The sequence below is a fragment of the Gavia stellata genome, chromosome 9, assembly GCF_030936135.1.
Source record: "Gavia stellata isolate bGavSte3 chromosome 9, bGavSte3.hap2, whole genome shotgun sequence".
In the NCBI taxonomy this organism is placed as follows: domain Eukaryota; kingdom Metazoa; phylum Chordata; class Aves; order Gaviiformes; family Gaviidae; genus Gavia; species Gavia stellata.
This window is the reverse complement of record NC_082602.1, coordinates 7,942,517-8,179,608: the sequence shown is the minus strand read 5'-3', so window position 1 is coordinate 8,179,608 and position 237,092 is coordinate 7,942,517. Positions and strand designations below refer to the sequence as shown.

The 237,092-nt window shown below is 40.2% G+C and overlaps 1 protein-coding gene across 1 annotated transcript; it reads right to left on the bottom strand.

The window, feature by feature from the left end:
- Positions 1-2,872: 2,872 nt before the first annotated feature.
- ANK3 (ankyrin 3) lies at positions 2,873-213,119 on the bottom strand. The gene is made up of 44 exons (XM_059821466.1): positions 213,006-213,119; positions 152,333-152,434; positions 151,781-151,879; positions 151,297-151,395; positions 146,216-146,314; positions 142,189-142,374; positions 140,287-140,385; positions 127,790-127,888; positions 119,665-119,763; positions 115,140-115,337; positions 113,025-113,123; positions 110,152-110,250; positions 108,814-108,912; positions 106,480-106,677; positions 105,857-105,955; positions 105,023-105,121; positions 101,182-101,379; positions 98,700-98,798; positions 88,088-88,186; positions 87,900-87,998; positions 87,400-87,495; positions 84,246-84,318; positions 83,979-84,041; positions 76,523-76,646; positions 73,482-73,584; positions 67,400-67,506; positions 59,512-59,736; positions 56,263-56,417; positions 49,923-50,134; positions 47,918-48,125; positions 47,261-47,357; positions 45,823-46,051; positions 45,093-45,218; positions 44,213-44,335; positions 43,695-43,721; positions 41,897-41,978; positions 29,855-37,549; positions 29,142-29,216; positions 28,188-28,319; positions 27,002-27,145; positions 24,003-24,090; positions 21,617-21,995; positions 7,411-7,496; positions 2,873-4,250 (listed from the first exon to the last, which is right to left on the bottom strand). The coding sequence occupies exons 1-43, from the start codon at positions 213,117-213,119 to the stop codon at positions 7,428-7,430; spliced, it is 13,014 nt and encodes a 4,337-aa protein (XP_059677449.1). The 3' UTR covers positions 2,873-4,250; positions 7,411-7,427.
- Positions 213,120-237,092: the final 23,973 nt, after the last annotated feature.

The window sequence follows — 237,092 nt, the reverse complement described above, 5'->3', positions numbered from 1 at the left end:
CCAGCCCTCCAGCTTGCACCCCCTTCCTGGGGAGAGGGCTGGCGAGGGGAAGAGGGCTGCCCCGAAGCCGTCGTTGCTGCCCCGAAGCCGTCATTGCTGCCCCTCCAGAGCCCTCTGACCCCGCGGGGCCTCGTGCAGCTTTGCAGCTTACGCCGGGGCAGCTGCACCCGCTTTCGTCCAGGCCAAGCTGCTCGCGTTGAGTTTGCTGTCATTGTACAGGTTACGTGACAAAAATCCCCACTGATGGACCTCAATGAGTTTCATCAAATTTTATTGACTTGATTGAGCCCAAGGAAGGCCCAGTTATAAACTCCTTCCATAGGGGGCATGGAGAGGTTTGGGGGGCACGTGCCCCATACGCCAGGCTGCAGCAGCTCCCCATAGAGCACGTCTCGATTTCCTGCACAGTGCGTGCTACAGACAAAGCCCGTGTTAAACAACCCTCCAGGAAATTAGCATTAATTAGCAGGGTGCTGCAATCCTGCAAGCGACTGCCATTTATCCCACTAATGTCAGCTCTGCACTACGGGAGCCCTTTAGAATTTCTGACATTAAAACTATTACCGGCCGCAAATAAAATGTAATTGATATTCTTTCAGAAATGGAAAAAGTATGGTAGGATACTCTGCAGCATTATTATTAGGTAGTGCTAAAACAAATATCAAAGGATTAAAAGAACGCCATATTTAGCAATCGGGTTTATTTTAATAGATGTAATAAAAGTCCCATGACTTACAATTTTGCCTCTAAGGGGAATGTTCTCACTGGAGAAAACATGGAAAAAAGAGACAAAAGCACACATTAGAGGTAGAGCTCTCGCTCACTCCAGGGCTGTATGTGCTGTTTGCTAGTACTGGCAAGATTTCTGTTTTCCTTCTCAAATAACTGTTTATGCTTCAACCTTGTTTTTCCCAAATATCCTGAGCTACTGCTGGAATCGATACACTCAGTGCAAAACAAACCAACACCCAGAAAAGCCTGCTTGTGCAACATTTAATGTGAAATATTAAACTCTGCAGATTTACCTATGGAGTTTCTGTTCCAACCTTCGCCATCTCCGCTGTAGCAGTGCTTCACGGGAGGCAGCAAGCAGCGACATGGCCAGCCTGCGCGGCAGGAGCTGGAGGACTGGGACCTGCCAGTGGCGGGGGACTGCCCTGCCCAGGCAGATACGGTGCTGGCCCGAGAGACACGTCTGCCGTGGTCGCAGCCTGCTCAGGTGCTGAGTGCTACCCATGGCTGGGCCTTGCTGCAAAAGCATCCTCGGGAACCTCCAGGTGAGCCAGCAGCTACCCACGGCTGCTGTCACGGTCAAGACCAACTCCCTGAGCCTGAAGGTGCCGCAGAAATCAGCACCAGCAGCAGGAGACCTGTCAAGATTTCCCTGCACATCTCTGCTACCTGCTTAGGCAACCCCACTTTTCCGTCTACACAGAGCAAGCTTCTGCCTGCCAAAACTACCGTTCCAGGTACAATCACAGCTTTCTTCCTCATCAGTGTCGGGCACTAACAGGGGACCAGGCAGAGGAGAGAGATGAGTCAGATAAAACGCTGCCTTTTGGATGCTGTTACAGAGAGCTGAAGTGAGGCTCTCCTACAGTGCTGCTCCTGCCTTCCTGCTGGTGGGTCACCACAGCCTTCGCTTCCAACTGTAAAATTGTGACATAATATTAAATATATACATCTACAGGGCATTTACTGAAAACATTCTTTTTTCATTCGGCTGATCTGAGTACTTGCAAGCGGGAGGGAGGCATCTGGACAGCGAGGTGTCCAGGAGAGTAATCGCTGCTGTTGGACTGCGACCTGCAATAAGATGTGTTTGTTCTCCAGTGGCCTAAGCGGCATGTGCCCTCCAGACTCTGGCGTAAGGACCTGAACCATCAACATAGTACCAGCAGTATCCTGACCTACATAAAACATGCATTGCAACACAGACTGGCTGCTAAAATGATGAAAACCACTTCATTTACTGCCACTGCTTCAAGAGCTGGCAGCCCTAGTAACTCGGAAACACTGACAAACCAACCTGTTACGCTCTCCTGACACCATGTGCTCCTCACCAGTCAGGAGAGCTTTGCTGACTGACCCCAGGTGAGGAGCGGTTCCTGCGTGGGTCAGCAGATACCCATGAGCAAACCGAGCTGGATCTGTAGCAGCGGTGCTTCCTCAGGTGCCAAGCTGGGGTAAAATACATCGTCTTCATGTTGCCTTGAAAGCCAGGTAAAACGGAACTCTGAGTAATAAAAATTGTTTATTGCAGTCGAGCAGAAGCCTGCGGTCCAGAGCAGTGAGTGTGTACTGATGCCACCTACAAAACTTTGGTTTGGCCACTTTTTTTATATATATATACATATATATATATATAGTGGTTCATCACCTGTAATACATGGGAAGTGCATGCAATATACAGGAGACGTACCCTTTATTTACATCATCTGCAGCAGGTTGGTTATTGGTCTGACTGACACACACTGGGGAGAAAACGTCTTTTAGTAGTGCTTTTTCGGGTTCTCGATGGGGTGAAAGGAATTAAAGGAGGTCCAGAGTTAACACATGTTGGCAAAGAAGCTGCGCATACCCCCATTGCACAGGTCCTTTCCCCACGCCTGAGGAGGTCTCCTACATCCCAGGGAGGCAGGCGGGTTTTCCTTAGCTTTGCTGAGGATGTGCTGGCTGCTGTGTTTTCCTCCCGTTCCCCCCCACCTGGGGACAGCCTGCCAAGTGATGGCCTGTCACACTGGGAAAACGAGGGGGTGTATCAGACAAAAGAAACCAAGAGGAAAAGCAGCAAAAAGCCAGGGGGGGTTAACAGTTGGCCTTGCGAAGCTGCACGTCTGTAGGGTGTAAGAACACTGCCAAATACACGTGATCCAAGAGTTTTAACACAATTTATTTTATGCTTAAATAATCAACTAGATCATCCAGTGTTTGTTGTTTTCATACATATGTAATTAGAGCTATTATCAATGAATGCTGTTTCCATATGAATATAATCAACAAATTAAAGTATTTCACCAAAACCCAAATAAAAATGCCCTTTAAAACACAGCAGCCTTAACAACCTAATATTACACTGCTAGGATGATTACAGATGATTGGCTTACTGAAAGATTCTACATCTTATAGCCAGTACACAATACAGTAATAATTTTACAGCGTGCTGCCAGTCTATTAGCTACTAATTTCTCTTCAGTTCATTTAAAAATATCCCAAACTTGTGCTCCTTAGAGCACCAACCCACTTCTAAAGCTGCAAGCATTACCCCCGTTATAAAGCGAGAACAGATAGCACCCCCCTCCCCATAATGCAACTACTGTATATGTTATGGGTTTTAGGTCATTTCATTGAAAAATTGGCAACAGCAACAAATATTAGATGAAGGGCTTTGTGTTTACAGATAAAATCTTACTTTTCATGTTGCGGTATAGTGTTTGCAAAACTGGAAAAGATTTAATCAAAATAAGGTGAAACACATGCATCAAAATATTAGTACTCTGAAGAAAAATTTTCACAGAACTACAGAATTCCTCATTTTAGGAATCATTTAAATTTGCAGCAGATTTTAAAGATTTTTTTAAAATCAAGCTAGCGTTTTTGCATATACAAACATTATAATTGCTAATATACAAGAATCTGTGAAGATACACCCAGAATATCCCTGTAGGTGCAGCCATTTGAGACACCTAGCCTGCTCAATGCATTTGCAATATTCTGTTTGTGATCGAAAAGGCAGTGCCTTATCAACGTTTATTCTATTTTGTTAGAATTTATACAGTGTTATTTATTTACAGCAAAACTATTGATGTTTAAAAAAGAAACAAATAGTGTTTTATACCCTGACAGTTTGGGTCCAAGAAAAATAAGGCGAGCTGTTGTGGATTTTAGTATTTTTTTAGTGTCTGTCCATGGTTTAACCATTTCGTCTTCGTACATCCCCTCTGGCCACAGGAATTTATTTCTTTTGAGATGACATCAAACTGTTGAAAGAAGCTGTTAACAGCATGGCATCTTGTATATACACTGCATTGGTAGCTGCGCACCCTCCAATCCTGTGAATGAACGTGAATTTCCATGCTCTGTAAATTGGCTCATGCTAAATTAATTTTTTTTGTTTTTGCATAAAAACCATGCGGTTAATGTGTGGAAGCAGCAAACACACGCACACTTTTATAGGTGAAGGTTTAATTCCTGTTGATTTTTCTTCCATGAGCGTCCCTCTAGAATACTGGCAGTAAAAGCACACAGTCCTATGGAAAGAAAAGATAGCACAAATCATTTCAGAGTATCTTGTTAGAATCAATTTCTTGCTTTTCCCTGACTAAGCAGAAAAGTTCTAATTGGCATTATGGAATTCTGCAATAGGATAAATCACACAATTTCTGGGCAGGTAATGACATTAGCTGAGCTCCCAGCATGAAGGGAAAACGAAGCCGCAGATGTCCACATTGCTCGTGAACTGGTTTACAAATACGTTTGCAACTCGCTGCATTTCATCACCCCAGACAAAGTACCATCTCATCAGATCCCATGATGACAAGGAATAGGTCCTCTCCCTAACAGAAGAAATAGCAGCATCTCCAGAACGAGAGAGCTGCTGCTTTCACAGCACATTTTTGTTTATTGTTTGCAAGCATCCCCACAGTGGTGGAAAACCTGCACTCTTTGCACATCCACCTCTGCCAGTTGCTCGGGGAATGTGACCGAGAGAGCCAGGAATGCGGAGTCCAGCTTTTAGGAGGCTTCGCAAAGGACAAAGCAAGGAAGAGGAGCAGCCCCATCCATCTCCCACCCGGCTCGCGTGAGTGGCACTGAGGAGACAGGGGGTCCAGCTCCTGCTCTCTCGCCCATCCAAAAACAGTCACGCAGCCATGCACATAAGGGCAGCAAGTTTGTTACATCTGTTGTACAACAGCGATGCCTTGCAGCAAGGAGGCAGGAAGCAGAAATACAAACACACCGGCGAACGGGAGCTGGGAGACCTGCGGGCTCCCCAGCACCTGGGCACAGGGAAGCCTGTTTAGGAGCACGGCTTGCGCAGCGCCTGCGGGATTCAGGCTGGCATGGACATGTCTGTTTACTAATCAGGTCACAGGTCCACGCGCATTCCCCAGGAGCACTCGCACTCTCCTTCTATGCTAAAACAATCTGTCCTTGCCCACATCTACGGTTGTCAAATCTATCCTGCTACTAAAAGCCGCCTATTCACGTTGCAGTGGTCATGCCGGCTCGCACAGTGCCGTCCTGCAGAATTGCATGCAAAAGTGCTTGGCTTTTCCTTTCAACCTCTATTTCGCAATGGGTTTATTTGCAATTGTGACAAAGATATTTTTACAGTAAAATCTAGCTAACATTGTGATTTTTTTCAAACATTCAAAGGAAAAGCCACACCTCTGCCTCCCAAACAGGATTTTTTGTCTTTTGTGACTAAGAAACAAACTGTTTTTCTATCAGAATCCCCTGTCTGTGCAAATACATCTCCTTCTGCATTCAAATAAAATGTTTTCAATAGGCTCTTGACTGGGCTCACAATTACTTAATGCACATTTGGTCATGCTTATCACATCAAAGTTTGGACCACAGAGATTCATCTTACAGGATGAAGTTCCCCCCTGAGCAAAGGCTTATTATCTAAGGAAGACTCTCTCCAAGCTCCTCAGGGGCTCTAGCACGGAAGAGTTGCTTACTGGAAATCACAGAAGAAATGCATCAGCAGTCATGGAAACAAATCTGGTTCTGAGGAACTCAGACTCTGGCTTTCTGAACGTCAGAATATGTTTCATAGGTTAGGCAAGGACTGCCTTATTAATGCCATTTTATTTTAAAATGAAACGCTTCTCCCTTATCCCCAATGTGTGTTGCATCACGCTTGCATGCCAGCAGGCTCTTTATCTGCACTGCTTAAGGGGTTCAATGCCCCATCTTGCCTTCAGTGCCTTTGAATTCACAAATTTCCATTCGTTTCCCCCTGCAGATTGACAGTGGAGAAGCATGGGAGCCAACTTGGGACACAATTTCATACAAGCAGCGCCATCCCTTTGGCTTGCTTTCCTCCCCTATCTTTGAGCTCCATGAAGGAGAAAGACGTGCCAAAAGAATCACCTCCCTTTTCAAAACGTTAAATATTTTATGAGTATGTTGAGCAGCAAGCCACATGAAGCGGTATCATTCTATTAGCACACATGGGAGGGCTCTCAATAAAAGCAGGAATTCAGTGTTTATGCTAGGTGGACGCAGTAGGTGCCTACCAGATGCTGAAAGCACGCCAGTTGCCTCGCAGCCTTGTTCCGCAGGGCTTGATCCTGTAAAGCCCTCAGCTAGATCCCACACACCGAGTGCCGCTGGTCTCAAATGGCACAACTCACCCGCACAGGAAGCCCGTACGGCCAGGCGGCTTTAGGGGCTACCTTACATTACAGCAGTTGGAAGGGACTAGTGACTCAGGAGAGAGGCTGCTTCTCCCCTTTACCTCCACATCACTATCCGGTATGTTTTCCAGGTCCTGTTTATCCTGCTCTTAAATCCTACAGTCAATCCTATACCAGATGTATGGGAAAAGGATAACAACACATAGACTTGCACTTCATAAACTCTTCCCCTGCACAATTCCTAAAGTCCACCAAAGCTAAGAAAAGTTTTGAGTAGAAAAGAGACATGAACATGGTAAACATACACACTTGAAGCCATGACTGACTGACCAGCATTGACAGACACAGACTGGCTCCTCCCATATTTACAGGCACATTTGCTGTGTGACTACAGCTGTGTGATTGAGACAAAGCAACCTCCAGCTTCACGGTGCTCCAGCACGCCGTTACAGAGCCACTGTAGGGGTCTCTTAGTCTGTGCATTTGGTTTTAATTTGGGAAGCCCTTATATTGTCAGCTGCTGTTTTGTTACGATCATTAAGGCTGGATCAATAAAATTCACAAGAAAGAGTTGGTAAGAATTATTTGTTGGCAAATATTGAGACACTTCACTGGCTCTAACAAGGACTTCGACTTGCGTAACTGCCCTCAGATCACATGCCTGATGGTGGAAGAAGCCTTTCACTCCCAGTAGATTTACTTGTGTGCAGCTCCTTCACTATGTGTGTTTAAGTAGACTTTTAGGAGTAGAAAGTGCCTGTGGATTGCAGACACTACACTTTCTGAAACTCCCAAAAATCTTACATGTGCCTCAGTATTGCTTTGCTTTATGTACCAAGGAGTAAAGCTCTGTTTCTATACATGAACTCAAGGCCGTTTTCTTCTTACAAGATCAAGGGCCATCTACTCAGCTCTGCAGCTTGAAAACAATGTCAAGGTAGCAGAAGGCAAGCCATTGCGCAGCCCAGGTGCTAGCACCTGTGCTGCCCAGCACTGTGCTGGCAAAAGGCTTTAGCAATGGAAGAAAATTGATCACACTGACCGTTCAGTGGTCGGCTTTCATGAGTAACTTTTCTTCTCCACGTGTCTGACTTCTTTCTTTGTCTTAACCTTGTAAGCTTCTCCCTGCTTTAAAGGAAAAGTATAAACATTAACATAGTCTGCGGAGAGTGCTCGTAATTACAAACCTGCTTCCAAAACAGGCTCCACATTTTGCTGTAACAGGGTAAGTAAAAAGCAGTTAAATCTCATTAACACTTTATTTCAAAGATACACACAATCTACTTATCCACTCTGCTGAGCTGCAAAAGCACAGGCCTGAAATATCATCTTCAAGTAGAAAACACAGGTCTACAATTTCAGCACAACCCCTGGGTTGCAGTGCCTGGCTGGCAGCCTCGGCAGAGCTCCTGCCATCAACTGCAGTGGGATTCAGAGCCACCGTCAAGGAAAATCACCTTTCCCAGCTGGCCTCCTGGGTCAGCTGAGATCAGCGGACATTTCCAACAGCATAGGCCATGGCTGCTGTTATGATGTTTCACAATGTCTGTGCTTTAAAGTGAGCAGGTTAGTAATGGAATAAAGGGAGGAGGAAGAAAGCCAGCAAAACCACCACCAAAGCAGCGCAGAAGTAAAACCAGTGACAGTCACAAGCAGTGCAGGTTTCAGTAGCTTTAAAACAGCAAACCCCAAAATAAAGTTCATCTTTGCTCATTAAAAGTAGCTCAATAATCATCTAAAAATAAATACTCCAGTAATCACAAGCCTCATTCACATCAGGGAAAGGCATCTGTTTATGTGTAGTTATTGGCAGAATTTACCCCTCAGGTGATCTGCATTGATGTATTTGTAACTATTTGTAGTTTCCGACTAATCTAATCTGGTGCAGCAAATTGAAAATGTTTCCCCTTTGCTGGGCAGGATTTATTTTTTCCCTGATAAAGGACTATGAAAGAAGGGATAGAAATATGTTTGTTTCAACCCTCCTGTTTCTGTGTCATCATCCCCCTGCCTTTTTTTTCTTTTTTTTTTTATGACCAGCCGACAGAGAGTATTTGTTATCTCTGTTTCTGAATCTGTTTTCACTCAGGCAAAAATTCCATTAACTGCAATGACAACTTCACTGGAGCACAGACCTCCCAGGGCCATGCGCTGGGGAACAAGGCATGAGCTCCCCTGAAGCCATTTGTCTCCAGAGGTGCTGCCCGTTCCCCCAAGGCCTCCTTGGGACAGAGGACAGCTCGAGGCACAGCGTGCCCGCAGCTGCCCGTAACCCCAGAGCCCCCTGCAAGAGGGGCTGAGGCGTGCTGGGGCACGACAGGCCTGCCCTTCCTGCTGCCCTCCCTTCTTTTTGGGGGTGCTGAAGCTGGGCACAGTCTGGCCCTGCATAAGGGCTTCCAATTTTAACTGCCAGGGACAAAATCCTGTCTTGGCGCTAGCTTGTACAGGATACCATTGCTTGGGTATGTTCACGTTCCCCCGAATCCTGCAAACCCTCAGTCACTAGGCACAGGGGTGTTATGCAGGTGAGTGAGAGACTGGTGGGGACCAGACTGCAGCTCATTCCTTTGGGCTCGTGAAAAAGCAACATACTTCACCTACGGGTGTAAGGCACAAATTCTGCAAGGGCTTAACCAAACCCACATACACAGCTCATCCGGATGGCACGAAACAGGCCCCAAACCTATGGTTTAAGCCTGCTGCCGTTACACAGAAACAGACCTTAATGCTTCCGTGCCGACAGCGTTCAGCTGGGCCCCTTTGACACAGCCCCTGTCTGCACACAGAGAGACCCCTGCCCTGTTACCCAAACGCACAACTTGTCAATAACTGCAAGCACCGCACTTTGCCAAGGCTTCTTGTTAAATGCAAACCTCCAGCCCTTTAGCAGCGCTTTCTAGCAGTCAACACAACCCTCCGCATCTACTGTTATTTCCTGGTAGGCCCCGTTCCATTACCATTTCACCAACTTTCCTCTCATGGGGGATAACAACGCGTCTTACTACCTTCCGGGTGATCTGTGGGAAGCAATACATGAAAAGTATCGATTTTTTTTTCCTAGATTCTAAAGGGAGAAAATATGTTAAAAGAAGTTACTTGAATGCAAAGACTCAGAGCAGTGATGTAATTCATGATTACTTTTCTCGTGATGACGTTGCCTTCTTCGTCGGTAAACTGTTCCTCTGTTACAGATTCACCAGGAATGTTTTTTGCTTCCTCACCCTAAAGAACGTGTTATAAGATTAGCGATACAGCCTATATTCTGCCAAACCCACACATATTTCCACACCAATCCAAGCAACAAGCACATGCGAGCTTCAACTTTATGTAACAGTTTGCTTTATGTCACACAAATAGTATGAAAACCTTGCTCATTTAGCATGCCAATACCTGTGCATTTATTCTACAGAATGTGTCCTTAAAGCCTGTAGTGAGCTTCTGGCACATTGCTCTTATTAACTAATTCATGACATGAAGCTTTCTGGGCAACAAATCATCTTGCGGTCAGTCTGAGTCCTATGAGGCGGAGGCACAAATTCACGATGATACAATCTCTAATCAGAGATCCATTAGCTTTTCACAGCTTCTCAGCGCCCAGCGCACACAGAAACATGGTCTAACAGCAAAATAAGGTGGTGGAAATTTGGGATTTAAAAAGGTAGCTCTGCCTATAGCTTACTAAACACAAGATCTTAAACACACGCACAAAAGACAAGACTTTTCAGTATTTACAAAATGGAGAAAGGTATCTTACGTGACACTTTTCCTGGCATGGTGATGCCTGCCAACCTGCCGAGGAGCCTCAGCAGCCTGGTGCACGTCTTACTGAGGTCAGCAGCACTCCAGCCATCGCTTCTTGTAGTACCAGCAATTTATAGGACCAGCATAAACAAACGTAGAAGCAGTTCCCTAACTGCTACGCTAGTGACTTCATACCGCCACAAGAATTATTGTTCAAATTATAAAGAAATGATGTTACTTTAGAGTCTAAGGCTAGCTGGCAGTCACGAACTTATGTTCCAGAACAACTTTGACAATTTTACCTCAAAGTCACGTTTCCAAACCCGGGTGCTGAAGCAAGCACTGCATTTGATGCTTCAAAAATACCCATCGTCTGTGCTTATTTATTTCATATAAAAAACCCCAAATATAATCACAATGTTGCTGGCCTACGTATGAAAAATTTCCACATGTAAACAAATAATGCTTTAAACAAACAAACAAAAAAAATCCTTAAAAATTTCTTCTCCCCTCACCCTCAACCCACTATGGAAAAAATGGCAACTAGAGAGAGGAAGCAGAAAGAAACATTTTATAAAAGATGTTATATCAATATTAACCACAAAAAAATAATTGAAATGAAATTATTAGAGCTCAACATCAAGCTTTCATAATGCTTCCACGTACTAAGCAGCACAGGGCAAATATAATTCCTATTTACTGTGGTCTATATGCTATGTAGTTGTCTGCATAAGCTCCTGGCACTGCTCTATAATGAACAAAGATAGTGATGCCATACTTATTTTTTTTAACCGTTTTCCCTACAAACGCATTTCTCGATATGTACATTATAACATTAGGTTTGTATGCTATTTCTAAGCTCTAAACCAAACAGACCTTGTCTTTTGTTTACAAGCCACTTGCAGTCTTTTCTATAGCCTAGCTTTTCCATTTTGTTTTAGAGGGATTGCAGCAGGCAGAAGCCGGAGGGGAGTACTGAAGAGCAGAGCCCAGCTCTGCCGCTAACCGAGGCCCCAGTCAGCATTTGTCATTATTCAGAAGCGCAGAATTTTTGCTTGTTTCCTATTGAAAGCTGTATGAAAATCACTGCTTGATAATTAAGTAATTAAACAGCTTTGGACATTCTACATCTCTTTTTCCCCACGCTTTCACAGGCTACATATAAACTGTAAAACTTGTTGAACTTTGATGCTTCAGGAAGCAGCACTGAGAGAAGGGCAGGCTCCACAGCCAGGCGGACATCACTGCGTAGGGACGTAATGCTGAGGTCCTGCGTCTGAGATACACCTAGGGCTGAAGGGACCTAGCTGAGGTCCCCCGGCCTGGGAACGGTGGCATCCCTACAAGAAGCACAGCAGAACAAACGACTGCTGAAGCCTTCAGATGGAGCCCGGGCTGGGCCCATACAATTCATTCCCCAGAAGGACTCTGCTGAGGGGTCATGGGAAGGAGAAATTATATACCTTCCTAAGCACTGATGTCAGGCTATGTGCAGGAGGAGGGAAGTAAGAGGCTGGACCCCTAGTGAGCAGGGCCCCAATGACGGCAGCCTGCTCCTTCCTTTCTCATGAGCGAGACAGCAGAAATGAGAATGGCACGGGGACTGCTGCTGCGGCAGCGGGGCGATGACTGGGTAAAGGTTTTGGGAACTGAAACCTGTGGGATTTCCTAGCCACAATGAAACAGGGGGAAATACTGATTCTGGAGACTTAATATTTAATCAGAAGCATAGCAGATGGGGAACTAGCTGCACAGTTTCTTTCCTGGCCGCCCACCCGTGGGCTCAGAGGCTCCCAGCAGGCTCCCCTGCAGTGCCCTAAGGGACAGGAGGAAACCCTGGCCTAGACGTCCCTCCCACCCCGTGGAGCACAGAGGTACGGAGAAGTTCCCTCTCATGAACAGGATCTCCAAAGTCACTACCATAAAAACCATGAAAAACAGAAATAAAACAACATGGCCAGTAGCAAGGTCACCAGACTACCTGGCATGCCAATACTGCTTGCATGTACTGGTCCTTTGACTCCTTACTGCTGCTATGAGCAAGGTTGTTCCTTCAAATAAGTTACTGAGATTTACTGTGTTCAGCTTTAAAATGAAAAATGTATTGATGCACTGAAAGATGTCTCTTGAAAGAAAATGCAGTTGTAAAGGTATGGTGAATCTTGGTTTTTAATTAGCTACATGCTCCTTTAAAGTACAGTTTAAGGATAAAAGCTGTAAATACTCAGCAGTCAGCACGTATGAAATCCAGCTTTCACAATTCTCTTGCTGGTGGGTAGTTAAACAAATTGCAGGAGGGTTCACAATTGGCAGGAGGTAGATCTGATTTACTAACATTTCTAATCCTATGCAGTTATAAAGGCAGATGTTTGCTAGGAAAAAAAAAAAAACACCCTTACCCACTTGCAGTTTTACTTGTCAGATCTCAAACCAGCTTTGGGTTAGAGTGGCACATTAGATGACCTTGTCCACTAAAGCTGTTTTTTAAACACAAAGCTGGTGCATCTACATCACAGCTAAAGAATAAAATTCTTTCTGCTGCATCATACTTATGTGGGCTTCATTTTACCCTTGACCAGTTGAAATCACTGTCACAATACCAAGAGCTTTAGAACGGCAGGGAGAAAACTTAATACTGCGATTACTGGAAGCTCGGTTATATCCCTGGGACTAAACCATACAAAGGCTGCAGTCTGCAAGCCTCAGCCCCAGAACATGCCAGGAAGCTTTGCACAGCAGAGTGCTTTAATGTCACCCTGCTCGCTGGAGTGTAGTCCTGCCAAAACCAGCTGGTATCCTCTCTCTGCTGCTCTCCAGGGCAGGAGAAGCAAAGAGCAGCTTCCTCAAAGTCTTCCGCCAGCTCCACTGATTTTCTTAACAGTTATTTGCAGATTATGGGTGTTCCCAGGGACCTCCAGATAAATGGAGTTATACAGTCGGTGCTGCAGTATTGTGCCAAAGTTCACTGCAGATTTGTCAGAGCTCTGGTTTTCTTTCATGTTTGTTTTGTTACTAGAGGGATAATAGTCCCTTTTATGTCTCCTGTACATCTAGTGTTGTTGTAACAGTGAAGAAAAAAGGTGCGGCTGGATGTCTCTTACGCAGATGGATAAAAAGGAATTTAAAAGCAGACGGAAATAAGCAAGATGGAAAGATCCTAAATATTTAATTTCGCCAAAGACCAGGGGCAATGCTGCAATGGGAACAGGAGCTGCGCAGAGTGCTCAGACCTTTTTTCCTTACTGGCCTAAGCCACCATCAAGACATAATCCTTTCAGTCTCAAGATCATATTCTTGTAATGCATAAACAGCAGCTGCGCCTCAGTCTCCTCGGGGTCTCAAGCCTCTGTGGCAGTGGCAGTAGAAACAAACATCTTTCATTAAGGTCATTTTCATTAGTGAGTTCTGCCTGCTCAGGGAGACCTTATTAATCAGATGCCACAACTCTCTGCCTGCGCCTCTGCTGAGTCTGTACTTGCTTGTTTGCAGATGTATTGCTAAAGCCATGGGGGGGGGAACCCCCAACAAATCAACAGGCAAACCAAGGAGACCTGAAAGGAAATGGTGCTACAAACGGGGCAGAGTACAGTCCAATACTGGGAGCTGGTTCAGAGGTCTGTTGCATGGAGGACAACATGATGAACAGACCTTGTAACAGCACTTGTAGTCTGTGTTTTAGTTTACCTCTGTGTTATCTTACTGAGGCCCAGCAGCTCTGGGGCGAGGGCACTGGCAGAGCAGAGCGATTCTGCTGCTCTCCCAGCCTGTCAGGGACTGCAGTGGAGAGGCTGTGCCCAGCTGGATACACAAATGGAAATGCTTCCCATGTGCCTTATGTGGGGCACAGGCCTTTAATTCTTCTCACCTACAGGATGGCCACATTTTTACTTTCCATAAGTTTCCTCTGAATAATAAGATCATGAAAGCTGCTGGTTCTAGTTTTGACTGACTGCTACTCAGGCTCCCATGCCACTCCTCCAGTGCAGGCTGAACAAAAGCCTCTGCAATCAGTAATGGGGGGTTTCATGGACAAAATACATGGAAAGAGACAATTTAATAGAAATTGGCAAGAAATAACAAAAGTACAAGATAAAAAATGGCATCAGATTTGAATAACCCCTGCTTAAAAATCTATTTAAATTTCCATTACAAAATTCTACCATAAACCTTTTGGCAAGAATCTTACACTAAACAGTTTTTGCCAAAAATTTGTACCCATGAAAGATTTAACAACCTCTGAAAAAGCATGAAGAATTAGACACTGATTTCTGTCATGACTGAATAAAAGGAGCTTTGGATCAGGTTCTGAATGTGCACATTGTGGCAGCACTCTTATTTTTCCCTTGTGTGCTAATTGCTTGCATTCCTGCACTACCATAAACCCCCGTTTCTTTTGCAATGCCCATCCCATCAATCTGCCACGTGAACAGAAGAGGGGAAAGGAAGCAAAACCAAAAACATCTGCACTACCTTGAGGTTAGAATAAGATCCTATTACATGTGGAAATGGGCATCAGTCCTTGCTTGTCTGGTTTTATGGGCTCAGCCCTCTGAAGTGCTAAATCCCATGGGAATGTGCTCGAGAGTGCTGAACACTTGACAGGATTCAGCTTTCGGATTGCTGGGAAAATACCTCCGGGGGAGAGAAAAGCCTTTCTCCATATTTGGGCCAGGACAGAGAACTAAGGTAGCAGTTAAACGGAAATAATAGTGTTAGCAATAATGCAGAATGACACTGAAAGGAAAAACAAGTTGGGAAAGAAGAACAAAGGTAATGAAGCAATTCAGCCCTGACAGCAGCTGTGGAGGCACATAGCAAAGCCTTTTTTCCACAGGACTCAATTTATCCTCACGGTTTTGGCGTTACCAAACTTCATCCCTGCAGGCTACATGAGCACCTCTGTTGCTTTTAATGCAACACGCAAGCAGTAATGAATATACGCTACGGTAAAACAACAGAGCTCCCATGTGCAGCTCTGCCCAGCCGAATGTCCAATTGCACCCTTGTCGCCTCCCTGCTGCTGTTGGCACAAGCTGGCAGAGCGGGCTGACGGCACGGGCACAGCACTGCCATCCAGTTATGAAGCCTGCGCCCAGGTTTTTCAGATGTTCAAAACAGTTTTTATTCCAGAGAAGGCAAACTCAATGAAGATTTCTAGGGCTGGCTCCTAAGTAACCATAACATAAGATGGTATAGCATAAGTATTCCCACGGTCCAGGGGTGACTGCAGGAAAGCACTGTGGCATTTCATCGTCAGTGTGTGGCAGGCTTGCTGCCCGGGGGATGGCAGAGCTGGAGGGAAAATGTCCCTGCCTCCTACTCTGCATTGCCCCTTAACAACTATTTGGCTAGCCAGGAGTCTCAGAAAACACACCAGTAGAAGGAGAGCCCGATTTCCCCCTCGCTACTGCTCCATGCAAAGCGATGCCAGCCCTGCTCCGTGCGGGCCTTGGAGAGGGGCACTGGGGCTGTGGGATCGGGCACAGCACCTGCTCAGCGGGCACTCAGGCACTGGCAGGTGAGACCCTGCTGCTCCCGACCGCTGCTCAGGGCCCTGCGGCAGAAACACAGGAGTTACTTTTATTCTGCAGGCTGAGCGCTTTGCTCCATGCCGCTGAGCACTATGTCCTGAGACCTCTTCCCTAACTGAGGAGCTGTTCCTCAGCTTGTGCATGCTCTCGCAGTGATTTCAGTTCACCCAAACTGAACTTCTGCTCCCAGGAATGTGCAGAAATTGAAGTCCAGATCCCTACCAATGTTAAAGCTCGATTCTTCCATTTCGTACCACCATTTCATGAACTTTACATGATCAAAATATACCTATTGAAATGGTTGTTTCCACTATCAAACTCTTTCTCTAAAAGGCCTGAGGATTGCTGCTTTGAAAATTTTTCTTGTTCTGTTTTAAGCTTGTCTTCAGATGCAGAGTGGGGGATAAAAAAGAAGCTATAAATCATCAGAAAATGACAGAAGTATCACATGTATTTTCCAATCAAGAGACAGGTACAGCTCTAATCCAGTTCAGATCAGACACGTTCCCAACAGAGCAGGTTCAGCCACCTCCATTCACCATGCAGACCCTCTCGACTGCATCTGCAGCAGCTGCAGATGACAACACTATATATGCTGCTTCACCATTGCTCTGTCAAAAGTTCAACCCCAAATTATATCACCACATTTAAAAGCAATTTTCTATGCCTCTCTCTAAACACAGTGGATGTACTTGGAAAGCAAGTGAAGGCTGTCTTTTACATACTTTCTCTTTTCTACTCCGACATTTCCTGACTCCAAACCAGTGGAGACTAAAATAGTTCAGAAATAGATTGGGTGAGGGACCTCAGCCACAGGCCACCTGTGCAGCCTTTAAAACTTTCAGCACACGGATACTTTATGTCTTACCAGAAACTCTCTTACAGCATTTGAGGGTCTGTGCCCTGTGGGCCATTGCCTGCAGGCCGCCTGCCCCATTTGAAAACAGGAACCACATTCCTGTTTCTGACCAGCCATGTCTTATCTGCAGAAGGAATTACTGATGAAGGGTTATACGCTGACCTGCCCAGGGCCTTTCAAGGAAGGCAGCAGGTTCCACCTGCAAAGATGAGGTATCAGACAAAATATTCACTTCTACTGAGCTCATTTTTGCAATTCCTGCCCTGTCCCAAATGGGAGCATGACTGGTATACTGAAGAAAATCAGGGTGAAGACAGTCAGAAATGTGATCCTGCTTCTTCTGTAAGTGTCTGTGTCTTGGACAGATCAGTAGCTGTGCAGAGCTGCCTATCTGCCATCCACATTACACAAAAGGTGCAGTGCCTGTCTGCATACTCTTCTCCACACAGCATGCAAGTAACAGCAATATAAATATGTGCCATCAGAGTGTCACGAATCATTCCTAAAGAACAATTATATCTTAAGCAAACTCAGCTAGTGCTGTAATAGCACTATGGTGGCTGGCTGACTTTTTCATGGCTTGACTACATGACTTTGTAATAAGAATCTAATAAATCCTGTAAGTTACTGAGGGATTAACATAATGGTTTCCGATGCAGAATTATTTTCTTATGGTATATGCTGCAGGCAAATAATGCCATACTATATGACCATACAAGAAAAAAATATGAGGGCAAATGCAATTATTTATATGACTATGTCATTGTTATCAGTATATAAAGTATATTGTGCTGTAAATAAAGGCCATCTGTAAATAAATATACTAAATAAAGCCTACTGAAGGCAATGCAAACACTTTTATTAACTTTGGTAGGTTTTAAATCAGGATCACCTGCTGTTTTGAGGAGGTTTTCCAGAACACATTAAGCACTTAGGACCACAAGTTTCAACCAGAGTACGTGGTTCTTACTCTCCTATGTCCCACTCATGTACATTCCTGCAATTTTTTAATTTGTAATTTAGGATTTTTTAAAGAAAACAGAAAAAAAGAAAAAATTGTCACCCATATCTGTCTGCAATTCATTTTGCTCTACATCAGACCAACACATGGCATCTAGCTGTAAGTCTTTAAGATGCCATGCAAAACAGTGGCAGTGAAGGACACAACACGCCATGCAGCACAGTTTTCCAGCAGGAGACAACCATAAACCTCTGGGTTAAGCAAGGAAAGGCCACCTAGCACTTGGTTATAAATACATACTGGCAATGGAAAGCACACTACCAGAGGGACTCCAGTATGCCAAACCTGACATTCTGACAAAGCAGTCCAAACCCACGTCCATGCCAACGTTGCCTCAGGAATGCAAATCAGAAAATACCTTCAGAATCAATCGCCGTCGATAAACTCTTGTAGTAATTCTCTGCTCTTCATCTGAGCTTGAACCGCTCTCAATCTCACTGTCACTGTCACTACACTCCTAATAAATGCAGTTTTAGTACATTTGAACAGCACATTTGCAAGACAGAACATGCTGATCAGGACTAGGAGAAGAAAACAGAGGTTATCATGGACAGTGTTTTTCCTGTCTCTATTATGTACATAATGACTCGCAGCTTTGCTCTTAAAGTATATGGTGGGAGGAGGCCTTTTTGCTCCTTGGCATGCTGTAGCTTGATAAGTATACTAGATATGGAATATCTCAGCAGCTCTTAAGTCTTAGAAAATGTGGCATTCCTACATCTTACATAGCTGTTACAAATTTTGTGTACAAAAAAACCTTGTCATAACTCCTTGCTTTTTTCTCCTCAAAAATTAATGCTTCAACAAATTGTATGGATTCACAAGGTATGGGAAGTGAATTCCCTCATGAGGAAGGAAGACAGTCACACAGAAAGATTCAGTGGAGCACCTCCACTAAGAAGATTACAAATAAACATTTTGAAGAACTTCTCCATGTCAATGGCTTTCCTGCTCAGTATTTATCTGCTTTTAAGTAGCAAAACTGTAATGTGAAGTACAATCATTCTGCATTTTTTAAGAAGGGAACTGGTAGACCTCAGCTTAGGGCAAGGGGGAACAGCCTGACGCTGGTCTCCGCTTGGTGCATGCAGGTGTCTGCTCTGTCCTGGCGCCCTCTGACAGCCCCAATGTTTTCCACTCCGAAACCCAAAGAGCTCCTTGGATTTGAGGCTGAGCAGCTCTGTGTGCATATGCCTGGCAGAGGGCTTCGTACCTATGTGTGTGATAGACACGGGGCACAGGCCCTTCTCATGTGATGTTTAGCTGAACCAACCTTTTTCTGAATAGAGAAATTTGAAAGTTTTCTCTATAATTACTCCACGACAGCCCAAAACTGATTTTAAGGTCATGAATAGTGGATATCGCTAACTGCATTTCTGTTTCTCTTTATGAATCTGGCCCAAGACAGTCCAAACAAGAAGCATTTCTCAGAAATGATGTGTAAAATAAGAGTAGGCATAGGTGGGTGGGTGGAGGAGAAAAAAGACTATATAAGAAAAAGCATTTAGGACAGGATGACAGCATTCATCTGCGTGTAAAGTCTCCTGCTGTCCTCTGACACCAGCCAAACACATAAACAAAAAAAATTATAATCCAACCCTATCCTGAAGAAGTAACAAGAAGCAGCAGAAAATTCCCAGAGGGCACTAAGGTTTTGGAGGAAAAGTTATTTTTAATAAAAAACTTCAAGTGCTTTATTTGTGATGGAATTGTGACACTGGGAGTCACCTCGACCACGTGGTGGACATCACCCTCTTTGGGATAATACAGCAACTGTACTGTGCTCCTCTCATTTAAAAAGATCACTGGAATCTGATGCTTGAGCATTCGTAGAGAATTGGATGGTCTACACTGTCACTGTGCTGCGTTTGTAAACTTTTGGGCATTTATGTGGACTGGGCATGAGGCCAACCATTTGCTTCATTCACGTCACCAGGCAGCAGCCCAATATAATTCGTCTGAGTTTCTCTCTTGTTGCAAACTGTGTGCCAAAACACTGATGCAGCCCTCACCCTGCAGGTGGATGACTATTGCTTCTCAGCTCTTTCCCAATGGGTCATAGAAAAAAATCTCTTATTTTGGGAAGTAATTTTATTTTGTTCCCCCTTTCTTTCCACAGAAATAAATCTGTTTCTTCCATACTTTTCTCTTTATGAAGCATTTCTGAAGAACGCCTTGCAGAGAGACTGCAGTTGAAATTCTGTTTTCATAACAGCATGTGAAGTGTCTCACCATGAATTGGACTATGTCAGTAATTTAACTATTGACTTCAAATTAGATTAGAGGATATTCTTGAAGAAATATTGACAAGATATTAGAAGCAATTCTTGTTGTCATTCTAACAAACACTGGTCTGTTACCCATCCAGGCTTTGTGAGAGACCCACATTTAGAAATGACATTGTTTTCTGATACCAGTTTATTCAAAGATCATGTCTAGAAAAAGACTTGTTATTTAGAAGATAAGATTATCACCCTGTACCAATAAAGCAAAAGTAGTGCAAAAAGCACACATAAGAAAAGCACGCACTTGTTCTTCCCAATCCACATGGGATATCCAGAAGTAAAGAGCACACAAAAAGCAGATGACAACTTATCTTCTCACTGATGGCAATCCAGAGGGGGAATTGCAGCACTGTTGCACACCCTCAGCACATTACAGTGTGCATCTACACTTATCCCTGTGTTTAAACTGAGCTGAATAATATCAGCCTAAGAGCCTGTCCCAAAGCCTACCGACACTAAAGGAACTCTGCCATCTGCCTTTAACTGCCTTTGCAGAAGGCTTTTACTTACATTTTTTAAGTATTCCAGTAATTAGTGAGCATTAGGAAAGATCTTCACTGCTTCAACTGTGTCACGAACTAATAACAAGATAATAACAATCATATGCTGCATAACTGCTGAGACTGATTATGTTACCATCTAAGAAAAGAACTCTAGGTTGTATAATCAAAAGAATAGTTTAAAATGAACTAATTTAAACCTGAATGATTTATTGCAGCCCACCACAGCCAACATTTTTATTGCGCTACAGTAACAAAAAAAAAGCTATATCATGTAGAAGCAATTCTACTGAAATACCTCACTTCCAGAAGTTATAATCTCGTCCTGTATTACGCCCAGAAAAAGACAATCTCAGCAGAGAGAGGAGCGTCGAAGAAAGTCTGCAGTTCCCTTTTTCAGCCTGGTTCCCTGCTGGCCCTGTGGTCTATTCCACGGCAACCCTCCCACGGCTGGGGTGCGAGGTGCACGCAGCTACAGGGCTTTAAGTCATTTTTTGAATCAACTTTACTTTTAAGCTTCAGGGAAATAAATACAAGCAACTGAGAAAGCTATTAAAATCTTCATCATCAGAAAACTTATAACTGAGATTCTGCAATTAAGGATGTGCAAGCCAGGCAAGGTAGAAACGAAGGGGAGCCCCTCTGCAGTATTTTAAGAAGAAAGAACTACCACCTGGAAAAGTGCTTTACACATTTGGAAATCTTTTGATTCCTTTTGGCTGGATACACTTTGGAGTTGGGATGAACGAGGCCATGAAACAATAAACATAAAGAGGAGATTAACTATTACCCAAAATTTATTTTTCTGCAAATTACCAGAGTAAAAAAATGCCAGGGGTGTTGGGGACAAGGAGCAGGATAAAGGCCAAAGAGTCCCTGTATCTCTTTGCTCACTTCAATGTCACTAAAACAGTGGAAACCAGTGGCATCACCTTACTAGAAACAGATGGAGGACAGCTGAGCTGTTTGGCACTGTTTGCACAGGTGGTGTGTCAGGGCAGGAAAAGGGCCTGTTCCCCAGCGATGCTCTGACCTCTTCCAGGGCTTGGGGCCAGTCAGGCAGAGGATTATGCTGCCCTGCTTGGCTCTTCTGCCGGCCCTGACTCCACCTCATTCTATTCACGCTGCAGAACATAAATTTCCACTAACCTCCATTTTTCTTAATTTAGCAATAAATAGAAAAGGCATAAAGAAGGATTAAAAAAAAACCCATGACAAACAACATTAGAAGTCTTACAAAAAATTATGTCAAGCAGTATGTCAAGCAATAGGGACTCCTCACACAGTTAATAATTACAGGACATACTGTACCTTCTGTTCAGACATTACTGCTCCCTCCTCCTCTTGGATGCTTGTTCTTGGCTTGCCATCCTCAGAAGTACTCCAGCTCATCTTCTTCACACTGACAGGCACAGATGTTTTGTTGCCTTCTGTTGTTGGCTTGCTAGTCTCTTCCAAAGATTTCTGATATGCTGTTGATGATAACGTTTGCTCATCAGTATCAGCTGGAATTTGGAGCTTTGTTTTCAGGGCTTCTTTGTCACTCTGTTTTCCCACATCATTTAAAGATTCCTGGATGTAAGATTTAGTTTTCGCCTCTGCTGTGGATTCGGAGAGGCTTCCATTTGTTTCTGGCTTCCCTGCTTCTCCTTTGACATATGAGGTAACAGAATCCCTACGTTGGTCCGAGCTACAAGAAAAAGAAAAGAATAGACAGCCGTTCAGTGCTTACATCACATGCAGAAGGGCAAAGCACTGAGCCTCTTACTGAGCCTTCCTTCATAGCACATACATTTCAGACAGAGAAAAGTAAAATTTTAAATTCAGCTTGCAAACATCAATCTAATAACCTTGTCTTCTGCATCATGGCATCTTTTCAGAAGCAACGAGAATATGGTGAGCACTGGAAACAAGGCCAAATACTTTCTGTTAATACCCTTCCACTTCCGGGGTGGGGAGGAGGCAGAAAAGAAAGAGAGAGAGAAAAACACACAAAACCCACCATTTCCCTTGCATAATCATGACATAAATCCCCGAGGCACTAATTCTTTAACCTGCTCTCTAACCAAGGAGGCGATGAAAGTATCTGTTACCCTGCAATTACTGGTAATGACCAAATAACAATGTTATTTTTCCCCCAGACTGCAATATCTGTACTCCAGATAACTCATGCCTTTTAGCAAATACTAGTATCTGAAAGTAAATCCTTAGTGCAGACTTTCAATAATACACAAAGTCAAAGGCAAGGAAGGTTACTACAAGATAGAAAGCTGACTAAAATTTTGCTTTAGATGACCTACGGACAGGTTTAACCTGCACTTCTGATGCACAGTTTTCTTCTCTCTTGCATTTTTGCTTGCTTTCAGATAAACACTGGGACTGTACACATGAAAATACTACAGCTATTTGCTGGCAAAACTCATAAAAGATAGCAAATTGAATTAATCTAGATAGAAATGGGTATGTTATCTTAAGGAAGCCCTTTTACTTCTAGAAGTGATCGATTTTATTAATTTAACACAATATAAAAAGCAGAACAACAATGCTTGCTTAACAGAACAGAAATCACCTCAGTAGTAGATCAAGTGCTTTACAGTCCTGAAAGATAATCAGTTCGCTGAAATCAATGGCCAAATTCCCACTGGATTCAATAAGAGTATCTAATGCTACCTGGAACCTTAAAACATCCCGAGTCAAAGCTGCAAAGGATGTAAACTGCTGACAGACAAATGATCACTCTGCAGATAATCACTCTCTGCTGATTTACAGCTCATGCAGACCTGGCTCCTTCAATTAGTAATCATGGGAGCCACCTTCAAAACAAAGGCAGGCAGGAGCTCTTCACCCAGCGGGTACCCGTACGGCTGAACACAGCGACACATACTGTGAATGTTGAAAGCTTAAGTAGGTCCAAGGGGAGGCTGGAAAAGCTCATGCAAGAGAAATGCATTGAGGATAAATATGTAGAAAGCATCCATCTCAGCAGGTCATTATGCTAAAAGTAAGTGGCGTTTGGGAGAGTACTGGAAGAAAACAGCATACACGTCCAGTCTCCTTCCCTGAGCCCCCTCTGCAGTCACTGCTGGGAGGCAACATGTGGGACTAGATGGATTTGGTACCACCATTCTTACCTTTTCATGCCTTGTAACTCATCTCTTTAAAAGTCTGGTAAATCAGCACGACGCTTGAAGTAAGTGTTACAAAAACAGTCACAATTTAAAAATTGGCTATGGAAAAAAGTTACAACTGTCTGAGGGGAGGGAAAGAGATGCAATGAGAAGGATGACTGCTAAAAAGATACTCAAGAAATAAGAGTAATGTAGTATCCTGGTTTCAGATAATGTACGTTTTTTAGTCCTCAAATTCCAGTTACATCTATGCATCACTTGGATTAATTGAAAATATAAATACACAAGATAAAGAACACGACAAGTAATATTATCCACTAAACATAATATAAACTACTTCTGAAACACCTATATTAAGAATGAAACCTGATAAATACACATTTTTAAAGACAAATATGTCTGAGGCCAAATCGAGTCAAATATGACTTTTTCTTTTAAATATACATATATATGCATATATACATATTCTCATAGAATATTAGAACAGCAGCCTCAGCACTGCTCCTGGAGGTAAAAGCAGCATGAGAAGGACTGCTTACACACGCACACTCTTATACAAAGATGCTCACCTATCATCCAAGTGATCTAGCAGGCTACCACCTATTCTGCGTCCCGACATCGGTGGCTCGGTGACACTTGATGAGTCAGTCTGCCAACCTGTAATTGAAGACATTTCGTGTTCTGCTTGTTGAACACCTTTAAGAATTGACCATACTCTTTCTTCCGTCATCTCCTCAGACTCAGCTCCTTCTTCCAGATGAATGTCCTCAAACAGAGATTTAAGCTTTTCTTCCGTCATCTCCTCATCAGTACCAGACTTTTCTCTCTCAGGCTGTTCAGTCCTTACTCCTGTTTTACTAGTCTCTTCACTCTGCCTTTGTTTAGCATCTTTTGATATCCCGCCATAACTACCAAGATACCGAGGAAAATCCTTAAGGTCCACTTCCTCCAACTGGCTCTCGCCTACGGAAATATCTTTAGGTGTTCCTTCTCTAGGCACTGAGAAATCGAGTTTGCTGTCGTCCAGTGAAGTGTCTTCTTCAGTCACCACTGGCGGTGCTGCTGCTGTACCATCTACGTGTCCCTGGGAGGTCACTAACACGTCACTCAGTCTACTGGGAGTTCTAAGGGGTGACTCTAGGCTAGAGGTGTCGCTAAAGAAATCATCCTGATGGAAAGGGGTGGGCGGCACGAAGCGCAACCCAGTGGGAGTTTCCAGTTCCACTTGAATGGTGGGATAACCTAAGGAAGACAGCACATTTGGACTGACTGGGATGAAGCATGGAGCAACAAATAAGCAAATATCAAATGATTCATGAGTTACATAAAGTATGAAACGTATGAGGAGGTGCAGGTGCATAAGAACAAATGCAGATTTGATAGATTTCTTTACTTTGTCCTAAATAGATGGAACCAAAAATGAGTACTGCCAGTGACTAGTACAGTGAAGCCAGTACTTTTGACTATTTTGTAAATAGTCTGTAAAGATTTCAGCAATCGTTTTTGCAGCCATTTTAACATTTTCAAGCTATAGCAGATTGTGTTATGAACATGCAATAAATCAAATGTGGACAAGGGTGGTTGTCCCTTTATATCCAATACAACCTCTTGCAGCCATATTGTGTAAATCTTTCTTTCCCAGTTTTTATTTTTTTAAATTTGGAAGTTTAATAAATAGATTTTAAAGACAGAAGTAGATCATAACATAGGACAGCCACTTTTTTTGTCAGTAGGTATTATTTCTAAAACAGGTCCACATTTTTAATATACTTTTATATAAAAATACACAATACCAGCAATACAATGTTACTAATATGTATTTCCAATTTAACCATAGAGCCACAAGAATGGAATAAAGAATGAGGAACTAATGAGGATACTAAAGAATAGTAGATCTAAATACACAGCAGGATAAAAAACTAAAAAAGGAAGTTAACAAAGAGATAAGAGAACACAGACACAAGGGAGAGCTATATGAATATTTCAGGTACAGTAAAGTTATACAGGTGAGAGGACTGTGGTGAGTAAGGAGATCTTGGTGATCTTGGAGAGTGAGGTGATCTTGGTGACATAGGTACAATCAGATACACTGATCAAATAAAGAGAGAAAAGAAAAGAAAAAATGATGAAAACATGCGAAAACCATACAAAAGGATTAAACTGAATATACACATAAAAATGACAACAAAATCTGAAGTTCGTGTTCCAGCAAATAATAGGTTGGGTAACCTACGAAAGGAAAATATACATGCCATGGGGTTAACTTGACATTGTGCTGCCTGCAAAGGGAGGTGCATTAACAGGGTTTGCGTTTTTGTTTCCTGAATCAGCTGAGAGAAAGGCAAAGGTGGTCTGGTCTTGGTGAGGAAAGGGAGCTTGAGGAAGGTTCAGAGAAGAGGAGAGACAGAAAGCAACTGCAGAGAAGCGTATTTTTTTTGTAAAAACATTGATGCTTCTATTAAAAGGTGCAAGCAACATTTCAAGAGCAACTTTCTTAAAATGTCAACAGAAAATTATTTCTGTAATGCAATGATTCAATGACCAGCAATGCTGCTCAATAATGGAGGTACACCGAGCTTATATGCTTTAAAGAAAAAAAAATCCTATTAAAACACAAAGAAAGCCCAATACATACTTGAAGAAATTACAAAAACCAAAGGAAATGTTACTTACAATAGAAAAAAATCTTATTAAGGAGCTATTTATAATACATGTGACAAAAATCAAAGTAAAGAATGTAGCAACCCAGTGCTTGTTAACTAACATTTAAAAGAAGAAAAAACAACATTTAGCATCTTCAACATACTGAAAATAATAAGTACACCTATGGCAATTCTGTTTTACGAGCAGAACTTCATTTATCCTTTTAATCTGGCTCAAAATTAACTTGCACTATTCTGTTCTCAGTTGGTACAGCTTCCACGTGAAAATTATTACACAATTTTACCCATTAGTAGAATGAAAAAGATGTTCTCTCATGCACTAATAAAACATTTTCTTATTTTTCTACTGCCATTGTAGAAATGGTCTAAGTGAAAATCATGAAGTGATGTTCATATGTCTCAAAGAAGCTTGGTAATAAATTGCACATTAATTTTCCCTATGCTATTACTAAGCACTTTTTTTTTTCCCCTTGTTCTTCCTTCTTTTTTTTTTTCTTCGAAGAATTCTTACTGTTACTTATCTAGACAAGAAGTAAAGAATATATATATTTCCAGGTAACTTAGAAAGCATGCAACACCAAGTACATTAAAAATATACACGGGCAAGCCTCAAAGCACAACTATTGCAGGAGAAAAACATTCAGGTCCTGTCAACTGACACTGAGACTGGTGGGAACAAGCTTACTGAGGCATACGTTTGTGGGATCCTGGGCTTATTCTTTGAGATATCAGTGTGCAACCTGACATATCGTACCATTAGCGTGCTTTAGGAGAGGAAAAACCCTACACATGAAAAACAATTATTCCTGTAGAACTTACTGTCTTTTTTTAAAGTCTAGTTTATACAACATTATTGTGTTATTGGACATGTCACTGAACTAAATATGACCACAGAATTCCATTACCATCAATGGGATCATGAAAAACATTATTTTCATCTGCAAAACTTCTGGTGCCTGAAATATTTCCATAATCAAATATTGGTCCTTCCAACAGGGTCACGATATCTATTCGATTAATTTTTGTCAATACAGAAGTTAAGGCATCAGCTGAAAAACAAATAAGACACGTCAGAAAAAAGTTCAGCATTGCAGAACTGTGTAATCATCTTTCTCAGTTACATTCACATTGCATTAATTATAAATTGCTGGCGTATGTTTCTGTCCCAATGTCTTTGGTTCTAGCAAACCCCATCATTTGTCTAAGTATTTATTCTGCTGCCTATTTATTCAAGATATACATCTATTAAGAGTCTTCCCTCCCCCCCAAGTATAATTATGTTACAACACAAAAGGCACAAAGAATAAGGTCAGAGAGTTCTTAAAGAACGTATTTACTTACTACTGAAACAAAATATCCTTTTACTGGAGTATAAAAGGAGTGTAAAAATCCTTTTACCATTCTGTTTCAAGGAATGACAGAATAGGTAGTTATATAGGTAATAAAGCATGTAAGGCTATTCACGCAGTACATCGTGAAATCTCATTTACAGTAATCCTGTTGCGAGAACACAGTAATACTTGAAATTACTTTTACGGTGAAAGAGAACAAAGTAGACTCAAATACTGTGTGGGAGTGTGTGGATTAGAGAATGGTAACGAACACCATTGACCTAACACAAAAATCAAAACCTCTTTTTCAATTTGAGCAATTCAGGAGAAACGCACAGATAAAACGAGCAGAATCAGTGCAGAATCAGTGTCTCCATTGCTCCTCAGAGGAGGAAGTTTAGTCTTCTCTTATGACCTGCAATACTATGAGACTACCTAACTTTTCCAGGCAGCCTATTTCTATGTTTCACGTTCCTTGCTATTGGAAAGCTTTCCTTAATATTTTCTTTACTGGAATTTAAGTTCATTACTTGTCCCATCCATTATGGACGTGGAGAACAGATGATTTCCTTCTGCATATATACTGACTAAATATGGCACATTTGTGCCTTCTGGTAAAAATATAACTGAAACTTTTTTTTTCCATCAGTGGTTTGCAAAAGACATTCATAATGTTTTCTTCAATTTAACCTATTTAGAGCAGGCAACAGAAGAAATGGGCTACAACTTACAAACAACAAAACTAACTACTTGAACTTACTTGTAGCATTTTTCCCATCTCTGGTAACCCATTTTTTTAACAACATGAAGCTTTGAGCAATAAGAGAATTTGGGTTTTCTACTCGGATTTGATTTATTTCATCCACAGAAAAATTCAGTTCTCTTGCCAGTTCTATAAAGACACAAAAAAAAGGCAAGCAAGAAAACAACAACAAAAACACCAAACGAAGTACAAATCCCTCAATCATCCTGTCAGGCTTAAAAGTATTATCTTTCTTAGATCACACAGATGTCAACAAAACTACCTGACACAAACTTTACCGATAACAATGAACATGGCATTATATACTCATACTTTAATTTCCTAAGACAGACATAATTTTGAATTTCCATCATCTCTGTGAGCTATTATCATATTTATAACCAGTAAGCCACTTAAACATGTGAAAAAAAGCTCCATGGAGACTACCTCATCTCCGCTAATTCATAAGATCTGTTTTTTCTGGTGACTGTTACTCCTTTGTGAGCTCGCTGTGCAGCTCAGCACCAGTGCTGTCGTCACCCATGCCCAGGGACAGGTACAGCGGGCATACAGTTAGGCAACCCCCCACCCCGACAGCTCCGACTTGCTGGGGCACTGCTGGGCTCCCTGCAACCTCCAGAGCTTTGGGGAAACTGCTGTCCAGCTACAGAGGCAGCCCTGAGCCTGAGTAGATAGATCCTCTCAACTCCTTGGTGAACGTCTTGAGAGGAGAGCCATTTTAGCTATTTTCCCTATGAGTTTCTCTTTGATTTATTGCAAGAACATGGTATAATTCTTCACAGCTATTTCCTATTAAGCATCTTTGCCCAGCAATGTGTTGCATGTTTTGGGAGACTGGGCGCACTGTGAATTCAGGAGAGCCTGATGCGGCCTTGCTGAGGCTTTTGGTAGAAGACTACCTGAAAATGTTATAGCGAAGACTAATTTCAATATTAAAGCAGAAAAGCTTACCTGTCCAGCTAAGTCCTAGGTGATCGGCTACAATTGCCATCCTTATATCTGTCCGTTCACATGGACTCTGTGGACCTGTGATTCACAATTTCTCGATTAAAAAGGTTTTGCACAGAAAACCACAATACCGGACAATAGTTTATTATAAATAATAGCTTTAATTTGACTAAGTTGCCGGTGCTTATATTGTTTACTAGAATGGTTGTGTGTCCTAATAACCTACAAAGCACATTTTTTTCACAGCTTTTATATTTTCACCTGTGTAAAGCCAAATGTCAAACTACATGATGTGGTGTAATGAAACCAAACATGCTGACATTCTAGCTGTTAGAATGTAAACAAGTTGTTCAATTACTGGTGGAAACCACCAAGACCAGATTATCATCTGTTTTCTCTACTTTGACAGAATAAATTTGCTGTCACAAAAGAAATATTTCAATTTCTGAGTTACATCAATTTTTGAGTTACATGAATGTCTTCGGCATGCTTCACTAGCTTTCTACAGTATAGGATTTGTTTAAAGGAAGAAAGAAGAGTATAAGACAGCACATACAGATGACAATGACAGAATGAAAACTACAGTTAAGTCACTCCACAGGCAATCACAACAGTTCATGCACTAGGATCAACAAGTTGAAAGTTTTACAAACTAGGCTTGATCTCCACGAGGTGAGCCATGAGAGCTCCAGAAACCTGACTGCCTTCATTCTCACCAGTCCTCTTACTCCTCCTCCTCTCACTGTCGGCCTTTTCAATCTTTGATTTTATAGATGCTGCCTCTGTTCTCATGTCTCTAGCAGACTTCGATGTAATGGAAGGCTGGTAAACTTGAGTAGCTTCTGATAAGGATGTGTTCCTTGATGTACTGTCTTCTTCATCATCAGAGACCTCTGACTGCATCTTTTTCTCTTCATCAGATAGACGATCCACAAGCTTTAATGTCTCACCACTAATTCCCTTAAAATATTCAATAGAATGTTTACATACCTCCCTAAGCTGATTTTTCCTTACTTTAACTGTTGTCATGGTGACGGAGGTAGATCTTACCTTTACTGGTAATTTAGAAGGAAGCTGTTTTGGTTTTTCTTTCTCTACCTGCTCTTGTTTTGGCAGGGCTGGAGTTCTTCTAGCTAGATTACTCCTATGTGTATTTTTTACAGGAATCCTAGACCTTGCTTCTAGACAGGAAGAAGAATTATTTTGTTTTGCTTCATCAGGCTTACTAGCCCCTCTCACTTTACTCCCTGTATTGCTTTGGAGATTACTTTGTGAAAAGACTTCTTTTACTGAGCTGGCCTTTACAGGAAGCTTTGATTTTCCTCTAGCCCCTACCAACTCTGTTGACTTTTGCTGCTCTCCGTGTGGTTTTGGCTTATCTCTTACTCTGTGTCCTTGTGTTGTCCCTGTACCTTTTCCTGAAGTGCTTTTCGCTTGATTAGCTTTCTGGAGGGAACATTTCGGTTCCAAATGTTCGTTTAGCACTACATTACTGGTAATATCATCTGTAGGGACAGCAGATGAATCCAAATTGTTGTTGTTATTAAAATTATCTTTTGGAAAATCAGTGTTTTCTGTTTGCCTACAGCTTGTCTGGCTAGAAGCTGAACTCGCAATCACTGCTACAGTTTCATTTTCTAATCCCTGACCACTTGGCATCACAGCTTCTATCTTATCTGTCACTTCGCCAGGGCCATCTTTCTTCAGAGTCATGGTGGAAGCAGAAATTCCCATTTTAATTGGTGTGCGCAATTTGGGATCAACTTTAGAAGCGTTTACCGCTGCCGATGATTTTTCCAGTGAGTTACTACCAAGTGTTTGTTCCATGCAATCTCCACTGGCCTGGATGATGGACTTATGTTCAACTGCTGTTGTTTCTACTGGTCTCTCTAGATTTGTTTCTACAGTGTTGTCCCCTGCCTGTGGCTGTGTGATGGCAGCGACTGTACTGTTATCCCCTTCCCCCTTGTCCCCTGACTTCCCTTCAGAAGTATGCTCACCAATCTGAAAAAATTGGAGTCTTTCTTCAACAAAATCCCTCTTGCTCATGTCAATTGCACCACTGCGAGTCATCTCAAACATCTTCCCTTCATGAAATGGGAAGGGGTTGGGCTCGCTAGTTGGCGTACTTTCATCTGTTGGAGTTCTGGCTGGAGTTGTATCAGGTGTTGTTGCTTGAGATCTGTCTTCCACTGCCAGACCAAATGGCTTAGCCTCATCATCCCTTGATTTAGTCTCAAACACTTCATCGTCACCTCGGTTATTGGACCACGGATCAAAATCTAGACTCTTGGTGGCCACTGTTTTGAAAGGTGTTGCAAATTCTTCGTCTACTTTGTAACTGAAATATGTATCAGGAAATACAGTCCTGTCAGGGTGTCTGCCTTCCAAAGTGAAAAATTGTGCCCCTGACTTCTGCTCGCTCTTATCTCCGGCTTTTTCAGAAGCTGGACCCTTCGAAGGTGCCTTTTCTTCTTCAGGGCCTACCTTGCCTTCCTCCTCAATGACTTCAAGCTTACTCTGGCTAAAGCAGCGATCAGTTTGCTTTAGAATGCCCTCTGTAGTCCATACGTCCTTTTTGGTTTCAACTGCCGGACCTGCAAGTTTAGAATCACTCTCAGTTAAACCATCATCTTCATCTTGCAAATCATAACCATCAAGAGAGTCAATCTCTGTCGCATCGGTATCATGGGAGAATTCTGCAGTGGTTGCTATGGAACACTCTGTGACAGACTGGTCATTGTTATTCCCATTTTGCACTACGTCATTCTGGGGTGAATCAAGCCCAATGTCAAACTCATTAGGTTTCCCAGAAGTGGGATGTCCTAACTCTTTCTGTTTCTCAATCTTTTCAGGGGCTCTGGGTTTTGAGGTTTCTTTCTGGTCATCTTCCAGTTCTTTCAGTTTGAACGTATACTTTTTAAGTGGAACGGGTTGATAGAGAGATTCATCATCACTGGAGTCACTGACATCTGCTCCTGGTGGCACAGGAGATGGCGGCTGTACTCTTATGACAGGTTCAGCCAGTTGGCATTTGTCATGTTCATCTTGCAAGTTCACTTCTGTCATCTCCATTTCACTCTCAGTGGAATAATGAGGTTTCTTTTCCGACTCGCCTTGATCTGCATCCAGTGGTGGAGGAGGAGGGAATTCAATGTAGGCAACTCTGTTACATTTGGGTCTTTTGTTAGAGTCCTTATTTATATGATTAGGTAATGCTTTGTCAATCTGTTGTTCCTCAACCTCTTCCTGTTTTACAGATGTTGACTTAGCCTCTGCTTCCTCCTCTGATTCCTCAGATACCTCAGGTATAGGACTGGGCTTGCCTGGGATATAAGCTATTAGTGAGTCGGGTGTTTTAGATGTAAACTCGTAACTCACTTCCTCTGAACTCGGTGTTTCTGGTGTTAAAGGGCTTTTACCAGAGCTATCTATAAAGGACACTTGTTCTAGTGTGTCATCTTCTGGACTGCCCTGTGGAGAAGGAGGTTGTTTTTGCTGTCTAGGTGTGTAAAATGTCCCCCTTGTCTCTTGTACTGTCTTGCTCTCCTGACTGACAATTTTTTTAATATTTCCTTGTTGCACCTCTTTCTCGTATTGCTTTCCTACTTGAACAAAGCTGACATAAACAGGTAACGTCTTAATTTCTTTTACTCCCTCAGTGCTTACTAGCGGTGCAACTTTATCCAAGTAATCACTGGCACCAGGGTCAACTAACTCACTTGAAGGAAATTCCTTTCCTGGACTACATTCTAAAGAATCTGGTGATTTGCTAGGGGATGTCTCCATTTCCTCAACAGGAGGACTTAGACCTATGGAGCTCTGCTGCTTGGTAACTTTTTTGATTTCTGAATGCTTTATTTTTTCATCTTCCACATAATCAATCTGCCTCTCAACTTTCTCCTTAATCACAGCTGATTGGGATACTTTAGCTGAAAGTTCATAGACACCATCAAGCATGGTTCTCTTCTCCTCAACAATTCTGACTGGAATATGGGACACAGCAATTTCTTCTTTCCTTTTGGATATTTTATCAGACACTTCACCATTACGTTCCCCCTCCCTGACAACAAATTCTCTGTATAAAACCCTTTTTGAGGGAGATTTTACAGTCACTTCCTTCACTTCTTCTGAATGAATTCCATTTGCTGCCAGTTTGTGCTCTGTCACAGTGATAAATTCACTTTTTTTGTCAGTTTTAGCTTCAGCATGATCAACATGGTTTTCTTTTACTGTATCTGGAACCAGCACATGTGAAAGTTTTTCTTTTTGTGTTTTATGATTAGAAGTTCCAGGACTTTCCCACGTCCTATAGATTTTTTTGTCCCAGTGTCCCTTCGTTGTTGAGTCTGAGCCATATGCCAGGTCTTTGGCCTGCGGTTCTGAAAAGTATTCTGGCACGCCTTTACTCATCTCAGTTCTTTGTTTTTGTGTGTCTGAAGCACAGAAGTCTTCAACAGCTTTCCCTTTACTTGGAACAAAATCTTCCTGTATTTTCACCTCTTTCTGTAAAGCTGTGCTCCCATCAACGAGCTCTACTTGCTTTGCATGTTTCTCTCTGGAATAAAACTGATACACTGGTAACTTACTTTCTTGCAATTTCTTTACTGGAATTTTGGACTGACCATCCAGCTTTTTTTCTTCTTGAGCTACGTCTTTACTCCTTGGACTTATACTCTGTTCAAATTTAAGCCTAATGGAACTGAGCTTTGATTGCTTCAACTGAAATCCAGTTTGTGAAACCTCAGGTACTCCAGTCTGCTGAGCACTTCCTTTGTGTTCCATAGTTTGTTTAGAGTCCTCTGCAGGCTGCACAAATATCCTTTTTTCAGGACTGCTGGGCAAACTGGACGCTTTTCTTTCATCCACCTTGGGAAAGCATTTCCCATCGTGTGCATACTGCTTCACCTTACTCCATTCGTCACCGGACGATGGTAATTCAGAGAGCAGAACTTTCTCAGGGCTGCTGCTGGCAGAGCTCTGGCTAGAATGTATTTCTTTGCCATTTTTTTTATGCTGCTTTTTCTCCGGAGACTGTAGCTCATCATTCAACTTCTCTGTTTTATCCCGAAAAAACTGGGATACTTCAGTCAGTTTTTCTTCTGCCTCTTTAACAGTCCTGTCCACCCTGTCTTCATATATCAACTTTTCTCTACCTCTGTCTAATCTGTCCTCAGTAAAGCGCATCCACATCGCATGTTTTGGACTACTAACATCTCCAGTGTAGTGTAACACTGTCACTTTATCATAATGATCATCCTTAGACATTTTACCTACACCATTTTCAGATACATCTTTATAGATTTTGGAGAGAATCTCTTTTTTGGGGGCAGTAGCTACTTTTTCTCTGCATCGTTTATCAGACCCCTGTAACTCTGCACTAAGGGGTAGAGCATGGTCAGTAACTGACTCCTCAGTATCAGAGTGAGACACATCTAGCTTTTCTGAAAGAAGCATTTTCTCAGCAAACCTGTAAGACTCCCCTCTTAGTTCTGACAACTCATCATCATGGTATTCTATTGAGTGCTGACTCAAAAGCTTCAGTGTTTTGTAAGAGTCATCAGACATGAGTTGAGCAGAACTAGGGCGACTGTCTTCTTCCTGGGACACGGGAGTGTTAACTCTAGAGGATTCCAGATAAGAAGGAAGTGACTCTTCAGCCGTGAGCTCCTCTTCTTCTTGCTGACCTTGTTCATCTGAACAAGGAAAAGCATCATGTTTTTCCAACTCTTTTAAGTTAATATCTCCCCGAGGTAAGTCTTTCTGATATACATACATTTCTTTTTCTGGATGCTTTTTTGTTTCTCTAATAATGACTTCAGTAGGTTCAGCCTGATTACCTTTTTCAATATGGACCTCTATTATTCGCTCCAGTTTGGGTTTCATTTTGCTGTCCTTCTCTGCATGTTGTGGTGAAGTTTCAGCAGACTTGCTAACATCTGATGTTACTGATGATTTGTGTTCAAACAGACCTGCCAGTTCTTTGGAAGGGTCACGTCCAGACTGAAAGGCTTTCATTATGTCATGAACAGACATGGTTTCCTCAATTCTTTCAGATGTGCTTTCAGTGCATGGAGGTTTATGATAAACCATCCTAGTTGTTGTAGTGATATGAGTTTCTTCTTTTACTCTGACACCTTTACTAAGGACACACTTGTGGTCATCTTCTTCGCTGCTGCTGGCTTTCATTTGAAAAGCTTTAACCTTCTCTTTAATAGATCCAGCAGGTTTTTGCTCCAGCTCCATAAATGTAGGGGCAGGTTTCGAGGCTGGTGGCTCCTCTGCTTTCTGCTCTGGAATTTCTTCGGACGATGGTTCGTAGCTGCGGATAACATGAACTACTTCAGTTCTTGTTTCTGTAATGACAGGAGGGATGGGTACATCATGGAAAAGTGGTTTTGGCCCTGTGCTTTCAGCACTTTGTGGGGCAGAAGGTGTCTTTTCACTCCTTGTTTCAAAGCCACTGTCAGATAAGGGACTTTTATCTTGATCGTGCTGAGAAAAGTCATCTGGAGACTCTAAAATAGTATCTGTTCCAAAAAAGGAATCTGCAATTTTACATAACTCCTTTTCTGATGTTGAAGGCCTCATGGAGGCTGGAGGCATTTTAAGTTTATGTTCCTGCAAAGCAATAGCTGGTTTTAAAATGCGTTTTTGTCTCTCTTCACCTTCTTTTTTCCCCTCTTCAAACTTGTACTTTATGTTTGTTAATGAACCACTACCGATATCATTTGCTAAGTAATCAATAACTTTTGACAAGCTATAATCCTTTTCCGACATGGTTTTAGTTTTAATTTGGACCTTCTCTGGAACAGATATAGGAGGGCTTGTCAAAGCTTGCTGTCTCGCTTCATCAATCTCCTCTGTACTGAACTCTACCCAGTCATCCTCAGATAGGTGTCCTTGATCACTTTTGGATACTTTAGCCGACCCTTTGCTTTCTAAACACACATCTTTTTTCAGAATCTCACTAACTTTGACTAAGTCCTCTTTTACTTTCTCAACAATTTTAAAGGGCTCTTCATCATCAATTCTACCCTCTTTTGGTATCTCAGGTTGGAATGGTTTGTCCTCTGCGACATCTGTCTGCAATATTGCAGTCATTCTTATTAGATCCTCTTTCATTTCAGCAACATCTTTCAGTATCTCCTGACTGGAGGATAAAGAAGATGGTGTGGACAATTTGAGAGCAGAGGGTGCTAAAAACAAGGATGATTTTATTGGAGATGCAGTTCGATTAAAGGAAGGCTGTGTGCGTGCCTCTGTAGTCAATGTTTTAATAGGTGACAGTAATGCAGCAGCTGATTTTGTAAGTGAAGACGACTCTGGGAGCTTCTTTAATGCTGGTTCAGACAAAACATTGACTACAGAATATACCGGCACCGTTATTGTTGATGAAGTTACTGATGAGGTAGTTGCAGATATTGACCCAAGGGCTGTGTACAAAGCACCTGCGGGAGGAGTTCTCATTGACTGGAAAGCTGATGGTGCTGAAGACACAAATGACCTGAGTGGAGAAAAAGACATTGTGGTAGCTGTTGAAAACACTCTCTCAGCTGTGTCAGCAACTGCATTAGCAGCACAACTTGCAGAATGTGCGGCTGCAGCGATCTTGTCTTGAAAAACAGCTGCAGCTTTGGATCCATTTATTAAGTTGGCAGAAGATGGGTATTTCAGAGGTGACACAGATCCATTAAGCAATGGTACATCTGTGTGCCCAGCTACATGTTTTGCTGGCGATGAGAGAGACGAGGCCATCATGACTTTAGAGGATGAAACAGCATCAACTGCTGACTTAGCAGGTGACACCACTGACTTTAGAGGGGACGATAAAAGTGAAGATGCTGATGTGATGACCGATTTAAGTGGCAAACTTGAAGAGTACATGTTAATGTTGGATTTGGGGGATGCTGGAGGCGTCATGGTTATGGATGATCTCTCCAAGAGAGATCCTGCTGTAGTCACTGGAGATGTCCGAGAGGGGAATGTGGTAGTGGATGCCAGCCCTTTTAGACTAGCAGCTTCTGTGACTGCGGGAGCTCTGACGAAAGAGCCTGAAGTAACCTGTATATTGTATGGAGGCTGCGACACCACAGTTTTTATTGGTGAAGAGATTGTCCGAAATGATCTAATCGGAGATGCTACATCACTAACAGATTTAACTGAAGATGTGGTAGAAGCTCCTAATGTGGATTTGATTGGAGAAGCAGAGGAAACAGACCATATTGATTTTAATGGGGAAGCTGTAGGAGTGTTAGAGGAAGAGCTTGATAAGGAAGTGAAGCCTGATTTGGTTTGCCCAGGCACTGTAATTGGAGCTGTTGTCCATGACTGATATGGCCGTGTTGAAAAGAATGGCTTGTATGAGTAAGTAGCAGGTAGGGATCTTGTTGCTCCTGCACTCCGTTCAACTGTTTCTTAAATTGTTAAATTAAAATCAAACATAAAAATCAACAAAAATGATTGAAAAACAGAGAGACCAGAGAAGAAAATTGGTCAGTAAACGTTGTAATATTACAAAAAGCAAGTACAATTGTTTGCACGAGTTAGGATGGAGGCAAAAGAAGATTTAAAAAAGGAAAGAAAAAATAGAAATAAGCCATATACTGATGACTGGTCCAAACTAAAAAGCAACATGAAATGAAAGACAGAAAGCACATAGCAACCAAATCTGCAAACAATGAAGAACAGAAAACACATAGAAGGAATCCATAAGGTAAAAATAAAACCACATCAAAATTTCTTCTCTTACTTCCTATTGACTTTCTGATGTGCTACTTCTGAAATATTCGTATCAGTTCTATTTTGCCTGTTTAGGTATGTTTCTGCTTTGCGCAACAATTAGAATTATCCTTTTAATAATTTCTGTTGTTGTTCTATTCAGATATTGAACCTATACAAAATATAAACTTGCGTAAAATGACATTATATAGCTAAAATCTTTTTTTTAAACCACTCAGAACTGTTTCATGCAGAACCCAAAATTCCTTTAAGTGACAGGCAATTGATGTGCAAACTGTGAAGCAACCGGAATAAATTCAAATCTGTATCTCCCATGCACAATTCGGATATGCTTCACACTCACAAAGCCAATAAGAGCAAGAGCTTTTCTGAGTCAATATTTAAAAAATAATAATAAAAATAAAGAAAGAAAAGGAACTTCTGCATTTGTTTCTCATGCGATATTCCTTTTGTTTGGTAAAAACTAAACTAAAATTTTACATGAAATGATTTTAAGAAGCATATGTCATACATGAAATATGGGAAGTATGATATATGATAAACGTGAGCAAGCAAAGCAACTGAATCAGTTTTTATTCATGCGCAATATATCATGTCAAAACAAGCACACAGATTAATACATTTTGTATGCTGTATTAAGCACAAATATGTAAACCTTACAAAATCATTTCACAAGAGGCCATTAAAAGAAGAGTACACTTTTTCTACAAGATGTAGTGTCTTGGTACCTTTTGAGGAGATTTCTTGTATCAGCTCAAAGACAGACCTGTTCAACTTTACATTTCTCAAAAGGTAACATTAGAAAAGCAGTCAAAGAACAATATATTATGCAAACACTTCCTGGCAAGGACAAACCTATTCACTGTTATCATCCCCCAGAACACTCAGCTTATTCATAGGCATTTCGAACAAAATCATCATCAACCACATTTTGCATCACAGGAGGTACTCATGCCAGAAGACAGTATTTCTGGGAATCCCATTGCAGCATACATATCCTCTGATACAGCAATAACATTCAGAGAGTTGACACTGAAAGTAACTTAGAGGGCTTTTTTTTCTTTGAAGTTGGAGTTAGAAATGGAGCTAAAATATCCAAACAACTTACTCAACATACCTTCTTCTGAAGTTACACTAATAATTTGTCAAACCTGGTTGATCTGTCTTACAGACAGACAGTAACTTACAGTGAAAGAAGCTTAACAAGGCTAATACTAAACTGTTAAACTTAAAGCACACACACTCTTATAGAATAGTGAATATTCAGTATACTACAGGTCCATATACTGCAAGGAGAAATGTGCTGGTCCTATAGAAGCCAATTGAAGCCTAGAAGGCAATGTGGATGGCTGGTGATATTGCAGTATGAGAACATTTCGGTTGAAGAGAGCTTGAATACTAGACCTGACTGGCACAGCCCATGTCAAGAAACATCCATTTTTTCCTTGCAATTTTATTTTTAAGTGCAAACATACTTCTTTATTCTCCCAAAGAAGAAAACATAGTGTTCTTCATTAAATGAGCTAGACTTTATTATGAAGATTAATTAGCAGCAGCTGCTAACATTCACTAAAAGTTCATACAGTCCCAAGTCCAAGAAACAAACCCCAAAATCATTCTGAAAAGAACTAACAACAAAACAACTTGTTCAGCAGTTTGTGTTTGGAAATGTCTTTACAGGGACCCCACTGCGCTGTGATGAGCCAGTCTACCACAACTGGCTAGTGAGGCAATGAAACCAACAGGCTCCCCTCTTAACTGCTCTTTCTCCTGTTAAATCACGGATTCAGACACGTCTAAGATGCTTTTTCTGTGCTCCTTATTGCAACTGAGAAGAACCAGTACAAAGAAAATTGAGTAATTTACCAGTGTGTGCAGCTATGACATAACTCAAACAGCAGGGAACTGGGCAATTTTACTATTTTGAAATAGCAAAGAAATCCCTACAACCATGCAAGACTTGAGAGTGGGATAATATTCTTAAGAGTGGTTTTATATAACAGCCCTTTTTGGCTACTGGACACTCTTGGCCTTAACAGTTTCCATCACACTGCATCCAAGATTTTATCAGAAAACAGATGTTAGTTACTACCTTCTGTGCACCAAACTACCCTTCCTTGCTTGCAGCTCGTAATTGAAAGCGCTGAGTGAACCCATACAAGTGGCCCCTGCTCAGCCTTGCTCCTCTTTAGCTGCAAGCAAACAGCCAGGACAGAGCAGGTTTAACCCACTGCAGCACTCCTCTTCTGTGGGGACCCACTGCTGGGAAGAGCTAAGGGGTCCTTTGGTCCCCTTCCCTGAGCAGGAGTAAGGACAGGGAGGCAAGGGAATATCCCATCTGCCTTGCTCTCTTCGGCACCGGCACTGGCAGGGGTGCAGAAGACAAAAATCTGTATGTGTGCACGTGCACACACGCACGAGCTTGTGTGAGTAAAAAGAACAACCCCTGCTGCTACCAAAACTGCGGGAGCTGTGCCATCAAATTCACTGGAAATAGGTAGAGGTTCGTCACCCGTATCCAATCACTGGCGCAAACACCCTGCAGTGTAAAGCAGCCACAGCAGCAGTCCTGGCTCTGTCTTGGGTAGTGTGTGCTCTCTGGAAGAGCTGCACCTCCAAGATCACATCCTCCCCTCGCACCAGCATGGTGCAGGTGGTACTGGCAGTTTCTGACTACATGCTACATGCACACAGGAGGCGGTGCTCAGGCTGATGGCCAAACCACTATCTACGATCTTTCCTGGCAAACGCAATCAATTTTGCATACCCTTTTTGGGTAGCTCACAGCCTTAAGTAGTAACCATTGCCAAAAGGGATAGAATAGTTAAAGAATGGTCAGGAACTTCTACTGTGTTAACCCAGCTTTTTTTTTTTAATACAGCTCAAGTGGGTTTAGGTTTTTTCCCCTCCAACCTTTTGCAAATGAGACTTAATGGACCTTTGGTGAATAAATAAGACTACTTTGTTGTTTGGTTTTTTTTTTACAATAAGGCCTGAAAAACTAATTGTAAGCAACATACACAATCATCAAACTCCTTTCAAGCAACTTCCTCTTCCCTCTCTCTCAGTTCCCATCAAGCCTTTGACGATACCTTAACAGTCCATTAAGATGTCTCAGCAGATCTGATAGCTTCTTCAGATGTTACATGCTTGAAGTCGTCTTCCAGGCCTGAGAAGTGTAATATATTCTGGACCACATCTGATCCAAAGAAGCCACAGATCTTACAGGATAATTAAACAGTAGCCATCCAGTGGGAACTCCCAAGACCCGATGAAGTTTGTCTATGGATTTTATGGAATTATATCAAAGGGTCTGTTGCAGGGTAGCAACTGAGAAGTCATGAGGGAAGAAAAAGGCAAGAAAAATCCTGGGAATGGGGAACAATAGCAGTCAACCTCAGACAGGAGAGGTGAGGGAGGAAAAGCTAAGCCAAATACATTATTGTATTTAACGGGGAAGAAAAGGAGTGCCACAGGTTTGGTCAAGGGGAACGTAAGTTTAAAAGGAAGCAATATGTGGTGCCAGGGAATAAAAAGCATCTGCAGGCAACAGAGGAAAAAGGGAAGGGGAGGAGAAAGAAGAAGGAAAATATAAAATATGAGAGAGTCCATTTTGGCTGAGAATCTAAACATTTAAGCACCTATCTGAATGGCATTCTCCAGCCTTGCTGAACTTTTGCACAACATTCCCTTCTACAGCAGGTCTCTCTAATCTTTCAAAGGGAAGAGGACCAGAGTCTTTTTGAAAGCTATTTGCAATCCTCCTACTCTGGAGCTACATGTCATTTTTAAAAATTGTTATATTTTTACTTAACTAACACATGCCATTTGCCAGTCAGGATTCTTCAAGCTCTCCCAACACAAGAGTTCACAGACCATCCAAGAGTTTTGTTTTAGATAGGTGGTTTTTTTCTTTTTTTCCAGAGTGACACCAAAGACAACGTTTATAGAAAAAATGTCTCTTCTTATGAAAAATCATGTATATATGGTTTAGTACTTTGGTAAGAGCAACTCACTCATTCCAGGCTCAGCCAGATAGCTGTAGCGCTTACGTAAAGCAAGGGAGACAAAGTTCTGGCGCCGGTCAGCCTTGTCCGTCTGCAACAAAACATGATACTGTTTAGTGTCTTTAGTATCGCTAGCTCCCATTTGAACAGAACAATCATCAAACCTCAGCATGATGGGCTGCATTTTGCAGTACACATCCCCGCAAGGGAGAATGGATGTTTCTGTTCAGCTTCCTGAAGGCATGCTGAAGCCAAATTTGGGCAAGCAGGCAAGGAATGGACAGAGCTGGTCTCCATTCCTGTCTGCCATATAATGAGTGTCAGGCACTGTGGAGCAGGGAGCATGGCTATTGGAGGTGGCAGAAACCTGCTGTGAATGACTACCCTTCTGGAGCAAGCAGGGAAGAGATGACCCCATGGGTTCGTTCCTGCTCACAACATCTCTGCTTATCAGGTAGAAGAGCTCAGATAGCAGATGTAGCTCATGATCCTGCCTTAAAGTATCTCAATACTGTATTATCTCATTATCACTTAATAAACTGCTTCACACTACTAGAAATGGTATGATATTATTCATTCTCTGTATAATAAACCACCTTTGGCTAGAAACAGGAGATCAACACAGAAGACTACAGATACAGACATAAAACATTCATAAGAGTATGACTTAGACTGATCAAGTATTTCTCCCCAAATTAATTTGTCCTGAAAGCACATACATCACAATGTACACTGGCTTTAAAGTGAATACATTAAGGACAAAAAAGGCATGGGAGGGGATTTTTTTAATAGGCACAAAATGCAAAGATGTAGATTAGAAAGCAGATTACTATTGTTAATTAATAAATTGCATCATAAGTCGCTGCATTCAGTGGCATAGCTGCTAGTCTTAAATATTTAAAGTCCTTCAGAGATCAGCTCACTTGATTATGTGGCTAAAAATATGGTTTGTTTAGAAAGAAAACTATTGTTATAGCTATATAATAGCTCACTGGGAACAAATCCTGTGGAGTCAAAATGATGTGGTTGCTATTATTATTTTTTAACATCTAAGGAGTGTTTTGGTTTGCCTTTTTTTTTTATTATTTTAATCAGCAGGTGGCTACTGCTATTTATTTGCCACCAGGAAGAGAAGAAAACTTTGCTGCTCAGTAAATGGAATACATCTATGTAGTTTCTTTCATAAGGTGATCTCATTTATTACTACCTCTAGTGAGTAAAACCCACTCAATTTCCTGACAATCTAATATTGCAGTTTACAGCAAAGAGTGGATTTTTAAGCTGCAAATATCTGAGGTTTATGTGAAAATAGACTCGTATACAACATTTAGAAATTGCTCTTGGCTATTTTGCTTTTTCAAAAGAATCCAGTTTATTTTTAGGATAAAATATTATAGGCCACTATTGTGGCCTCAGCAATGCTTCTTTCCTTCTCAGAAATACAAGTTACCAAAGCATGGGCAGTATTTCTCCAAGAGGTAAAATCATATCCACTAAACTCTTCTTGATTTTGCCAAAAATGGACTTGGTCTTAATTTTATAATTATATCCTTCTTCAGAAGAAAATTAGTTAAATTTTAGACTGCTATTCTTCAATGGTTTAATTTCATAATATATAAACATGGTTTTTCCACATTTGTGCACTTCTACAGTTTTGCAACAGACTATCAGATGTTGAGGATATGGTTATTCTGTAGGTATCATTTCAATGCCATAGTTAAAAATAGTTGTTGTTTTTTTCTATAACATATTACTTTTCTTCACTAAATCTGAAGGAAATAAAAACAGAAGACATTGTTTATATTACCTCATCATCTTGATCTGACTCTGTTTCCTTTTGGTCCCAAGATGCATTGCAGAGACAAGGAATATTATAATGGACAGCAGGGAAAAGAATATCAGGATATGAAAAGGACCAAATTGGGAGCACAAAATGCAAGCTGATTTATAAGGCAAAGCAAATCCAAAATGTCAACACAAAAGAAAAAAAAAATCTTACATCCAATGCAAATCAACATGTGACATTACTGAAAGCATAAACTTATGACCTGCAGGCTGAAGCATGAGCTGTAAACAGAATCATAAAAATTATAGGAACTTGACACCACAGTAACAAGAGACTTTAAAAGCATTTTACACACAGGAAACCAATAAAACATAAATTTAAAAAGCCTTTATCATATTCCAAAGCATTCTCATTACTGGCATTTCACAAAGTTTCTTGATCACTAGCAGGAAAAAGAAAAAAAAAAAGACAAAAACTAAAGGAGCAAAAATAAAACCAAACCAACTCTAAGGAAAATGTTTACTTTTCCTAAAAAATACCTTTTTGTGTGCTGGCAGAGTGATATTCAAGTTGCAAACAGCTGTTTGTGGCAGTCCTTTTGTAGTCTTCGGTTCTTTCAAAAATGATAATCGACCACAAGGTTCCTGGCTGGTGTCTCTTACCTAGAAAAGAAATTTTAGTACAGTGTAGTAATATGTAGTAATTCAGATACCTAGAGGAGGTTTCTGGAGAGTTTCTCAGAGTTTCTTTCCACAAGAAGCTATCTAACGGATGAAGACCAATGTTACTGAGCTAGAGCTCAGCCTGAGGAGCTGAAGGAGAAAAGGTGTTACCACAAAAGAGTTAGATCAGCCTGAAGCTCTCTGATGGTAAATCCATGCAAGACAAGATGTTGAGTGAGTCCAACCAGACAGTTTCATACTGGGATATTACTGAGAGACATTTTCTGCTCACCTTCATTTTTTTCTGCCGTGTTTTACACTTGTGCTCACCAAAATGCTTAAAAATTTCTTTTGCACGGCAGCTATGATAAGACTAAGGAAAGTGAGCATCCATTCATGGTAATTTAAAGATGAACAGTGTGTGCACACTTTTTGGAGGCTGCTCTGCTGTACAGTATGTTATTGAATGCATCTCCTTTGCTTAGTCCCTGGGAAATAGCGGGTAATATTCTGGAGGTCTAACTTGAGATATGGTTTTAATAAAAGGCTGTGAATCCATATCACGGGTATTCTGGCCGCAGCTCTGCCAGCAGCTCTTTTGTGGCTTCATGCAAAACACCCTCCATGTTATTCACATATTAAACAATGACACTTCCATCCTTGGGGCAAGTTCATCCTATCGGGCTGAAAAAGTGTTAATCACTGGGGGGGTGTGGGGGAAATATCAGCAGAATTATGTGGCTTGTTTTGCTTTTACCTTGATAGAGAATGGCAGTCTATTTTCTTTGAAAGCATAAAAATTAAAAACGAGCTGCTGTCCTCCTTTAGTCAAAGGGGCCAGATTTCCATAGCAATCAACATAAATAGGTTTTCCTTCCAGAACCTATCAAAGCAATAAATAAAAGTCAATAAAACCTCTTTTCATAGTAGATCCATGCACATAAGTATATCATGATTTCCTCCACCATAGTTTCTGAGTTTAGCACAAGTCCCTACTCAGATTAAATTCAACAACAAATTAGAAAATCACTGCAAATTATGGAAAGGTATTATGAGTGCAGGTAGTTTCAGAAACCGTGAGCTACATGAGTGGCTTTTCTGGAGTAAGAATGTGTAGATTTCCTTCAAGAAACAGTGTGTTGGTGACTACTTATTCACCACAAACCAGCCCTACTCATGACTGTGTGTCTGTGGGGCCAATGAGAAGGAATGCCAAGTCAGCCGTCTGCAAAGCCCAACCAAGGCTACTCGACAGCAGCGCCTGAAAAACCCACTGTAGACTGGCCTGGGGCATCCATTTGGAGACAGGTCCTCATGCTTCACCTGCCTTGTCCTTTTTTGGCCTCCTTTCAAGAAATTTTTTGACACAGCCTTGCTGTGAGCCTTTATTTAACTGGACTTATAGTGGTGTTTGCAGGACATATTGCCATTTGGAAAACACATTGTCCATTTATAAGGAGGAAGCCATCTGTGAGTAAGAAATATACCTCAATGTCTTTGCTTCTTGCAACTTCTTCAAAGTTCTCTTGTTGCTCCAAAGTTTTATCCACTTTGTCATCAGTCATGCAGAAGCAACGCAAATTGGATTCCACAGGGTCATTCATTTTGGCAAATATCACAAACTTTGCCATATAAGGAACACATATTAATTCTCTATAAAGCTGTGTTGCCAGCCCAACAGTCTCTAGTACTTGATGGCAGTCTGCGAGCCAAAATCTGAGTGGGAAAAAGCAAACCATTAAATCAACTTTTCATTATGCTCAAACGTTGCTTAAGCCTTTAAAAAGAAACCATGTCCTGTGCTCCTCAGCCATTTTGCATGCGTACTGTCCTTGCAGACTTCCCAAAGCTGTCATTTTCCTTCTACTTTCAGTGGAGCTTTAACCATCCAAAAATCGGAATACCTGGCAATGAAATGTTGATACACTTATTTGACCCTTCTCACACTGGTATCTCAAAACTGTCTATTTTAAGTCTCATTTGAAGCCAAAGCAGGGAAAATCTATTTCTTGTGACCACACACCATGTATATTGTAATGTGCTTCACTGTACATTTGATTTGCTAAAACAACCTCCTTTATAGCACATACATACAGCAAAATCACATCTCCCATACAGGTTCAAACTGAATATGCCCACAGTAAAGTTTCCCAAAGAGACAGATGTTATACTGTTATTTTCTCATGATTAAGAGTTTGATGACAATTTTGATACAAGTTATAAATATTTTAATTTGTAGATTGTATGAGTCCTTTCCACAATATTTCAGCCCCAATCTATTTGGTTCTTTCAGCAATTCTCTCTCTTTATAAAGCTTTTTATAGGTGCAAATGTTATGTACTGAATAATAAACTCTTTACCTGGCATACCATGAATCTCCTCCACTAGGATGCATGATTTGTACAGATCCTGTTGAATGCCTCCAATCAGCATGTAAGTCTACTAAGTCCATCAAAATTAATTTCAAACCATGATTTTTTGGCAATTAATTTTTTGTGAGATTAGTTTTATGTAATTTTCAACTAAAAAAGCCCACAGCCAGAAACTGAATGTCTTTAACTTTTTAAACAAATACGTTTTTATGAACCCCCCAATTTTTTTATTGAATGAGCATTTTAAACTTTCCCGTTCTGTTGCTGTTTGCAGAAAAACAAACCCCTGTGTGGCACCGCAGCCTTTAGAGAAACAGCATGTATGATTGCCAGGAGACATCACCGCAGTAGAAAAGGCCAGGACAAAGCTTCATGTGCAACCCTGGATGTGTGGGATGCTGATACATAGTGACAAAGACGCATGTGGTCCATTACCGCTTCATCAGTCTTGCAAAAGACTTACAGAAAGCAAAAAAACAACCCCGCAACTACGCACTTTGTTAATCAAGGGGAACTACTCCCTAGATGCATTTGGCAATCTCTGTTACCATACCTGGCTGAAACATTGGTTGTGAATGAGACACAGTCATTTGAAAACGTCAGTGGAGTGGTGCCTGTGATATCCTCCCACTGCGCAGGTGAAGTACCTCCTGCATAAATATAAACCATGGAGATTTTCTTTCAAACATCAAGCACTTACAGACTACATAAGAACATCTCTATCTTAAGTTATTTTGCTTCACACATAAAAAGAGAACCTAGACAATAACGTTCTCCAACAGCTGAGCTACAGGTTATATATTACATCATACACTACACACCAGAAAATGATGCTGATGTAAACAAAGTACACACCTACAAGTCAATCAGCTAGGACAGAATTATTTCTGCAAACTACTTTTACTGACAACCATGTTTAATAACCAAGGCTGAAATTTTTCATACTGGCTGAATATAAAATACCATTTAATATCTGTTGGCAGAGTTCTTTTACAATGAATGGCATGAGACCAGATTTAAAGCCTAGGGAATCAGTGGGAGCCTTTCAAATGACCTCAGCTGGCTTTGCTCAGGAGAACTGACCTGAACTCTGCTGGACCAAGCACACCGATGTTCCCTTACTGGAAAGCACGAGTGGTACAGTTGTGAGAGAGAGAACAGAGGCACTGCTGTCACAGAAACCTTTGCAAAGAGCATGATTTTCTCTAACCTGTAATGCTACATAAAAGTCGAAGGCTGGGCGTTGTGTCTCCTTTGTACCCATTGGTTACACCTTCTCCTGATGGAGGCGGCACAGGAATTGTCATGGTTATCGGCTTATGAAATTTTCTTCTTCTTGGCTCCACGGTGACAATTGGACTGAAAGTTGCTTTGTTTCCAAGGACTTTTTTGACTATCTCCTCTGGAACCGGTTGAGCCTGTCAACACAGGGAAAGTATTTAAACTAGAGCTACAAATTGGTTATAGACATGCAGAACTGTTTTCCAAAAGATAATTCCATTTTCCTTTTATTTTATGTAGAATTTTATTTCTTTTTTTTCCCAGGCAACCTTCTCCTATAGCTCTCGAGGGTGATTATTAGTACAATTCATGCTTAGCATTTTTCTCAACAACCCGCTTATGATTTCCTAATAGCTAATTTGTAGAACAAAACTATAAATCTCAGAAAGATGCCTGCAGTATTTGCTGAGAGTTTTTCGGAGCATGTTTGGCTTTGTTTTTAATTTACCATGATGAGTGATATTAAATACAATTTCAAAATGCCAAAAGAGGCCTATTTTGCACTTGAGAAGTGAGGACTAGACACGCTGTCTTGGAGATGCCGAACAATTCTCACATGTCTGCCAAACACAAACCCGTGCTCCTGAGGAACACGGCGTACTCCGACTTACCTCTGTACTCAGTGCTTCCTGTGCGGTTCCACTAGTGATTATTAGGAAAGAAATACTTGTTTGGGTCAAATTCATACAGAATGCATCAAGCTACAGATGAGCTATAAGGAAATTTCAGACTTTCTACCTCCATTTTGCCTTGAAAGGTTTCCTAACTTTATATGGGAAGAAAGGAAAAAATAGCCAATATGGGAAGAAATGTTACAGAATTTTTGTAGTTTTTGCCACATAAGACCTGAACTCAAAAGTGACAGACATCTTATGGGAAACGGAGTTTTGCATCCATTTGCTTTTTCTTTTTTTTTTTTAAACTTTCAAGTCTGTTTCAATCAGGCTGACCTGCGACTTGCTACATTATTTGAACTGCAGAATGTATTGATATGCATAGAATATGTAGCTACATTGCAATCTCAGCAGTCACAACACTGCACATGGAGTCATCGTGCTTCCTTCACACTAGAGAGCTCTGGAAAGGCAGTTGTATAACCGTAATAGCAGAGCTTCCATTTTCTCAAGATTAATCATCTTTAGATGTGAAATATCATTAACAGAAACGTTCCAGTGTGAATTCCAAGCACTGGAATCCAAACCAGCATCCTTATTTCATGAACCCATCAGACTTGTCAGGTTGTTAAGTAATTTTAAGTGATAATTAACAGAAGCCAAAGAAAAAGATACCTCCCTGTAGAATATTTCTCCACTTTCTGTGCTGTTTATTTAAGGAGAGTTTAAGCTATTTGCTCTTCCGAGATTTCACCCATCGCTAGAAACACCAACGGTGAATGTCCTAAGCTACAACAGATGTATATGGGAGGTCTTTGACCCAGTAACAGCTGGCAAACAGCTGCATGAAACCCTTACCAAACACATTCCTATGGCAAAGGGCAGCCCAGTGACAGCAATCACAAAAGCTGCTACTTTGCCGCAGGAGACTAGGATCGCACAGCAGCTGTGCAGCTCATAGCTGCTGGCAGCTGCGGCCAACAGGAAGATGGCAGACAGTATCACTGAGGCTGTGGTTGGCTCCAGGCCTTTGCTTTTCTCTCCATTCTTCAGATGCTAAGCAATAGTCAAGGTGATGATAAAAGGGATGCTAGGCTTTTGCCACCGGGAAGAGGACTGTGCATCACCTGCGCCGGGGGGCACTGAGAGGCAGAGAGTACGCCCAGGCAGACACATGCCAATTCAGATCTCAGGTGTGAATACTACCCACCTTGCAACCCACTACTACGGAGCAGCAGGCTCCTTAGCTGCAAGCCTCATGCATTAAGACCAATGATGTGCTTGTAGATGTTGTGGATATGAACACAAGGGCACCTTTACCTGGAGCCCCACGCGGATTCTTTTGGTTAGAGCACCCTCGGGGAAGGATGCCTGGACACGTGGCACCGTCGTGCTGCTCAGCACCCCACCCTCTGGGCCAATTTGGTTACTCTCCTGCTTGATTCGGGAAACCACTGCGAAGTACTGAGGGAAATCCTTTGTGACGATCCTGCAGATACGCTTCTTCTCTAGCTCCTCAACGCTGTCCAGCTCTGGTGGGAAAAGACAGTTAAAACACTCAGGCATCACCTGCCCAGGTTCATACCAGACACATCTGTGAGTGTGATGTTTTCAATATGCCTTAAAATGCTTGAGAAGGTTTTTTTTATTTACTATAGGAGAAAAAAAAATATTCAGTTCTATTAATTATCAAGCTTTGGCTTGCTCTTTGAACTTTTGCATAAATCTTGACAATGAGGGCCAACAGCACTGGACACAGATCTGCCAGGGCACCTAAGCCCTAGGGTGTGACAGTCTCTGCAGCAGCAGCTGCCGTAGGATGGCTGGTTTGTCACACAGCTTGGGAGTCCCAAGTTAGTCTGAAGGAAATGGTCAAGCTTCTTTCCTCTCTCATCTTTATCTGGAAGCACACAAGTGCACTGATCTTTCTGTGCACACCTTCAAAAGACATTTATTTTCAGCCTCTTCCCTCACATAGCTCTGACATGCAGAAAAACACAGGAAATCACAGTCAGTTCATGAACTATCTAACTTCACTCCAAGTGTGCAATCCAGAGTTTGCTCAACTAAGGCACTTGAGAAAGTTATCTCCCAGACTGGCATCCATATAATCCTGACCAGACACTGAGCTCTCTGGTAAACTGTGGATGTGACAGAGCTCTGTCTGCCAGCCCTACCAATGAAATCATAGGAAGGATCCCTTCCCACATCAGGCTTTCAGCCATTCGGGTACCTGCCCCAAAATGATTGCATTGTGCTCCTCAGTTCCTACGGAAACTTAATGTATCCTCAGAGACAACTGGAACAAAAACAGGTCACCAACAATTAGTGCTCGCAGCCACATTCCCAGCTCGTAGGGTCAGCAGGGCTCAGAAAGGTGCATGGTGTATCTACCCTTATTAACTAATAAAGTGGATGACATAGACATATATGCACTGAAGAAAACCCTGTGATATGTCAAAAATATAACTAATTATGCAACTAAATGTGTATATATATATATGTACTAGTGAAATCCCTGTAATGTAATATAAACATTGTTCACAAGTGGAGATAATTACACAACTGTCAAGCATTTTTCCTGTAATTTCTTGCACTCGGCCTTTTTAGCTATTTTAACTGGGTTTCATTCCAGCATTCCACAAGTTTTCACTCTTATGTTCCTCCTTAAAAAGGGCACCACATTCCTAAAGAAAAAAGTTTGTTCCTCAAAAGACGACATTTCTATCTGATGTAGCAAGAGAAAGCAGGAGGACCAGAAATGGTACCAAGACAAAAGACACTTGTAAAATTCTTTATGTGACTGAGACATTTTGCTCCTCTGAACATATAAGCTCAATTACAGCTTCAAAAGAATTAGAATATAAATTTGGTAAAATGTCAGTTTTCCATTTTAAAACTTTCAGCAGGTAATTTGGATTAATTGCACGGTGTTGCTGTGGATCATATGTACCTACAAGAAGAGGATAATTTCTTACCATAATGTCAGCTTCCATTTACTTTGACTCGGAGATTGGTATCTGAAGCTCTCTAATGAATTAGGTATTCTGCCTGCAGCCTCTGGAAGCAATGGTTTGTGTGGGAGAAACTGGATTTTTAAACTCCCAGGCAGGTGTAATTCTTGACTAGTAAATCCTCTGCATTCTCCTGTTTGTTGCTAGAGACTAAACCCACTGTAAAATGCTCACAGAGATGAAGGATAATTAAAATTCTCCTGAAGTAGAAAATCAGTGTTTTATATAAGAACATTTCAAAATCCTTTGAGCCTGGCACGTGCTCTCCTTTAGAGGAGGAAGAAGAGGTGAAGATTAGAGCGGCAGAACAACAGTCAGGCATGGAGAGGAGTTGGACTATATATAGGGAGGTTATGTTTGGATAATACATATGTAAGCTTCTATAAGAAGTTGCCCTCTAACAGAAAAAAAAGATGATGAGCAATCAAACCACCTCTCTGACTGCCATGAGAAATGCAGCGTTAGCATGACAGAATTAATGAAACAGGGAAAACTAGTCCTGGGAGAGGTCACGTTTCCCGAATACACCTCATGCATTTTACAGAAAGAGCAATCACATTACTATTTTCCTCAGTTGCTGACACTTCACTCCTATGCAATATGTTTCAATTAAAAACCTCAAAGGATTTTTTGGATGGTTGGTTGGTTGGGTTTGGGGGGGGCGGTGTCTAACCACAGAGAAGCACACTATACACTTCATCTTACAGACAGGGATGGCAAAGCAGAGAGAGGTAAACCAGAAAGGTTAGTGGCAAAATTGGGAAGAGTCTCCCGATGTCCGTGTCTCACAGGATACCAGGTTCCCCCATACAGACATGTGCCCCTTAAGAAATTGTTGCACTAAAAGTGGGGCACCCAGGAGGCAGCATTCATGTAGACAAGAGTACAGGAGATGGATGGAGGCACAAAGAGCACATGGAAGAGGGCAAGGAGAAGCTGAGGGCTGTGAGACTTGTCTTAAAAATGCTGGTAACTAGACCCACATACATAACTAGATGCTCCCAGTGCCACGAGGAGGTCTCATCCTCAAATAAGGCAATGTCCTTTATGTGGTCTTTTGTCTATTTTTGCGCAGTCTCTTATCTTGCCGTTCACAACACAAAGTTTAACAGCAATATGTTTAAAAATTTTTCTTGGAAATGTGGCAAAATCACTGGAGAGTGATTTATGGCGGTATTTTAAACTTCAAGCATAAACAAGGTCACACTCTGGTTTGATCTGTAGATTCAGAGAAGTAGTTATGTAAAAACTCCTGCTTCCCATCTGAAACCACACTGTGCAGCTGCAAGCATATTGTAGCCACAAATATTTGCATTTCTTGGCTCACTCAGTAGTTTGCAAATGCCTGTCAAAAGATTAGCTACCCCAGTGTGTGCATTTATGACCACAATTTGTCTACAGGTACCTATAAAGCATGCAGAAATGTAAAAAGCAAACACAAGTCATACCTAAAAAAGCCTGGCTGAAAATGTAACCTATTTACCAACTACAAGACAGAGAGCTTCTTCCTAAAAACAATAAAATATATATATCAGAGAGCTTCTTCCTAAAAAAAGTAAATACATATATATATATATATATATATATAAATAACTTGATTCAAGTTTAAATAAATGTAATATGGCTGAGAGCTGTGAATTGCTACTTTTGTGTTTGGAACCAAACTCCTCCTCTTCCTAAAACTGTCAAGTTCCCTATATTCCCTCAGCCCTATATTTGTCTAAGTACAGCACCATCTTCAGAATAAAAACTATTTAAGCAGAAACCTGGTGGCACCAAAGAAAAACCGACTCTACATCACGGTTCATTGCTCTTTCATGATAATAAAAGCAAAGTTCTGCTATTATTTAATCCTGCATCTAGTGCCCTGAAGTGTTGCCTCCTGCTCTGCATTATTTTGAGGCCGAGACGAGGTTTTCCAGCAGATGGTGCTGCTTCCAGTAAAGAACAGGCAGGTTTTCCTCGGGCCCCACGGAGGGCGGGCGAGGAGCAAAGATGTCCTCACTCTCATCCCCGCTAGCTAAGTGGAAGAGCAAAACAGGAAAACAAAACAGAGGAGCAAACTGCAGCTCTAAAAATCCAGCATACTAAGGAGCTGGGGATAAAAGTCTGATTGCCCTCCTTCACGACACAGATAGGAAAGAACTAGTGAATCACAGCAGGTCTAACACAAAATGGTCCGTCTGCTTTTAATAGAAAACCAGGCACTCCTGCAGCATGTTATAGCATTGAGAGATGACTGTGCAGATGAATTTTCTTGCAAAAACACACTAAACTTCTGGAAATGACGGACTATGTAGCTGCTTTTTATTTCAATTAAAGATTGCTTCCGCCTCCAGAGTTCATACCCGGAATAAAACTTCTTCCAAAATTATGGCTTCTGAGATGCAAGATATTGCTTCAGAGCCAAGTCTAATTGCTGTATTTTGTAACAAACCAGTAACAATTCAGATGAAAAAACCCAACCCGCTCTAAATTCTACAAATTTGTAAGTTTAATGTCATTGCTTGGAAGACCTTTTACACAGAAAAGGTGTCATTAACTGGAGCAGAATTTTGCCAAGACCCTTGTGCTATTTAAATGCAGGAGGGTTTTTTTTGTTTTGTTACCCTAACTAGAGAAGGATTACGCTAAAATGAACTGAACAAATAATCAACACAATGCTCTGGGTGTGTCTGCAGTATTTTCTCTCCTTTCTCCTCTCAAAAATGATTGCCCGAATTGGTAAAAGGCATTTCTGCGGCTTGGCTTTTAGGGTGCCAAATATTTTCACTCTAAGGGAATAGTCCAGTGTCCATCATACTTTCTGTGATTCACTGGCTGTACATATACCTGCCAACCTCAAACAGCAGTTCCCCAGAAGGGAAGAGCCACCTGAAACTCTCAACAGATCAGAAAGTCATACTCTGGCTCCAAATTGTGAAGCTTATTATTTTAGGCTCTAAGTACCGAGGGCTTCTTGCCCACCTTTCTCAAAGTGTTTTTATTTATTGAGCTCTCTTCCCTGTAAAATGTGAATTTATCCATATGGCACCTCTGGAGAGCTCTTTCATAAGTGATGCAAGTTGGAGCACTTTAGAACAGACTTTTTGTGCCCAGATTTCCCATCCCAAAATTGAACTAAGCTCAGTTTGGAAAGCACATGAAGCAAATATAAGCAAGCTGCTGATCATTTCTGACTACCTCACCACTGACAAGGCACCGATACTTCACCCAACTGCCAAGTTATAACTTCCTATCTCATGCTAGTGCGCAGAGAAGGAAGGGGTGGTGTTAGTGAGATTTTTCTTTCAGAAAGGCTGCAACTACTGCCTTCGATCCTGAAGCAATTCTTCCCCATCCTGGGCCATGCTCACTCTTTTGCCTGTTCCACTGCTTTTAGGTACCCTTCTGTGATGAGGTTTATTGTATCTTTCCAAACCCACTGACCCAACATTTGCAGTGTTTCTGCCCTACTGCTTGACTGGTTCTATAGAACAAGCAGATCTTTGCTGTTGCTCTGTATTTTATACAAGCTCATGTGCAGTTCAAGTACTTCGAACTGAAAATACTACACGAGCCCATTCTGCTGTTCCCATTCCCAGATGACCAGGAAATCAGTAAAAATGCTAAATCTCAGACAGCCAGAGAGCCCCTCACAACACCACTACTCTCCTTTCCATGTTCTCAAAGCATGCCTTTTGCTGAGGCTGCCCGCTTCCAACAAGGAGGGGCCAAGATCAAAGGCAGGGCCTGCTCTCAGATACCTCTTACAGCTGCCATCCACAGCCTGATCATTTGCTTCAAATGCTTTTGCTGATAATGAAAGAACTTTCCTGCAGCTTGTACCCCGCCGCACTGTGACTTTCTGTAGGAGGTTATCCAGAGAAAATCCTGTGGATAAACCCTTACAGAAAACTGAAGTCCAAACCACAAGGTATTTCATTCAGATGCAAAGAGGTCAAGCAACGGTTTATCAGCACAAGTGTTGAAAAATACTTGCTAGGAAAAGAAAGCAGTGGTGCCAAGGGATCACTGCAGCCCCAGCCTGACTTTGCCCACAATGTGGCTGCAGGAACCATCTGTCACAGCATCTTCTGATGAACTGTGTACAGCTGAGTCCTCTCATCTTAAGGGACTCTCACATAAACAGCAACATCCAAGCAAAAGAAGGGAGGCCAGACTTCCCAGATGGGCATCAGGAAGGCAGGTTGTGTATTTGTGGGAGGCAACCTCTAACAATACCATTTCAAAGAAGAATGGTCTATGAGCTGAGGTCTGCATCTGTGGGAAAGTCTAATATAACTGATATTTACACTTCATCATTGGTTTGGAATGACCTTCATGTGGCCCTGCCTGAGCAGCAGAAACTTGCTTACCTCCAGGTGGGGTGTTATTCTCAACTTCATGCTGTAAAGCAAGTGTGCAACTTTGCTTAAACTTGGCAAGACTTCAGACCAAAACTTACCATTCATTTCAGGATGTCTCCAGGCCACTGGTGAACAATTGCTCTTTACACTCTTTCCATCAGTTTAATATGTAACACACGCTGTATTCCCCAAAGTCAGGTGCCCCCTGCACTGTTTTACTTTAGGTTGCTTTAGTCTGCTCATGTTAGCAAGCCTGCACAAAGGTAAGGCTTGGTAAAGCTTTGAGAAAATGTTTACCTTCATCCATGCCATTGAGTATTTCGGTTAAGTCTTCATGTTTGCTGTCATACTGGTGCTCCTTCCACGTTTCACCATTTTCACTTCGAAGTACGATTAGTTCTCTTTCCTTTCCACGCATTGATCCAAAATGTGGGATTTCCACTATGACAGGGCTAGAGAAAAAGGAATTGTATTATTTTTAATCCTAAACCTCTTCAATGCCCTTAAGTTCCTACGGGCATTAAGTCCTTAAGAAAACTACAGTCATTTTAAATAGTTAGCACTCTTACGGTAAAAATGTTTTTAAAATTGCCAAAGCTGCACAATCCTTTATCATTTAAACTAGAATTAATAGATAACTTAAAAATACTCATATATAGCTCATTATTAAAGTAAATCTTCTGAAACAGCTGCCTACATGAAAAAATACTGGCAACTTTTGCTAAGGAGAGTTCTCCCTGCTCATTTATCCCAGGATGTAGGTGATCCAGCCTGCCTCCAGCACACACAGCACTGCTGACTTTTAATTGGCATTAGCATAGTCAAAATTCGGGTTTGGCTCAAGGGATTTAAAGGGGCAAAGTTAGCTCAGAAACAGTCCAGCTATCCAAATGCAAGCAACAGCTATTGACTGCAGCAGGAACTGCACACGCGTGTAGGTTTTAAACTTCAAACTAAGTCCCAAACTTTTCACAGCCCTCCCTGGCTGTCTGTTGATGCAGCTCCTGTGAAACACAAGAGTTTGTTTCTCATTAGCTTCACTTTCTGGTTCTCATGCCCAAAATCACAGCTGCAACATCTGCACTGTAAACATCACTGGGGAATGTTTAGATCCTTTCAGAATGGATTTCTCCGAGTTAAGCAACATCACGACCACATTTATATTAGTTACTGTCAAACATTTTTGGGGGAAGGAAAGGGAATGAGAAGGTTGTTAATAATACACCCATGTCACCAGACAATGTACCTTCCACAGAGGACTGCAAGTGCATTACTGAACAGTTATTGTGAACAACCGACAGAAACCACCATTCACTTCATGTGCCATTCCTTAACAAAACAGACACTTTTGCCAAACGCTTCACAGGCAGGATATGCATTTTGAAGTATGCTAAGACAAACCGACTGAAATCACACAGTAAGGGAACAATTATGGATTATGCAGCTTTAAGACATTTAAACAGACAGTATCATTATTTTCCTACAGAGGTTGTAAAGGATTTCACTACTTTGTAATAACTCAGTTAATAGTAGCATCACGTGATGGGAGAAGTATGCAGCACTTCTATGGACTGTACACCTGCAAGGTGTTGGGTGCATTAACCAATTACCTGAGCATGGAAATGACAACAGCCATCATGAGGAAAAACATAAGCTAGCTGAAAGTCCAGTTTTCACATTAAGTACCAAGGGAGAAGAGTTAGATAGTATTTTTTCCCCAAGAAAATAGAAAAAGACAGTTTAATTAATATGTATTTTAGATGCTTTTAAGAACACCCAGGCTGTTACTCTAATCTCAAGTCCTTTAACAAGGAATAGGAATGTAGCTGCTATCTCCCACTGTGCACAGCAAGTAAACACCAAAAAATTCAAATACATTGCTTAAGATATTTCTCTCTAGTTCAAAAAGAGTACAAACTGAAAACTAACACTGTAGTACAATCTTTGCAGGCTAATATTTCAGATACTGTCTCCGTAAATATTTAGAAACCACACAATTTTGTGCATGACATTTAACAAGAATACTCAGTGAGAAGGTATTGAACAGGTTTGGAACACCAAACACTCACCAATATTTTGAAAACCTAATGCAATAAATTTCACAATATGGTCTGAAAACAACAGTCAAAGATATATGGAAACATTCTTACATTTTTAGACTACACACCACAGTTCCTCTGGGTAGCATACTTGGCTTTACAAATTTATTTTAACAAGATGCCTCTTGCAGGTTGAAAAAGATTAGTATTTCTCCAACCTTGTTGAATGAAGTCATTCATTCAATGACACTTTTTCTGAATAATCTTTCATAAATAATAGGCTTTATGCAATCACGTTTTACAAATGCTCTTCCCAAAACAGACTCACTCAAAGCCTGTAAATACCTTCTCTACCACAGGGTTGAACTTAAAGGACTGTCACTGTGTATTAAAATGTATTTGATGCAGTTGAAACACTTCAAATTTAAAAAATTACAAAAGCACAGAAGTTATGAAAGCAGAATGCTGGCAGTGAATTTTACATGCCTATAAGCACAAGGTAGTAGCAGAGCTATATTAAATCAAGCCACTATGATTTTCTTTCAGTGACATAAATCAACTGAAAGCTTTAGAAAACTTAAAAAAAAAATAAAAATGGGAATAACAAAAAATAGGAAACAAAAGAAAAACTGTAGACATTCTGTATCTTTTCCGTACATATCCTACCCAATAAATTTTGTTCCTTGTGGACCAAGCTGCAGGATTCGGCTAACCATGCTCTCGCCCTCATTTAGAGGGGGAGGAGTGTTAGGAAGATGCAGTTTACTGAATAACATCCATGCAGCAGGAAGAGAAACAAGAAGGGGAAATTAGGAACAAGCTGTCATTCCCGACAGAACCGGCAGTTTACACCAGGGTGCCACTCATGGTAATGAACAAAATTTATAATTAGGAAAAAAAAAGCCACATCATAGTGGATTGTTTCCCCTATTTTAAGCTTTAAAAAAGGTAAGTTCCTAGCATTTGTACTACTTGATGCTCTACAGTAAGCGCTCCACCATTGCTCTCAGTGGCTTTGCTCTACGGGATGGAGACAGGCAGCTCGCAGCAACTCCAGCAGGAGCCATGCACCTGCTGCGGCATAGGGAACAGAGGTCAATATTTGGGTCCTTGTGGGTGACTTTTGGACACTTTTTTGTGACAATGATGTTTCTCTGATAGTCTACAAACAAGAGGGTCAAAACCTGTTCTGAGTTACAGGCGTGTGACTCCTCCTGACTTCAAAGGCAGGTTGCATGAGTAGATGGGGGCAGGACCTGGACTTCTCATGGCTTTCCTTACCTTCGGCTCCGCCCTGCAGTCATCATAGAGGCAAAGCTCCCCTTAAAATACAAGGGTACCTTCTGGAAGGAATGGCAGGTTGGCATTTTTTAGTATTTCAAGTTAAGTAGCCTATCTTACATGCTCAAATGAGGTAGGGTCAATGTTTAACTACTTAGATCCACAGGATAAATGAAATGAAAGGTGTAACCTGAGTGTAAACAATGAAATTCATAGAACAACTCACCCTAAAAATTGTGCCCCTGCTGGCCCCATTTCTACAAGTCTACTTGCTAATCCTTCTCCTTCAACCATCGGTGGTGGGCTGGCCAGTTTATGCCTCTTTACCAAGCGGCAGGTGATGCGAGTTGGTGCTGTACACTTGCGTGGTGGGATAATTATTCTCATTCCATGATGGCGACTACCCCTCATCGAACCTCCACGTGCATCAACCATAAAACTAACCAGGAAACTGTAGGAAAAAAGAAACACGTCAATGAAAATGGTCACAAAACAAGCAGAAGATTGGCAAAAAGTCAACTGCCACAGTCTTTAAAACATAATTAGAAAAATCTTCCCGATCCCAGCTAAACTAAAAAGAACATGAAGATTCTTTTAAAACTTATACTTACATGTTAACTATTGGTTATCAAAAGCAGGAATTGCTAAAGATCTAGCAACATCATGGTGAAATGAACAGGTGCTACTGGATAATTTAGATTAAAAGAGTACACAAGTAGTGTATTAGTAGTGGTTTATTAGAATGTAAAAACATCCCTCTGTTACAGTTAGCTTTACTGTTCATAAACAAGAGTAATTAGCCTCACATGCAGAAAGGAACCAGACAGTGTAGAAAAAGGAGAATCAAAAATGCTTATTATTTTGGGGATCTCAGTCTTCAAAACCTCCTCACAGTCTCATTTGCAAACACTCCTGATGGCTGGCAGTGTGAGTGCTGGCACCGTGGATGACAGTCCAGGCTACTAAGGACCTCCACTCATGGGGAATGAGTGAGAATATCAAGTACATAACTTTCTTTAGGCCGTTGGCACTCTGGAGGAAATCATGCCGTTACTCCTCTGTGAAGATGACATTCATCAGCAAAAAGCGACATAAAAGAAAAATCGCATTTGCCAGTGTCATTCCAATGCATAATTTTCCATTTAGTAATAAAAGGGTAAGCAATTATATTTGTAAGTGGCGAGTGGTAGATTTTAATTTTTTTTTTTTTTATTAGCAAGGGAATACTGAATATTAACAAGAATAATCATTAATAGCCGTGGTTTATTTCATCTATGGAATTATGAGAAGCTGCGTATGTGAAGTGTTACTGTCTTTAAGAGAATAGTAACAGGAAAGTGGAGTCTCCTCCCAGGACCAAAAACAGCCTGTTTCAAAACTCTGCAGCAAAAATCCTTCCAATTTATGGGGATCAAAACATACTTCCTCCTAGCTTCCTGCAGGGCTAGACAGTTATGGGAGGTCTCCTCTGGTGCTCCAAAATACCTTCCCTTTTCCTCTGTGCCTTAAGCTGCTGAGAGAGAATAGCTTCAGGTAAAAGATGCAATAACAGGCCAGTATCAAGAGGGACACGAGTTACCAACTCAGTCTTGATGCCAATACATTTTTTGTTTGCTCCTTCTGTGTGATATGGAGATGCTGAAATAGCTGGCACATCTGCTGTATGGTTTCACTATTTTCAAGGCTGTTGCCAAAACTTCCAGATCTTAAGGACTAAAGCTTCACATGATTAACAGGTGAATCTATTAAATTTCCTGGTTCCCTTCTGTAAACTGAACTAAGGGTAAGAGCCAATAATCCAGGGGGGTTGTGAAGACTCTTTACAAAAGCCCCCAAGTGCTCTGAAGTATGAATGGGAATTTGTGTAAGACAGTTACATTTGCTTTTGACACCAGTAGGATATCAAAAGTAACAGCTAATGTGCATTGGCCAGGCCTGCAAATGAGCTGCATTTGGAAGTCCAGGCAACATGGGTGGGAAAAATCTGCACAAAAGCAGGAATGTAATCAAAAATTTGTATTTAGGGGTCTGCAGGAGACAGGCGGGTAGGGACACAAGCTGTAAATATATGAAGCAGGACAGAAAGGTTGTCCAACTGAATTCCAGATAAAGAAATCACTACATTGCCTTTCTTCAAACCAAATTAAAATCCATTGGTAAAGATGGGGACATGAAACAGCCCTCTGAGATGACCCTAACCCCAACTGAACATTTCTTGTGCCCCAGACACTTTACAATACTGAAGCATAGCATAAAATTCACAATATTTCACAGTAGGTTTCATACAAACAAATTGTATCCACATTTCTCTCCTGGATAAACACACTGTATGCTACTGAACAAATCCAAATGTTGCCACTAGGGTATCCCAATTCCTCATAAGAGGAATTGTTTCAGTGGGACAGGATCTTTGCTGAATGGCTAAACAAACGCTTACTACAAATATTAGATCTATGTCAAAAACAATATGGTCAATCTTTAAATCATAGAGTATGTAAGTTATGTTAATCTTAATATTGCTAGATCACAAGATCTTAGATGTCTGTAAAATCTGTTGACTGGAGCACTTTTCTGTTTGCTAACAAAAGGCTGTAAGAAGCAGACACGCCAGCTCTAGAGAGCCTGGACCTTTGGTTCCCTCTCCCCTCTGCTCACTGAGCACTATTAGCCTGTCAGCATGTTTATGTTGCTTTTTCTCCCTGCAACTGCTCTGTACAGTGGGTGGTGAAGGCTGATGGTAGGAGGCAGATGCCACTGAACATGTGGAAGGGCAGGCCAATGGTTGGTCTTCAGAGCTGACAAGGAGCCAGCTCGTGACTAGCTGTGAAGAGAATTCAAGACAATCTATTAAGATTTACTATGAAGCAAAATAAAATATTAAATGGGGACCCACAGCCCTTGGTCACCGAAGGGAGAATACTGAAAGGAATCTGTTACAATTGTTGCTTCTGTGGCCTTTTAAAAATGTGCATGGTTTTTGCCTACAGAGAAGATGGGGCCGCTTCAGACTACATGGAAGTGCGTGGGGTGGAGGGGTGGCTGGCTGGAGCATCCCTTCAGGGCTTATGCAGCAGCAGCTCTGGGGAGGCACATCTGGTCGGTGCACTGCGGAGCAATGGAAAGGGGCCTCCCAGGGAGCTTGGCAAGGCTGGGCTTGGCCTGATGGCTCGGTACAAAGCAATGTTTTGGAGAGGTGCCTATCATGTACGTGATTACTGGCATGTTAAGCCAGCCCATAATTAATAAAAAAAGTTTTTCATCTAATGCAAAAATGCCAAAGCTTGCACTCAGATAAGACGTTTTCTCTGTATCCAAACTATCTAAATGATGCAAGTATGTCAGAGTGGATTTCCAAAAATATGTAGGCACCTAAATGAAATGACTTAAAATAATACAAAAATCAATGGAGGTTAAAACTAAGTACCTATAAAAATCAGGCCCAAAGTTCTCAGGTCTGTTTAGGCTGTAGATTTCAAGGTCATGCAGAGATAGCTGAGTTGGGTTTGATGACAGGCACCGATACCAGTCCAGCCTTGGCAACCCGGGGCTTAGCGCTGCTAATGCACACTGCTCACAGCAAGGGTAGATTAAGCCTTGACATGAGTCTATGCCCCACCACAGGAGCTAGCCCATTACAGCCAGCTTTGGTGTCTACACCACACTGCAGCCTTCAGTGAAGACAAAACCTTTAGCAGATCAGCCTTTATGCATATTGCTCCCGCATAAAGGTAGTAATTGTCAACAGCATATTAATTATTTCCTTGTTTAGTTTTCTAATTAGTAATTTACCGTTTAAAACAATAACAATAATTCCAAACAGTATTTCATGCACTTTCTATCAAAAAGATTAGTAGCTGATGCTTTCCTAAATTAATGCTGCACTAATAATGGAAACTACAATATGATCTCTAAAACACAATGCTAAATGCTAATGAGCATTTCTACTTGAATACATGGAAGGGATGAGGATGTGGGCGGATGCACTACAAACATCTACACACACTCTGTGGGAAGAGAGTTAAAAAAAAGAAAATAAAATGAGGATTCACAGAAAGCACAGAGTTATCACCTTGAATCATACTGGGGAAGTGGAGAGGAATAGCTGCAAAATAATTTAGAAAGCAAATGGGAAAAATTAATTTAAGATAATTAGAGGCAAGCAACAGAAAATATCTATAATAAGTGCAAAGGAAAAGTAACAATCAGAAAAATAACAAAAGCAACACATTCAAAGGCCAACTTTAGAAATTATTTGGGTTTTGCTTTGCATATCATGACCTATGTCATATAAAATATGCTACACATGGAAAAAAATCCAAAAGGAAGTGTTCATGTAATTAGTCAGCACAAGTCCATAATTTCCGAGAAATGCAGAAGCACATGGAGAAGAGAAAAGCATTTGCAATATGCTTAGGTCAACAGAGAATTTATTGTAACACAACTTCTTTATTTAATTCCCAAAACATGTTCCACTGTGCCATGGAAAACCAGTTCTTGCCCTTTTTTATAGCAGTTTATTTTCCAAAGTATAATGTGTAAAGATATGTATGGCAGGATACTTGAAAGGAGTATCAGTCCATGCCATTCATTACACTACTTTTAAAAATTAGTTCTTCTGTGTGTACAGGAGGTTGGAATAAACTATAAGTATTCTGATGTATTCCACCTTGCAAGACTGGATTCAGTATTTCTGAGTTTCTCAATATGGAAGGCAGTGTGACACATTAATTTCTTTCAGCTACGAAAACCAAGGAGTTAAAAAAGGCAACATGAAGAGAGCACACCCACATTTGAGTTCTGGAAAGTTGCACAAGTAAGCTCACATCTGAAAGCCAAAGGTCATTTTGGTGAAGGGTCTCTACCCTTCCAGAGGCCTCAAGATTCATGACACATTTCAATGTGCTGCTTACAATGGACCCTGTTCAAAATATATGCTGGCAAAACAACTTATCTGAACTCAAAAAGAAAAACATAAAACATTATCTTGGCTTAAAAAAAGGAAAAACCAGAAGAGTCAAAATTACTGCCAACAATTCCTTCTTTCTTCCCCTTTCACTGATACATCGCTGGATCTCCACATCCTGCTCCCAAAATTCCCCTTCTGCCTCAGTTAAGAAATGGGAACAAACTTTGATGCTCTCTTCTGACAGTGGGTAAATGGGGAAAAGAGCAACCCGAGGGTGTGGACTGCAGAGGAGCTCCCCTCGCATGGTGCACTGCAGAGCTCGGGGGAGGACGAGGCATGCGAAGAGCAGTGGAGTCAGACCCTGGCCGCAAGGCGACCCAGACCATGAGGGCTGCTGACAGCAGGCAACCCCAGCTGGCGTGCCTCTGCCTATGGCCACAGAAAGAACCGGGGACAAAGCCGGGGCACGATGCACCGTGAACAAGCAGAAGAGGAGCTGCTTTTCAGAAAAAGACTGGCAGAAGGGAAGCGAAAAGTCATGATCCTCTGCATATCAGATGTGCTGAGGTACTGGAAGACGTGAAGGGAACATCTGTTGATTGCCCCTAGATGAAGATAACAGGGAAAACCAAACAGTATCATATCATAATATGGGGCCACAATTGAAAAGAAAATAAACAATGAGTGAGGGGTTTTTTTCTAACAAAGGGACTGAGTCATCACAGCATCATCTCTGATGGACTTTATCTGTCAAATGAGAAACATGACAGGTCAGAAAAGCTATACCTGTTTGGAGAATATTTTGGTGCTCAGATCCTCTCCCTCCCCTGCGGCCCCACAGTTTGCTCCACTGCTGTAGGTCTGCAGCCCGCCCCCTCTGGGCAGCAGCTAAGGCCATGTTTGCATTAGCAGGGACTGATGTACAAAGGGAGCAGATCTGAAGTAGTTGATGCGAAAGATCCCATGTCCACAGAATATATATTTTGGAGGGTTGGAACCATTAGTGAACATGCTGAAGAACTAACGGCAGATAAGTATTGTCCCAGGGGACTGGCAGGATGCAAACATCAGAATGAAAAGAAGCCAGAAAATTTTAGACCGATCAGTCTAACCACCATTACCAGAAACATTCAGGTATAAATTATCCATCAATCAATCTATAAGGGCCTAAAGGATAATCAAGAGATTACAACTCACCTACCACCAGTCCTCAAAATAAAAATGAGTCAAAATATAAGTGGCAAGAGTAACTCATGTCAAATGAATTTAACTGTCTTCTTTGACAGGGTAGCTTACCTAGTGGATGTGTGGAAGTACTGTCTTGGTATTTCACAGTAAGCAATCAAGGTATAGTATGGATAAGGTAAGTGCACAATCATCTGAGAAGTTACATTATTGTTAAACTGAAAGGAAACTTCAAGTGCTGCCCTGGGCCAGGTACTAAGCTAATGTTTTCATTCAGGATTTGAACACTGGACAGAAAAAAGGTCTGAAAAGTCCTTGGAAAATAGGATCAGCATTAAAAGCTATCTTGCTAAAATGGAACGAACAAACAGAAATAGAGTAAAGGCAAACGCAAACAGAAGGACGAAACCAAACACATAAGCACACAACATAGGAAAAAAAACCCCAGACTGCAGAATTTCAGAAAAGAACCAAGAAATTCTAGCAGATCACAAACATCTGTCAACAGAAACTGCAATTACCAAAATGATAATTCTCACTGTGGGATTGCTCAAGTGTCAGACCAAAGAGGTAGCGATCCTGTCCTAGCTAGTACTGGTGACATGGCTTTGGGAGTTTGATGCCCAACCTGGCTTAGAAAAAAAGCTGTCATCAAAGACAGGAGAGCCGGGGACAGCAGCAAGAATGCATTGAAATATGGAAAGCACCACCTAGGAGGATCTGGGGTATTTTATTGTATAAAAGAGAGGATTAAATGTCTTCCAACACATAAACCATTATTGAGAGACTAGTAAGATATTGTTCTCCATGACTACTATGGCTATGACAAGAAATAGGCTTAATCTGCAGGAAAGAAATTTTAAGTTGAATATCAGGGGAAGAAATATCGTAACAAAGCATAGTGAACTACTGAAGCTGGGGGACTATAGAATCACTTATTTTTAGTGACTACGAAGAAATTAAACATATTTCAGGAACGGCTTGACTACATTCTATCCTGCTGTAATGCAAATGGGTGGACTACCAGCTCTCTGAGGTCCTTTGCTGACATACCTTTCCTGCAATAAGCGGCAGACTTCAGCTTTTCATATTGCAATTCTTGAAATTTCAACTCTAGCATTGACTATATGCAGCATTTTATCAGCTCAGGACCCAAAAATCCACCGTTGTACAGTTCTGTTCAGCAGAAGCAGGTGCTTACATATATTGTGGGACTGCAGCTTTAGATTTGTGGGACTTGCTGCTATTTTGGAACTGAAATCTTTTGGTATGTGCTGCACTCATTTCCATTATAAGAATGTAATTAGTCACAAAATGGGGAAGTAAATTAAAAAGGATATGAAATTTTATGTCCTGATCTTGAAAATTAAACAACAAATATTTATACTAGACAATCTCATATGCAATGATTCCTTTCAGTTACATATTTATTTGTAAATTTTTTAAATATGCATTCAAATGTTACTGCTATTGCATTTAAATCAAGTCTATGTGGTACTGTCAAGAAGCATCACAGTGATGACTCATAAGTAAATGAATAGTACCACTGAAGCCAAACTACAGATATTGGCGAATAGACAGGACTTCAGAGGTATAAATATAATAAGAATTTAAATTAAAGCCCACTGTTTTTTCCTCTATGAAAGAACAGAAAGCATAACATTATATCTCTGATTTTGTGTTCCAAATAATTTAACACAATTCAAACAAAATCACCTTATGACATAAAAGCAAAGCATGAGCAACAGAAAAAGCAAAACAGGACTACTAAAGAGAAGCCTGTGGGATTACAATGTTTTGGCATTCAGTAAATCAAGTGCAGAAGCAAGTTTTTGGTTTGATATGCAAGAATTTAGACTGACTCCTGTTATTAAGCACCCTCATTGAAGTCAGTGTGCATTTTGCCACTGGCTTCAACTGGAGCAGGAATAGGCATGTTATCAGCCATTACAGCAGGCTGTATTCTTCAGCTAACAATACACTTCCACATTTAAAGATAAAGGAAATCTGTTAAGTGACCTACCCAGAATGGATGGGACTTGAAACAAGGTTAACATTGTCCAAGGTGTCTGCAGCCCAGCTATAGTGTCTGAGAGAATCAGAATCAAACTCCCTTTGAAACGTCAGGTGCTTAAAAACATAATAAAAAAAGACAAATTGAAATTTAAAATTAACATGAAAAACACTTGTCTTAAATACAAGCTTGTTAATATAATTCTATTAAATTTAGATCTGGACCCTTTCCACATAACAGTGCTGATATCCCAAGTGTTAAATTACTGGAAATCCTGCAACAGAAACATGGAATCCACAGACAAATTAATCTTACATATCCTTCAAACTTTCTTTTTGCCCACTTTTCCCACTTCCTTCAGTTACAACTATCTCTCTCTCCAATCTTTACTTACATGTGTAACATTAAAAAGATCGAAAAAAATATTACCACTTGTACTGCAATCATACATCGTATAGACAGGCAGTATAACAATCCCCCACAGAAAATGCCATTGGATAGATCCTTATTCAAGCAGAACCTGCAAATAACTTCTCTGAGAGTTTAACTGAAGCTGTGAATGCATGACCAAGCTCCCGGTGGGAGGAGGGTTTAGTCTGTCTTTATACACATACAACCAACATGAAAACTGTTTTTTGGAGTACCACTGTCCCTACTCATCTCTATAAAAATAGCTTTAACCCCGTGAAGCGCTGGCACACTGGTGCTATAATTAACTGCCCCATCTGACAGACGTTGAGGCGTAATTTGTTTCTCACTGCTGCCCACGAACATGCGCATGCACGCTCATGCGTCCTGTGCCCTGCAACAAGGTCTCACACTGTAAATCTTCTTATCAATGTAGCAAAGCCGTTCTAGTAAAATATTCTTGTTTTTTTCCTAGGAAATTAAACAAATTACATCTTCAAATACTGTATGCCCATATTTCCACGGTGATATGAAAGCTTCTAGACAATTTAAGAAGCATCATTAGAAGTTACATCAATAAAACTAAGTCAAGAGGCTGTCGTGCAATACACACAATCTTCACCCAAGATTGTGCTAAAGATGTCAGTGTTTCCTGTAAGTAGGTTGTTTTCTGCTTACAGGCAAATACATCTAGAAAGAGCAGAGTCTGTTAAGACTAAAATCTCATGGGCTGTTTTCAAATCAAATTCTGTGGGTCAAGTCAAACCCTAGCCAAGCACTTCTACAGACGGAACTTTTATTATTTCCACCTGGGGTTTTTTAGGTATTGGCACACAGACGTAGTGCAAATGAATTATTTTGAATGGAAATATTAACATTAGTAGTAAATCTGGCAAAGTAAGTCACAAACACACAAAAATGCTTCTGTTGAGGAGCTTCCACAAGATAAGCAAGCAGATAGTGCTCTGTTGTTGGCCAGAACCTGCGACCCTTCCATCACTCTGGGGCTTCCAAAAAAACTTCTCTCTTTAGACATTTCTTTTATTTCAAATGAGCATCCCAGGTTTCCTTTCAAAAACCATCGACATTATAATTTACTGCCAATCGATAGAAATATCTGCAGGGTACAACTTTGCTCGGTCATCTGTCCATGTCCACTCTGGCACATGGCTCGATGCCTCGGTCTTTTGCTACCTTAACTCTTTTATCAGGATCTTTCATTAAACTTTTTGCTGCAAGATATGTACTTGAGGCCTGATGGTTCAAGCCCAGCCAACAACAATAACAGGCAAACTTGCATACGTTAAACACCAAAATACACCATCAGACATAAAAGATAAAATGAATGGTATTAAAACAATGGCAATTAAGCAATGGGAGTAGATTTAATTAGCACCATTTTGAAAAATGTAACATAATTTAGTTTAATGAAGACAGTTTTCTAACTCTTTCCAATAGAGCGCTAGGGATTCTCCTACATTTCCTGAAAAGCCCACAGTTTAGGCAGGAAAGCCATCGCTGTGGATTTCTGCTATTCCAAGTGATCTAACTTTGTAAGAGCTGATACTGAGTACATTATTACTTTTGATACCAAACAATGTAAGATCCAGACAGTTGGTCTCTGAAGTTGTAAAAATTTAGATAAACAAAAATAAATTTATTCCTTTGCTCAGTGATTAACATTATCATAAAAAATAGGACAAAACAAAGAAACGTAAGAAATGTGTAAAAAAGAACAACACAATTTAGTGTTTGCCATTCAAATGCCTGCTAAGCCGTAATAGTGTCACTGCACTGAGGTCCAGGCATGCACCAGGACACATACCTCAACAAATAAACATGGAATCATGTTTGCTATAACAGACAAAAAATGCTAAAGTTTCTTCAGCAACGTGATACAGAAAACTAAATGTAGGGGCACATAATTTCCAAGGAAATACCACTACTCTAAAATAATCTATGCTAGATAGAGGTGCTACTACGCTCACCAAGTTGCTGTAGGTTTGCTTACACACGTACATAGGGTTCCTTTGTTCTGAGATAGGGTTCTTTTGTTCCGAGATACTGTCTGTGTATCATGCAACTATATTTTTTGATGCATTCCTTTCTGACAAAGTGCACTCAAACAGATCTTTTGGACATATTTACAGCCAGCAAAAGCACAAAGCCTGCAGCCAATAATTTTGGCAGAGAAACAGAGTAGGAAAAGCTAATAGCCGGACACATGCATCTTACATGCAGCACACATCTGTTGATCTCATTTTGTCAGTCTGTTGAGGTGCTGGATTTTCCAGGCAGGCAAAAAAATCCTCCTGTGTAGGTTGCAATATAAGCAGTCCAGAAGATGGTACATCATCAGTGACATCAAATCACAGGATTCATCCTGTGTTTGGTCAGGTCCCAGTGTTCCTTCCTGGGACTGAGAGATATTAAATATGCATTGCTAAAGGGCGTGGCATCATTAGATGCAAATGCATGTATAAAAATACTGATGGTTCAGTTGGCAAGGATCCTGCCGGTTGCATAACTGAGTAACCAGGCTGTGTAATATCAGAGTTCAGCAAACAGAAGAATTTATGCTTCCTCCCAGATGAATTTATCCAGACAGAAGAGATTCAGCAAGCTGCTATGTAACAGACAGCCTGATTCATCCTGCCTTTGGCTGATTACATTCAGAGGCTGATGGAAATTATTCCATGGAGAAAGTAATTCGGATTTGGTCTGAGTTGCTGCATCCATGGTAATGCACCAGACACAGAAATTTTAACTTTGCTCCAGCCAAGTTACGAGGCACAGTATGGCCTGGACTCAGACTTCTCTGTTGAACAGGGCCAGCAACAAACCACCCAATGCAAACAATGGAGAATATCTCAAATTCTCAGGAAATTATTAGAAACTCTTCTCTATTACCCAATGTGTCATGCTGGCAGTCAGGTTCAGTAAAGCCTGGTTTCAAATCTTCCTCGTTTGACTCTTTTTAGACTCCCAAGTCTCCCAGTGATCTTGGGGAGAGATGGCCATGGGATCTTCTATTTTAGCCTGATTGACGTTGACAAATGCCCCTTACTCTTTTATATACTTATATTTCCTTCATACTCTCTCTCTATATATATATTTCCTATACTAATGCCCTTCACTCTGAGATTTTGCTATTGCCATCAACTCCAGATAGGTCTGAGCTTTACAAAAGAAGAGAAATAGAATATGCAGATAGGCAAAGGCTCAATCCTTCAAAGTGGTGTGATACCCCAAAACAGCCTTCACTCCTATCAGTTTCCAGACTGGAAAATTGTATTGGTTTTGACCCACAATGATCTTTGCTCCTGGGAATTCCATTGCTGGATCACAAGGTGGTTTTTTTTCCCTGCTTTCTACTGCCATAGCAGAGATTATCTAGAAGCCCAGTAATGTACAGAGGGAGGGATGGGAAGAAAAGAGGCAGGGGTATTCCCCAGCTCCCAAATGCACTCCCCCCCCTTCAGCCAAAGAGCTGTGAAGTTTACCACCATAGGTTTGGGCTGGGCAGAAGAACACGGCAATTTCAGAGGATGGATATATTTTTTGTCAGGACTTCAAGGTTTGCAGAAGCCACAGCAGCAAATTTTAGCTGGGCTCCCTTTTTCATGAAGATAGTTTGTTACTTTACTGTTGTTTGTTTTTCAGGGGATCATGGTTTTACTAACCTCTCAAGACAGGACTGACATTTTTTTCCACTACCACCTTCACCATTCCTGATCACCTCCTGGGCTTGAGAAACTTGAAGTTTGTCTAGAGGATTAAGATTAGAATAACATTTACAACTAGACTGTCAGCCAGGCCTCCAGCCTGGCTTCATTTTACGCAACAAATTTGGACCAGCACCAAACTGCAATAATTGCACAATCATTGCTGGACAAAAACTGGAATCACAAAAATATGAAGACTATAAATGCAATGAAAACAGCCTACAGTACTGCTCAGTACCAGCACAAGAAGGTTTTCATATTTGTTGCCTTCTCAGCTCAAGAGCCAGCACTGCAAGAGATCCTCCAGAAAGCAGAGAGGTCCATGATCACTTGTTCAGAACATGAAGTTTGCCCTAAAGTAGAGCTCCTGTACATGATGTGGTGTCACTGCAACAAGTAATTCTTATTTTTCTAGTGGAATTTTGTATACAAAACAGGTTGATGGTGCACACTTTGAACAATGTTCTTTAGGAGTTATTCAGCATAGTGCTGGTTTTGAGTCTTGTTATTTGATCAAATGCACCTTAGCTGCTAAATCAATGCCATCTACTTTGATGGTAATCACAAAAATAGCCAGAATCATAAAACAATGTAATAAGTTCTCAGACTGAAGAGCCCTCCTATCCTCTGAAATTTCCATCATAACAAGATGACTTAATGAAGGCTTAGGAGTAGGAAGTGTCAGAGTAACTTTAGCTTCTCAGCCCTGAAATAATCATTTTTTGTTCCCAGTGCCAGTAGTTGCAGATTTTATTTTCTGAGTTCAAAACAAAACCCAACAAAATTACTGCTATGCAATCTTCAGAAACTTTCCCTAGCTGCCTGTTGTAGATCAAGGTTACTGAAGGTTTACAGCATTTCACTTGAAAGTAACAGCCTAATAATAAACATTCAGTTGCTAAAGACAGAATCCAATTTCTGCCATTGTCATGATGCTACCAAAACTGTGTGCAAAAGTTGTAGTAAAACTGGATAATTTATACTACGCTAGAATTTACAGACTAATACAATCAAGGTTGAAAATGCGTGAGATCTGCTCTGTGGACCCTTTCCCCCATGAAGACATCCTCCAAGATCAGTAACACCCCATGCAGAAATACTTGCCGCAGCTGAAAACAGCAGCAGAAAACCTCTGTTTCATTACAATCCACCTTACGCTCTTCCAGGACCTAAACAACAGTTCCACGCCACAGTCCTTTAATTCCCAAGTAAAGATTTCTATGTGAATTTTTATTCAGCTTCCTAGCAGATCTCTGACTTCTGTGTATCACGAAACTTTTCAGTAACTCAGATTTGAAAAGCTGAAGCAAGCCTACCAAGCAAAATGCTGAGGAACTCACAAACAAGGCATACAGTACCCTATCATCTCCAGCACTAGGTTTTGGAAAGACTTTCCCACGCTATCATGAGGTCAAAAGATTCTGCTTTTGTTGTATTAGTCATTGCACAAATGTTTGGAAGATACATAAACTGGTTAGTGCATAATAGCTTAATCTTCACAAGGCCAAATTCTTCCCAAGGGTGGAAAAACAAGGACAGCAGTTGGAATCCCCTCCATGCGGACAGAAAGGGCAAACATAATCTCCGGGCTATACAGTACAGACAAAAGTTGTTTAGTGTAAAACACATTGCTCCTAGCTTATCAAAGCACTCTAAGGATACACGTAAGATTAAGCTCACAGATTCTCCCATTGATGTCAATGGACAACTCCATACTCAGGAACGTAACTGGTGCCCTTAAAGACTCTCTTTGTTTGGGACTCCATCAATCCTGTCTCTTGCAGGATCAAAACCACAATGTGGTAAACCCATGATTTCTTTCTCTCAGCTCCTTTCTTCTCCCTTTTCAATAGTTAAGAGAGTAGCAACAGTCTCCGCAGGCACGGCTGAGGGCTGCAGACTGTCATTCTTTATAAATATGAAGCACGAATACCTGGTGACAGAGATGCAGCACATACCTGGTCCTTTGCTGGTACCAGCAGTTCTTCAATCATCATGCTGTCTCGGGCATAAGAACTCCTGTTCAGCGTGTAGGACCTATCCGAACTGAAGGAGCGGAGGCTGTTGTATTTACCATTTATCATAGAAAGTGCAGATGACAATGAGATGAACAAAAAATAAAAATAAAAAAATTAATACATGCAACTTCCAGGGATAGCATAAGATGGCAAAATACACATAATCCGTGAAATAAATACAAGGGAAAAAATAGAATAGTAAGTATTTAACTATAGTTAAATATCCCCTTCTCTACAATATACATAAGCAAAATCACAACAGATGTTTACTGCTCTGGCAGTAATACCATGGCTTTAGAATAAATCCAGAAAAGTGTATTCAAGTATTTAGATGAACTTTGATAAATGTCTTCACGCCCTAATCCTGAAAGGAGACCCATGAGGGCAGGTCCCAGGGGAGCTGTGGGTAGGTTACAGCGCCTGCCCGTACGGCTCACATTGCTGAAGCAGGTTTAACTAAGAGCAAGTTTTATGTGTTGTCATTCCCTCTTTGTGGCTGAACCACTTTTGACTTTGTTGTAAACACCCTAGTTATTCATTTAGTTAGAAAAAGGATAATCATTTTGAAATAAAAGAAGAAAGAAAAAAAAATTGCTTATTGATGATTAAATACAGATTCCAATGCTCTGGGAATTATTTTGTGCAAGTTAGACTATTTAGAAATAACCACGATTGCCCTGAATGTGTTTCAATTAAATCAACGTAGGAGTGCGTTACACTTAACCCTGGAAGATACATTATGGTATGTGCTAAGAACATGCTGCAGGCCTAGACATGCTTGCTATGTGACAAAAAATAAAGTAGTAAAAAATGTGAATTAATAAAAAGCAACATCCAACAACATATTACACTTTTTAACTAGCAACATTTTTCAGACTCAAAACTCTACAACTTGCTTCATGCATTTTGTAGTTGTTAATCAAACTTTTCTAGTTCCTTAGCACACATTCCTCCTTGTGCTGGAAGCAGAACTGGGATCTTAATTACACACTGTAGGCATATGTTAAGCAGACTTTTACATGATAAAGGGCATAAGGAAATCAAGTTATATTTGTTATAATAGAGGGATTTTCTCTAAGGCTGAGCCCACCCCCCCGCCCAAAAAAAAAAAAAAAAAGAGCATGTCACTTTCCAATGCTGAATAAAATGAAGATGAGCAATGGCAGCAGCAGAAAGATGTAACACGATGCCATGCCTTCTTACCTGACTTTTGGACTAAAGCAATTTACAGTGGAAAAGAAACAGGAGAAATAGAAAGCAAAGAATCAGACGGGAAAAGCAAGATGTTATGGCTGGATGGCTTATATCTTTAATGTGTTTATTTCTTAATGTTACACTCAGAATCAGTAGTGAGATACATCCACAGAATACTTTTTGCTAAATAAAATACTTCACAGGAAAAACACTGTATTTGTCTCCTCTGAGCATAACATGTGCAATGTAAAAAATGAGTTACGCAGCAACAAATAGTAATGGCACTGCTAAAATCCGAAGCATGGGAATATTAGACTTCTCTCAAAGAAAAGGTAACATGAGGTTGAACCCTCAACAGATCTTGACTGTGAAAGTCTGCTCTCCCACCTGCACAGTGAGAATTTAGACGTGTGTGGGAAGAGTACTGTAATGAGTAAAAGGTGTCCTGTAAATCAGTGCCCAGCTCTGTATACAAAGCGCACTCCCTCTCCGCAATCACCATAGTACTTCAGACCTGACCACAACTGATAGTGCTGTATGATGACCTTGCTCACACCAGCTTGTGTTTAAAAGCAGCATGTCAGATGTGTTAATTAAGTTTACAAACACATAAGATGCTCCCTTCAGATCTGTTTTGCTGATTTTCTAGCTAATGGACTCTTTAAACGCATTTTGGCATTCCTCATGAATGTATTATCACATAAAAACTTATTAACTTACCTAAAAATTGTAAGTGAAGCCAAACATGGCTGGGTTCTACTAAAGAGCAGATTTGCACTGCATGCTTGCATTTCTAATGCGACCATAACAAACAAGACTGAAGGGTAGACATCTAAGCTTTACCTTACAGGAGTTGCCATTCGCTGTTAGACAATGAACTCACTTTTTAAAACAGATCTTTAAACTACAGCATAGGAAAAAGTCCTCAGGGCTCCAGCTTATGAGGTTTAATTATTAGCTTCAGTACAATTCAACTGTCAGTAAATACATTGCAAATCCACAACTATGGAAGTAATCTCTGCTCACACAGCTTTAATTGTTTCGAGCAAGGCACAGTGCAGGCTTTAGCAAGACTCAAAACTGAAATCTAAAACGTTGATCTAGAAACACCTGAGTTGAAATCAACATTAGTCAGATATTATATTAAGTTTACAATATTTTATCAGGTTCACAGAAACTTTGGCCTGTTTTCTGTAATATGCTATCCATTCCCTGTCAAATGAAACCCTACAATAAATTTAGGGTACACCTGCTTTTCTATTTTTGGGAGCATTTTTCTTTAATAGTGGCTATCTCAGTTGGATTACTCACTACCACCTTTAAAGAAATAAAAGCACCAAAATAGCAAAAGGATTGTCATTCAATTTTTCTGGCATTTACATTCTTCAGCTAAATTAGTCCATTAAGGAATATTCTAATGTATCAACCTGACCAGTGGTAGTGAAAAGAAACCTGTTTTTGCTGGCTGTTCCAGGTCAGTTTCTAGACCAGTTGCGAACTGCTAGCAAAGAGCTGCCTTGGAGATGTTCAGAGCATGAGCAGATACCAGAAAAAGTGAATAGTTAGTTTTCTGTATCACTGCCATAAGAAGCCAACATGAATAAAGAATATGAAACAAAACTGCAATGAACATATGCTTTAAAGGTGCAGTATTATCAAAACACGGAAGTACACCCCCTCTACTTTGTTTCGAAATAGCCTCCAGCTTTGTGTGAAAGAGCACGCTTGGTTTGTAAAAACTTGTAACTGTGGTGACACGCAAACACGAGGAACAGCAAACACAATACCTGGCGGAGCGGGCTCCCAGGCTAAAGCCCATGTATCCTTCAGCAGGCAAAGAATCATCTCCCAACTCTTTCAGATCCTGGGGTCCGAGGTATTTGTCCGTATCACCTGTCATTGCATCCTCACCTGCCAGTACAAAAGCCAGGCTGAAATCAGAAGCTACATGTATTGTAAATGTTTGTGCGCTTACTAAGTCATAACGCCCTTCTCTGCTTGCCAACAAGGAATCAATCCCATCGCCCCCACTTTCCCTAAGGCTCTTTCCACGTAGTATGTCAATTATCCACCCTCTGAACAGGCCTGAGAAAATAATTTTATTGGGGGCAAACATAAGAAGCAAAACTCCACCTTGACGTAAATCCAATGAAGTTACACAAGGGATGACTTTTGCCCAATCGTTTAAGCAAGCTGAAGCATTCTTCTGTACTTTGCACCACTACACTCACTTTTGCTTTCCTTACCGAAAAGCCCGAGCTGACAACCTGAAGTTAGGTTATTCCGATTGCAAAAAAGAAAAAAATACTTGGCTGTGAGAGAAAGCCTGCTTGCCCACCAGTACGGAAAAGTGCAGCAAGCTTGAATGGACGCTGAGTAAAAGAAGAGGCCCGCCTTCCACCTTAGGTATTTCTCAGTAACTTTTGCAAGTTTGAATGTAAAAGGGGATTATTTACTTTTTTCTCTCTCTCTCTCTTTTTTTTTTTTTTTTTTTAAATGAGTCCCTTCACACTCCCCGGTTGATTTTCTGAAGGCAAGTACTTTACGAAGCCTCTTCACTGCAGAGCTGGCGGGGCCGAGGGCAGGGCTCCGGCGCAGCCCCGCGGGAGCAGAACAAAGCCTCGCTCCAAGGCAGCGCTGCCGCCCGCAGCGCCCGGCAGCCGCCACCCGCGAAGCGCTGCCGTGACCCGGGGGGGGACGCCGGACGTACGGGACGCGCGGACACCGACGGAGAAGTAGACGATCAGGTTTTTTAGGAAAAATGAAGGGAAGGAAGGCTAAACCTTCGGAGAGAAGGGCAGATGCCGCAAAGGGTTAACGGAGCAGCTCCCTCTCGCCAGCAGCATTTGCATACCATTACATCACGCAAACCTACATTCCTGCATTGACAGAGCAAGTCCAAAATATGTCTTTTGCGGTTGTAGGATTTTTTTTTTTCCCTGTTGCCTCAACAACACAGAGCAGAGAGCTCCCCGTAAGCTCATTACTTGCCTGCATTCACACTCTCCTCCTTTGTTGTGAACGCTTTTTAGGTGCGTAAAAGTTGCACAACAGAGAAGTTTAACAGCGTGTCGTGGAAGGTAAGCGGCTCCGCAAGCCCAGCTATACGTTTCCCACTTTCATTCAAAGAGTTTTGACCAGTTTCCATTCACTTAACTCAGGAAACCACAGGCGAGCTCTAGTTTTAAGCTAACAATCAATTCTAAAAATACCCCTTTCAGCTACTGCTTTGCAAGCGCCAAACAAACAGACCAACTTTCTCCGCCAGCCCAGCAACAACCAGTATTTCAAGTAACAGTCTGAAAGCTAAAATGTTCATAATACACCAGAAAGCATTCAAAAAACCAGAAACAGAAACATAATATATTAAGTTAAACTTTAAAAAGTCTTACTGTTTTGGAAAGCCATTTTCACCAGTCTGGTCTATAAGATTTTTTTCCCTGATGTTTCCAAGAATTCCTATTAGTCCTATTAGTCCTTAAGCAGTGATTTAGAGTTAATCTCCAAACCAGCACAAGCAAACTAATCCCTGTGGGTCATACTCGCTTTCCACACAACAACTGAGATCTTCTTAACATCTTGATCTCTTCGTATGTATTTTAGGACATGTGCATCTTTGTCCTCTCAACTCAAATCAAAGTTCTTTGCAAATATGAAACAAAATGAAAAATAATGACTACAGTTTAAAAAAAAAAAAAAATCCCCTTTTAATCACTCTGCAGACATCCCTTTAAAGCTTGTGCTGATTGGATTACAGCCTCCCTTGGCAAGCCTCTTGAATGGTGACATAAATGCAGGCACTCCAGTTATTTGTATGTAAATAGGGGTGCTGCGAGGGTGTAGTTTTTCTGTAACTCGATCCCGGGGCTGAGCAGGGAGCGCGGGGCTGCCGGCCAGCGGGGAAGGGCGCTGCGCTCCGCCCGCCCTCGCCGGGGCCGGGGCCGGGGCCGGGCGCCTCCCCCCGCGCCCGCGCCCACCCCCGGGGGGAGCACAGGCGTGGGGGTCCCGAGCTGCCCCGGGGGCACAGGCGCGAGTTGAGCCCCAGCTGCTCCGTGGGTGCCAACGGCGGGGGCTGGGTGCTGCCCCCGCTCCCTCTCCGCCCCCCGGCTCGGGGTGCTTGTGTCCGGAGAAAAAACTCAGGTGCTTGAGAAAAAAGGACGGCAGCTTGGGAGGTGGTGAAGTGGCCCAGACAGGGTCAGAGACGCGGGCAACTTTAAGCAACTACTAACCGGACCAGTAACGTTTAGAAACTTCTGCCCTTACCCCACCTGAAGACGAGCGCTGTGCCACTGTAAGGAACAGATGAGGCATTTTCTTTAGGAGCGTCATTTGTCAAAGGCAAGGTGGAGAATGATAAAAAGCTATTCCAGTTGAGCTGCTGAATACATTAGATGTTATCCTGCTCTGCAGCTAATCCAGCCAGAGCAGGATTACTCTGATGAAATGCTCTCATCAAAGGAAAGGCTGCATCTAGGAGTGGTAATTTCAAGGAATTCCAGACATTGTTTTGTGATCGTGGGAGGCTGGAGCAAAATGGGTGGTGCACGTTTCAGCAATCACGCTCTGTTTAATTAGGTGCCACAGCCTAATCCTCTGCATCTCAGGTAAGGAGCAGAGTGTTTGCTCACAGCATGCTGTATTTCTGCAGAGAGAGGTCCCACAGAAAAGTGAAGACAAAACTCATCTCTGAACACAAACGATAGGGAAATGCCCAAGAAGTGAGGCGCTGATAAAAAACACCAGAGAAAGAATACTGCATCGCTTTGCTGCAATTGCCATCCTTCCCTTCATAATGTTACGTGTTGAAGAAAGATGATGTCCCTGTTAACAGTGGGCAAACATAGCTGTCACAAGCATAGGAAACTGTTCAAAATCCAGAAAAGAATAGCGGCAGTAGGTCAAAGCAAAGGCCCATCAGTCCTAGTATAACCTGTCTCTGACAGCAGCCACACTTCGCAGAAGAATATAAGAACATGAAACAGTGGAAGTCATCCAGGACATTTTTTCTAGCTGGCAGTGATTTGAGCACACGTTTTCTAAAGCCATAAGAAGTTTGTACAGTCATGAACAGGTTTTTTTTTTTGCCTTTTTAAATTCTTCCAATTACACTTTGACCTCATGTAAACTTTTTGCATTCCCCACACCAGGGATGTGCGTCAAGGAGTCACACAATGCAACTACCTGTTGCAGGAAAGCAGCCCTTTTCATTTAAGCTGAGTCTGCCTCTTGCTGGTTTCACTGATGCCCCCTATTCTTGGGCTTCTGGAGAGGCAGCAAGCATTACTGCTCACTTTGCCACCCACTATTTTATACATTCTAGCCTATCCCTCATTCAGCTTTTTTTCTGGGATAGACAGCCCTACTCTATTTACTCTTTTCTCCCCGAGAAGCTTTTCCATACCTCTCATCACCTTTGTCACCTTTTCCCGTATTTTCCCCATTTTTCTGGTCTCTCAGCGTGTCTCCCACAGCTGGGAACTGTAAAAGTGCAGGGTAGGTGCTCTTTTCAAAGGACAGTGAGAAATACAGGCTCTCTGGCAGCATGGGAGAAGGCATCATGTGGCTTGGGAAAAGTCCCAAACAAAATAGAATCATAGCTTGGGATCCAAATGGGCATTTGTCATTGGCTTTGCTAAAGATCCCCGACGCTTTCGCCACTCCCTTGTCACAGCCTATCCAGAGCTGCCTTATGGCAGATGAGGTACAGCCACAGGGAAGAGCAGGATGCTTCTAGTTGTAGCCACAACTACACTAGTAGTAGTTGTACACTAGTAGAAACTAGTTCTAGTTTCACACAAGTATGGAGAAAAGCCAATACTAAACCACGAAAACTTTTATGAATCTGTAAAATTTTATGGAGACAAAGAAACTCAGAAAACTCTGAGCATAAAAATATAATAAATCAACCTCTCCTAAAATGATCAATAACAGACTTTCATGCAAGGGGATGCCCTGACCTGTCTTAAATGCACTTAAATTGCTGTACCTCAGCACCTACTCAGGGATCAGGCAGTGTGCACTCATCTCCTGTTAGGACACCTGTCTAATCTGCCAGGGATTGATTAGCACGATACTCCTACTAAGAGGAATCTCCATTAAATGGGTTTAAAACAGTGTCCTTATTTACACCCAAAAGTTTGTTATCAAGTGTTTCTTGACAATCACTGTCTCAACACCTGAACTGTTTTTTGGTTTGGATTTTTTTCCCTTTGCTGCTCACATAGTCTCACCCTTCTTTGTATCAGCTTACATTGCTTGCTGTCCCTTTGCCTCTGGGACAGCAGCACCAGCTTTTTGGGGGGGGCTATTGTGACAGAGCTCATTGCTGGGTTGTGGCAGTCGCAGCAGGGCTTCAGCTTCCTCCACCAGAATAAAACTCTTGCACCCTGGAGGTGCCAGGAAGGATGCTGCAAGGCTGAGCATGCGAGGGGTTCCCTCCAGGCCTCCCGCAGACAGCTCGGGTTGTGCTTTAGCACGGCTGATGGCTCCCCGCTAGCCCCTGGCCATGGGGTGCAGCGCTGGGGCTCCCAGCAGCTGTGCAGGGTGTGGGGTGTGAGCTCACATCTGGAGATGGTAAGAGGCAAGACCCAGTTCTTGCAGTCTCAGGTTTCACATTTGTAAGATTTGCAATATCTTTAAAAATAAAAGCAGAGCCCATGTTCAGTGTGCATCGGAATTGCTCTATATTCTTCTGCAAACTTACTGCTACATATAAAGATGAGCCTTTATTTTTTCCCCACAAAATCATGTTCACATCTTTCAAAAAAACACCATTTCTTTTTTGCGGTGTAGCAGTTTCCCAGCACTTAACCTCATTTGGGCAGAATTGCCAGAGTAGTCCAGGAAAAGGAAGAAAACGTCTCTCCTCTCAACCAGTCTGACTCCAAACCAAACTGTCCTTGGCAAGGAAGAGAAATTGCACGATTTCCATGTAAATACTTATTTAGAGGGCACAGGAAGACATAAACGCAAGGAAACAGTTTCCTGACATTTGTCTCTGAGCTCTGAGACTCTGCTTTCCAAGCCTTCAATTTCTCTTATGAGAGAAACCTTGAGGGTTGTGGCATATTGACAAATCATTAAATAAGTTGCTCTCACTGAAGAGTTTTGGCTGATGACATGAACGTTAGCCAAGTGAGGGAGAGCTCAGATTTGGGTGGTAAATTTGTGCCCTTCTCACTTGAAAATCAGTTTCCTGGCTATGAGATTCGTCAGAGTACATTACCATCTTGAACATATTTATTTCCGCTGGCGTAAATGGATGCATTGTATGTAAATACCCTATCAACATTGAGGAGTTGTGGGGAAGGGCATCTGTATATTGTCCTTACAGATGCGCAAGTCAGGAAAGAGAGACAGGCCAGTGGTTATTACCTCAAAGCCTATAATTCATTGCATGCCTTACACACTGGAATGCTTCAGCATAGTTTAATAAAATACCTATTATTTGATTTGAAAGTTCCCTGTCAGTGTTAGGTTTGAAAATGACTCTTATATATAAACCAGACTCTTAGCTCCCCTAGTAACAACATGGGTGCAGAAGAGTTTCTAGGCAAGGAATCGATCGTATTACCTACAGTCTTAATTTTTGGTTTGATTTGTTGTTTGTTAAACTGAGAGTTAATGACTATAAAAAACTTCCACAGATCTCACATCCCTGCAGGCTTTGCATTTGGCCTTAACAAATGATCCCGTATATTAAAAGACACATTTTACATCTTCGGTTCTAATATTCAGATTCCATATAGGAGTGTTTCTCATCTGTACCTCGCTGCGTGCTGTGCAGTGGGATACGGCAATAGTTACTGCTCTATTAACTAACACTATTATGCATCAATGTTCCAGTCAGTTAAAACAATACAGTATTTTGAGCAGTACAATAGCCTAAGAGAGTTATTTGTAAAACACAGGTGTAGGGTAAGAACACCATCCATTTGGAACTGCAGCAATGGGAACACAATGTCAAACAAAACAAACCAAAAGCCTCGATGCATGAGTCAAACAAGAGCTGCACACAATGAACTTAGCTAAATAGCTTTTACACCTTACTGCTTAAATGCTATAAAAACTAAAAGTAAATATATCACTAGGGAGGAAGAAAGATTAACTAAAGAAGCACAAGAAAATTGAACCCGGTCACTTGTTTTCCTACTAGAGAGGAAAAAAATGCAGCTCTGATGCAAATGAATTGGGACACACAAAAAAGCCTTCAGGACACTGTCATCCTCTTCATCAACTCAAGACCTGCCGGTTTCTGAATGTCACCTGGGAACCTAATCCCGCCATGGTCTCTGGAAACCTGCAGTTCCAGGTGAAACTTGCAGGACTCCTGCACACATCCAAGCCAGGAGAGGTCTGACCTAACAGGGGATGCTGGTATACGGAAGGGAAGCAGTTGCCAAAGGAGTTTTAAATACTTGGGGATCACTGAAGCTATGTCAAGCCTGCTCAGCTCCGAGGAGTGAGCTGGGATGGGCAGGCTGCTAGCGCAAATGGCTCAGGAGACTTATTAGAGGCACAGAAAACAGAGGGCTTTATTGCCACTCTCACAGATTTCACATCACTTTACAGGATGATACAGATGAAATCTCAGCTACAAAGTACTTCCTTAATACTAACAAACACCAACATGTTGAGTCCAATGCAGCATCCTCTTTATTCCAGACAAAAGTAGCCTGATGTGGTTTTACTGAATATCATGACTGAAATAGTATGTATTAAAAAAACCCAAAAACCAAACCCAAACAAAAAAAACCCACCCTGAAAATACTTCTTTCCAGGCTATGAGTCCACTATCAATGTAAATCAACCATTTCAGAGCTTAATCCACATCAGAATATTAAAAAAAAAAACAAACGACAAAAAATTCATTTCTTCTGCCATTCACTTTCACTATCAATTGTTTCTTTCAAAGTGTTTTGATATTTGGCCCTTTTGTCCGATATTTAATTTTTCTGTTACAAAAATAAAACAATTCTCCACTTTATAGAAGCAGCAGCAAAAGGACTATTCCAGGAAACTAGAGGTAATTTGATTAAAAAATTGGGAGTAAGAGATTCAGAAAAAAATAGAGTATTATCAGCAATAGCTCAAAGAATTTTTGAAAGCGTTCTTAATTGTAAAGCAGAAATTATTGTTAGTGGGATAATAAGAAAATTATCTGAAAGGATTAATTTTCAGACAGACAAAATAAAAGGAAGAGGCTTAATTTAAGTATCACTGCAATAAAAAATGCACAAATACCTTCTTCAACATCTGACAAATATTCAGCATCACTGAGTATTTCAGGGGCATTGGCTTTACGAACTGCATAATTCAAATAAACAAAGTAATTAAATAAAAGCATACACGATCACTGTGTCAACAAAACAATCAATGTAAAACAATAACAAATGTGCAAAGACCACATCCAACTAATACTGTTTGCTTGTTGTTTTTTTTTAAACAAACATTTCTTACAAAAACAAAAGACTGAAAAATAAGCGAGAGGGTTTTTTTATTTTTTAATACCTTCATCATCAGACATATCAAGAACTTCATTCATGGTTTCAGGTACATTCATTTTGTGCTTTTCTGTAACGGTCTGTCAAAGAAAAAAAAATCATTTCAGAGTGCAAGCATCATTTTTCTTAAAATTATAGTTATTTTAAAAATTAAATGCAAGGTAGGACATATTTTTATCTGCAATTAGCAAAACAAGATTAGGTTTTTTAGCCTCTTATTCACTTTCCTTTTTATAGATGCAATGAACTGTACATTAAAAAATACTATGGAATAATACAGAAATAGGCAATATTTTATTGGTGTTTTGAACTATATTCAAATTTTCACAGCAGAAAAAGCACCATCATCTTCTAGGCTTTCAGCTGATATCAAAAGAAGAAACAAGTACACTAGAAAGAGTTTCATGTCAAGGGTTTTAATAAGAGCTCTTTAAATAGTTGTCTAAATTTTGAGCCAGAACACGTCATCTCTATTTACACTAAATTTTCTGAGGGAAGTATTTCTCCTTTGTCATTAAAAAAACGCTGCAATTTCGGAGCAGGCTTAATCTATGTGAATTTTTTTCAGAGGTGCCACAGCATGAATTGTGTTTTTCCCACAAATGAGAACAACTGTAACCACATGCAGGCTAAATGATACCCCTTAAGGAATTTGTGCATGAAAGACAGAAGTGGTTGGTTGATTTTCATCCTGATGTTTTATATTGATTCAGACTGAAAGACCAATGTAAAAAAAAAATTAGAAGCAGAAAAAATGTTATGAATGCCTGAAATCTGTTCCTAGAATACCTGTGTATCCTACGAATGACACACACATGCACATCTTACTCTCCAGCTGGGGTACAGCACAACAAGCAGTGGTAAAGTTTTAGGTCAGGCAAGAGACCCTGCAGAGTTACCATTCAAGGAGTGCAGTGGAATTAAAAAAAAAACAACAAAACCCACAACCAAAAAAACCCCCAAACCCCACACCAAAAACCACTCCCATCTTTATGGGTTTTTTATATATTATTTTTAACCACCATTACTTCTCATCCTTCATATACAAATAAGAAATCATTAACAAGTTCAGGAGGATAAAACAGCTTTTCCATTTTCATTTATTTGAAAATATTTCAGTTTTTCTCTGGCCTCATGAATACTCAATTTGGCAGTTCATGTTTCTTGGGCTACTGCCATCACTTGATATAGGCAGAAGAGCTCCTGCATGCTCAAACATTGCAAAACTTATAAAAAGCCTCACACTTAATTCATTTTGAGGGAATTACTTGCAAAGCTTTTTAACACATTGCTGTTAAACTAGCAAAATCACAGGACTTTTTTTTTTTTTTCAGGCATTATTGGATTTTTTTACTGGTGTTTGAGTATAAATTGCAGTAAAATTAGCTATGTTCATCCCTGGTTTCATTAAATTTACCTTCGGAAGTTTTTCAGCCACAAGCCTCAAAAAATATCTCAGTAGTCAAACCGAGTTCTTAAGACCCGCAGCTGTAAATCAGATTTCATGTCTAGACTCAAGTCTGACAATTACACACTTGTGACTGATAAGCAGCATACTCTGATTTTAATGGAAATTATTTCTGGGCTTCTCTGTAGAGTAGGTATTTGGGGTAGTATAGGCCTTTCAGCAGCCAACATTTCTTCTAGCACAATTCACAGCCTGACCCACCATCTCTCTACTCTTCTTCATCTACAGAACATAAATGATCAGTCATCTTATGCAGCACAAACTCCCCCAGCTTCTTGGCTCTACAAGCTAAGAATGACCTGGTGATATTGGCAGTTCTTAACATAAAAATGTAGTTTTACTTTTCCTGCAGCTACCTAGTTGTATACTAGGCAGTCATTCAAGCTTATGCTACCCCATATAATCTTCTCCATCAGATTTTTCAGGTTGTGGAAAACTGTTTTGGAATCTTTCTAGAGAGACATATGTTCCTGAGAAAACCTAGAGAGAAGCTGTAAGAAGAAACAGTATTATTTTCTGACATATTCCTTTACATTTTATTGTTCTGAAATTTGTCTCCTGTGTGGTGGATTTTCTGTAAGCTACTGAATTATAGACCACAGCCAGGAAAGTCACAGGAAGAAAAGGCATATGCAGTAGCAGAGCTAAAATCTGCCTGTCATCCCAAATGCTCATCGTACTGCAACCACTTGCTTGCACTGATAGACCACACAAACGGGTGATGACAAAATATGGAACACACAGTAACTGTTTTCCATCTCTGATATGCCTAAAAATACATATGTGCACATATTTCTCTTTTTCTTTTTAATCAGAAACAAAAGTTGCAGAAAAGAAAAAGCAAATTTTCAGCCAACGCTCCGAATTTATGTTCTTAAGACTCAGTTTTGGCTTTACTACTATGGTGGTACATGGAGGCTCCTCACCTCACAGAACTGTTTTCTTCATAGAGCAATCTGGCAAAACATTAATGACCAAAAGATCTTTCTGAGAAATATTTTGGATTCTGTGAATCACCATTTTTCTAATAGCAGGTAATACTTGACCATTGCTAGTCCCTTTAATCTCTCCTGGCTAACACTGCAACAAGCCTTCCTGAGAGGCAGGACAGACAAGCTGGAGTTCACATATATGTCAGGGAATGGATATCTGGCCTTTCAGGAGCTGACTGTGGCTGCTTGCAGAAGACAACCTTTCACCATCTTTCAGAAGACACCAGAAACTACACAATGAGGTGCTTTTAAGTAAATTCCAACCACTTTTTAGATTGGAATATGTTCTCTTAGGCCAAATACAAGCCATTATACATCAGTCCCTTGGCAAACCTTCTCAAAAGGCAGAAGCAGCTTCTATTTACACAAGTCTGTAGGAATGTCTTTTCAACTACAAACCGGCCCATAGTCATGTGGTTTGTGCCCTGAACAACAGGATGTGCGGAAAAACATGGCAGCTGTGACCAGTCATTTACACTGTCCATTTTCTGCTCGGTTGGTACTCTTTCTGCATACATTCTAATAATGTCTACTACCTTAAAAATATATTGCTCATATTTGACTTAATATCCACTTTATACTGCTAAAAGGAAATAGGTGGAAATTAAACTGGAATCTCAGTAGACACGTAACTAAACAAAGCTGAATACAGTGGCTTAGGAAAAATTCTTCCATTCACTACTGAACTAAGCTGTACTTACAATTGTAGTCATGGTCTCTTCTGTCACCACCTTCAATGTGTCAACGACTGAAATGTAGCCAAGTCGCTTAGCAATGGCGAGGGCAGTATTTCCATTCTAGCAATTGAAACATTTGTAACAAAAGTTAATGTTAGCAAGGCTACGTGTAGAAACGACTAATTAACTGTACAAAAATGCACAATGCAGGTCAAATAAATGTTTGCATGTTGATGATGGAAATATATTTATTTTGGGTAGTAGGATATATAGCCGTAAGTTTTTAAGCTCTTTACAGAAATGGGATGAAAATGAAAAGATTTTCAGATGGTCGCTGTTCTAGTTTTGGAAGAGATGATGGCAGAGAGGATGCGGGGGTGATGGGAATAGGCTGCCTCTGCTCTTTTCCTCTCATACCACACACATTTTTTCCCACATTTCCCTTGCTCAAATGCTTTACGTGGGGTGGGACAACAGAGCCCAAGGGGAAAGTGGCAGCCTCGTGGCGGACCCCCTGAACTTACCACAGTGAGCTCGTTGGGCGCCGCGCCGTGCTGGAGCAGGACGTTGATGATGTGGGTGTGCCCCTGCTGCGCAGCCTGGTGCAGCGGCGTGTACCCGTTCTGCAGGCACAGGGAAAGGGAAAGGCTGCAGTGGGCACAGCACACAAGCTGCCTCCACAGAAGGAGCGAGGCAGTGGTGGAAAACTCACCTTCGTTTTGGCATTAACTTTTGCAGAATGTTGCAGAAGGAAGTTAACAATTTTTATGTTTCCGTAGTGGCAGCCAACATGCAAAGGAGTGTATCCCATCTAGAATGAATGTAAGCAATCAGTAAATGTGAATATCCCACATGTCCCCTGACAAAAAAACCAGACATGAAACAGCAAAAATCCTGTTAAGCTTTATTTCTTTGGCCTATGTGAAAAAACCTCCAACCTTGGAAAAAACCCCACACTTCTCATGAATGTCGATTCAAGTCCCATTCTTTGTGAACATCTCTGAATGCCTTCTATTTCTGTAATCCTCAGCACAAGCAATGTTGATTAAAGATTTGCCTTCCTTTCCAAGGGTCAGACTATCAGGTCTCTGGGGCAGAGCTCACCTTTTTAAATAAATGTGTGTATAATGCTTTGCACAGTGAGGTTCATATGCTTTGTGCTCCTACAGTGTGATAATAAACAAATAAGTAAATAAGTAATAACAGCTTTCTAAAAACCAGGTGTGGTGAGGGCTGCCTCAGCTACGGTGCTATTTGCAGCCCCATCCATTCTGACTGAAACACCCAGAAGGTAAATCTAAAACAATGCAACTGATTTGCCAGCTCTGCTAGAAGAATACAGTCCTACAGAAACTGGAACACCAGCTGGTGAATTGAGGCTCTAAGACAGGAAGGTCTAATTTTTCATGTGTCTGGCCTTGTGTTATGCAGACTGGAAGAAACTGCTTTTTCTTGGCAACTGCGAAGATGAGAAAGTTGAATGTATCCTTTTTGTTCCTATTCCTTATTCTTCATTACTAGTGGGCAGACTAAAAATATTTGTCAACATTGGGACTCCCCCAGCAAATGCTCTAAACACAACTAAATGGCTTTTTACAGTAAAGTATACACATTTTGGAAATTTTTGTAAAACCAGTTAGTACAAGAAGAATATAACTTAAAAACCTGACAATATTTTTAAAAACTACTACTGGTTTTTAAAAACTACTCCTGGTAGCAAAGCAGGAGTCACTAGGCTGACTCTGAAATCGCTCACTTTAAAACCAACATATTTAAAATAAGTCAAACAGCGTGTTGAAACTTGTTAATTGTAATAAACACTTTAATCAACAGTTAACATTTAACATACAATGCAACAAAACAAAGAGGACCAAAGCTTGCTCTTGCTGCTCTTTTTCTAATCTCTTAGTCTATGAGAACACTGTTAGCAGTTTTGAAAAAGTTGGACTTAATTGAGATGCTTAACGTATTAGAAATGATTAGATTATCTTTCTTGAAGTAATTATCTTTCCCTGCCTTATCTTCCCTGCAAGACAACACTATCTCTTCTTCCTTAACAAACATAATCAATCTAGAGCTGCGCAAAGGACAGTTCGGGAGATGGCTACCTCTAAATGGGACACTTGATGTTTTTCTCCACGGCATGGAGAAGAGGCCACTTTTCCCCAAACCTCCCCATCACTCACACTAGTAACTTGATGGCTTTCCAGCAGATGCTTTGCTTGGCTCACAGAGATGGATTAACAGTCTTCCCCCTCTCTTGAGGTTTAAAGGTCAGGTTTCATGAGCCCACTTGATGGGCTCTGAGATGCCAGAAGGGTCATCTTAACCAGTGTTCACATGGGGCTTTACCATTTTGCAAGCAGGGTGAAACTACACTGCCAGTGTAATATGTCCTTTTGCTACTCTGGGGGACTTCCAATGGGGTATTCGCCCCATGATCCATTACCAGTTTTTATGGAAAAAAATCAATTGCTAGGCTGTAAAAATCATATCTGATATGAGGAACACAAATACACTAAACACGTGGTAAAATACACTGCAAACGTGCACCACTGTTAATCTATGAGAATTCTGCTTTCAGAAAAAGGGTAAGAGGTGAGGCTGTCTGAGATCATTAATTCCAGTTGCAGAAAGGTCAGTTATAACATACATGGGGAAACACGGCCATGGTGCATATCTTGGCTGCTGGTAGAGTCCAAAGCAGCCACACAGCCAGAAGGAAAATACACTACTTGGGATTGAATGATCGGGAACTAGATCCAAAAGCCAACCTTGTGGGTAGAAACACTGAAAGATGGGCTGGTCTTGTATTGACCAGGCTCCTTGCTGCTCTCATCAGTGTTTAAAGGTGAAAAAGTGCCTTTGCTTTTCTGCTCTGAGAAGAAAAGCCTGGTGCCCAAGAGGTAGAGGCACACAGGGAGTTAAAAGCTGCAGCCTGTCATCCTTCATTTGTACAACCATGTCAGTGAGGTGTGGCCAGGTTAGACAACTTGGTCAAAAGCACCTAGGAGGGAAGTCCAAGGTCAGCTTGGGGTTCAGAAGCCAGCACTACACCACATGTTCAAACCACAAGGTCAAAGCTGCTCAGAAGAAAGAAAGAGAAAACCTCAAATGTGAACTATTTCCACTACAGGGAAGTTTCAAGTGTCCATGTGTTTAGACACACCATTTTCTTCATGTCACTTTGCCTCTGATACTACTTCACAAAAGGTTACCTAATTTCAGTTGTATTAACACATGCTAGGAGATGGTAGCTGTGCCAGTTACTTTAAATTAGGGTGTGTACTTTTTCTTCAGTTAATTGTATACCCTTTGCCATCTAAAGAAACTACCAGCTTTGACAACCAGGACAAGTTAATCATTGCAAGAAAAAGCGCTGGATCCAAATTCCATTGGCATCAGCAGAATGAAACTTTCCGTTGACTTATACGAACATTGGACCAGACGTCAGATGACTATAAGGAATTTTTCCCGCAGAATAGTTGTGCACGGTGGTAAGAGCCTGAACACTAGCTAAAATGCAATCATCATGAACTGAATTCTGGGACCTCATCTTACAGTTACTGTTAGTTTAGGGTTGGCCTAATAGCTTCCTAGCAGTGCCCAGGGTCTGAATGTGACAGGGCTCCCTAAGCTGGCCAGAGTCGTGAGTCTTCAGCAGAATGCTGAGTGTACTCACAGACATGTACCTCAAAAGCAGCTTCTGTGGCCCCTGCTTCTGCATGTCCAAAGATAAACTCACATTAAAACATGGCCAAACTATCAAAACATTAGTTAAAAAAAATAAATGCTGTGAAACCTCCTCATACAAGAACTTAATTCCCTTCTCCCCCTTCAATATACAGGCCTCTTAACATGACCTACAAGGTCAACAAAAATCAGACATCATAAAGCCAAGTAGGGAGATGAAATCTGAAGTCAAGGGCCACCTGCTGGGAACCCCCTGCTAATAATCCTAAAACATTAAAATCTGGAGAGTATCAGAGAGCCAAGACGAGCTGATCTCAACTTTCCCTTTGAAGTGATCTGTAAAGGCTCCTCCCTCCAGCCTGTAACAATGAATATTAAAGAAGGAGCTATCAAACCCCTGATATTTACTGCAGTACAACATCAATTTCCTTCTACAAATGGTATATCCAAAGATTTACATGTGGTACCTTTGTAAATGGCTAGAGGAGTAATTATTGATGCTGTTTGTCACTCTTAACCAGCCTGCTGTTTAAATCAAAGACTAAATGAAAACTTTTCCTCTTTCCCCTCCAAATGCATGGTAGAAATCATGACATTTCCATGGTGACATGGTCACTATTCTCCCTGCTACGGCTCTTGGTGTCCCAGAGCTGAAGCTGAAAGAGGCTCCCCCTGAAGCTCTTGGTGCTGCTGGCCTGGTCAGGTATGGCAGCTGGAGGCGCGTGTACAGAAAGGCAGCTTCTCTGCTACAGGCATAACGCATGTCCTGGGTAGCGATGTGGGCACCTGCTAGCCTGGTGGCAAAATATCAGTTTCCTGTCTGAACTCCCTGGAGGGGCCTGGGAGCTTCCTTTTAAGTTTTGCATACCCTGTGGTCAACTCACGTCATGTCGTGTTTGATGAGGCAGTGCCTAATGCAGCACACAGTCACTGACAGCAGAGTGACAGAGATCTGACACAGCTGATCACATCTCACTGGGCATGTTAGACTTCATCAGCCACCAGAAGACAACCTTCATGCTTATAGTCAGCAATGTTTGTAGAGAAGGCATTGACCAAAATAAAACTAATTAGCAAAATGCTTTTTTAATGCCTGAGACCCAGAAAGGATATCCTTTGCTTCTCAGCTACAGTACAGATTCCTGCATTAAACTGTTTCTAGCTCAGGAAGGTATAACATTTCTATTGATATCCCAACATCCTCATGGAAAACAGATATTCTGTTAACTTTTCTGAAACACTCTGGCTGGCAGATTCTGCAATTACACAACCAAATTAACTGTAAAAGTAGTAATTCTCATGGCTACTTGAGCTTGCTACTTTCATTCTCTATAGATATGTGTCCAGGAGGCTAAAATATTTTGCTTCAAAAGCTATAAATAATTAAAAAAACCCCCCACCAACAACCAAACAAACCCAGCCCCACAATTATACACTTTTCTGCACAGCAGTTTAGGTTCAGAGTTATATTTACTGGCAAAGTGCCAAGGGACTTAGTAGGCATCCTACTATTAAAAAAGTTACTTCCAAGAAAATCAGGGCTTTTGTTGAATACAGCTCTAACATGCATCACCTTCTGGCAGTCAGCTGCCATGCTGCTTCTAGTTGTTTTAAAGAATGAGCAGCAATATGGGAGTTAACAGCTGGGAAGGGCTTATCAAAAGCCACAAGAATAAGTGCCAAAAAAAATAATCATCAGAAATACTGAGCTTTTCAATTCTAATGGAATACACAAACACAAAGCATCCCTTATTCTCTTACCCTCCAATTTTTTTGAGGAAAATTATCACAAGCCTCGTATATTATGTCAGTGAATTACTTTCATATCCTCCACTGGTAATAACCATAAATCTTAACAGCTTGAATTACTGCATCTTTCTAGTCATGCTGACTCTCAAGCTGCTCTGTTTTTGTTTTTCTGCTGTAAATGTCAGACAATGAAGCTATAGTGTTATTGTTGATAAGGCTAGAAAATGCTCTAAATCCAAAGATCACAAAGGCATCCAGCCTCGATCAAATGAAACAGGCAAACCTATGTCTACATACACACTTCACTGCTTTGCTGAATCAGGGCCTAACATGATCCAGTACCTTTCAAAGGTTCATTATCGCATATTATTAGGCTGGAAATTTCCACACAAATGTCTTGATAACAACTGAGCATGTACCAAGAGCCAAGGAGAGAGAGATAATGTACCATGAAGATATACTGAAGATATCTGCATTTGAGTGTTCATTTTGTATGAAAGCAATTCTTCCCAGTAGCTTTTCCCACCCTCCCTGCTTCCTTCCTATCTCTTTCTGCATCTGTAAATTAGATATTCCAATAGAAAAAATGGATTGCTGTTATGAACCACTGTAGCACTCAGGTTGGTATGGGACTCCTGTCAGAATGAGGCAGGTAGACCTGAATAAATCTCCTTGAATAAATCTGAAATGAAAGGCCCAACTCAACCTGCAAAAGAACATCATGACCTCTCAGTCACCATTATCTCCTACCAGTACTACAGTTTTAGGAACAAAAGACAGTTTAATACTGGCTTTATTTTCCAGACAGTTGTCAACCAGGGACTGTGGACCATCAATTCCCCTGGAAGAGGCCCAACACCAAGTGCAGTGTAGCAACTATTTGACTAAAATGACCTGCAGTGAGACCAAAGCTCCAAATCCTGCTCTTCATCCTTGACTGAACCAGCACTCCTGTCTCGTCAGTCTTCCTTTGCCAGTCCACCACAGGAATAGTGTATCCTACAGTAACACTATCCAATGGGATAAACAGTTGAAAAATGACATGTGGAGCCCTGCTGAGCTATGAAACAAATATTTACTCATGCCAACTCTCAGCACAAAAGCCCTGCAACAAAAGCAACATCACATGTACCACTATAGCTTTTACACACGCAACATGGTCACCAGAGAAGGAATATCTGCTCACAGCCACGGCTTCAGATTGACTTTTAATTCCCAGTATTACGTGTAAAATGAGCATTCCTTATGTTAAGCATGATATTGCATAACACAGAGTTTCAGCATTGAAAACTCTTTAATACACCTAATTCAGACACAAAAATGTCATGTCAGAATGGACAAAAACTGCTGCCTTTGCAGTGGGACCCTAACGTGCCTTATATGAACACTACATTCAGTTTTTGAAGCTTTCTAACTGTGAAGGATTTTGAAGCAGCTCTGAAGCTTCACCACCTGAAATGCATTTTAGTGTTGCTACTTTTCCACCATTCTATTATTTGCTTCTTGCATATTAAGATAAGGTGTTTTCTGTGGCTTATCAGTTGGAGCTCAGTCTAACACGGCTACACGTAAAATCACATAACAAAATCCCATCTTCAAGTGGCAGGAGCAGCTTTGTGGCCTCTCAAGCACTAGTTCTGGCGTGCTAAACCAATGCTGTTTACTCTTCAGCGTCGACTGAGTCAGAGTCCCACAGCTCTGGGATTAGACGCTATTTAGTTAATTGTTGCAGCAGAACCAGAGGATCCCATAATGCTATCAATAAGTGGACTTCAAAACCAGCAGCTATTCTTCTTTTCATGTTTTTTTCTACAACAAAGTTCAGGAAAAAGATTTCTTGGGAGGGAAACCACCCCAAGGAAGAACCAGAGTTGCAATGATTCAGGTCTGAGAGCAATTTTGAAAATGCTCGTAAGTTTTAGCGCCAGAACTGATCTTAATCATACAGACTGATCTCCCGCACAAGAGATTTTCTGTAGTATTAGACTTTTTTCTTCCCTGCTATAGCTACAAAATATGTTTCTTCCCAATATTCTCCTCTAATCACCTGAAAAACCCAAATCGTGTGTGGCCCTCAGAACCTGAGCAGGAGTAAGAACTCCCATGTGTCAAAATTGCAAACTCTAGATGTTTTCACAGGGAGTGTAAGTTATATATAAATGATGATTAAAGAACATGTACCAGAAGTGGAAGATGATAGCTCATTGGTCCCTACCCAAGAAGTTGAATGACCTACTAAGATATTAAGTGCTCTCCCTCTATTGACAGATACTGTGCCGGAGTGACATCACGGATGCTTACTTAACCTGGGAAAATGAGGAATATGGTAAAGAGAGAATCTAAACAAAGAAAAAATGACTACTGAATAATCATCTAGACCACAATAATTGAGGTAACAAAAGCATATGGATGCGAAATGGAGAGAAGAAAAAACAGAAGGTTAGTGGTGATGCTGCTGGTAGCAGAGATCCACAATATAATGCCACTCTAAGCTGCGCGGCTTCACTGACCTTTAAGGCATGGATGGCCACATCTCTGCCACTGTACGTCCAAAGCAATAGAGCTGAACTGGACATGCTGGACAGTATCATGCAAACATACAAGCATAGCAACAGAGCTTCTGAAGCCAACTCAGCTGTTGCTGTATCTTGCTCCCCAGTGCCTCTGGTTTTAGAGGCAGCATGCACAGACCTTTTATTCCGATAGAACAGTTAATCCATCTAAACAAGAGAGCTTGTAATTACAGAGCTGCTATTTTACAAGCCAATCATCTAAACTTCACTTGCATAGAACGTGAGGTCAACGTACAGTAGTTCTTATAGAATAACACTTTTCCTTCACTGTAGAAGTTCAGAGCTTGTCAGCTCTTTTCTTAGGAACTCAAGATGATCATCAGTTTCTCTAGAAACTATTCCATGCTACAATACACAGTACTGCATTAGCACTTTTCTTATATCACAGGCAGTAGTGAGTGGATATCCGTCAGACGACCTCCATGTCACTGACTGTGTGGAGCCTGGAGGGCTCACCACTGCACGAACCCAGCAGACAGGACTCTGAAGAAGCCAGTGAATAAGCATTAAGCTCACTCCACTCTATCACAATCCCGCAAGGCATGTGGGCACTTTCTTCCTAAAGGGGCAGTCAGTCCCCTACAGCAGAGACAGCAAATTAGCACAGTAGGCAGGAGGACAAGCCATTGCGGGTGTTCTTCACCACAGAGGCCTACAGGATTAATAATGCACATTTTCCCAGACAGGTGATTTGTTACACCACAAAGTAGTTCTGCTTAAATACACTATAAGTCCCTGCCCTTGCTTCCTGACAACTATGCGGCAGCCCTGTGGAAGCAAATGTATACTGGGAAACTATTCTTTACTTGCACTAGTTACCTATATAACTGAGAAATGAAGATGAACAACAAGGGACTTACTTTTTTTTTTTTTTAATTATATGGCTATTACAGATGACAGGATTAATGCTGCAGTCAGTCAAATATGACCGCTTTTTTTTTCCCTGTGCATGGTTTTACCTACTGACTAGTTCAGTTTTCAGAGATGCAATTAATAAATTCAGTTCCACCCAGAGGAGATCTCTGAATGAGAAACTGAAGCCCCCTTTCTGTGTGTCTTCACAGAGTCACATGCTTGCTCCACCACACTGCTACCCTGCCAGGCTTAAAGTTCAGTACAGAGCTTGTGCAACTGTGCCAGGCTGGCCCTGGGACGCAACAAACATGCCCTGCCTCTCAGCTGTGACAGTATCTCAGATGTTTCCATCATGCTAATGTGACTAAAAGGCCACTAGTCCAGAACTGGATCCTATTTGGACACTGGAGAGCAGGCAAAGGGGACACGTGACTGCCTGCACCTGTCAATGTAAATGTCTCCTTAGACTACTTACTATTTGTGGGACAGAGAAGAGTGGAAGAAAGGCAAACACTTACAGACAAGTTGTATGGGCTAGGAGGAGATTTAGCTCTGAGCAAGTTAGAAGAGCAGGTTCTACAATGTCTTGCTACAGAAACCAAAACCAGGTAGGAACTATCTCCAGAAAGGCAACCATATATATCTGAGAAAACTGTGCAAAGAATGAACCAGGGCAAATCTCATCTGCTGCTGGATGATTAAGCAGGTGATAAGAACCCAGACTGATTCATCTGTAAAATGTAGGCTGATGATATGTTACAAAAGTATAAAGCTGCAGAAGCTCCTGGGATTTCAGCAGAAGTATTTCAGTTTCATGTCAGAGCAACGTCATTGAAATCAGTGGCTGGTACAGTTGGAATTACACAGTAGAAAAATCACATAACAGTGACTTTTCCCTCTGCCACGGATTATAATCAGCTGAGCTGCAGCCAGAGATGATGATGACTTCAGCCCTTTCTGAGATGTCAGTGTGATGATAGAGTGATAGTATTGCTAGACAGTCTGACACATCTGGACATTTCTGGGATGCAAGCACAGCACCTAACTTGTGGCACACACATAGCAGAGAGTTGTGAAAGCTGCTACTCTGCACAAAGGGTGCAGGTCAGATTGTGAGACTTGGTTCATTTAGCTGATTTGATCAGCTACAGTCCAAGTATTTGATCACAACTGATTTCTTACCCAGCTAAAGGAATGACTCCAAGATCTAGACAATGCATGAAGAATGTAAGTGTAATCAACGCTGAGATCATTATCATTAAATTCTGAGCACCGTATACACTGTTAGTGAGCATAAAACCATTTGTACACAGGCTCTTGGAATTTACTCATGACATCACTCTTAAAACCAATACTGTGAAGTGGGAGGCATCATTGCTTAGGGTCTCAAAACCATCCCCAAGCACCTTGGAAAGCCAGGTCTCTTATCTAGGAGTCCAAATATTTACTTTAGGCAAAAATATTTTTAGGCAAGTAAATTTGAAATGGACCACCATTGCATGTATGTATTTCATATTAGAAAACAGTGATAAAGAATTTCAAATTTGTCCTCAAGAGTTAAATGTTTGATCTCTAATAATATTTTTGAAGGTACAGTAGAGCAATATTTACTGACTACCTAAAGGGTTAACGTTTACTATCAGGAGAACAATGGTCTAAAGTCTGGACTTGGGACACCAGAAAAAGTCAGTTCCCTGGAATGTACCCATATGATGAAACAGCTCACCTCACTATGCTTTGCAAAACAAAGCAGCTTAGAAATTCAGACACATCCAGTCATGAAGGCTGAGTCAAGCTGTAGGAGTAGCGGATAATCTTTACAAATGAACAAAGGCTTTACTTGCAGAATCATGTCTATGGATGGCTATTTAGTATCAGTTCAGGGAATGGAGACTACTTCATTTCATAAAGTCTCTTAAGTCATGGGAAAAAGTATTAGCCACTTAATAGCCAGAAATGCATACATTGCATTCACGTTGTTTCTCTTGTCAGAAATATAGATGTTTTAAGTAACAGTACCCCTGTGTTTTGTTTCTACTGTCAGCTGAATGGAAAGTACGTGCAACATGTAAAAAATACCAAAAGCAGATGAGAGTATGCATACGGTGAAAGATTATATGACTCTCTGTACAGAGAGTGCAAGCTCTTCTGAGTTTCCTTACATAAAAACCAGATCCCACTTACCTTCAGTGAAACACAAAAGTAATTACAGTCAAAATCTATATTGATCTAAATATTTGGTAAGAAATAAGCTTACTGCCTAAAGACTGAGCATAGCACTAAACATTCAGGTTTCCTTATCTTCAGTTTTCAGAATATATTCTATAATAATTTATTACAAGGAATGTTTCTCTGCTGTTATTTCAGTTTCACCCTGAAACTGATTACTAGTCCAGTCTACAGACTCATGCCTCCCTGGAAGGAAGTAATACATGTTAACCGTGGTGTTTGTACCTTCGTCTGTGCATCAGCAGAAGCTCCTTGGTTAACAAGAACTTCTGCTACATTGACTTTATCCTCTTGAGCAGCCAGGTGAAGTGGCGTCAGTCCACTCTGTAAATTAGAAGCAACAAGTAACAATCTTCAGAGGAGGCACATGAATACTAAAATGCAAGTTCAGGTATCAGTAACACTCAAAACATCCTACTGAATTTAATGAAATTATAAATTCCACTTTCACTGTGTAATGTACTTCCTAATCCCATTTGTTGATTTGCAAGAAACTACAATTTGAAAGCCAGGAAGATAATGTTTCTTTTACACAAGGAACATTTCTTCATGCAGCGTTCATTGTGGGATAGCAAATTATAGCACTTTAAGAAAAAGTCGCATAGTATTTTTTTTACCTCCTAATTTACTTCATTAGAATGAGTAAGATTTTAAAAGAAATATTGAATTATTGTTTACACTTCTACAAGTTTTCTAGAAGTAACATTCACTCAGATTTATCCTTACCTTTTACTCCTCTACTTGATTATTTTCAAACACAAACAGAAAAGATAAGACTACATTTCTCTGAAATCAGGTCCATTTCTCTCCGCCCAGGGAGTATACAGACTTGCTAGATGCCACGTACTGACACTCTTACTTTTTGGATAGCTCATTATTTTTCTTATCTGAAACTTGAGATCTAAAACCTTTAAAACCTCAGAAAGCTATGCAACTTTCTGTCACATAAAAGACCTCAGGTAAAAGGGGTAGAAGAGAGAATCTGCTGAGGGGGTGTTGTTAGGAATGGGAAAGAATATCCTTTACTTGCAAATTACAGTTCTTTTTCTCTCTTTCTGTTCCTACTGCCTTTAGCACCAGTGACAGAAGAGCGTGTGGCAGCTGTTGGCACATGAGGCAGAAACACTTGCTAAGTTTTCTACCCTTGAAACCAAACTCATGTCCACAGTGGAGTCCCTACCAAAGACAGTAACTGCTGACAGCATCCCACTGTACTGCACTCAAACATGCAATCCTGATGACAATGCAGCTTAGATGGGTCACACTACACAAATATTTAACACTAACCAACTGTGAATTACCAAATGGAGTCTGGATTTTATGGGCCAAACCTCCTAAAAAGATTAAATAAGTGCTCAGTGCCCACACTGGAGCTCTGAGTATTCAGCTCCCAACCATTCTGTGGAACCTGAAGAAAATAAATGCTTTTTTTATTCCCATTGCAAAACTCAAAGTTAGCATGCTTTAAATATCTGGCTTCAGATGTAGATGCTGAGCTCGGAGGAAAAGTGCATCCCTAAGTGAGTACAGGGAAACTATTTTCAAAAGGTGGTGTTATCAGTATAATGAGAAACTAGAGATTACAACTGAATAGTAACAGATTGAAGGATGTTGCAGGTAATTAACCTCTGAATCAAAATGCCAAGCAGCTGTAGTCATGTTCTCTGTATTAGCCTTAGCAGCAAAACCATGACAGCCAATGTGATACAGAATGTGCACGTGGCACATTGCCCTGTGGGGATACAAAGCACATCCTGCACTGCATAAGCCCACACACTTGACTGAGACTGGGAGGAAAAAAAAAAAAAATCATCAACATCTGCAAGAGAAGCTTCCTGAAGGAGGGCCCAAAAATAATAACCAAACTGTAAAGTTAGAAACAGGAAAACACAGTAGCCCTATGCAGCATCATCTATGGCCTCAGAGGACACCAAGACTTTCTACCTGCTGAGAATAAGAAATATTTTCCATGAAAAATTTGCCTCTTGCCTTTCTACTTTAGCCACATAAATCCATACTGGAACTGCACTTTACAACATCTCTGATGTTTAGCGGGGCATTTAAAGAATAAAAGCTGCACATTTGCTAGGAACATTACTATAGAGCAGAATTAATAGCCTATAAATTCATACATATAGAAACTAAAATCTACCAACTTCCCTTTCCTGCCACCAGGACAAATTACACCAAAAGTCACTGTGCTCTGAGGAACACCCCCTGGGGAGGAAGAATCACTTATATTAATGAACAAAATCTCAGACAACCTTGCTGTTATTACCCCATTAAAAAAATCAGCTTCCCTTAACAAGTTAGTTGTTACCATTGCTTAATGGGCAGGCATGTATCTAGAGGCTCATAAATGACATGTGCCAATCCCATTAACTGCTGGGTGGAGGAAGACATTTTCTCTCTAGGCATGTTTTGGCAGGCTAGCGTAACGTGGAAGGAAGGGAGATGGATTAATAAGTTCCTCTGCAGCATGTGCTATCATCAAAACTTGGGTACTACGAAATACAGTTCATTCAATGTGACGTGGCATGCTGCATGCTGCTGACTTCGCTAGAAGAAATGACGATGTGTATTCAAACACCTGCAGCGGTTTTTAAAACCTGCAGAATCACAGCGGACAAAATTTACTTGCAGGCCCCTATCTTTCTCATCACCATGTTTGTTTATTGCCTTAGCACCGAGCAGGGGGAACACTTACCTTGTTACTGAGATTTACATTAGCATTTCTAGTAAGAAGCAATGACACCATGTCCACGTGGCCGTCCTGAGAGGCAAGATGTACAGGGGCAATACCCTGTCTGGTTACAGCATTGGCATCAGCACCATATTCCAGCAGTGTCGTTGCTATGTCCATCTGGTTTTTCTTGGCAGCTATGTGCAGTGGCGTATAGCCGTTCTGTCAACAGATAGCACTCCATTGCAAGCTACTCATTAAACAATGTGATAAATCACTTTCCTGTACCTACCCGACTCCATGAAAGTAAGTCATTAGTGCTAAAAATTCTGTCAAACATAGTAAAATACAATATTAACTAGTTGTACAAATGAACATATCAGAGCTTTAAGCAATCTGTTTTTGAAAGTACTGCTACAAATAGGAGGATTCTGAAAGAAACTTTCAAATTTGGGAAAAAAAAAATCTGTTCAGAAAAGCACAACCTATAGCAATAGGAATTTGAGTTTCATTTCATAGACATTTGCTACTTTTCCTTAAACATACATAAAATCTTTAACAAACAGAAGAGCAGGATGTGTGTTCATAACTCAGAACAGCTGTTATTGTTTGGGTTTTTTTTCCCATTTCCCAGTGTGAATGAAAGCATTATGTACATGAAATATGGCCTTTCTTGCATCGTTTACCCTAACCTTACTAACAGGCTCTTTTCGTTCAGATCAAAGGAAAATTAAAGCATATAACTTCAGAGTCTTGCATTCTTTATTTTTTTATTCCTTCCGATATATGTACCTAGTGAGCCCACTACTAAAAATAAAAATGCAGTATCCATTGCACGATAAAATTTTAGAATTCTAAAAAAGGATGGATTTGGCAGAAAATAGGTAAGTAGATATAAAGAATAACTGATTAGCACGCAAATACCAAAACATGGACTAATGTATGACCAGCTTTTGGTAAAGATTGCGATGCCTGCTTAATCAAGAACTTTCTGTCTTTCAGAAATGTATTAGCCCTTGTTTAAAGCAAATGGCAAACGTGCACACATATGCATGTGACTAAGGAAGACGGCTGGGGGGATGAGACCCTAGCTGCATAAGCCATTTCGTACAGTATCATATGTACCATGTGCATCTCAGATTACACAGCCCAATAAAATCTATCTAAAGGCACAAAGCATTCACGTGGCTTGGCTCCTCCCTGCACCCTGTGAAGCAGCAGGCTGGACTATATAGGAAGGCAGGTCACAACAGATGCAGGGCGATGCAGGTAGGACCACAGAAAAATGATTACAGGAGAGCTTTAATAGTAATCTGGAAGTGAGAGAGATGCACAGCACTAACTCCATGTGGAAAAGGTTCTGTAACCTTCAAAATTCAATTCAGATTCAGTTCAGACCTTAGATAACAAGATATTTCAAAATGACACCCGGGAAACACAGTGCCACAACTAATAAGGGAAGTATACAGCTACTGAATTTTCACTTTGAAGATAAAATGCTTCAGGAAAACCAAACACAATCCTCTCCCTTAGACTTCCTGCACGAGACTGACATGTAAAACAGCCATCGCCATATAAGCACCTACTAAATCCTAAATACTACGTGCTAAATCCTGCGTATATGCTAAACTCCGTGTATTTTAAATTGAGCCCATGTATATTTTGTAAAATAACAAATGCGGTTTTCAAGCCTTTTCCTCAGAAATGGGCATACATTGCTTTCAGTGGAATGGAAAGCAGCAGGTTGCCAACAGAAGGCAAAAAAAGAGCTGAAAAATAAAAGCTGAAATTCAGCTCAGTCTCAGACTGCATCTTCTCCTCATGGTAAGGGCTGTGCTCTGTCACTATGCATAGATGCAGAAGGGAACGGAGAAGTTTGGAAGGCAGGGTATTGGGCTATTCTGGCTCCCAGGGAAAAGAGGTAAAAAGGGAAAAAGGTTAAAGATGAAGGGACAGAGAAAAACTGAGGCTTTGGAGGCAGGGAGGGAGATGAAGAGAAGCACTGTAAGGTGAATGGCAAATTAAAAATAGGCAAAGGTCTAATTTTGGCCTATAAAAACGAAAAATGATTCATCAGAATAACTGTTTGTATCACAGCGCTGTACTCTGACATGGCCACTTCCCATACCCTTTCACCAATCACTCTTCTCTTCAAGGCAAATGCTGCCGGGCCAGGCTAATGAGCCAGTCCTAAGATCAGTGTTAAAGACAGGAGTGTCACAGAAAAAGCAACTGCTGATGAAATTAACTGTGGAGCCAGTGATGACATACGACATAACACATTTATTTATTAGACCACATTTACAAAAGAAATGGGAAATCATCTGCTGTTACCAACATCATCTTTCAGATGACTGCACAGTGGGTGCCTAAAGCAACAAACATGCTACCGTTAAATTTATTTAGTATTGACACTCTACTCAGTGTTGCTGTGGTTCACTTGCTGCAGAATACTAACAAATGCTTGCTTTTAGGAAGACTTACAGTTGGCACTTTAAGGCCTGAAGTGGCAGCTGCAAAACTTCTGTTACAGATGGGGAAGCTAAGGTGACCTGACACATGAGTTTGTGTAACATTGTACCATAGTCTATAAAGCTTCCACCTGGGTTTGGACTTCGGAAGCTGCAATCCTTGCCCCTACAGGGTGCACAGCTTCCACCGGCAGTTTCTTTCAGTGAAAACTGGGTCAGTGTCTTCTCATCCCTTTCAGAAGGCCCCTTCTTCCCCACAATGGCATTTAAGAGTGCTGTGTTGCAGTAGTAAAAGATCAGAGACCACTCCAGTTCACCTCCTGCAGCACTGCTCTGGCAGATTGCCACTATCGACATTATTGATTTTAGACTGTGTCATTGCTGATGGCTATCCATGTTTATTAAACTTGCCTCTCTCTTGCGCTATGAGCTCTGGGACCTACCATGTATGACAGACTCCATCCTCTTCTTTAGCCACGCAGAAGGCCTCTAGTGTTATGGCTGTATTCAGTCATGTGTGAGAAGGCGGCAATCAAGGAGAGCTGTCTGTCTATCTACGATACTGGTTTTTCCGCTAGCTCTCCATTTTCCACAGTGGTTTTTTGCAGTGACTTTAGGAACGTATCTGGGTTGTTTCAGATGGGGTATTTGCACTTGAACCTACATATGCTTCCACCCTGTTTTACTTACTGCTCCTGTCCAACTATCGATTATTGATCCATACTTAAAAACTGGGATCCACAAAAGATATAGACACTTTAAGCTTCTCTAAATTCTTTTTTCTACTCAGAACTAGAATACATTTAAATACTTATTCTTTCACATCCTCTGAAATCTTATGTTATGTGTTGTCTGGCCTACAGTAAATTGCAGTCAAAGCAGGGTTGTGACTAGTTCTTTTATTTTCTCACCACTCCATTTACACTATAGTAGAAGTATTGTGAAGCCCATTAAAAATTACGTACATTGTGCTGAGAAACATATCACACCTCAGAAGTCATCCTGTGGCACAACACAGGAGAACTACCCCTGTTTAGCAAGGATTTAACTCCAAGCTTGCCCTGCACAGATGTTAAGATGCAATGATATAAAGTTGGCTGGCTTGAAGAAGGTACTGAGGAGACCAGACAAGTGAAAGCAAGGCTCAGTATTCACCGAGACTGACCTTTATTGAAACTAGAGATTTTAAATGTTTCTACATCTGAATTTGCTTTTTTACTGCTATTTTATTCATCTGCAGAATTATTCTAACAGCTTTATGTGGTTGCGAGACATCAACAAACAAGGTCACTGAGCCCCTTGCAATTGCAAGCATATACAGTCTAGAAAGGACAGCGAATAAAGTGACACAAAAAGCCCAGGTGTTGTTCCCCAAGAGTGACCAGTACTTGTACCTTGGCAGATGCGTGAGGTGAAGCTCCCTGGTCCAACAGTAGGAGTGCCACTTTTTGATTATCGTAGTGTGCAGCTACATGCAGTGGCGTTAAACCGCTCTAAAAACACATGCAGAACAAACAAGTGCTGTTACAGACCCTCTCCAGGGAAAACTTAAGAGTTTAGAAAATTGGAGTAGATAAAGTGAAAAAACGTGTTTGTTATTCATTCATGTATCCAGAGTCTTTGATAACTTCAAAATCAAAAAATAAAACAGAGATTTGAAAATCCTTACTGAGCTGTGAAAGCCCTTTTCACTTTTTCCAGGGAAGAGGAAGAGAGAAGCACATATCTGCGCTGCCCCCAGGACAGAGCAGGTAAGGAATTTTGACCCTGAGGTCACCCCCTCAGCAATGTTTTTCTTTTACTGCAGTGGATAAATAAACTGTCCCTTGGATCTCCAAAAATCCAAGCTGGGCTGGTTTAGAAAGCTTGAGGTCCTACTGGGCTTTGCCCCCTTGTCATGAGACCTGTGGGAGCAGAGTCAGCTGCCTGAATACTCTGATAAGGACTGTAAATAATCTAGGCAGGAAGGTAGATGAATGGTTTGTCTCCATTCCCCTGGATGGGTACAGACAGGACATAATTTTTTTGTCAATTAATGACAATAAAAGTCACTTTTGTCAAGAGCTTGCTGACTTTTGGCAGCCCCAACAGGGACCAGAATATTCCATGAAACCCATTCCAGTTAAACCCAGGCTGTGGATACTAGTGCGATGGAAAGTAGGTAGAAGGATATTATTAGAACATTATGTGCATTTAGGTGCAAGCAGCAGTGGCTTCTTCTGTCCTACCTTTCCAGAAGCATCAGGAGATGCATTCTTCTGAAGCAGGAGGTTGGCTACCTCAATTTTCCCATACTTAGCAGCCACATGTAGAGGAGTAAATCCTTTCTGTAAGAGAAAGCAGTTATATAGCAGCCTTGTACACTCTTTTTCAGGGCAAGGTTTGTCTCTGATCTACAAGGATACTGCTGTTACCATCCATCCCTTTACATAGCCCTGAGTACAGGCAGCAAGTCTGCAGTTCCCCAACTGCCCTGGCAGGTTTGGAGGTCTTCCCTTGCAAGGCAAAGCCCTACCTACATTAAAACAACTGTAAAAAGGGAAGAGTCAGTTCCTTTCTTCACACCACCAAAGACCCCAGGACAAGGCTGGGTAACAGCTTATCAACTCTGGTCAGGAATTTCTGCCCTGCATTCCTTTCATTCCGAGAAGATGCATGTCTAATCACTGGGATACTGGTTATATGTCAGGCTCTGAGGTAAAAGCATGACTCTTTGTACCCTTTTAACAAAATGCAGCTCATTCTTACATTGTTTGTATGTGTATATGACTCTTGCAGCATTTAATTCACAAGTACCACTTGCTACAGGTATATTTTACTATTGAAGCTATCACTTTTGCAACTCCCTTACCTTGGTAATGATAGATAAAGATGCACCATGATCCAAAAGAACAGAAGCTACATCTTCATGTCCTTCTCGAGCAGAAAGATGCAGGGGTGTATAGCCAGATGTCGTAGCTGCATTTGGAGATGCTCCTTGCTGTAGCAGCTGCTGTACTATATCCGCTTTTCCCAGTCGAGCAGAAATGTGCAGCGGCGTTTGGTCATCCTAAACATAAACGAAACAACACAGCCCAACGTAAGAAAACTAAGGCTCATATTTTGACAGGAAATATTTGCTCAGATTCTATCACTTTTCAAAATTGCAGACGAGCATTAATTCTACCTAGTGAATATTGCACTCTGGCTTTCCCTTTGTCATATAATAAAGATATATTGTACCTTGTTGATGCATCACAAAATATTCCAGACAGGTACAAAATCCATAACAGTTAAACTGATCAATTTTCTTAATCTGGATTTGCCGCACTTTGCTTTGCCACTAAGGTGAATTGAGTTTCCTGCTGAATTTGAGACCTTTCGTAAAACACAGCAAATGCGTAGCTCTATTCCTCACATCTTGATCTCTTTCATGACTCCCAGCAACATTTAACAACTCAATCAGTTGTTTGGGATGACCTGAGGTGCTTAGCATAATATTGCCTGGTAACTTGCATTAAGTATCATATTTTGTGCTTTTTTACTGGTGAACAATTTGTTTGGTATTGTGCAGATAACTTTACAGTGGATGTAACTGAAGATAACACATGGTGCTGAAATTCACTGTCATCTTGTCATTGCTCATTCAGAACACAATAATCCTAATAGTTCTAAGTATAGGGGTTGCCCTGTCATGAGTCTCATTGTTTATTTATTTTCCTTCAGTGAAAATATTGCAGTTGTTTGTGACCTTGTTCTGAGAGTCTAATACATAATTTCTTCTTTATTCATTATTTGGTTTTGTATTTTTGTCCTCCCCATTCTCAGTTGTACAATCTTTGGATTAAGCACACTATCACAACAGTATGGCAAACAAAGCCCATGACCTTATTTTTTTCCTGTTCCTCATAAATCTATTCAAACATCTCTCTCTCCCCATTTTTCCCCGCTGAGCACTGCTACCCCACGTCCCGCAGCAGAGTAGCTCTGGGGTGTTCTCTGCTAGGGAGACTTCTGCCCTTGCCCATCCTACAACACCGATTTTACACCTTTAGGATTTAGGATGAAAGCACATCAGGATGTGAATGCTGCTTCTCTACAGGGAAATTCTCCTCTGACTGGTGGAGAGCCTTTATGGTTCTTAAACGTTTCCAGTTTAATGCCCGTTTCCCACAAATTTCTCACGGCTGATGTTAGTTAGCACTGTTGTATAATCTACTATGTGTATTTAGTTGTTATTTGCGATAACAAATTGATCATAGGCAACGGTAGTTTGCACAAATTAATTGTGTGAAATTATTTAGAAAATATTTGCATGACTGCTTCTGAGCACGAGCTGTTCACTTTCAAGGCTGTCTTTGGAGATTTATAAACCACATGATTCACTTCCATTGTCAGACTGCTTGCAGATCTGAAATGTATCTGCTATAAATACTTAGTCAGAGTTCCTTATAAGTAGATATTCTTACTAGTAACTTTATTTGTAAGCCAATTCACAGATGATAATTTCACAGTGAAAAATAGATTTCTTTGAAATTGTATTAATTTAATCACTATTTGAAAAAAAGTTTTCCTGGTTTTACTTATTAAGACCCATTTATCTCTTTCCCTTGTCTGTTTCCTGGAACTCTTATTTCCGTAATTTTGTATGTATTTTCAGCGGCTCTTGACCATTTCTTTTTCCTTCCCCCTTATCTTCCTCAATTGCAATTGTTTCTATAGGGTCTGTTCATTCTTTCCAGCCCTATGCCACATGCCCTTACTGTGCCTCCTTACTTTAGGAGATGTTCTTTAGAAGTACAACTATTTTTGCATGCGTACAGGCTGATGCTTTAGGGACATGACAGGAGACAGCAGCAGCATAGTGTTTACAGTTTTGCGGAGATAAAAGCAGATTTAAGGCATTCCTCCCCCTCCTTGCTTCCCACCCCAAAACAAAACTCTTTAAACACAGAATAGTTTATACTAAAAGTTGATGAAAAAATGGGCATGGTATCAACTTGACATCTCCTGCCTTCTCTCTTACATACAGATCACTCATGACTACAGTAAGAGAGTACGTAACAAAGTATCAGTTGTCATTATGCCAAGGCCCTTGGCTTCATCTCCCTTTCTCTTCCCAAAAGACACATGCAAGACAAATGTGATTACTTGCTTTGTTAAAGATAGATAATCTAGAGTTATTATACCTGGCCCATCACCTTACCTTAGCTTTAGCCTCCACCTGAGCTCCATTTTGTACCAGGTATCGAACGACTTCTGTTTGGCCAGCTCTGGCAGCCATGTGCAGCGCCGTTTCTCCTCTCTAGCATGCAACAGCAAAAATAAAATATTGTTAAAAACACACTGCAGGACAAACAAACCCCAACATGTTTCATAAATACAAAAATACTGGTGACCCAGTTGCAAATAATCTCCACTAGAATATTTTGTAGTAGTTGTCTGTGAGCAAGATGGGAGATTAAGTCAATATTTGACCTCTTAGCTGTACACTACAAAGCAATTTATTTCAGGGTCAGTTTCCCAACACAATAGTGCCTTTGTCACTAGTCTTTTGCTGAAAAGAGACAGTGCAGTTTTTGTATTTACTAGCATTTTACTAACAGTGTTAAAAATGACATCCATTTAAATAGACCCTAATTTAGTCCAACAAAAAAATTATTTCAAATTTTGTGTATTCAGATACACATATTTTTGGCTTTCCTCCAGCTATGCCCTATGCTCCCACTGTCATTTGTTATCTGACAAGCACTGAGATGAGTGAACAAGAGGAAAAAAAAAATCATTACCGAGTACATTAAGGCTTCATGGACTTAATGAAATACAAATCCAAAGAAACCAGAATAAATTCAGGAGAGGAAACTGCTTTCTACATTTTTGGACATCAATATGTCTTTAGGTACAAACACCTGATAATTTACAAATGGTGTTGCATTTTTATATGATCTAATAGAATGAGCAGATGAAGACTTTAATAAAAGATTGTCTTCTAACTGCACCTGTGCATGGAAGGTGAAAGGGAGATTTTGAGGTCAGATGTTAAAAAGAATCAACAAGCTTCTACTTTCCTCCCACTACCCAACTTTCAAATATCCATCTAACAATGACTTCAGTTTTTACAAATGCCCTGGGAGCCTTGGGGCACACAGTGAACATCCAGTAGAAAAGCACACTTGTACGGCTGTATGGACACAGGCAATATGTCCCGACAATCTGCTGCAATCTGTTGATAACAGCAGAACTTCCCTTAAATGGTAGGCCCCTGGGGTCCTGGGAAAACAGTGCTCGACAGTCAAGTACACATCTCAAAAATTACACGAGAAGCTACAGTATGTTCTCATTCTTCAGTTCAGAAAATGAAGAGAATAGAGTCTGCTTAAGGTCAGCCTCTTTTGAGGTTTCCTCAACCTGTCCCATGACTCCAGCCACAACTGCTGTGGAGGTGGATGGCAAACAGCAGAATTAGGCGCTTCACAACAGTGCTGTTCCCAAAATTATAATGCATTCACAGTTCTGCCAGGCTGAAAAGAAACCTATTACTCACCACATTGGTAGTGTTGGGTGATGCTCCATGATGCATTAGCTGTGATACAATATTTACATGTCCCATGAAGGCAGCAACATGGATTGGCGTTAGGCCCGACTGAAAATCAAACCAAAATCAAACTTAAATACCTACTTCCACACTCCTTTACAAGAATGCCATGGGGAAAAAATAAGTTATTCTAAAGTAAGTAAATCCAAGCACTTGCTCTTCTGAGAGGATCTTATCTTCTCAGAAACATATACACATGCTTAAACTAAAGGGCATACAGAACTGGAAACACCAATGCCTATGATTCACTAGCAAACATAAAAATATTCTAGGAATTTAGTAATTCCTCATCTACTAAAATCAGCTATATCTAAGCAAGATTTATTCCTTAAATTTTTGCTACATATCATTTTGGACCAGAAAAAAAAAGTGTAGAAGTATTGCTGGTATAAAGGTAAGACTTTCTGGAACATTTAGCTAGTGTAAAAAAGATGCAGTGTTCATTGTCCCCACCAAATCCAGTTGCTTTTGGGTGAACAAAAAGGCCTGTTGAACTCAGTGGTGAGCTCCATCCCCACTGTTTCTCTAGGAGAAAGGGAATTCAAAACTGTGGCATCCAGCCAGAGAGGCACAGACACAGATGACATGGGCTAAAGAGAATTCCCCCTTCCCTCAGGACCTTGTGGCACCATCACCATCACAAATGTGCACTACTGCCCTTATACAAGATATAAAAGACCAACTGGAGAGAAAGAGTGAGAGGGAGAAGGGGAGGGAAAAAAGGGAGCAGTCATTTAGCAGGGCATGACCCTCAAGGATTTTGCTTTAGAAATCCAATCAATAGTTAATATTTCTCCAAGTGGCATTACCCTAAAGTCTCTTCACAGCTGCTTCTGCACAGCTGTAGCAACAGTCAGCCAGAGGTTGCAGAAGGGAGTTTTGCTACCAGCAGAAGGAGAAAGCCCAGTGGATCTCTGGAAATCCCCTGATTTAGGCAGCTTCCCCATAGATGTACACAAGTCCCAGGAGGGTAGAGGTGAGGAAAACACACTTTTGTTCCTTTCTCATGCAGAATAGCAAACATGAGCAGGAAAGCAGAATAACTGGTTGAATACGTAATTTCTTTTCCCTGTTTCACATAATTTAGTAAATGCTTTTAAAATAATAGACTGCAGGAAATATAATGCATATGTGTCATATTTAACCATAAACACTAACTTATACTGCAGAGATTCAAGCCTGCAACTGAAAAAAAAAAAGATGCAGTATCTACAAATAGAAATACGGATTCTACCTGAAAAGCGGAATTTACCATAGAAAAGGCAATAAGCATTACCTTCAATAAACAGTTCATATGCAACGATTTGTGATAGTTCGTACCATTTCCTCTTGTTGCATTTGCACTGTTTATTCAGATCTCGCAACTAACGCTTGTTTGCTCTCACATTTCTTGGGGAGAAATACCGTGAAGCTTTCTGGCCAATTTGTTTTGACGGCTAGATAAAATCTTTCTTACTAGAGAAACAGCAACCTATGGATGGATGCTAAGTACCAGCTCCTAATTCTGCCTTGAAAGGTTGTTACCATATAGATAGCCAGTGAAAGAGGCAGGCAGGAAGGTAGAGCCCTGCAGTAAAGTACCATGATGAATTTCAATAAATGCAGTCAAATGCGGTTTGAGATCAGGTGAGATCACGGTGAGGCAACAACAGGAAATAAAGGAAGAGCTCTTGCTTTTGGAAAGTTTTTGCTTGAAAAAACAATTCAGAGAATACAGATCAGACTGTTAACCCAATTTACTCACACAAGACAGTGTAGTTAGATATTGCTGTTGCTTTCATTCTTTTAATTCTTTGTATTTAAAAGGGATAAAATTCAAATAGGTAGTTTTTCTACTTCCACGGTGACTGATTAATATGGAGGACAGACATGGCATCTTTTCTGTTAAAGTTCTCTTTGCGCCTCTCACTTGCTAACATGACTTCAAACGAGACTCTGCAAGCTGCATCTACAAGCCCTATGGTTTTCAAAACCTAGTTGGGAGATATGTAAGCTGTAGCAAGGGCAGGCTCAGTTCTCTCTCAAGAAAGCCAGGAAGGGAGCTGTATGATTTACTACTGAATAATTAGAACAAAACCCCATGCATCAAAATGAAACTCCATTTTGAGGAGGTGAACTGCTCCCAGTTTTATCTTGTTTAATCCATGGAAGTGTTTATCATTTTCTAACCTGGCTTCTTCGTCAGTGGTCACACATTCACATAGGTGACCTTTCCTCCTAACTTAGTAGAGTATACACACACAAACCAAATTTTCCATGGGTACTTAATTAATCTCTAAATTGTGCCAATAAATGGGTGCAGACCATCTCATGCTGATTGAAGTAAGAGCATATTGATTTCTGTCTAACTGATTTGTGATGACCCATGATGGTGGGTGAATATCATTTCTGTGTGGAAAGCCAAAACAAGGTCTATGAATTAAACCACCTTTCAAAATAGGACTTGAGTGAAGTACAGTCTTCACCTGACCTCCTTAACAGGGTGAATTTCATCTTCTGTGCATTAAATTACAGGCAAAAATTGGCAGAAATGATAGATTTTTTTAAAAAATTTGTTAAAAAAAAATTGGTTTAAAATCTGTTGTGTTTCACTTGTTATCCCCACTGTACTTCCAAAGCATATCAATTGTTTGGGTATTGTGATCCATGAGAGCAACTGACTTTATTATTCAGTTTTATAATTTGATAATATCTAGTTGAAAATAATTTTTGACTTGAATGGTAGTACATGCTTTTTTAGAAATATAAAAAAAATTAATCAATAAAGTTATGATTAATTTTGTCAGAAAACCAAAGACAAATATGAAAAGACCACTTCTTACCTCAGTCACAGCTTGAATTGATGCACCGTGCTTCAGAAGAAGTTCCATTACTTTTATTCTGTTCTTCTTGCAGGCAATGTGAAGAGGTGTGAAACCATTCTGTAAATGAGAAAGAATATACTTTTTGATACCGCATATGTCATTAAAAAGTAGAATGGGGCATGGAATTCACATAAGGCATTCCTCTATTTTAACAAAACACCTCCCAGATTTGTTTTGGCTTCACTAAATTGGTCATGTAAAAGAGAGGAAAAAACTTCTAAAAAGATGAATTTCATATAGCCTGTTGTAATTATGAAATATATTGCCCACCCCAATAAAGAAATTATTTTTTTAACTTCTCAGTTCACATAAAACTGTCAAAAGCTTCATTTCTGCTTAAGGATATTCACTGTTAACTGGCTGGTATTTTTTGTTGGAGGTTTTTTTGGGGTTTGGGGTTTTTTTGGTTTGGTTTTCTTTTGGCTTTTCAGAACTGCTGATAAAAAAAGGACTTTACTTTTACAAGCTCTTGCATTGAGATCCTCTTCTAAACTAATCTTACTACTTTTTTTTTAATTAATTATCTGCCAGTTTACTGTAATTACGATTACTTTGCCCCCTCTAAAAAAAATTGCATGTGCAACAGAGTGAATGTTTAAAACTACCATCTTATTTGGCGTGAGATGGTACAACAGAAAACAAGTAAACCAGGAAAATTAAGCTGTCCAGAGCATCCATGACTGGTACAATAACATTAGTGCACTGAATGCTGATGCCGCTCTGTATATTCATCAAAAAAGCCTTTGCAGAACAATTCTGAAAACAGCTGACAGAACTAGTCCCTCAGATCTGATCAAAATTATCTTTTTTACCTGCCACATAGTAAAGAATATCATGTGCTTTTGTAACATGAGGTCAGTGCAATTGTCTGTTCCAGTTAAGTGTGAGCAGCTCTCAACTCTCTCCTTAGCAGCGGACAATGTCCAGGGTAAGCTCAGTTGTGTTTCAGGGAAGAGTGAACTCAAGCTCCAGATACTGCTCTCAAGCTCCTTCTACTTAATCATCCTGAATGAGGATCAGGACAGAATAAAAGGAAACGCTAAAAGATTTAGGGGAAAAGGAAATTTGTGGCTAAGTTACCAGACCAATGAGAGGCCACTGCCAGCAACCCTGACAAGCTAAACCTGATGATGATTTGATTATTTCAGAAGGCAAAAATAAATATTACAGGCCTACAAGCCTCCCCACTTGCTGGTTATAGTGAACAAACCCCATATATCATAATACCTTGACCAAAGACACCTGACAACAGGTTGATTTGACACAAAAAAACAGCGTGGCTGAGAGAAGGAAATCTATGGAGCCTGTGATGTTTTCAAGAGAGTCAATCCCACCTGACTTGTGAGGGTTTCAGGAGCTCACATAATAGTTCAGGAATTGAATGAGTTAGTAGCATCAGGCTGTGAAACCAACAGTCAACCCAATTAACGTCAGAATGTAAATTTGTTTGGAACAGTTATTGAAGAACAAATCAACAAGACATTTCAAAAACAACGGATTGCAAGTAAAACTTTGCACAAAATGCACCAATGCATTCAGTTTGCAAGCAGTTTAATTACACCAACAGATTTTGTTGCTGAAGTTGTTTTTAAAGTAGAAAGGCATATGACTCCATTGACATAATTACAAAATACCACAAATACTCGTTATGTAACTCATCCCTACGTTTTACTGTTTGAAAGCTAATAAAAATTCTCTCAGTTTTAAGCATTGCTGATTATTTTCTCTTTACAAACATTTAGAAAATGAGAATTATCTCCATACCAAAAACTACAATAGTTACATCTGCAGCTGCTTCATGTATTCAGAATCATAACAAGCTACCAGGAGGCAAAAGTGCTCTAGTTACACCAGAAATTCATAAATCACTGTTGACCGTCTGTAAGCAAAGGTCTACTCTGATTGCATGATATATTATTAGCACTTTAAACCTCGAGCATCCTCTCTTGGGCTGCAGCACTACAACATATCCTCACTGTCAACCATCAGCAGGCAGAAAACAACTCTCAAATAAGTCTCACTGCAACTTTGGAAGAATATTTAGCTGTGAATAGTAACCTACTGTGTACTCACCAGTGCTTTGGCATTAGGATTAGCTTTCTTGTCCAAGAGAACCTTGGCAACTTTGTAGTGGCCACAGTGGGCGGCAACATGCAGTGCAGTCAGATAGTCATTAGTGACGTCATCTACAGGCACGTTGTGCTGAATCAGAAGCTGAACACAGTTTAGATGATCTCCTTGTGTTGCCATGTGCAACGGAGACAAACCATTCTGCAAACAAAAAGATCCAACACTGATGGGTTATAGGATGCTCAGAAAAATTAAACTCCTCCAAGTTGTTCTTAGAGCATTTGTCATATGAGAAATTTTACAAGCCCAGAGAGCACCCAAATTTAACTTAACATGTCAGCGTAATGAGGGTTCTTACTCTGGCAAAAGCCGTGTGGAATTTGAAGCTTGTTTGTTTAGAATTTGTAGGCAGCTCTACCTTAAAAAAACCTGTCATACCATACCAGCAACGCTCTAAATGTTGCTTATTTCAGCCAGCATAGCTCAGATAAGTTGCTTGAGTTAACTAAGTTATGTGAAGAACAGCACTTTATGACTTCTAATACTTGCTGTTTCTAAAAGCTGCATTAAACTCACCACTCTAATGTAGCCTGCACATACCAGGCATGAGACAGCAGGTCAGAGCATCACTCAGTAATCACTACAACCTTCCCTCATCCCTCCACTACTGTTTTCCTGAATTTGGGATGTACATGCAGTGCATGTGCATGTAAGTTGCCTTACACCACATTACACACCTGTGGAGACCATTCTTCCCAGGCAATATTGGTACAACAGCAAAAGTTTCAAGTGCAACCAGGCTAAAAAAATCTGAATGAGACCACCATGATGTGACCTACCAGCAGCAGTGCTAAAGCTCTGTTTCATTAAGTAAAAACCTGAGACAGTTTAATGTTTAGGAATAAAACAACACACCTTCTTCCATTTGTATTTTTTTTTTTTTTACTTAGTCCTTCTAATGTCAAAATTAGATTCAAGTGCAGGGACTTGACGATCTTACAGGTCTTTTCCAACCTTAATGATTCTGTGAGCTATTCTGGTAACACATAATAGCATATAATATGTAAATGACTGACAGTACGCAATGTTTGCCATCACAAAGTAACTGAAACTCTTGCTCACAGATGTAGCGCCCTCAAGTGACCGCAGTTAGCAAAGGCAAAGTAACAACGTAAAACCAGCTGAAATATCAGGCTTTCTGAAACGGATGATTTCTTTCTTCTCCCTTCCCACGGCCATATCATAACAAGTAATGGCAAACATTCAAAATAAAGGTAGAAATACACAGTGAAATAATTTTTATAAGCGACATGGAAGAAGGATGGTGAAAGCAAACAGGCTAATACTGTCAGAATTTGAAAGTGGTTTACATTCAGTGCTGGGAAGCAGACATCCTTGGACACAGTTGTATCTTTTAAGTAAGATTACCTCATGGGCATCTCACTTGTGATTTATTTTGGCTTGGATAAGCCTCTCTCCCATTTCCAAAGGCAACTACAGCAATTATCTGCATGGAAGTTTAATACTAGCAATGTATTTTAAATGTTTTCACTGTCTTCTAGTGTAGTTAAAACAGAATAAAAAAAGATTACTTTCACTCAGTCACCAAGCCCTCCTGGAAACAGATGCTTTTTAGGCAATAGTAAAAAGTCGTGAAACTTCATACACTGTTCTGTTCCATTTTTACAAGAAAGATCCTTCAGGCAGAAAAGTGTCATTCTTAACAATAACAGCCAATAAACCACACTTATCAATGAAGTAAGAAATTGAGAAGATGACATGGGACTCCCTTATAGGAGAGACTTGTATGAAAGAGGCTGACATTGATGGAAAAGAAGGGAAGAAGCAGAGCAGCCACACATCAATATGGGAAAATCAGCAAGATGCTTGACAAAAAACTGTCTTTAATGAGAAAAGTTCAGCAACTAGCCAGACTTTACGCAAAAGAGCAAGAGACAAGACTGAATGCTAAAGAAGTTGAAGACAAAACATCATTGGAATATTGTCTCTTGTTATGACCTAAACCAGGCCTGCTCTTAATTCTATTGCGGGATAAGACACTCTGCAATCTTACACAAGTTATTTAATATTTCAATGTCTTTGTCTTCCTACTTTTATAATAAAAATATTACATGTTATGTAATATCATAAAAATATTACAAAAATGTTATGTCCCATATCCATGTTGTAAGAGACAATCCACCAATGACTGTAAGAAGTGAATTGGTACTTCAAGATGAAGCCACTATATAAGCACTGTTATATTACTATTTTTATGAAGATTGCCAAGAAAACATTAAAAGGTGAAGAAGTTCAAGATTAATCAAATATGTTGACAGTCACATGATACCTTAAAAAAAAAAATCAGTAGGAAGAGGACCACAGAGATGAAATAGAGTATCAAGTGCCTGACTGGGCCTGGGGGGTGGGGGGGGGGGTGGGGAAGGAGAAAAGCACCAAACAAGACTAGAAAAACAGCAATTAAAAAAAAGATGGAAATTGATACACAGAGATGTCATTTCTCACACAGAAGACCATTGTTGTACTCAGGACTAGAATTTGGGTTTCCTTTTGCTTGTAGAAAACCCCAGATAATCCATTAGGTCATTGCCTCCCCTGAAAATAAATCTAAGGTTATTCCAGTGTGAAAAAGGGCCAGCACTACACTAAACAATCTCTAGCTGGAAATAGCTATCAAAGTGCAGTGTGGTTATTCTTCTGAAAGTTCTATGTAACATGAGAAAACTTTGTGAAGTTCAAATTCTGTCAAAGATGTGTCCTATTTCCAATAATATATTACTTAATTTGAAGAGAATGGAACCACTTATTTTTGCAGAGGACAGTACTGCAGTTTAGTGCCAAATGAATAGATTCATTAATGTCATTCAGAGGTACCGCTACTTCTTAGCTTACCTTCTTAAAACAGCAGAATTAACACATCAGAGGGAAACTCAAGAAGCTCTGCACTTTCTTCTGTTAGCTTTTTAACACATAACATAGTTTTCCCCCTTCCAGAGAGGAGCTCCTATTTTGCTGGAGGTGTTTACAATAGCCTCTGCAGGTCAACATCCAAAATGTGTCTTTCAGCCTTGGGCTATTTCAAACCCACTATCCCATGTTCTCATCTGCCTGACGTTGGCTAGTGAACTCTGGGCCAGGCTGTGTGAATCTCCTCAGGAAGAGGAACAAATTCCAAACCCACGGGCCTTGAACAGCAGGTTAAGCTTAGGGATAACACCTAACAATATAAAATCCAAGCGGCAAAGAAATGTAGTTCCTTAGGAGACGTTCTCATTTATGATAGTGGAAATCAAAGCAATGGGGTTTACATTTTTTTTCTGCAAGTAATTAACTGAGCTACCAGAGAGTGTGGAAGAGCCTTACTCCCTGGAGTATGAGCTCTAGGCTCTGAGAGTGGCAGTGGTGTGGAGATGGGCCCTGGAGGGCTCCTGGACAGCCCCTTACTGTCTCCCCTGGCTCGTGAAGTTTGCAAGTCAGGGCTGTGGGAGACCCTGGAAACTCCACATGCAAAGGATGGGTGGATCCTGTCTGTCAGATTACCAATGATAGCACTTGCCAGTGACTCACTGAGCAAAGGAAGGCTGGTGCCAACCTCCCCAAACAAATGCTAAATATATTCCAGTAAGGGTAAAAAAAAGAAAGAAAGAAGAGGGAGGAGAAAAGCAGAATATAGAAGGGCACTGAGACAGAATAGGACAGGATGACAGAAGAGAGAAAAGAAACAACAGAAGGAAACAAGAAATGTTGGAAATACATTGCTTACAGACCGAGAGAAAAAATGTAGTGGAAGGTTATCTTGGGAAAGAACCTCAACAAACTGCACAACCCAAATGTCAATCCTGAATGGGAAAGTCATGGATTGTAGTGGTGCTACAAAGCAGGCTGCCGCACTGAGATTTAAAATCCGCAATAACGGCACAGAAGTGAACACCACCAGGAGAGTTTTGGCAAGTGGGTGCTTTAATGCCAACCCTTGGGTCTAAAGTAATCTGTGCACCCTGGCGCAGGTGATTCGCGATTCCCATGAAGAATTTTGCATGATAAACTGTAGAGAGATAGAAAGTAGAGAAACTGGTTATCAGGCTAAGTCCTAAGGAAATATGAGCTGTGTCTGCAAAGAGACATTGCTCTATTTTTACATCTTATCTCTACTCTAGCCTTAGGGTAATTTGGTGCAAGCTGAAGATATATTGTAATTACCATGTATTTATTCCACGATAGATACAGACATTTTAAACTACTGAAATTTTGAGGGATAAGGTTACCATACATTCCTTTCTGGTTGGCACAGAAACTTTTTCTTGTGTATCTCGATTTAACACGTTTCCCATATGCAGACATGCGCTACATACGGCATTCACTTTGGCGATCTCCCACACACTTACTTTAAATAGCTATGATATAGAAAAGTTATTGTCAAACCCTTAAATATATGAGACATGCAGAATTACATAAAAAAAAAAAACAGAATACAAGGATTATCCCAGCAGAAAACAGTACCAGTTACCTTGGTTTTGGAAAGAATAGGGGCACCACGATCCAGCAGCATTTCTACAACCTGTTCATGGCCACTTCTTGCTCCACAGTGGAGGGGGGTCAACCCATCCTGTAGGACACAAGCATTATAATCGATTCATTTCAGACACAGTAAAATCTTGCACACGTTTATAAAGACCTACCATGTCCTAAGAAACTAATTAATTCCTGCAGGATGCTACTCTTATGCAACTGAACAGCTGAACCTGTTTATTCAAATGGACAGAGTACATTTTGGCTCTGATTTTCTAAACATGTAAATAGTCACATCAAATTGGTGCTTGTGCAATGGGCTAATTCTAGGCCCTCACTGTACATGTGGTAAAGTGGTAAATGCACATGCAAGAAAGAGATGAGATTGCATATCAGGTACTTTTTGCCTGCATGCCTTTGAGAAAATTACGTCTTTCATTTGTCAGTACGCATCGAAGTCTATGCATCTTTTGTCTGAGAGAAGGGAAAAAAAAAAATCTTTCCTACTTAGACTTTTTTTATTACCCTGATTTTGGCAGGTGTATAGCATATGAGAAAACCATCTTAATCCCAGGTGATAAAAGTACGTTGGATTAACTTCTGTCTCTTGTCATGTAGACTTCACTTGTGTGAATTCCAGCTGAATGACTGGTCTAGAGTCAAGGCATACTGTTAATACCTCTTTTAGAATAGTTTGCTTAGTAATAGTTATCATCAGGGATGATAACTATATCCAGGGAGGTGGTGGAGTCACAATCACTGGAGGTGTTCAAAAAACGTGTAGACGTGGCACTTCGGGACGTGGTTTAGTGGGCATGGTGGTGTTGGGTTAATGGTTGGACTTGATGATCTTATAGGTCTTTTCCAACCTTAATGATTCTGTGATATTAGAAATGCATTCCTTAAATAAGAGGAAGACTCTTTTTGACATTAACAGAGTTATTCTAAACTGATTTGATTATTCTTTGACCTGTACCCCGTTTACAATTCTCAAGTAACCTGCTGTACACGAGTGCTATGATGGAAGATAGCACGTATGCCTTGAGTAACTGTGAGTAAAGTCACATGGAGTTTTTCAATGCCGTATGACACAGTGCTTGTTACAAATAGTAATGTCATAGTTGCAAGAAAAATAAGGAAGAAAAATTAATGTTTTCAGAATTAATAAGAGAAAACATTTCATTTGTTACAAGAAAACAAATATGCAGCAGATACTGTCACACAGAAACAATATTTTATTTTCATCAAATATGTCAAAAGAGGAGCCTTTGTAAGAGAAGTTGAAACTAATGAAAATGATAAATATTTATTAATTTTCCAAATACAAGTCATAAAGTAAGGGACCTTTTTCAAGTGTCTTCTGGCACTCAAACACACGTATGTTGCATTGTCTAAAATATGTATGTCACATCATTTTTATAAAAAGAATTATCTAAAATTCCTTTTCACACATTCTGTGCTCGCTAATTCACGCACATGCACTCCCTCCTCTCTGCCTGTCTCTTTATGGTAGCAAGTACTATTAAATTACCTCCTCAGACCATAACCTTCCATGCCTAATTACAATATTCTTTCTTGGTAATTCCTAAACCATTACACTCTACTAGAACATCAGCTTAAGGCCTGCAAAGTGTAGAGGGCAGCTGGGGAGAGGGAGGTAGTGATTCAGAGAGCCTTACCCTCTCCTGCTTCTGCTTTCTTGCCCTCTCCTAAGAAGCCTATGAAAGATAGCAGACAGAAATTGTTGTGATTAACTTTTTCTGCTAGTCTCATTTAAAACTTGCTTGGTTCTCATTGTGCATGTTCTTCCACTTCAAGTAAGGCATATGTTTTTGATGTAGATGAAGAAAAGATTTTGGTTCAGACTTAACTTGATCAGGACTCAGGGAGCCATTTGTTCATGCGAGATGAACACAGTTTGGCCCACTATGTTCTTACTGGCAACTCTGGAGCTGATGTTATTGTCATTTCTGCTTCTTTCTGTTATTTCAGCCCATGAAGTACAGGGCAGGATATATTTTTAAAATGATACTACACAAAATAAAGATGTATTGCTCAAAACATGTAAGTAAAGACATCAAAACCCATGAATGGTATGTTTATCAGCTGAGTTACAAATGTTTTACTGTAGCTTCACAACAAGTGTTTAAAAAAACGTAATATTTCTCATACCAGTAGTTTCCACAGGCAAGGGCATATCAAGTACTGAGCAGAATGCAAAAAACTAACGTAAAAATATCACCCACACTAAAAAATATGTATGGGAAAGAAAATAAAAGTCAGCAAGGTTGGTAACTAGAGACCTGTAGGCAGGAGCTGAAGATCATATACATTAGAGTGTTCATACTTTTTACTTCCTATACTTATCATATTCTCCAGGCACATCAAAGAAAGATACTCAAGGAGATTAGGCACAAAACTGTAAGTTAGGGAACATTTTCCACATTTTATGCCCCTCAACTCATTTCACAAACATAGCATGGGTAGTACATCCCAACCTCACAGAGAATGAGACACATTTGATCATCTTCATGTGTTAGACTAGACCCTTAAAAGCTACTTCACTGCTCCCCAGAGCACAGTGCCCCAACTTTCTCATGTTGCCCAGGCCTGCCCAGCTTTTGCCTACGGCTGACAAGGTTCCTGTGGCACAAGAGGCGGCAGGCAGTCATGCTTGGCCAGCTAGAGCTCATTCTAGTCCACACAGCAGTCACCACCAGATGCATCACACGGCATGACACAACATTACAATGTAATGTAGGTTCTTGTTGGGACAGCCAGTCTTGTAGCTATTGTTAAGATGATGTCAGGACTCCCACTATAAAGAGCAAATACACTTAACGACAGCTCATTTAGGTGCAGAGATTTTTTTTTTTTTTTGTATTCTGTATACTGTCTATTCACCTGGCTTAGTTAATTGCTATATGGTACTAACAGTTGTAAAGAAATGTGCAGAGGCAATCTGAAACAGAGATCACAGAAAGATTTTGTTTAAAAAAACAGATCTGAGACTAAAAGAGACTGCTCTGAACTCAGGAAGACTTCACCGATTTTGTCAGGAGATTTTCTAGTTGCTTATTTACTGTTCATATAGACTATACTATGCGAAGCGGAAAATATATTACATGTATTAGGAAGCAAACTTGCCTTAACATGATCGTCTGTAATGGCTCAGAAAAACCATTACAAACGATTATGACAATAATCTGCAGATTAAGGACTCTCTAAGTATGTGCTGACATGATAAATCATATCATCTGTATTATCTATCCCTCCAGAGAGCCTGAGAGCAGCTCCAGCAAAGCCAGGAGGACAATAGACAGAGTTCTGCTTAGGCACAAGCTTCCCATAAGTGTTGCACACCAATCTCTGGGGCTGCTACTCATTCTTTAGCTTTTATTTCAAACACCCCCCTCCCCCAAACAAATGAGATCTAAGCACTGTTTCTGGTCCCTGTTGAGATTCGGATATCTGTGTAACTCCGTGATCTTGTTACACTGCAGTCACAACTGGCCTGAGGTTAGCAGATGACAGTGCAAGCAGTTGAGCCTCCCTGCTGCAGTGCGTTTCCCTGCCACCACATGTTGTTCTAAGAGACCCCTGAGCAGCACGGGTAAGCATGAACCAGCCTCCCTGTGCTCCCCAGCGACCCCTTCCCTGTCAATGCCCACCTAGGATTTCCCTCGCACAATGGGATCCTCTGGGCTGTACCCCAAATCCATGGCATCCTCAGTACCACAACTCTCACATCAGCAAGCATCAGCTTCTAACCCAGTCTATAAGTGATGAAATTAAGCACAACACCCAGTAAAAACTGTACTGTGATGCAAATATTCAGCAATAGCTTGTCAGACTTTGAGCCAAATCCTGGAGCCTATCCATGGCCTTGGCAGGAGTGTGCCAGGCACTCCACTCCCCTGAGCCAAAGGTAGAAGGCATGGTTCCCCAGGGGAGCAATTACTGCTGCCTCCAGGGTTTATCAGTTTATCATCCCCATCGCTGCGTAGTCAGTCTCTGTGCACGTGCTTCAGCCTAGCAGGGCTCTGGATCGCATGGTCCCTCCATGCTCTAAGTCTCCTAAATTCCTCACTTTATTGGCACTGTTGCAAACTGCCCCTTCTGTACAATAGGACAGCAAATGAGGTTTGCTCTTCCTACACATGCAAAATGCACTTCTAGTGCCAAGTCAGCATTATTCTTGTTGTTATTTTAGATCTTAATACATGTGGCTTTTCTGGAGCAGCTTATGTATGATCTGATGTATCTTAAAAGAGCATATCCCACATGTTTTCATGCAGATAAGAGTGCTGGCCTGTTATGTAGCTGCAAAATCAGTAGAATGAAGATTATAAACACTTACTGCTAATCCAGACTAAAACATGCTTGCTGCCTGCTTCAGCCACAAATTCACTTTGGCATATACAGTATTAGCCAAAGCAAATCAAGCTAATTTAATGAACCTCTCTAATTAAACTTTATTTTTTAAAGTATTTTCTGGAAGACAGTGAAAAAATAATTAGGGCAACATTCAGTAAACATGTTATATGGGGCATTATAGGTCTTTGCTTAGAATGTTAAAAACCTGAACAATAAAAGCTGCCCTGGATGGACAAAAGCAGCACATAGTTCTTGAGGGGTACCCTTAAGAATTCAGTACAAAGCCCCAGGTACCAGCTACTAGGCATCTTACATAGAAAAAGGACAGAGAGAAGATAAACAGCTGGTTAAAATAAACAATGCAACATAAGCATGAACTAAAAGGAAAAAAAAAGATGGCTGAGCCTCAAAATAGTTGTAAGATCATTTTTGGAAATCACCTTACAGGCTCACACTTTATCTGAACTCCTAACTACAGTTTGCAGGTGTGCAACAACACTTAGGGTGCTCATCAAGTCCTAGTCTTAATGAATACAGAAAAAATTGGGAGCCCATGGATGACTTTTACAATAATTGAAACAGGATAAGGATTTAGCCCTTCACATTAACCTTTTGTGCAGTATTTCAGCGCTGCAGTTTCCAGCACCATCTGTCAGCAGCAAACGCAAATGCTCATGGAAATGACTAAGGAAAAGAAATCATTGCCCCAACTTACTTAACCTCAGGAAAGTCTTTATGGGAATTTATCTATAAGATGGGTACGTTTGTGGAAAATAAAAATAGACATTACGTGAAGCATATTTCCAGTACCCCATACAGAGAATGGATTGCGGGAACAGATCACAAAACAGCTGAATAGCTAAATCTGTCCCATCTAAGAGTCAGAGTAGTGAATCCTGGCCCTGTTAGTGTTTGGTCAACAATACAAACCAGTATCTTCTGCATACTCATTTAAAGGTGAATTAGAGATCTGATAAAGGAGAAACAAGGAATTTCTGCCTCTAAGCAAAAGAAGCAATTTTCAAGCATTTTTGTTCTTTCATATGGGTACAGAACCTTTGCCATTCACCTTTAAGGTGGGATTTTGTGTTCCATAACCAACATTTGCATTAAGTAATATCCTGGTGTCCAAGAGAAAACTTATTTTTATCAAACAAAAAATTCTGCTCATCTCTTTAAAACCTCTTAAAAAAAAAAAAAGAGGTCTTACATTTATAAATCTAGTAATAGGAGCCTCACTTACTTTCACTTGCAAATCCCATCTGTTTATCAAGTTGTGTGTGCACTCAGCACCCACACTTGCCCCTCTCAGAACACCACAAGGTTGGGCTCTGCCTGGGCAGCCAGCTGATAGGCGTGACTTGATACATGTATCAGAAAAGACAGCCTTGGCTGCTCTTCGTCTTTCAATATGTTCAGCAGTGGTGATGCTGTTGCAAAAGCATGACTGAAGCTTTTGTCATCCTGTATTTTCATAAGGCCATTCTATGTCTGGGGCATTAAAAAAAGAATGGTGCTTAAAAAAATTAAATGACTGCAAAGTTGACATACCTCAATTGTTCTGCCTTGGAAAACAACATTGGGTCAGGTAGGAATAACGAGAGATTTAGCAGGAATGTGTGTTGTAACAGCTCACAGCAATTAATCTTTGCTATTGAATATGAGAACTAGGCAGACACTCCTGAAACAATGTCCTTTTTTCTAGCACCACATTACTCTCAGCCTTCTATTGCTTCTCCTATTGATTCGTAAATCCTTCCTGATCTACTCCTGCGATGCTCTTCCCTTTTCGAGATGCTCTTCCCTTTTCTCCATCATGCAGCTGTCTGCTCGGTCCAGTGAATCTCCTCGACAGAGGCACACGCCACCCAGACCACAGGCTGGTAAACCCTTGCCGGGATGAGTCAGTGCTGCCGGGAGCAAAACTTCCACTTAGTCACTAACTGCCAGAAAACGATGCCGCTGGTAATGCCAGAGAAGTGCAATAATGAGTGACACACGTACAGCACAAGCAGGAGAAGTTATGCAAATCCCTTCTGATTTATGGAGAGGATGGGTGTTTGGGGAAACAGGCAGTCTCTGGGGGAAGCCAGAAAAAAACAAACCACCACTTCATGAACCACACTCATCCATTGCCTTTTGCCTCATTGGGAAGCTCTGCCAGACTGAGGAGCTGTTAATGCTTCTGCCCTCTTCCTAGATCCTGTTTCTGTCCCAGTCTTTATTTTTAGTTACATAAATTATCCTAATGTCTGACCCTGGAGCCAGTGATACAGAAAATGAAGCAGATCATGAATTTTCATAACTAAAAGAACAAGCTGGACTCCAACTACTTAAAGTAGTGGCCCCAATGTTTTGGCTGCAGTGGGCCATAGAAATGCTTGCAGAGAAGGCGCAAATAGTCCCTTGCCACGTCCCTTTCTCCCTGCTCTGACCAAATGCACATCTGTGACATCACCAAAATGTGGCCCTCCACACCACATAGTAGGCCCACACCCCTCAGTCTGGCAGCCCCCATGTAACATGTAGGAGGCTGCTATTTTAGTCCAGAAATTATACCCACTGTTCGTGTTATCCATGAAAAGTAATCTCTTCCATATTCCCCAATTAGAAAAAACGGAAACATTTTACAAAGAAATCATGAGTGACTTCTAAAGGTAAAATGGAAGAAGAACTAAAGAAAAACATGTGGAGAGAGTGAAGAGATAAGAAAATAAATTGACCCAGCTTCTGAATTTGCTACAGAAATAAAAAATACAAATGTGCCTCAACAAGCACTGCAGGAAATCTCTGAGACTGATGAAACATTGGAAAACCAAACAGAAACCTCTCGATACAGTAATGACTGCAGAAAAAAAGATTCTTAGGTTACACCTTTGTTTTGTTTAGAATTATTCTGGTGGAAATTTTACAGAATAATTCAAACCGGAAGATGGATAGGTGATAAGCTAATATTTCAAGAAAATTACAATTGTCAAAAAGTTACAAGCACAGCTCCTGAAGGTTACCTCACATGCACAGGAACATGTTGCAAAGACTGCCATGACAGCCCACAGCAGCACTAGTTCTAGGTTTACTTCCAAACATTTGAACTTTTTCCTTCTCTTTTTGCCACTGAGAAAGTAAATAAAATATCCCTAAACTGGTTTGATTGGGTTTTAACTACAGCACTTAGATATAACCATACGCATTGATTTTTTTATGTCACTCAGCAATGAGTCAGGTCTCAACCTGATGGAAACCATCAGTACGCTTGGCACATTTGCTGACAAATCCAAGCCAGCAGCTAAGCACCCAGTCAGACAGAGGCCGAGCTGCATGAGACTCATCAGCAACATTGTGCTCTGCCACACTGCCCTGTGGATAATGAAAGGCAAACACACACTGCAATTCAAAGTTACTCTTTGAGCATTCAGATTCTGAAATATCTGAATTGAATTTTTGTCTTTTAGTATTTCCCTGTACATTCAACTCTACCCCCAAGTAGCTAGAAGCTGCTCCTAATTAAATGATCTATAGAGAACATGGCTAATAGTTGGTTCTGAGCTTTGCCATACATGGTGTTTCACACACTGCTTTAAGAGATGTAAATTGTTAGCATCCTACTGCAACCATTTGATAAAAAATAAATGCAGCGCAGCTATGGTACCCTGCCAGGAAGATGAATGATTTAAGCTGTACAGCAGCTAACAGGTCAGAGGCAAGAATTCCACACAGTCACTCACAGCATTCACATTTAAGCTTACCCTTGTTTTGGCATCAATTTTAGCTCCTCGATCAAGTAGCAGTTTGACCATATTTGCATTTCCCCTCTTCGATGCAACATGTAACGGTGTGATATCATTCTGTGGAAAAAAACAAACATGAAAGTAAACACCCACATATCTTTTCTTTCATGAATTCCATGATCAGTTTGCTCACAGAATAAATTATGCAGAATTTGCTAAAGCATAACACAGTTTTGTTTCCCTGGGAGCATGAAAGCAAAGGGAAGCTGTGCTTATCCACATACGTGAATTACTGGCCTGATACCTCAACATATATATTATGAAGACAAACATTCAAGTTGCAGTTGGAGTTATAAGAAGATATGATTGTGCCTCAGTTCTCAGCTTTCGTATAAGAGTTAAATTTATGCAATTTCACTGACTAAACCCTAGCAATTTAATTCAGCTATGGTTGTTTCTGAGCATGTAATGATAAGGATTCATACCTCACAACTTCATTGGCCTTGTACAAGTCACGGAAAATAAATAAAACCATTACATCTGTAGGTCTAATTCAAAAGCAACAAGATTCCAATGCTATTTATTTCTGAATATTATAAGCATCTCTGAAAGCCTTGTAAGCACCTTCGTTTCAATTACATCACTAATTTTGTCTACCAAATTTGTTCCTCTAATTGGCATAATACTGTACTTCAGGTGAGACCGTAAATATGCGTATATGCCTCCTTAAGTGGTGCCTGGCAGGCCAGCAGCATGCAGCGATGCTGCACATGGAGGACAGTTACATAACCAACGCGTGCGCACACAAACACACTTTTTTAACAAGATGTAGCTAGGATGTTTCTTCATGCTCTGATGAATCCTTTATCTTGTGGTGTATGAAGGCCACATCCTGTATATATTTGATCATATGGAGCCAAGTAAAAATAAAAGGATTTAAATAGAGCATGCAGCTTCTGTATGAAGACAAATAGAATTTTAAAGAACATTCTTCTGTGTATTCAGGGGCAGCGCAAACAGCTGGCTGCATAAAACCAACTTCCCTATGACTGAGCAGAAAGTGGTAAATTTTAGTGAGCATGTGTCCTATGGCTGACTGAATCAGAAAGGCACCCATTGCCTTGAATAGCTGGAGAGCGGTACAAGCACCTTGCCTGGCCAACAGACCGTTAAATAATGCTTCCTCAAAACTGCAGGTGAGTGGAGTGATAGAAAACCAGCACTGAAAATAGATCCCCTCTCAGATGTGACAAGCTGACTCACAGCTTAATAATAATGCTGAGTACCTAATCCAGTATGCTACATTTTCATTTACACACAATTTCACTATGAAGCTAACGCACAGCTACTAATTAGTATTATCACAGACGTAAAATACATTTTAGCAAGATGAAATTACAGAGCTTCTTTCTCCAATATTAATGATCGTTAGAGAATCAAAGCGACTACTATTCCAGGGTGGCTTCTCATTTCTTTAAAAAAATGAAGTAAAACAAAAATGATGCTTAACACATTAAACAAAAAGTACGCTATACCTAGTCCTCCCAGAGATGCAAAGCTGTGTGATTCCTTAACTTGTAATTTGTGAGTTGGTTTTGAAAAAAGAATTATTCTATTTAACTGGGAGTTGACACTGGATAAAATATCGGGTCAGTATATTACTGTATCAGCCACAAAGAGGACAGAAAAAAAGAGGAAAACACAACTATGAGGAGATACTTTCTGCTTTTCCTCTCTTCCCAGGAGGAAAGATGTTACCAAGGTCTGAGGGAGAGAGAGAGATAAATTCTACTTTCCTGAGAAAAAACAGTAAAGAACATAACTTTCACATCTTCACATAAAGGGTACTGCAGGTAATTTAGACTGAAGAACCACCTTTTTCTACTTGCTGGGGTTGACAGGCAAAGAAGTTAACTCAGTTTAATAGACCTTAGTGCTCTGTTAATACATTACTACTAATAATTTACTGTATCATACACAGACTAGAAGAAATGCCTTTTCTAAGTATCAACGAAGAAATGGGGGAGGAAAGGACAGCATTACAAAAGGCAGGACAAATACCTATTAGAAGTCTGGTTCTCATTCATCTTGACACCAATCTAAATCAATCTAGTGCAGCACAGGAGAGGGTACAATCACATAAGAATGTGCACTTTGGATTTAATTCTTTGCCAGTCCAATCGTTCAAAGCCCCTGTTGCCTTAAATGAAGGAGAGTTGATTCTAGAGTGGATGAATGAGCACTGGCAGATACACACGTCAACTCCAAAAGATATGACTTCCACTTAGTAGTTAAGACTTAGGTCACATTGTTTGCTTGCAACAGGTGGAAAAAAAAATAAAAAAATAAATCTGTTTTCATGGTCAAAAAGGAGTCCTGTTCAAATGACCTTCATATTTCTGGTTAGTACTGAAACTATCAGGACCTGTTCCCTGTGCAGTTGTCTCTCAGTTTCTGACAGGGGCGAGCACAGTGGCTGGGAACATGGCAAAATTCTCCAGCACCGAATAAGGACTGAGCTCACTTCTGCAAGCTGGAGAGCTAGCAGTCCATCTTTCCTCCATTTGGTCACCTGTCTTTATGAAAAACATATGGATTTAATGTCTCTAGGATCTCAAAACCTTGAGCTATTTGGTTGAAAATAGGCAGCAAGTTCACATTAGGAAGAGATGGTTTGATAAAGAATGTGATCACTTCAGACACAGTTTATTAGGAAAACCAACTACACACAGCTACCCTGAAATAAAGAATTGAGCAGGAGAAATCAAGCCAATGAAACCCTATACGCCCAGTGAAATATCTGTCCTTATGGATGATCAAACTCAGCTCCTCTTTCCTGGGAAAAGAGCACTGCACCACTCACTCTCTGGGAAGGAGAACGCAGTTTTCGCTGTCCTCTACTAACCTACTCAGACAGTTCATAAAATAATTATGAGGCAAAGAAGAAAAAACATGTTTAGCCTTATTCAGCCCTAACAGCTCAGGGAAATGCTGGGGGGAAATGAAGGGGAAAAAAGAGAGGGGGCAAGTCTCTATTCAGAATTTAATTTTGCCATTTAGCTATTTGAGCTTTTACTCGTAGAGAACAATATGAAGTAATAATTCTGCTGGCTGAGAGTTCTGACTCCTGAACAGATGAAGAGATGCATTATGTGAATGCTTGAATAGTTGCACACTGAAGTTTAGGGCAAGCAGCTTGTCTTTGGTCAATAGTGTTGTGCCAAGGCTTAAAGAATTACACCTAGATGCACCATGCATATGGCCTCTTCCCATCTCTCATCTGACAATTAAGAAAGTGAACTGAGAAGTGAATAAGCCTCAGACATCATCATTAATGTTTCTGATGACAAAACGTAAAGCAACTCAAAATCGAGTTGTTTGTACTTGTCACAAGAAACTAGAGATAAAAAAAGCTTCATCATATGTGCAGCTTGGGTGTAAGTTATTAACACTAAAACTGTGGTATCAGCAAACAATATAGCCACCTAATGTAAGGTTCTGAATTCTTCAGTAAATCAACAGCATCTGCTGTCTTTTCAGTCTATTTTTATCTGTTTCATCTTCTATAAATTTCTCCCTTTGTTCTTAAGATAGAATAGTAAATCAGGAAACTTTTGAAGATGTTTTCCTGCAGTAATAAAGCTGAAATGCCTTCAGAAAGTTGCTATTAAAAGATGTGATTCAGATCTAGCATGTCTGTTGGAGTGCTTCTTGCCCTCGCTGTTGAAATAGCAAATGCTGGATAACATCTCAGGTAGACCCCTCAACACTGAGTTCCCACTTGCCATTCAACTTGAGAGTTAACAAATTCTACAGCGAATATGAAACATAACTTGTGAGAATAGCAACCTAAAACTATGGAATAAATGCTCATAAGATTATGAACTAGCAGATAGCCTTTCCTCTCCTTGGCAGATTTCCTGGGGTATATGACTTGAAGTACTCTGAAACTGTATACAGCTCAAAGTGTGGCAGATTAGATGCCTGCAATTTTTTTCTATACCTCATGAAATTGCGGATGGCTGTTTTCTCCTTATCTCTATCCATTGCCTGCTGCAACCACCACCCTCTCACACAGCGCCTGTGCCTTCCTTCGGAGTCTCACACCATCCAGAAATACTATGGGTGACAAGTGACCTGCTTTTCCATTCAGTGGCTTTTGCTTGTGCCTGATCAGAGGAAGCACTAAGCCCTTTCAGCTGCATCTCCCTATCTACAGCTTCACAAGAAAATTCAAAAAACTTTGAGTTATGCTGTGCTGAGCAATAAGCCACCTACATTTCCCATCTGAAATGAGATCAGCTGCCCTCTGACACATGGCATTATCCCTCACAGCTCACCACAGTAGTCAGAATTACTCCATACTATTAGAAATTAGCAACACAAATGGTTAGGAAGTCAGAAAAAAAAAACAGAGAAAAACTTAAAATTGTCAGTGTGCAAACATGGTATATCTTGTAGTTTTATTTTAATGCATTTAGAAAATGAAGAATTCCTCCCAGTTTCTGGTATGATGTGCTTGCTGTCCTATGGGACTGCCTCTTTCTTCCATCAGACAGTCTGAGTTTACAAGCATAAGGATACTAATAATAAACAAGAAAAATAAATGTTTGCCCTTACAGTATCATATTGGGCTGTGAAGCGTAGCTTTAAAAAAAAGCACACAAAAAAAGGGTAAACTTTTCCTAGTAATGTGCTGCATTGTTTTAAATGCTGATTGACTGGCAGATCATGTAGGGACTGTGAAGACCCGTTGCCCGCATCATGGGGACTTGGTATTTCTCCTTGCTACCAACGAGAGAGCTTACCTCCACCTCTGAGCTCTCCTCCCAGCCCCTCAGTGGAGTGTAGTTTTAATCACAGAAAATTCACTTCTTTATCTTTGATTTAAAAAAAAACCAAACCCCACAGTTTCTTACCAAAATGTTCAGGTTAATTTGGAATTTAGTACGATTGTCATTCTCAGTTCTCAAGTGAGACCAGACTCAGGGAAGAGCTTAATATTGACAAAGAATGTGTGAATAAAACAGAAGCTGAAAATAGCCAGACTGCTAAAGCAGAAATTTCCTGTACAGTCTGGAAAATCCCTCCATTTTTAGGGGTTTTTGAGGAACGAGCATAATGTTGGTTGGTGGTTCTCATATATTGGAATTGTCATCAACAACACTGCATGGATATTACCACTATTACTCGTTCCTGAAGGTATGGGAAGTTTGTGCTGTGCATGTGAAGATTGTAATATACAACTATGCAGCTACATCAATATGTTGTCTATGAAAACACTCAATGTTCTCTCCACACAGCAGAACCCCTGCAGAGAAAAGTCTTATATTTTAGTAGCAGTTACGGGGTTCACTGAGACTTGTAAAGGACTTTCAGAAATTAAAGAAATTATACGTACAAACACGCAATCAGATGCTTTCCAGAAAACCTTACATAATTTTTCAGCTTTTTTCTTCTCTACTTAATAGAAGTCTCATATTGTGGTAATTTAGTTCTTGAATGCTTATATACTTATCTTTCTTCAGGCTTGAGATGTACAAAATGAATCCCGGAAGAAGAGAAGGAAGAGTATAGCAAGGAGCTGTTATGGCAAACTACCACTAGGGAAATAAAAAGATTCTTTTCTTATGTTACTGTCACTTATATATTGCCTGCTCTTTTTGATGGGCTAATGGTGTTCTGCTCCTCAGAGTCATCATTAATGCATGTTGTCCTCACACCACCCTCTCAAAATTACCAAATCCTTTCTCAACCTTCCAGTAAGCAGACTTCCTGCAGGCAAAGCCCACTCCCAGGGGAACTGAGATCTCTAGAATAAGGAGTGCTGTGTATCAGTAGGGCTGTTCACAGGGTTGGATGCAGTTTTATGGCACAGTGACTAGCTCTTGTTTGCTTTGGCAAGAAAGATATGGGCAGAGATCATCTTCATGCAGAGGATTCCCTTGCGACCTGAATCTTCTGACTTGCTTAAATACGGAGTGGATGTGGGGATCACAGAGGTTTCTTTCATCTGTTGCTCTGGAAGCTGCAGAGAAACAATTTCTTTCTTCAATTCTAACCACTGTGCTCCTCAGAGACAAGTGGAGCTTCAGAGGCATTTCCTCACCTGGACTAGACAGATCTTTCCACTGGAAGATAATCCCAGACAGAAGAATGATATCTGAAGACTCTGTGAACCCCCAAAAGATAACTTTTTCCTAACTATAATTCCCAGAAAATACAGTTTATTCAAAGCACCTTCCTCACCTCCCTGGTCTGCATAGCAGCCTTGGAGAAACACTGATTTGCACTTTCTTTTTGCTGAATTAGCACGGGGCAGTCTGGACACACATCTCCATTGCAGCTGGCTGGGAACTGCAGCAGATAAAACTGCCTGCCTTCCCTGCGCACTGCTCCTGGGGATGCCTGAGCAAGGCCTGAAGGGAAAAGAGTGGGCATTCTTCAGGGATCTGATTTATAGCAAAAGAGCTTTCTTGCACAGGATACCGTAGATATGAGACTGCTAAGGAAACTGGTTTCTCATTCCTTCCAATGGCTGTTACTTGCTTTAGTATGTATCTGGATACACCTTTCCAAGTCCTAGATATCAAAATGCAAGGCAGTCTAAAGCAAATTTGAACGGAGCAGTAGAGATAAAGAAGAAGAAATCCCTCTGTGACCTGTCCTTTTTCTCCAGTACCCCACCCATTCACCCTCAGGCTGAAGATGACCTGATTCTGGTAAAGAAAGTCAAGCCCATGGCATGAAGCCCCTGCAACAGCGTCCAGCTCCAGAAGCAGCAGCTAGGATGGGAGCGCAGCAGTTTTCACTACACATATGGTCACTGTATGCCAACAACAGATCTCCTGAATTGAAAGCCTGGAACAGGAGAGCCCACTTGGTGGATTTCACTTCTCCACATGAATCACTAGGATGGTAGTTCCAGAAGATGGGAAGTTGATACCAAAGTTATTAAAACTCTAGGTAACATACCAGATACAGTTTGATTCAAAGGCACAAGTGGCTGATGAACAATATTTTTCTTAAAATAACAGCAATTACTTTTTCCTGTTGAAAAAGTTGATAAAATGGATTGACTTAAGAGTCTTGGACCTTCTTTCAGTTTGTAACTAGGATTTATCTGCACCTCTCCAATGTCAGGTGCCACCACCAGCTAAGAGAATGGTGCCTGGAATTGTTGTAATCCTTCAAAGCCCAGGTAGCGACTGCACTTACATATTAATCTGGCTTAAGAAAGGAGACTGACTTCACCCTCAGTTACCCTTTATTCTCTTCCTCCACTTCTTTTGCCCATATATGATTTCCTCCCAGTTAAGCAAGAGGGAAATATGGTGATGCAATGAAGGTATTTCTTTAGCTTTGAAGGATTTCAGAGAAGTATAGCCACACGCTTGAAAATGTACTACAAAAAAAAAGATGATGAATAGACATAAAATGCCTGTTACTTCTACAGTGCATAACCTGCCAGTAATCGTGACAGGTTTATTGCTGAGTTTGAGCCTAAGAAGTCAAACAATTTGGAATAAATATTTTTCCTTCATTACAAAATGGCAAACATCCAGGCCAATAAGCAGATCCTGTTTCACTTGGACTGAAGTTATGAGGGTTCTTGAAGCTGCCTCCCTGTAACTAGGTAGAATCAGGGGCATCACAAGCTGATTTACTGAAATTATCTCTATCCATCCATCCCACAGGGAACTTTCCATGTTGTGCCATCTTCCCTGCACTTGCAGCAAGGCTAGAGAAGAAAGCATAGACACAGAAGTGCTAATGCAGTTCAATGAAGAGCTGACATGAAATCAGTCACTGGGCTGGAAGAGCGCAAACCAAAAGCAGGTTCATTTCCAACCCTCACAGCCTCTACGATCAGCAGGTACACAGCCTGGCAGGCACTGTAACACCTGTAAGAGCTCCTGGAGCTATGCCTATTTTTCTTAGATTCAGTGAAAGAAGAGAACAAGGGAGTATATGACAGCTGAGAGGCGGGCAGGTGTATACTGGCGGGGGTGAGGGGAGCAGCTGCTACTGCATATCACTGGGGACATCATTTACTTACAGCACAGCACCACTGCTCACCTCCTGCCTGCACACCGAGAGCCATCATCAAGCTCATGTCTTTCCCTGCCTTCATTGCTGGAACCTCTTTCTTCCCTTGGGCCTCTCAGAAACGCACTGAAAACACAGCAGCTGACGAGATCTTTGCCACACGTCTGCCCTCCTTTTTCTTACATCCTTTCACCAGCTCCTCTTTTCACCACACTTGCCCTTGTCCTTAAGGCTCAGAGCTCTGCCTTCATCCTACATGTCCATTCACATTTTCTCCACGCTTCCCCACCTTCACTACACCGATGGTGGGAGCTGGCTATTTATCGTGCCCTCACACATTTGTCTTCATGTTGCCCTCTCCCCGCACAAGCATTTTCTGTTACCATAGTCCGCTGCCTTGTTCAAATCTCTCCCCAGAATTGATACTTGCCTAAATAGTTTAAACATAAATTGAGAGATAGACAAGCAGTGTTGATTCATTTTTATTTAACAAGAACAAAGAAAAAATGGTTGGTAGTTTGCAAAAGCGCAAAGTGCATTTGACACCCCCATCCTACAGTTCGCTCTTTGTACTTCTGAAAGCTACAGTACATGCACACAGCATGATTTAATGGGGTTACAGCCCTTCCATATCTTTGCTCTGTTGCTCATCTTAGATTATCAATAACTCAAATAAGGGCCCTTCCTCCAGAGAGGAGACAGCACATTGTGGATATAGTTGACAGAAATTAAAACAAGAGGCAACAAGGTGGCAGTGGGCAGGCTGTACCTGTGGGTAATTTTTAGTACCTGTTCTAGTAGTACCTCTACCCTGTTTTGCTATTCGGGTAATCAAGGATCAAGCAAGGGCTCTGTTACTTGGTGCTGATAATTGTACTTTACACTCAACTTATACTGGTGCTCTGTTTGCCTACAAATTCACTGCCCTGCTGGAATCTAACTCAGTCTCTGTGAAGCGCTTTCATTACCCGCAGTCTGATAAGCACTAAAGAATAAATTCAACTCCATATTACTGTTATTTATGCTACAATTCCTTCTGTCACAGCTACTTTATCTAGATTTGCAACCACCATACAGTAGAGATCTGTTCTGTGGATGCCCCCACCCAGCTATCACAAGCACAAACAAGCCGTTCAGTGCTCTGAGTCACAGCGTCAGCCCACTGCTCTTTCAGTCTGATGTCATTGCATTTGTACTTCCCCGACTCTCTAAGCAGTCTGCCTCTCTCTGACGATGACAACTAATAGAGGGGGAACCTGGAATTTCTGGATCTTGAAGAGGAGGAGAGGATGGCTTTATTACTTCAGATGTGCTCTCCATCAGTGCCCCTAATCCAGAACAGGCATTTATTAAAACAGGCATAGGCAGATGATATTGAGTGGTACTGGTACTAAATGCTGCTAATTGCTAATGTAGTAGCATTGCTAATCCCTAATCTTGTTTCTGAGTGGGAATGAGTTGACCCAAGACCCCATTTGTCTTCCTTGCTCCTGTGATTAGAGCCTATCAAATACTGAATACCAAAGTTTATGACTGTTTGAAATGCCTCAATGCTCTAATTCGGTCAGTTTAAGGACTTGGGAATAAGAGGTCAGCGTTATCAGTGAAAGCAAAGCATGCATAGTTAGAAGCTTCCCAGAAACCCTTAACTCCCAAATCTACTTTTAGCTTGTGAACTTCATGTGGATCTAACCTGGGATGCCTCTCTCGCCAATAACACGAAATACATTTAGTGATGAACGTGATTTGGAAAGCATCATTTTTGGGAGGTATATGAGAATTGATCCTTACCTTTGATACGCAACTATCAACTTGACCCAATATCTGCTAGTGCTCTTCTCACCAGCATTAGTAGGTACTGGATCACACCTTATAACAGTGTATTTTAGCTTTGGGGATTTATCTTCATTAACAAATCACTGAATGATGCTATGCTGAATGAATAGTGGCCAGCACCATCACTTTTCACCTGCACTCCTACTTACAAAACATTCTGGGTCTGTCTTTGTTCAAAATATCTATTCCCGCTCTATCAAACCCTCCGCCAACTCCCCTTATTAATCACAGACAATCTCTAAAGAAGAACTGTTCAGGTTTTTTAGGGGGGCGTTAAATGTGAGAAGTCCTAGAAGTAAAATAGTAGTTTCTATGCTAAATAAACAGGATATTGTTTTCATGGGTTTGCAATGCTTATCATAGCACTTTGCTGGAGGTAAATATGTTCCTTAACTATAGAAGCATGCAGGTTTTTAGATATACAAACTATCTGAAGTAAAAGAAAATACTTCAATTTGCTTTTTGCTATGTGGCAAATGCTCTAAGCAGTAATATAGTACTTTTCCTCTTGTAAAAGTAATAAACACAACACATGATCGAAATCTCTGAAAAAGAGCTGCTGAATTATCCATGCCACATAATTCCCCTCATAAATGTCATCTTGAATATACATTGGGTTTTTTTGCCTTTTCTACTTTAATTGAAATGTTGCTCCAGAATCTAATTACTTGTATTTAATATTAATTATTAAACAATTATTAATTATATAATATGAATTATGAATACTTAATATTCAATATCTAAATTTCTAGACAACATCTATTCATGGCCAGTTTATACCTATTTACTCTTACATCATCATTTATCTTCAGTTTGAATGCCTCTTGCTCCCTTGGGTTTCTTCCACTGTTGTCCTAGGGACCACTACGACATCTCCTCCCTGGCTTTGCTTCAGTAAGGTTTGGTGAGCCAAATTCTTGCACAGCCTCAGTTTGTTTTGGTTTGGTGTTTTTTTTTGGTTTGGTGGGATTTTTTGGTTGGGTTTTTCTGAAATCACATTTGCTTTTTTGGGCTTTTTTTTTTTTTTTTAACCATATCACACACACCACCCAGTGAAAACTAATATAGACAGGTCCTCCTCTTTCTTGGTTGGTTGATTATTGGAGAAACCAACAGGAGAAATAGGTGTGTTCTTTAGCCAAGAGTTTGATCTGTTTTCCACTATGAAATTCAACACATTTCCATGTTCTGTTGCACTCTTTCTGTACTGACAACCCTTCCTGGCTGTGTGTCAGCAGAAATTCCATAGGCATCCTCTTATTCACACAGCCCAAGCCATTACTGAAGAAGCTAATGAGCAACCAATTTTTTTTTTAAGAATTTCAGTAGGAAGTTCTAACTCCAGCATTTTCCAATACTGAGCTATTTTGAATGTTAGCCCCTTTTCTATTTATCTGTATGTCCCTAATCACTCTCCCTGCTTTTCCCTTCTTAAAGCCTTGCATACTCTCATGGCACCTACTCAGCTTTCCGCCCACATCCTCTCTGCTCCACCATTCTCTAGCCCTCCATCCTGGCTCATTAAATTTTGTGTTACCTCTGCATTTGCCTTTCTTTTGTCTCTGGTCTCAAGCCTGGCACAATCTCTTTCCTTATCCTTCATATTGCTGTATCCCTGTCCATATACATTTCTTTATTTTCCAGCTCTTCCAACTCTGTATAACTTCCCTCTGTCATTTTCTGTCCTTTACACTTCTCCTGCTTACATTTTGTTGTTCCCACATCCTCCCTACCCTGACCACATTCCTTCATTCTAACATTCCTCTTTGATCTTCCGACAGACCTGACCCTTGACAGCAGATATGGTCAAACTTTGGCCCAGGCTGTGAGATGAGGACCTGCTGGCACCAGGCTCACAGAGCAGACCAGCTGCCTGTGGGAGGATGGATCCACTCCCCAAGCAAGAAGGAGCAGCTGAAGCCACCAGTCAGCTTCTCCCCACCCAGCCCAGAGTGAACCAAGGGGACACTGGGAAAGCCCATACCATTTGCCTCCTGGCTCCCGATCCCATTTCATACATCTGAGGACCTACCCTGTCACTCCCTAGGCTGTATTGTGACTTTGGTGCACAACTTACAGGGTCAGGAGGGTTAGTTCCCCCACTCTACCACGGCTTATGCCATACAGCTCCCATTATCGACTCTCCATTTCTGTAACTCATTTCATTTTTTACCTCTCCAGTTTCTCAGATCTCCTTTATGCATCATCTGACTCTCACATATGCAATGAAGGCACAGCTGCTTTATTCACCAGTACACCTGCACTTCATGTTCACTGGAAACAACTGCATATTGAGGACAATTCAACAGAGACAACACTCCTGCCGTATGCTAAAGCTATAGGTGGAAGCATGCATCTCACTGAATCCCAGCCTACCTTTTGCAACACTGGAGCTATGAAAATAGCAGCTCTTTTTGATTAAAACAGAAGTTTTCAAACGTGAGGACTAGAGCTCAGGTTCAGTTCAGCAGCCCAGGGAAACCCCCTTTACATTGTATGGCAACAGAACAAGAGCAGTCAGGCCAGGCCTCCCAGCTGGCAAGAGCAATGTACCTTTCCACACCTTTGTGGAAAAAGTGTTTCAAAGTGATGATTAAGCAAACTAAGCATAACTAAGATTTCACACTTACCCTTGCAGTGAAGTCCACAGCAGCACCCCGATTTAACAGCAATGTAGCTACATTGATATTTCCATAGTGAGCAGCTATGTGGAGGGGAGTGAACCCACTCTGGAAAAACAAAACAAAACCAATAGATACTTATTTTTTTATATCTCATTGGTACTCCAAAATTTGTATCACATCACTGACAAAAGCTAGTAATAGGAGTCTGCTGCAAGTCACCATTCCAATTCTGTACTAGTTTTCATTCACTGACGTTTATTTACAGACTCTCAGAGAGTCTAAATAAAATCATATTGCTATGCAGGAGGGAAAAAAATTAACATAATTATTCTAGAAGACCAGAAGTAGGATAAAACTTTCAGTTACTCCAGAAAAACAACAGCAAAACATTTAAGTATTAAAGCAATGATCTGCCTTTTATAAGAAATTAATTTCTAACTAGAAATATCTAGTTGTTGTCAGTATTATGTTAGTCTGGCAAGTTAAATCTCTTAGAGCTTCTTTGCAGAAGTTCAGATACAAGTCATTTAATGATACTTGCTAACTGTTTTTTATAAATTCAAAGTAGATGCAAATGAAAACAACATCAAAGATGATTTTAAGTTATTAATATGGAATTTTTTTTTTCCAAGGGTTAGTACCATAAAGATCAGTCTCCCACTGTGAGCAATCACACTGGGTTGTGTTTAGACACCATGAGTTACCACCCTAATTAGAAGATGCCTTACTGATAAAATTACTTCAGCAACTTTTTTTCATATTTAAATAGTTTTACTTCCTTTTAAAATAATGCTAAAACATGCAGCAATTCCATCAGTCCTGCAAAGTATGAAACCTTATGGGAACTAGATGCAATTCTAAATTGTTAGCAAGCCATGCTAGCTGCCACTGCCTTGCTTTCGGAGTTTTGCAGGTATAAAACCACTCTCAGATCATTTTATTTGCTGACACCATCAAGGTAAGTGTCATGCAGAAGCCTAAAATCAGACCTGGATGCACAACATGACAGGGTTGTCTGCAGCTCTTAACACATCTGATAAACATATGCTCCATGAGAATCCCTGAAAACTCCATCTTACATAATATGGCTCTTTTATGATGGCAGTTAGTTCCCAAGAATGCTTACTCTTACTTTTAAACCCTAGTTTCAGCTGCAGAAAGCCCTGGTATCTAAACTACAGTCTTCTCTAGCACATGCTACTTCATTTCATCTAAAGCAGGTATCTATCCTATAAAGGCAATGCAAAAAGGAGGAGGAAGAAATGATGCAGCAGCACTAAGTCATGGAGGAGTGATGATGCATATATATATTTATATATACCTCTGTTGTTCTATTCACCATCATCTAGGTTAACACATTTGGAAGCAAAGAGGGGGAAAAAATGAACGGTTAGTTCACCACTGGTGATATGGATGCAAAAAGCTTCATGATTGCTACATGGCATGGCAGCTCAGATGACAGCACAATCGGCACACAAAGGAAGCTCGACTGAATGGAAGCTGAATGATCGAGTATTTTGAATGTTAATTGTTACATGTTTACCCAAGTTCTTAAAGTAGCAATTGCACAAACAACTAATCAAATTACTTAATTGTACAATATCTATAGCACACACCACTGCAGGAGTGGCTTTCATTCCCAAGAGAATAATTCTGATAATATTTTGCTTATTATTTTCCATTTGCAAAGTTTCTACAGGAGATATTAACCCTGATTTAAACAAAAAGGGAATGGGGGAGAAAGAAGCAAAGGAAGCAAATGAAACGTTATTCTTAATCACACACTATAGGAGAAAGTTATGTGTAACTCTGCAGCAAAATACCTCACACTAAGGGAGATCTTCACTGGCTGTAGTACATGTGGTCAGCACTTAATAGCACCAAACCTTTTTTCTTTTTACAACTGACCTTTGACTCCACATCAGCATTGTGGTCATTCTGCAGGAGCAGAGCCGCTGCCTTCGTATCATCCTTGCGAGCAGCGATGTGAAGGGCAGGAAGACGGACTTTTCCCTTTGTATCATTTTCAAGCAGCAGTGAAACCACCTGGTCGTGACCTTGCTGCAAAGCTACTGCCAAAGGCGTGAAACCATCCTGCAACATACAATGGGGACTCTCAACACATGTTCTAAGCTTTCCAGGGGGCGGAAAGGGGAAGGGAAGAGATCTCAGCATTAGTAACACTACTGGCTCAATTTCAAATGTAAAGTGTAACATGGTGCAAATTAAAAGTACCCTGCAATGACACTGAAATTGGAGTAAAGTGTTGGTGAACTAGGTCCCAAATGCTCAAAGCACCTTCCTAGCACTCCAGACTTAAATGTAAAATTATAAGACACAAGCAAACAAATATGACCGAGACTTACGAAAAAACGTGTGAAATTACTCATGAATTAACAGTTACATAAATAAAGTACATGTATAATAAAATGTATAATCATAAAAAAGTATAACAAGCTGAAATATTTAAATTACAATTGTTAATGATGTCTCCATAGCAAATTATCATCCATACACCCCCCCAGCTACAGGTTATAATCTATGTTTTTTAAGGAAAAAAACCCCAAACCAACACTTCAGCTCTATCCTCTGATACGTTTTATACGCGCATTTAAAATCTAATAATATTTGAATAGGAATACCACATTGTCCCAATATACCAATTATTTTGCTACAACTTCCATTTATGACAATTTATATATATGCAATGGACAATCCTCTTACAAACAGACATTATTTCCTTTCAGGCTAGCAAATAGCCAACTAAAGTAGTGCAGAATAAGGTACCTGAAAAATAGAAGATTTTTGTTTAACAGATTTTAGAGTGGATTCCTCAAACACACGAAAAGTACAGTCTGAGATATTTTTACAATTTTATTTTCATAGATTCTTAGAAAAATAAAGAATGAAAGAGTCATCATTTAGATTCTGCTCCTTCCCAAACATTTAAGTAGCATTCCAATCCAGGAACACATTCAGCTTTGCCCAAGATAATACCCATAAATCACAAATGCAAATTACTCTACTTGGGATATTTATTAATTACATTTGACTCTCTATCAATATATCCAAAGCTTGTATTACCAAACTTCACTACAGTTTAGTAGGTAAACACATTCTTTCAATTTTCAACTACATCTGTCATGGTGAAACTGTGTAAGTGTGAAATAAAAGTGCAGCTATGACACAGAAGAATGGAGATCCTCACACTATGTCAAATGTGCAGAGTTCAAGTGTTAACTTTTTAACTTTTGGAACTAAAAGTAACGTTTTCAATAAGGATTTTCTCTCTCTGGCTTCCCAAACAAAGAGCACCCTAATTTAGGAGAAGAAACAGGAGGAGTTCTGAAAAGAGCATTTTTTTTTCAAAATTTTGGAGGAAACAAAAAAAAACACCACACCACTGAAATTCCTTGGGTCCTAACAAGCTTTTTTTTTCCCCCCATGAATTTTTTTTGTAACTCATTTAACCACAGCCTTCTCCTTTGCCTCCAGCTCAGCATCCTCCAGCAATGGGACAGGGCTCTGGGCTGCAGTTCCAGGCCGTTGGTGGCTCCTGGGGTGAAACAACCGCGCAGTCTCAGACTGCTGGCACATGGTGTGAAAAATGCTGTGTAGCTCTGACGGTCAAAAATCTCCATGAGCATCCCCACAAGAGGGCTCTGGCAATATAGCTACACAGTACCTGAAGAAATGGAGGCTCCTGCCTGGAGAAACCTTGAGTGTGACAGCTCGTGCCTTAGTGACCCGGAGATATTCGCTTCCCAGTCTATTTATACAGCCGGCGGCAGTGGCACAGTCAGCCACTTCACAAAGAAAAGTGGTTTAGCTATCTACAATGTCTTTCCTCATCAGGCTTTCTCTTCTGCTAAAAATGCTGGTAACAATAATATATAAAAAAAAAAAATTCCTAGGAAAACATTTTCTCCTTTCCTTAGGGAAAAGGGAGTGGACAAATGGGAGGGAGCACTTCCTTTCAACTCCAGAACAGCTGCCATCCCCTATACCCCCAATTTCCTAACTCTGATGAGAGTCGCCCATCATTTCAGTGTGTGCAGAGATCACTGTACCATGGCCAAGCAAAATGCTACCAAGAATATTAGCACCGACAAGAACGCATTTCCACCACATGCTCTCTGAAGATGCCTACCCACAAAAAGCAACTGCAAGCAAGTACCGTGATGTCAGTACTATAATTAGCAACTGCACTTTAAGACATAAGGCAAAGCCTGCTCCAGAAAAAAAAAAAAAAACAAAACAAAACCACAAAAAACTAAAACCAATTTAAAGTAAATAGCTGGTTCTATTTTTTATTTAGATTAAAACACCTTTGCTAAAGAGTTTTATTTTTAATGAATATTTAGCTAAGTTGCAATCATTTAATAACAAAGGCTTTTGCACTTACAAAGACCAAGATAAATCAGATTTATAGGAAAACTTGGACCAAGAGAAAATAAAAAAGCACCCATAAGCAACTATCACAAACAAGTAAGGCAATAAAGACAACAACGTTTTGTAGTCTGGTATCTTCAACGGAATCCTCCATGGATAAAATTAGATTGCACCTTATCATCATGCTGAGTTGGAGAAAAGCTCAACCTAAACTGACATACAATGCTCAAGGGAAAAACAATAGCAAAGAAAAAGAACCAAAGTACCCATGCATAATTTTAATAATTTCTGTTTTCAGAATATCATACAGTGGCAAGTATATTTTCAAACGTCTCTTGTACATCTCTAGGGGTCTTGTGAATTGTTTCCAAGTTTTTACAAAGAAATAGACATTAGTGTTCTGAAAACTATAATGCTTCAATTAATTTTCCAGCTTTAAAATATTTCATTTTGGTACTTCTTGGCTTTCATATCTTTAAGCATTTCCAGAAAGTAGTTTCTGATGCACACCTCTAGTTATAACTAATTTCTAGTGATTTTGAAAACATAATTTTGATCCATTAGTGCTTAATTTTTTACAGTGCTGACTTCAGAAGAGAAGAAAAAGGTTCCATACATACATCATTATAGAGTGATACTATAAGGCTTGGTGGTGCAATAAACTAATTTTACATTTCATATTTTGCAATAAGTAGGACTTTTTCAAATAAGCATTATTTCCTTCATGGAATCAGTTCAGATAGAGCAATCAGAATTTAATAAATATTAGATAGAGCACATAATGAAATACTTTTTTTTTTTGGTAGCAAAATCTTGGAATTAAGACAACTGAAAATTCATCAGATTAAAAACCTGTATCTCAATGGAGTACATTCAAGACTATTCATATGTCTGCTATTCTTTTTCCTTCCAGGTTGCCTTATTTGAGTTAGAAATACTTTTTAAAGCACAAAATAAAAAGTGTTCTTCTAGAAAGATCACAGAACACTTTCAAAGATGGACCTTGTATCTCTCTGTCAGCTTGAAATTATCACTGCAAGACCAGATGGGATAACTGGGTGCTACAAAGAGGGCATCAACATCGCAATAAATGCAGTTTAGAAAATACTGCAAGCACTAGGTAACCCTGGGTTTTCCCTGATATCCCAGGGCTGGCTCCAAAGTGTAGGCAAACAGTTGTTCTTGTTTTATGGTTGCCCTCTGCATTACTCAGTATTTTTAATGAAAGCACAGATAACTTCTATATTATGCACACAGCTTCCCTGTTTGAGCACTTATCCTGAAAGATTACCAGTTATGACTAAGAACACATCTATTTTTAGAACTGTTTCTAGTTAAAGTCATTTTTTATTTTAGAAATGGCAAGAGACAGTTTAAATTGCTGAAAAGCCAGTAACTTGGTATTCATTAGCACACTTCGTAGAAAGAACTTTTTATTGGTCTTTAATTTTGTGTTTAAAAGACTAGTTTGACATAAGCTGGCAAGAATCACTGCTGAAATGCATTTTACTTTGTTCATAAAATGTGAAATTCAAACTTTTACCTCTGTGGCAAGGCTTTGACTGGCACCATTGTCAAGAAGAAACTTAACAACCTCCAGGTGGTTTTCTTGGGCTGCCATGTACAGTGGAGTGAAACCATTCTGAAATAGGAAAACAAGAGTGTAAACACTCCACAAACGTTTCATACATACCACAGATCTACCAAACTCAGGTAGATCAGGAGGAAACCAAATAAACTGCGTGCTCACATGCCAGTTAATGGCGTGATCTCCCCTAATTTAAGTGAAGATAGGAGAAGGATAATATTATTTAAAAAGACACAGTAGAATCTTTCAGGTGACCAGATACAAGTCCCACAGCTAAGCGAGAATACTTCCTTTTACATTTGTTGTGAAGTCCAACTAAAAACCAATCTGGACAGACCATTTGGTAGAGATGAGTTATGATTCTCAATAAATGCAGCCACAGCAATGGACATGCAAAATGGGACAGGCAAATACAATACAAGTCTGTAGTGAAAACAAGGGCAATGGCTCTTCAGAATACTTTCCAATTTTTTTCTCTTCTCTCCATTAGCTTTGATTTCTCTTTCGCTTGTGCTGGTTACTTATGTCTTTTGTCTCCTCAAAGACCTGCCTTCTGAGCATAGCCTGCTTGTGGTCACTGAGCTCCTTCATATTTCAGGCACCAGGAGATCTCAGGATCTTTGTTTCTCAGTAGTTTGTGACAGAGGTTTATCAGTGATTCCGACCACATTACAGCATTTCTCAAATTACGCTTAAGTGAGTGATTTAAATCAACACAATACAAGTATTAGAGGCTGCAGAGCTTAACTCATTCTTTGGCAAGTGCTTTCCTCTTACAGTCAATGCTTTTGTCTTTGCCTTAACTGTATATAGGTCACAGTCTTTTAGGAATTTAATTTTTTGGGGACTAACATTAAGGCAATGTATATTTTCCCTATTGTTCTATGCATTTCTGAAATTCACAGCTTTGACATCACTCACAAAACCAAAACAGCAAATTAAATCATGAAACCTGTCCTGGGTTCAATATGCCTCTACAGGAATTGATAAAAGTTGCTGATTTGCACCTGAAATTGCTTGGCTTTCCCATAGCACTGCATACCCCTCAGTCCAACAGAATCATGAACTAGTGGTAAATACATTTTATAGTAACAACTTAAACATCCATACACTATTGACTGAGCAGTTTGATACTGCTGAAGCAACCAAAGCAGCATCAGCAATAAGAACAACAATCCCTTTCTGCTCTGATCTATCATGATACATGTTTTCACCCTTCATACTCCAGCATTACTCTTTGTCAGACATATTACTGCTAGATTTTGCCTGATTCCTTTTCCTTATGGTACCAGCATGGTTGATGACACCATTAAACATTTCGGCCAGGAGGTCACTGAGGTTTCAGTGGGCTCTGTTAAGGCCTTGTCTGTCTGCTCACGATTTTCCAGATCTCATGGCATTGGGGTTTCTGTGAACCTCAGACTTCTCTTAAATAAACTTCACACAGAATCAGCTGCAATGGGGGCAGCAGCTTCCCTCTTCAACGGCTCCCTGCTAAGATCCCCCCAGACCTCTTGCTCTACCACACCACTTCTGGTGATTACTCCAGAGTGTGGGGAGGACAAGGAGGAAAGGAAATACAAAATAAAATAGGACGTAAGAGCTAGTTAAAAATAACAGCTAAAACAGAAGAGAGATTTCATCTGGCTTAAATAACAGAAAAGTTAAGGAAGTGCTCCTATATGACTGGGTTTGGCTGAGAGTATCAGCACTCTCACATCTGCAACATGGCCAGGGCACACATTTAGGCAGGCTGAAAGGTGCATGGGGAGCAGCTCAGCAATTTGGCTAGAACAGTTACAAAGGACACTGACCTAGATTTTGCATGAAACCAAGGGAGCCAAACAGAGATGAGCCAAGAAGAGTTTGGCCATATATTTGCATCAAAGAAAAAAACATTGACATTCTGGGCTCTGGAGAGATGAAGGGAAAACATAGCCTAAGAGGTATAGCAGTGAATTTTGGCTGAGTTATAGTAGCCATGGCAAAAACAGCTGAGAGTCATCTGACTGTCACAGCAATGGGGCAGAGTTGCATGGCACCCATCCAACACAGAGCATGCAGGAGAGCGCAGGTGACCTGCGGCTGAGCATGCAGGCTTCACTGGCAGCAGAGACAAATACGAGGTCAGAAGAAAGGACAGTTGGAGAGGAAATGGCATGAACTGGATGTTTGATCCAAGAAGAACTTTACCATCAACAAGACACTGAGCAGCTGTGAAGCCACATGTTTACAAGGCTTGCACAGGCTGCAAGGTCTGTTGCTGTTGCACTATTTTGATAATTTAGTCTCTATTCAGAAAAGCATTGCTACAAGCATAAAGCAGGTGCTGAAGTCCTACCAGAGCCAAAGCCTAAAGGTAGCAATGTGATAATGCACTCTCCAGAACCAAGGCCTAACAGTTTAGTTACCGTACAATTAAAATTCTCCTTAACGAAATACATTAGAAAGCGCTTGCTAAGGTACCTAATATGTCACATTACAGTTTATTATTATAGTGAACAGCAGAGTCCGGCATTTTTCCCTATCATTTCATGGCATACTCAATATCTATTTACTAACTCAGCTGGAAACAAAGATTAATTTTTTTAGTTTCAAACATTTGCATTTAGAAAGGAAGCAGGAAACACTTCCTAATTATTAGTTTCAGAAAATAATTAATAGGCAAAAATTCTCAGAACCAAGTATTATCAGCATTTGGAGGCAGAGCAGAACCTTTTCTTCTGTGTTAAATTACTGTAGGGTATTCAACATCTTTCCCCCCATACTTCGCTTTTTCTTCTCTCTTTAAAAAGGGGCTGAAATTGCCAGAGAGCTACAAGCTTAAGGAAAGCATTTGGTCTTCAATAGTAATAAATAGCCCTTAGAAGAGGTACAAAATTCAGACTCAGTAAAAATTAACTTTTCTTTTTTTTTTTTTTTTTAAGTACAGGAAGATTTGGTTAAAGAGGCCTTACATTCTTAACACTGGCGCTGTCAACAGGCTAGAGCTGTTACCTTCAAGGGAAGAGGCAATAAAGCCAAACTGACAGAAAACAGGGTCAGCATCAAAAAGAAAAACAAAACAAAACAAAACAAATCTTTGGGTCGTCTCTCTGTGAGTACGCCAAATGCAGCAGAACTTTATCCTAAACTTTAGGAAGGCTCAAGTAATTCTCAGTCCCATGGACAAAGCTGGTCCAAATGGCAGTTTAGTAACAGGGAGCTCCAGGGACCTCCCAGAAAGACTAATCCCAACTAGGGTATCTCACTGCCAGGTATTGGTGAGGAATGGCCAATATACATGTCTCTCAAGCAAAGACAAAGGTATCCATACCAGGGGGAAAAAAAAATAAAATTTTGAATTCACATATGTTAGCAAATAAGGCTAGCATGTGGCAAAACCTTAGGGTGTATGGACAATGCAGTTATATAAGATGTTTACAATCTCAGATTATTTTTAGTTTCAGGGCTGAATACACAAGTTCTCAAACACAAGCAGAAAAGAGCCTTTCAAAGCCATCTTAATTTTTGTAACTGGAAAACCACTGGAAATATTTCTGCTTTGTTTTACTTAGCAGTCATAGATTTTACTTAAAACTACTTTTTGTTGTTGTTGTTCTCTTTAAATTCAAATTATATGGTGCCTGAAACCAAATATTGCTGTATCTAGCTAGTATAAAAGAGTAAGAAAGGAGAACTGAGTACCCTATTTTCTTTGCCCAGGTGAAGGAAACATGAAATACAGATCACAAATAACTAACAATCGTGAAATAGATTCTATTAAACATTTTGTTCATATTATTTGAGATCATTAAAAAAACCCCCCACATTTCTTTAAAACATACATTTTAAAATTTCCCTTTTTAACAAACATTTTCTATCATGCCTACATCTTTATAATACAGAAGAATGGCAATACTAAGCCAGATGAGAAGACCATCCCTTTCTCTGACACTGCCTGCAAGCCAGCCCCTGAGCAGGGAGAACAGGAATGGGGCAGGCATGCAGGGACACCTCCTATGGCACAGTCACTCGGCTTTCAACAATCTGTGGTTTATGCATTTTTTGAGACAGAGTCTTTCTCTGTTTCATTTTGCTGCTTTGCTCTTAACACCAGCACTGTTTTCCCTTATCTCAATTTTTCTATAATTGACCTAAATATTAATTCAAAGGACTTGACCAAACTTAAAATATTTGCATATGCTTGCAGTACTTCCTTGTACAAGGAAAGGGGATGAGCTCTATTAAGGCTGAGACACTGAACTACATGAAACAGGATCCCTTTCCTTTGAACAAGTTCTCTCCCGCTCTCCTGTTCTATCAGTACCTCTTCTGACTCTGTAACAACTGACAGCTCACAGGACACTGGAGGGCAGATCTATGGCTGAAGGGTAAATGCTTTGCTGTTCTGCCTGTTACACAACCACTTGAGTATCCTGCAAACACCCATGGATATGCCTCCACTTTCTTCATGTCCAGGGGTGTGCATCTGTGTGGCTTCTGGACAACTTAAAACAGAGATGTTATTTCTATGCTTTCTCTGTTGATGAATGAGGTGGGAAACTCTGAGTTAATCCCAACTGATGGCTGACATCTCATGTGGGAAAAGACCTGAACACAATGTGCGATTTCACTGCACTGCATGCCTATGGGAGAAAACAAGACTTGATATGTTCATGATGCCTCTTGGTACATTCTGACCACCTGGCAAGGGGTAGAGCAGAAGGGGGAGAGCTGGAAACATTTAAAGTTTTAATTGTACACTCACTAAAACACCTGCTTCAGTAATAAAATGGCAGCTGTGTGTTTAAACTTTGTCCTTGCACCTGTTGCCGGTTACCTATGTGTGTGGAACAGCCAAAAAAGAATGGGTTTTTTTATGTTAACAGGATTACATTCATCTTACTGACGCTATCAAACCCTATTTTCAAGAGCCAGCATTAATACAATGAGGTCTACCAAATATACTTACTAATACTATAGTTTATGAGGGGAGAATGATTTTAATGTCAGCAAAGTTTTTGATAGTACCAAATGGAGAAATATTACTTCACCTGAGACTGTGCATTGACGTTGGCCCGATTTGTAACCAACACTTTGACTACTTCTGCTTGTCCAGCGAGGGATGCTATGTGCAATGCTGTGTTTCCTTTCTGAAATGAGAGACAGTGATATTTGAAAAGAATACAAAACTTGAGCTTGAACACATGATAATACTATCAAGAATATGTTCCACTTTAAAATATAGTATTTATTGCAATAAAATACTCTTACTGAACGCTTCTAATAGGTAAGTTATTCTAGAAGATATGGACAGAACCAAGACCTGGATCTATAATTTATTCAGTAAATCACATCCCTAGTAACCTGTGACATTCACTATAATCTGAAAGGTTTCTATTAAACAATTATTGAGACTACTCCACCAGTGGGAAAATGGGCAATTACTGCTTCAGTAATGTCCGTAATCAGTTGGCCAACACCTTGTGCCCATGCCATCGATGTGAACAAGAGAACAATGAGATAGACCTGACTGACCTTTGTCGCTGCATCCACGCTGGCACCTCGCTGTATCAGTTCAGAGACAACTTCTACGTGCCCTTCTTTGGAAGCGAGATGGAGAGCATTCAACCCGTTCTGATAAAAAAAAAAAAAAGAAGGAAAAACAAAAAAGCAATGGGAAAGATTAGCAAAAGTTTTCCAGGAGACAAATTATTATATCCCAGCAAGAGGACTGCTTCCAAATACTATTCTTATGTAAACTTTACAAGAACTGGATTACAAGGAAAGAGTATGAATTAAGTCAGGACATACTAGCTCTGGGGTCTCAAGCTCTGTGTGCTGTCCCATGATCTGATGTAAAACAAATGGAATGAAAGATAATGTTAAATAGCACAACATTCTCCAAGTGGAATTGAAATGATGTCTTGGCAAGGGGTAAAAATAAAAGTTTTATTGGATAAAATATGTAAACACGGCTCATAAAAAACCACATAAGTATCACTGACATGAACTGCAAATATAAAGGCAGATTCGAGAAATAGTAAGAAAGGTATTTATCCAGCAAATTTGATCAAAATATTCTTCAACCTGATTTGAAATGTTGATGTCCACTCCACTTTTTAAGTAGTCAAGAGCCTTTTCCAAGTTGCCAGCTCGAGCAGCTCTCAGGTAACTTGCATTTGTGTCAGACTACAAGAAAAAAGGAAAAGTCCCATTAGAAATTACAGCACAGTATAAAAATACATTCCCCTGGCAAACAAGTTACTAATGATACAACACATTGTACATATGTTTAACTAGACATGAAAGGATCCCAAACTGCCTTATCAAATATGGGTCAAATCCTGCCCTTCTTGCTTATGCAAACTCCCTCCGGTGTAAACAGGCTGTCCGCCTGACTAGGCAGCACAAGATTTGACTTAATATATAAATGTGAATTGTGCAGCACTGTCTAACATGCAAGGCTAGTAGCCAGGGACACATCTGGTACCCAGCACAGAAGACAAACACGGGGAGGCTCAGGACAGGACTCCATGGAAACCACTCTGCTCTTTCCAAAAGTGCCACACCACCTTTAATATCCAAGCTGAACAGACCAGACCAGTACTGTGAAATCTTACGTGACAGATTTAAAAAAATCTGAAGGACTGGACTACCTGAATGAAAAAACATGGTTCTACAAATTAGGGCATTTTAAAATTTAATGTCTGATTACATTTTGTTTTATTTTCTCCATCCTCCCTCATTTTATGGCACATTTTATTTACAATATCTGCCCACATTCAGTGAAGTAGCCAGAAATCCCTGGGTACAGTGCCATTATCTAAACTGCACTTTAAAGCAAAATCTGAAAAAAAGTAAAGATAGTTGTGCAAATTTGCTTTATGATGACTTCAGCTTGAATGTAAGGATGACAGAAAGGACGGTTAAGTCATGAAAGATATCACTGAAAGTAATTCCCATCCCTAAAGGGTTTTAACAACAAGTTATGCAAATACCCACCATGGATGGTTTAGATAATGCTGATCCTGCCTTGGAGCAAGTGGAATGAACTGGGTTAGCTTTCAAGAGGGACAAATTGTATAATCTTTGATTTATCTGTGCCGCAACTTCCCCTGGCATCTTGGGCAGTCAATACATTTTTTGTGCCCTCTTCTCCATTGGTATAACAGGAATTGTCTTTTTTTTTCCTCAGTATCATTTCATCAAAGCCTTACATCACTACAACTTTAAGTGCTGTGTGATCTTTTAAGGTTCTTAAAAGAGTGCAACAATTACCTCCAGAGAAAAAATTAAAGGCAATAACTGCTGGGAGAAATATAAAACACCCTGGTACCAAAGCTCAGTTACTTATCCAGTGCTCAAATAATTTTTTTTTTCATTCTCCATTTTCTGGATTTACTATAGACTTTTCTCCTTTCCTATCAATGCAGCTGCTGCAAACTGGATGTTCTGTTCAAGCATTGCTTCAAGCCCATCTGAAGTCACCTTTATGTGCAGGATGAAGCAATCTTGGGCATAATGACAGCAAAATGGTAAGTGAGCATGACATCTGCTTTCTTCTTTGTACCAGTACAAGCTACAAGACTATTTTGCTAGTACTTTCAATACAACAAGCTTTCTTTTCCAAGGAGAGAGCCATTACTTATAGACTCTTCATTTTCTCCCAAGTTTTGCACATACAGCGTTCCACTTTGCAATGGTAAGTTACTAGCTTACAACCTTCCCTGCTCTTAATCATTATTTTCCAAGCATGCCACACTGATCACAAATCAACTTCTGTGATGTGCTTCCAACAAAACAGCCCCCAAACACCAATGTTTAATTAGGCTTTATCAAAAACAAGGTGCTGCCACAAACTACATGGTCAGAACTGTAAAGGCTATGCAGAAGAATAGCTGCCTTGAGAGGTGTGGTAAAACACTTTCATTTGGAAGATCATCTGAACTGTGCAATGCAGATTATTACAGGAGACAGGTCATTTTCTCAGTGCCTAGCAACAGCAGCCACTGGGATAAAAAACAGGTCAGCATTTTATCAGCATTACCAAAGGTATGAGGGAGGACTTAATAGACCGGGAGCCCTTTTTGTCACAGCGTAATGGCATGTCTGTTTGGCACAGTCAGCAGGTGGACAATAATTAACATCAGCTGTTTACAGCTGCTTCTGGGTGGGGAAGGGATGCACCAGAGAAGCTTGCTATGGAAAAATCAATTCCCGCCAGTCATAGTAATGCACGCCAGACAAGAAACACTGCTCATACTCAGAAACATTTAAACCTTTCTATTTGCTCAAACAAAATGGAGGCAGGGGGAGGCAGGAGATGTGATAAATAGCTGATATTCACATTAACAGCTAACTGCTATTTCACTGTAGAGGGAGAGCAATGCCTATGTCTTTTAAGGACTTCTCTTGGAAGCACTTGCTTGCTAATGGGAGGAAGGGCAAAGGTTAGGTCACACTTCCAGCCTAGGGTCGTATAAAAAGGTTTCATATCAAGCTAGCTCAGGTGCTGCTAAGTGATGCACAAATCTATTCCTGAAATCCCTCAAGCAAACAGCATGTCCTCCTTTGCCAGTCAGCGCTCGAAATTCACTCCTTTTGCTCAAACTGTCCAGAAACATCACTGACACCAGCAGCCAGGTTGCTGGTGGGGTGCTGGGCACAGCGGCCCGCTCACCTATCAGCCTGGACTCTCGCCACTCAGACAGGGACAGGCTCCCAGCATGAGGGGCACCATACAGACAAAGCAGCGCCGACACGTGCAGGCACTACAAGGACAACTAGGAAGCACCCAGAGAAGCTGCCATTTAACAGCACGCTGAGGATAGCACAAACTACCCCACACTTTAGCTGATCTGAGTTGATACTTCCAGTTTCCACCTTACTGGTTTCCAGTTACTTGAACATGTGAGCTAGGATGTGAAACTGCATAAGCTGCCCTAGCAGCCAGGGTGTGCAACACATCCCTGTGCACTGAGAAAGCAGAAAACCTTTTCTTCTGACCTTGGCTAAAGCTCCCAAGCCCTCAGACTGGGTTAACTCACCTCAGGCTGGTTAAGTCACCCTTTCTGGGCCACCATGCACAGAAATTTTGAGATTTACACAGAGGGATAACAGACTGAGGTTGTACAATTGTGCAAAAAGTTCATCAGGGCTTCTGGGATTCTCTCCACCTATTACGGTCTCTGCCATAAGCACAAACAAGCAATAACATCAGAGAGAAAAGAGAGCCAGCATCTTTGGAAACCCAAAGCAATTCCAGCCTCTCTAAAAGTAGCATTGCCAGCTTCCACTTTCCCTATGACTAAGGCATTACTTCAGACCTGCTCAGATAGAGAATAGCTTGAAAAAGCTTTTTCTACCTTGCAAAATGCCTTGAATACCCTTGTTTTTAAGACATTCCACTTCCAAAACCCAGAAGAACAAGGAATGCTATCCAACTTTTACAAAAGCTAAGCATAGGGGTCAGTAAAAATTGATCCAAAACATCAAACCAAAACTTTCATATTTCTGAACCTAAAATGTTCTCAACTTTACATTTCTATTTTAAGCCTAAATTCATTTTTTTTTTTAAATACCACGATAGAGTAGAATAATGTCATTTCCAATTGGCACCGGTTTGTTTAAAACAAAGCCTCTTGGAGTCCCTGATAGAGCCTGTAATTGCCTCTGTATTGCACAGACAGGAGCAGCATCAGAGCCCAGGCTCAAATCACTGAAGGATTTAAAAGATCAAACAAGCATAACGATAATGTTAATAATTATTTATCTGGACTGCCATCGTGCCTGGAAGCCCATGTCAAAGACTGATTAAGGACCTGTTATATTAAATGCATTAAAAAAACATAGTAGGGGAAAAAAGGATTTTAGGTTTCCAACCATTGCTCAGGACACCCGCGCAGGTAAGTGCTCCCTCTGCAGGTAACTATTCTCAATATACCCACTTCCACCTTCCACGCAAGCTGGTGTCCCAAAGACGAACCCCACGCAGATGGCATGTCTTCAGGACATTCCTTTAACAGACCTAATAAAAATTTTCTCCAATACTAATTACTTAAACAGCAATATTCCTGAGAGAGGCATCCTGTATGCTAGCAATCTATTCAGATCCCTTTGTTTGTTTCCTTTTTTTTTTTTAATCAATACCAACATAAAATGAAGATGAAAATTGGCTTTTGATTCTCCACTGTCTTGACAAATATCAGCAGAACAACAGGCATGTGACATACATCAAAGCACCCTGAATCTTAGATGTTCTTGCAGTCAGCCACAAAGATCGCAGCCCTTCCTGTGTGTTTGCACAGGATTCCTGTCAGGCTGTGTCCCCGAAGCCTTTCCCTGCTCCCCTCTTGCGCTCCCTGGGGATGCTGCCTTTTCAATCTCTATATCCAGACTCAAATTAAAAATCAAGATTCTTACAAGTATTTTAATTCTTGGAGAGACAGACTTCAGATCCTGTGCACAGTGTTTAGTTCTGGAATGGCTATTCAGACAATATTTCATAAACAATGGATTTATGAGAGTATCAGTACTGATGCGTGCGTAATACTAAGCTTTTTCTTCACAGATGGCATGACTTCTCCCCACTCCTCCTGTACTTTCTTGGAAGAAAAAGGGACTATTTCTAGCTTTAAGAGATGCGTAAATGCAGATGATTGACTAACGAATGCAGTTTTTATGCAATGTGTATTTCTTTTAAATTTATGTATTCCCCTTTAATGTAGTAGGCTATAAAAATTCAATTCTCTAATGTAAAGCAGGCTGATGAGCTTGCAGACTGTGGGCTGCATGCAGCTCACAACAGGTTTTCCAGCCTGGAGCTCATTTCAACAGCCTTCATCCCAGAGACATCTCTGGAAAGGGCTGAGGCTGGATAAGCCGTGCTGGTAGCAGTACTCCATTTCCCAACCCTTCTTTACTGTAAGGTCCTCTCGTCCTGCCACATAATGGATGGCAGAGCCTGTGACATGCAGGGGTAAGACCCAAGAACCGCCTCCCCATTTTGAAGAAAAGCCACTGTGAATTAAAAACATTTCTATTACAGGAAAGACTAACTCCTAAGTCACTTGGATATTATCTTAAGCCTCCATTTTAAAACAGAAAATGCTGATGCTGATTCACGCTAGCACATACATATTCACTATCTTTTTCTCCAAGTGCTCCCAGTGAAATAAGAGACTATTTAGCATGAGTAAAGACAAAAACTAAGGGAATTAGCACTGACTGTCAACCCAGGGTCTGGCCTGGTTTTTCCATAAGACTAGAGAGGGTCCTCTCAGAAAACAGAGAATATGTATTACTTAGTGAACCCCCAAAAGTGCAAAGCCATTATTTTCAACATGCACAGGCCCCCCCACTCCCCCACCCCGATGGTATTTTTATTACACTCATCTCTCTTTCCTTTGTGTTCTGCTTACAGTGGCTTCTTTTTCAGATTAAAAATCCAGTCTTTTTTTTCACATTGGGAGCAGGGTTTTGTTTTTCACTCCGTCTTTAACAGTAGCTGTTGTGAAGGGAAACCCCCAGCAGGTTCCCATTGTGCTGGAGCAGGATGCATTCTGGCTTGAGTCCCAACAAAAAGATGCTAACCATGCCTAACATTTGTTGTGGGGGGAGGCAATGACCTCATTTTAAGGGATGAACTTATGTTACTTCCATTTGGAAATGTGCGCAACAAAACTAGTCTTGCAGCAGCATGAGATGATCTGAGGAAACAGATGATAACATTTTTGCTTATTTTGATAAGGGTTGGCTTACTGCAACTGACGGCATTTTCTTTGCAGTAAGGCTCAACTCTGATGGACACTAAGCACTACACTGGAAATTGGAGGTCCTTGGCAATTCTTAGATTTTGGTCCTATGTTAATTTAGAATTTTACTCCAAGCAAATATGTTACACTCACTTGGTAAGGGATGAAATTTTATTTAAAATAAACTATACTGGCCAGTTAACAGTAATGTCTGAACCACGTGAAATAAACCAGCCATATAATTTTCTTAGGGAGACTCTTCATCCACCCTCCAAGTGGTTGTATCCTTTGTATCTCCGTACTACCTCATAACTAAATCTGTATTAAAAAATTTCACTTGTACCTTCTTTATTAGACAGGGAGCCGGTTGCACCAGATGAGAAGATGGTCGTCTTTGTGCAAACTCACGCTTTACATACCATACTACCATACGTGTTTTCTTCTGATAAGAACGTGACAGCCTGGGGCCAACTGCTGTCTGCAGTTCTGCTGTTAACTATCCTTCAGAGAGATGCTTTCGGGATCACAGCCCTAAACACAACCACAGGGCAACTGGAAAAGCTCCATTCCTACTGCCTGACAATTCAAAGGAAACACCTTTTGGCTGGGGAAGGCCAGCTAATTTGAATATGATTGCAGAATGAGAAATTATTTAATTACTGGTCAAAAACTAAACAAATCCCTCTAATTGTTTGCCCTATCATGCAATTTAACCATCAACTTTGATCATATTATTGTATTGTGCATGATAATGTAGCCAAAAGTATTATTTGGAATGTCCCTGTAACTGGCCCTATTATTTCAACTATGTAACTATATGTTTTCCGCAAGTTAAAAACTACACTGGTTTCAGGCTGTGTGAAACCCCTCTTCTTGGTCACACCAGCGGAGACTAAAACACACCTCGTATTTCTGCAAAAATTGCATGTGAATCTATAATCAACTGTGTTTGCAACAACTGAGGCTCTATTGCTGTACAGTAGTCAGTCCTAACATGCTTATAGAGAAAATAAAATATTTCCTGAAAATCACACATTTAAGCAGTTCAAAACAGTGACAAAAGCATTTTAGATTCAGCTCCTCCTTTCTAGAAAGCCTTGACCAAACCAGGAAAACATCCAAGCAAACAAATAAGCCTCTTACCTTGCTAGACCACAAGACAAGGTAAGTTTCTGATGTGCTGGTTTAGTATATACAATTTTCAAGATCACTTGCACCACTCTACGTGTTACAGTCTGTCTTGGCAAAATGCTGAATCTGTGTTCACTGTTACCACTGAAAATGAATCACCTGTATTGGAGTGGAAGACGGTTGAAAAGGACCCAGGGCCTGAGATGTTAAGGCTGGTACATACAAGAACATTTCACAGCTTCCAGTACAAGAGGTGTTTACCACTGCCTTTAACAGCATCAAGAGGTCTAGAGCAAGTTGTTTGCTTGCAATGACAAACACCTCCTGTGAAGCTATAATGCAGCTTTCTTACTGTATAAATTGCTTAGACTTTATGCATGCAGTCTTCTTTAGCAGACTATAAATCTAGTCAATCCTGTGATTTACGATGCAACTAATCCAGCCCTGGGTGTCTTTAAATGCCTGATTGACTGCTTCCTAAGAAAGTTCAAGCACAAGATAGAAATGAAAAGTAGCTGTTATTCTTTTGATTTGCTACAAAGAGCAAAGGGGGTTGTGATTTCCAAGGTAACAAAAGACACATACAGAGCTAGATGGGAAATCCTTACCTAACATCCACATGTAACATGTGTAACATGTTGAACATAACATCCAAGTTGAAAATGCACCTAAAGCTGTCATCTCCATATTATTTACTTGTCACCACAGATAGTCAACAAATACAGAACAATTTAACTGCAATTCTAACAAAATTAACGTCTGACAACCCAACAGAAAAAACCTGAACTGAGATCAAACCCGTCCCACAGGGACAATGATCAGACAGGAGATGAGGGTCTATGCAACTTCCAATACTCTTTGCAAGTTTGCACAGATGAGGTTTTGAGATTTTGAAACACAAGTTTGATGTGTCAGCTTCAGTTAAAGAATTTATGAAAACAATTACTAGTATGAATGTGTTGAATTAGTAACACCAAAAGCAAGATCCTAATTTTTCAGGACTACAAAATCAATGTACATCTGTACGACATACACAATCTTTCTAAGTATGCATGAGCAACAAATCACAAGAATTGTTTTCTCTTAATGGGGAAATAAGATTCCTTTAATACTGACTTTTCAGCTATCAGACTGCCCTGTATGAAAAGACAGACTTGAATGACAACGTAAATTGGGACACACTCTGTTCAAGATCCTAAAACCAGTAAAATCACTGATTTCACCAGTGAATCACTGTACTCCATTAGAAGTGTGCAATTGGGCAAAGAACCAGGCCCTTTGTGACTAACCTACATGTATAATCAATGACAAGGATCCGATACAGTCGAAGGCAAGATTTGAGCATCTAAAATTCAAGATTAATTCTCCGGGCTGACAGCCTCAACTTCTAGAAGTTTATTTCAAACTCTGGGAAGAAACTCCTGAGCCTGTAATGACTCATCTCTCACTCTCTAAAGTTTTCCTATCATACACTTACAAGTTTAAAAAAAAATAATCATTGGCTTTCATAACTGCTACCACAGTCACAAAAAGCTAGAGAAAGGCTGGTAGTGCTTCGAGGGTTTCTTCTTATGTTTATATTCACCTGAAGATAATAACTCTTTTCTATGTCAAGCTAGATGAGATGCCATTGATCTCCTCCCTGCTATTTTTCTCTCAGAAACTGCCTACCCAATGAGCAGGGAGATAATTTCATCACATCTCAGGCTCAAATTTAAAGCCATTTCCATGCCAAAGTCACATTCTTCAGATCACTGCATAAATTATATCAGTCGGTCCACCTCCTGTTCTGTGTGTGCATCTGATTTTTAGAATCAGGATCCAGAAAGGAGAGGAAAAAAAATTCAGCAATCCTCTTCAAAATATTTTTAAAGCATATTTATTTGTCTATAATTTCAGAGAGGAAAAAAATTAGTATAAACCTAAATCAGATAATATTGCTGATTTTTAGGGAGAGAGATTTTATTCACTCAAAACGAGCTCACTACAAAAAACCCCATGTAAATATGCTTCAATCAGTTGTGGTAAAGTGGAAGTTACTGGTAATAAAATAGAGCAAACTGCCTGTCAGTGGAAGTGCAATGCACATAAATATTCCATAAAAAGTACTATAGTAAACAAGCGATAGGAACTACAGACAAAATACATAACCTCATCTGTAGCTAGACAACCTATTAAGAGCTTTCAGTACAGTGAAGTCAGAAGTTTCGTGTTCTTTCTGCGTTTCCACTTTATGCCTGCTTTTGAATGTATCTTTCATTCAAACCCAAAATGATTCTGCCTTGGAAGTTTGAACACCACTAAACTGAAAGACTGTTTGAGGGAAACCGGTCAAGCCATTTCTGAGGTGGCAAAAATATACACAGAAACACACCAATTTACACTGCAAGTATTGCAAATCCCACACTTAATTAACGTTTACACTTTTATAGGCTTAAGAGGCCTTTGAATGGCTAGTTTTAAAGTTATCTAATAGAGTTTTAAAATTTTTGACACACTGTTCAGGATTCTTACAGGAATTACAAACCTTTATCAGTTTATAAGTGCCAGAGTATAGGTTTCCCAGCAGGGATTATGACCTCTGTCAGAAGCAAAGAACCTCTTCCAGTTTATACACCTGAATACCTTGTTGAAGAGAGTCTCTGGCTGAAAAAGCCCATGCAGCTCACGTGGTAGATACAGAATCTGAAGCGTCAGTGGAAATTTTCTAAAGAGCTTCCCGGTACTAAGAGGACTCCTGGGGCAAGATTTGCAACACAGCCATAAACCTGGTAACAGTCAATTCTGCAGGGCTGATTAGAGGCATCACACGAGCTCTGTCATAACAGTTTACTTTAGGAGAGCTTGTAACATTTACAGAACAACCTGTCCTGACACCTCTTTGTAGAAATGCGGTGAAATAGATATGCCCTGGTACAATGAGAAAGAATTGGTGGAACCAATAAACCAAAGGATTCAAACATCTCCCTAGAGCCACAGACTGGCTGAGATAGTTTTGGTTGTTCAGGAGGAGAAAAACCTAGCTAGCACTTGCCAAACTCACAAGGGCAATTACACACAGGAGAGTTAACAGTTCTCAAATGCAGGAGCTGAGCAACATGCCAGGAGACAATTTTAAGCACAATCCGGACATGTATGAGACCTATTGGAGAATACCATCAGCGAATACTCTGGGCTGTGTTGTCTTGGTCATGTTCTTCTACAGAAGCTGAATTTCCCTGCTGACCATAACCTACCATACCTTGTTTTCCGTTTGATTCTGCTGTCATGGATATGACCCAGTAACTCCAGATCCATTCTGTAATTCACTGCATTACTATAAACCACAAAGGCAAGGCAGAGCAAACCAGAGCAGCTGTTACGCACACTGCTGTTTGCTACTGTTAGAAACACTGAGGAAAATTTGTCTTCTCTCTCCCGGACGTGATACCGTATGATGTGGGCAACAGTGCTGTGTGGCCCGCACAGAGCAGTGGGGCTGGATACAGGAGAGCCACCAGCCTCCTTATTTCCCAGTGCTCCCTTTCTCCTCCTCCTCTGTGATTAAACACTGACATTCACTGTTACAAATTTGTGAAATGGCATGAAAAGTTCTGTGCTAGCATTTGCTGGGGCTGTCTAGATGAAATTTATTCAATGGTGTACACAGCAAATGTAAATTAGTTTACAAAGTGCTTTGTTCCTCACGCCACACATTCCAGATTTGAGGATTTCCTCAGATTCCAATGAGAAAATTGCTTTTCCCAGCCCAAGCACCAAAATCTGTGAGCAAAAACTACAAACCAGAGCCCTACAATTGTTATCAGGAGTTTTAAACTACTCAAGTACTGACTTTAAATACACAATTCTGTTTTGAAACAGGAGGAGGAGTCTAAACCGCCATAGGGACAAGGCCAGGATCAGGATTTACAGGTGCAAACAGGATGAAAACAGTAACAGTGAGAACAGTCTTAGCTGTATAGGGTCTTTGAGATGAACAGAGGGGAAAAGAAAACACAACAGAGCTCAGTTTTATTCTTAAAGTGAGAAGAAATTACCAAATATAAATCACTGCAGTTTAGATAGTGCCATGTTCACACAATCACTGTGCAGTTACAGAACTGAAGCAGTATTTTTCTGGCTTTCAAAGCCATGGTGCACTAGGGAGTAGGAATTCTGTAGAAGAACCCTGATGATCTGAACATCACGGGAGGGACTTTATTTTGTTGACAAAAATAAAAACAACAGAACTATTTGAACATTTTACTTCACCTTAACCAGATTTCATAGTTTATTTTCATCTGAATATTACCACTGTTTCCTAGCATCAGAATAAAGTATGTTTGGAAAACACATAATTGTTTCATCGAAGAAAACAATGATATTTCACTAAGGAATTAACGCTTTTCAAACTGGGCTAAAAGGCCTTCTCTTTACTATTTTAATAAACACAGATTTAGAATTAGTTTTTAGTTTAACCATTGAAGTGAAGATCAATTTACTATATACTTACAGAAATAAGTTATGGCCAACAATACTACCTACCAGCCCTATACAGTAATCTTCCCCAGCATTTGATGATAGAATAAGCCATTACTATACAATGTTAATTAAAGTATCACTTTTGAATAGCAAATCTACACACAGAATAAACATGCAGTGAATTAGAGCTTGTTTCTCCCTTACACCTAAAACGTACATAGCAACCTATAAAAGACTTAGATATGTATGGAATGAGAATCAGAATTTACCATAAACAACATCAGCAAGAAAAAAACTTACAAAACAAATATATACTGTACCCTTTCCCCCTCGCTCAACTCCATTTCAAATAGCTACTACACCTTCAATAAACAGGGTATATACTAACAGAAAGACCAGTTTCTACGCAACTTCTAACAAAACACTGTAAAGCAAGAGTAAATACCATTCTGTTGCAACACAGAGGGGCAGAGCATACCACAGACCAGCACATTGCCAAGACCACAGCTCGACGACAGTGAGATTTCCAGTTCGCTCTACTCTCCAAACTGTTGCACACAGAAACTAGCCAGACTGCAACAAAGTTCTGTACTACTGGGGCTCATATAAAGCATCAGCAAAGATGTTTATCACACTGAAGATCGGTATTATCATGCTAAAAAAACCAGGAGAGAGTAAACAACTTTCTCAGAACTGAAAAAAAAGAGTTTGATCAAGTACCATAAAACATCTGAATCTAACAACATCTTCTCTTATAAAAAATTGTTTCACAAAGAAAATCTCCCAAATAAATGTTTTCATAGTTTTTAAATTACTAGTGGAAATGAATTTACAAACAAGAATAGCATCACCAGAAAACAACCAGAGTTTCAAAGATGTTTTTTAACAGGGAACAACAACTCAGTCCTGTGCTGACAGCAACTGAACAACAACATACACGTTTAAGAGAACTCACTGCAGTATTTTTTTCAGAGCACAAAGCTATTGCTGACATGGAAATTAGCTAGTAAACTGCTGGGTGCTATCATCAGTAATATCTTTAACTAAAGAAAATACCGCCATTAATTGATGCTTCCACAAAGCTTGGCACTCATCAATATTAATAACACGATACCACACTTTTCCTGGGAACCCAGTATTTTAATTTTGCAGTAAAGCGACCTAAAAAACAATTGTTTTAACTTTGTGTTTTTTAAATGAGGTGAATAACTCAAGCTATGAAGAACCTCAGAGCCTAGTTCCCAGAGTACAGGGATGTCATTTCACAGCAGCTTACTCACTTGAGGACTTTTTAAATCACACAGGGAACAGCTTGGATGTCACTGGGACTATCCCCGAGAGTAAGAGTGATACGGGTGCCTCCTTACAGGTCACTACTACCATAGAAGCAGCAGGCGCCTTTTGAAATTTAATTGACCTATGGATTGTCAGTTGAAGAGGTGTGTTATTTGTTAAATACACCTTAAAAGCATAGATTTCAGTTAACTTTTTTCAAAATATGCAAGATTTGCTAAAACATTTACGTGAACAAAATTGTTACATATATCTAGGTTACTTAAGGCCCTGGATCACAGAACAAAACATTACAAAACATTTCTGCAATTTTAATTGGCATCTTCTACAGAGTGTCCTGAACAGAATGTAGCCATTGGTAAGGAGAGAGAGAACAAATAACTCCATATACCGTTTGACTGCCGCCTCAGCCTACACTGTAATCCAACTGTCAGAACACAAAATACGCCAAACAAGCCGAAACGTACCTCTTCCTGCACCCAGCTTTGTCTCATACAATCAAAGACTTAAAACACTAATACAAGAAACTCGATATGCAGACTTCACTCTTATTTCAGAATCCACAAATGCTTACTTGTTCTGGAAAGCATTCTCCCTCTTCCACTGCCATTTTCTGTGGCCAGATATGAAACCTGATGACTCAATTAGTTAACACTTTGGACACTGCACCATTGCTAAAAATAGCGGCCTCAGGAAGTGGTTTCCTTTTTTTTTTTTTTTTTAAAAAAAAAAAGAGCTAAGCACAGTCACTTGTTAGACTTCCCTTGGTTATTTAAATGGCAAAGGACAAGTGATTGTAAGACTATTAAGTTAGTAACAGAGTGTGTCCCAGGATTCCTGGCTCACTTACCATATTTGCTGCCTCCAATCATTTCCCGTGTATGTAATCATGATCTGTGGAATACCCAAAATAGCTGCAGCATCAGCTGATCAGAAAACCACCGCTGCTTGGAATCACTCATGAAACAAGCTTTTGTCATTCTGCTTATCAGCTCTTTCTAATGCAGACTACTTTGAACTATTTCTAAAGGCAACAATAACATCATTTTACACTCTGTGTGTTTTGAATACCACATATGCCTGCCTCCTACTCCATGGTAATTTTATATTTATCCGGATTTTCTGATGACTAATTATGATAGATTGTCATTCGTCGTTGTGTCGTTGGTTCTAGAGGCTATTTTCCTGAACTAAAAGGCTGCTCTCTATATACTTCAAGTTTCTAAACTAGCGAGATTAAAAGCAGTACCAAGAACAAAATCATTTTGCTTTAGAGGGAACCCAGAGAGAGGTTCACAATTTCAGTAAAGCAGATCTCTTCCTTTTCAATGGAAGCTATTGCCAGCAGCAGCAATTTTCTGCTTACTTCCCTATAGTTACCTACATTAGGTGTGGCTTTAAAGAATGTCCACCTTCCGAGAATGGGAATATTGAAATCTCTTCAATTCACCACAAGCACCTGCACAGCATGCAATGCATTTGACTTTTACACATCTCACCTCACACATGCAAGCTATGCACGAATATTCACTGGTACAGAAAAACAGCAAAGGGTAAAAGGAGGGGAAAAAAATAATCAAGGTCTAAAATTTTTGTCAGACAAGATATGCCCAATGTCCCATTTGTCTATGAAAGGAAATAATCTATATGTAAAATATTATAAGGATAATTTCAAATTTTCAAGAAACTTTTCTCTATGTTTGCATTGACTAGAGCCCAGCCACCAGGTAGTAGCTCCGTGCTTTTGGGTTATAATGCAGAACTTGTTGCTAATTATCTAAGTAAAATCTTTTAGAAGGTGCAAAATTTGAGGTCCCAATGTATCACTAAATAAATATTGTAGGCCATGTACTCAGGTGATCTAGCTTGAAATGACTTCATTAATGTCACTGATGATGCACTCTATTATAAACAACTACTCTCCTTCTGCACATTTTTGTTTATAGCATTATAGTATCTATGACTAAGACCCACTTCTGTTGCTGACTAAATACAGAGAAGCTAACAGCTGTCTGAAGGGGTGGAGGAGCCTTCCACCTCAATTTAAATACAAGGTGATGACCAAGTCAGTTTAAATGAATTTACCTCACTGACATATCTGCGCAGAGGTCCCTGTAGCAGAGATTTCAGTCATCTGCACCAAAGTTACCTCGGCAATGTCGTTATTGCAAGCTGCCACAACAAATAGTATTCTGAAATATTCGATTTCTAAAGCTGAATTTTTATTTAGCATTTCTATTTGTTTTGAGGACTGAGAATCACAGAATCACTAAGGTTGGAAAAGACCTGTAAGATCATCAAGTCCAACCATCAACCCAACACCACCATGCCCACTAAACCATGTCCCACAATGCCACATCCACACGTTCCTTGAACACCTCCAGGGATGGTGACTCCACCACTTCCCTGGGCAGCTTGTTCCAGTGCTTCACCACTCTTTCAGTAAAGAATTTTTTCCTAATATCCAGCCTAAACCTCCCCTGGCGCAACTTGAGGGCATTTCCTCTTGTCCTGTCGCTAGTCACCTGGGAGAAGAGACCAATGCCCACCTCTCTGCAACCCCCTTTCAGGTAATTGTAGACAGAGATAAGGTCTCCCCTCAGCTTCCTCTTCTCCAGACTGAACAACCCCAGTTCCCTCAGCCGCTCCTCCTAAGACTTGTGCTCCAGACCCCTCACCAGCTTTGTCACCCTTCTCTGGACACGCTCCAGCACCTCAATGTCCTTCCTGTAGTGAGGGGTCCAAAACCAAACACAGAGAACTATCATTTCAAAACAATAAAAGGAAACTCTCAGTTCTAGAAACCCAAGAGCACATGGTTACTATTCAGTGACTGAATTTCTGTTTCTGACTTAAGAGGGGTTGGCTAGGAATAAGTACCAGGTGCCTAAATACCCTTCTTCTGCCTTTGAAAGGTGCTTGAGAACAAGGAGAAAGGAAATATGATTATTTCTGTAATGGGATTCAAGGGAATCACATGAAATTTAAAACTTGCAGAATAGTTCTTTTTGTAGATAAAAGGATTAAATTGGGCAGTTTCATGGAAACTCACAAGAGTCCATCCAGAAGACCAAGCCCATTGTGGGATGGCATTCCCACACCAGCGGGTACCACTGAACTACAGCCTCCTGTCAGGGAGTAGTGACTGGTAACACAGAACAGACTGGTAACAGTCCAACAGCTCTTCCAAAGCTGAATTATGGCTTGTTTGGAAAGGAGGAGCAAAGCTTTTAGAGAAAAGGATTCAACGCAGTCTTTGCCTGTGTCTGTTTTACTGGTGGGCTGTGCTGCTCGTTCCCCAGGCAGCCCAGGTCCTGTGGACGGTGCCAGCAGGGTCTGGGTGACAATCTGCTCCCTCCAGGAGCTCCTCTGAGACCGCCCTCCCCTACCCATCACCTGCTTATTTATTCTGCCAGAGCTACTTTGCCTTTCCAGTCGCTGGCTCTTAGCTTTTCAAGAACACATTAGTATGATGAGACCAGTGAATGACTGACCCAGACCGTTGCCTATTAAGCTCCACAAAACTGTCCTGGTTTAGGCTGTGACATTCCCACAAGAGAAGTTGCCCAATTCTCTTTCCATTAAAAGAGCAATGATCAGAATTACAAAAGAAAAGCACAAAGAAAAATTAAAATCTGCCAGCACCAAAAAGTCATCTCAGCACATTCACATCCATCAATTCAGCTCTGATTACTGAAAGCTCACATCATAAATCATAATGACACTATATTTTTTTTAACCTTGTGGATCAGTTTTACAGCATTCAGGATGATTTCTCATGTGCATGCTATTAACAAAGGGTAATAAAGGAAAGGCTCAATACTAATTGCAAAATCAATTTATTATAGAATTTAGGTAAAATTTTCAGGATCCTCTTGTTATTTTGCATCTGGAATTACAGGAACTGCAAATTCCTATAGTCATTCTCAGCTTAGGGAAAAGAAAGGGCCTTAGATACAATCACATAATGAGTAGATATGCAAGGAAAAAAAAATAATCTCAATAATCAATCTCCTCCCCCCTTTGAAAAAGAAAAAAACAACAAAAACCCTTTACAATCTCATTAAAATGGCAGATTTGGTACAGATGGAGGATTCTTTTAAACAGAATAGTGGAAACGTCCTTTTATATTATCACTACTCTGCTCCCCAACCAGATGGAGTGCTTATGATTACTGGCTTGGAAGCTACTTGCAAACAAAGCAACACATGGCAGAATTCAGCAGAAAGAAAAACATGGTTTGATATGAGATACAAACAATATAAATATCTTCCCAGGAATTGGAAAGATGAGCTGAAATAGTTTAAACCATGATCTGGAGTTACTGTTCCAGATTTTGGAAGAAATACTTTTTTTTCTGAAACTGCAGTGGATGACATTTCAGACACTTCAGAAAGCTGAAGAGTCAGTTGAAGCCCACCAGAGCAGGCGATTTATAACTCTGTAGTATTTCAGGCACCCTTTTCAGAGAGCAAATGGTTGACAAATAGCATCAGTACAGATGTGTGTTTATGCAACTTACACCTACGAAGGGTCCTCAGTTTAAGAAACTTCTTATATCATAGAAACCAGTGGTAGTATCTGAGATATTTAATATAATTATCTAAAATTCTGTTCTAGTAATTAAAATAATGGCTAACACGTGCCACAACGGAGACTTTAAAACAGCAGTTCAAGTGCAGATGTTGCAAAGGCTACATACAGCAATCAGATGTGCACAAGGCAGTTCCCTGGGACCCACAGGCCATAGGTTCATATGCGAAGCCAGGAAAGATGCATATTATATACAACAAGAGAGGCATACTGAAGGTCATTGGACAGAGACTGCCCCTTCTTTCCATCTAAGCGACCCCATCTCAAACACATTACACTCTTAACCTCTGTGAATAGCTGTGAGGTTTTTACAAAGCTACTACCAAGAGAAAATGCACATTTACTCATTTATACTTTAACTGCTAAAATTGTGGGCACTGAGAATATACAGCCACAGGAAAAAAATCCTTTCCTAGTTATAAAACACCAAGATGTGATCAGCATCATTTGTGTACAATTTATTTTTTAATCGGCCAGTTCAACCACCATCCATCGTGAAAATATTCTATGTTTGCTATGCTACCATTCAAATGCTGCCAGCTCAGCTCATCTGCTAAAACATCCACAGAATTAGAAATCTGTAAGTCAAAAGCATGAAGCATTCATACTCTTACAATAATACAAAAAAAATTAAATATACTTGATAAAAAAGGACAGGAAAACAATCCTCCAAACATTAATTAAGTTGAGGTCACACAGCAAGATGAAGATACACACACTTTTTTCCCCAGAAAATTTGCTTTATGCTCCTGTGTAATCTATTGCTCCTCAATAGAAAGTATGTACAAAATCTGCAAATCCTTTAGCTGTTTTTTTTCTTCTTAACTTTGACAAGGATATTCATCAGCCATCACACCAAATAATCTAAAGCTCTGCAGAACTAAAAAAAAAAGGAAATCCTGTAACTTCTGCTATAAGATACTCAAAATTTCTCTTCAAAGGCTTTCCAAATGACTGAACAGGAAAACCCATGGTCTCATCCTATTCTTTCTCAGCAGTAGATAGGATCAAACCTCAAAGACTGAAATGCGATCACTTTTAAAGGATAGCCTGCAGTAATTTTTCAGAGGTCTCCAAACACTTCGAAACAGCATGCCTTGAAGCCAGCCCTGCTGTAACCTGTGAAATTCAGCACATTACAGATATTCAAAATGCCCATGAAAGACACGGAAGCACTGCAGTGTTTGTCAAGATCCGCAACAGCTCCTGTTACCCCACCGTCAGCACTTTGCCTCCCTAGTATATGCTGCTTTCAATAGCAGGGAAGGGACTCTCGGGATTACTGACTAAAATAAGCGACACGTGTGGTATGAGCGATATGCCCAAAGCATCTGAACCACTATCTACAAAACCACTTCAAATTCCATTTTTTAACCTTGTATTGTTCCCTTAAGCTATCAGAGTAGGTTACATATTTCCAGTCTGCCCTGCTAATCATGTCAAGCTTTCTGAAAGAGTACTTTTTGTTTCATTTTCATCCATTAGCTGTGGTTTTCAAGCCCAACTTCTAAATCTCCTTTAACTTCCAGCTACCCTGGGGCTAAAACATCAGTGAACTCCCCCCCAGAATAACCCTGTTCCCTAGGAATAGAAACAATTGTGACCAAGTGGAATACAGACTGTTAGATTAACCCAAACTTCCCTTCCAAAATAGACCATACACCACTGAGACTTCAGCAATTTCTCCTCCTCCTCCAATACATTACCTCTACATGGCAAAAGGTGCATCTTCCACCTGTGTCCTAGAGAAAGGTAATTTTGCAAAACCACTGCCACAATATTGCAGAAATCCCATAATCAGCTGCTGTGGGAAAATGGAGCTTAAGAAAACACTTATCAAGGCAACTTCTTGCTGTCAAGACCACTCTACACTCTTCAAATAATGAAGAACTGACGAGAGCAGCAGAGTTACATTAGACCGTCCTGTAAGCACCAAGAAAAGCAGCCTCAGTTAAGCCAGCTAAAAGATCTTGGCTTTATTAAGATTTCCTTCTCTCCCACTGATCACCTAGAAGGCACTCATGTCGTTGATTTGCTATGGACAGCACCTCAATAAGCCTTTGCAAACAAACTGGGCTAATAAAGCTGCAAGCTGGAAGAAGCATTTACATAAGCATAATGATGAAAATCACATGATCGACTCCTGAGCAAATTGACTTGACACCATCATGCTTGAAAAATAACTAGTAAAAGCCAATTAGGAAAGGGAAAACCAAAAGCCAGAGACTCCAGGCAGCCCTATGTTCAGTCAAACCACAGACCTCACATGAACTCTCAATGGAGATGAGCAGAAGAGCAAGGGCAGAGAACTATATATGGAAAGCACAAGGAGACATGATATCAGATCTTCCTATATCATCTTGAAGCATTGCTGATGTTTGCAAATTCTCTGTTGATTAATCAGATGACTTGTTGCATGCCATGCATCTTGTTCCAAGTCATGCTGAAAATCAGGATTTTGTACAAATTGAAAGCAGCAACTGCCTTACTCCTCCGTTGACATACTTCACTGGAGCAGAGGATTCCAGAAAGTAGAGATTCTTTGGATCTGAACAGTAGAGCTCAGCATTTTCACTAAATATGGAACTTCTATTTGATAACAGAAAATAATACTAGCAGGCTAGTGGAATCAGTGGCTCTTGATGGTCTCTAGGTGCATAGATATGTAAACATACATAGGAAAATAAAAATCACATGTTAATCTTATTATTGCACCACAGCACAAGAAACTAATGAACAGTTCAGAAATAACTTTTTTAATTTTTTAAGAATATACCAAAAAAACTAGTTGAAAGTATCAGAGGAATGTTACATAAAGTATACTGTCCATTTGTGTATGGTATCCATGTGACAAAAAGTTGGCGCTCTCTTAGTCCAATCTTATTTCTAGCAATATTCAATATTCCAGGATTGCCAGGAGCAAAGAATTAATCCTTAAGATTCATGGTGACAACAGCAAAGTATTTCATCCTTAAGTTGAGTTAAGCACCAGAAATGTGACTGCTGGCAAATAAGCCTTTCCAAACACTCCCTCTCTCTGTTGTTGTTTAGGCTTATTCTGAACATAACTGCGACATGAAGCCACAGAATTGCCAGATGGTTTCAAAATGCTCAGACATGGTTTCTGCACAGAAGAAGAAATTTCTATCATGTAATGCATTCCAAGAGCAATACTGTAAAAGCAGTAGTTGTCCAGGATACATGACAATTGACTGTCTCTGCAAGACCCGAGCCAAAAACCCCCTCGCTATGAAAATACTTGGACTTTACATCTTGACTTTGCTCATTCCTCAAGACCACCTAAAGGAACAATTCAAATGAAAACAGAAGTAGACTTAACTTAACTACCAAGAGCAGTATGCAAGTGTATCCACTTAGCATGGGAAATAGGGCATATGAGGTGTCCGACACTCTGTAAAATAAATACAGCCTAACACAGCTATCATGTCAGTATAGTGGCTTACTAATCTTTGTTTAGAGATGGTGCAGGGCATTATCCGATAGAAGAAAAACAGAACCACTGAACTAACTATAACCAATCCCAAACGCAGTGGAGACAATTCAATGGAGCAGTATTATGACCAAGGCTACTAAACACCAGTTAGCCTGTTACTCACTCCAGTGTATAGAGACTACAGCCAAATTATTACACTATAAAAATCTGTGCAGACACAAGGTAAAACTTTCACAAGAAAACTAACATGAGAATAGCTTGCCTATGAAGTGAGGGGATTTCTAATGTGCAGAGTTTAAGAATACTGGACAAAAAATAGAATAACAATAAGAAATTGGCAGGAAAAGATTAGTAAAGATAATTATGGATGAAGATAGACAAAGGGAGCTCTTGAAATCACACCCAATCCTATTTCTAATGTTTCTGTGAGATATAGGAGCATTAGACCTGCCCTGCAGGCAAAGTGCACTCAGCGTCAGAGTCAGTGGGAGGTTAAAACAAGAAGCCACTGAACAAAAACCCCCAGCCACATAAAGTCAATCTGAGCCCTGTTTACAGACACTGTTTGGTAGAACATGCTGCTCACATAGGGCCACAGCCTGCTGTTCTCCAAGACACTGTCAGAACTGCTGGACCTTTCATCATTTCTTCAAATTACGCTTTGGAAGGATTTTCAAGGAAAACTGCAAGTTTAAAAATCTCTCAGAATCATTACAACTATGTAAAAATACGGTATTACAACGCAATGAACCCAATCAAAGAAAAATGAGTGACTGTAACTGCGGCTGATTTCAGCATCACTCAAAAGTGATCCCCAGTCTCAGTACTAACATAGCCTGATTGTTAGGACACACACAAACTAGTCAACAACAGTCAAGATTGCTATACAGTAACCATTCACAGTTAAAGGGTGCTGTTCCCAATTAATAACCACCTGTATTTGTTGTGGCAAATTACCAAGGTCTAGCTTCAACCTCCAGTAAGTGCTCTGTTCAGTAGATTCCTCCCTATCAACTTCCTTTCGTAAGGCATTATTATTTTCAAAGCAAATGTGCATCAAGGAGAAAGCACCGTGAGCTACACAATCTTAAGTGCACTGTCCCTTTTCAGCGTAGTCACAGCAAAATCTCAAATTATTTCTCTTGCTTAACTTTCACTCTGAGCTATTCAATGGCATAAAATCAAGGTGTGGACAAATTATAAAATAATATATATAAATTCACTGAACTTCCGGCTTCTTAGATGTCAGTGCTCTGATCAGGTACAAAACTGTGTTTCAGATTTAACTCCACATTGAAATGTCTGGGTAGTAAACACAAGAAACTTCCATGACATTTTCCTCCTCAAATTTTAGGTAGGGCAGTAACACTAGAGTCACATTGCCTCAACTTTGTTACTGCAACAGCGCTGAGACTGGAATAGCACCTTCCAAGAACACGGAGAGCATTCAAGTGTTAGATGTAATAACCTCAAGATGTATTACACCAGGAAGGGGCAAACATTCTTCTGCATTGGGATTATGCAGGAATTTCCCCAAAACAGAGGAAAATTAATAAAATGAATAAAAAATTATCTTATCAAGATCATTTCTGACATGCTGCTGGGGGATGAGGACAGCTGGGCAAATGGCATTCCAAACAGGACTTACATTTGTCAGCACAGAGGTATAAAAATGTCTCTCGGTTCTCACTGTAGTGCTGGCAGCTTAGCTAAATATTAATGCTGTCCCTGTAGTGCTGCTACTGATTTTGCATCCCTTTACGTGTATTACACACATGAGATGCTGGCCACATTTAAGACGGATGTTTTCTGAAGTTGCATTAGAACTACAAAGGAAGAGAAAAGGCCAGCTTCAGAGACTGCTTCAATGCTCGTATAGCTCCCTAGGAATTATGGACAGGAGAGCAAGAGAAAACTGTAGGATGCATGATTCCTAAAGCTAAAGCTGAGCTTTAAAATGTATAGCAATTTGATAGTGAATTATACTGGCTTGTAGTGCAATACTTTCCAGCTAAACTGCAGGTATTTTAAGATACAACAGGAAAACTTTAATTGTATGGTAAAGCAGCTCTCCGAAAACTTGTTCAAAAATGTAGGGTGCCTTTTCCTATCTTTATAGGCAAAATACAAGAATTTCAATTATTGAAGGTCTTTATGAAGGAGCTAGGTACCTCCCTTTGCACTGCCTTAACTCATATGCATCACACTTTGTATCTGGTAGGCATGATATACTTACCAAAATGTATTTCAAACTATATGAAGTTAGAATATTACTGGGTTTTGCCCTGGCTTGCATAGCTGTAATCTGTGCTACATCAGTGAAATAGGTTCATGAAGATTCTAATATCTGATTTCACATCAAACATTTTGAGCAGATGCACAAATACACCTTGGAATGACTGCATAAATAATGCAGTCATTACAACAGCACACATGGCCATATTCTGTTTTTTTTTTCTAACCTGCTTAGTTAGCATTGCATTTCTTTTCCTTGGAAGAACCTTGAAGTCTGTAGCTACTGCTGTAGCTAGCTCTCGCATTTCCTTTCTCTTGGTGAACTGTTATTTCTTATCTGATGTTAAATAGCTTTCACAGGGCTTCTAAAATTACTGTATATCAGTAGTATTTCTCATATCTGTATTACCTACATGATGCTTCATGAAAAAGCAGTCCCTTGGCAGGACAAACTAGATAGTGTTCACACTGCATTATGGAGGAGGCAGCAGCTGCTATATTTAGGTTACTGAATATCTTCTTCCATTATAAATCTATTTATTCTACAGATCTCAAAACTCACTGATACAGATAAGCCTTTTCTGATTGATGAAAATTGTATTTAATTGACAACCCAATCATTAAAAAAGTTGTCATTTTTCCTTAGTTATCTATTTGCCTTAGTAAAATAAAAATCATATACAAAATCACCCAAAGGAGCTGGGGCCTGACTGAAGCAGCATCACTGGCTTATGGTGCTGGGAATTCAAGGGGAGACATCACGGGGAAGGGTGGCACCCTGCATACCGCCTGCAATGCCCACGGAGATGGGGACCCTCCCGAGCACTGTCCCAACATCAGGGCAGGAACACTGTGGGGTGTGCAACCTAGCTGCATTCATCAGTAGGAGCAGGAGTGTGCGCTCTGGTTTTGGGAGTTCAAGTTTTCCTGACAATACATGGCTAAAAAACACATTAAACAGAACACTATTATCTTTTTCCTTGGAATACCCTCCCTCCCTCCCCCCCAATTTTAAAAATTAAAATGCTGCAAGAAGATAAAATCAAGCATTTATGATGTTGTCCCAGCAACCTCAATTAAATTTTCCTTTGGCAAGTGTATTATAGTTTCACAGACAAGAGCTTCCTATTTTTCCATAAAACTTTTTCATTTTCTGAGAAAGACATGAACAATTGAAACTTTATGAATAACACAGAGGTGGCACTTCCCAAATTCTCCCCACTCCACTCCCCCTAGCAGGCATTGGTATTTAACATAATTTTAGTATGCAATATTTTATGTTGCAGCCCAGAGCTTTCTCCAGAACGATTATTGCATCTAAATAGCATGCTGGATTTTACTAACTGAAAATGTAACTATCTCCCATGAACTGCCAGGACAAGCCATTAATCCTGTATCTATAGCTTCTGTGAATAATCACAGAGTCCAACAGTTTTTCTGCATTTCCAATTCTCTTCACGGCAGTGGCTAACAAGCACTAACCATATTGAGGCCATGTCAGATGAGCCAAGGCTTTAATGTGGTTTTTAAAAGACATCTAAAATACATTATAAATGTATCACTGATCCAATTTTTGTTTTGGGTAAAGTCATCTCTCCAATAACTTACCTATGTTTTTTGTAATGGTAGGAAATGTCACAGATCTTTTCAAAGATTCATTTCCATGTTTACACAAACAATTCTTTGCGCGTGCACACACACACAGAGCATTCATGTTTGTTAGATATCTATAAAAATATTCCCCAATCCAATACATTTGAACATGCAGACAGATAGCTGCTGGTCTGAAAACACAAGGAAGCCATGGACCTCATCAACTGGATTTTACTGGCTTCAGCAAAGAGGAAGAGAGAAATAACACACTCCTGAGACACAAATCAGTATAACTATTAAGTAAAAGATGTTTTTTTCCCATTAATAAATAAAGACTGCTTATATTTGCACACGTACCATCCCTGCTCAAAGTTAGAGCAAGGCACTTAATGAATCTGAACACAAAATTTGACCCAACTCCCACATAATTTATTAAGGAATCTAATTTTTCATTACCAGGCATTATAAATTATTTGACTCTATAAATTAAAGCAAAAAACACAATCAAAAGGGGAAATGAATGCATCACAAACTGCATTTTACTAACGTACTTTAGTACCTGTGCTTTAAGTTCAATTGGATTTTTCATGCTGTGTAACAAATATAACATAGTTTGCAGCATGCAAGTACTCTCTACAGTAACACTGGATCTCATCTGAGATTTAGCAGCAGAGAATTTAAGAGGAGGGGAAATACTTCCATTTTGATTTGAGTTGTAAGCACCATCTTGTGGAACTACAAAGGCTGCAGATTAGAAAAAATATGGGTTTACAAGCTCCTCTCATAAACTGACTGGGAATGCAGCCTGTACATAAAACAAAGAACAAACATGAATAAAGCTATTTCTCTCTCCTCCTCCAGACCCACAATAAAAAATTAGTAGAAGCTTTTCTCCTACTCAAAGCATTAAGGCAATCTTGTCCCTATCTACCTGCATACAAAGCCCTATGGGCAGCAGAGCTGATACATTCATCGGCAAAGAATTGTAGATCAGGATTCTTGGGGCTGTAATGAGAAACTCCAGTCCCTCCATAATGTAGAGTTCAGCTCCATTTCCCCCTCTTCTCTCCCCTATCTCACAATACTATTATAAACTGTCATTTCTGATTTACAGAGCAAATGTCTTTCTCCCTATAAGAGGGTACTTATCACAAAAGCTCAGCTCAAGCACTTAGTAAAATACTACCCTGGTAAAATGAACCTGCATTGTGGATGCATAATGCTAACCTTCACCAGGGCCTATGTGGTCTTTGGGTTATGGAAGATGCCATTCAACAGACAGGATGGGAAGGCATTCTCCTTTCAGATTAAAATAGTAATATACATATTGTAAATGAAGGAAAAATATACATCCCTACAGGATTTTATAGAATAAGGCACATGCAAACTTGTGTGATCTATTTTTCTCCGAAGCACTGCTAATGATATTATTATTAATGTTATTGTATCCATCAGTATTCAGGAGATAATTCTCTTGCTCCCACACAATTCCATGTAATTATTTGAAATGTAAATAGAAAAAGCAGAAAAGCTCTTCTACAAGGGCTAGTTCATCTATGAATAGGAAACTAAAATGAACCCTCCTGGGAGCTCAGACAGACTGCTCCAGGATGGAAAACGATGTCATTATTGACATGAATCATATTTCTTAAAATGAGTGGCAAGAGAGTGCTCTTTTAAAAAAGCACCATCCACATGTCTAATATCAAATCACTTCGTATGACCCAAATGAAAATTCGTTATTCTTGTCCTTATTATTAGGATTTTAGTAGAGATACAAACGGAATGTAAATAACTAGCATTCTATATTTTTGTTATCAACTACTTTAGCACTTTGATCTAATCTTACCATATGCATATAAGGCTGAAAAATCACTTCTTAAAAGCTTACAAAAGAAGCAAAAGAGCTGGGCAGCAGCTTTGCCTCTTGTGACAATAGTGCTGGGTGGATGTGCTGCTCCTGGTGGTGTCCTTCTGCTTAATTTAACCCATCATGTAAATCCATACTGTACAGGAGTATTAACTGTGATATCAGGAAAATCACTGGACTGTAAAAGAATGATTAAAATACCAAGAGGGTGGGACTGCTAGGATGATACATACAGCCTTCAAATATCAGCAAGATTTGGGAGCTAAGTTGGTATTTATTTGCAAAAGGATTGTGCAAGTGCAATTACCACTTAAAAACTCACTGGTCATTAATACAGTACATGCCTCTCACTCTATATGCAAACACATCTCTACAACTGTGTAAATTTACACCAAAAATCTCCCCCATGTTTTTATGCTGTTATATCTCACTTATTTATTACCAGTAAGAGCTTGGACGAAGCACAATACCCCTTAGCATCTTATAGTCTTCAAAGATCCCAGCTTGCCTTTCACAAATTTAGAGGTAAATGGATGCCATGGCCAAATTCCAGCTCATGGAATTAAGTTCTCCCTAACCTAGCACCTGAAGCAGTGGCAATTACCTATAGTAATCTTCGTTATATGCCAACCTCAGCTATTGGCTACATTTGCTGCTAAACATCTGGCATTTTCAGTGCCAACATCAGAGGTTTCTTACCATATTTTTTTTCTTTTACTTTTCATGCACAGAAAAATATTGGATATACACAACATACTGTAAATTATTCAGTTAGCAAAGTCCTTCAGAATTCTTCAAATGAAAATAAACAATTTTTTCATTAAAAATACAATGAAGTAATGGATAATGATAGAAATCACAAAGGAAAGATAAATAATGGCAACATGTCAATGCCACTGTACATTCATAATCTCAGGTCTGCCTGTAAAATTAATGCAAATAGCCTCACATGTTTGACTCACATTTTCCATGGCTTTTCAACTTTCAGGGTACTCAGCATACCTTGAATACAATCAGTATGATCAGAAATTATAGCTGTGTAATTTCAGTTACAACTATTAGCCAACAACCAGATACTAACCTTAAATGGCTTAGATTTCTAGCAATAGGGAAGGATGTAATTGATATTTTTTGAAAGACACCTTTAAAGCTATGTAATGTATAGAAGCCAAGGGAGAATATGGAAAACCTGTGAGGATTAAATGCAAAAATAGCATTCCTTCTGCTTTTAGTACAGTTTTATTAATCAGGTCTCAAGAACTGCAGAATGAAATACAACTTAGTAAAAGAGATTCAGTTTCCTCACACATACGCTGCAGAAAGTGCAAACTGGAATTTTCAGCTTTTTTTTTTTAAAATACAGTCAGCTGACAGTGGTTTAAATAGCATCCTTGCCAACCAGAACTTAGAGCTCTCCTGCACAGGTGTTTACTTCCGTTATGCTGAACAACAAACTCACAGATATAAATCATAATATTCTGATAAGCTCCCTCTCAGGCCAGCATGGCCATAGGACACCCGCTGGAAGGACAGGATTTGACCGCATGGGTATGAGCGGTCACAGCTTGGACACAGGGAAGCCAAATATCAATGCACATAAAAAGGCAAGGTCTGGCACAGGCAGACAGATGCAAGTTTATCCTGGGTGACTTCAGGCATTCAATCGAGGTCCCTCAGGAAGGTCAGTATCAGCCCACAGGCAGGGAGAGAGGTTGGCTGAACTGCTCTAAGAAGGTGCCCAAGTCAGCTTCTGGAGGTGTCACTCTCTTTCCACGGATTACTGAGGGACAGGAGGGTCCTAACTCAGGTGCCATGACTCTGATCCTAATGAAAGCTGAAAGCTAGGTTAACCTCCTCACTTTCAACATCAAAGAAGTTCAAAAGAGTCCCTTTCCTCGTTTTTTGTGTGCATGAGATGGACATCTAACCTGAGAAAGTACCCAGCTTTCTCCATTTATGTTTTACCAGCATGGTAACAGCAGCAAATAACAAGTGCTGAACTGAAATGTCTCATAGGGATTTAGAGATTTCATTTAACAGTCACTTTTAACTGTTAAATGACTAATGGGTTAATTCCCTCTTTGGCACAAAGCCTTTACACAGGGAGTATGTGAGACTTTGCAAGCTGTTTTCAACAAAAACATATGGGAAATAGTAAACTTGTCCAGGTTATGTTTAAAATAGGATATTCTGTTGGAGTAATATTTTAGATAGTCCCCTTAGAAAACAAAAATCAATGACAGGTTTTAATGTTCCATTTTGGACAGCAGCTGAATAAATAAAATAATGATTCTCTTTCCTTCCCACTTAATCCCACTGCCTTCCCAACCACTGAATCATTGCTGTCCTTCGTTACTAAAATGCACAGCTGAGATGCTGATTAGTGTCCCAGATGCTTGATAACAGGGACAGTAATCAATACCTCTTCTTTAATCTGTCTGTGGAGGAAGTTTCATCCCTTTGCTTTTGGACACAGGCTCTGCTACTGTGATCCATGGTTTTAATATCACCTCTAGATTGGGTTAGTGCAGAGCACTCTACTTACTCCTTTTCTTCTCTTATTACATAGCATCACTGTGCCACAGCTGTTGCCTATTTGCTGAGTTTGAAAGCACTGCTTTAAAAAAATAGAGCTCTAAATAGGTTTGGATCATGCTGCCCAAGAGAGACTTCTGCAGCCATCCCACAGTGCCACAGGGAGCGACCAGAGCTGCAGCCCTCATCTACAGAGCTCGTGTATGTGAACCGCTGCCACTCGACTTGCCCAATTGCTCTGGGGTTTTGGTGGAGTTTTATTCTATTTATTTATTTATTTTAAGAGCCGCCATAGAAAAATACCTTCTTTTAGCAAGTTAGGAGCTGCAAGTGGACTTTCCTTTGGGCAACTACAACAGGGAAGAATTAGATTACATGCTTAGGTTTAAAGACAGTAGCCACCTCCCTGAAGCTTACCAACAGACAAGTGCAGACACACTTCAGCCAAATCCTACTATTTACTTCCTGGATGTTCAATTTATAAATGTATTCTTTTGCATTTGTGCTCTGTAAAACAAGTCTCTTCAAAAATCTGTTTTGTGTACCTCTTTTAGAAAACACTGCACAGTAATATCACAGTGTGACTACAGCTAAATATATCTTTTACATTGCAGCTTTTACTGCATTATAAGGCAGCCAATTTTAAGACAATATCAATAATTTAAAAACTCAGCTACGCGCAGCAGCCTAATTGGATTACCTTTACTTGGCAATTTTTTCAGTAAGATATTAGCTTCTTTACTTTTATAGGAATGCATCGATGGAGATCTCTCAGTAAACCCATGTAACACACAATCAATAGATATAAAATCATGTGCAATTATGAAACATTTTTTCAGCAAGTACTTTTCTTCTTGTCACCGCTTCAGTTAAAGGAGCGTGCTGTTCGAAATTAAGCTAACATAGCAAATCAGGTTTTGACACAAAATATCTCTGGAGATTGAGATTTACAGAGCCTTCTCTAGAGAACAGCACAGCAGCTGCCAGAGCTACCGCCTACAGACACCAGAAAGCTGCCGGGACGCAGCCCCCCTTTTCTGGGATGGAACTTCCTCATGATGCTTGCCTCCAGGAAAGGGCACTTTTAGCTCCAACCAGCTGAAGAGGTCCCTTTTCACTAGCAAGCAACTGGGCAAGAGTAAAGGGAAATACCCTTTTTTCCTATGCTACATTTTGTATGGTGTAAGGAATAAAAACAACGTGACTTTGGACTGAGATCACCTCTTGGTGACTAGGCAGAAGAGGCAGTAAGTCCCCAGGCCTCATGTGACAGCCTGGAGCCAGCCATAGCGAAGGCAGCCATCCAGCAGCAAACACTAGGGTCAGAGATTTAGGTGGGATACAGCCTGTCCGAACAGAGCACAAAGCAGCCACAAGGATCTTTTGCCCACAGAAAAGTGAGAGGTGCTTCATTTCTTTTTTTTTTTTTCCCCCCTCATGATTTAAAGCTGTGACCACTACTCAAGTGCCTCTGAAAAACTCAGTTCAACCAGTTAGAGCATTTTAAAGGCCAGGTTGTCTACACTGCAGTCTAAAACAAAACCAAACAAAAAAACCCCAAAACACACACAAAAAAATCCTAATTTCAAGCCTAGATGGCATAAGGAAACTGCCCTTTCTTAGTCCCCAGAAATGGATAGGTATGAGGCTGAGATGGTTAGTTGTGTGCACGAGTGCTAATGCACAATTCTGTTGTTCCTCTTGACATTTTCATTCAATGCAAACAGGCATCTTGCGGAAACCACCACCACCAGCATCACTGGGTGAGTACCCAGTGTCCACCTGGTTCATTTCTTCTTCAGATGGAAGGTGACCCACTCCAAAGGCCCTCTGTGTTCCCTGATTCAAAAATGAAAACTGTTGGGTCTGAGCATTATCTCACCGGAGCCTGACAGGCCTTCCTTTGTCTAAACTGATTCTCTCCAGACTCAAGGCTACTCCCTGTTCCTGTGGGCTGCAAGCCAAAATGGTTTGCCAAATCAGGGGGATGAAGCTGTGTCTTTCTGGGGGCTGACACTCTCTTCAGCACAGACAGGGGAAGCATGGGAAGTATCTTCATTGTCTGAATCCGGAAGGGATTATTTGGGCCAAAGATTTTAATTACAACTGACAGTGCAGGTGTCCTGCTGATGGCAGCCATTTTACCTATGTGGCGTTATCCCTAGTGACACTGGCAGTAAGGAATAGCTGCCAAATGACCCACATTTATTTGTAGGTAGGACCTACTGACCTGAAGGAGTCTGCTCAAGCCCGGCATCAACTGAGTCAAGTGACTTCAAAAAAGCCATTATGGAGCAAGAGATTTCAGTAAATGTGCTGACTGATGTGTGCTCCTGTAGCTCCTGCTCTCCCTAGCACAGGTGCAAAAGATCAATACTGTCTGCTGCACTAAGCACGTGCAGTAGGTTGGGAGCCTGGCTTCCCCAGGCTTTGCAAGGGAACCACTCATGCTGCCAGGTCTGCACTTCCAGAGCCCATGCATTTCAGTAGGATCCTGACCATGGAGGCAGCTGGGGCTGAAGGCAGTTTTCACTGAAGTCTGCCTTCTCGCACAGGGGACAACGCCCATACAGGGATTGCACAGCAGGCGAAGTCAGATCGCACAATCTGTCCCTTTCAAGCTCACGGTCATATGATGGCAATCTCTCATTTGAAATAATCTTGTTGACTCTTCTCCTTTTCATTGCACAGATACTCCTTAGCTCTCTATGGGTGGCCCAGCACACCCTATAGCAATTACAGAAATCAGGTATTTTCCGCTTAATTTCATTTAAAGCAGCAATGAGAGGGAAAGATCACCTCAGCAGCAAATATGCCATAGACTTCTAATGGTTCACAGATGAGTGAGAGCCATTAATCTACAGACTCAGTATGAAATCTGGGTAATGGCAGGAAGACATCACTAGAAGTTTCCACTACAGAATAGCTGCAGACCTGGACTTAAGACTTCAACTTCTGAGACTGTGATGAAATGAAAGGCTAGAGTTCATACACAAGAAAAAAGTCTGATTTTGACAGATGCGCTGCCAGAACACTAGGATACATCTTAACAGCAAACTGCTACCTTACAAAATGCCCTAAGGTGCACACACTATATACAGAATGCTATTTAAAATGTCTAGTAATGTATTCTGCAGTATCCTCTCTGACTTCCTTCCTCAAGCTTAAGGGCTCACATGCAAGCCAAAACATAAGCAGTGTTACCAGAAATGCATAAAGACCCACTGGCAGAGAAAGTGGTCTTTTTTCTTACTCCATTTCCGCCCATTTTCTGGAAAAACAATTAACCTATTTTTAGGAACATTGTTCACTTCAAAAGGTTGCTGTTTTCTTGCACAAAAGATAACCATGTACCCAAGAGCTATACATTACTGCTATGTCTGCTATTTTGCATCAAACCCTAATAGCCCTTTAGAAATTTTAAGATATTTCTTGGAAAGATACAGCAGCAGAAAATTATCAAAAGTGACACTCACATCCACACTGTAGATTAATATGCCCCAACACATTTTTGAAGACTGGAAATTAATTCATATTCAAAATGACAAACTATATTATAACTAGTAGAATAAATATTTTTAATTAAGCTGTTTACATGGCAATTAGAGAAATTTTAAAAAATAGTATTTTTTTTAAAAAAAAAAATGAAGTCAAAAGTATCTTCAAAAATATTCAAGTAGTGATGACACTAAAGCTCCCAACCATCATGAAGATAAGACGCAATCAGCACACAAGTGGAATATTTTTATCAAATTTGGCTTCTAAGTTTTCAGTCCCTTGCTGTACTGTTTCCTTTGGTCTCACCTCAATATGGTGACCAATGACATATCAAGTGTGAAAGCCGACCATTCAAATAGGTATGTTCTCATAAGCCTATTAGAAGTGTTTTTCTATGAGCATTTGACTTGGCATATCTTTTGCTATATGTCTTTAACTGCTTTACTTTAGATATAAAATACAACATAGAACTAGTGTGAAGAGGGAATAAGATGATGCACAGCTAAACAAACAACCCTTGATACTTGCTTTTCCGTTAAAGAATATATTCCACAAACAGAAGTGGATACTGCAAACCCTGTCACTGACATTGCCTCCTGGGGAAGTCAGAGGGATTCAATCCCAATGCCATAAAGATTCACACTTGAAATTCTAACATACACTGAACAAAATGCTCTTCCCTAGACTAAGTCCATATTAAAATTGAATCTCTAAATTTCAGCGAAAGGAAATATTAAGCTCAAGGATACATGTGCTTTGTTACATGTTTAATGGCCTGAAATCATCTCTCCTCACTCCTCAAGCACTGAGAAAAAAAAACCCCAACAAATCCTAATGCCATCCTTTTGGCCTATCCTTATTACAGTTGGAACTCCCCTTCTCAAAAGAAAGGCATTAAAGAAAGAAAAATGGAAGAATGGAAGACAGGAGGAATGAGAATGGGAAGGATGGAGAAGAGTATCAAATACTCCCACAACGCTGAGACAAGTTTTGGACAAAACCAAAGAAAACTGGACAAACTGTGTAACATGCACCTTATCTTGTCATTGAGGTAATGGCTATGAAATCCTCAAGATTAGCATAAACCAGGTTGTTTCTCCCCATTATTTTACTACTTAGTTTTGAAAGCAGTAATACTTGCACACTAGCATTTGCAAAACATCAAAAAGCAGCAAGGGTTCCATTGTATCCCAGATCAATTTTTTTTTTTTCTCCCCAAAATTTCACCTGCGGCTGTAATTTGTTGGTGCCTGTAAAATGAGCTGGAGCCTCTGCACCAGCCTGAGAGAGCAGGTGTATTAACGGCACACAGGAAAGCATCACGCTTGGCACCACTGCAGTTGGCTGCAATTGAGGCAGCCAAGGCGGAAACAGCAGAAAGACTTGACACCCATTTACTGCTTTGCTCCTCTCAGTGGCCTGTTCTCAGGGAACAAGACACCCCTCATTGTCCTAGGTTTATACATTTATCACAGAAAATCTTTGGGCAACCGAGATAACCAGTTTCACTTTTCAACTACTCTTAAAATTCATTCAAACGTTTAGTCACCCGTGGCACAATAAAAAAATCCTTTTAACAACCTTTTGCAAGGATTTCTTGTTTTTCTTTAAAGAAATTAAGAGGGTGCTGTCCTAAATGGCTTTGGATACAAATCTCTGAGAAGCACGGCCTGCAACTCATCCTAGAAGACTATTATTTGGAAGACAACTAAATATTTGAGAGATGTCAAAGGATATTTCTAATGTGACAAATCTCAGGGAAGGAATGCTGTGGAGCACCTCAGAAATTAGGTGAAAATCAGAAAGAGGTGGCAGCATCTTTTCTTTTTCTCTTCCAGTCCAATATTTTCAATAACTAGTAAATAAGTCCCCAGATGCACTAATGGCTGCCATCCAGGAAACGCATCTGCTGTGTTTATGAGATCTGCATTTCATAAATAATTGCCAAATATAGAATTATTCATTTCAGTGCTATCAGAGGCTGTTTTATAAGAAAAGAGAATATACCAGAATTACAGTTATGAGGTAGATCAATCAGTTTGATTTAGAATTCATGTACATGTGTGCCAAAGTTTAGCTTTTGTGGAAAAGGACCATTTACAATTTTTGCATGAACTGTCTGACTGGCAACTGAAGCTTTCTGAGCCAAACATACTGCCACTGGCCCTCTTGCCATCAGCACCCCCATGTAGGTGTACCTGTGTGGGTATGAAAACCCTAACTCCATTTTGTCAATATTCTTGTGCCATATAACAAAGGAGCAGTTTCCAGGCTGTACATGCCAAAGACCACATGCTGCCTTTCGTGGCTCCAGACAGAAGGCTAAGGCTCCAGTAGCCCACAACGACTATAAGTGGAGAACCATCCACTGAGATTAGTGCAAAAAACCCCATTGATTTCCATGGGGACTGGTTCATACCTGAACTGATCCAGGAACGCACAGGTACAGTAAAGGTACAGCTGCTTGCATGCAGTTCACACATATAAATAAGAAAGAAATTTTCCCAGTTATGATCAACTTCTATCAAGTATTGGAAAGATAACGGTGAACAAAAAATTCAGGCCAGAGCAGGGGAAAAATATACTGAAGGTACATATGAAAAAGAATGACAACTAAGAGAAAAAGATCTAAATGCTTCATAACCGAATACTCTGTCCCTAATTTCTACTTCCAAACTGAGTTCAGTATCAATACTTGCAATAAGTTGGCAATTTGCAGGGTGGGCAGTCTTCTGCAAATAAACCTGTGCTATCTTCACCTTTGATTCCAACTGTTTGGACCTGAATAAACGCTGCTGTGAAGGCCATCTCACCTCTTTAGATGCTGCTGTGCTCCTAGCATGGCTCTCCACATTAAGCACACCATTGGTCTTAGGAATACAAGAGTCAGTCAAGATAAAAAGCCACACAGATATACTCATAGTGTACACTGCAGTCAGAAAGCTTGAGTGAAGGCTTTACGTGGATATCTTGAAGTTCTCGGCATACAGGCAATCATAGGAGATCAGCACAAACACTGTGCAAATGCAGTCCCCATACATTTTTTTACTAAAGGGATGGCTAGGAAAGGAGCTGCAACAAATTCCCACACACGTGTGAGTAGCTGACTCTTTGCAGAGGGCTGAGTATTTCCAAATGTCTTTGGCAGCCCAGACACACATGACATGACATACATAAGAGCTTCCAGCTGTATCTGGCCTGTGAGCCACAAGTTTCTGGTTCCTTGTCAGGTACAAGGAAAAAGCAAAGCTCTTAAGCTTCCAAGCACTAAGGCAGAGAAAAACATTTAAACTCTGAGAGGCCAACAGGGGTCAGCCCTGCCTTAGCATGGAGGCAAAGAGGAATGCAGTAACACATCACTTCCATCTCTCCATGGACTGTGGCACAACACAGTCAAAAGCCACATTGGGAAAATACACAAAGCTTGAACAATTAATGTTATAAAGCAACTACAGCCATAAAAAAGCAAAGAAACATTTGGCAGCAGGAGCCTTCCAAAGGAAGCGTCTTAGCTCTCTGACATTAGTCCAAATTGATCGCAGCTCTGCAGTTCTGTACCTGAAAGAAGCATGGAAGAGACCTGGTGGGCTCAGTTTCCTTCTTACACACCCACATGCATTCAGAAATAGTACCAAGTTCCTTGTTTGTATATCACATCTAATGGCTTCAGTACTTGCTGTCCCCAAAGGGATTGCCCTTCCAGGATCAGCTTGGTATGAATAAATCAAAGTGGCACCTTCAACAGCTGCGAACCTTACTTGCAGGGTGTTTGTCTACAGGACAGCAATTTTTACTAAACTAGATCATATCATAAAAAAAAGGAAAACAAGAAAATCCTTCTGAGAGGAAAACTCTAGGTAGAGTTAATGGATGTGTCTAATACCGCCCTCAGTCAGCTATATAGAACTATATGCAAGGCACAAAAGCTTAAGAGAGAAGCTCAGCCACTAAACTTAACACTGCAAACAACTGAATATACCAATAGACAAGAGGTGGCTGTGCTTGGCTTGGATGTCTCTACTGCTGTGCTAATTTCAATGATGAAACAGAACAAGTGCTTCAGAAACAGCACCGTGCCTCAAATAGGCACGCACAGCTCCCACTGACTGCAGTAGGAGTTGCACCGGCACACTAGAGAGGAGAAAGGAGCCCTTTGTGTTGTATCAAACACTGGAGCATCCACCAGATGATCTACTTTTTAGTCACACTTTATCTCATGATCAGCTGGGCTGGAATACTGAACACATTGTCAATTGTTTAATGATGAAAAAATAAAGCTGCAGGCTGCAGTTGATGTTTACTAAGGTGTTGATGAGCTATTCATTTTATCAGGGTAGAAAGCACTGCAGAAGAAATGCTGGAAAATGTAATCAAATTTTGAAAAATATTTAATACTGGTTTTATGTTATTATGGCTGTGTCTTTTCATTGGTACTTTGCGATAAATATACTGCATATCCAGTAACTTAAGTGTGGAAACAGATACGTACATGTAAACTCATACAAATTATTATTTATATTTATGCATAAAAAACATTTACCATTTAAAAAAAACTGGCTAATGCTAACCCTCAAAAGGATTATAAATATTACATTTTCCCTCAGATTTCCTGCGCTTACTGTAACACTGAGAACTGAATATTGCAGGTATAGTCCATACACTACAATAGCATTAAAGAGAAAGGTGAAACTCACTCCTGTAAAGAAAAATTCTACTAATTCAGTTAAAAAACCAAAACAAAACAACAAACAGCCACTGTACTAGTGATGTGCTGAATTCCACAGCAGTTCTGCAGCCAAAATGGTCTCCCAAGATCTGCTACTTATTCCTACCTCAGCCTCCTAAGAAGCCACAGGCAACAAAAATCACATTATCCATACAATGACTTCAGTGCAACGTAACAATTTCTAACCTTCCACTTTCATTCTAAAATGAATAAATTAACAAACAAGCCAAAGCAAACCCAGAAATCATTCTTGCATATAATTACTGAGAAGACCCTAGGCCAGATCAGGAGCAGGGCAGAAAGGCTTCCAGATTAATTTCTGTTATTTTCATTTTCAGTTTCTGAAGTCTTTAGGAGTTTATATTTGCTCAGCCACAAACATGTGTCTGATTTTACTGCTTCACTATACATACACTCATAAGTTTCCATTTGAAGGTTGCTTCCTTATGATACTGCAAGAAAACCCAAGCCAGCCTGCACAATTTTCTTTGAGGAACTCAGGAATCACTTGTTCCTTTGGAAAAATGTTCATGTTCAGCCTCAATAGAAGATGCAACTGGAATGAAATGTATTGACTCTTTTTCATACAGCGAGCAGTCTCTGCAAACAACTAATATTCTCTTTATATAAGCAAAATAAAGTTATATGGTTGCAATGAAATCACACATTCCAATTGATTCTAAACAATGACAAGAAATCTTTGCGTTTGGCTATTCTGATTCTTCTTTGTCATGTGTATGCTTGCTGATAGGCTTAAATGGGAAGCTCTTAACTCTTTCTCTTTGAAACATTAAATGGGATAAACCTGCTTGCTAGGGTCTGTTTCTTTGAGGTTTTGTACATAGTGGAACCATTTACATCTGAATCAAAAGAAGTGAGAGACTAACCCTTAACAGAGCAGAATCTTGTAACGCTCCTTTCAAACACAAACAGGTAAATAACCACATAAAGCACAAGGTAAAATGAAATTAGGTCTAAACTCTCCTCTCCTTTAATAAAAATGACCCGAGGTAGGGGGGGATTTTTAAGCCACTGCTCATGGTTATTTCTTTTCTTTTATCACAGTTAAGAAACCTCAGTCCCTCCTTCTGCATGTATTTTCAGACACATTCAAATCTCTGCTTATGTTAAAAGATCATTAAAAGAGAATAGCATTAGTCTACCTGTCAGTTTGCCACAGCAGAGCACTTTCTGGCAGTTGGCAAGTCATTCCTAGAGGATTTGTTCAACATATGGCCAAATGTTACATAGAAAGTAAACCAACATATGTTCAGTGTGATGGAGAAAAGCAGAAAGTATTGGTAAAAGTCAGTCACCAGTAGCATTCACTTTGTTTTCCACAAAGGATCAAGTCCAAAGATGCTGCATCGTTGTCTTCAGCCCTGTTGCATGTCTGTAATGCTGGGAGAACAGTTAGGTGTACAGAGTTTGTAGCTTCCTCGTGAGCTTAAACCTCCTGATTAGTAAACATTCACCCTACAGTCAGTCAACACGCATATCACACCTGCCTTGGCTTCTTTCCTTGCATATCATTTGTACCTTAGCAAATGCTTTCAATGTTACTGATGCTGTGACTCATGCTTCATGTGTAGCAAAAGCATACCATTGTGAAAGCTTTATCAACCAGCTTTTTTCCGTTTCTTCTTAAGAGAAAATTGAAGTATTTTAATGCTAAAACTCAGAGATTTAACAGCACACACCTTTTAGGGTCAGATTTTCAAAACTCATACTGTTTTGCATTTTCACAGTCCCTTCTGGAACCAAAATTGCAATCAAGTTTGTGGAAACAAAGATAACTGGGCTTTAAAGTTCTGACACCTGCATAATCCACCACAGCACAGAAACAAGAGAACAGCAGTGAACCCTAAAGCTAAAAGTAAATCACTGCCAAACCATAAAGTCCTGGGAATTGGGCTCAGCAATGTTTTCCTCCTGTTTCCTCATAATTGCAAGAAAAGATAAGCCAGGTGACAGGCTGGGAACAAAAGGAGCTTTTGCAGTTGGATGTTTCCTACCAGCACAGGTAGCAATTTGAGTTTCTGATGGCAATGGGGAGAAAGCAGAGCCTGAATTGAGCCTACAGAGGTTTCACTCATGCTGCTAATCAAACTGAAGCCACAGTGATCACTCACATACACAGTTATAATAGGAGAGAAAGATGGTTCTTTCTTCCAGAATTTTATCTGTTACCATCAGTAAAACAGCTGAGTGCATGCCAGGCACCATTTTTTAATTGGCAAATATTGTCCTGTTAGTGGGTGAAGTTATTGAGAAACTAGAGATGTTATAGAGATGACAACATAGTATCAAAAAACCCCACAACACCTGTAGGCTAAACAAAGACACTGAAAATGTGTTTTGAAAATGGATTCCTTTTACCTTACACTTTTACAACTGCAACTACAAAGGGCTACAGCACAATCTGCAACCCAGCTAAGTGTTAAAGGCTGGAAGATAGTTCTGCTTCTATATCAGAGAAAGAACCAAGCCACAAAAAATACTGAGGGTGCATTTTAATCTTAAAGTTAAGCTGCAAGCCAATAAAGGGTGCTCATGCACTCTTCTTTGCCTCTCCCACCCGCCTCTGATTCCCACTGGGCCAGCACTGCTGTGCCCCCAAACCACTGGTGTCCCTTCAAAGGCAAATTGAACATCTGCAATACTAACATACAAATATTGGCAGTGGTGAGATGGAGAAAAAAGAGGGGTTAAGCCCTGCAGCTTTCAGTGACAAGTGGCTCAATGAGTCTAAACAGACTGTAGTGCAAGAAACACTGGGCCACACTCCAAGATCACACTGAGACTACAACTAGGTCTCAGACTTCTTTTCATCCATCTTAATGCCCTGTTGCTTCTCCAGGGTCATCAACATGTTGTATCTCACAATATAGTTACAGATATTCTATGAAAACCAGGAGAGAGATGAGCCGCTTTGTTGTAAATGAATCTATATTCTCATTTTTTAGCACATAGTATTCAGTTCCTCAATAATAAATGCCATCAGTTATTAAACAATTGCATTGCTGGCTGAGGAACTCATCTTGCCAGTTTCCTTCAGCTGTATTGATCAACACTTTCTTGGTTTGGTGTCCAGACATCCACTCTATCTGGAAAGGCTTCTTGCAAAAAGCAAAACAAATCGTGGCTTCATATTTATTAATTTTATCCAAGAAAAGAATATTACATATTCTCTGCAAGCATTTTACTTCAGCTACTGACTATGCTGTTTATCCCTCAGAATTCAAAATTTGTATCTGAAGGAAGATACTCCTTCAGCTGATTCAGGAGATTTGGTTCAGTCGTAAAACCTTGCATGTTACTTTGGCTGGCAGAAGTCAAAGAGCGTATTCCCAACTTCATGCAAAACTGGATCAAGGTCAGGCACATCAGCTTTGAACAGTCTAGTGTGTCCACAGTGACAAGCCCTGAAGAGAGAGTTGTTTATATCCTGGAAGCAGCACATGTGCATTAGGACAGCAGTGTCCTAATTATAGCAATACAGGGCTATGGGAAAGCTGCTGTAACTAGCTCGTAAGAGTGATGGTCTGATAAAACTGTATTGTTTCTGGAGCTGCCTCGTGAAGAGCCAGCAGAAGGGTCTCTGCCTAGTGATCAGTGTGTAACAGACATTTCTAAAGGATAGGGAATCTTGATCTACAAAGATTTCAATTTTTAAACCCATTGAAACTGCAAATCCCAATTCCCTGCAGAGTTGGACCCTTGCCTGTGCTTACATGGACTCCAGCTGCCAACTAGAACAAGCCTTACCTTCTTGAACATTAAACTTTCAAATCTTACTGCTTTCAAACTCCCTGATACTGTGAGACAGAAGAGTGAAAACCTCACTCTCATACCAAAGATAGCAAATCCTTTCTAATAGCAAGTTGTCACATCTACAACCACTGTAATAAACTGTAGCTCTGCTCAAGGCAGGTCTGCCAACAGAGCCAAGCAGCTCTAAAACTAAACAGGCAGGAGGGGATATTCCAGTCTCAGGGAGCTGCTCTCCTCCTCAGGGCTCAGTCTGTGGAAAGCTGAAGGCACAAAGGACAAAGCCTGCTACGTATTTTACGTATACTCTTGCACTCCCCTGCACCTTTACCCAAAACCTGTTACGTTTTCTCCCATCCACTTGAACACAGGGAACAAAACACCACTAGCTCTCTGCAGCCAGAGCATCATGACCTGCAGCCAGGCTCCTGAGGTCTTCCCTTCGTAATGTCCAGCTGGGGACTGTGCTCTGTGACCTTCACACAGCAACATGGTCCCCCAGGGGTGCTTTGGCCTGTTTGCTAGTCTTTGGTCAAAACCACTGCATCTATGGTCCTATAAATGCTGAATGCCTTTGCAAGATGCAGATAGATTTCACAGACTCCACATTTACCTTGCAAAGAGGAGAGAGACCAAAGCCTTTAGTACCTAATAATTTAAAACCATTTTCAGATTCTTAAAAGCGTTTTTAACTAAAGACAAGCATAGTTTCATAATTTGTATGTCAGGCTATCAGTATTAGGGCACAGACAATGGGATAGAAATCATGGTTTAAAATGGAACATACTAAGAGCAAAAGACACTTGATAATTGAACAAGTCCTACCAGAAAAATCTGTGGATTTATCTGCCTAACTTTTAATTATTTCCATTTGTACCTGGGCACTACTCAAAGTAGTTAGTAATGCAAGATAAGAACACATGAGAATCAGATAATGAGCCTACAAACAAAATTATTATACCAACATTTAACGTCATGAATATGAATAACCTTGGAATTCTGAGGATTTTGCTAAAAACGCTGCAAACCAGTTATCGTTTAACAGTTAGGGTGCATAGTCCCTGCCAGCATGGAATGCTACTGGCAGAGTACACTTGATAAGCATGCTAAGAATATTAGAAGAACGATTTGAACATATCTTTGTGTAATTCAAACAAACGATTTCTCCACTTACAGTGTTGTATCTGATTGAGTTGTTCCTACCTCAGGACCAATTTTTTATCATTTCAAAACAAATTATTCAGACATAATGGTCTCTGACTAAAGAGCTGTTCTATAAGTTACTCCTTAAGCATCTTTCAAGTATACATATTTAGAGAAGCACAAATACAAACACAGAGTACATATGTGAAACTCCACCTCTTCTTATGCAACGGACATTTTACATGCTTGCTTTCTGCAAATGAAATTTCCTAGTTTCAAATGCATTGTCCTTGAGGGTATCAAGTCATGTGATAAAATAATGAAAAGTTTCTGCTGTTACAAGGAAGGTCAGTATACAGTGCACCATTTCTTTTGTCTCACTTTTCAGGATGATCAGAGCATTGAGGCGATAAGAGGGAAGCTAGTGCTTTTATGTGATGCAAAATCATCAAGCTTATGTCCAGTCATTGCCTGGTGCTGCACTGCAGCTTCTGAAACAAATCCTCGCCTGTCCCCAATGACATTAGGAGAGCTCAGGGCCTGCTTCTATTTTGAAATGACAGAAGCATTTTCCCTTTAAGGTTGAAAATACTCTTGATCACAGTATCTGACGTTATTGTTTGGAAAGAATCATCATAATTTATAATGGTATTCATTTATTAAACACATACTTGTGGAAGCTAAATAAAGTGATAGGAAAAAAGTGTAAATAGCATGCATGGAGCCCACTGTGAATGCAGATGGAATTTCTACGGTTCACCTGACGCTTGTCTGATTTAATGAAGACAGTAAATTGCACAGCACAGTAACTGCACACCACTGTGCAGCCGCAGCTACTGGGGACAGATATACCCTTTCTTCCAGCTTTACAATATTCTCTCTGATTTAATCACCACGTGGGATATTGGAGAATAGTCCCCAGGATATGGGAGGAAGTCTGTAACGTTAAGTATACTAGCTAAACAGATAAGAGGAAAATTACCAGGAAAAATTCTTATTTTCCTCACCCCTACCCTCCCTACACATAGAAGTTGAAGAATAGATGAACTCTTTGTCTGGTTGCCATGAAAACTAAGAGATGTAGCCTTACCTCAGAGGAAATGATGTTATGGTCACACAATGAATAAGAAATGAGAGCTGCACGGTCCTACCTCAGCAACACAAAGCTGAGTCAAGAGAGAGTCTTTCTAAAAGCCAGGCATGTGTGGATTCTAATCAGCTCTGTTTATAACATATGATCATAGTTAATTGTTCATTAATTCCACCATGTCATTTGTTCAGAGATTATACCCTCCACATAATGAATGTTTTGGGGTACTCTGCAGCAAAGGAAATTAAAATAGATAATAGCTGTGATTTTAAATAGTCTTCTTAGCAATCTTAGGTTTGAATCCATTGACCTAAACTAGTTTTTAAAAGGTTTCAAAACATCAAAAAATTGTCTATTCTCTTAAAAAAGGAAACGCATATGTGTAAATCAACATGCCTACAGAATTGATCCGTTTCTTTCTAAGCACTGGGTCTCACCCTGACAGGCACCTCTGTAGAAAGCCTTCCCCTGAGGGGATGGGAAGGTGGAGGGCCTCGAACCTCCAGGGGCATAATTCACCCCCAGTTCAGCAGGCAGCCCAGCTTTTAGTTACTTGCAATTAGTGTTAATAACCTTGCAAACACTGAATGGAATGGAGTCACTAAAAGAGCAGACAGCATGAAATACCTGTATTAATGATAATGGAGATGTTCATGTTTCACTCCTGGATTTAGGAAAACACTTCAGTACATTAACTTACTCCACTTTACAAGATGAGGCACACTTGTGCGATGTCAAAAAGAACATGCTCATCTGAATAACACCAATACTTAACTATTTTACTGTTTATTTGAGTCTCCAGAGTCGCGGGTGTGTCAAGAATGGCAGTACATGCTTAACTGCCACCAAAATGGGCTCGCATTTCATTTCACTTGCAGTCTTGGCTTAAGTTGATCCTTAATAGTTTTCACAAGACTGAATTTGCTATAGGGTCATGATGTATTTGGAGGGCTGTCACAAAGAGAGCAGGGATAGTGATTGAAATGGCTCCCTTTGCTCACAGCAACAAAAAAAAATCTGGGAAAAACCCACCAGATTACACACAGATTATTTTAGGAATCCCTTGCTGAATGTAAATGACACATTGTAATCAGAATTTTCAGCTTTCCAAAACACTTGCAAAGAAATTCAAAACAAAAAAAAATTAAAATAAAATCCTTTGGTTCAACATGCCAAAACAAAACTTTCAAGTGACTGATTTTTTTCATTTTCAAAATTTGAATCAGCATTTTATGGGTTGTTTGGTTTGTTTTTGTTTTGGTGTTCCCCCCCTCCCACCCCTGAATGTGTTCATCTTGTTATTGACTTAAATACTTTGCTGAGCTTAAATCAAATTTATGACTTTAAGCATATTAAACTCTGTATTTTTCAAATTAAGAAACTCTTATCTGAAAAAATTGGCCTGAATTAGTTGCTAGGCTTTGGCCAGTATGTTCCAAACTTCCATTTGTTTGCAGCATACAAATAACTGCCCAAAGGAGAATTTATATACTTACACTTTACACATTGGATTAATACCTCTGTAACACCAGCCATATAATGAGTTAATTAGCTGCTTAATAAGCATGATTAAATCAATAATATGAGTGCAATTATCAGCTATGACTTAGTGCTACATGGCCTTCCTTACCTTATTTAATGGACTTACCATTGTTCTCATCTTCAAGGTTTTATCACTGTCAGTGTTTGACCATTGTTTACTGATGTACAAATATTGATAACACAGGTTTAAAAAAGCACCTGTGAAGAAAATAATGTCTTTGAAATGCCAAATTTTGGAGTTAATTGGAATACCAAATATTTCAATCTAGTATTCAAGGTAAATTATGTCACCTGCAGCTGGCAGGTGCTCACACCCAACCTTGTTTGCACAGAGCTGGGATAATAGCGAGCATTTCAGGATGGATCTTGTCTTCTAAAAACTCACCCTCTTCTGATGGGGTAAGCACCATGGCCCCCATTCAACACATCACTTCAGACTGGACTCAGCTTTAAGCACACAGTGCTCCCTCTGTACTCAGCTGAATTACAAATAGGCTTAAACTTAAGTGCACACTTAAGTACTTTGCTGGATTAGTGCCAGAATATTTAGCACTTTTGACTAACCAGACCCATGACAACAGAAGCAAAGATATCGTGCAGTCTGCTTAGTCATTTGTAAGCTCTGAGAAGCAACGCTGCACCTTTTTATTGTCTGTTTTTCTGGCTGAAAGCAGAAATAAAAATTAAATAAAGATTTCAAAACCAGAAGCTGCCTAAAGTTTTCCTTTCCTGTTAGCTCAACACATAAAGCTGATCAGCCTATCCAGTTGCAAAATATTTTGCTTTCTGAAAACTGAAGTCTGTGGCTGGCACATAGCATCATTTTTCCCTATGCATTTCAATTGCAACAGCTAATACATCTTTTGCAGCTAGAGGTTTTTAAAATCAAAGCAAAGAGAACCTTTCCTTGATCTAAGACAAAGGAACTTAGTTCTCTGGAGGGAAAGATTTATTTAACGCCCTCTTTCTAACGAGATAGGTGAGTTACGGTCATTTTGCAGGCTATGCTACACCTGGTTTGACTCCCTCCCACATGCACTCCCATTGCATTTGGCAGCATCATTCAGGAAAGGCAACAATGCCATGGCCCATGGATCAAGTGTTTTTAAAAGTCATTCCAAGTACAATGTAACTAGACTTAAAAGACATGCAGCATCTTTTTAACTGAGATCATAATGTTTGTAATATATCAGAATGGAAGAAAAATATTTTCTAAAATACCAGCAGTATGTTAACAACACAAGGCTGAAGGACCACCTTTCCTCCACTGACCTCATTGGACTGTTACCGTGCAGTGCCAGGACAGCCACCAACAGAGTCTCCCACAAGATATAACTGCCCTTTTCTCATTACAGAAGGAAGTCTGAAATCCAGCATTATTATCATCACTGCTCTGCTATTAAACATTCTGGTTCTGCCATTTGCAAAAAGTGCATGTTGTCATTCTGAGGCTGGTTAATACACTCCTCTAAGTTACCTCTGACCTTGTCCTCTCTTGCCACCACTCTTCCCCTGAGCAACCATTAATGTCTCTTCATCAAACAGCAGGATATATTCAAAACAAGGTTGCTACATAGTAAACCTAAATGGTACTCCTAGAAAATCTGCCCTAAAGCTATGCAGCTCTAATCTGTAACTGCCAACTATAGACAATCGTATTTATTGAATCACAGTAACCAGCTACCCGTGAAATAAAACTGATTCCAGGCAACCCTCATGTTAATAACACTTCATATATTCAATTTATGTTTGCATGAACAAGACTATCCAAGAGGCAAAGGACTGAATATTCATCTGAACAATAAATGCATAAAACAGCTCATATTAACAAAATCAACTGCCGCTAATTAACATGCATGTTTCTAAAAAAATAACAACAACACTATTTTGAATAATTAAAACAGGCAAAACTGAACCCACAGGAAGACCCAATGTATTGCAAAGTTTCAGTCAGAAGCTTCCAAAAGCTCTGGCGGGGCTTTTGCTGGCTAGCTTTGCAAGATCTCCCTCAGCTCCTTCCCTAGTTCTGTTTTTTCCTCTTTGTATATTTCCTCAATCTTTCCTTAAGATATTATTTAGTTTGAATACAAATATAATCTGTGGCTTTATTTTCCTTTTGAGATATTACCTTTACTCCTTTTTCAGGCAACTCTTTCAGACAGCTATTTTCTAGGAAACAGGCAGGCAGGCACAGAGAGCACGTCTTGTGAAAACTAGGACAGAGATTCTGACTTGTCAAGAAAATGTGAGAAAATTTTACTGCAAATGAAAAAGAAACACACAGAAAGACGAGAAGCTGAATTTTGTTTTCAATTTTAAGAACTGAAAAAATGCATTTTAGTTACCAGACTGCTATTTTAGGGAACAATTGCCGTTTTGTAGTCGTAAATGAATTGCACAACTTCGTACCAGAAGTATCTTAAAACTGACAAGCCCTGATTAATGTGTGGTTACCTCTTCATATGTGGACCTTGACAAAGCACTAGGCTACCTATCCACAGTATAAATTCATGCAACCAGGTAATGGATAAGAGATCTCATCTTTTCAAGGACTTAATCAGATGCAATCTCTTGGATGTCCTCCAACCAATTAAATTTCTCACCCTCCTATATAAAGCTAGAGGGTTTTTATCTTTTTGCCTACTTCAATGCCTGAATTTCTCCCCCTAACAAGCCAGCATCTCTGTCTGGGGAGGAGGGGTTCACAAGGACAACTGCAGTCCCACAGCAGCAATGCAATCAGAGAGCAGCAGCCCTGCAGGCAGCACTGTATTTGTTCGCTTGCAGTACGGCTGATGCTTGCAGGCGAGAGAGACATCCCCTTAGCCATCTTATCAGCCATACATCATCTTTACTGCTTATAGAGCCTATCTGCATCGGGCTGAAGTGAACCACAGGCCTCCCTGAACTTAGCAGGCTTTGGAGCCCGGTCCCCAGCAGAGACTGAATTTTTGCTGGCTTTGTCCTAATTCTGCTCCTTCCCCTCCCAGGTTTTATCTACTGACTCAGCCTAGGCAAAACATTGCGGGTTAATAAGGAGCTCCTCAGAACAAGGGGTTCATCTCCCAGCAGCTAGTTACAGCCAAAATAAAACTGAACTTCTGGGCCAGCTGCCCCAATCACTCCTCCTGTATCTCCCCTTTAATCGCTGCTGCTCCCGTTTCAACAGTAAGGCCCTTTCTAATGCTTGCATTCCTTTTTTTTTCTCATCTTCCTTCGAATTGACTTGTTTTAAAAGTGCACCAGCTTTGTTTGCTCATTTGCATTTGGTAATAAACAAGGAGAAAGGGGCAGCTTTGCTGTTGGGAGCAAAGGGCTACAATTTTGAACAGCTTCCCCGCAGATCTTGTTTGGTCGCAGCATCTCTTGGCTTTCCAACCCAAAGCAGATTTGTGCATGTGGCCTTTCAAGCTGAATTTATTGCATATGTTCAGTGGTTCTTCTAATTGGACCTATGACTTGACCACAATTCAGTGAGTTTAGCTTCAAGGATAACAGGCACGTAGGTCAGCAAGAAGATGCGTACAATGTTATAAAATACACTACGTTATAGCCATTTCAGATTAAACTCATGCACTTCTAAAATCAGGATTTTGACAATTTTCCTGTATATCGGGTGAGCTAAACAGAAACATTTCTGAAAGAGCTTTACAAAAATCTTTGTAAACACCACATGTTTCTATCTGCACCTTAACTAGTATGATCAGTAATTATAAAACAGCCTTTAGCCAATGGCTTGCTATACTATATAAAAGAAAATTAATGTAAATAACAGTAAATTGGATGTTTATAGTGAATACCAAGGGCCATAATTAGAATTGTTACCATGCATACTTCCTTTCCACTAAAAGATTTTTAAAAAGCATATACTTCTTTAAAAAACACATTTCTCCTCCAGAATTATGGCAAGACACCAGCAGAAATGTTCCTGAGAGCTGTGAACGCAGCCAATAGGTCACACACCAGGGCAGCACTGAGCAGCTCCAAGGTCATTAAAAGCCATAAACCTTGCATGGACCTTATTTTGTAGCAATGTATGCAAGGCAAGCAAAATATATTCTATATCAAGAACAGAAAAACAGACAGTGCTTGCCATTTGAAAAGAGATCCTTAAAATGCACAAGAAGAAAAATATGAAGATATTTTACAGAGAGGAAAAGCAGAGATTAAATAAACTGCTTAAGATCAAACTGGAAGAGACAGTGAGAGAACCCCCTACCCTTTGTTTGTTGCTTGGATGACTTGCAGTTTGCATACTTCTATCTTTTATGTGGGTAGTGTGTGCTGAGCGTGCAAAACATTTATTAAGCCTTCTTTAAGCATAACCAGACATTCTGATATTACAAAAAAGGTAGACAGGAAAATATCAGATAGGAACATCAAACAACATACACTTTCCCATAACTGTTAAAAAGCATTGGCTGTTCCTCAGGCTGCCCTACTTAGAAACTTTGATTGTGCACCCACTGTCATGAGAGATGTTTTCCTCTCAACATCTTTTTAATCTTCTCAGACCGGTAGAAAAACAGCAGTCTTTAGTTACCAGAATTTTGATGTTTAACAGCTTCAAAGTGTTGGTGGTTTCAAATTAAATCAAGTGGTAGGAAAAACTAGGACTGCAGGTATCCCAGTGCATTCACTGATTCTCCTTCAAGACGTTTTCTTTGCTTAGATGGTAAAAATGTAATAGAGGAAGGCTTTCCCACCCACTTCTCGGCAATATTTCACTATGGGATGTTTTAACTTTTCAGACTCTTGTGTAAGAAAAAAGGAAACTGTCCACAGCCACCCTCCAGTACATAATGTCTGCTACTGCCTGGCCAAAAAAAGCCTTTTTTGAGAGAGGCTTCCTCAACACTACAGGAAAATGCTGCATTTACTCATACATCGATTGAGGCTCTTTTTTAACTTGCTGCACCATGAGATGCTTGGTACATGTATCTCTGCTCTTGGGGGATCTTTCCCCTGAGACATGGAAAGCACTCCAGGCTTATTCACCTGTGCTTCAAGGTCTAGTCAGCAGTCCATTTCTGAATAATATCTGCATTAATTTTCCTGCAGCCTGGGCATGAAAACATTAGCCTCAGCACCAGAGATGATTGCTAGATTCATACAAATCCAAAGGGGGCAGGAGAACAGGTTACAGACTCAGATCACCCAGACACTGACATTTCCTCACAGGCCAATGGTAAATTCAGCTGATGAGATGGTTGCAATTGCTAAACATTAAGCTAGTGATTAATGAATGGGAAATGATTGCAATTTCAGAGATACCACAGTAGGGTTTAGAAAGAGTGGTGATGCAGTTATGGGAGAAAGAAAAAAAGCTGTGTGGGAGAAAATAAAATTATTCCACCTATGAAGGAATCTCATTTAAAGCTATGGATGCCTATATTTATAAGATACTCTGATTACAATCCTGGAAAAATGACTTGAAAGTTACACATAGCTAGCTACAGCCAGTGGCTCAGTTCCACCTCTGCCTTTGGTTAGTAAAATGCCCCGTAAATTCATGTTGGGAAGTGGAGGGAATATCTATCCAGTGGATATTGCACAGCTCTGCTTTTCTACAGGTTCCTAGAGAACACTGGAGACCAATTCCAGATGAGTAAGCTTAGGGACAACATACGGAATCACAGAATCACTATGGTTGGAAAAGACCTGTAAGATCATCAAGTCCAACCATCAACTAACACCACCATGCCCATTAAACCATGTCCCACAATGCCTCGTCCACACATTCCTTGAACGCCTCCAGTGATGGTGACTCCACCACCTCCCTGGGCAGCTTATTCCAGTGTCTCACCACTCTCTCAGTAAAGAAACTTTTCCTAATACCCAGTCTAAACCTCCCCTGGCGCAACTTGAGGCCATTTCCTCTTGTCCTGTCGCTAGTCACCTGGGAGAAGAGACCAACACCCACCTCTCTGCAACCTCCTTTCAGGTAATTGTAGAGAGCGATGAAGTCTACCCTCAGCCTCCTCTTCTCCAGACTGAACAACCCCAGCTCCCTCAGCCGCTCCTCACAAGACTTGTGCTCCAGACCCCTCACCAGCTTCGTCGCCCTTCTCTGGACACGCTCCAGCACCCCAATGTCCTTCTTGTAGTGAGGGGCCCAAAACTGAACACAGAATTCGAGGTGCGGCCTCACCAGCGCCGAGTACAGGGGCATGATCACCTCCCTACTCCTCCTGGCCACACTATTTCTGATACAGGCCAGGATGCCGTTGGCCTTCTTGGCCACCTGGGCACACTGCTGGCTCATATTCAGCTGGCTGTCAATCAACACCCCCAGGTCCTTTTCTGCGGGGGAGCTTTTCAGCCATTCATCCCCAAGCCTGTAGCATTGCATGGGGTTGTTGTGACCCAAGTGCAGGACCCGGCACTTGGCCTTGTTGAACCTCATACAATTGGCCTGGGCCCACTGATCCAGCCTGTCGAGATCCATCTGCAGAGCCTTCCTACCCTCGAGCAGATCAACACTCCCGCCCAACTTGGTGTCATCTGCAAACTTGCTGAGGGAGCACTCAATCCCCTCATCCAGATCATCGATGAGTATATTAAACAAGACTGGTCCCAAAACTGAGCCTTGGCGGACTCCGCTTGTGACCGGTCGCCAACTCGATTTCGCTCCATTCCCCGCAACTCTCTGGGCTCGGCCGTCCAGCCAGTTTTTTACCCAGCGAAGAGTGTACCTGTCTAAGCCACGAGCCGCCAGCTTCTCCAGGAGAATACTATGGGAGACAGTGACATCATCACTGGACAGGACATATCACTGGGACAGGACAACTGCCCAGCTAGCTGTGACAATCTTGCTTAACTGAAGGAAGTCAATGATGGAGTTATCCTGCGTCCTGACATTTAAAAGTAATCCCCCAGAACATAAACCGATGTGCTGAACAGAAAGTGAATTCCACAACTATATCTTCTACCAACACCAAATAGGGCAGGTAAAAGTATGGTTTATTAGAGGGTACAGACAGGATAGCATCACTGTGGTTTTTCATTTTAATACAGCCTTTAAGGAAAGCTCTTCAGAACATGCAAGTCAGTGTGCTCTAACTGAAAGGTAGATATCAACAACTGCACTGAGTTGTGAATTGTTCTGAGCTTTGTGAGCTCAGAACGTGATGCAGAAATTGCTGGTGATGCTGTCATTTGAAGAATTTCGAAAGAAAAGTAGCAGAATTTTGAAAAAGACCATTTAACTTTTTGATCTGTTCTAGTTAATGACTTGTTCTTTCAAATTGTCTTCTCATTAAAAAAAATTATTTATAATTCCTTTAGGAATCAATGACAGCAATGGAACAGAATCACACTGTAAATTACATAAATGAAGGAACAAATTATTTGCACACACCCACACAGTGTACACTTGTGGAAACACCACTAACAACTTTGTGAACAGCTTCTCCCTACGGACCCAGACTGACCAACAGCACTGGTGAAGGGCTGAGCCTGGCTTTCCAGGAGCCGCTGCACGGGAGCACAGGGAACATGCTTCCTCTGAAATTAAATCCCTTACAGCACCACGCAACCTCTCCCAATGTCAGTGCTCCCTAACACAGACAGAAACTAACTGTGGGAAGCAGGAAGACTTTGGAGATACCTGACTCAGGGCTATGGATGGACTGGTACAAAGCACACAGGTGGGGAGTCGCAACCAAATCCCTGACCACTACCTCCCTTCCTGCTATTGCCGTGCACACATACAAACTCACTCACATAGCATGTGTATTACATATATGTTTTGCTGTGTATAAATCCTTTACTTGTAGAGGGTATGAGTTTTTGCACTCAGGCCGAACTCTTCAGCAATCAGAGCACAAGGATGCCATGCAAGCAGCTGTTTACTATCAGAGCACCATCCCCAGCTTGGCAGATCACATCATCATTAGTAGAGAAGAGTATTTGTGTTACACCCCATGGTTGCTCCCCAGTACTAGTGAACTATGCGAGTGCTTGAATTCAGATTGGTTACCAGTTGCTTGTAGTCTATCAGAGTTCAAGGATTTGCATAATCATGATGCTTACTTTTAAAATATGATTATACAAAAACAGCCACTTCAGCAGCTCCAGGAAATCCTTTCACAGCATGCAGAATTCAGCAACTACCTGTCTCCTCTTCTGACTTCCCTCCCAACTCTCTTACTCCAGCAGAGCCTGGATACTTAGTAACATCTTACTTCAAAAGGCCAAAGGGTTAAGGATAGGGCTGTAGGTCAGACCTGAGCTTACAAGATTTCACAAATAAAGGATATACTTTTCTGCTTTCAAAAATACCTTCCATATTCTACAAAAATACAAACAATTGACATATACCCTCATCCTCATCCCGTTGATACACATGTGCTTGAAGGGGTATTACAAATGAGTATGGAATACATGAATGTAATTCAAGCTCGTTTAGTGACCAGTGATTTTCCCTCGATACACACCAAAACTGAGAGCTGTTCAGAAATCTGCTCTGAATGTAAACCCCACCATTTTCTACAAGCCATCACGGACTTTGCAGAAAGCAGGCAGTGATTTCCACTGACGCTGGATCAGGTACCAAAGTGACAATATGTGACATATGCGTCCCTTCCTTCACAAGGGAAGCAATTGACAAGACCACAGTGGTTTTTTCTATTTACAAATTATTAATTCTATGGGTGAAGCACCAGGCACACCTGAGAGCCTCCCTGGCTCCTGGTAGAGATGGGGTCAACAGAGACACCAAGTTTAATGCTACTGGTGGAGATTTTGTTGAGGTAGCCTCCTCTGGGCACTATGATACATGCCATGTTACACCCATGAAATAAATGCAGACATTGTGTCTGTACAACTTGCTATGATGGGGTAGTGGATACCTGTTAAGGTATAAACCTTTATTTCCTGCTTGTGCTCATGAGCAATCAGCGTGTTAACAAAGGCCTTGGATACTACCACTTTTATCAAAAAGCAGCTACTTCTATAAAGTCCCATTAATTCCAGCTGGATAAACGTGGAGTAGGATATATTCCGCATAAACTACGATATCAGAAACATAAGCAAACCCCTTCTACCTTGTACTGTTCTCTTTAATTATGAATTACTTTCAATGAAAAATTTGGAAGATACTGAAATGAACACTTGAACTGAGATTTAAAATTGATACATAAACCCTAATGGCACAACATATAATACATTACACAACTTCAGCCGCCCAATAAGCTAAAATCCAAAACTGTGAATAAAACATAGCTGAACCACCAAAAGTTAGGTAAAATACATCATTTAGGTCATTAAAACAAACCATAAAAAAATTTCTAAAATAATGCTCGGATGAAGGTGACTATGCAGTACAATATGTCCTGTATCTTCCTGCAACTACAAAGGTAAAATAAAGTTTTAGTTCTTGTACATAATACAAAGGCATTAAACTGCTTGTGTACATCTCAGAGCACTAACAATCTCATGTGAGACAAATCCACATTACTAAACAGTCATAACTTTCTAAATAATGGAGAACTTCAGCTTATTGGCAAAATTACGATATTTAAAAATAAATATATCCCAGAGTGAATTTTCTTTTCAATTAGCAAAACAATCTTTTTATTTCAACCTAGTTCTCCTGTCCACATTAGTCTTACTTGAATAAATACTAAAGAAACATTCTGTTGGACTTCCCTTCCAAGTCCCCATTCAGTGATTTCAATCTCTGTAAAAAATAAAAACAAAAGCTGACCTCTTCCGTGGAGATCAGTAACTAGCCACCTCGCAGAGCACTGGCTAACAAAGCGGAGCTCCACACAAATACCACAGTCAGGCAACAGACATATGAAAAAGATTTTTAAAAGTGTTATATGATCCCAAACATCCCCCAGAGATGCCAGGGCCTGATCAGCAGAATGCCCAAAGCTCTCAGCTGAAGCTGCAGGGCTGGAGGATACTGGATACCTTTGAAAATGAGGACATTGCTTTAACTTGTCTCACTTACATGCACTGAATTATCCTCTATCTTTTTCCATTTAATATATAGGGCTATCACCTAAGTTAGATAACTGAAGACAGGAACAATGAGGGGCAGCTGTATCATCTCAGTTGAGCTCATTACCTGAAAGGGCCCCCACACATCCCATCCTAACACTAATGGGGAGGCATTATTTTGTAGAGTTGCTAAAAGGCCTAAGAGGTTTCCAACTCGACAGGCATGCTGAGCCCGATCAAACCCTTAAGGCCCAGCTCTCTATGCCTTTCAACGCAGTCCTGCGCTAGCCCTACTGCCTCAGTCAGAAAATCCCTGTTACCATTCTACCAGTGGTCTAAACAGCTGTACAAATTACTGAATAGCAGCAAATCTAGCCCTTTATTGTCCAAACTTTCATTCAAATCAACGTGGGAATACATCAGGCTTTGTATGGGAAATAATTATTTTTTTTAAATACAACTTACAACTCTGACTTTTTTTTCTTCTCTGTTTCTTTCCTCTACCCACATCACATACACCAAGAGCCTAGTTCTTACTTCCTGTTCCAGTCAGACTGGCTCTGATTGAGTCTAACACCCAATTTTAGCAGGTGCTCAGTCAGTTCCACTAGTCAACAAATATTTTGGCTCACAGTAACAAACATTTAGTGAATGGCCAAGGGGAATTGTATCAAAGTACGCACGACTTATCCTGAAGCCATCAATTCAGGCAATTTAGCTTGATATCAGCCCTGTGCCAAAAGTCAAAGCACTGCTAAATATTCATAACCATAAAGAGTCATTGTGGGGTTTTGTTTGTTTTCGGGGTTGGGGGGTGGTGGTGTTTGGTGGTTTTTTAGTGTTTGTTTTTTTTTTTTTTTTAATCACTGTTCACCAAACATAATCTTTAAACTTTCTTTTGCTTCGAAAAGCATCCATTTTCTTATAGAAGAGACATTTCCCCCTCCCCCTCAGCTCTCCCAAAAAACCGAAACAAAATCCAACCTGGGTGGATAAACCAGAAGGATAAAGGATTCCATTAACACCAACCAGGTAGTTGAAACAGTATTGATTTACACTCACTGAGAGCCCAGCTCTAAATCTAGTCACTGAGCAATCTCCCTATAACGGCGAGGTCACCCATTGTTAGTCCTCCCTCTTCCCTATCTCCTCCCACCATGAGCTGGTAACATTAAGCATAACGTGGTTTATAACCCAGATGACATTTGCATAATAACTAATGGCCATCCATTGTGACAACACAATTCTGAGGCATCAAGAAGGTGAAGAGGAAAAGGTGAATGTTCTAAACCTGCCTAAATAAAGATGCAAATGAATAACAGTGTGAAGTTTTTTCTGGGTTTATAAACAACAAAGTAACACTGAGCAGTGCCCACTTCAAATGATGCTGTAGCGCTACCCACACAATACAATACAATCTTTTCATTCCTTTGGGGGTCATCTTCAATGAAGGAATTGTTTTTCCAGCTGAGCAGAAACACTCTTTCACCACCAAACCCCATGCTGGTAAGAATTCAACACTTCTAGTAGATAACCCACCCACCAGTGCCCCTAAACATCTATCAAAAATATCTTTCCATTATATAATTAGATTTGCCTCTGACAGAGCATCACATCCAAAATCAAGGATATGACTGAAATTTTCCTTGCACCTAGGAAAGATGCACTGACTTAAGAATTTCTCCTTCAGGCTCTAAATCTACACAATCTTTTCATTTACCATAGGTCATGTTCCCAGATGTTAGAGCAACATGTGCTTGGTTTGTGCCTTAACACAAATGAGTTAAGGAACAATCATTTGTGCCCAGGCTATCTAGATTCTACCACCATCAAGTTCAACTGTTCAGAAACCATGAAGTAGATCTCTCTAATCCTGAGTTTCGTTTAAAAATAATGAAACTAAAAATTTTTTAAAATGGATGGGGATTTGTTCTTGTTATTTGAGTCAAAAGCCTTGAAACTCACATTTCAAGCTTTACCTGATAACTGGTAGACTTGTTAGCATGTGAAAACTGCACCAATTCCAACCCGAATTGCTTTTTAAAACCACAGGGAAATTCATTGCAGGAACATGTGCCTGTCAGAGAAAGAATTATCCCTGTTTTCCTTAAACCTGCTTAATTATCACTGTGAACCAAAATGAAGAAGCCACTTGCACTGAAGCTAGTCTGCACACAACCCTTTGCTCAGGTTAATTGTGTCGGTGCAGATGGTGAATTTTTTCAACCTCATGAGACTTACGCTGAAACCTTGACACAGCTGAGATCCATAAAACATTTGGCAGCCCCAAGAGAGCTGAGGGGAAAGGAAACAGTGGGACTCTCCCAGCTAGGATATGATGATGCCCTCCTGGGGTCCCACTGCCCCTGGTGTTTCCAGCTCTGCTACCTTGGGCAGTCCAAGCCATCTCCCACAGGCCCTCGCAGTTGGGAGCAGAGCCCAGCCCAGAAGATGCACAAGCTCCTCAAAGCCACATGAACAGCCACACACCTACAGGTTGATCATTCCTGACACAGCATTTCAGTTTATACCCATTAGGAAATTGCAGGGCAATTTTTCCAGCATACCTGAAAGTTAAGAAAAATCTTCAAACACTGTGAGCCTTATGATGAAATTACCAGGATTTGTGACATTGGCATCCATTACTTTCCCTGCTGCCCACAAGTTTGCAGCAGCAGAAGATGTGACAGCAACAGCCTTTAACATCTCAGAGATGGCAGCAGCCAGGCTTTGCATTATGATCAAGCTATTCTGTGCTCCCAGAGAACATGCTAGCTCCTGAGTGCTACATGCAAATGGAAACCACTTCAGTCCTACTGAATATTGTATAAAACATAAATCATTGAGTGTGTGCCAAGACCTGCCCTTCTCTTCTACTATGTACTGAACAGAGAACATAAAAAAAATTTCAGAGATTTCACCTTTATTTTAGGAATGGCACTGACTAAGCAACTAATTTCTTTCCAGACATTATTATAGGATAAACAGTTTCCAGTTTTCACAAAACAAATTATGCATGACAGAGCCACACTATAAGGAATCAAGCAAGCCATCCTATCAATCACTTATCGTTAAGGGTGGCTTGGCTTATCCTGTGATACCATTTAACTCTCAGGTCTGCCCTTGGGCATACTTAAACTATTTGCAGTGTAGGACACTGCATAACCATCCAGAGGCAGAACTGCTTGAAGCTGTAATACACACTTGAACAGAATGAACGGGAAACCTGTATAATGCAGACCCTTCATTGTAGTCATTTCACTTGCTGGCCCCATCCCTTTCTCTTGCATGAGTTAAACTATTTAAGCTCTGAACCTTCAGAAATGTCTGAAATCAGGCAAACAGAAAGAGCGTGGTGGGCCCATAGGCCACAGAAGCAGAGAGTCTCTACAGAGCTAAGTGCAGCAATTTGAAAATATCTCACTTTGAAATTAAATGGGATTGGATATAATACAGGGGTTTGGTTTTGTGTATATTTTTAAAAAGGTCATTTCTCTCATTCAAGTATTGAAGCAAGCCTTAACAGAAACATTATTACACTGTAAATTGCTTAACCAGTCAAAAGCAGTGAAATATTACCCTCAGACAGCAATCCTCAAACTAAATAGGGACATAAATCAGCATGACTGTTGCTGGTATCATCAAGTCTAGGACACTGGGTGTTCCCACCAGCCTTACTTTCTAACCATTGGCTGCCTTGGTCTCCTTAGTGCATAAATTATCCAGAAATGTTAACACTCACTGCTGTTCCAATGTGACTGGAAGACCCTAAAGGATATTTCTGTATAATGCTTAAGCAAAGGGTTAGCTTTGTGCAATATCATGTGATCAACAAAAAAACCCCTGAGTACTGCTTGCTTGTGGGTGGTGCAGAGGAACAAGAAGTGACTCACAACTCATAGTGGAAAAATTGGGGGGAAAAATGTTTTAAATAGTCAGGAAAGTACAAAATGGCAAACCACAATTATTGTACTTCCTACGCCCTATGTACTGGGTGGCAAAACCATGTCTTTGCTATGAGAAGACTGATGCCCAAATGTATAAATGTTAAGTGAAGCAATTGCTGCTTTTTACTCTGCTGTCCTAGTAAAGAGACCCTCTACATGCCCTGAATCTGCAAAGTCCCAAGGATACCCAGAAAGAAACTAGAATAAGCTACCAAATTTGAAGGGATTGGGGGGGAAGGACAACACACGACACACCCAAAAAAAGCCTCTGGTGGAGCAAAAGCTCTCTATTTTATCTCATTCTTAAGATGCAGAAATAAAACACTGAAAAAATCCACATATTTGAGATTAATAGAATGATATTTATCCATGTGCCACTCTAGTTGCTAAGAGATTTCCTTTCTGCAGCACTGTGTTGTATAAACAATAAAGCATTTTTGTCCACAAAGCAATTGTCTCACCTCACTGAATCAAGAGCCTCTCACTGCCACATCCCTTCTATATTGTTCTAATTACAAACTGTGAGAAAGCACCCTCACACAAAGACAGTATATGGATATGGTTGGACACGCTATTGTTAAACTTGGGCACATGAAGTACAGCATGGGCTTCCTGCATCATGACTAGAGTTAGCTGAGAGACTGTACGTTTTAGCTCACAAGCCATAGGTAAACATCGGTTGACAGGCCAGCTCCTAGAATTCTTAGCTGCTGTGCTCATTTTCAGGTGGGGGAAAAAACCCCACCCTGATAGCTACATTACAGACCTGCACATAACCTAAACAGCAGACAAGAAAAATATTACTAATTCAGGCCAGTTTCAAACAACAGCGCCACAAAATTGGCCCCAAAGACAGAATCTTACTTTCACACTTTCCTTTATATTGGAAGATAATTCAGAAGATCTGTATGTACATATTCACACAGGAAAAAATACCTACAGTTAACATGCTGCAGCACATTCACTGCAGCCAGCTAAACAGTCTCCTCATGTGCTCACTAGAACAGAAGGCAGTGGGTTTCTTAGTGCTCTTCATTATGTGTAGTACTGCCATGGCAGAGAAAAAAAGAAAAGGGCAGGGAAATGCTGACTCTCACCCAACCAAAAGATGCACATATGTTAGAGGAAATCTACATGTCATTTAGGAATCACATGCACCGCTTCTCTGAGCATAGGAAGATTGCCCAGTTCCCCTTAGGGGGATTTCACAAAGGCACACAGAAATACTACATACCCAGGTTTCTGTTAAGATAACTGGCTTCTTGATATGTTCTTGAAAAATTATAATAAAATACAGCCAAAGACAAGAAATCATGGCAGGGCCTTATTTCTACGGAGCAGAGTACAAGGTGTCATTTTTAAGGACATATCCACAGAGCTGCCAAAGTGGCTGGCCTCTTTATCTGTCATTATGCCACAAACCATAACTATTTTGCTTTATACCTTAGAGAGGAACAGTAAGACTGGAATCACACTGAGGCTCCTGAACTGAACAATGAGCAATGCAGTGCTTACTGAATTTTTTGGATCCTACCGTGCTGGAGGGTTTTCTGCAGCTAAGACAAATCTACAGCAGAGGAAAATCAGGCTCTGCGATCTCAGTCACATATTTCCCCAAACAAAAGAAAGTTGCTAATAACAGATTGTTACAGCTCAATTCTGTAGAACAGTTCACCCTTAGGAAAAGAGACACACTGAAACACCTTATTTCTGTAACATTATCCCAAAAATGGATATTTCAGAAGCCAAACGTGTCACAGTCCCAACACAAAGAAAAAAATTTGCCTCCACACATGTCCCTTTTTAATACATGCATGTAAAGCTAAATTGTTATGCTGTTAAACCTATGAGAAAACTCAGCATCTAACCTCACATCATGGTTACAAACTATTTTCAACTCACAGACAGTTTGCATATCACAGTAACACAAGTGATTTTTCTGGGAAATGCATGCACACCTTCTGCATCATCACTGCAATCAACTAATATCCAATTAAACATTCAATTGCTTTGCAAACCCCACAGCCATGGTTATCAATGCTATTTTACAACGTTAACAAATTACTCTGACAGCTACCAAGTTACACACAAGAACGAGCTTTGATACTTCAATTGCAAGGTAAGAAAATTAAAACAAAAGAATGCCTGTCAGAATTTGGCACAAATCTAGATACCTTTTTCTTCCGATCCCGGGATCTTTTCCTGTGTTTTCTTTTTTTCTCAGTTTCTTCATCAGCATTAATTTCTAAATCCCTGTTTTTCTTCAACTGTGATGCTGCGTGAGCCATAATGCATTAAAAATCCTTTACAACAATGCTCCCTTGTAAAAGGTGATTTCCTCGGGCACCTTTAGCCAGCCCTTACAGCAAATGTTCCAGTGATTGGAAGGAAATCTGTGACCAGAGCCAGGAACACACACATTCAGGATTCAGAGATCTCACAGAAGCTTGCAGTCACTACAAAAATACATAGTTGCAGATTTCTTCCTATACCTTTCTGTACCTGAACCTTTATAAAACAGTGCAGCCATCGTAATGCATTTAACGTAATGAAAAAGACAGCTGGGACAGAGAAAGCTGTATTATGGCTGTATCCCCTGCCACCAGCTGGAAGTGTCTAAGTCACTCCACTGAAGGGGGAATGCTGAAAAGGAGCGCTTTCTATTAAAAAAAATTCCAGAACAATAACATATGCTGTATTGTATTTTCTTCACTAATCCTAAAGCATGTTTTTAAAACCTATTAAAAAATGCAGTGTTAATGACGTACATTTCTCAGCTAGTTTTGTATGGTAAGACATTTAACCTATAATGAAATGGAGCAGCTCCTACTTTAGGTTAACTGCTGATGGTGACAAAAAATAAAATAAAAATTTCTTTTTACCATGGAGACCCTGACTGCATTATGTAGAAAACAATGCATGCATTGCCATATCTTAACAGTGTGTCCTTTATACCCATTTTTCAATTCCAACACATTTTGTGAGAGAGGATTACAGAAAGCCCTGTTGTCTTTTTCCCTTTTTTTTTTTTAAACATACTTATTATAACACATCATACAGAAAGAAAGATGCGATCAGACTAGTGTGTGAAACAGGCATTTAATTCATGGGAGATTTCCTGGCACTGTTCTTTTACGTGGTCAGAAAGGGAAATCGGCACTATTTGCATGTAGTTGGAAATGTACTTTTAGGCTTTTATGTCAAGGCTTGCTTCAATCATCTTACTATTTTTGCCACCTGAGTCCTCAATGACTGCAGCTTTTGAATATTCATTATGGGAGGTAAAATAGCAGCAGTATTAAGGCCTGCAGGAGGATCTTTTACTAGGATGAACACAGAGCAAGCATCTAGTAAATACGGAACCATATTTTTTATACACAAAAATGAACAATCAGCAGCTTGTCTTAGGATTGCTGTTTTTAACCTTTCCCAGTATTCCTAGTAGTGTACTTTGCAGTAATGAAGATTAGCATTTTAAGGCAGTCCAATTGCTTACAGATAAGAACCAAAAGTCTCCAAAAGTGAAACTGGTGTATTTTACATGATACCAGCATTTCTTCCCAGAAGGAAATTTAAATTTGAAGTGCAATTAGCCAAATCATATTGAATCTCTGGAATATAACATAAAATCCAGAGAGGTCTCACAAGGTTGTAAATATTCATCCCCTGAACTTGAGACGTTTTCTGAATCCAGGTTGTTGAGGTCCAGTAAGTGACATGCATCCGTTGCTTTACTTCTCACATACCATGGCTAAAAGTTAAATAACCTTTTAAATTTCCAAAACAGAAACTACTTTGAACACACTGCATGTCCAAAATGCAGCACATAGTGCACTGTTTGTCTACTGTTCACAGGCTAACAAACTAGGTTTAAAAAGTTGTTTATTTTGGAATGACTTTTAAGAAATGCTCAAGGATGGAGACCACAGTTACGTGACCTTAGGGACCTTTCTTCCTGATGCAGTAAAACCACAGGTTCCTGTCTGTATCCAAAACTCCCTGTACCTACATACCACCATGTACCTCTCCCTAACTCCTCCTCCACATCTGAAAGACTTTTGAAGACTCATATAATGCTGCCTTTGGAAAGTTGTGGAAAGAGGAATGTTGCACTTAGGCAATGCCTGGTTTTGAACCAGAAGAAGTAAATTCCCACTTCTCCATGTGCTGTAGAAGCTTGAATAAACTTATTTCTATTTTTAAAGATGCAAAGAGTATACCCGAAGGATGCCCAGAGCAGGCTTATCAACTCTAAAGCAAGCAGTCAAAGGCCACATTCAGGCAGGTATCTGGATTTTGACCCAGCTCTTCCGTGAAGCACAGGGCAGCGGTGAGAAGACTCTATTGTACTACAGAAGCTCTACTGGAGAGAGGAACTGGGTAAAGCTGCTGATTTAAGGGGGCTGGAGAAAGTATCTCAAGGAGGCTGGTGGAGAAACTATCCAGTTTCGGCCGGAAACGGAAGACTGCCTTGTGCTTATTCAAAAAAAAGAAAAAAAAAAAGGCAAAGAAAAAGCACCCAAAGCTTCACTTTCTAGCTCAGAAGCTGCCTGCATGACCTTGGCAGTTATTCTCTCTGAAGCTCAGTTCTTTCTCTGTAAAATAAAGTTGACATTAGTTCCCCTGTCTGACAGAACACAGTTATTAGCAATGCTTAGAAAATACAGCAGGACCAGAACAGAAAATGGATTCAACAAAATTCAATAGAGTTGGATCCCTCTTATTCCCAGCACATTTCCATCTGGATTTGGAAGACTCATGAGCCTTTGCCTTAGGTAACCAACTTCTTATTTGAGCCACAAATGAAGTGAATGCTGCTGTCATTCACCGCTTTCTAGCTAATCCTGTGACGTTCCATAAACCCTTTAACCATACTAACCTCATTAAATGGAAATACAAATAATGTATTATAAAGTGTTATATGTTTAAAATACTTGAAGCATACTTTTTAAAATGTTGGCACAGAGAATAATATGCACATATGCAGATTAAAAGCCCTAATACCACCTTATGCACAGGCCATATTCTATGCAGGTAGAAAGCAGCCCAAGCTTTTATAATAATTCTAACAAATGAGGATAATAAGTGAACTCACCCAATCCCTTGAGATATGCACAAGTGCAAGGATTTTATCTGTCGGCCAAGCCTGCTTCATCCCAAGTATCTTTTCAGCTAATTAACCAACTGGACCAAACATGTAGATTTTTTTTTTTATGTGGATTACAATCCCTGCTCGAACTGCAGAATCCAAACTCCTTCTGAATTACATTTCAGAAAGAAAAAATGCCTTTTCAAGCTAGGATTTTGAGAAATTATGTCTTAGCTAGTGAAGCCACAGTAAAAAAAAGAAAAAAGATCCTTTATAGTTGGAGCAATATTAAGGAGATTTTGTGTAGCTTGTAGGCTGGAACAGTCTCAAACAGAAAAGAGGTTAAAAAAAGGTGTGAGTAAAAGATTCAGACCCCTGTGGAAAAGAGACTGTATATGTACAACTTCTGCTTTTGGGGAAATGGTGAACTGGCATCATTCATTGGAAGGTGATAGGGCACTGCCAGACAAAAGTTGAACAAGTGTGAAGGTTTTCATGCCAGGTATGTCATAACTCACTTCAAAGGAATTAGGTACTGGAAAACTTCATTAAGAGCTTCTTTTCAGACTTCAGTAAAATAACTAAGCTATTTGATTTCACCCTTAATTACAAAGTTAATGAAATGCCAATGAGTGTTTCAGCACAATCCATAGGGTCCTGATAAAGTTACAGGGAATGATAAACTGTATCTTACTTGAACAATGGGAAATTTACACTGTCTGTGAGCGCAAGGATAACTTCGACTTAGCTTCACCTACTCACAAAGTCGTAATAATAGCTGGGAAGTGTTTTTATCAACTTGAAAGTCAAGTGTGTCATTTGGTTTAGTTTAACCTGCTAGTCCCACTCTTAAAACTAGATTCAAGAGAGACTGCAAAACAGCATTAGCACACAACATTGAGACAGATCTTGAAAAACAACAAAAAAGTTATAGGGGGGGAAAAAGTGTTTGCAATCTAATTATTGGAGTTAATTTATCAATTTGTCAGCAGCTTATGGAACAAAGATGGTACCATCCCTTTTATATTTATTTTAAATAATTATACAGCACAAAAAAAAAAAGAGACAATCATGAAAATAATGGTTTACTAAGAAAACACCAAAAAATAGATCTATGAAAATCTAAGCTCTTTTAGGCAAGATGGAAAACCATAGAAACATTCAGTATTTACACTACTTAGACCACTATGGATCAAAAAAGGCTTATAATCACACACAGTGCTAAAAGGTCACTATGACAACTCTTACTGGTAAACAAGGTATGTTTACATTTTCCCAAAGATGAAAACAAGCCTTATAGGTAGAATAGAAAGAGCAGAGAGCAAAGGAAAGGAAAACACATGAAGAAAAATAAAGCCAATTCTTGTTAGGTTACTCTTAAATTCTTAATTTCTGAGTTATCTGATACAGAACAAATGATAAAAGGGGGAAGTGGAGTCTATCTTTCTGCTGCTATAGCTCTGCTCTGAGGCTTCTTTGCTGAGAAAAGCAGCGGAAGTGAGAAAAAAAGAGAAGAAAAGAACAAGATGTACTAGAAATAAGGGCAATATCGATTCACCAATTCATGAAAACAACACTTTGGGAGAAGACTAAGCAGAAGAAATAAAAGTTCTGCTTTTAAAAAAGTGCTATGTGAAACTTAGTTAACTCGTAAAAGAACCCTTCAAAGGAGTCTCATAAAAGTTGTCTGCTCACGTGTTAGCCTAGCAGGCCTTGTGTCTCAAAAACAAATGAAAAAACAAACAAACAAGATTGAAAGCTTATTTAGCATGTAGTTTTACTTTTATCTCCTTTTCACACATCTGATGTCAGGGCAGGATGAACTCATCTCCAAACATGTGGAAAAATCGAGGTCGCTAAGTAGCAAATGAATGGAAAATAAGAAAAGTTAAGGCTTATTTTGCCCTTCTGTTTTGTTGCATTGAGTTTCCCCCATCACCTGCCTCTTCTAGCAGAATTCTGCTTTGGCAATAACAATCCCAGAGAAACTCAGGAAACACGACAGAGTCAGAAAGGAATGCATGCACTACATGGAGAGAAAGGAAATATCTAAATTGCATTTTATAGAGCATTTTTATAGTGCTTACCACCCCTTAACTTCTTTGAACTTAGAGTATAAAATTCGGAATTTTACTGAATTGTGTTTTATTTCTTATTTGACTTCTTTAGGGCACAACAGCTTAAAAAAAGCTTTGGAAATGACACAAAGTCAGACATGCAGTGATAATGGCCAGGTATTTGAAGCTGCAGGTATTTGTACTGTCCTACCAAGAAAAAAAACAAACCCAAACCAAAAAATAATACCCAAAAAAACCTCAAAATGCCCAAAAACACCCACACAGAAAACAGTCATGGAATATCCTTTTCACTAAGCACTCTCCAGGTACATCACCTGCCTTCTAAGCTCAAACCAGCAGTCACATTCAAGCTCGCAGACTTAAGTGCAAAGTTACTATTCCTCTATGCAGGGATGACACAGTTCGGCTTAACTGACGAAGTTATACCTCCTGCAGTCCAGCATACTCCCAATACAAGGATGGCTGACACATCTGTGAATTCATCACTAATTTCCAGTTTAAGGCATGACATTTAAAGAAAACAACTACGGATTTTGGTTTGCCTTTAAGACTTACATTGTTCAAAAGCTGACTCAAGGGTCACTCAGCCCATGCCCTCAAGGGCAAAGAAAATGGACCAATAAATCTTCCGCTGTCCCAGGCCACCATGCAGGCATGGTAAATCTGCCTGCAAACAAACTGGGAGAGGGAAACAACACACTCATGCACCAGCTAGAAGACTGCAGAGTACCCAGGAACTGGAGATTATCATCCCTGACTTTCAAAACAGGATAATTTTGTTTGAGGCCTATACATGGAAAGGGAGCTAAAAGTGACAAATTAGTATTAACTGTTCTGCAAAGATGGTGTAAAAAGTTTCTTAGTTTGTTATGAGTCACAGATGAAGACGACACTGGTGTATCTTATTTATAGAGGCACACTAATTGGAAGATAGATTTTGAGTGGGTTTGTGGATGGAAATGTTGAGGAGCCCAGGAAATGTATCTGATGCAAGGAACACAATAAGAGTAAGATATGTATTCTCTAAATTGTTGCTGAGCAAACATGCAACGAACTTTCTTCCTATTCTTCCCCCACCAAGAATAATATTGCCAAAAACCTACATTTATTAGGAACCACTGAAATTATACAAGCATGCACTTTTAGAAAAGGTTTTTCTACAGTTTTCCCTGCAATTCAAATAACATACTACAACTAGAACTGAAATTCACATATAGAGTATCAGTGTCTTAGGGATGCCGACAAAGATCACTCTATGAAATGGTAGTAAATTGGTTTCAAACATGTTAACAGGTAGAAGTTATATCTGGGACTTACACTAGATTACAATTAGTGACATATTTTTCAACCCTTGTTTGGAAGTACTCAATAATGTTCTGAAACCATAAATTCAGTGTATTAACATTCCCCAGATTCTTAGTATCATAGTCAGGCTCTGCCTAGTCCACCGTGCTCTCCCAGTTTTGCTACTGCAAGCCCTAGTACAACAGGAGGACCAGAAGGTCAGTGGGATGGTGCTACATGGCAGCAAGCTGAGAGTTTTGATCTGGGAATTGTTAGATGCCTCTGCAAATTAAACTAACACTGCCAGGAAAAGCTATCCTGGCACATAGAATTAAGTGCAAAAATAGGCTTTGTATCAGTTTTTGCACTCCCACACACATAACTTGAACACTGTCTGGGATATGATGGGAGGATTGATCCCTTCCTGGTGAGCTTCAAAAAAGAAATGCAAAAAACCCATTCATCAGGATTTTATGGTTCAGCTACAGACTTCACCCTGAGTGGACAACTAATCACTGCTGCATCTGTTAACTTCTGCTCCAACACATGAAAGCAATAGCCAATTCGCTAACACTTCCAGTGAATACTAAGCCCATGGAGGGGATTCCTTCAACATAATGAAAGCAGATATCAAGGAGGTCCTTGTGTAGCTTTCAGAAGCACCTCTGCCAGGTCATCCAGTCCCCAAACAGATACAGAATCACAGAATGACTAAGGTTGAAAAAGACCTGTAAGATCATCAAGTCCAACCATCAACTAACGCCACCATGCCCATTAAACCATGTCCCACAATGCCTCGTCTACACGTTCCTTGAACGCCTCCAGTGATGGTGACTCCACCACTTCCCTGGGCAGCTTATTCCAGTGTTTCACCACTCTCTCAGTAAAGAAATTTTTTCTAATACCCAGCTTGAACCTCCCCTGGTGCAACTTGAGGCCACTTCCTCTTGTCCTATCACTTGTCACTTGGGAGAAAAGGCCAACACCCACCTCTCTGCAACCTCCTTTCAGGTAATTGTAGAGTGCGATAAGGTCTCCCCTCAGCCTCCTCTTCTCCAGACTGAACAACCCCAGCTCCCTCAGCCGCTCCTCCTAAGACTTGTGCTCCAGACCCCTCACCAGCTTCGTCGCCCTTATTCCCTGCTCATCTTGGATGCAAAACGCCCCATCTCAGAGTGGTGTAAAAATAACCCAAAACAGCAGCAGGAAACGTCTTTGTGGTATTTCAAGTTACTCAGCATCAAGTCCCCACCTGCTGTCCCTTTTTTGGAGCAGGAGCAGTCTCATAATAACGAAAGCTATGTAAAAAGCCATACTACGGCAGAACTGCAATACCTGCAAAGGTGTCAATAAGTGAATCTGCTTAAACGAATGAAGCTGCCAAACAAAGAGTGGGATGGGACTAATAGTCACAAATAGATGCAACACCTTTGCCTGTAATTAATAGATCATTTTTCAATGCCCTTTAATTAGTGTCCTTTGATTTGTGTTAGGTTTCAGTCAAAAATGTATACTTTCAGCTAAAAGAAATTTTGACTAAATGAGCCTCTACATAAATCATTGCACAATGTGTATCCAGGGCTAGTAAGACTCTCTGCCTTAGGAAGATACTGTGACCATGAAAATATTATTTTACCTTCCGCACCATGACACAGACACAAAAGGAAAAATACGTATAACTTTGGACAAAGGCAGAGCTTGATCACCTTATGAAATGGGGTATTTCCCCCACCCGCCTTTGACAGTAGAAAGCTGCACTAAGTGACCCAGTGCCTGTATAATTTCCTGTTGCCAAGCACTGCACATCAAGAGCAGCTTACTTGTTGTTTTATTTTGAAATAAAAAGTTGCTGAATAAGTGTAACAAAGGACCCATCTGCAAAGGTCACAAGAAAGGCTTTCATTGAAGCTTCCAGCATTTCCCAGTTGCCCTGAGACTGTCAACTGTATAACTTTTTTGTTGAATTTCTGTGGTGCAAAAATACAGAAAGTACAAGAAAGGAAGAAAAATGGTTGCTTTACTTGTTCTGTTATGGTAGGTATTTTTCATTTTTAATTTCTCTGAACTACTTTCATATGCAAAAAATCTACTACTAACAAGCAATATTCCTAAGACAAGGAAAACAGGTACACATGAGCCAACAAAGAGAGCTGCAGTTTCAGTTCCTTCCCTGTTCAGTGCCACATTTGCATGCTGGACCTAGGCTTCCTTGACAAGTACAGAGGACATATTTACTAACTCTGACTTTAATTGCAGACTTTCCATTTTAGGAAAACTAAGTGCAGAATTTTCAGTGAAGACCCTAGTTCCTACCAATATACACAGAATTTATTACTTTTAAGGAAATGTTTAAAATGAAAATATAAAAGCAAAAAAACCTCCAATCCACTCCAGCATAAGAAACTCATTTAATTAGACTCCTTAATTATTCATTATTCCTTTTCCTATGTTCAAATGACCATCTTTGTCTCATTCCCAAAGGATCCTCTCCATAATGAAGTCAGGGAATCATTAAAATCTCAACATGCTGCTCAAGTAAGATTTCAGTACTGTAAGTGTTCTGCACACTCTCTGCAGCAGTGACTTGACTTTTATAGGAAAAAATGTAAAAAGCAGAATCATTAACAATCAATAACAAGAGGCAGAAGGTTATCAAATGCATATTTTTCAGGTGACATTTTTCTTGTTTTCCCATAAGTAAATTCATAAACCAGTCATAAAAATCTACACGTTTACACTTAAAACAATGGCATATGAATATTCTCAGTTTTCTGAAAATAACAACCAATATCAAAGATAATTCAGGGTCATTTTAGGAACAGAGGTTTACATTTTATTTGGGGGGCGGGGGGGGACGACGACGGACGGACAGGGAGGAAGTCCAGCTACTGTTAGAACATCCGTGCTAAAATCCTGCTGGAACAAAGCCTTGGAGCAAGAAAGATAACTACCAGAAACTGGTCAAAAGCAAAAAAAATTCACTGCCACTACAAAAATTCAGAAATGTTGTTTATGCATAAATTTCACATAAAGCTATTAACGTCCACAGGAGGCCAAGTTCTTTCTTGGCCTGGCAAGAGCAAGCTAACATATGAAAAAAAACCACTTACCTGTATAATAATTACAATTATCACAGAATAGGTGCATTGATGTGGTGCCTGAAATCCCAGGTAGTATTAGTGCCCTATTCAGAACAACATAGTAAGAGGCAATTCCTGCCCTGATCTATTTGTAAGCTAAATACACAGTATACAGGGGGTGAGAAGGAATGTATTACTACTGATTTAGAAAAGGGTAACTGCGAATTGGAGATGATGAGGTTGGAGGGAAGGTTGTTTTGTCTGTATTGTATGGCAAACTGAACATAAGTTAACAGAAAGCAAATATCATACTGGGGATGTAAAAACAGAAGTAACAGCCTTGAAGACATAGGAAAGAAATCTCTCTCCTACACAGCTTTGCTTGGGTCTCAGCTGGAACACTGTGTCCTATTTCAGGCACTAAATTTCTAGGAAAAAAATTGTCAGCTGGAGATGTGAAGAATGTATTGCTTTAACTCTGAAATCACTCTTCTTCACAAAACAATCCTGAATGCTTCTCTGACTCTGTGTTTAGTAATAAATAGCTTTGGACCTGGATATTCACACACACACACTTCGCAAAGACAAACACCAGTCAGCAGTGCAGTCTTGCTCATTTACCTGCCTCCCCTCCCCCACCACTTTTTCCCCCAAAACAGGCAAACCCATATGATTGGATGCAAACCTGCATATGAACTAAAGGTGCTTTTTAAAATTATTCTTCAAAATTTATTTTTTCTTTCAGTTCTTGTGCTTTGTTTTATTTAAAAGTAGTTTGTGGAGGGGCTGGGAAAGAGGAAGGTTGCATCCTTGCATTCTATTCAGAGATAAATGCATTGTTCATCTTCTAAAGATAGCATAAATTCTACATAAAATATTTGATGAACCTAAACTTTAAATAATCAATACTACACAGAGCAGAAGATAAGAAAACATACAAGAATTGTCACCCTAGACCAGAAGTGGAACAGCTTAAAGGGTACTACAATAGGTACATAACAACAAGGAGAACTCCATGCAGTTCATGCTAGGACACTTGAATTACACAGGCTTAAGATAAAATTCCAGCCACTATAGTTTTTCGGGGGTTTTTGTTTGTGGGTTTTTTTGGGGTGGTTTTTTTGTTTGTTTGTTTTTGGTTTTTTTTTTTTTTTTTTAATACCTCCCAGAAAATAGGCAGGATACCAAAAGACTGTTGAAGGGCAAACTTGGTATTAAACTTGAAAGAACAGTGTGGAGAAAGAGAACTTAAAAGACCAGGAGATAACAAAATTGTACACTGGTCCATTTAACTTCCAGTCCTAGAAAACTCCTGTATCAAAGAATTTGTCATCACCTGGAAGGTAATGGGATGAACTGCAATCAATCTGGATTTGTCAAGAGAAAACTGTATAAAATTAATTTAATTTCGTTTCATGAAAGGGTGACAGCTGTTGAAGACAGGAGAAAAGCAATGCTTGTACCTGACATTCTCATAAGCAAGGTAAGGGACATACGTTGATGGAAAGATTGTTAGATTAATCCAAGAGGGACCTGGTAACTGAACTCAGGAACGAGATATTAACATTCATTGTCAAAATGGATGGACGTTCTGCAAGAGTCTGTCCTGGCTTTGCTTCTCTCCAGTGTTTTCATTAAAGACTTGGGCAATAGAAAAGAAAGTTTGTTACCAATGCAAACAACAGGAAACTACAAGAAGTGTATGCATGTTAAAGAGAGAAAATTTAGATCAAAATTATAATTAAGACGAGAGGAATGGTTTGGGGGGAAAAAAACCAACCAAAACGAACCAGATGAATTTCAGTGAGAATGGTAAGGAGGAAAAAACCCCATTTGCACAGGCTAGGGAACAAGCAGTTAACACTGTTTTTCAGCAGGGTCTGAAGGGTATAAAACATTGCAAGTTCAACATGGGACAAAAGACAAACAGCACAGTACAGCGTAGAAGTAGAGCCTGCACAATAAAATGATCTTTCTCTTCTATTTAGCATTTGTAAAGCTGCAGGTATACTGTGACTGACTTCTGCTATTCTACTTCCAGAAAGATATGAATATTTGGAAAACAAGAGCAATCAGAAGTCTGTGAAACACAACCTCATTTAGCCTAAAGAAAAGATGGCTAATGGAACATGGCAACAGTCCTCAAGTCCATCAAAGCCTGCCAAAATGCAGAAGGAAATAGTCTGTTCTTCACTATTACTATGGATAGTAATAGGAAGAAAAAGTTTAAATTGCAGCAACACAGATTTGGGTAAGATACTATGAAAAATTTTAACAATAAGAATAATGAAGCTCCACAACAGAATGCAAGAGAAACTTGGCAACGTCATCATTGACCTTTAGGAAAAACATATAGGATCCATACTACTGTAGAGGCTCATAAAAGTAAGCAGGACACTACAAAAGCAAGAACACACATGTGCAGAGCTCCTTTGCAGAAGGCAACTGCTGAACACTATCAAAATTGTTCACGTAATATGTCCAGAGTTGGGAAATCGATAATACAACCTGTACTTAAAAAAGAAAAAAAACAAAACAACACAACACAAAAGCAGCCCTGAGCCTTTGTCTTGTTGGTCAGACAACCCCCTAAATAACACTCTGAATCAAGACATCCCTGTGTCCTAGATAAACGCATGATCTACCTAATGCAACCTAACATGTAAGTGATCATTAGAAGACTAATGCATAAGTAATTGCCTAAAACATAAAAATACCAAATACATTATCAAATGTATAAATGTTTAAAGAAACTGAAAACTCCTGTCTCCCTGCCCACTTGCCAGACTAGAAATCTGAAGGAACTACATACTAGACATTTACAAGACTAGTTAACTGGCTGTTTACAGACAAAATCTTTGTGATATAAAAATTCTAACTATGACCAGAATAGACACTTTACAGCTTTTCCCTTCTAAAATACATATTCAGATCCATTTGGCAGTATTTATTTCGGCGACGCTTATGACCATCCTATGACCACTGTATCAAGAGGACCACAGACATCCCAGCTTCCAGAAGTCTGTTCTTAATCCAAACTTACTGTAACACCACAAAACTATTTTATTGATTTCAGTGTTGTATGCTTTAATAAAGTTGGACAGTTAGAAATATATTTTCAGTTCCTAATATAAAAATCTATGATCACTAGCATGCTTCACGTTATCAGAAGCATTTGCTGCAGATACCAGAGCTCCAAATGAAGATCCAAATCAAAAGAGAATAGTGATGTATCTGAAATTATTCTGGTAAGTTTGAAAGTCTTAAAAATGTATTTCTTAGTGTATTTAAAAGAGAATAAAAAATAAAATCTACAATTAGTTCATGGATTTAAAAATGAAGATAAATTAAACAAAATAAACTATGTAGAAATACACAATATGCTGAGAAGTCTGCTCTAAATTACAGGCACATTACAGAATTCGAAAGAAAGTGGTCAGAGCCCATTACTCGTCCATTTAAAACTGAGCTAGAAAATACAGAACTGTAAAGAACAATTCTGCATTGTCAGGATAATGGCTAAGATGATCTAATAGGCTTTTCCCATCTCTTATCATCACATTTTGATTATGTCTGTGAGTAGAAGTCCTAGGCACCATTTTTTTCTTACACAACAAGATGTTCTGTTCCACCGCACACATAAAATTGCAATTTTATATGGAGTCTTCATAGAAACGGCAACATTTTTGGTGTTAAATTGCAAAAGCACTACATAAAATTACAGCTGTTTAGAGGTATCAAAGTAGTTAATAACATGTCTCTTCTAAAAATATAACTTACAAAAGCAGAAAAAAAATTTAAAGTTTCATTTGTAGCCTTAGAGCTGCTTTCTAGACTTATAGCATACATTCTGAAGGGTATTTGCAGGCTGCAGGAAGACAGGCTAACCAACACGCAAGTTACAGAGGCCACAATCCAGTACAAATGCAGTTTGAGTAGCTGTGTATTTTGGCAGATGCTACGGATACAGTGATAATGAAAAACAAGTTTTGGACTGCATCACAAGAACTGTGTGCTTGTGAACACTAAATGAACAATTTACATACTATTCTGTGAAAAAAAAAGGCACTAATCAGAATCAGCTAGTTCACATAGGCTTCCAGTGCGTAGGCTGAATAATTGTCTCATCATGGTAATAGCCTTTATGATAACCATGATCTCACCATTGCACTCAAAGATCCAAAATGCTGCTGGTATTCTTACACACACAACAAGGCATACTCAGTCTTCGCATTTGAAGAAAATCCTACTCTGCAACTTCAACCCTTGGCTGTTAATGCAGGCAGGGTGTCGTCTTGCTATTTTTCACGCCTTTGGTTTTAAACCACAAAAGCGATAGATTTTATTTGCAGACAGAAAAGCATAGACTGGAAGACACCTCCTGTTACACAATTAATTCAAAATGAATAGCAGAGTTAGCAGCAGCAATAAAAACTAGCTGTGTGCGTCTCAAATAAAATAAAAATTGAGATGCAATTTTATTTTCTGTAGCTCGTTTTTTCCACCTACTTTCTGCTTCACAAAAGCAGCAGGTTACAGTGTTTTCTGCACTGGGCCCAGGGCACAAAACACACCTTTTGCCACCACTTCCCTCTCTCTCCTATCTTACTGGAGGGGCTGGAGCCATCTATTTTTAAGTGTGGTTATATTCTTCTCTCTAGTTTAACAAAGCAGTGAAAATTAACAGGCGCCATAGGTCTGGTTAAGCATGTAAACTCAGGCAAAAAGGACGTGAGCATTCATGAGTGTTCCATCAACAACATCCAAGGCAAAATCCAAGGTACGAAAAAGAAAGGCAGATGACAGTTTTCTGTTCCTGACGGATAGGCAGGAAGAGCACCCATGCTGCAGTGTATTCACACTATGTACCGATACGTGGTCTGTCTTTGTCTTTTCTAAAATGGGGCAGAAAGTACTGTCTCCATGATAAATGTATTACAAACAGCGTACCCACAAAACTGAAGCATCTCTCTTTTTGCCTTAGTAAGGTATTAATGTATTTAGTGGCATAGCAACTGCGTTCACAGACAAGGCTAGGCCAAGGGAGAAAGCAGTACTTTTAACCTGAAACAACTTAAAAGCACCGGACAAGATTTTTCATCAGTACTAACTGGTGTCAGGCTGTGGACTACTGCCAGCTAGATTTCTATCCTACTGCCTGCTCCAGCCTCATTCCCACCTGCTTTAAGCACTAAATACTCAGTGTCGCCCTCCAAAACTTTACAGAAGTGTGTATATTCTTTTTAGTTTTTACAGCACGTGAAGTCTTAGAAGGCACAGTCTTATTGCAGAAGAGAATAGCTGCCACAGCGTCAGCATGCACCAGTTCCTGGAATGCTGCTGGAGCCGGCTCTGGGTCAGCCCGACCTCGCCGACAAAGGCTGGCTACTGCTGACTGCCTACAGAAAAAAGAAAAGCTCTCTGGCAGTTTGTTGCAGTGCTGTCTGAAGTATGGGCAGGCCAGCCAGTACATGAAACATATAAATAGAAGCCAGTCTAAAGGACACATTTTTGTCCTTAAAAAAAGGATATTCATTACTATATGAATTATATATTCAGTTGGATGTGCATGTTAATTCATTCCAGGTACACTGTCCAAAATCCCACATAATTTTTCAAATTTAAAGAAGTTGCTCCCTGAAAAGCGAAGCTGATTAGGTCTGATTTTCCATATCATGTTTGGATCATATGTTTCCACATCACTCCTTGCACAACAACTTCAGGTCCCCACCATTTCTTTTAGGCTACTGTCACAGGTCCCCTGCCGGTCCCCTTCCAGCCCTCCCCCAGCCGCCAGTTTGCCCACCCTCACCATGCCACCAGTTTCTTTCCCACGTCACTAAATCACTGTAGCATCCAGTCCTCTTCCACTTTCCCAATGGCTCTCAAAATGCCTTTTTATAATTGTGTAACCTTCATTTCCTTGGGAAACTAGAGTTAAACCAAACACACATACACACAAACTGAAAAGCAGAGGCATCATGGAAAACCATAGATATTTTGTTAAAAAAGTAGAAAACCCAAGTTTTTCCTCTGTACTTCAATACTTCACCACTACCTAAGCACAATGACAAGATTAGGGACAGTTAGTGGAATGATGACTCTGCATTTTTAAATATTATTTTATTTTTAATTAATTAGCCCAGTAATATGTAAACAGGAAGATGAATTTTCAATTTCTTGCTCGGGTAACATTCAGGACACCTAGAAAAATCACAGTCAGGCAGGCTGCAGCCCTCAAGATTCTCCTTCAGTTAGCAGATTTTTGGACAGATCTTTATTCTATCAGTGGGGCAATTTCTATTTTCCATTTTATAAGTCCCAGGTACAAGTAGTAAATTACATGATGCCAAAACTGGAAAGGCCCAAAGAGGATTTTGAAGCTAAAACCTATGGAGAATCAGAATAACACAATAGGAAAAAAACAAGTTATCAATACAGTCAATATTATCAGATTATACGATGAACCTGATTAAAAAAATCTACCTACAGAAAGCACTCTTTCCATGTTCTACTGCTCTCCAAATGGAAGTTGTGGAAACACAGATGATCACTGCCTTTAAGTACACCAAAGAGTGTGCTTAAGTCAAACCAAGGAAGGTTTTATCAACCAGAACTAGGAAGACATCTCTCCCTGACCCAGAAGAAGAAAATAAGGATAGCCCTTCTACATTGCTTCTTGTGATGTTTCCTTATGTGATGTTTTGACATGTGAAAACCATTTTAAGAAGTTCTGATTAAAGCTTGTATTTAAAAAAAAACATATACAAGAGACCCCATTGAGCAAAGGTGTCCTATAGGAATACTCAAAGAATATTTAAAGCTGCACGGTGGGGTGTTTACTAAGTAGCAGGGTTTTTTTTTTTAAGCTCCAAGCACAAGTCAAAGACGCTCTCCACCTTTGTTACCAAGCGTTACCAAGTCTGCTAAGGAAAACATCAAACTGATAGACCCTGATGTGGTAAGCAGCCACCTAAGTATATTGATAAGATTATCGAACATAGCTGCTTTGAAAATGCTAGATGAGGACGCAGCTTATTATCCCAGCAGTCTAATCCAGGAACAGAAACCTAGAATTCTCTGGAATTTTCATTTCCGAAGTGGTAAAACACTTTTGCTTCTTTCATATTTGTTAGCATTTAAAATAATTTACCAGAAAAAAAAAAAATCTCATAAAGCCACGCTTCTCTGGACAGTTTTTGATAATCCTATGCAAAAATCCGTTGAGTAAAAGAATTAGAATTTTGGACAACTATTTAGAAATTTGGACAATTAACCAGTATCGACATTGCAGAGAAAAAAGATTTGGCTAAATGAGACGCTCACTCACAAAAGATGGTTTTATGAGGGGCAATTTTTGAGGCTTGTGCTATCCCTTTATGCAAAATCTAGACCTTTAAATCAAGGGAGAGTAAGAAATAGCTAGCTAGTGCTTTTGTCTAAATTTCCTTGCCACGAAAGAAAATAGGAGCCGTGTTGAAATGGTTTAAATTCCATCTACATGCCTGTACCTAGTGTGTCCTGGCCTTTAGAAAGGCCTGGCCAAGAGGTAACACCACACTCAGGGACTTTAAACAGGATTTTGCCCCTCTGAAAATGACCTTTGGTCCATTTCTACCTACCTTTGGGAAGAGTATAAGCTACATTAAAGGCAAAGAGAGTTTGGGTTTGAGACTGGGGTTTTTTGTTGTTGGTTTTGTTTGTTTACTGGGGAAGGTTGTGCAAAACCAGGGTTGGAGAAGCAGCAGACCAGAAAAGATGACCTGGGTATACTTGCTGCCACCTGGCAGCTCTAAGATTAGGACCAGAGAATATAAAGACAAACTTCTCCAGCATCCCGCAAGAGTTTTGCGGGAAAAATTGAGGAGGACCATCATGGGCATAAGAAACCAGGTGGTACTTTTTTATTGTCCAGTGGTCTAGAAGGGATGGCAACCTCTAGTCCTTTCCATGGAAACGAAGCCTAATGCTGATGCAGTGCTTTAGTTTTAGGTGTCTGACAAGCATTTTGAAGGCCTATGGTTATGAAGATTTGCATGAATTGACATCTGGTGGATCCAAAGTGACAGACACAACTATAAAGAAATTAAGTAGGCAAGTAAGTCTGGAAGCAGAAATTGCTTTTGAAACCACAGATAATTTCTGCCTTCACAACTGTACAACAGTAAGAGCCACAATTTAACTGTACCTTGCATATGGAAACAGTATTTCCTTTAAATTGTATAAGAACACCAATGATTCATTCCCTGCTCATCATCTTCACGTCAGGCATGATTTTATTCACATTTATCATATTCCCCTTTATTCATTCCTCTCCAGGCTGTAAAGATCTACTCAATTTCCCTTCATACAAGAAGTGATTCTTTTGCCACTCTTTTCATCTATTCTCATTTTACATTCTTTTGGTGAGGAGATATAGGGTGATGGAGCAACAGAAGCTCTTCTCCATGCAAGACCATTGCAAATTAATAAAGGAATATAATTTTGTTTTGTTTTCTATGCTGTTCCAAATTATTCCTAATGTTATTTACCTTTTTGATTGTACTATTGGACACATTAAGGAGGTATCTGCATGTTCTAAATTGTTGGTACTAAACAAAGAAGTAAACAAATCCAAAACACCAAGGGTCTGTTCAAGTATTGAAATGTACAAGATGAAGGAAGTCATCCATTAATCTTGCCCAGTTCCCCGTCCAGTAAGGAGAAGTTATATGTTTACATTTCACCTGCTTTATACAGTTATGATTTAAATGACTGAATCTCATTTTTCCCCAAGAACTGCAATGTAATTTCCAGTAGTACTCAGACTCCACAAAGGATATGAAACTGCTGGAAATCCTTACATACTTTTATGCACAAAGGATACAATTCTGATCTCACTGTACAGGTATACAAATCAGGAGTCATTCTACTGAGGCCAATGAAGTAACATCTAAGTAACTGATACGAAGTAAAGCAAAGCAAGCCTAAAAGAATGTTCTCAGAAATGCCACCAAATCAAGGAAGAAGTCATCTGCATTACAGAAGAAAGGTTGAGAAACAGATAAATGAATGCTCATTTATTTCAGGACAAGACTGAGATGGAGTTTCTGGAAATGAAATAACAGAAGCTAGTAACATCTTGGCAGAGGCATGAGCAACAAGATATTCTCTGATCCAGGGGTTTGGCAGCATCCCAATAAGGGGCTGGAACTTGCCTGTATTGTTAAAAGCATCAGTTAAATACAACCCAGCTGGAAAGTCACCTTAAAGTTTAAAAGGCTTTCCCCAGTTATCTGCTGAAACAGGCGGCAGGGCGCAACATGTCTAAAGAGCAGAGGTTAAGCATTTCAAAAGGTAAAGTGATAAACTTTGGCCTCTATTCTACAAACGAACCCCCAGCTTTGCAATAATCTGACTTCTGGATGACTGAGCATAAAAACATTCTGAGTTGCTTCCAGAGACTTATTGTAAGTTGCTGCAGTTTTATGTTAATGACATTCTGTATTCTTGACCAGCTATTTTCTTAAGGTTTGCGATCTGTCTTTTCATAACTGCAAAACCCAAAGCTAACTGATGCCCATACCATTAAAAAAAATGGTGAAAACAGAAGAGGGCTGAGACTAATTATTGGAAAAACATAGCACAGCATAACTGGGTAGGACCTGCCTTGCTTAAATTCATCTAAATCTTTATCAACATAAGAGACAAACCCAAACTAACTACTGTTTTGGCTGACTTTTAGCCTTTACAACAATAACTATTTTTTTGTTGTTACAGTTCTATGCAGTCACTCCTCCTGATTTGACTGTACTTAGGTCTCTACCTGATGACTGCTGAGCTTACACCTTAGGTCTTCTCCCAGGTACAAAAGACAAGTCACTCCTTGCAATTACACTCAAATCTGTCTGAACCCAGGTACCTTCCCTTCTGCTTTCTCCCGTATGAACACCCTAGCCATCACAGATCACAAGACACAGCAAACTTCCAAATCAGAATTTATTCACTTAATCAAAGCAAGAAATAAAGTTATTGTCATCACTGGGATTTCAAACTCCCTTCATAAAAGAGCACTGTAGTAAGAAGTGCATAAAAACAATTCTCTCTTACTCAAATTTCAAGGCAATATTTTGGGTTGGGTTGTTTTTTTATTTTATTATTATTAAAACAAACTCACCCAACCTGGACTAGCAAGGGCAATGGTGTCATGTTTTACTGATATTTTAAATCTTTATCAAGGAAGTTCTGAATAACCTAAAGCCTCACTTCTTATTTCTCTTTGGCAGGAAATAAAGTTATAGCACAAGTGCAAGTCCAGGCAGCAGAGACATGAATAAATGCAGACAGCCTAGTGACTACCGCTATCTTACATGCATATGATAATGAAAAAGGCTGACTTGACCCCATCCTCGGGAGTATTTGACTTTTCAGGTCACCTGTTTGTCATGGTGATGAAACTACTACTCCTAGGATCAGAAAGTGAACACTGGGGGTCTTAAAATAAAATAAAAATAAAAAAAAAGTGAGATGAAGTTCCCCCAAAGGACTAGTCCTCAATTTTCAAGGATATACCAAATGCCTGTGCAAAGCTGTTGTAAAAGCAGAGATTAGGTTTCCACATAGCCACTCAAAACCTGGCCCTAAGCAGAACATTTCTTCCCCTTTTTGGATCACGCTGTTTTTAGGACATGTTGTTCGCATTGGCAACTGTAAAGGGGTTGTGTCATACCTGGCACAGATAAAGCCATAGGCAAATAGTCAAGGCCATGTAAGAAGGGAGAAGAGGCGGCCAAGGGAGTCGAGCATGTCAGAATGTGCTCTATGGGCATAGTCGCTGAAGAACTACATTAACAAAATACTTCCAGTTGGTACTATAGATTAATCAAAAAATAAGGAAATCAGTGTAATTTATGAGTAAATCTGATAAAAAACCAAAACTGCTTTTACCATACAATATTAAAAAAGATATACTAAGAATACAGTAAAATTACATATCATAATAACTACCTTCTATCAATATAGATTTCAAGACGCCTTTGATCAAAAGTGACTTTTCACTTTGAGGGTTCACATTATTATGACATCTGGCTGGAATGGGTAGAGTTAAGTGTCTGTTGCTATTTTCATTAAAGAATATTTTATGCCTCAATTGCTCAAAAAACTGATTTTACTTTAAAACTAGACTTGGCAGGCAAATGCTGTAGCCAGACGTGTGGGTTAATAGATTTGTCAAAGTGAAAAACATCTAACAAATAAAAAAGAAAGAAAAAAGAAAATGGAAAAAAGCTCACAACAACATCTGCTACTAAACCTATCCACAAAGTTTACATTTAATCCACCTATCACCTATTTTGAAAGATACCAACTGGTAATTATCAACCAGTTTTACTGTCTCACTTGTACATTATCCACCAGCAACCCGTTGTTTTTCTTTGAAACAATAAACATCCAGGCAGGCCTAGAAATCAGCATTCTTGTTCATGTAATAGTATGGGTAATCATCACATCCTTTGAACACTATGCCCACAGGCTTTGGCATCACAAGGTCAGTTCAGCTCCCAAATCTGCAACTCCAGCCCAAGCACTTTAAAGACTTAAAACCTTGTGTCACCTGTGGCCACTGAATAGCCTGTGGAGCACAGCCTCCCACTGCTTCCATGCAGCTGTAAGAAAGGGTGTGGAAAAGCCTTCTCTCTACAGCATGTATAGCCCTGTCCAACCCATATAAATCCCCTTCTTGTTGCAGGGGACAACTGCAAGCACAGTTGCTTGGAGAAACTGAGCTAAATGGCAAGTTGTTGAGAGGGAGACAATATCTGTGCAGCATCCTGGAAGGGGACACTCGCAGATCCCTGTCTGAGCAAGAATCAATAGGACATGCTGCTTTAGGACAACTTAATTTGACAGTTCAGCAATGAAGCTGTCAGCCAGGAAGCTGAGAGCAAGGACCAACACATAACCACACCACACCAACACCCCCCAATCCCATGCTTCTCCCACAATGAAAGACAGCTGGAGAAGGCAACTCTATTCATGAACAAGGTAAGATGGGATTTCTTTTCTCCATCTCCAGGTTAGACTCCATAGAAGTCAATGCCATTTAGACCCAGTGGAGGCCCAGAAAGGGACAGAGGTGCTTACAAGTCTAGGAGCACCTGTACTTGCACCTCTAATTATTCAGGAATTCTTCTCCATATCACCATTCCGGATATCGTGGGACTCCTTTTCCACCTGCAGAGGCACAAGGATCCACCCTTGTAATCCTGAAGATCAAAGAGGTGCAGACTGTGAAGAGCAGCATTTAGCTCATTCCTTCTAATGATGACCTGAAGCATAATCATCAGCCAGTGACACATGCATGGATCGGTCAGGAAGGGTACACTAAATATCAGTAAACTAGTCTAGCACAATTACTCACAGCAGCTAAAAACATGAATGGGGTGCAACCATAAAATGAATGACAAAATGTTGATTGACTTCACTAGAGTCAGGAGTCATGAGAAAGCCAGCATTAGCTGAAGAAGGTACAAGAATGGAAATTTAGAAGAATGGAAGGAAACAGGTTTACATCCATCCATCCATCCATCCCAGAACAATGGTTTCTGGGAAACTAAGCTGTAAGCACATGGAATGATCAACAGTGTTTCCCTGACAAGTGGAAGCTGTAGTCAACAGAAATTACCAAAGTGATTCCCAGTGAAATCTTTCATACCCATCTTGATTTCAGGGAATTTTAGGAATATTTTGAAAGTTAATATTTTTGTTGCACATGAAAAGAAATCAAGTAAAAAAAATAGATCATGAACATAACTATTTAATCAGTAAAGTTCTGACACACAGTACGTGCTAGGGGAAAAAGTGAAACTAAACAGTAACTATCCAAAGTCCCACCAGGTGCCTTAAGTTTAATTCTTAGTTGTAAGCTTTCCCTCCAAAGGCAGAGAATAGAATTCCGTCTCAGAGATGCACAGAGCCTTTTGAAATTATGTATTTAACTGCATGAGAAGCATTAATAGGAGTAACCCAGATAAATTCCAGCATCTCTACTTTCAAAATATATTACTCAACCTAGCTGAACCCACAATATTTTTTTTGTTGAATTGCCAGCAGATTGAAATGAGGCTTAAAAAAAATTATTACACAGCATAATATACAAAGACATGATTTTGGTGCACTACCATCTTGTGGACTATCTAGGAAAAACAATAAATGGAGTTTTATATATACAACCAATTCGCATTCAGAGTATATACCAATCTGTGAAAAGAGCCCTAAAACTGCATTGGGTAAATATTACATAGAACTAGGAATGGTTTATTGGTTTCTTATGGCTTGACAAATTGCATTAAACCTCTTTTTGACAACTTCGCACCAATGCACGTTGTCACCAGCCTTTCCTGCGAGAAAGCTCTCACCAAAACTGCAAGATTATACAGAGCAGCTGCAGAAATCTGAAGCACTGTGCTAGCTCCAGCTCCACTGACGCACAATTCCAGGCCTTCACCTGCACACGCATGGGAGTTTCCCCTGTAGGTGCAGCTGCACCTTGTGGCCTGAAGGATAAAACCGTAGCCTGGTACTCAATGCCAGTATTGGGGATTTGCTTAGGTTGGTTAAGTTAGCAATATTTTACAATACATTTTCATGTATATACATGTGAATGTAGATATGTAATATTTGTGAAAATGCATTTTAAGACATGGTCACATGTGTATATACATACACAAACATTGTTTGTGTGTGTGTATATACATACACAAACATTGTTTATCTGTGTGTATATACATACACATATAAATTGTATATATTTGAAATATGATAAACTGCTGCTATCACTTCTGCAACTCATTATTGCAGGTGTTACTGGTGCCTCTCTGCAGTATAGTTAAACCTCCATGATGAATCATTCTTCTGTATCTTTCTTTCTCGTAAGATATTCCTTGCGAGTATCCAGATATATGCTACAAATTTCAAACTGTGGAGAATGACATGATCTTCAAATTTAACTCAGTAATGAATCAAGTATATAAAGTACAAATCCACATCAGACTTTTAGTTCACTGCCTGGTTATATTCAAGCTTTCCTGTTAATAGTGAATTGAATGATGTGTTTTTAAAAAGTGCTAAGAACATGAAATACCTAATCATTGACATGATCTGCACGTAGAGAGCATATTTAAAAACGTATTGTCGTGCCAAAGTCTGACTGTATTTCTATTACATCAGTAATATTGTTAAAGATACAGCAGGATAAAAAACACAATTACTTGTACCACTTTCTTTCAACTGCTATGTACAATTACTTGCTAGTACTTGAAAAGTACTTTGAAAGGATACAGAATTAAACAAGACATTTCACTCTCCAGCTGCAAAAGATGAACTACCAACAAATTCCAAAGATTTCACAGCAGCAATGCCAACTAAGAAGAGGGCAATTGCCAAAGCTCTTTAGGTATGCAGTGATTCAGCACAGCTCTTTGGTCTTTGCTGCCCGGCCCTCAGTAGAGCCATTGGCCCTCTCGCTGGGACACGCTGCAAGGATCTCATTGCTACAGAAGGCACAGCTTACCTTTTGGTATTGATTTCACTGAGTCTGTCCTTAACAAAGCAAGGACTGAGGCAGACTAATCAATACAGATAAAACAAAGGCCAAACATTTTCTTAAAAACGGGCGACGTCCCTTTCTGCTGAAGGTTAAATTATGCTTCCTCATGGTTCATCTCTAACCATCCAGCACCCCTCGCGAGGCCA

Bases quoted from the DNA above. Each gene is read 5' to 3' on its own strand.
- ANK3 (XM_059821466.1), bottom strand. From the start codon at position 213,119: ATGGCTCACGCAGCATCACAGTTGAAGAAAAACAGGGATTTAGAAATT. The intron at 101,380-105,022 runs GTACAAGTACTG...ATCTGTTGACAG, and splicing joins CACCTCACGCATCTGCCAAG to AACGGCTATACGCCACTGCA. The intron at 87,999-88,087 runs GTGAGTTTTCCA...CTGTGCCTGCAG, and splicing joins AAGTTAATGCCAAAACGAAG to AACGGGTACACGCCGCTGCA.